The sequence below is a fragment of the Perca flavescens genome, chromosome 11, assembly GCF_004354835.1.
Source record: "Perca flavescens isolate YP-PL-M2 chromosome 11, PFLA_1.0, whole genome shotgun sequence".
Taxonomy (NCBI): Eukaryota; Metazoa; Chordata; class Actinopteri; order Perciformes; family Percidae; genus Perca; species Perca flavescens.
The window spans coordinates 32309013-32597370 of record NC_041341.1 but is presented as its reverse complement, the minus strand read 5'-3'; the positions used below and the strand labels follow the sequence as shown (position 1 = coordinate 32597370).

Here is a 288358-nt window from a genome sequence, read left to right as displayed (position 1 = left end):
CCTAAAAATCCTTTTTTGTTACAGATCCTGGCAAAAATCACACTATAAATCATTTTTATTTTTTATTCTAATATTTTTCGAGAATAATGATACACAAATCATAATTTCCTCCAGTATCGTAAATCATATCACAATTGCAATGTCAGTCAAAAGAATTGCAATCAGATATTTTCTTCATATCATGCAGCCCTTATCTCTCTCTCAACCATCTCCCTCTTTTTCTCTTTCTCCCTGTCTCCTTTTTATTTTTTATTTTACCAGGAATATTCCCATTGAGATACTGAATATTTTTTACACAGGAGTTCTGGCCAAGACAGCAGCATAAAAAGTTTCAGCATAAAAAACAAACAACAAGCAAATTACGGTACATCGAACAATCATGATCAGAGTTCAGAAACAGCATATGTCCATTCAGTGGTCAGAAAGTCCTTAATCCTGTTTTCAAATCTTCCAATATAGTTTAAGGTGACTCCGTAGCTCACACCAAGATGACAGGGCAAAAACTTTAAAAGCACTTTCACCAAACAGTACGGTTTTGAGGAATGATGTACATAATTTGTCCGTGTGACCGAAGGGTGCAACTACCAATAGTTTTAGGTGTCAGTGTAGAACATAAATAAGGTGGCAGTTTTTGCAATAGGGCCTCCATAATGAAAAATATACCAGTGCTGACATTTGTATAAAGAAGACAAACCAACTTTCTCATACAAACTGCAATTATGCGTGTGGAAACACGAATCACAGGCAAATCGTAACGCAGCCTGGTACACTGAATCTAATATTTTCAGAGAAGATGAAGATCTCAATTTCTATGCATCATATGGATTGTTTATACTGTAATTTCATCATACTGGTCTGTTCTGTACACACCACTCTATTGAACATCTGTCCAACCTGGGAGAGGGATTCTCCCTCAGTTGCTCTCCCTCTTGGTTTCTTCCATTATTTTCCCTGTTAAAGGGTTTTTTGGGGTGGAGGGTTTCCTTAGCCAATGCAAGAGTCAATGGACAAAGTATGTTGTATGCTGTACAGATTGTAAAGCCCTCTAAGGCAAATGTGTGATTGGTGATCCTGGACTTTCATAGAATTGATGTGAAGTAACAAATTTATATTTATTTTAGGTTTTTTGGATAGAAGAGTAGCTGACTGCTACGGCATCAGCTAATGGGGATCCTGTTACGTTTCCGGGGATTAAAGGACCCAAATGCAGGGGAGAGGCAGGCAGGCAGGAGAAGGGTTGAGCTCGAGGATTTATTAATACAAAAAACAGGGAGCAAACCAACAAAAGGGATCCAAAAAGCAAAGGCAAACACAAGTAGTCCAAAAACTGAGAGAGGCAAAAAAACAAAGTCCCAAATCCAAAAAGTCCCCAGAGAAAAGGATAACAAAAAAAACCACAGGGAAGATTCCAGAAACACACTGACAGGACTTGTCAGCCTTGAAGTCTGACAAGTCGGAGAGTGGCTCTTTGGAAATCGAGCAGTTTGTCCATTTCTATAGGATGCTGACCCAGAGGGATGAAGTGTGGAAGGTGTTCCAGGACTACTCTGGAGATGATTTACTCAAGTAATGTACAAATTTGAGGCACTTCTCTTTTCATGCCACTTTCTACTTATACTCCACTACATTTCAGAGAGAAATGTACTTTTTACTTCACTACATTGATCTGACAGCTTTAGTTCCAAATTAATATTTTTGCACACAAAACACAAAGCCAAATATGGCTCCCCGTTGAAATCGAAACCTGATTCACATATGACAGATCTTCATTGTCCCACTGATGCCCAGCATGTCCATATCTACCCTGGAATTACGGAAAAAAACTCAGCTCCAGTGAAATCAAGGCTTTGACCATTCTATTGCTAAAGTGTCTTTGACCATACTATTGCTGAAATGCCTGACTTTGCAGTGACCCCAAATGGCAAAATATGGCTCTCCGTTGAAATCAAAACCTGATTCACATACAACAGATCTTCATTGTCCCACTGATGCCCGGCATGTCCATATCTACCCTGGAATTATGGAGGAAACCCAGCTCAAGGGTTAAAAGGGCTAAAGTGCCTTTTGACCATTCTAGTTCTGAATTGCCTCACTTTGCAGTGACCCCAAATGGCCAAATATGGCTCCCCGTTGAAATCGAAACCTGACTCGCATATGACAGATCTTCAGTGTCCCACTGAAGCCCAGCATGTCCATTTCTACCCTTGAATTACGGAGAAAACCCAGCTCCAGTGAAATCAAGGTTTTTACCACTCTATTGCTATAGTGCCTTTGACCATTCTATTGCTAAAGTGCCTGACTTTGCAGTGCCCCCAAATGGCCTAATATGGCTCCCCATTGAAATCAAAACCTGATTCACATACTACAGATCATCAGTGTCTCACTGATGCCTAGCATGTCCATATCTACCCTGGAATTATGGAGAAAACCCAGCTCCAGAGAAATCAACGTTTAACTAAGTTATGCCGGCAGCCGGCCGCGGAGCCCCGTAGTGCAGTAATCCACAAAGGGTGACTTTGCCCTGGGTATGGAGCCCAGCAAGCTGCCGCTTTCTCGTCAGACTGTGTGGAGCTCCTAAAGTCCAACACGTGTTACCAAATTTGCAATTAGCTAGCCATCAATTTTTGTAAAACGGCCCATATTTGAGCTTTATATAGTTGATTTCTCACATAAAAAAGTCTCAGAAGGGAATTTGGTAATGAAACATTGCAGTGTTTGGAATATGAGATTCTGTCGCTTCTCTGTGTGTATGGGGGATTCGCTCAACCAATCAGCGCGCGTCTCTAATGTGTGTGTTGGCAATTCGCTCAACCAATCAGCGCGCAGCTCATCTAAATATTCATGAGAATACCATATTTGGAAGAAAAGCTCTTGTTACAAATAGGACCAAAACACAGGGATGCATAAGGGCCAATAAAATATCAACCAGGCCATTTTCAGCCCAACCAATGTTACATACCCCATTAGGAGACCATAAGGAACAGTGGGAAATACCCTATATAATCATTCTATCACCCCTTTAAACAAGACAACCTTCTTGATTATTATCCACTAATGGGGTACACGCTGAATTAAACATCAGTGATCATATTTCATCATCCCCTCCAAGAGTGAAACAGCAGCACTGGGGGAGGACATTAGACAAGCGGTGTTGGCAGTATTACCTAACCTACCAGAGGATAAACTTAAATCCATCCTCATAAAGTTGGAAACTATTGGAGTGGAAACCAGATCTGATCTTCAGTTCATCAAAGAGGAGGACCTCCCTGCCAACATTACACCTATCCAGTGTCGGGAGCTTCTAAAATAAAACGAAGGTATGTCTTAGATAATGTTTATAAAGTCCTTAAAACACGAAAGCTACTTTTATCAAATTAAAAGCTGGTTACTTTTATACACTATACATATTACATTCTGTAATTTATAACATTTAGGTAGGCTAAGGAATGCTTAAGTACATAACTGAAAATGTTGGATGTTATTGTATTTAGTGGTGCTATTCTAAGAAAATGTTCTTTCTCTTCTTTTTCTCATAGACCAAACAACATGTTTGACGCTGACTCTCGTAGAACCATCTGAGATTTTCTTCAGGTCAACTACAGAGGATCCCCTATCTTCTCAATCCACCGACACCTCCACCACTCCAAGTCTGCCTAGCAGTAATAACTCCAGTATGAATAGTATGAACGTCAATCTGCTAAAGACCGCAATGGGAAATGATACAAATCATCATAAATGAAATGAGGCTGACTGAATTAAATCCGTCGAAATCTCAGTGCCTGACAGTGGCCAAGATGATTGTAAAGCAGCATCCTGGAAGCTTTGCTGATGTCATGATAGATGGCACAGTAATCGGAAGTGGCTATGGATCTCTTTTGACTCAATTAAAAACCTGAGTAGAACATGTTAATTGTGGAAGTTTTCTCTCAAGACAAAGGATGCTGAAACGGGTTCCAAATTCAGCTGCAGACATACCTAGAGGACTAGTTGACTAATATGGTTGCGTGAGATGGCAGCCTGACTGTCCACAAGGGGAAACTTATGAGAGTCTCAAAGAGAAGCAGAGTGAAATGAAAGACTTCTACCGTGTTGAGGGTCCAGCTGGTGCAGACAAGGGATATTTGAGTAAGTTAATGGAAACGACCTAATTCCTTCGAAGAAAAGCCATCAATGCCAGCCCACCTCCTTGGATTGCTGAGCTGAAAAATGAGTGGCCCTATCTTTTCACACCGAAAGAGCTGTACATCCATTTCAAATTACTCACAGATATTGTTGTCCTGGATAAGATGGAGGAGGCTATGAAAAAAAAGGGGAAGCTGACCCTTCAGTTTTTTTTTAATAGAAGCCAGCAAGGACTAATATAGATGAGGTGAATCGCATCCTAGGGATGTACAACCAAGAAGAAGAGTGTGATCCATGGCCAGTCATAATCCTCCTGCTTATGGCACACTTCAAAGAAACACCTGAGGGACTCCTTCTGCAGGCAGATGTAAGTGTGAAATGATTATATTATGAAGTTTTCAAAAATTATATTGATATGATGTTGAACTACTAACAGTTCTTGAGCTTAGAAAAATAACTGTACATTTTGAATACATTTTTCTTTGTCTTTTAGGTGTTTGCAACAACTGTTGTGTATCAGTGTCTGTCTCCCTGTCCCTGCCTGTTTTCCTGTTTTTCAACCCGGGCTGTTCACCTCTTCAGCGCCAGTTCGTTGCAACCATTCTCGTGGTAATGTGGCTCTACTCTGTGCTTGAGAGACTTATCCCCGTTTCCAGTTTGGTTGTTGCCTCATTTATGCTCTGGCTCACGCATTCCTTCTCTGCTCAGATTCTGCCTCTGGACCCGCTGCTCACCAGCTTTCAGCTGCCTACTCACCTCGCCGCTCCGCTCTCAACCAGCCATTCCACCCAGCCGTGATCTTCGCTGCCTGGCCACACACCCGCCTTCTGATCTCCGGCTTCGACCCTACCTGGAGCAGCTATCCTGGCCACCTCCCTCCCCCACTATCAAACATTGTTTCTAATAAACACTGTTAACTGCTCATCTGTATTCGTGTGCCCGTTTCTCAGTTCTGGGGGCCTGTTTCACAAAACCAAGATAAGGGATTAAGCTGGGATTTCCTGGTTATCCTGGATGAATTTAGCCTTGACTCGGTTTCACGAAAGCAGAGGCACATAAATCACCATGGAGATTTATTCTGTGCAGCTAGCCTGGTCCTGACCAGGCTAACAGCCAGGATTTATTTAATCCTGGAACCTTTTCTGTTCACTCAGCAGTGGTTTTACCCTTTTCTTATCCGCCTGGATTAAAATACAACAGGTGCATATTGCTGTTCATTTGAGTACTGTTATTATTTAAAGTTGTGACCATTATTTTTTTTTTATAATTATAAATTTGTCATTGTTACTGTTATATTGCTGTATGAAGACTGCTGTTCACATTGTTGTAAGAAGTTTGATGAATATATTATGGCAGTTGTTGAGATAATTAGAAAAGGCTGATAACATTTCAAATGAGTTTTAAATGAAGTCTGTTACTAAGGGCAATACATACAACGCTGTACATTTCTATAGTTCCCCAATGCACCTTAAATTATTTCTTTTTTTTTTCTTTAACAATAAGGATCATGTTTGTTCTGCTTCCATGTGCATTGTATTTGGCATTCTTAGCACACAATTTGTGTTGTCCAGTAAACTGGGACTATAATTTGGGAGGATTGTACAATTTTAAGAACATATCCTAACTGTACAATCCTCCCAAATTATAGACTTAGTTCACTGGACCAGTAACTATCTAGTGATGTAGGCTACTGTACATTCATGGAACAACAGGGAGAGGACACTTTAATGGTTTTTGACCTTATATTTTTCCTGGGAGGAAATAACTGATGAATATACTCTGTTCCATTCATGTTTATAGTGTGCATGGAATTTATCACTTTATTATCTTTATAGTTTCTAGATTTTACAGTGCAATTTCTTCAGTGTCTTTATTTTCTATGTCCATATATACCAGGAAGCAAGGCATATAATATGTAGAGAAGGAAACTCGTCCTCTATAAAAAATAAAAAAAACGCGAGAAAAAGCGTGACAGATAATAGCGGACCGACTAAATGATAGTCTAAAAATATACATTTATGAACTACTGCTCTTAAATGAAACCATTCAATGTGTCACTTGTCATTTGCAAAAACGAACACCTGTACACTTTGCATTAAAAGCGAGTAGTGGAAGTTAATATGACTTAGGAAATTAATATTTTAGCCAATGAGAGAGAGGGAGGAACAGAGTGAAAGAGATATTTACGCTTCATATTCTAGCGCTATAGAAAATGGATCTTCATGGTAAATTTCCTGAGTTATCTTCTGCTTACTTTTAAGGCAAAGAGTACAATTGTTAATTTGTGCAAATGATTATTAGCCTAATCATTGAATGGTAGGATTATGAGGGTTTCCATTCAGAGCAGAGGTCAGTTAATGTAGATATTTAGGCTGCTTACGCATTCAGTCGGTCCGTGATCGTCTGCTACGCTTTCTCTCGCTGTTTCGTTACAGCGGCCGTGTTATTTTCTTTTTATTCAAATAATGTGTTTCACGTCATCATACTTCCACAAGAAGCTGCTGCTCACTCTGTATAAAGTATGTACAATGCGTATTCTCCATTTTGGCATCAGTAAATCTGTGATCGACCTCGCGGTCTTTTGAGGAAATCCGTGGACGCGCATCTATCTGAATGAGTTCAGCCTGGCTCGACCTAGTCTCTCCTCCTCAGCCTGGCTCGACCTAGTCTCTCCTCCTCAGCCTGGCTCGACCTAGTCTCTCCTCCTCAGCCTGGCTCGACCTAGTCTCTCCTCCTCAGCCTGGCTCGACCTAGTCTCTCCTCCTCAGCCTGGCTCGGCCTTCGTGAAACGCACCAAGCCAGGATGCACAGATTAGACTAGGTCAAGCCTCGCTTTATCAGTTATCCTGGATTTATATATTCTGCTTTTGTGAAACAGGCCCCGGGTCTGACTGGAGCCTAACAACAGCAGCTGACGATGAACAAACCCTACAGCTTCCTGACTCTCCAAGACTAATTGTCTTATTTTCTTGTAATCAGTTATAAAGCATTGTAAAGACAGAGGCTATGAAGGACACACGTTAGTTTAACATGGATATGTTTATGTGGAAGGCAACAGAAGAAAAAAATGTGCATGTAAACCATTTGTTTATTTATGTTTAGGTGAATTGCTCACAACAAGTGTTTGGATGCTGAGCATCGAGGGTCAGGTGGTTGTGCCTCCACATCCCAACTTCCTGGCTGGAATGGCAGCTTTGTTTTCTAGCTACTACATCTTCAATCTGGTGTACCAGGAGCAAGCATCTTGCACACTGAAATTCATTCAAAGGGAATGTGCTTGAAGTAGAATGCGGTTGATCATTATTTTGTAAAGTTTGCTATTATGATTTTATTTTGCTTTAAGTGTACTTACAGTAAATCCCTTTATTATATATGATTTTTGAGTTTAAAAAAGGGTATGTTAGTAGTTATTTACCCAAATGCTTTATATCATTGCCGAACCAACTCCTTATATAATAATGGCAGTCATTCTGAGAGCTGCTAAACTGTTTCGTTGTTTGTTAAACATTGACAATAAAGATCTATTCAATTATACATTTTGAAAAGTAGTTCTGCATTGGGGTGAACTGAGCATTTAGGTGAATAAACTGCAAACTTGCTTTGTTCTTTTTTTGTTTTGCATTCACAAGAAATCACAGATGAAAGTTCATTTCATATTTATGCATGATTTTCTATGCCCACCCAGCCCCCACCCTCCCCACTATGGCGCAGTGATGCTTAAAGCAAACACAAAAAAGGATCTGTATGCATATATATATACACACGCGCACACATACTGATACATAACCTAGACATACCATACACACCTACCTACATGTTTTCTTTTTAACAAAAAAGTATTGAGATTTGCATGACCTTTGACGATCATTCAATTATTCATGGGGTATAAATGAGACTCAGACAAGTTTTAAAGAAGGCGCTTTGTTGTGGAAAACAGTCATAGGAATAGTACAGCACTACTGAAATGAAATGAATAATAATTACCACCCTAATTTTTTCTGCACTTAAGCTGAAAGGGCAAATTAGCTTGACTTGCACAGCCTGATGTATTTTTCACTCTTGTAGAGCAGTTAAGGAACTTTTTCATGAAGTTTTCATGTGATTTTGTGATTTCAGATGCTTCATCGGACTGAACCCCTCCAGTGGGACCAAGACGACAAAGATGGTGAGCCAAAAAAGTGGGAAAAACTTGTGGTTTACTTTTAAACACAGACCCCGATCTCCTGGGTGAAAGTCTTATATTTGTTTGACCCATCCACCGTCCCTTACGCACACATTTGGCGCTCTTAAACTTTGTAACTTTACTTCCTGCTTTGCTCCTGTCATACCTACTACGGCCGATATAGGGCGCTGTCACTACAAACAGAAACATAGGCCGTAATTGCTGCTTATACAAATGACCTATGTGGCCGTATTATCAGGGGAGGACCGTCTCCACTGTTCCTTTTGGCAATGATAGCCATCTACAATCTGAATTGCCCCCGGCATTTGTTGCACCCTCTCTTCAACGTTGTGTCTCATTGTCTTCCTCTCTTTGCGCAACCTCCTCAGCTACTTCCTGTACCTCGTTGGCCGTTCCTTCTTCCTCCTCCTCCTCAACTTCTGCTGCTGTCCCATCCAGTGTCCCCAGCAGGGCTTCCTTCAGGGTGAGGCTAACGGCTCCAGAGTCCCTCACCACCCCCTGCTCCACTGCCATCTCTGGATGGTGCCTCTGCAAATGCTTGACCACCTGGAACTTCTGTTTGGCTTTGTAGGAGCAGTGGCGGCAGCAGAAGGGTTGTTGCTTGGTGTGCGAGAGGTAGTGATGTCTGAGACCTGCCGGCCACCGGAAGGCCTTGTGGCACAAGCCGCACGTGTATGGCCGATCGTCACTATGCTGCCGCTGGTGGGTCTTCAGTATAAAAGTAGTCTTGAAGGCTTTGCCGCATTTCTCACAGACGTAAGGGCGCAGGTCGCAATGCTGCGTGTCCCGGTGGGAACGGAGAGCATCGGCTCTGTTAGTGCGGTAGTCACACTCCTCACAGGCATATGGCTTGTCCCCTGCAGAGGACAAATAACATGTTATGTCTCCCAGCAGTATAAATGACTCAACACTGAACCTGTAAACTATACTTACAAAACAAAATTCAGATGAGTGCTTGAAAAACTTTTGAAAACATTTGAAAATCATGAAAAAAAAATGTGCATGAAAAAGATATGTGTTGGAAATTTTGGGAAGTTTGGCTGAGCATTGATAAATATTTACATAAAAATCCTGCCTCTCATTGATTAACAACTGACGGAGGCAACGAGGCAAAAAACATTGTTCAAGTAGTTCCCAAATCTTTTAAAAGTGACCAAGTATTATACTCGTCCAGCTCTATGTCCTGCTGATACCTGTGTGCTTGGTCATGTGGTACTTCAGCTGAGTCGCCCACTTGCATTTGTAGCCGCACTCTGGACAAAGGTACTTCTTCTCTTCTTGGTGAACCCTCATGTGAAGCTTTGGTACAATTTATTATAAAACATAGAAAAAAAGATGGTATTATTTTCAATATGCTTTTGTTTTAGGAAATACAGTTAATGTCAAAATAGAGTATAGGGATTATAAATAACAGGTTCTCAAACCTATTACTCAATGGTCTTCATATGATTTTTATTCAAGGTCTGAGGTCCGGAACAATTAATAACATTTAATCACTTCGGACTTTTAAGCAGCATACATTCAAGTTAAGTACTGGATTTTACTGATCAACTTTTGAACTGGTACCGCTACCTGAAATTTGGTACTGGTACCCACTTTTATCTTTCGTTAGTAGCCTACTTTCTCCCTTATATCAAAAAAGTTTTTAGTTGTACAATAAGACCAAACCTATTTATCCTATTTACATTTTGATTTAGAACATTTTACACACCACACAATATTACCTCAAGTTATTGTATAATGTCTTGGAGCCAAACCCTTTAATAATAAAAGCTTTTAGTAAACATGATGACATTAACATGTTTTTGTGATATTCTATGTACTCCTGACAGTAGAATAAGCCATTATAAACCTATATAAAGGTGGCCCATTATTGAAGGCCCATTATTGTTATTTATTTTAAGAAGTTTGATTACATTATATTTTCGATTTGAATGCACAATTGTTTTTTAAATAACAAATAAATAATAATTCAATACATTACATCTATGTTATTTTGTCTTAGTTAGGAAAGTAATGTTTAGTTAGGAAGGTCTGGTGGCTTTAGTCTCTTCCACATGGTGGAAGGAAGGTATAAGCCCTGGCATCGGTATCGTGACTGAAAAAGTCGGATCGGTGCATCCCTAGTTAGAATCCTCTCCAGTGAAATACAGACACACTTTTACACTGTTTAGCTGTCAGCATTTTAACCGTGTTTACTCCAGCTGCTAGCTAACGGTAGGCTAACGTTACCTGCAGTGTTACCGTAACTAGCATCCCGTGCGGCGATGTTTCAGTTCCCTCTAACGTCCGTTTTCGGAGCATCAGAGAGAAGAGCAGGCATTTAAGCGGCATCTAAATAACGCACCGAAATCCGCGTTGCTATTTGGTCTGGTAGATAACGGTGGTTAAGGCACCGGTGCCGTATTAGCACTGTGTCTCGGACCCCCTCCCCAAAAAATAAAAACTCTTCGGATCTACACGATTCACGTGGATGACATTTTCCCAAGCGGCGATTTTCGCCAAAAAGCAACAAGTTTGCAGGGAAAATGTATGTGTACAAACGGCATGTTGTGGTTTTAAGGAGGTAATGTGCCAGACAATTTCTTGGCCGGGCACATCAACCCCATAAAAGATACAACTTGTTGATAAGACACTTTCTTTTTTTTTTTTACAGATTAAACAAACAAGACATAATGTGTTAATTAACAAGCTTTAGATGTGTTGGCAGGTGGATATTTTTTTTACCATTGGACAGAGCCAGGTTAGCGGTTTCCTCGTTTAGATTCTTTATGCTAAGCTAACTATGTCCTGGTTGTGGCTGCATAATGTGACGGACAGATAGGATAGCGGTATAAATCTTCTCTTTTTACACCAACATAAATAAACATTTTTGATAATTATCCCTTGATTATGGTTCTATCTTACAAACAACATGCTATAATTACCTTCAACCTAGACGGATCAGTGCATGTGTAGCTGCACTGCTCACAGCTGTAAGGCTTCTCTCCAGTGTGTATGCGAATGTGCCACGTGATCTTCTGCTTGTTCCGGGTTGAAAACTCACAGTCTGTGCATTTGTACAGACGCTTGCCTCCGTGTGATCGCAGGTGCTGCTCTAACACCAGCTGATGGCGACACGCAAACTGACAACAGCTGCACTTGAGAGGCTTGTCCTCGGGAGGTCCATCCTCGTGTTCGTTCAGAAGGTGTTGCGCTAATGTCTGCCGCATTTTGGAAGCAAAGGGGCACAGCTGACACGGATGTGCAGAGTGGGTTCTCTGATGAATCTCGAGGCTCTCCTTTGTCTTAAAAGACTCCTGGCAGGTGTTGCACTGTGCCTGAGGGTGCTTGATCTCTTGGTGGGTCTTGAGAGTGATCTCACTGCCACATGTGTAGTCACACTGCTTACATGAGAAACAGACCTGGAGCTGGTGCACACGTTTGCAGTGGTTTCTCAGTGCAACTTCGGAGCTAAACTGAGCATCGCAATGAGTGCAAGCGTGGTGCAACTCTCCCGTGTGGCATCGGAGATTGTGCCGTCTTATGTCGTCGAGCGTGTAGCCACTGAAGTCGCAGAATGAGCAGAAGTGTGGGGGCCGTTTGTCGTGGATGCGCATCTTGTGCTGACGCAATTTGGTTGCGGCACCAAAGGTCTTGTCGCACATATTGCAGCTGTGGCGACCAATTCCTGTGTGGAGAGACTCGTGCTCCTCGAGGCGATAACGCCTTGTGGTGCTGAAAGGACAATATCGACAACAGTGAGGTTGTGCACCTTTGTGTTTGAGTGCAACGTGTTGCTCCATGCATCGTTCTTGTTTACAGGTGAAAGCGCAATGCTGGCAATGCAAACGTTTAGCAAAAGCAACCTTTTTTTTGGTATGGGCACACAAGGTGTGATGGGTCAGAGACATTTTGGATTTGGCTACAAATGAACACATGGTGCATTGGACTTCATCTGGCTTCAAGCAGCCTCTCTTCTTATGGCTGTCTAATGCCCTTTTCTGATTGCACTGAAACACACAGCTTGGACAAGAAAAGATCTGATGTTTCTCAGGAACTTTCCCAGTTCTGTTGTACTTTTCCACCAAGTCCTCTTTTCCTTTGAGCGACTCGCTACCACTCTCATCCTCCACTTCTGGAGTGATCGCATTCTCTGTTTTCCTTGAGATTCTTCTGCAGGTTGAGAGGTGCCGCTCAACTGTTGCAAGTCTGACTGATGAAAAATTACACAGCTGGCATTTGAACTTCCCATCTTCTTTAGCATAAAGGGACTTCTGCAGTGGTACATTGCTCTGTTTGTTACTAGGAAATAATTGCTTTTTTGCAAGTTTAACTTTCAAATGCTTTTTTGCCTGAATTTTGCTTTGCTGCTGTCCTGATTCATTGGATGCAAAAGCATTATGAACAAAGCCTTTATGATTTGTTAAATGAGATGTACATACTCCATCTTCTTGCCGATTGAATTCCTGATTGTTTGAATCTGTGGAAATTGTATTTTGTGAAGAAAGAAGCTCTGCCTGATTGGAATTTGTTCCCTCATCCAGTTGTCTGGATCCTTCCCGAGCTACAGTAGAGTCTTCTGCTGTATTAGAAATTCCTACAAAAGTCCTTGTTTTTCGCGGAAGTGCTGGACACTTCTTTGAAAGGTGGCTATCAAGGCCTCGCCTCTGTTTGAACTGCGCGCCACAGGCCTGGCACTTGTGTCCCTTTATCCTGCCACGGCACAAAGCCTGGCAGTGGGACTTCAGAGTGGTCTCCTTGCTGGTTACATAACAGCACTTGTTGCAGCGGTAAATGTCTTTAGTTGGCACCACGAGCAACTTGACCCGTCCCTCCAACACCATGGCTTCTGCTTGGTCCTTGTCGTGCTTCTTCATAGCTTTCAGACGGATCTCAGATTCTAATAGCTGATTTTGTTCAGATGGAAAAGTGGAACTGATTGTTGCAACATCATTCTCCACCGCAGGCGTTTGAGTCTGACACTCCCTAGGTTCAACTGGTTGACTTATATTATTCAGAGGCTCACAGTTATCATCTACGTCACTTTGTTCACATTCTGCCTCTGTCACAGCCGCATTGTCGTTCTCTGATGAAGATGTGGAGAAGTCTGCCTTTTCTTGGGATATGTTTGAGGCAATACAATTTAAATTGGATGAGCTTGTAGTATCGTTTGCACAAATCTCCTCCTGATTATGCAACGAGGAGGTCTGATAGTCAGCGGTCGATAGTGCCGTTAAAACAAGAGTACAGTATTCCTCGGGACTGTTCGCAGATGGAGGACCGTCTGAAACTCCTTCATTAACAACCTCTTGAGAAGCAACATCAAAAACATCCACAGTAGCCACAGTTTGTGAACAAGCTACAAATCCTTTGCCAGCACTTTCAGGCAGATCAGATTGTTCTCTTTGAGAAGGTGGAGGTCCTTCAGAAGGGGATTGTTCAGACTGCTCTTGAGCTGTTGAGGGCTTATTGTAAAACTCCTGCAAGAACTGGGTTGAGTTCCTCTCCTTCTCCTTGGCAGCGTAGTTCTCTAGCCAAGCTTTATCCCCAGGTACGTAGCTGTGAGCTTTCCTCTTGTGCAGGAAGAGGCTGATGCTACTGAAAGAGGAATAGAAGCAGAGGGCACAGCGGAACTCTTTCAGCTTGGTGTGTTTGCAGTTCTCATGGTTTTGAAGGGCTTGTCTGTAGCAGGTAGTGTATGTGCAGTATTTGCACTTATAGACGGACGGCGGTTTCTCCTCTCCAGAGTGTTTGGCCATCATGTGATTGCGGAGTTCGTATTTGCGTTTGCAGGCATACGCACAGATCTCACACATGAGTGATTTGGCCTGATGTCGTAACTTGTGGCTATTCAGCTGGTCCATGCGGTGACAGCGGTAGGGGCACTGGTCACACTGATACCTAGGACAGGAAACAGGAAGTTCAGGCTTAACAACAATAACGTCTTTACAACACTGCACCCACTAACCACGTCATATTCAGAGCAGAGACTTAAAGCAACACTATGTAATTTTTCCCGATTCGGCAGGAATTCGGTTGGAAGCGGACTTGTCCATTACATTACATCATCCAGTTCATTTGATCTACAGATCCGCTACCCGATCATGCAAACTTGCATAATGTAATGTAATGGACAATTCCGCTTCCAACCTGTAGGGGGACCGAAGCGGGAAAAAGTTCTCTAGTGTTGCTTTAACTTCTGCACACTTGCTTTCAATCTAAGTATTACCACGTGATACTTCCAGCGACAAATGGACATAACTACTTAGAAAGCAGAAAAGTTGGATAGATTGCAGACAGGTATGTAGTCACTGCTTGTTGGTACTCTGTAATGTTTTGTCTTGCAATAAAAAAAGAGACCAAAAAGTACAATTTTTTCTTTTTCTTTTTTTCCAGAACATAAAGAAATGAGAGAACAAATACATTAACTTTATTTTCATATTACCTTTTTAAACATATCAAAATGGAAAACCCTGAGCCCTAACCCATTAGCAAAAATTGCCATCTATTGGTGACTTGACAAATCTGCTTTTGAAATGAAAACATCTTCAGTCGGCATACTTTGTTCGCTGTTAATTTAAAGTTAAATATAGCCTTAAAGTGCAGACTTATTTTTAGTCTGATTGATTAAGTATAGGCCTATATTATTTAACTTAATTATGTTAGTTCATACATGTCCCTGTTTTAATGTTTGTTTATTGATTTAACTTTAATAAGTGGCATTGTTCACATACTTTCCTGTGTACTTTGTATGTACCTGGAAGATAAAATTCAGGGTCAAATGATCCCTTGCTGAAACTGGAATATCTTCCTTAGGAACTTCCAATATTCTACAGCATGAATATAACTAAACACGGTGACACTCGAGGAAACTTCTATATTGCTAAAGTTGAGATTATAGAAGTGTCAGCGGCTCCATCGTACAGTGGATTTGCCTCTCTATAAATCTGTCCGCCATTGTTTTAGTCATTTGTTCAGGATATATACCGCTGCCCCTACTGCTTATGGGCTTAACTAACTGTTTGTGCGTCTTGTCAATACGCTCCAAAGGAACATAAGACATGCAGACTAGCTACCCTGTGTGTGAATGTATAGTAAAAGATGGTACTGTGTGCCGTGTGCAGTACCAAGATGAAAACATAACGAATGGTTGTATGAGAAATGGCTAAAGTATGTACCTGAGGTCTCCAGCGTGTTTCCTCATATGGACGTTCAGATAGTGTTTCCATTTAGTGACGTATCCACATTCAGCGCACATAAAGTTCTTGTCGTCGGAGTGAGTGAGCATATGTTTGGAGAGGTAGGACTCATCTCGGCACCTGAAGTCACACAGGCTACACTTGTGGGGCTTCTCACCTATTACGGGGGGAAAAGAATAAATCAGGGGATGTCGTGCAAAATGTAGTAGCGCTTTACAGGAGCTACCCAAACAACACACGTGAAAAACTGACAAAACTGATGATACCGATGATAAAACCATTAGAATATCAAAAACAGCGAAATTCAGTGATCTGGTTAATTTTTTAAACGGCACTATTAATGTATAAAGCAATGAACAGCGTACTCCCTGGCAATATTCAAAAAAATTGTTTTTTTAATAGAGATGGGGGATATAATTTCAGGGGGGAGTCCATTTGAAAACATCTTGGTGTCCGTACAACATTCAAAGCTTTTTGTATTTGTATATGTTGGGTGAAACTGTGGAACGGATTGAGCTCCACAAGCATGACCCAGTTCAAAAAGCAATACAAAAATATGGTTTTCACAAGTGACAGGGAGGAGGAAGGTGTTCTCACAGATTTGTTTATTTACATTAGCCTATTTATTTTCTATGGTGAATATATTTATACCTATGTAAATATGTGAGTTTTCTTTTTTGTAGTGTGTAAGCATATTACAGTACATATGTAGGAAATTGTAAAGAATGTGTTAAAGATATGTGATATAATTATGAAGCCATTCATGATGTTTATTATTATATAGTAGTGGAAAAGGGGTAGGATTAAATAAACTTCTGCTTCTTCCTATTCCTTTTCATTTTTGGACATGTTAAATTAATATTGTGTTTTTGTTTTGTTTCTTTTCTTTTAGCTTTTATTGTATTATTTTTAACATGTTCGAAATAAAGCCTTCATTCATTCATTCATTCATTCAACATTTGTTGTTCATGTTGCGAACTGTATTTTGTAAAAAAAAAAATGAAATATAAAAAACTGTTAATAAAGCATTCCCTCCTCACCACTGTGGATCAGCATGTGTCGTTTCAAGCCCCGTTTATGTGAGGTCACGTAGCTGCACTGAGCGCAGCGATGGATCTTCTCGTTGGCGTGCAAATGTCCAATGTGCTGCTCGAACTCCACAGGGTTGAATGTGACGAAGGAGCAAAAGTCACAGCGGAGCTTGTCGTTCCCCGGGTGACCGTGCCGCTGGTGCTGGAGGAAGACACTCTTATTGGAGCAAGAGAAATCACACTGCGAGCAGTGGTAGGCCAGGTGGGACGGATAATGAGCCTTCATGTCCGTCTCGCTCTGGAAGACGGCGCCGCAGGCGTGATGACGACACTCTACAGCCCTGACCCCGTGGACATCGGCGGTGTGTCGGAGAAGTTCTTTTTGCGAAGAACAGTGGAAAGAACAGGCGTGGTGGAAGCAGGCCGCCGGCTTGCTGTCCGACAGGATGATGTGCGTCTTCATGTGGGCCTTGAGCGACCTGCTCTGGCGAAAGCTTTGACCGCAGGTGGGGCAGGGATAGCTGTGACCGTTTACAGCATCTTCTGCCTCATCGGCATGCACGCTGGCAAGGTGGCGGCGGATTGCGTTACGCTCCACGGCGGAATATTCACACAGGTGGCAGTGGTGAACCTTTTCCCCTGCCTCGCGGAGTCTGTGTATGCGCAGCTTGCTCTTGCTGGTGAAGTAACGCTTGCAGGTGGGACACTGGAGGCTCGGGTCAGGGAAATGTAAATGCAGGTGCTCCTGCAGGTGGGAGCGCATCTTGAAGCAGCGCCGACACTTGGGGCAGGTGTGGGTGCGATAGGTGTCCTCCGATCCCTCTGCAAGGTACTCTGATGGACAAGAACATATGGAATTCCTTTTGAACATAGTGACAATGTTTGTCATAAAAGTAAGCATATTTTCCAGTGACACATTTCCGTGCTTGAGCTATGTTACTGGTCAACAATAGTATTTTAAAGGGGACCTTTACCAACTACATTAAGGATTCCAAAATGTTATTTCCATGGCCTAGGAAAGTTCAATCAATATTTGTGAACGAGCTACTCTCTCTCTCTCTCTCTCTCTCTCTCTCTCTCTCTCTCTCTCTCTCTCTCTCTCTCTCTCTCTCTCAAAGCCAAAAACCAGGTCTCAAACTTGTATGTCACTTGTATCAGTGTCATCTAATAACATATTTCCCAATTCATTGTCTATGGAGCTGTTCATTTATACCTGATGACATCACAAATTGGAGTTTTAGCACTCTAGATTTGGGATTTGGGAGAGAGCTTTTCAAGGTAAGTAATATTGTTGGACTGTCTTTGGCCATAGGAATAACTTGTATACATTTTGAAAATGGGCGTAGTTCCCCTTTAAGCTGCTAACACTGCTACCCCCAACCCCATTTCATTTCCTCAAGGGCAATTTTGGTATTTAACTTTCTAATGCAACATCATTGTCTCCTTAGTTTGTGATTATTTTAGTCTCAACAAAACATTTGGGGCCACTTGCGGGGACGTGGAAACAACATATGAACACATCGTTGACACATTATCGACTTTTAAGTTGATATGGCAAACCTGTGAGCAAACCGTTCCTTATTTACACATCCAGCAGTTCTGCAGCAACATTGGAATTAATTTGGGAGTCTGGCTCTTCAGCTGCTAAATGCTCCACTATGTTCAGCTCGTCGCTTACTGTGTCTGTCTGCTGTTTGGCGCAGAGCAGGTAGTGTACCGTGGCTTTTTCTCAGTGGCTTTGTCTAGATGTGTGTTTCGGTACATACATATTTTATGTGTTTACTTTGTTGCGGGATGAGTGAGCAACCTTTGGAGAGTCTTGTATGAGTGAATGTCTTGTTTGTATGAGTTATGTGTTATATATTTCTGCACTTGCCATTATTGTAAAGTAAGTTGTTGTTTTTTTTCTGTTTGACTGCCGCTGTAAGGTCAATGTCAATTTCTGTACCTGGACTCGAGGACCCCCTCGAAAACGAGATGGTTCATCTCAAGGGGTTATTCCTCTTCAATAAATAAATGTCAATATAAAACATCTGCCTGCTGCGGCCGTAACAATTCTATGAGAACGGTGAGAGTGAACCAAACAGTAAAGTTGTGGGTCTGAGAGCTAAACAACGAGCTGAAACTCACTATAAAGCTCTGTAACGCCGAGGGAAGCTGCAGATTCAGGTGATAATTCTCTGTAGCTTCATTACTACAAAGGGATGACCCCTTTCGCATTGTTTTCACATCGTCATTTAATACATTGATAAATGTACCGATTTTAGCTGCTTTACACAGATATGCTATAGATACTATATGGCCAGAAGCATGTGGACATTTCCCTCTAAATTAATAAAAGTGGCTTTAGTTGCCACAACCACATCCATTACTAAAAGGTGAATTAGATCGAGCCATGCAATCTCCATTGGCAATTAGTTCATTTCATTTCTGTCCTGCTAAATATTCCCTTGCAACCGTAACAACACTGTCATTGGACTTTGTGGTCTGGAGCAATCAATCCTGTTTTACTAATTTGCAGCCTGGCGGATCCCTGTAACTTTTCAGGTTTTTGTCACCTCTCTGTGCTTTATTATTTTATATACGTAACTTTGACTACTGAAACTAATCACTATAACATACCAAGCGGAGGTTTGGTGTACATACCTTTGGATGGCAGTGGTGCAGCATCCACTGCTGAAGGTTTGTCTCTTTCCACTGCCTTTCTCACTCTTTTAATATTGTGCCTTTGTCTCTCCGGCTGCTCCTCATTCCCGTCTTCAGGTAATGATGATGCATCAGCTGGGCTGGATTTCAGTTTTCTTTTTGGCCTGCCGGACACCTGAGGCTGGTGGCTTCCATTAGTGCATACAGTTGTGGCTGCAGTCTGGTTCCCTATGAACAGATGTGCCAAAATGTTTATGTACGAATCTACTTCTCGGCAACAGAGCAGTAAGCAGCGAGGGCTGCAACTAACCATTATTTTCCATTGTCGCTTCTTATATTAGTTGTTTGGTCTATAAAAAAAATTAAATGTTGATCAGTGTTTTCCAAAGCCCAAGATGACGTCTTGACATGTCTCGTTTTGTCCACAACTCAAAGATATTCACTTTACTGTCAAAGAGGAGACAAGAACTAGAAAATATTCATATTTAAGAAACTGGAATCAGACTTTTTTTTTAAACTTTCTTTCATAAAAAAATTACTTAATCCGATTAATTGTTTATCAAAATAGTTGCCGATTAATTTAATAGTTATAACTAATTGCTTAATCTATGCAGCGTTATATGCAGCTATGGCCAACAAAATCATACCTGTGCTCTTTTTGAAAACCATGCACAGGTTTCTGCATCTGTATAACATAGCACCAACTACTTGCAGTGTCTTTTTACCTTGAGCGTGAGGTGGAAGATGGTTGTGCTCCAAGATGTGGACGCTCAGGTCTTTTACAGTTTGAGTGACAAACTGACACTGAAAGCAACCGAAGGGCATGTGGCCCAGCAAGTGTCTCTCCATCTCTCCCTGTGTGAGGAATGACACTCTGCAGGACTGGAGGGTGCAAGGAATGAGAGTGAGACAGTGCATGGACATCAAGTGGGATTGATATGCCTGACGGTCTGTGCTGCTGAACTGGCAGCCTTCCTCAGTGCAGGGGAATGGGCCTTCACGCTCATGTCCATTATGGAGGATTTTGAAGTGGCGTTTCAGGACACCTGGCTTGGAAAAAACCTCACTGCATTGAGAACATTTGTAGTTCCCCAACTGTTTTTTATTGGATGGAGTGGTCAGCCTTTCTGAACAGGGGTGTGTCTGTTCAGACAAACTCTGTCCAGATTTTTCACATCCATGAGGTTCTACAGTCTCCATTGTGTCTGGAAAAAAATAGCACAGCACTTAGTTACAATTTGATAGATTTAAAAATAGCATGGAAAACATTTGTAACTCGTGTTTTGTATCAATTTAATATAATTCTGAGTGCATGTAATACAATAAACAGTACACACTATTCACAGGTGTTAGCTGTTAATGGGTTGTTAGAGCTATCACCAATTTTAGCGCCACAAACAATAGAGTAAAAACACAACAGTTCTGTGTGGATTGTAAATGCATTGTACCCATATTATATTGGCTTGCAATAATACATAGACTACTCATAACACAATCACCATCAGGTACAAAATTACATCTTATAGCCAGGGATTAAATTGGGATTCATGCAGAAGATTAATTTGAGTGGTTGGGGATGGGAGGGATGATTTCCACAAACCACACTGTTGAGTTTTCATAGGGAGTTTTTTCTTCAGTAGAAATCCAATGAAAACAATTCATGGTTAACCAAACACTGACATTTACGTAAAAAAAAAACATCTTTGCACTGGAGCAACAGTGTCTATAGTAATTTATAGGCTTAGTACAATAAATTGTGTTTTCAATATTAGGGCTACTGTAAATTTCCACTGCATGGCACGACTGTTAATTTGTCTTTACAAGGTGATTATTGACATGCTTGCAGTACAAACAGAATGTCAACCTACTGCCTGGGTTTCCGCGGCGCATTCTATCTGAAAAACAGAACAACAACCATTATCAGTTTGTCAACATCCAGCTAGTAAAATCACTGCGCGTTAGGTAGGAGGCTGTATTTAGCTTAGTAGTCAAAGTGTCACTTACTTTTAATGACAATATAACCTGGTATCAATACGCTAATAACATCGCTGTTAACGTTAGCCAACGCTAACGTTAGCTAGCTTCTTGTGTTTTGGGTCGCACTCGTAAACTGTTCAAGTCTTAGTTCCTGCTAGCAATTAAATTCGCCGTTGCGGTCCGTACAGTCTACAGTAAAATGCACGAACTATGTTATCCAACAACATATTTATCTAAGTTATTTGTCATCTTTGCATGCGAGCATAATTATGCTAAGATAACACTAACAGAGAAGAGGAACAAATGTTTGAGGGCAGGCGAACAGTCGGAACGATATTTGTCAAACACAGGAAGTGTAGTAGAGGTCGCTGCATGATAATAACGCACTATTGCAACACATCCATACATTGCACGCATGAGTATTTTAGTTGGTTGAACAGTGCTGTTTAGAAAGAAACGGTGGACACTGGAACCGATAGCCTCCCAAGACAGCGGCATGAGATGGAGACATTGAAGGCAAGTCAGGTGGATATTAGCTCAATATTTACCCCGTCCGGATGTATCATTAGAAAATAGCATTAACTGTTATTATTACATTTTAAGATTCCCTGCTTGGCAGCAAGTCTTCAGCTACTGACACATATACTAACATTATATCGGACAGTCTGGACTGTCACACAGTTCAAATGAGTTTGCACTTTGTCTGTAGGTCTTTGCTCCTGCAAAGTGTTCCAACTAGCTATATAGTGTGATTCCACTGGGGGTGTGCAGATACCGGCAACATGCCCCTGTCAGACTTTCTGGACGGCCTGAAGGACAACCCATACTTCGGGGCTGGCTTTGGACTGGTTGGGGTTGGGACAGCGTTGGCCGTGGCCAGGAAAGGTGCCCAGGTGGGAATGATCTTCTTCCGCAGGAACTACATGATCACTCTGGAAGTCCCCAGCAGGGATAAGAGCTACCACTGGCTGCTGAGCTGGATCACCAAACACGCCAAGCACACCCAGCACCTGAGCGTGGAGACCTCCTACCTGGCACATGAGAGTGGACGGGTTCAGACACAGTTTGACTTCCACCCAAGCCCTGGGAACCATATCATCTGGTCAGTAAATAAATATAGTCATTTTAAATCTACTTCAGCATTGTACATAGGGCTGGGTATCGTATACCGGTACTGATACCAATACCATGACTTCAATACTGGTTCCTAAGCGATATACCAATTTTATGAAGAAAAAAAAGAAATTACAACATTGCACAAATCTTTGTATTTATTTTCAGCTCCTACTATATATCAGCTCTGGACTCTGTGTAACGTCGAGTTTTTCCTGCGTGTCTCTATGACGTGTAACGTTAGACAGCCAATTACAAACATTATTAGATCTTGGTAGAAGCATGCTGTGTTCTTATTGGCTCTCTGACACTGATGAAATTTACTCCTTAGGGATTGAAATTTGGTATTGAATGAGGAAGCATTTTTCAATACTTTAGAAGCTATTCTGTTGGTGCCTAAAAAGTATTGAATCTGTTAGCCCTACTAATACAATTAACAAACTGATAACCCCCCATCAGGTTGAAGATGTATGTCATACAAATACAGAGATGATACCTACATGTATTACTCTGCTTGACAAATACTATTCTCTCTGTCTGCAGGTACGGGAGGCGGTGGATCAGGGTGGAGAGGACCAGAGAGAAGCAAATGGTGGATCTGCACACTGGAACCCCGTGGGAGTCTGTCACCTTCACTGCTTTAGGCAGAGACAGACAGATTTTCTTTAATATCTTACAAGAAGGTAAAGGTTTACAAAGGTCTGCAATATACCTGACACACACACACACACACACACCTCACAGAGGCTTGCTATATGAGAGCTGTAATACACTCGACTTGTGTTGCATTTACCATTTCAGGCCATTCAGTGCAGTTGTCAATCTTGTTTTGCAGCCAGAGAATTGGCCCTAAAGCAGGAAGAGGGACGGACAGTGATGTACACAGCCATGGGTGCTGAGTGGAGGCCCTTTGGGTTTCCACGGCGACGCAGACCTCTCAGCTCTGTGGTCCTGGAGGGGGGCGTTGCTGAAAGGATCGTAGATGATGTGAAGGAGTTCATCGGAAACCCCAAGTGGTACACAGACAGAGGTAGAATGTTATAGGAATTTATTCTAAAATGTGACCGATGATTGGTCTGGCCATAAAAAGGCCAGACTTAATCTGACTTCCAATTCTATGGTCACTACACTCTGAATAGTGTTCGTTTACTGGTAGATCAGAGAAATAAGACTCAGGATTCAAAATAAGACTCAAGATTCGTCCAGTTAAAATTATTAACAAGCTTTAGTGAAGAATGATGTTGCAATCTACAATTACGTGTACACGGATCAGATACAATACAGGTTTATCTTTCACCTACTAACAGACAAAGATTCCCCCCGCATTTGATCCCGCTAAGTTAAAATACTGTCTTATTTATTCAATTCTATCCGTCCCTGGTGGTGCTGTCATCAGTTTGGATCCAGTCCAGATCTTCTGGCTCCAGCCGGTTCCTAGCGATATGTAACACACTGCATGGAAGTGCATCGGCCTTTCCCATTCTCAGGTCAAAAGAGAAAGGTCGCTATTGTGGGATTTGAACACCTGTGTGTTTCTAATCTTCTGAGTTTCATGAGAGCCGAGGCCACTTCCATACTCTGCGTCACAAATCCCGTGCTTGCAAAACATTGCTCCATTGTTGCCTCGGTTTCCCCCCGATCAGAGAAGACCTTTTTTCAGGCAATATCTCACACTACCTTTATAATGTCTAATCACTTTAAAACCAGATGGCCTCTCATAACCCAGAGACGTGGAGGCAAGGTCAGCTTCATGAACTCTAAAACCTCTTTTTAACAAAATGTATTCTAACAATGTCTAGCTCAAACTCATTCATTCAGTGCATATGGAAGTCATGTTTTCGACATGCACTTGAATGCATCAACTCATCAGAATTTTCAAAGCACTTTCTGCTTGTCACAATTACTCAATAGCACACCTTTTTAAAATCAACAACAACATAATAATTATATAATTATTATAATAAAACGTACGATATTTGTAGTTGAAACTAAAACATGCAAATCAATGGGAATGTTCCCTAATAGATTTTTTTGTTCTTATTAAAAAAATGTGGTCAGAATTTCAGTTAGTCTGTGTTCCGTACGACCATGTTGATATTTGTTATTTGTCGATGCAGGCATCCCCTACAGAAGAGGATACCTGCTGTACGGCCCCCCAGGGTGTGGAAAAAGCAGCTTTATGTGAGTGCGCTTTGGTTTTGAATTCTCACCCTTCCTGTTTAAAGTCTGATTGAAAGACAGGCTGTATGTCAGATACTTGGGTGAATTTGACCTACATCTTTGTGGCTCATTATATTCCAGCACGGCACTGGCAGGCGAGCTGGGCTACAGCATCTGTCTGATGAGTCTGAGTGACCGCAGCCTTTCAGACGACCGTCTGAACCACCTCCTGAGCGTGGCACCGCAGCAAAGCATCATACTGCTGGAGGACGTAGATGCAGCCTTCGTCAGCCGAGACCTGACTCCCACAGAGAGTGAGTAGCAGGGAAGGACCAGTGGTTTAAGATTTTGTTTTGTTGTTGTCCAATAAAAAAATAACGTTAACATAAAGAAAAAGTTGAACTTTAAAATTGGGCTGTTACTTGCTTTTACTACAGAGAGGCGAAGTCCCTCCCCTCCCAGTGGACCATCATGGGACCTTATTTTTGTAAAGAAATATGTATGGTAGTGAATGGCGAGAGACAAATAATTCTTTTTTGTCCAGTTTGAATTACACATATTAGGAATCAACTGATACTGGTTTTTCCTAGCCAATACTTATTATTATTATTATTATTATTATTATTATTAGTAGTAGTAGTAGTAGTAGTAGTAGTAGTAGTAGTAGTAGTAGTAAATGAAACTAATATTTGAAACCGATATGCATTTACAGTGAAAATCAAAATCTTTAAATCAAAATTAAGGTTTTGGAATGTTACAAACTCCAACACAACACTTGGTTTAAATGCTTTAAGCAATTGTTTAATAGATTAGAAATTTTCAACATACTACCAGTAAAAGATAGTATTGTGGGGGGGGGACATGAAGTCAGACTCAGTGGTGAGTGAAACTGTAGCAGAGGGACAGACAGAGCTGTAGCGCACTTTTTATCGGTTATAGGGCAAATAAAACTCAGACACAGATAATCTGCAAATTGCCAAAAACGGCCCGCTAATCGGTCTATCCCTAATACATATGATGTTTGTCTGTTTAAAAGATAATTTTGCAACTGAATAAAGTCTCAGTTTGTAGGTTTTTTAGCAGTACCACTTAGTTTAGTTTGAACTGCTCAGTGAACTACATGTCACAATTTACGTCACATTGCTCGCTCGCTAGCTAGCTTAGCTCTGTCCCACAACACATGTAACGCTTACCTGATAGTTTTATCCAGCATCTTTTTATCAGCCCGTAATGGTCCACCACAAGTGGAGGGACTTTGCCTCTCTATATCAATATGATTAGAAATGACATGTTTGCTCCACTATTTACATTACCTTGAGACTCTTTTGTGTGTCATTCTCTTTTGAGGGTAACTTTCAAACCCCTTCTGTCTTTGCCTCCCCAGACCCTCTGGCCTACCAGGGAATGGGAAGACTGACCTTCAGCGGCCTGCTTAATTCTCTGGATGGAGTGGCTTCATCTGAGGCCAGGATAGTTTTTATGACCACCAACTTCATTGACAGGTACTGTTGGAAGCAAATTTGTAAACACAGTGCTTATGAAATGTGTTATTGTCAATGCACAGGCCAGTAGCCAGCCTAGTGGAAGGGGTGACCTTCTTGCGGCTTTCCCCTCATTTTGTATTCAATTATTTGTTTTAAATGCTTAATTTTCGTGACCTTTTTTTATGCACTAATTTGTGCTGGATTGGTTTGTCTGCTGGTATCTTAACGAGTACGCTTTTTGATGCACCGAAAATATTTACTACAAGGTTGTCAAATTGCTTACCAAGATCATGTACCACCTTCTGTAGTCAAAATGCACGCACACCTCAAACATTTTGCCATGAGTGCATAAATTTGGTTGTTACATGTCACGGGCCAGTTAACACATTCCCATAAGTGGTGCTTTTAACAAGATTAGGGCTTCGGTTTGGTTTAGATCACTTTTATTTGAGGGGAATTCAAATTCAGTCATTATTTTAAAAGATACTTGTTTATTACAACAACAAATAAACTAGTTTGAAAAAAAAAATAACTGACTTAAACAATGGACCTTTTGGCATTAGGGGACGGGGGCACGGGGCCTTTCGAACCACCTGAACCCCCCCCCAGTCTTCATCCCTGATGCAAAACACAAAACAGGAAAACATCCTTGACACTAATACAAATGAATAGCAAAAATGTAATCCAAATGCATGTATACCCTGTTTTTTTATTTTATGTCGCTGATTTTAGTGCCCGCGATGTTAAGATCAAGACATCCAAAACAAAGCTGCTCCAATCATATACACCTTTTGTAAGTGATATAACGGTATAAACAAAGTCTGTATTTTACTTGAATTTATTAACATTATCTCCCACATATGATGTCAAGGCTCTGTCCAAACTTTCATTTATATTTGGCAACGCAGCCAATACAACCCCGAATCACAGAGATGCCGATTTGCACGTGTCTAATGTTATCACACAACCTCAGTGTTTGGCGAAATATGGTAGGTCATTTGCAATGGAATTTTTCCTTGACAAATTACAGACAAGGCAGATTTGCGTGAAATTTAAAATGTATAACTAAATGCAAAACAAACACTTATATTTGTATCTTACCGTTCAATTAGATGAATATGTGGAATGCAAAAGATTCACTCGTGATTAACCACAGAGGACAATCAACCTACTGCAGTTCCCCTCAGTCTATTCTGGGACCTTGTTTTGGTTTGCCAGCCTACAAACTCGGCCCTCATGAACCCTGTCCCAACCACAGCAGCTTTTCTTTTAAGTGGAAACACTCTGATAAATCCAATGTATGCTGAAGTGACCTATACCGTATGTTTCTCAGGAGTTTATGGAGACCAAACAGAGACAAAATATTGGACTTATGTAAATACTTTTGCTACTGTGTGCCTGCTGGATTTACAAAAAAAACAACAGTTAGCTAACACATTTGCCATAACAACTTTATAAGGTGATAATATGTCGATGTTGTGTTTTTGGCTTTTTATGCTGCCCCTTTGTGGCTAAAAATATCAAGTAATGCAGCTTTGAAATACTTAAACTAATTTTAAAGTACTATAAACTATAGTAAAAACTATAATAATAACCCAATTCCATTTATAATCTTTTTTAAATAGACACTACAACCTATGTTATGGCTACCTAAATTTGTTCTCTGACATTTCACATGTGAGTTTTACAAACATTTTGGAGCATTTTCAGTGACATTAACTGCCAGTCCCGCTTGTAATCTGTGCACACAGGTTGGACGCGGCGCTGATCCGACCCGGCCGTGTGGATCTGAAGCAGTACATTGGGAATTGCACGCACTGGCAGCTTACACAGATGTTCCGGCGGTTCTACCCAGACGAGCCTGCCTCTGAGGGCGAGCGGTTCGCAGAGCGTGCGTTGGCCGTCCACTCGGAGATCAGCGCTGCCCAGGTGCAAGGACACTTTCTGCTGCACAAAATGGACCCCGCAGGATCTATAGACAATGTTGCCCAATTAATATAACGGCAGGACTGCAAGGTAGTTTGGAAACTGATTACTTAATAAAGAGACATTTTTTTTAACACTTCCAGTTGGAGTTACGGTATTATTAGGACAGATGTGCATTGATGCCATGGACTGGATATGCAGTATATGATTGATACCAAATAAATACATGTAAAAAAAATACCCATCTACTATTATGGAGTGCCCTTGAGCAAGGGACTGAAGCCCTACAGTAGCTGGAGCTGCTCAACGGGCAACAGTGAAGCAGGGTTCCCCCCCAGTGTATTGCAAGCATGGTGGCCCACCAGGCCTAAGCTACTGGGAAAAAAACATTTTAATGTATTTTTAAGAGGTTTTTTAAACTAGTTACAGTGGGGTGGCTCGGTTGGAAACTTAGACATAGTCATATTTTCAAATCTCCAGTTAGCTTTTAGCACTGACTTAATGTAGAGCCCTATGAAATCTGTCTTATAGCTTTTTTTTTCAGTCCATGATTCTGTTATCACAGAAACTATTTGGCTCTACATTAAAGGTGCTCTAAGTGATGTCACACATTTTTTAGGCAGGTGGGCCCTTTTCCAAAAAAGACATTTGCCACCAGGGGCCTGTTTCAGAAAGCAGGTTTAGTGAAAACTCTGAGTGTGTTAACCCTGAGATGAGGGAAACTCTGAGAGAGAGCTAACTTAACCTCAGAGTCAGTTACTATGGTAACTGAGCCTGTGAACTTAACCTGATCGGGAGCAGGTTTTCTTCAAGAAACCAAGTTTCTTTCAGTCTGCTCCCCATGGATGTATTAAGAGAACGCTCCTCCCTCTGATATATATATATATATCCATCCATCCATCCATCCATCCATCCATCCATCCATCCATCCATCTTCGTCCGCTTATCCGGTGTCGGGTCGCGGGGGGAGCAGCTCCAGCAGGGGACCCCAAACTTCCCTTTCCCGAGCAACATTAACCAGCTCCGACTGGGGATCGAGGCGTTCCCAGGCCAGGTTGGAGATATAATCCCTCCACCTAGTCCTGGGTCTTCCCCGAGGCCTCCTCCCAGCTGGACGTGCCTGGAACACCTCCCTAGGGGGCCCAGGGGCATCCTTACCAGATGCCCGAACCACCTCAACTGGCTCCTTTCGACGCAAAGGAGCAGCGGCTCTCTCCGAGCTCCTCACGGATGACTGAGCTTCTCACCCTATCTCTAAGGCAGACGCCAGCCACCCTCCTGAGGAAACCCATTTCGCCGCTTGTACCCTGGATCTCGTTCTTTCGGTCATGACCCAGCCTTCATGACCATAGGTGAGGGTAGGAACGAAAACTGACCGGTAGATCGAGAGCTTTGCCTTCTGGCTCAGCTCTCTTTTCGTCCTGGCGGTGCGATAGATTGAATGCAATACCGCACCCGCTGCGCCCGATTCTCCGACCAATCTCCCGCTCCATTGTCCCCTCACTCGCGAACAAAACCCCAAGGTACTTGAACTCCTTCACTTGGGGTAAGGACTCATTCCCTACCTGGAGAAGGCATTCCATCGGTTTCCTGCTGAGAACCATGGCCTCCGATTTAGAGGTGCTGATCCTCATCCCAACCGCTTCACACTCTGTTGCGAACCGATCCAGTGGGTGCTGAAGGTCGCAGGCCGATGATGCCATCAGGACCACATCATCTGCAAAGAGCAGCGATGAGATCCCCAGCCCACCAAACTCTAACCCCTCCCCACCCCGACTACGCCTCGATATCCTGTCCATAAATATTACAAACAGGATTGGTGACAAAGCGCAGCCCTGGCGGAGGCCAACCCTCACCTGAAACGAGTCCGACTTACTACCGAGAACCCGGACACAGCTCTCACTTTGGTCATACAGAGATTGGATGGCCCTGAGTAGAGACCCCTCACCCCATACTCCCGCAGCACCTCCCACAGTATCTCCCGGGGACCCGGTCATACGCCTTCTCCAAATCCACAAAACACATGTAGACCCGGTTGGGCATACTCCCAGGCTCCCTCCAGGATCCTTGCGAGAGTGAAGAGCTGGTCCGTTGTTCCACGACCAGGACGGAATCCGCATTGTTCCTCCTCAACCCGAGGTTCGACTATCGGCCGAACCCTCCTTTCCAGCACCTTGGAGTAGACTTTACCAGGGAGGCTGAGAAGTGTGATACCCCTATAATTGGCACACACCCTCTGGTCCCCCTTTTTAAAAAGGGGAACCACCACCCCAGTCTGCCACTCCTTTGGCACCGTCCCAGACTTCCACGCAATGTTGAAGAGGCGTGTCAACCAGGACAGCCCCTCCATACCCAGAGCCTTGAGCATTTCTGGACGGATCTCATCAATCCCAGGGGCTTTGCCACTGTGGAGTTGTTTGACTACATCAGTGACTTCCGCCTGGGAAATCGACGACAATCCCCCGTTATCCTCCAGCTCTGCCTCTAACATAGAGGGCGTATTAGTCGGATTCAGGAGTTCCTCAAAGTGCTCCTTCCACCGTCCTATTACCTCCTCAGTTGAGGTCAACAGTGTCCAATCCTTACTGTACACAGCTTGGATGGTTCCCCGCTTCCCCCTCCTGAGGTGGCGAACAGTTTTCCAGAAGCACTTTGGTGCCGACCGAAAGTCCTTCTCCATGTCTTCTCCAAACTTCTCCCACACCCGCTGCTTTGCCTCTTTCACGGCAGAGGCTGCAGCCCTTCGGCCCCGCCGGTACCCTGCAACTGCCTCCGAGTCCTCCGGGATAACATATCCCGGAAAGACTCCTTCTTCAGTCGGACGGCTTCCCTGACCACCGGTGTCCACCACGGTGTTCGTGGGTTACCGCCCCTTGAGGCACCTAAGACCCTAAGACCACAGCTCCTCGCCGCAGCTTCAGCAATGGAAACTTTGAACATTGTCCACTCGGGTTCAATGCCCCCAGCCTCCACAGGGATGCATATATATATATATATATATATATATATATATATATATATATATATATATATATATATATATATATATATGTGTATATATATATATGATATTGAAACCCTGACATTTTAATTTCCAGATAACTTCCTATTTGAGCAGTATTGTTTTGTCTTCCCAGTCTATCAGTTATGTAGCCTACATAACCTTATCCGTCCTCATCTCACTAACGTCAGCCATCTTATGCTTGTACATCCCAGCAGATTATTGGTTTCACATTAAGTTTTTTTTGCAAACGGCAACATTGGTGATGCGGAGCATAAAGCCACTGTAGCAAAACGCTGTCAGAAGAGTGACTCGAAAACGTGTTTTTAACGTTTGTGTAGCTAGTGATCCCTGGACACAAACCAGTAAGAGCCATTAAAAAGGAGTTACACAGTATTGCAGGTGAATGATGCAAACCCTTTGAAATAAAACATTATGAATTATAATTCTGTTAATGGTGCTGCAGCCTCAGTGGGAGTAGGCTATAGTACTTTTTCGCCCGCAGTATTGCACTTAAATGAAATAGATTATAGGTAGGGCTGGGCGATATGGTTGAAAACTGTATCACGATATAAGTTTTTCATATCGGTCGATATCGATAATTATTGATATTTTTTATGACCTATTTAAAATAAGGACCAGGAGAAAAATATATTAAATTTAAACATTTTTATTTTAAACTTAACCCTGCTCTGATTATAATCCCCTCAGTTATAAAAGCAGAAATGTCAACACAACCATGGAAAACACTCAAATAATTCAAATGTAAACAGGTCTAAAATCACAATGAACACTTAACAATTATCTCTTAACATTAAGGTGCAAAATTAAAGAATAAGTAAGAAATGCTTAATAAAGTGTCATAAAATAGTGCAAAGTATTAGCTAAATATAAGAAACCTGAGAAGGAACTATTTTCTGCAGGTTTAGTGCTAGGTTGGTAACCTGGCTTCTGGACAGTGCCCAGCATGTCTGCCTCCGTTATTTCTTTGTAGTGTTTAGTAAGGCGCTGATGCAGAGTACCTCTCCATGGTGCTCTGCTGCTGGTAGTGTTTAGTAAGGCGCTGATGCAGAGTACCTCTCCATGGTGCTCTGCTGCTGGTAGTGTTTAGTAAGGCGCTGATGCAGAGTACCTCTCCATGGCGGTCTGCTGCTTGTGCCGTGTTGCAGCTGCAGATGTTGTTGGACGTTGCTGGCGAATACGGCTGTGCTCCATGTTTTTGCTTTTTCCAACGTTTTAAGTTGTAAAATTTTTCTTCTTTACATTTTCAGTACTTATTTCTACATCCCATATTTTCTGATATAAAATAAAAATTGAAAACTGGTCAATTTGACCCTAAGTCAACAAGGGTTATATATGATACACTAGCCTATAGTAGAATATACGCATTTACTCTAGCAGCAATTTTCTCCCATGCAAATTCTCTCTCTTTTGCAGCAGCCGCTGTGTTGCTTTTTTTTAACTCACTGTATGTGCGCATGAGTATTTCTGCCGACCCGTTTGTTTGTGGTTGTTACCATGGTGAATCATAGTATCGTGGCTCCATTCATGCTGCCTTTTTATTGTGGTGGTGCACGCGTGTGAACCTACTCTGAGTTGATTGAACCAACTCATATCAGCTGTTCTGAAACCGAAAACTCAGAGTTTCCCATCTCAGGATAAATCAACTCAGAGTTTGTTAAACCTCCTTCCTGAAACGGGCCCCAGGCCTAACAACTTTTTGTTAGAGAACTTTATTCATCCTGAAAAAATTGCTTTGATAACACAGAAACAAAGCATGTGTTGATGTCTTGTTAACCAAAGTGTCAAACAAATAAGACAACTTCTCATTTTCTCACTACTGGTTAAATTATACTGTATAGTCAAATACAACTGCAACCAACTGTATATGAAGATTATTTTAGGGCATTTTTAGGCCTTTATACGTACTCCGACCAAGTACGGTCCCTTCCCTGTAGAACTATTATAGTATTGCTCAACGTATGGCTTCCAACTACTATTTCACATATCCCTCAGCAGGGGGCAGCATAACTGCATGAAAAGAACAAAGGCCTTGAACTTGAGGGCTCCTCAGACTACAGGGACCCTGCACTGTGCAGCGACTGACTCAGTCTAGAGGTTGGGTGAATCAGCTGGGACTGGAGGTCATCTAGGAGCCCAGGCCACATGTGAACTCTTGGGCCAAATGGGCACACCAGCTGATGTGAAAACACAGGGGGAAAATAGCTTTCTTTCACACAGTCTGGGACCAAATAAATTGAGCATATTTTGTTCTGAATGTTTGGTTGACATTTATGCTATTAAAATATTGGTTCCCAAAGTGGTGTTTGGGGTCATTGAAGGGATTTGAGGGGGTCCCCAATTCCATCCATAAGTAACACGATAGATAGATAGATAGATAGATAGATAGATAGATAGATCTTTATTGTCCCATGAGGTAGATTTGTTTTCACGGTCTGTTTCATGCACATGACGATATACACGGACAAATACATCAACAGATAACAAAAAGACAGTTATAAAGACACATAGAAACAACCACGTTAACAACGACGACACCGGATCTATACAAAGTCAGCGAGATAGTTTGTTCAGCAGTGCTTAGCGAGTCCCTCTACACCACATATGTCAAACCCATCTCAATTTCGATTCACAATACATTTTGGCCGATATTCTTTTTTGTCACTTTCCGACTTTTTGGGCCTTTTTTCAGCATTTTTCCTGACGTTTTTGCAATTTTTCAAAATTTTTGTTGACTATATGAGACCTGTAATAATACAGTCAAAGCCCTGGATGTGATGTCATTGCCCACGGTGGCCCTTGGAGAAGCTGAGTTTGACACCCCTGCTCTACACCAATGACACTACAGTGACATAATGCATGTCTGTTTTGGTAATGGGTTTTATACATTTTTTGCAGTAAAATATTTAAATGCAAAAATCTTATCAGATGTGGGCCCCTGGGTAGCCGGGTTGACTCAGTTGGTAGGGGAGAGTGGGGGCAGTTGCAACACTTTTTACATTTCCTTCAGTTTCTCAGCAACCGTTTGTATTAGAAAGACAAAAAAATATATATTTTCAACCCATATATGTCACCTACCTGCCCATACTGCTGCAACATGTCTTTTATGTCAATTTTATCTAATTGTCATTATTGTTGTCATGAGGGACAGTTGCAACACCATGTGTGGACAGTTGCATAGGGGAGAGTTGCACCCCAAAAGCCATCTTAAAACTAGTGATGCTAGCCTAACACATTAGCTTTAACACATGGTACTTAAGTCTGTTAAGAGCTAAGAAACTGCACATTCAAACTATATAACGATAAAGATCAATAATTAAACAGTTCAGACAATATGACAAAAAATCTGGTAGTAAAAAAAGTTACTTTTTCACCTTGAATTTCAGTTCTCCCATAAGGAACGATGACATGTGGCTGTTAACTTCCAGACAGATGGAGGGGCCTACTGAGCGTGTGCATTAGGAGTTTCATGACTCTAGCTCATTCCTGATTGGAGAAATCAGCAATGTTGCAACTGCCACACGTTGCACAGTCTATGGTTGCAATCGTCCCCACTCTCCCCTAGCGCAGGCGCACATATACATACTGTAGAGGTTTATGCCTCGACGCAGAGGTCAAGGGTTCGAGTCCGACCTGTGACGATTTCCTGCATGTCTTCCCCCTCTCTTTCCCCTTTCTCACCCAGCTGTCCTGTCCAGGCGGAAAAGCCCAACAAAATTAAATAAAAAATAATAAAAGATGTGGGGCCCTGGAGCAAAATCTTGGGGGGGGGTTCCTGGTCTAATTTGTCTCAGTTTAGGGGTCTTTGACGTGAAAAACAGTTTGGGAACAACTGAAATAATCAGCCCCTTCTAAGTGAGTGACGCATGAGCCACCAATCAGAAAACACTATGAAAACAAACGTAAAGGTGTGTGAGTGTGAGTGAGAGAGAGAGAGAGAGAGAGAGAGAGCAACACATGTCAAAGCGCAGCGCTGCAGGCTACCTGTTTGTCTCCACAGTCTGCAGTGAGAAGTCACTTCACCTCAGCGTGGCAGCCAGTCAGCGCACTGTGACTAAAAAAACAAGTGCGGGAAACTCATCGAAACCTCCTAAAAAACTCCTTCAGTCTGACAACGCAGGGATGCCAGAGCGACTGCGCCGACTAGTCTCCTGTTTGAGCGGAATAAAGTCACATTAAGTAGGCAAGTAGCCACAGAGCTGAGCTGCGTGACAGAAGGGAACCAAGTGGTGAAGTTTAGTTTGAATGGGTTTGAACGTGCGCTCTGGATGGGATGCACGGTGAGCTTCATCTGCTGTGAAGAGGACTTTCTGCAAATGCCCGTTCACCAACATGAGGAGGAGAAGAAGAAGAGCCTGAAAAAGGTAAGAACTGCTGGCACAACTAACTTAGGAAAGGTGTCAAGTGCGTGCAGACTAGGGTGACCAGATGAGAATGGGTAAAATTCGGGACGGACTGGGGGGGGGTTATTGGTCTTCTTAATGTTCTATCAAACTATAATTACTTGAGAGTCAAAAAAAAAAAAAAAAAAACATATACCATTTAAAAAAGTTAAATTCATTAAAGTTGTGTGTTGAACAAGATGAAGAATTGTTTTTTTTGGAAAGCGTGGCTATACATGGCTATATGTAGTTTGCTGCTAGCATGGAGCCTGAAGTCGGACCCCCCCTCCAAACTCCTTCCTACATACATTGCAAAACGCTTTGTTTGCATCGCGGAAAACTGCAGTAATCCAGGGGTATTTCCCTACCCAGTCCTCCCCGTACCTGCAGAGACGTTTTTGCTTTTTAGCTACGTGTTGATCTTGATCGGGTCCCGGTACACCAGCCTGAGCCTCCATTTAAAAAATGAATGAATGAAAATTCGCGTTGCAACTTGCAGCCAATGAGCAGCCGATGGGAGCTGGCTGCAGGATGACTCAATCACCATGAATAGTTTTTAATGTTCTATCAGACTAGAAGTACGAAAGTCAAAAAAATAAAAAAATACTTGAGAGTCTGCTTTTGAGACTTTGCTCTAATTTTCATGTTAATGTGACATTTACATGTAAAAAATGATAAAACGTCTCCGTGAACACGTAAAAAATAATGTGACATTTACACGTAAAAAATAATGTGACATTTACATGTAAAAAACGAGAAAAACGTCTCCGTGAACAATAATGTGACATTTACACGTAAAAAATAATGTGACATTTACACGTAAAAAACGAGAAAAACGTCTCCGTGAACACGTAAAAAATAATGTGACATTTACACGTAAAAAATAATGTGACATTTACACGTAAAAAACGAGGAAAACGTCTCCGTGAACACGTAAAAAATAATGTGACATTTACACGTAAAAAATAATGTGACATTTACACATAAAAAATACCGCGTGTTACTGTGGCGCGTCTCCCGGCGTTTAAGGCGCCCTTTCCCGGCGTTTAAGGCGCCCTTTCCCCGTAAGTTTTTTCCCAAACCCAACCTCCGCCATCCCGTTATTGTGGGGTGCCCTTGCGGGCCGCCTCCCGGCTTATGGAGCGACCTTTTTGGCCGCCTCCCGGCGTCCTTTCCCCGAGAAAATAATGTGACATTTACACGTAAAAAATAATGTGACATTTACACGTAAAAAACGAGAAAAACATCTCCGTGAACACGTAAAAAATAATGTGACATTTACATGTAAAAAACGAGAAAAACGTCTCCGTGAACACGTAAAAAATAATGTGACATTTACACGTAAAAAATAATGTGACATTTACACGTAAAAAATGAGAAAAACGTCTCCGCGAACACGTAAAAAATAATGTGACATTTACACGTAAAAAATAATGTGACATTTACACGTAAAGAATATAGTGACATTTACACGTAAAAAACGAGAAAAACGTCTCCGTGAACACGTAAAAAATAATGTGACATTTACACGTAAAAAATAATGTGACATTTACACATAAAAAATAATGTGACATTTACACGTAAAAAATAATGTGACATTTACATGTAAAAAATAATGTGACATTTACACGTAAAAAACGAGAAAAACGTCTCCGTGAACACGTAAAAAATAATGTGACAGTTACACGTAAAAAATAATGTGACATTTACACATAAAAAATAATGTGACATTTACACGTAAAAAACGAGAAAAACGTCTCCGTGAACACGTAAAAAATAATGTGACATTTACACGTAAAAAATAATGTGACATTTACACGTAAAAAACAAGAAAACGTCTCCGTGAACACGTAAAAAATAATTTTACATTTACACGTAAAAAACGAGAAAAACGTCTCCGTGAACACGTATCAATAGATTAAGAATAACGTGGACATTTACACGAACTGCCGTGAGACCGGGTTGTGGTGGAATATGTATTCAGTTCCTTTATTTAAGTAAAAGTACTAATACCACACTGTAAAAATAAATAATAACAAATAACAGTCCTGCCATTAAAATGTTAAGTAAAAGTATGTAAATATCCAGGAAAATGTACTAAGTAAATATGTTTCTCATTGAGTAATTCTACTGTAGAATTACTCTATGAGAAACATATTTTAGAAACTGGAAACGATCAAAACAGTTTCAGCTGTGGCCTGTACATCGTGCAGTTTAATTTAATTTATAATGAATGTCAGATGAATGTAGTGGAGTAAAAAAAAAGTAGAATATTTCCCTCTGAAATGTAGTGGAGTAGAAATAGAATGTGGCATGAAAAGAAAAGACTAGTCAAGTACAAGGCTACCTCAAATTTGTACTTAAGTAGGCTACAGTAGACTACTGGAGTCAATGTACTTAGTTACATTCCACCACTGGTATAGCCAGGGGTTGTTACATAAGTAGCAAACAGCTTGTTGAACCATCAATCCAGTGTGTGTAATGCCTGCTTTGACATTCACACTGCTTCTGAGAGTGAATGAGGTAAACCATTCACTACAAGGACTGCCAAGTTCAGTCATGCTTGCACTGCAAGAGACAACTTACAGGGATCATTAGTAGTAGTGCCCAGTGATGGAATGTAACTTAAGTACTTTTACATTAACTTACTTAAACTTTAAATAAACTTTAAACTTTGCTTAAGTGCATATTCAAGGTACTTGTACTTTACTTGAGTCTTTTCTTTTCATGCCATTTTCTTGCTACATTTCTGAGAGAAATATTTGCTTTTTCCACTACATTAATCTGACGGCTTACTTTACAAATAAAGATGTTTGCACACAAAACACATGCAGTTTATAAAATATGATGCTTTATTATTAAATACACTACCCAACAATATATAGGCCTACAAGTACAGCTGAAATGATGAGACCATTTTAACACTTGTGTTTTGCACTGTTTTCGTTTCTCGTTTCGTTTCTAAAATGTGAGGTTTTTTCTGCATTAAGTGCTCAGTGACCTGCACTGATTTCTCTGGGTGACCCCAAAACCTCACTTCACACAGCGGAGACCAGTCAGGGAGGATTTATTCCATTCCATTCCAATCCATAACCATCAGAGTCAACTTCACACTTGTGTATATATATATATAAGTCTTCCCAGCTCTGTATATAAACAACCACGCCACCATCTTATCACAGAGAAATCAACAGAAAAAGAATGCCATGTGGGCTCATTATGTCACAATGCCAAATTGTGGCTGGAATGAGCCTCCGGCAGTGACAGACTGGCCATCTGAAATTTGGGCAAATGCCAGAAGTGCGTAATAACAATAATTTGTCTTTGGTTAATTTTGATAAGGTCCTTTTATGCATGCAGCCACAAATATTCAAGATTGGCCCAAGTGTACTGCATTAAGCTGCGTGAAAAGATTCACTAGGAAGCCAGAGTTACTAATTTCAAAGATAGGTTATTGACACACAAGAGGTCAGTTATTAAGTTAAATTGTTGTCGGCATATGTCACTGACTGTAGTGATAGTAGTGCGTGTCCTTTCGGTGTGTGTTCTGAATTTCTGCATTCTATTAAGTCTGTATGTTTTTTTTTTAGTTGCTTTTTATCTCAATGTTTGGTTAGGGTTGGTGTGATTTGAAAATAGGGCCGGTGTGTTGCAAATGCTAGGGCCGTTTTTTTGTTACCAGTCTGTCACTGGCCTCCAGTAGGTGAGTCTGTTTGGTGACAAATATTTGAAGTTGATCATGAAGGATTTAGGGCTTGTTTCCCACATTCAGAGCTAATATGGCATCAGGTTGGCTATATTAAATAGGGCTGGGAATCAACAATGATTTCCCGTTTCGATTCCGATGTACAAGGTCCCGATTCAATTACATTTTTGATTCAATATCAATTAGGTAAGGGGGACTGTCTAGCCTGGTTGACACCAGACCTTTCACAGTTGTAACTGAGAGTGGGTCTGGGGAAGCTTCATTCACAGCCCATTTCCAAAGGGGCGTCACCAACGGATGCCGCTCAAATGCCTCTGGGCGCAATTGGATAGTCCTTCAACCAATCAGACCAAAGATCCGGGCGATGTAGCAGCGACAGCGGCATCAATGGGTTGCTGCGCTTTGGTGGCCACCATGTTGAATTTAAATGAAAAGCTGCTCGCTGTCGCTGTGCTATCGTCACAGTCATTTCACCTGCCTTTGCAGTTGAGTTTAGTGGAGAAAAGGTGACTGTGAGCCGGATACAGAGCACCGCACGGTTACGCTAGTTTCAGTGGCCGTTGCAGTTGAGTTTAGCTGACTAAAGGTGTTAAGTTAAGTTTAGGAACCAAAAAGACCAGTTAAGATTAGAAAATAGATTGTGGTTTGGGTTTAAACAGCGGTTCCCTTAAGTAGTACTCCCGGGACACAAACACCCGTTTCCTGGGTGAAAGTCTTGTGTTTTCCCCTTTAGTTCTTTTGGGACACAAACTCCGCTCCCCCTGTGTGTGTCACATAAATGATGCCCTTATACATCCATGGTGAAAAGGCATATATTGAAAGATCAATTTTAGGATTTTATTAATCGGTATCAGATCACTCAAACAAAGATCGATTTTAATTGGAGAATCAATTATTTTAACCCAGCCCTGGTATTAAATGAACTGACAGTGTAAACAAAAGGCTGTGTAGTAATATTTAAACACTAGGGTTTTCCACCGTTTTCTGTGTGACATACCCCTGCAGCCGCCCATCAAGTTTAAATGTGTACTAACCAACATTTGGGTTGGTAGTCAGAAGCTGGATGTTTCAACTATTTCTCCGTTTCATTTAGCCATTTAGTTGGACTTCTCTGCTCACTTGCAAACTTGTTTTCACGCACTTGCAGTTGCTAAGGTGAACTGACAACTGACTGAGGTCGTGGGATGCATATTCTGTGCAGTCTGCCTAATGTAGTAGTTTATCGGTTATTGTGACAATAAATATCTTGTAATTAAAATATCTGGTTTGGCTGTTTATTTGTATACTAAATACAAATATGTGGGTGTATTCCTTTATCCTTTTTCATCCAACCATAATTTCTATTTTTCTTATCTGAGTTTTCCACAATCTTTACCAATACTAATAGCATCTGTATTATATACCTGAGGTACAAGTACCCCTGGTTGGGGATCACTGGCCTCGATTCCCACCACAACACAGACGTATACTGTATATTAACCAGTATAATTCCTGCTGCTGGGAAGTAACACTAAAGAAACACTTCCAGACATCTCGGATGACTTTTCCCAGATATGCAGAGTTGTCCGGTGGCACAGACAAACAGCTGGCACCGAGGCGTGTAGGGCTGTGGGCGCATGGAGAGCTGTGGGAAATGAATGCCCTGACTCCATCCTACAGAGCTGTGGTTGAAGTAATAAAGTGGTGCTGAAGTGTTGAAAATAGTCACTCGAGTGAAGTTGCCAAGTGTCCGTCATGCTGAGTATAAACAATCACTTATGATTTAAAAGTAGGATATCAGAAGAGGCTTGTACATGTGGAGCTGTTCTGTATGACCTGGCTGAAGAAGATTTAGGTAGTTTATGTTGTCAGAATTTGAATCACTCTCAAACTACTATAATGTTCCCTGATTGATCTTGAAGGATCAGTAGAATGCTTCTGAATGTCTGTGCTTATTTACAGTACCTTACCAAATGCTGTGCTCACCTTAGCATTTTTTTAATACCATTTGCTCTTTTTTTCATGCTGATGTTTGTGTCGGAGGTGTGCTCAGATCCCTGTGGTAATTGCTCCTTGTACTGTGTATATGCGATGCTTGTGATTAGTGTCCTAGAAGTAGAAGCGGCGCTCAGGAAGGCCTGTGGAGCAGAACTTTGAAGAGCGATAACAATCGGCCAGAAAGTAAAACCCTCATGTTAAACCAAAGTACACAGCAGAGACTTTGAACCAGATGAGGGGTCTTTAAAAGGCTTCAGGAAGAATGTGCGCTACATGTTTTGCATCTAGGAGTGGTTGTATAATGGCAGTACATAGGCTGACAGACAGGACATACTCTACTGTTACTGCAAAGACACATTTGCAAGAATGGCATTAAATGATGCATTATACTGTTGGATTGGCACAGCTTGCAAACCAGGGCAGGCACACCTTGGAGAAAACCATCATTTACAGAAAAACAACCAATGGAATTTGCATTCTTATTTTAATAAAATAAAATGTAGAATTTAATATTGTGGGTCAAATGTTCTGATTGGGTTCATAATCTAATTTAAACCTCCATTTATGTTTTTTTTTTTTTTTTTTTTATTCAAAAAACTGGAAATCAGTTTTAGCCACTATGTTCAGTTCATTGCTTTGACTTCTTTTGTATGATTGAATCCCAAAAGTTTGCAGTAACCACCCCATATAAAAACTTGAGCAGCCACTCCCAGCACATTAGATCAGAATAGCTGGCAGTGTTTCCAGTGTCAAGGGATGAGTAGCCAATGTAAAAAAAATAGGAGCTGGTGAAGAGCAAAACACAATCTAAAGCAGGGCTCCAGACTAACTTTTTTTTTTTTTCTTTTGCACTGGTGCGCCTAACTTTTTTATTTAGGTGCACCAACACAAAATGTAGGTGCACCCAAATTTTTCCACGCGTCGCCGTTAACGCTCAATGGCGATACACGATATATAGCTCTGTGTTTTTTACAAAGTGGGCTAAATGTTCAGTTTTAAGTCAAAGCCACTTTTCACAAGCTCTTACATTAAAACAGATTGTGATTCAAATAAAATGCAAAGACATGGTTTCCTTTACCAGTTTGAAAATATACAGCTGCAACACATGTAAATGAAAGTTATCTGAAATAAATAGCCTAGGATATATATAAAAAATATATATATCTGAGAAAGCTCCTTCACTTGTTTTCAACAACAATAACAGACGGGTTCTACTCCGACCTGCGGCCCTTTCCTGCATGTCATTCCCCCCCCTCTCTCTCCCCTTTCGTGTCTTCAGCTTTCCTAACAAAATAAAGGCCGAAATCTTAAAAACAAAAACAAAAAAAAGAACAGACAGAAAGACATAGGGAGACAGAGGGAGAGAGGGGGAGTGCGATGGACTGAAGCGTATGCTCCTCACAGAGTGACGGCTAACTCATTATGAATGGGTCCAGCACGGGTCGAATGCGCTTTGGCGGGTCAGCGGCGTTACACACGTCTTGTGTAGACTATGAAATGTCTGTATCATCACTGCGCTGCATTTTTATGATATTCTGGCCATAGGTCACATCTCTCGCCCAGGTCCAGCTACGTTTACACTTTACAAAAAACTCATCACAGACATTCTTTTTTGCGCAAATTAGTGCATATTTACATTAGTCATGTGTCGGTGTGCCTTTATGTAAACTACTTTGTAAATTGGTATAAGTAGAGCTTTTTTTTAAATAGACATAAATGGTCGGTGCTATTCAATGATTTTTTTTGTTTAAATAAAAGATGCACACACAAGTACAAGTACAATTAAGCTTAATGTTACACATTGCACATAATGCTAACTACAACCATTTTAAAGAGATATTAAATCCAATCTAGGACAGGTATCTGTTTGCCAGCCATCAATGGGTTTCAAGTAACGGGCAGCCCAAACTCTCACCATAACACCGCTATTCCTCCTAACTATTCCTCCTTAAGAAACTAATCCTCTTTTCAGTTTGATGCCTGTCAAGTCCAGCTCTCTGGCTCCGTTTCTGAATTCCCACCAAAGTGTCAGACGGCAGGCTGGGGCTTTCCTGGGATGTGAAGATTTTCGATAAAGGTATGTGGTGAACTGAAAGTTACCTGCCGCCCCATATTGCATTCCAGCGGATGCTTTCGCTATGGGGAAACAGTGTGTCCTCTGTGCTGTGTCTCTGGGGAGGCCTATCATTTCACTCCTACCTGCCGGCACTGACCCGCACATGGGCCGCAGAACAACACCCTCTCTGTGTGTTCCTCTGTGGAAAAGTGCCCAGTGTGTGCTTGACCCGGGACAGGGTTGTGATGCCTCAGCAAGGTTAACCCCCTGTCATTTTACCTTTTTAATGCCCATGCAAACAGGAATTTAACCTCTTGCCCATATTTCTGCATTTCATTTCAGAATAGGAAGCTTCTCTAAATAGGACTATTATAGGGCTGTGCAATTAATCGTTTCGGTTTCTGCTCCTAATGATCACAGAAAAAACGATTGTTTTGCACAGTACGTTTTGCAAGTAAACTCTTTTTTTTTTCTTATGTTCTGAACGGGAAGTGAATAAAGTAGTGCTGTCGAACAATTAAAATATTTATTCGCGAATAATCGCATTAATGTCATAGTTAACTATTAATCGCACATTTTTATCTATTCTAAATGTCCCTTGATTTCTTTATTTTTTATTATTTTTTTTTATTGATTTTAATGCTATTATCATATTGGCTTGCTTTGTGCTTTTGTCTCCTGGCTTTGACGAGGGGGGGTGGAGAATTGGCATCAGCTGTGTGCTTGGCCATCAAGTGGTATTTCAGACTGGATGTGCTGCGATGATAGCTCAGTTCACAGCAACAAAACACACACATCACTTTGCTCTTGTCAATGGAACCATTTGGCAACTTTTTAAAAGTAAACTTTCCATTTAGAATCTTATTGGCATCCATTTCGGCGTCTCGCGCTTGCCATCCACTCAAAATGTACCGTTAGCCTGCTACTCTTTGGCCGGCTCGCAAGCCCAAAAAAGTTTGCTAGACCAAAAAGAACGTTAATCTTGCGAAAATTGACGCTGTTAAAATGGTTTTGCGTTAATGCCGTTAATAACGCGTTTAACCGACAGCACTAGTATAAAGGGAAATGTCACAGTTCATGGTGTTTTCACTGTTGATTTGTTTCACTGTTTTTTTACGTTCAATACTTAACATTAACCTCTTTCCAAAGTCGCACGCGTGACTCCAGTATTGACCAAAATAATAGTGATTATGATTTTTTTCCATAATTGAGAAGCCCTAACATATTCTTCTAAATGCTACACTGTATATATATATATATATATATATATATATATATATATATATATATATATATATATATATATATATATATATATATATATATATATATATATATATATAATTGTTACATTTCAGATAATATCTGAAATGTAACAATTACTTTTAAAGAATCTAAAATATAAGACATGTTTTCAGTTATTTCACACTTTTTTGTTAAGTACATAATTCCATATGTGTTCATTCATAGTTTTGATGCCTTCAGTGAGAATCTACAATGTAAATATTCATGAAAATAAAAAGGAAACGCATTGAATGAGAAAGTGTGTCCAAACTGTGAGTGAAGTTATTGTCTGTCTTGTTGTGGTAACCCTCTCCCACGTGCCACTCCCAGCTGGTTAAACCAGCTCTGAGCAGCAAGTATCTTTATGATTTAGCACACTTTGAAATGCTTTTCTGTAGTGTGCATCCTTCCCAGAAACCTCCCTTTAATTGGATGATGTGATCCAGTTACTTAATGAGAAACTTGTGCATTCATAAGAGTTAACAAAAAAACAAATTTACTCATCTACTAATCAACCTTACATGCATTCATGATTATGTACTACAGTATGTATGAATATACTTCAGTGAAGAGAGCAGGTGTAAAAGAACACAACCATACTAGAAAGAGTTATGACCATTAAGCTTACAATGATAAAACAATAATTATACATTAGAAGAGTTATTTTTAAAGTGCCCATATTATGAAAAAAACACTTTTTCTGGGATTTGGGGTGTTATTTTGTGTCCACACACATACAAACTTTGAAAAAAATCCATCCATGCTGTTTTGAGTGAGATACGGTTTCTGAAAGTGTCCTGCCTTCAGTCTCCTGGTGAGCTGTTCAAAATCGAAACGAGCTGGCTAACCACAACCGTTAGCTTGTAGCGTTAGCGTTAGCATGCTAACGCTAATGCTAACGCTAGCATGCTACCTTGTTCTCAATAGCAAAGCACTGCTACAACACACACAAGTTCACCATAATCTCCAAAAGAACTACTTACATGTGCGCCCTCATTTAGAAGTCTCCCAGCTAATCCTGCCTTGCAACTGACCAAAGTTGGAGAAACAGGCTTTCTTTTACTGTCTCTAGAGTTAGCTAGCTGACATGCTCTACATCTGAGCTACTGAGCATGTGCGAGTGCAATCAAACATAGTACAGAAGAAGAAGATGAAAAGAGGTCTCACTCTATAGCTAAAACAGAGACCAGGTGAAAAGAGGATCTGCAGCAACAAAAATATGGTGTTTTTTGAAAATTAAACCATGTAAACCTATTCTGGTACAACCTTAAAATACAGTTATGAACCTGAAAATGAGCATAATATGGGTGCTTTAAGATGAATAAAATACCATTCAAAGTGAATTCACACTGAGATATTTCAGTTTATTTTAGTCTCAGTTTTCAGTTTGGAGCCCATCAGATGTTTGTTGACACGAGCTCCAGAGAATGACCTAAACATTCCAACAATCAAGTATGACAATCTCAAATATATTGTTAATATACATCAGTTAAATTGTGTAAATGTGGAGTGAGATGTTCAATGCATTAAGGTTGTCAAAAGTAGCGATACTTTGATACTTTTTTCGATACTTTTTTCGATACCACGTTTCAAACGATAACCCCGTTTAAAACTCTTTTTCTGTCAATCAATCACATTATTATAAATGTGTTGGTAAGTGTTCAGTGTCTTTTTCTTTAGCAGCACTGTGTGCAGGTTGTTAATAAAAAAGAAAGAAAAAATGTATCCTATTTTGTATGCCTAGGATCTTTTTGCCGTGGTATTGGGTATTGCTTTTTTATACTATCATTGTATCTCGACAACCTTACGCTGCATAGATTGTTACCAGTGTTTGGAATAACGCAGTTTAAAAGAACGGCGTTAGGTAACAACGTTATTTTTTCAGTAACGGGGAAATCAAACTAATTACTTTTCCCGTCGTTACAACGCCGTTAACGTTACTGGACGTTAAATGCGGTGCGTTACTATGCATTGATTGAATAAACTGTGTAATCCGAACGCATCACTGGCTCACAGCTAGTGAGGAGGTGGGTTAATAACGAGGTAAGCGATTATGATTGGCTAAGGCAGAGTCGTGTTTCATGGTAGCCAATCAGAGCCAGTGTTTTTACACACATGCCAGCACACGCACACACACACACACACACACACACACACACACACACACACACACACACCAGCTAAACAGAGATTCGATGAAGCAGCAGAGATGGCGAGTCAGGAGCAATCCGAACAATCATTTTTCTTTTTATTGCACTATTTGCACATTTACACTGTACATTTCATATTTTATATATTATTACTGTATATTTGTTTTTATTATATGTGTTAAAAGTCTTGATAATATATGATGTTGTTTTTATTTGTTATTTGTATACCGGGAGTGGTAACAAAAATAATTTCCCCCTGGGATTATTAAAGTATTTCTGATTCTGATTCTGATGAAAAATTGGCATTTTCAAGGTGGAGATATAAGCACTACTTCAAATTCATTGTGGTCAAAGGCAAGAATGTGCATGTAATGTCCTACATTATGTCCAGGAGCGAAGACTTTGTCGACTTCCGTTATAAGCAACTCTAATTTAATGAAGCATCTCACAACGACACACGCATCTACAAAGCTAGTGGCCAAAAACACCGATAGGCTACCTCCACCACAGATGATAGCTCGCCATCCACTAGCAAAGAAGGACTCGGAGCAAAGTTTACTTTTGTTGTGAACAAAACACTGCCGTTATGTACAAAAGTTGTAAGTTATGTACAAACACCTGCTGTTCTACTCATTTCAACTGACTTGTGAAAACTGCTAAAAAAAATCAAAATTCTTTGACATATAGCAACTTTTTTTTTTAACAATAACGCAAATAGTTACTTTCCCTGGTAACGAGTTACTTTTATTATAGAGTAATTCAGTTACTAACTCAGTTACTTTTTGGAACAAGTAGTGAGTAACTATAACTAATTACTTTTTTAAAGTAACGTTCCCAACACTGATTGTTACGTACAACTTCAGAGTATTCAAAATGCTGTCAAGGAATGTAGATGCGTGTGTTAAATTGTACAACTTGAGAAGAAATCCTTCAGCTTGAGCCAGCAGCTAGCATGGAATCGCTGATAATTTAAGCCTTTTTATCCATTTTGGAAGTCAACGCCTTTACTTTCAAAGCCTCGTTGTGAAAGCATGTGTGAATCCGATGAGCGGATATTTCTTTTCCAAACAGCCTTTCAAGACATTACTGATTCTGTGATGCGTAATGTTGCCCACAAAGCCCGGGGAACAAGAAGATAATGGGATACAAAAGGCGTTCATTGAGCTCCTTAAAGTGTCTTTAATTCACTTGGCAATGCACAGTAGATAGAGTGACAGTCAGAATGATAGATTAAGGCATAGGGAAACTGTATTCCCCCCCCCGCCCGAGAGTCACGGTTGCGTGCTCCTTTTCTTGGAATGTAAAGCAGAGGCCTAACTTCCACCTCTGCCTCAGACCTTGTGGCATCCGTGCAACATAATACACTCGGTTTAGCCCTATACCATGCAGCCTCTATGGCTTTGTGCACCCGTGAATGTGGCCTTTATGCTGCAGTTTTGTTGATATTTCTCTACGTGTAGGGGGGGGATTTTCTTGTCTTCTCCCCTAATACTTGGCAAAGCGATGTGGCATTTGCTCTTGGCAACGTCGAAAATCCCACAAAGTCTCACTCTGGGGGCCTTTGTAGCCATTCACAACACTTCCGAGTGATGGACAGGGAGCTCAGCTCTCCCAGGTCGCATCCCTTTCGCCTCAAAATGCGTCTTTGTGGCTCTTCTCTTTTCCTGGGGTCTTTTTCACCGAGGTCGGATGCCACGGGGGCTCCAAGGGTAATTACTGTGACAGTGGAGCAGAAGTTAGGCTGGGCTACCCAGGTCGCCCAATCATGTTTTCATCATCGGGAGAATGTTTTTCTTTGGGGACGTAATAAATCCCCCCTTTGACATGCTGCATTTACTCTGAATACACACAGGAAGAAAGCCTCTGTTTTTTTTCCTCTCTCTCTATTTTGCACCAATGCTTGTAACAAGCCGAGGCAGATCATTGTTGCTAGTTCGCCCTCACTGTTTTTTTTAAAGGATAGGTTTGCACACTTAGACATTCCGCTGTGGAGGAATTTCATAGGTATTTGCACTGGAATGTTGTTTCTCACTGGAAAGGGAGGGGAAACATAATAAGTAGTCGGTTCGGTGCAACTAACGATTAATCTGCTACTTATTTTCTCGATTTCTCGATTAGTTGTTTGGTCTATAAAATGACAAGAAAATGGTGCAAATGTTCGATCAGTGTTTCCTAGAGCCCCAAAGTCCTCAAATGTATTGTTTTGTCCCCAACTCAAAGATATTCAGTTTACTGTCACAGAGGTGTGAAGGAACTAGAAAATATTCCCATTTAAGAAGCTGCAATCAGAGAATTTATACTCAAACCATAGACTGTATATATTAACAGTCTATGACTCAAACCGATTAGTCAGTTATCAAAATAGATGGCGATTAATTAATTAATTAATGGGAAATAACACGCAGCAAAGGGCCGCAGGTCGGATTCGAACCCGCGCCGCTGCAAAAAGCTTCTTAAATGATCCATCTTGGACTATGGGAAACACTGATCGACATTTTTCACCATTAACTGACATTTTATAGACCAAAGAACTAATCGATTAATCAGGAAAATCAACAGATTATTATTATTTTTTTAAAGAGTTTTTTTTTTATTTCAGAGTGACAGTGGATAGACAGGAAAGGTGGGAGAGAGATGGTGGATGACACGCAGCAAAGGCCTCAGCCTACATGGGGCGCGCGCTCTTACTGAGTGAGCTAGAGGTCGCCCCATCAACAGATTATTTGACAATGAAAATAATCGTTAGTTGCGGCCCTAAATTGACTTATCTTTGCAGCTCTAGTAATGAATTGTAACCATAAAGTGTCTAATGAACATATCGACTACTCACTGTCACAGGCAAAGCTGTGAAGAAAAGAAAGGGTTCACTGGATTGGATAAGACTAATCTTTGGGCATTGACCAATGCATTGTGAACATATTAATACACGTCTTTATTAGTGTTTTTGGAGAAACGTAACTCTTTATACCTATGCTATTTTTCTGTCTCCAGTGCACTAAAGATAACACAGGGGGACACAACAGTTGATTGTCCTGTAGAGAACGTTTGTCATGCCATTATTAATAGTAGAACAGTGAGTAGAAATTCAATAGCCCTCCATAAAAAAAGCACGGCACATGTTCCACGGTCCTGTCCTGATCCCTGTTAATGAGAGCGGGTGTGTCCCGTCCTATGCACCAGGCAATGGAATCTTTAATTAAATCACACTCTCGGACCCGATGCTGCACATGTGTTGCACGCGCCTGAAATCCTTCACAAGCATCACCGGCGTGCCACACATTTCTATCATATACACAGGCTGGGAGTTTATTTATGGTAGCCTGTACCCCCATGTAAATATACTGATTCTATTTTATTCTCACATGTATATAAGGCGAGAAAGTAATATGTCACATTAGATGACAGGAATTTGTCTACAGATTTAGTTATATCTTTTTATACTTATGGTGATCCCTGCAGTATATCTGGATGTATTAGTCCATTAGGCAATGCTGTAAATCTATGGCCAGGGCTGCTTTATGAATGGCATTGGGTTTTTAGCATCAGTGTGAGGAGGAACCGAATCTTAATGTTGTCAGGGATTTTAATGTTATCCTAATCAGTGTGTAGTAAACACCTCTATGGATGAGCATTGTTGTTTTAACTCTCTAATCTATACCATATGGTTTTAAGATACAATATGACATCCCAGTATACTTGTTTTAACTTTTATTTAAATGCTTAGATATAGGCAAAGAGATGCTTCCTTTAAGCAATTTCAAGAAAAGTGATGGGGCATGAAATCCAAACTCCTTATTCTGTGTAAGAAATGCAGTCTAAGGTTTAGCTGAAGCTAATATGAGGTTTCAGAGGTCTGTGTTAGAAAAATCAAGTGGGTAACTTTGTAAGATTGTAAGTAAAAATGTGTTTTTAATTACTTGCCTGATTAAATAAAGAATAAAAATTGGGTATCGCAATAGGGTATCGAGCATAAAAGCCTTTTGTCAGTTACTTAGGTTCTACATGGACTTTCCCAGACTGCAAGAACAGCATATTGGATTACCTAAATTGAGGGGTTTTACCCTTTAAAGCCCACTCCATTTTCTTAACATTACAGTTGTCATAGAAGTTCTGAGAACATAATCTGCTACTTCTTTACCTTCTGCGTGCCTGTCTGCCTTGGCAAGCCTTCATGACATGACTCTGAAAATAGGCTGAATACCTCGGCATCATTGTATTGTGTTGTCAACGGCTGTTTAGAACTGTGTAGCCATTGTAACTCTGGTTTGAGGCTAATATTTCCTTTGATATGTAAGTTATATAGCTACTTATTGACAAAACAGGATAGCTAGATGCATTGATTCATAGTGACAAGTTACTGTAGTGACACAGGGCACGTATCATTGTTGCAAAGTGGAGGTCGTGACACCAACTTGACCTGTATTGTACAGCAGTCACATTTTGAAGGGAAATGTTTATCATGAAATGTGTGCAGATTATTAAGTCTAATGCATCCTGCAGAAAATGCAGTTATTTCTACACATTAAAACATACAGCTCTTTATTTAGATCAAACATTTGTATTGTAAATTATATTTAATCCCAATATTGATGAAAAATACATACTCCAAATGTTTCCTTGCTATACTTTATCTGTCCTGAAAGGTTGGGCTCCCCTGTCAGAGATAACCGTAATGGATTTAACAGTCCATTGTTAGATAAAGTGCCTTTAAACATGATGAAAGCGAGACAACCACTTTAATGGCTGCTTTATCAGTTAGCAGCTCCCTCTACTGCAACACTGTTACTTATCACTTCACTGGATAACATTCCTTCTCTGCACTTTCACATTTGTGGCGCGTTCCTGGGATCTCTTTGTGCGATTGTCTTGTGTCTAATATTACCGCTAAGCTCGACTGTAGCCAATCCTTTAACACCTGTCATTTGCGTGCTTATGTTTAGACTGAGATTAGTATTCCCAGGAGACCATATAGTTGCCAAACTGAGGGCCGGGGCACTCATTCACACTTCCCAAAAAGAACGTAAGCTGTCAAAGAAAAAAAATTGAATAGTTTTGAATATTTGTTAATTGCAGGAAAGAGGTTTGATTAATTATATATACTAGTAGAAACATTTTAATGTCAGGCATTAATGCTTCCTGTCATGCTTTCTGCATCTGCTTAAAGATGCATTTTGCACAATTTGCAAAAAACAGCTCCTGGTATGTGTGTGTATGTGTGCACATGGGGAGAATGTGGTAGAGCGGGTGAAAGAGTGACGGGGATTAGCTCATTAGAAACAAATTATCTCCCCTGTGCTTTCTGACCACGGTCAGAAAGCTCTAGCAGGAAAAGTTAACCCTCTCCTCAATTTTATGTTGTTCATTGAAATGAGTAGGAGGAAATGCGGCGCTACTAAGTCCACAGCCAAGCGGACCAATCACAGTGGTTGGGTTCTGTTTCCCCGCGACATGAAGTTACATTTCTGGGAAGGTGCACGTCAGGCTAGGGCGTAGGGTACGGTGTAGGGTTTCGAATCTATGTGTACCTACGCACGTATCTACGACATAGATTCAATGCAGTACCATAAACCAGTAGGGGTGGGAATCTCCAGAGGCCTCACGATACGATTTGTGCCGTTTTCTGATGCCTCCGCTGCCTCACTTCAGTGACAAGCTAACGTTAATTTTACAAAGTTTGCAAACAGCTTGAACTCTATCCATGAATTCTCCATTTTCTTTTTCTTTTTTTTTTATTTCACCAGAAGATTTCAGATCAAGTGCTTATTTTCCCCGCTGCTAGAATGGCCGTTTAGAATAAAAAGTGACAGCTATTAGTCCAAGGATAATTAGACCAATGTGGCAAAAGACTAGTAATAGTCTTATTTGTAGTAATACAAAAGACCTACATATTGTTTCCTAACTCTGAAATGTTTCAAAATGATCTTTATGTTTAGGATTAGTCCCAGAACAGTTAATCCCACTTGATGTATCACCTATCACATCTAGCAATACTCTAAGCACCATAAATCACTGGTTGTTTCATTCTGCTCAAATCTGTAACTCTGCAAAAATCAAATACACCAAGATGACAAAAACTTGTTTGCTTCACATTCTCTCAGAGACTGGCCAAACATTAGCATTTCCACGACTCTTTTATCTGCTGGGGGAAACCATGTGACACTGTTTGCTTGGCGTCTGGGTTGGTCTGTGCCATTTTGACTAGGGACAAGCAGGCATGAAAGAAGACGAGAACCAAAAATCAGTGAACACATTCCTTCTTTCTTCTAAACTGTGACTTGTAGCCAAAACAATGGCAGAGTGCTGTATTTTATCTGAAGATGGCTGTCTAAAACGCACCAGGCCCTTCAAAGTAGTTCTTGTGACTACTGACAGAATAGCATTTTGTGCTTTTTAACCAGCAGATGGGGACATTGCCATTGACTTTTCCTACTTTTTAAACTGTGATTTACATGCATATCCCACCCCCCATGCCCATGGACTTAAATTGCAATATTATTGCATTAAATGCTGCTAAACTGCCATTGGTGCACAGAAATATGTGACATTTCAACTGATCTCCACAACTGTCAAACCAGTGAAAAGAGCTCAGTCCTGAAAAATAACCAAAACTCTCCCAAGTTTGGACCTTTAGGGCTGTAAAAATGAACTCAAATTCCTTTCAATGGTACAAATTTTGGACACGCGATTAACGCACACGGGTACTGAGATTTGGGCCTTGGGCTGCTCCGTAGTTTGGGAAATCAGGAAGCGAAGCAGCAGTAACGCTGTGGATAGCTAGCAGAAACAAAGCTCCTTGAGCAGAAATGGATAAAGAAAAGGGTCTTTTGAATGGCAAGTTGAGTTTCAAAGTCCTTCCAGATGGTTCTCTCCACAAGACTAAAGTTATTCGCATTTACTGTCGATGTGAATTGAGTTACCACCGGAGTACGTTGAGTCTCAAATACCATTTGAACATTAAAAACATGAAAAATATCCCTTTTTAAAGTAAAAAAGTGCCAATAATTTGCTTATAATCGCGGGTTAACTATGGACAATCATGCCATTAATCGCGATTAAATATTTTATTCGATTGACAGCCCTAGTAAAAGGCTCATTTTCAAGGTCTTTAACAATGCTTTTTTCTAGAGACACAATACGGCTATAGAATGGCTATTATTTTAGCCATTCAAAGTGACTGGCACAAGTAGGAAGGACATCCAGTATTAAGATGGAACTGTTAGAGTGAAAGCACTGGCGCTTTTTTTGTAAGTGGATGTAAAACATGACACAAAATGACAGAAAAAGTGACATGAGTCTTGTTTATCTGCTAATCCATTATGTTCTGAGGCTGTGACAAATGTCTCATGTAGCTCCTAAAAAGAAAATGTTAGCAAGTTATAAAATGTCCTGAAAGAGAAGCCCCTATTCTACCAAAGCACTGAATGATTCCAATGTAAACACACTATTATAAGCTCCCATGCCGAGGTGATGGCTGTGTAATGTCCCATCGCTCTCCTGCAACAAGGTCCGTTTCTGAGAAGTTAATTCAATTAAAGCAGACAAAAGGCCACTGGCACCAATAAAGTTTGGGTTAAATGTGAAGCCATGCAATGGACACACACACAGTCTTGTGGCCAGTCAAGCGTGATTTACATTTGCATAATGGCCGGCTACAGTGCAGGCTCACCATCACCATGGGTTACAGTTGGCGCTGTGAAGAAATTCAGCTCTGTGTTAAGTGGGTGTATCTTGTCCGAAGCGCACAGGCGAGGTGTCCTCACTACCACCACCACACACAGACAAATACATACACACACTCTTGTTTTACTATACTTGTAAAGACCCTGTTTGTTTCCTTACACCTATATACTAAAGCTGTAAAGATGAATCGATTAGTTGTCAACTATTAAATAAATCGCCAACTATTTTGATAATCGATTAATCAGTTTGAATATAAATTCTCTAATTGCAGCTTGTTAAAGGTGCTCTAAGTGATGTCATGCGATTTTTAGGCTACAACATTTTTTGTCACATACAGCAAACATCTTCTCACTATCCGCTAGCTGCCTGTCCCCTGAACAAACTGTACGGTCTCTGTAGACAGACCAGGCTCCACAAATGGCAACAAAAAAAAACTGCGGCAACCTGCCCCACGAATCATAACAAACTGTGTTCCAGCCAATAACCGACAACAAGGAGCTGGTTGAGATATGAATACGCATTGTGGAAGTAGCCTACGTGCTAACGCTGCTGCAGTGATGGCTTTGTGGAGCCTGGGCTGTCTTCAGAGACAGTGTTTTTTTTACAGTGCGTTCAGGGGACAGGCAGCTAGCGGAAAAATGTTGTAGCCTAAAAAACGCGTCACATCACTTAGAGCACCTTTAAATGTGAATATGTTCTAGTTTCTTCTCTCTGTGACAGTAAACTGAATATCTTTGAGTTGTGGACAAAACAAGACATTTGAGGACGTCATCTTGGGCTTTGGGAAACACTGACCGACATTTTTCACCATTTTCTGACATTTTACAGATCAAACAACTAATTTCATTGTTTGAGAAAATAATCAACAAATTAATCGACAGTGAAAATAATAGTTAGTTGCAGCACTATTATAAATCCTTACCGTGGGAGGCGACTGTTCGTTCAAAACAACAATGGCGGCTCCTCAAGAGGTTAGCGTAGATGCTTGCAATAGCATCAGTTGTATCAGAACTGGAGAGTATTTATTTATTGAAAGAAGAGCAAAGAACGCCACCGAAATCTTTTCTCGATAGAAAATATGTTTTTGCTCTTCTCCCGACTGGCTTCAGCAAGAGTTTGATAGACAGATGGTTCATGCAATCACCTGCCAAGCATTGCCACAACAACAGTTTCCATGATGGCTTCTCAGATGCTTCTGTGTAACAAACCATCTGGTGTGTTCGGTTACCCGGATGCCTCCTAGAAATCCTCACTATAGAGGTATTTGTTCAACTGGGAGTCGACCTCGGGGAAGATGCAGGAGGCCTGCAGATGTCATGTGGCCTGGGAGCTCCTGTGGATTCTACAGGAGGCGGTGTAGGATGTGCCAGGGGAGACACTATACGGGCTACTTTGTTTAATTTGCTGCCAATGATACTCAAACCTGGATTAGTGTCAAAAAGCAATTGGATGCACAGAACTTTCTACTCCCTCAAAAAAAAAAAACTTGATGAACTGAGCTTTCACACAGTTCTTTAAAGTTGTTTTTGCTCTCACTCATGTCACTGTCTTTATAAATCATCCCCCCAGGATTTTAAAGATGTACCCCATTAATCATTAGGGATTATAGTTTTGCCTATCAACCTTGATAATCTGCCAGCATCATTCCACATACGACATAATTTCCTGCACATGTGGAATGTATGTATAGACTTCATGCGCTCCCAGAGGACGTTCTAAGCTGCTAGTAACTCTGCTATGTTTCTTGGAAATCCTCTAAGACATGATTGAACACACCCTGTGTGCAGTAAAATAAAGTGTTGAGGGATTTAGGTGAGAACATTGGTCACTTGCCTGTGTGGAGAAGCGTCCCACAGGGTTGATTTAAGGCACCGTTGCCATGTTTACAGCCTGGCCGGTGGCTTTAGCCATATTTGATTTCCCCCTCTAAAAAGAAGCCATATAGCTTGATCTTTCTTAAAACAATCCTGACCTGGTGATTGTGGAGAAAAGAGACCAGCAGGGGGCAGTCAGTGTTGTGATTTTGCATTGGTGCAGTAAGCCTGAAACCGTTATCTGCGCTAAAGAAATAACTTGCTGTAATGTGATGTTCATATGGATGAATCACAAATGACAAGTGTGAGGTCATGCAACAGGCGCTTCCAATTTAAACCAATGCCTTTGCCTTATCCCCAGTACACATGTCAAAGAGGAGTACTCACACAACACACAGACATTGCAGACACTTCTTTGACAGCAGCCTTCACCAAGGCCTCACTCATGGCTTAGCATTGTGGGGAGCGATAACAATCAGCCAGAAAGTAAAACCCCCCCTGTTAAAACCTAATCACACAACGCACACTTTGATCCAGCTGAGGGCGGTTTGGAAGGGCTTTAGGAAGATGAAGCCTATATGGTTTGGGCTCAGGGCTTCACAATGATTACAGTACAGACACAGTTAGGATCCCTCTATTATCACACACACACACACACACACACACACACACACACACACACACACACACACGCATGCATGGGCAATAACACAGTTAACTATGGGATTCTTTTATCTGTTTCTAGTTGTTTAATGACATTATACAGGTATTAAGTTTATGTAAAGCACTCAATACATAAACAGAAATGTTAGAACTTGAAGACTCTGCTCCAAATTAGACTATGCATGAATCTAAATTGTTTCACTGTGACCAGACATGACTCATGGATTTTTTGTGATTAAGTAATGATGAACATGTGGTAGGATTGAATTCAGCCACTTGGATCAGTGTAGTTGTAATGTGTGTGTATGTGTGTGTGTAGGATTGGGCATCGAGAACCTGTTCCAATTTGGAATTGTTTTCAAAAATTACGATTCCAATGGTTTGGAATCGTTTGAAATCTGATCATTGGTTCCAAATTTAACACGCACAAGTTTCGGTTTCCACACAGTAAGCTGTGCTGTAAGTGTGGCTTTATTTTATATTGAGAAAGCCCAGTAAAACTGTACATCACCAATGAATAAAAATACATGTTCCTCTTATCTGTGAAATTAGCATGTGACCTGTTTCAACTCCACCCCTCAAAGAATCGGAATCGAGAATCGATAAGAACCAGAATCGAAAGGAAGAATCAAAATTGGAATCAGAATTGTTAAAATCAAAATGATGCCCAACCCTACAGTATATGAGTGTGTGCATTTTGCTAATATGGATTCCTCTGAGGCGAGTAGGCTGCCACTGTGTCTCCAGCAAAGTAAACATGGCCTCTTTCTTCCAAACCTTGTAAAAGTCGTGTTCAGAGGAGAAGAGTGGACGGGAAGAATGTTGATGTCCGATGCTACTCCTGTTACCCTGCACGCTCGCTCCCTCAGTCCCCTCCTCGCTCATGGGCGAGTGGCAATGAATCTGTCAGGTCTTGGGGGGCTCCCATTAGGGGTCTGTTAAAAAAAACAATGGAGAAGCCCGTTGAGTTGGGAGTTACTTAGTTAGGGGACCCGTTGCAAAGGGACGAACCCTTCACCTCAGCTGCCAGCACCTCCAGTGTATTGATTCACTTTCCAGGAACAGTTCTCTACCTCTTGTAGTAGGGGAAATGCAAAATGTAAACACAGTACTTAGCCAGTTCATTCTAGGCCTGTAACAATTATTACATAATTATTTAATTGTCAATTGTTTTTTATATATTCACGTTTTTCTTTGTGCAATTAATTGCTAACATTAGCTAAGGTCTTAAGGCACATGTGTCAAACTCAAGGCCCGTGGGCCAAATGCGGCCCCTTGCAAATTTTGATGTGGCCCGCGTATCAATTTTAGGTTCACAGTACATTTTGACCCTGGCTAGTTGTGCACCAAACCAAAAACACTGAATACTGTTTTCAAACCGACTCTCAGAACAGAATTTGGCAGATTTACCATCTTTGAGACTGAGAAACTCCCACAGAACCAGAGAGTATTTCAATATTCAGGCGATGAAATCATCAATCATTGTTTTGCATGATTTGCTAATCTCTATGATGGCTAAGGAACTCTGTCTAGGTGTTTATGTCGAACAAAATGCGACAAAAGTCGAAAGGAGCGACAAAAAAAGCAAAAAAATGATGCAAAAACCGACAATAAAAAAAAGAGTGATTAAAACGTCTGAGAATGCCACAAAAAAGTTGGAAAAAGCAACAAAAATTACCAAAAAAGCAACATTCAGTAATACAGTCAAAGATATTTTACTTTTTCGATGTATGCATGTGAATTTAACTCTCCGTGTCTGGCCCTTGGTGTGATTATCTTTTCCAGTGTGGCCCTAAATGAAAATGAGTTTGACACCCCTGTCTTAAGGCGTATGACTGGTAATTGTTGATTTTGTTTAGATATGCCAAATTGTAATTATGTAAGTGTTTTATCAGTTAGACTTTATATATTTTTTTCAAACGTTAGTGGTTGGCACTTGACCCTAAACACGTTCATAGCAACAGAAATGACGAGGGGGGGATACCGTTAGAAAAAAACATTCCATAAAAAGGAAGAGGCGGGTTTTACTTTATAGGCTGTGTATTTGTGTTATGACATTACCTGGGTCACATAACTGTGATAAATAACCAAAACATGTATTCTGGAATTCATTCAAAACTGTAATTTGTGTGAAAAAGTGATAAATAAATAAATATTTTTAAAGTTGATTGAAAGAGACATTTATATTGTCAATCGCTATTATTTCTGAGACAATTAATTGTACAGCAAAATTTTGAATTGTTAAAGCTCGAAACGATAAACGATATTAGTAAGATATCTAATTGCGATCATTTTGACTGATATTGCGATTGCGATGAGATTCACGATATTGGAGGGAATGATCATTTTGTATCATTATTCTCATTTTCATGTCATTCAAGTAGTGATGCACCGATGTGAAAATTGTGGCCGATACGATAACCGATATTAATATTGCTGTTATGGCCGATACCGATATTTACCGATGTTGATATCTCTGTATAGAACACATTTTTTATGATAATCAAATAAGGAACTATTTTCCAAAACGCATTTTTTTCACTTTTGTGATTTATTTTCAGAAATCACTGATATTGGGCACCTTTACCTGTGTGCAAAATATGACTGTCATCAGATTTTCAGAAGAAAAAATATATATTTATATAAAAATACATTTTTAAAAGGATACAAGTGTGTCCTGAATTCACACTATGAATAAGCCAATCCTGAGTATTTACAATAAACATCTAACTCACTTGAGACCAAGTCACTGTATTCTGTGAACATTGTACAACAGTTCAAAACTTTAAAGTACAGTAGTAGGCCTTAAATGGCCAAAGCCAAAAGTATTGAAAGAGGTCAAATGTGAAAATGGAGCCAGAACAAACTGAACAGACACTGGCTTATGCAGTCTTCTGAACTGTAAGTACAGTAACTGCCAAGTACTTTAGGATTAGGCCTAACCCTTGAAATTATAGAAATTGGTGCCTTCTAGGCCGAGATAAACCAGAAAATGTGTTTTTGACTCATATGGGTGAAAGACACCAAATCCCAGAATGCACTTGCACGCCTACCTACAGACCGACAGTGAGGCAGCATTCAACTCAACTCAAATGTTTTATTGTCATTTCAACCATATACACGAAACAACATTTCACGGTGGCTGTAATGGTTACACATTTAAAATATATAAAAACGACATACGAAACAGGTGTTTACAGTCAACCAAGCGCTAATGCTAGTATGCATTAGCTGAACTTTACGTGTGTGTGCAATAGCTAAATGTAGCAGATTATAAACACAGTTGTAAATTTGCGTGAAATGTAGAATGGTCGGCATTTACTAGTCACAAACTTCCCCAGCAGTTAGCATTTAGTTGGATACAAGCAGCTAATTTCTGTCCGTGTTAACACAGCCCATCTCCACTCTTACCCGGCGACATGTTTCCACAACAAGACAAAACACAGTAGTCTCTGAACTCGCGATGGGTGTTTCGTTTAAGTTGGATGTACTCCAGTTTGTTGTCTAATGAGCAGACACTTGCAACCAGGATTGATGGAACAGGTGCCTGGCTAGCGTTAGCTTTCCACCTAGCTAGGTTAGCTATACTCCAGCCCCCGTTTGCGTTTCACCGCTGAGAATGTCCCCCCATGATCGCAGCTGCTGCCCACTCCGGCCGCAGCTGCTGCCCACTGGTCAAACTAACCTGTACGGCGGGCCGCAGCAACCTCTTATTTCCGAACATTCATCTCTCTCCCGCCCACCGAGAGCCGGTGGTCTACTAAAGTTTCCAGTGTCCCACTTCGCCGCAGATTCCGTCTGCAAAAACCAACATCCCCACCCCCACTTTCTTCTTCTTCTTCTTCTTCTTCTTCTTCTTCTTCTTCTTCTTCTTCTTCTTCTTCTGATTTCAGCAGTATAGACGCTGTTAAGCGTATTACTGCCCTCCACAGGTCAGATTTAGATCTAACGTCACACGTCAAATACACAGGAATGATTCACATCGGCCCTATTCATTGGCCCTATTTTGACATCGGAACAATACCGATGTGTAAAAAAATGACCATATCGGCCGCCCATATATCGTGCACCACTACATTCAAGAAATTAAGATGATTATAGTGTGATTTTTGCGAGGATCTGTACCAAACAAAGATGTTTTTTTTAGTCTGTAGGATAGGATCTGTAGGCCGGGATGTCTCTGCAGCACCACAATATTTAATTCAGAATGGTTTGACACATATTTTGCTTTAAAAAAAATATTGTGCCCCTCCCTGCGATTTGAATATTGCACTAGTCCATATTGCGATTTAGATAAAATTGAAATTAAGCCCAACTTTAAATGCAGATAAACTTAAAGGTGCTCTAAGCGATATTGGGTGACATTACTTCTTGTAGACATTCAAAGTATTGTCAAACAAAACGGAGGCTATCTCGCCCCACCCCCTCCTCCTCATCGGTTAGTCGGTTAGTGGCTGGAACGCTGGAACACTGTTTGTTATGTTTGGTGGTGCAGGTTGGCCCAGTTTGTTTTTGTTGCTGTTTGTGGAGCCTGGGCTGTCTACAGAGACCGTGTTTTTTTACAGTGTGTTCAGGGGACAGGCAGCTAGTGGATAGTGAGGAGATGTTTGCTGTTTGTGACAAAAAATGTTGTAGCCTAAAAAATGTGTGACATCGCTTAGAGCACCTTTAAGTGTATGGTAACAATAAATCAAATTAGTACTTGAAATGTGAAACAGGTCAACTGTAGTGACAAACCTACTAAGAATTACAGTATTACCAGACACTTAGTAGTTCCTCTTTTGTTTAACTCTTGAAGGAAAAGTCCTCATGAGAGGAGTATTTTATCTTTTAATGAAAAAAAACACTTAACGTTAAAATATCTTGAAATGTTACATAGTCAAAGTAATTCTGAACATGACATTACATATTATAAATGAGTTTTTTCAAGGTGTGAGAAAATGGATGTGTGGTGTGTGACAAGTGGCGATTGTGTCTCACGGTCAATGTGTGAGAGTTGGCAGCCCTGTGTTGTGTTATCTTTGACATCCCTTAAGCGCATTTCAAAATGCTAACAGGAATGTTTAATGATCTGTTAATTCTTGAATGTTAGCCATAACAACTTTGTGTCAGGCTGTGTGATCTTCAGCTTGTTGTTGCGTTCTTCTGCCCACTTGCAAAAAATTATTACTAATTAAATAATTGCTTAAAGCATTTAAACAAAGTGTTGTGTTGGAGTTTGTAACATTCCAAAATCTTAATTTTGACTTAAAGATTTTAATTTTTACTGTAAATGCATATCGGTTCCAAATATCTGTTATCGGTTTCATTAACTACAAATAATCGGTATTGGTATCGGCCTTGAAAAAACAGTATCGGCAGTATCGGTCGATCCCTATTACGAAATTTACAGTTTCTGTCAATCACTTGATTTGAAACCTGGAAACATCTGGAGAAGTTTCTTTTGTTCTGCTTACAGAGAGCCACAATCTGATTGTCATAAACATTGAGTCCACCGTGTTTATGGCGTTCACACTGACCTTGGTGAAAGTACAAGAAACAAAAAAATCTCAGAGAGCAAAAAACAGCTCCTGGTATTCTCACTTTCCATGTAATGATCTCCTGACACTGGCTTTCCGTTGTTGTGTGTGTGTGTGTGTGTGTGTGTGTGTGTGTGTGTGTGTGTGTGTGTGTGTGTGTGTTTCCTCTCCCCTTGCTAACAATGCAGCTCAGGAAGTATGTCAGGATAAGGGCCAGACTGTTGGGCTCTTTTTCTGCCAGAGCATCCAACTTTGAGGGACAATAACATAGTCTTGTTAATCCCACAAAAGCTGGTTCAGTGTTGAAGAAAGCTGTGGATCTGTGAAAAGGAATTACTGCCCCAGGTGTCTTCAAAGAAAACTCTGCGATGTCCCTGTGGCTGGTGAGTGCTGTTGCAACATGTCATTTTCAGCTGTGGGTGGTCAGGGATTCGCTCCCGTCTCGAGGTCAGTCCAACCTCAGCACACCAAATGTTTCGGGCTCAATCAACGGACTTTGCTGCTGGTTTTGCTTGTGTTAGGTTGTTAACGTGCAACTTTACTTAAACTTACTACATTTAATGTTACTTCCAACCACTATCCAAAGACAACAAAGGGTTTGAGATTGATTTCCTACTTTTTTTGGCAGCACCTGTTCTCCATTCATGCAAATAAGCTATGATAACCAGGTTGTAGATATGGTTTGGGGTGTAACATTTGATCAAATCTGAATCCACTTATTGAATCTGAAGCCTTTTCCAAACCCTTATTGAACCTGAATATGTTTAGCTTTCAACATTTGCAAGTCATTAAAGTTCTAAATAATACAGTTCAAAGATCAGCTATGACTTTTTGTTGGCTGAGAAGGCAGAAACACTTGAGTTTTACTGTTACATGTTAATTAACGTACATGTTTCTTTTCAAGACCTACTTGCTCAAAACACTTGAGGCTCCAATGCAAGACTAGTAAGCAAAGTAGCTTAAGATATTGATATATGATTATCCTCATATTGATGTGACGTGATCATCTAGATCATTTGTCTAGAGAAGAGTCATCACTTGTCTTGTTGACCTACAAAAACACGGTTGTATTTGCAGTTGTAGAATGATTTTCACAGTGTTTCTTTCAGAATGAATGTTAATTAACTAGCTGATATATTGTGCCGCCGGTTACTGAAAGTGACTTCAATGCGGGCTAAAATGAGTGAGCTGCTAAATTCTTTTGATATATTTTACTTTTGGTACATCAATATCATATTTAAACTCTATATAATATTTAGATCAAAGTATTGTGATTCCTGAGTCAAGCAAGTGTGTTTTCCCCCTGTGAAAAAAGACAGAGTGAGTCTCTACATGACTTGTAATTCATGAATTACATACATACGGAGGAGGCAATTCAAGTAAAGACCAAACGAGAAAATTCTCTTGAATCACTCTTATGTAACATTTAAGAGCAAATTTTTTTTTGTGGTTCTTGCATGACACCCATTCTTTTAATTCTTTTATCAATCTTGGGAAGCATTGGCTGAAAAGTGTTGCGTTCGGGCTTTGTTGGGAAACCAAACCTGGAAGACAAGCATGTACATTGTCAATAGGATAATGTGAAAATACTCCTTTTAATGCGGTGGCTGCAATTTAAGTGTTACATTGCATTCATCTTTTTTACCCATCTAGCTATGGTGCTGTGTACCAAAGTCCCAAACGGGATGATCTAAGACCTTTATAGGCTGTTTTTAATTTTATTTTTGTATCTTTTTGATTTGTCCTTTCGGGGAAGGCGGTGCAGTGTCCACTTAATGGATATGAAATGCTTTGTATGCCACCTTTTAATAAAAGCTGTCATCTGTGTATCAAACTGATAAAATAAATATTTTATGACATAAACACTTGCGTAGTTGACTCCGTTTTGACCTCAGAGACAGAGGCACTCTCCATTTGCCCGTGATATGTCCCTCTCTCTGTCTCTCTTTTGTCCTGTCCTCTGATGTGGAAGTGTCACTCTTGAAGGTGTCCAGAGAGCTTATTACTTTACAGCTGCGCAGAATGTAATAACTTTCACACTGATGACTGTTTTACAAGGGGCTGTCCTCTTGTCTGTCATTGACTCTTATGCAATGGTCAGACTCAGCTGGTTGTCTGTTATGTGAAAACAGAGCCTTCTTTAATTAGCCTTCATTGTACCTTTTTTCAGTGTCTCCTTTATGACTTTCACTTGCTGAATGACTACATTAAAAGGGACATTTACATGAAGCACACATATGTTCAAATATTTTGAAGCTTTATGGATATACATTCTACATACTTACTTACATACTTACGTACTTGTATACTTGATGGGTGTTCCTGCAGTTTTTGTTTTTTTTCTAACTAAGTGAAGAAAGACAGAGCTGGCCCTACACTGGGCCTTCATACCTTTTCATCACCTTGGCCTACATCCTGTTCATTTCTGCCCTGTCTGGGCTTTCATGAGGCAGTTGATGACTGCTTAGAGGCCTTTGGTGTTTGAGGCCGGTTGATAATTGCTGCTTGAAAGGTGAAATGGTCACTGTGGGTACTTTGTGTTTGGCGGGCACTTCTGTAGATTGTCATTAAAGGTTAAATAGCTCACCCATACCCTTTGGAATTTATAATATACCCCCCCCCCTCCCCAACATGGATAAAGCTGTCAGGGAATCATTTGTTTCTGATTTATTGGTTCCACTGAGGCCATATTCACTACCCAAAATATGGGAAAATCTCAGATTTCCCAATCAGATTCATTATGAATATAAAGTATTTTATTTCATATAATGCACTGTACATCTTGGGGTCTTGGTGATTCACAAACATTTTTTACTGGAAAAAACAATTCAGATTTACAAATTTTAAACATTGCATGGCATCAAATTCTAAATATTCCTTATCATTTCTCACCAGAAAGCATTGTTAAGGGTTAGGGTTGCATGCAGTCACTGAGCTATGAACCTCCGCCTGGGGAGCTTCGTAGTTCTTTGTGCCTCCTTCTGTCTAAAGAGGCTTTGGGTTTTCGTCACCAATCCAAATTTAAATTTCCCAAGATTGCCAATTTTCCAAAGCTGTTTCTATCTGTCAACTTAAGATAGAGCAATGTCTCTTTGCTATGTTCGAAGATGAAATTAGCTTTCACCTAATTCCCCATGGCTTTCTGCCATGTGCTTACATTTTCGCCAAGCTCTCAATCCAAAAAATTGACGCCTTGGATCAATAGTGGGAGGGGCAGGAGATAATTGCTGGATTAATCAGAGCCACTTTTTTGGGGGCAATAACATGAAATGCAGAATTTAAACACACAGGACCTATTGGTTAACTTATACATATTAAATACATATAGTACATATATAACATTAAATTTGTTCTGCTTTTGCAGCAGAATCTGGATATGGATGTCAATTCATATTATGACAGCAGCCATGTGCATACAGGGTGTAAACTGACTGCTGCATGATGTCATTGACAGCTGAAGTACATCTGAACTATGGGAGAAGGTGAGAGCTTAGCACACAGTTTAATCACAGTGTGTGCAGTGAGCTGCAGTGTAGCACTGTGTCTTCACAAAGTGAGTCTGAAGAGGAGGCTGTGGCTAATAACTGGCACTGGGTGTTAAATACTAACTCAATCAGTGTGGTATTTTAAATGTTGACTTAATAATCCAAAGAGACCTTTTTTACAATATTAAAGCGTAACTCTCGTCAAGATGCAACCTAGGGTCTTTTTGTGAATGTACCCGAGTCAAACTTTCGTTTTAAAAGCATATTTAGGACAAAAGCGCCACTTTTAAGATTAACCGTATTTTAGTTTTTCGGTCAAATGGCTTTTTGAATGGGAGTGCTAGGGGCACTTTTATGCTAGCCTCAAAATAGCTATTTTTAAAACACTAAGAAGGCTCAACACAACATGAGACTTTGCTCCAAGTATCACCAGGGGCTCTAAACCTTAACAAAAACATTGACAACATTGTTTGTGTACCCAGAGTTTACTAAAAAAGGTTTTGAACAACTCGCCGTAGCTCTTGTTGTTTCCGGTCGCAGCCATTTTATCAGTCAAAAACAATTCATTTCCGAATGCAACAAATATGCTTTTAAACAAAAGTTTGACTCTCGGTTGCATTTTGGTGAGAGTTAACACTTTAATATAACTCTTGGATAGAGATAACAGTAGCCTAGACAGCAGTAAAAACCATTTTCTTTATTGGTGCTTTTTAGGGCTGCAAAATATATTGTTTTTTTGCGAAATATACACATTGCGAAAGTCTGCAACATATTGCGATAGACACAAAACAGATTTTTTGTGTTAGTTGAAAGAAAGAATATGAGTATATAACTGCACTTTAAAATGTAACTGTCACTTTTTTTACTGCCTTTTATATTCAATATAATGTTTTAACAATTTGTCCATAAAAGAATGTTGGAAATAAATTCCTTTTATTTGTTTTAAATTAAACAAGCAATTTGTTGGATTGTAGAAGAATACTGAAAGCAGCACAAATGCAGAACTGAGTACATTTTAATATCTGTTTATGTATCCCGAGTAATATCGTTATCGCAATATTCAACAACAATATCGCATATTTTCCTCATTGTGCAGCCCTAGTGCTTTTAGTATTACACTGCATCTTATTGATGGGTAATATCAAATTAAATTGACGAATGAATACCACCAGCTGTGACCAAAACATCTCTGACAGCCCCCCCATTAAAACCATGACCGGCCACTTCCCCTTGTATTCTCTCAGGAACAATGACCCCTTAACCCCCTAACCTCTTGTCTGGTTTCCTAGAACGGACAACAGACCTGACGTTGCCAGATCAAGACTTGAAACCAGCCCATTGTTTGTACTGCATAGAGGCAGGAAGTGCGCATGATGTTGTATTCGCTCCTGCTTCTTTATCCCTTTGCCAGTATTGTGTAATCTTCTTTAACAGTACTTCAGGAGATTGGTTATGCTATGCCGAAACCGGATTGCCTTACTTCACCTTCACCACAGTGTCTGCGGGCCACGCACATAATATTGGCTAACTGCTCTATAGCTGACTAGCATGACTAGCAATAGCATGACTTGGTAAATGTCATACAAATGATACTGTTGGTTAGGGCCTGGTCGCATAAGGGCTGTCCATTGTTAGCAGACAGTTGTGAGACCGGAGTCTGTGCTACAAACACTGTATGTATTCTTGAACAAACTGTGTTAACTTAAAAGACTTCCTAAAAACTTGAAATTTCACCCGAGTGTAGTGCCTTACATCCTGCGTGTTGTGTGCCTGATGCACGTTCTCATCGGCTCACATTGGTCTCGTCACTTTTTTATTTATTAAACTAATCTGGCCTTAACCCCAAGATTAAACCTACGGAAGTCTTCATGCCTCACTGTAACTTCAAACAGATGATTTCTTAGTGAATATCAATTTACCAATTATCAATGATCAATTTACTTGCTCCTTGTATTGCTGGCACAGCTGCAACCACGATTAAACTTTCCTGCAGATTTTTAAATGACTTACTGACTGCTAATACATTCTCAAATCTACCATCATAATGTTATACCGGAAAACATGTACTAAATAGTTCTAAAATAACTATTAATATTATAAATTCATGAACTGAGCACAGGCTGAGACATCACGGAGCTCACTGAAGCACACACTGCTACGTCCTGAACCATGCCCATCTACCACGTTTTTATTAAAAACTAATCGATGTGCATACATCAGTAATTCGGCTTTTAACTGCTAATTTCTTAATTAAGATTAAGATGTTACATTGTGTTCAATGGTTGTCATTTCCCATGGCCTGACAACTTGCAATGCATCAATCAAAGGCAACACAGTGGTATATGAGCACAGGATGCACAAATAAATAATTTTAGAGCAAGAACTGCTAATTGGTGTGCACAAAAATAAATGTTTCTTCCCTCTGTGGAACAGGAGTTGTACAGATTCAGATGAGCAGTTTAAACATTACAGGATAACTGTTTTATTCTAAACACCTTGATAGGATTTTTGGATGTGGCTCTGGAAAAGGCTGACCTTTTTTTTAAAAAACAGGAAGCAGCTTAGAATATACCCAAATAGGACAGTAGGCCTATCCTTGCAGTATTTAGTTTGATTCTCATTTCCCCAAAAGGAAACAAAGGGATCTTGCTGTGTAGCTATACGATCTGGAACAAGGTTATTATGAATTGTTTTATAAGGCTATTCGGCTAATGTGAAATTTGCCAGAACATGGAGACAAATGTTCTGGTTTGATTTGTTGATAAAACCCCTTTTAATAAGTTCATAGTTTCAGTTTCTGTTTTTGGGACGGAGGTATCAAGTGTTTTAATTCTAGCTCTTTTATGCATTCTTTGTTCTCTATAGTGTTTTCCATGTTGTTGGAACAATACATTTCATGTGCCCTGCACTTTATCTAATAAGGGAAAGTAAACATGCAGTTCCATTGCTGGCTTGAGTCACTGATGCTGCCCTCAGTCTTTATATTAATTACTCAGAATGCATACAGGCTCAGAGGTTCCATGGGCCATTTATGATTGGTGTGGGACTGCCAATCTTCATTAGGGCCCCCCTGACTGCTACAAATGCACCAGCACACTCCGCTGAGAACACTTACCTGCCCAACACACACATTCATCTTTTTAATCTCAATTTCTTGTTCTGTCATATAGTGTACATTCATATCTATCCACTCACATCGACTCCCTTCTGGATATCTTTTCTTCTGATCCTTTGACATAAAACAAGCAATAATCATAACATAAGATGAAGAATTTACAGCCTGATTTTATTTCCTGGGAATTAACTGTTACTCCACTCAAGACAGCCTATACTTGTTCTTTCTTTGCCCCAAGACTCCCTCTAAGCCCCCCTTTCTACATTAAATTGAAGACCCCCCCTCCTTTTCCCATCACTATAAGTGCCTCCTTCTTTAACAGACGGCTCTACCCGACCCACCCCACCTCCACCCACTTCTGCCTTCCCCTCTCCTAATCTTTTTTCCTCCTCGTGCTTTGAATGGAAGAAGCTGCAGCATCCAGAGAAAGAGGGGACAGGAAGGAGGATGGAGGGATGCTGTAGGGATGCTAGGCAAGAGAGGGAAGGGTACATTTAGTTGGAAAAGACCTCACCCACACTTTAAGGGAACTTCTAGTCACTGAAAGATCGACTGAAGAAAGATCGACCTTATCTTGGATCAGATCTGCAACCATCCCAGGATTCTCTCCAAGACTAACTACTAGGGTCTCATACCTTTGGACAGTGGTTTTGAAGGACAAGCTAGAGAGGGAGACGAGACGAGGAGCGGCAGCTGTTATACAGTAGAGGACGTGAGGAGGTTTTCAGGAGAGAATGGGCGGACTAGACTGGTGTCTTGCCGCAGTCTTCAGTTGGGCAAAATTGTTCTTCTACTGCATCTTCCCGTTTTGGAAACAAAGGACAAGTAAAAACAAGGTACAGTTCATATTTTAGATGCTATTTGAATAAAGTTTTTTTTGGAATAGCATAAGTGTTTTTTCTATTTAAGATGAATGCAACTGCATGTTGAACTTGGCTTTCGTGGCTGCCAGATTTTCCTGTTTGTAATAGGAGAAAACCACATGGTGCTTCTTGCTTGGAATAGAGCTGCTTTAACTCTGGGTTGATTGAGACAAACAGTATTTTAAGCCACGCTAGCAGTATGGTTCTAGAGATGGCAATGCCGTTTGGTCGGCTGGATTGTCTGGCGGTTGGTTGGTCAGTCCACCACTTTAGTCCAGACTTAAATATTTCAAAATGTTTTAAATGGATTGCGAGGAAATATTGTACAGACATTCATAGTTCCCAGAGGACGACCCTGACTTTTTCTCTTGCGCCACCTAACATTTTGGATTTTGACTGAACTGTCTCGACAACTAGTGGATGGATTGCAATCAAATTTAGTACAGACATTTGTATCCACTTCAGGATGAATTGTAATACCTTTTGTGTTCCCTTAACATTTCCTCTACCGCCGTCATCATGTCAAAAATTCGGTTTGTCCACTACTTTGCAGGTATTATAAACCAATGACATCAAACAATCAATTTTATCATTTTTGTCACATTAAACCGTATCAGGTATGATTTACAATTGTAATATTCACAAGAGCTGTACTTTGCATTTTGTGCTTATTAGCAAATGTTAAACTGGTTTCCGCAGTTAACATTAAACCTGCTAAACATCGGCATGTTGCCATCGTCATTATGAGCATGTTAGCATGCTGACGATAGCATTTAGCTCAAAGCACCACTGTGCCTAAACACCTCCTCACAGAGCTGCTAGCTTGGCTTTAGACTCAGAGGAGCATTTCTATTGTTAATTGCCGTATTGGTTTTATTGCTTCACTTGTTTTTAATGTGCTTAAAGGACAAGTCCGGCGCAAAATGAACCTAGGGGTTAATAACACATAGGGCTGGGTATTGTTCAAAATCTTTCGATCCAGTGCCAATTTCGATACCTCAGTTGCTATGCCGGTTCCTAATGATACTTTTTTCGATACCATATGTTTTAAAATCCATTTCAACATCAACAAAAATACATTAAACACAAAGCTTTTATTTTCCACCTTAATTGTGAATCAAAACAATTATCAAAATTAAAAAATTCTGGTAAAACTGCTCACTCAGAGTAACATTATTAAAAGTGCCTTGCCTTGCAAGCTCAGCCTGTCAGTCAGTCACCAGGGCAGAGAAACCACCGTTGTGGCTGCTTGTAAGAGGAAGTGTAACGTCAACAGCACAGCGACCACTTTCGGCTCGCCATTAATGTCATATCGCAGCAAACGCTGTCTGCGTGAAGTTTTTAAAAAATGTAACCACACTTGAAACCAACCGTGACTCTGTGACTTCAACAAAACTGCAGACAGCTTACTCTGTCCGCACCTCTCCGTGTGTGTGTGTGTGTGTCGCTCCGCTCTGTGTCAATATGCAGAGAGGACAGATAAGCTTTTTTCGGTGCCATAAAAGTATCGACGTTCAGTACCCAGCCCTAATAACACATGTGTACCGCGTCGACCGTTCTCTGGGATATGTTTTCATGCTAATCCAATGTGACCAGTTTTATCGCAAACCGCTAATTACCTTATAACGCTAGCCGTCGGGGCACGGATAAAGTAAAAAGAAATTGCTATTTATATACCACCAACAAGGCTCAAAATAGCACCACACTTCCACGGTAGCATAGTGAGGGTCTCTACATGTAAACCGAAGCATTGAGAACTTTGTAAGTGGACAGACAGTTTATTAAAAAGATAGTTTAGAAAGACAGTACCTTTCACGTATACAGGCGCCATCTTGGGAAAACAGTCACGACCAGCCGAACGCCGTGCAACGTACATAAGTTCAGTTCACGTTGCACGCCGTTGGTTGTTTGACTGGAAGTGTGGTGCTATTTTGAGCATTGTTAGTGGTATAGAAATAGCGATTTCTTTTTACTTTAGCCGTACCCCGACAACTAGCATTATGAGCTAATTAGCGGTTTGCGATAAAACTGGTCACATTGGATTAGCATGAATTATATATTATTCCAGAGAACGTTCAACGTTATGTGTTATTAACCCCTAGGTTCATTTTGCGCCGGATTTGTCCTTTAATGTACTGGTTTTATTGTAAAGTATCTTTGAGTATAATGAAAAGTGATGTTTAAATAAAATGTATTATTATTACATTCAGTCTCTTTGTAGACTATAAAATACATTTATTCATTAATTGGTTTTCTTACACCGTTGACATGCAGAGTCTTTACTCTATGTTGCAAAAAAGTTAAGATTTAGATATGATTTCAATTAATCTCCGTAGCATACTCGATTACATTCAGTGTGATCATCAAAAAAAACAACCTAATTCACCTTATGAGTAATAGCCTCGTTGGGATATGTATGAAACATTGGGATTATGATGTTTTGCATGACTCAGTCACCAAATGTCCCAACATTTCCATCTGCAGTTGCCAAATGACAATGGAAACAAAATTAATATTTATATGGCGTCCAGCTAGTGATAGGCCTGCTCACAGCACAGAGGATGGGACAGGCAGGAGAGATAAGCACTTTATTACACACACACACACACACACACACACACACACACACACACACACACACACACACACACACACACACACACACACACACACACACACACACACAGAGACCAGGATATTGCTAGTTTGACTTGGGCACTTTTCCTGATAGTAGGTCTGTGCTTTCGAACAGAGCCATTAATCTTGCAAATGCCACTGCTCAGTGTTTTAGTACACACAACCTCACAGACACACCACACCTTGATCTGAACAAAGTACTCATCTACACACACCGAGCTCATCCCTAATTAAAGCAGAAAGTGTTATTGGTCCATGGCTGTCTGGCTACAGACACATTGAAGGTGTTTAGCATGCGACTCTTTCTCCTGGGGTTGTGCATCTTCCTCTGCTGGCACTTTGATGGTCTCTGTGCCATGAGGTGGCGTTCAACAGGGACAAATAAGCACTTCACCTGCAGTTTCCCTTAGGCCGGTGACAGACTGGCTTCGCCCTGCGTGAGCGCGTCAGCTGCGTGGCGTGTCCGTTTTTATTTTGGCTCCCATGGTAACAGGTTAGAGCTTGCAAACTGCCTGCGTGACACGCACGTCTCACCCGTGGCTCGAGCCGCACCGTAAACGCGTGCCTGCTAGAAATAGAACCGACGCCTATTTTTCACGTGACACGCAAGCGAGTTGGAAGCGTTTCCAGGCAAAATAGAATAGGAATAGATGTTTATATGTCATTTTGACACAAATACATATTAATAAATGACATGTTGATGTTTGAAAGTCTCTAGGTTTTGACATAAATGCAGATATAAATGTAATAAAAAAAATATTTGATTTTCAAATATTCTGTAGCCTATTTTTCAATACTGCCGACATTGTCTTTGCTGTAATCAAATCATTATATATTTATGTTTAACATGAAGTATACTACTGCTTGAGTGCAGTAAATCTATGGGAAACATCCACGTGTACAGACAAGGCTAGCAGCTGCAGTGCCGCGTCAGACACGTTTCTGGTGTGTAAAGACGTAGAAAGATCCACGCAGGCGCCACGCAGCTGACAAGCAACAGAAATGGCAGGTGACTCAAATTATACTTTCCTTGGGAATGATACACTTACACATTAATCCTACATTTGCCAGCCAAGTGAAATTGTGTAGATTGACCAATGTATTCTATTCTAAAACCTGCATTAACAGATTTTTTTTGGCCACTTGGGGGCAACGTAATCAAGCTGGTTCAGCATTGACATATTTAAAGTTGGTGTGGCAAATAGGGGAGTAACTAACGATTATCATATTTGATTGATCTTCAGATAATTCTTGATTAATCATTTTGTCTATATAACATATCTCTACCAAAATCTGAAAACGGTTAAAAAGCACAATTTCCAAGAGCCAAAAGTGATCATAGTCATCAAATGTTTTGTTTTGTCCAACACCACCAGACCAAACCCCCAAAATATTAAGACAAGGAGAAGCAGGACATTTTTTACATTTGATAAACTTAAATAAGAGTGTGTTTGGATTTTAACGATTATTCAATCATCAAAATGTTGCAGATAGACTTTTTGTCAATCGACTAATTGATTAGTCCACAAATAGTTGCAGCTCTAATGGAAAACTTGTTAGCAACACACTCAACACAGTAACACTTGTCTATTTACATATCCATAATATATGGAGCAAGATCATGAGATCTTAAAAAAATGAGATTAAAAAAAGATCCATCTTGTCAGGCTTCAGGTAATGCGTTTGTGTCCGTGCCACTCTGTTCCGGACCAATCAGAGTCCTGAGAGGGGCTACTGGCAGCTACAGGTGGGGTTTAGGGTATTTCTTCATTGAAAGAAGAGCAAAGAGCGCCACTAAAGGCTTTTCTCCAAGGAAAAGATGTTTTTGCACTTCTGCAGACTGGCTTCAGCAAGAGTTTGATAGACAGATGGTTCATCCAATCACCTGCCAGGTAATTTTGAGTGCCTGCCCTTTTCCAAACAGTTTCCAATGACTGCTTCTCAGATGCTTCTGTGTAACAAACCAGCTGGCGCGTCAGATTAACATGGAGCCACATTAGAATTAATTTGGAGTCATGTTTCTGGCCACCTGACGATTAGTCCAATATTAAATTCTTTTTTTAGCTGTGGTTATGGTCTCCATGAACTCCTGACAGAAACATCTGGCTGCTAAATGCTCCAAAACACTACATGTGTTCACCCGCTAGGCTCTAACAGTGTCTGTCTGCTGTTTGGTGCTGGGCAGGTAGTGTACAGTGGATTTATAAGAGCTTTTATAGCAGGCATACAACCAACTTTTTTATTTTACTATTGTTATTTATTCACATATCTGTACTATTTAGACTCTGTCATTTTATGTACCTGGTGTTTGGTAGCTCTTTTCTTGCTGCACAGAAAGTTTGCAAAATCAGATTGAAGAAGAAGTGAGTATCCAATGTGGTTTACATGTATAGAAAAAGGTTGGTCTGCAGAGTGAAACTTTAAAATGAGGAACTTTACGAAAGAAAGAGCTTATAGTGACAGGAGATCTGTGGGAATTGTAGTGAAGTTAGTGAAACCCCTCCTGAAACCCCTTAACACCAAAGATGTCTCCAAATTGGGAAAGATCCCAGAAATGTTCCATTTTATGTTTACTCATAATTCTTCTGAAGAGTAAGCTTCACAGCATGTACTGTAGGAGTATTGTTGTGTTCATGGGTCAGTGTGTACTGGAAAGCCCTTCCTCTCAGCGCTACGCAGCAGAGACGACAGAGAAAAACGTGCACACACATGTGAGTGTTTGGCAAAGGGAGGGCCCGGGGTCTGTATTGTTTTCAACAGATGGGAGTCACGGGGGCGGGAAAGGGTGTGTGCATGTCTGTGTGTGTTGGGGGGGGAGGCTGCTGGAGTGTTTTCTTCCTCTGTCTGTCAACAAGTGAACTCCCACTTCATCTCGCAGGTTCTAGGACGTCAGCCAAGATGAGAGAACACACCCCTCTGTTTACACATTCACTCTCTCGTCTTTCTATCTGCTTATCAGACTCTAGTTTATCTCTTTCCGTCTTTTTTTTCTCTCTTTACCTTCTGTGTCTGATAACCTTCCTCACTTGCTTCGTATTTCTTTTTTGTCTGCTGAAACCTTTAAAAAAAATAAAATATTTAATCCATTGTAACAGGGTGCACAGCTTTGATCCATCTGCTGTTTTCCCATCTTTTCTTGGTTCAAGGACAGCGACCTGACACTGGTTAATCTTTCTAATTGTTGGAGTACCCCGCTGTCTGCTCTCGGCTCTGGTTTACAAAAGAAGACAGAAATGGTCAAGGTTAAAGAGGTACTAAAACAAATCCCACAAGTGATCTGATTAGCCTTGGAAATAAGCCCACCCTCCGTTCACTACATTACAACCTCCCTTACCCTGACGCACACTCCCTTCCCCCGATTATCTCTGCAATCCCTCCTATATTTAATAACTGAAAAAGTATCTTATTATAAATGTGGAGGCAGTTTGTTTAGTGACCACCAGTGGGTGCTGCGGCTGCACTTGGTTTGCTGTAACTGCATGGTCTTCTTCAGGGAGAAATACTGTATAGTCTGTCAACAGTATTGTAACAAAAACGACTCTTGGACAGTGGCGGAATGTAACTAAGTACATTTACTCAAGTACTGTACTTGTACTCTACTTGAGTCTTTTCTTTTCATGCCACTTTCTACTTCTACTCCGCTACATTTCAGAGAGAAATATTATACTTTTTACTCCACTACATTCATCTGACAGATTTAGTTACTTTACAAATTAAGATTTTTGCACACAAAACTTTAAATTTATAAACACGATGATTTAATATAAATTAAACTATCCAACAATATATAGGCCTAGAAGTAGAGCTGAAATGATTAGCCGATTAAACACTGATTGACAAAACTCATTTCCAGTTTCTAAAACGTGAGGATTTTTCTGGATTGAGTACTTTTACTTTAATACTTTAAATACATTTTCCTGATGATAATTACATACTTGTACTTAAGTAACATTTTCAATGCAGGACTTTTACTTAGTGACATAGTATTTTTACAGACTGTGCTGTAAATCCCGATGTTATATTTAGAAGATATTTTGTTCATCAGAAATAAATGATGCATCATGCACTGTTTGTCACACTAGAGTGTGCTGATGCTAATGCAAGACTAGAACATGGTGTGCCATGTTGTGATGGCTTAGATGTCATTTTAGTACAACTAAGCCCTGCTGGACAACACTCAAGTGCAATGTCATTCAGTGACTTTGTGTCATGTTCCAAAATAGCCTCAAGCAGTTAGATACACTTTAAGATCTAAATGAATTATTATTATAATTCATTTAATCAAATTAGAAGAAAATGTAAGCTGCTTTAATCAATATTTTGTCAAAACAAGAGAATTATTATCCACTGCTGTTCCCCTCAGATAAACAGAGCAGTTTAGAATCTTTTAGCTCATTGTTTCGGTTTTTTGGCCCGCAACTTTGCTATGTTAGTTCCTATTTCGGAATCCATCGGCTATCGGTCCGACGATGATTTAGGCTACATTTACATTGCTACATTTTGGTTTAAAAGCAAATATCATTTCCAATGTTTACACCTTGCATTCACACTGCTCTGGCGTTTCAGGGCCCCTTAACCTGAGACATTTGAACACATGAGGCGCCACACGCCGGCCACAACAGGACGGACCGCCCATATGTGGGACGCGATCCCCGGGCGCATCCCCAGGCGCAGGGGCACACAACAACGGGGAAACGAAACGCCACACGCCGGCCACAACAACGGGACGGGCCGCGATCCCCGGGCGCAGGGGCACACAACAACGGGGGAAATGAAACGCCAACAGTGGGTTGGTTGTGGTTAGGAAGAGAATAACGAGGAAAGGAACTGCAACACGCGGGACACGATCCCCGGTCTCCGGGGTGAAAGTCCTGTGTTGTTTGACCCATCCACAACCCCGACCAGCCTCGCCTTATCAATACTACTCGCTACCGTCATCGTTCTGTGATCATGAAATATGCTTCCCATTAAAGTACATTGCTTTAAAATTCGCAATCACCACATGAAAAAAACGACATTATCGTGTCCTGTCCACGACTTAGAGATTCAATAACGTGACCATATCACAAACTGCCGTGAGACCGGGCTGGCTGATGCCAGCGTTTGTCTGCCTGATTGGGTCTTATCGGTCATGACGTCTCGTTATCTGAGGCTACTAGCTACTAACGTTACCATGGCAGCTACTAGCAACGGGCGGAGTATACATGCTGCCTCCTGTTTACCCCCGCCCGCGCATGCCCAGTACACGAGAATGTTGATGAGATATGAGGTTTGGGCGTGCTTTTTTAGACAAAATTGTGTGTGTGTGTGTGTTGGTTGGGTGGGGGATTAAGTCCAAATGTTTTCTCTCTAACATTGTCTCCTTTAGCGAATTTGTCTCTGTAGGGGTGGCCTGCAGGAAATACCAGGGGCTTAATCCTCTGTGCCACTGGGTGAGTTAGTGAGTGAGTGAGTTTGTATGTTTCTGTATGTGGGTGTGTTTGTGTATTTATATAGTGTGTGAGAAAGATGTGAATGTGTGTGTTTGAGAGTGGGGGGAGGGATAGGTGGTTATTGGTGAATGTTTGTGTATATGCAGCATACTGTGAGTTTGATAGTTTAATTATGTGTGTTTATGTTGTGAGGAAGTAGTGGGCCTGGACCCCAAATTCTGTGTGTGAGAATCTTTGTGTATGTGGGAAGATTATGGGTCCGTGAGTGTTTACAGGTGCATGTAGCCCACGTGTAATGGTTACATTACACACACGTGTGTGTGTGTGTGTGTGTGTGTGTGTGTGTGTGTGTGTGTGTGTGTGTGTGTGTGTGTGTGTGTGTGTGTGTGTGTGTGTGTGTGTTTGTGTGTGTGTGTGTGTGTGAGAGAGAAAAAAGAAGTCCCCACACAAAGGGATAAAGAGTCACGCATGGCGCTAACATGGTCATTGATGAGCAGTGAGAACTTAATGAAGCAGCCTTAGCTTCCCGGCCCCTCTATGGTTTAAAGGGTGAAGATGGAGGGGGCGGGACTCTGTTTGAGGCCCCTGCTACCGCTAGAGGTAGATCCTCCAGGACTTCTTTCACTTTCTGTCTTTGAAAAGGGGAAATATGTGGGAGGCCAAGGGTGAGATTGAAAATGGCAAAGGAGTCTCCAAGACGGTTAAAGGATAAGTCTGGTGATATTCTATTTTTTTGTTATTGTTAAGAAATATAAGCAAAAACCGATGAATGAAAGTACTAACACATTTTGTGTCAAAAGTCTGATATATCTTATTCCACTGTTCCAACTAATTTTAATATTAATACATTAATGAGTCACACTGTTGCACTGGGTGACATATTCCTTCACCACAAACACACACACTGTAGTTTATTTAGACTCAATCCCACATACACTCTCCTGCTGCTGCTGTAAATACACACTAGCATACCAAATGTGTATTAATCCACAGCTGAAAATAGTCCCCAACAAATGCACTATTACGTCTTGTTGAGTAACAATTGCTAAAAACTACAGTGACCGGCTGTCTTCGGATATTACTGAGCCTTTTTTAATAGATACAACTTTTTATTTGTGACACGTGTTTTGAGATTTATGTCTTTTAAGTAGGGATAAATGGCCTTGGAGCAATTTAACACATTGTTGATTTTGGTGTTGTCATGGGATTTGTTGATGGTCAGAAAAATATAGAAGCATGTAGGTGTTATCCTTAAATTGTAAAATTGAGAGGAAAATGTCTTATTTTGATATTGCATGTGCTGATCATTAATTGGAATTGCATCCAGAGACGCACAATATTATGTGTGATTTATAAATGTACAGTTTTATTCAGTCCTGTCAGGACAGGTGTCTTTATTACCTAATAAGACAAAAAAAAAGCTGTAGTCATGGAAGCTCATAATCAGCATCTGTGAATTTCATTTAATTGGGGCTTGCATGCAAAAGCTATGACTTGGGAACAAGTGTCTGTAACTATTACTGTTACTTAAAGAATTTATTATGCAAACTTGTAGCCGTTGTTCCTTGTAATTGGGACAGGTGTGGACATTTCTGGGGAATTGTTAAAAATTAAGCATCAAATAATGTCAAACAATGTTGAGGAGAGTGACAATCTAAATATCAGGTATCTTCTCTGACATCCCAAATGATACAGGATAGCATTTTCCAGTGTCAGGAGAAATGGCAGTGGATATGCATCACACGGGTGAATGCAGGGGGGGAGACAGAGTTTATGAAATATTAAAATGGGCTCAATACGGAAATACACAGGGAAAGAGAGGGATGAAGGGAGGGGGGAGGTGAAGTGCGACGGATGCTCAGGGGGACAAACGTGGAGGGGGGTGGGATCAAGGAATGAATGAAATTAAAAGTGGTGAGACTTAGAGGGCTAAAGAGGGAGGGAGACATGGGATGAGAGAGAGAGAGGAGGGGCAAAAGGGATGGATAATAAACACTGCACCCCCTTCCCCCTTTGCTCCCGTGGAGTAGTGGGGGCAGCCTGACCTCTAAAAAAAAAAAAAAAAAAAAAAAAAAAGGCTTTGTGAAACTTTCCCCGGCAGAGGGGAAGAGAGCCAGAGTGAGCAGAGCGATCGCAGAGGAGAGGAGAGGCAGTCAGGATCCAATTTAGGAGCAGAAAGCAAGTCAGACAGTGAGGGAGTGGGAGAAAGCAGGAGCCCGAGGTGAAAGAGAGTGTTTACGTCCAGGGTAGTCATGGCTATGCAGCGTTGGGCAACTCTTCTCCTGGCTGGATTTTACTTAAGGAAGCCCACTGGTCTGTAGCAGCAGCAGCAGCAGCATCACTCCTGGCCGTCACCATGCCGTCTGTCTCTCTCAGCCTGCCTGCAGCTCTGGCTGGACCTGCACGTACCTGGGTCTGCCTGTCCTGCATGTTCTGGGTGAGACAACTTTCCAATGCTTTCAGTGTCTTTTGATTGATTTGTAACTGTCAGCACAGGACTTCTGTCAATTCTATGAGCAGTTTGCACGGAATAGCAGACCTCTGGTAATGCAAATATAATAACTTGCAAACTTCAATCGCATAATTAAGAGAATTAAGAATTAAGAGTAGTGCATGAGTGAGTTGAGTGACAGAATCAGTTTGATGATGCAATTAGCCACAATGACTTTGCTGTGATTGTGTTGCTGGCTCATTGGAATGATGATACTTCAGCCCAGTACCACTGAGAAAACTCTGATCAAATCAAGCTGGGGATCTATTGGGTGGTCTATCGTCGGGGGTTGGGTTGAGGGTTGGGACCCCGGCTGTGGGGGGCCTTGGCACGGTGACACATTTGAATGAGGGAGATATTATGAAGGAGAATGGGAGGGTGTTTTCTCCATCGAGAAATATTGCTCCATGCACGGACTAAAATGTTTCTGCTCTGACACTGAGTTGAATGAAATGAATTCCCTGCTCTCTTTCCCTCAGTCGCTCTTTCTCACCCTTTCCCATTCCCTCTGTGTCCTGCTCTGTTTCGCTCTAGGTGGTTGGGACACACAGCTATTTTTGCTTTCTCTTGTATAATTCAATCTGCTGCGCATTCCCGCTCACAGTGAGGGGCTGTTTGTGCACTTGTGTGCCCTCTAAGCTATGATGTGGTCAGTGAAGAACTCTGTGTGTGTTTGTGTGTGTGTGTGTGTGTGTGTGTGTGTGTGTGTGTGTGTGTGTGTGTGTCCACGCTAAAAGCATTGCGACCGTGATCTCGACACTTGTCTTAAAACACTGAGTGCTTTTCCTAATTTGTGCTGATATGAAAGAACATTCCTGGCTCAAATATACAACATAGCATTCTGCTCTCCTCTTTTTCAGCTGAATAGAGGATGAAAGAGGAGAGTAGTTGAATAGACCATTGAGATCCATCCTTCCCCATTCGGCAGTGGTCCTTTGGGACATGACTGCACACCACTGACAGAGCTGCAGCCCTTGGCGAGGAGACTGGATAATCTTACACAGCTCTTCATCAGTTAATTACCGTTCTTTCTTTTGAGGAGTGGGAGGCGAGGTGAAAGGGGGGGTCGTAAAAGATTCTCAAAGCCCCCCAGCTAAGCTCTGGGTCACTGATTGACTGCATTAGAGCACTGTATGACAAAGCCAGCTCACTTAAGGGGGCGGGCTTCAATCTGAGCCCCTGCCTTAATAGCAGATCTTTGTTTGCCGTTAAAACAGCCTTAATTTGGGCTTTATTCCAACAGATTGGGGTTTGAGTTAGGGTTACCACTAACCCTTCCCTGAGAATGTGCTTTTCATTCCAATTAAAACATGAACCTTTGCCAGGAACCCAAAGGATATTCCAAGACCACTAAAGATCAAGAAAAATTGTCAAATGCTTCAGTGGTACAAATGCTTCAGTGGTACTCTTTTTTTTCTGATGATACATCGCTGCACTTCTGTCTAGACCGAACAGGTTTGCGTTGTACGGACACAGACATACTCCTTGGGCAGCTGGGAAAGTGAGTACAGCTGCAAAAGCTATTCTGAAGCCACAGAGAAGTAGAAGAGACACATAGGTACAGGGAGTATGAACATGTGTGAGTAAGTGAGTACAGATGCAGGAAACGGACCATCTCCATGAACCAGACAAGATCTATTCCTTACCCTGGCTGCAAATAGGGAGGGTTTCCTCCTGTCAGAGCAGGATGGTGCTGGATAAAGGGGGATATTTCCAATATAGAATATATAGAGTATAGGAAATGACAGCAACAACTCAAAGGACAAAGGAAATGAACAGAAGATGCTCCGGGCAAGATCGGAGGGCAAAGTCAGCACGGATGGCGCAAAGGGCCTTGAAAGAAGACCTTCGGAAGATTGCCGCTCCCCCACAAACACTGAATAATTAATGAATGCCAAAAAAGGGTTTTGGGGAGAGTTTTATCAGGTTTCTCTGAAAGGGCTGTGAAACCAATCAAATGTCCTCTACCTGCCCGTTGCTGAGAGAAAGTTTTATAGCCATGCAAATCCTGTTGACATTCAAGAATGCCAGGTCATGAATGCATCCACCTATTGTGGCTTTTGCAGCAAACAGGTGGCAAGGTGCCTCTAGTCCAGCAAGGTGCTGTTGTAGGAAACACTGCCTCAGATCACTGCCTCACAAATATTGAGCCTTGGCTAAACCTTCAGAGCTGTCAGGGTTCAAAGAACTCCTCGGGATGATCGATATCCATTAATGTACACTCAGTCCATCCAGGTTCAGAGTTTGGTCTCAAAAGGATTGCTCTGGGAAATGGTGTCATCTCAGGAATGTTAGGTCAGTGGTTTTTAGTTGTATCTAAATAGATGAACCCTAAACCTGTTGTTTCTGTTTCAAACAGACTTGGAACCCCAACTTCTGCCTTCTGATTAGAATGGTCTCATTTCCACCATTTCTTCCTATTTATGTATGTTTGGCTCTTTTCTCACACCCTATGCACTCATCTCCTTTTCCTCCTTTCTCTCTCTTGTCTGTTGTTAGTTTGATTCTCCCCCCACCAGAGTTCCTGAGATTAACTCAGATTTGTGTTGCAAAAAGACCCACATGTGGGGCCCCTTTTGAAACACGGAAACATTTCTGTAATTGTAACATCTGGGTTTATGTTGCCCCAATGTTTTTTTTGTTTTGTTGCTATAATGGATTTGCCATGCAGTTGTTTTCCATCTTGACGCTCACCCTGTTGCCATCCTGGGGACGTTTGCAACGAGACTCATGCTGTTTCATCTTGGCGTTGCTCTTTGGATCTTGGTTGACAACAAAAAAGGGAAGTTTAACCCTTGCTCAGTTGATTTATGGGAGTTGTTGAGCTTTGTGTAACACCTCCCACCCACCCCTTTGGTTCCTGAAAAGACCCCCAGCTTTGTGCATACTTCACTGGGCACATTGGCCTTAAACCTCCCATGGCCTTCTGACTATCCCTGTAGAGAGTTTCAGGATTCAGAAATTTGACCGGGTTGTAGTTTCCTCATTTTACTGTGTTGGTGATATAAGTTTCCCCCAACTCCTGGATGAAATAAATCTGAGTAGTTTATAGTAAATTCATAGGATGTACTGATGGCCAATGGTCAGCTGTATTGTATATTTTGCATCGTTTTTTCACCTTCATACGTAGAGCAAGAATCATTTTTCTCTGTTGTTCTGAACGTCTAGTAATATCATCCATCATCTCTGACATCATGCCCCCCCTAACTTTTGTGTCTCTCAAATCTCTGAAGGGCTGTAACCTGCTTGGCCCCCCAGAAAATAATAATCCTTACCCTTTTCACCTCTGGTTATGTGCCGTGTCATGTCCATCACACTCCTTAATTCTGTCAGAGGTGAGACATGACATCATGAACACACATAATAATCAGATCAACAGTAATGAATAAAGCCATGGCAGTCAGAATATACTGCACCGGACCTTTTAGGCTCAACAAGTTATTTCATGTCATCTGTTTTGTACAGCCATTATGTTACATTTGGATTTGGTGTTGTTGAGTTATATATGGCAGTTCCACACAGTTTGAAACTATAATGGCAACGTTTGGCTTTGACAAGCCACTTTAAGTCTAGCTATTTGCATGAAGGTATATGCAAAACAAATATCCCTTTGCTTTTTTACCTTTTGACGCGAGAATTAGCCAAAATAACACTGCAATCTCGATGGATCCTTTTTAGTTTCTGTTTTTATTTTTGCACAACAAATGTCCAAGATCTCTTTGGCATGAAGATTTATGGTTCCCAGAAATTGATTATTATTTTGGTGACCCCTTCTTCACCTTCTGTCCAGAACTAGTCTCTAGTAAAAATGAGCTTTGAACTACACTTTGGTTCCTATCAACCTCACTTAATAACTAGTGAGATGATCTCCATGAAATCTGCCTGGGATATCCTCTGGTTCTCATCTATTCTATTTGGCAGTTTATTATTAATATACAGATCACTTTCATATATTCTATAGTATAGACTCTTTGTATTTCAACAGTCTAGTCATTTCTCTTCATTAACTTTGCTCTTGTGCCACCTTGGGTCAAAATGTCAACTCTAAAAGACAAGATATCACATCATTTGGGCAAATTTCACATTTCTATTCCTGAAAGGATAAACAATTCTCATTAACTTTTCCCCAGTATCCCATTACCTTTTCTGTAGCAGCACGTTCGCGACTAGATTTTCTTGTTTGTCACTTCTGATACATTTCTAAGATTTGCAGAATTGTCAGTTTGTTGTGATCAACGCCTTTCAAATGTCAGCGTCTAGGAGCTGCTAGTGTTGCTATCAACTTTTAGTCTTGTTGTTTTGATTACATTTTTTTACTTTAAAATTTAAGTTCTGTTTTGGTTTCTATAACTAACAATTTTTTTTTAATCAAAGAGGAGGGTTTTCAGTTTACTCATAAATGTGGTGACGGTGTCTGCCCCTCGAACCCAGACTGGGAGCTGGTTCCACAATACTGGAGCCTGATAGCTGAAGGCCCTGGCCCCCAGTCTACTTCCAGAGACTCTAGGAACCACAAGTAGCCCCGCATTCTGGGAGCGCAGTGCTCTAGTGGGACAATAAGGTACTATGAGCTCTTCTAAGTATGATGGTGCTTGACCATTTAGAGCTTTGTAAGTCAGGAGGAGGATTTTAAATTCGATCTTAGATTTCACTGGAAGCCAATGCAGAGAAGCTAATACAGGATAAGAATTGAGAATAAAAATAGCAATTCAAATCTTCTCCAAATGGATTTAATTGTAATTTACCAATCAACCGTTAAATAAGAACTTAAACTTGAATACCAGCACTATATATATATATATATATATATATATATATATATACATATACATATACATATACATGCATATGCGGGTCAGAGGTCACTGTTAGAGAAGTGAAACATCTGTGGGGACTGGCTGCAGAGTGTGGGGAGGTGTTGGACCTGGTAGTAGTTAAGATGGACAGCTAACAGGAAGCTCATTGTGGGGCCCCGGGCCCCCTCAATACTGGAGCAAAACAAATCCCCTGCTAGTTTGTTTCCCAGTCGGCAATGACGTTAATGACAGCGATTTCGATAACACAAACATCATTTCTGTTTACTTGGAAGTACAGAAATCTTCTTACACTCTGTTCAGAAAACATAAATTATCCTAATAAAAAAAAATATAAGAGAAATTAAGATTATATTGTAGTTAAGGCAGGAGCATAAAACCACCCAATGTGCCACCTAGAGCAGCTAATCATTACAGGAGGCGTTTGAGCTGCATTTTTTTCAATTGTCCGTCTCGCGGATGTCTGATGAAACAGATACGCTTTTATTTTATACTCACGTTTTACTCTCGCTACACGCAGGTAAACACAACCTGAAGTGTACTTTTACTCTTTTTACTCATTTTTCTTCCATTTTAGGCTATTAACTTCACAGTGATTGTGTCTTGGGCTCTAAACACCGCAAAAACACTGAAGCTGCTGCTCTGCTAGTCTCGCATTGCCAGACCTTCCTCCACAGCGCCGCGGAGGAGGGTCTGGCTAGTCCACACAGCATTCCGGGATGGGAGAAAAACATGCTCTGATTTATCGTCATGGGTGGTGCTAAGCTCAGGACGGAGCCCCGTTGCCTCTGCCAAATAGCCTCGGGAAGGAACTTGTTTTGGTGGAAAATATGTACGTTCAAAAGTAGTTTTAGTCGTGCAACAGAAAACTCTGATTGGACAGATAGTCTAGCTAGCTGTCTGGATTTACCCTGCAGAGATCTGAGGAGCAGTTAATTATAGTCCTCAGAAATCCACTGGAGCAATCTTGGAAGTGGAACATCGTGGATATACTGTATACAACTGCTCTGCTAACATGCTGCTCACGCTGCACCTCGCGTGCAGATACAATGTCAGTGTCACTGGACCTACTTTCACATAACTGAGTGGTCTGTTTAAACCCCTGCAGCGTACTAGCTGTGATCCTTGCTATTCAGTAGTTATATACTAATCTGAAAACATACCAGCCCTCAGCTCCACTTTTACTAATACAGTAGTAGTATTTTGAAAATTGGAAAAGTGATTTCTGCTTAAAACAAGACTATAACTCTTGAAAGAAGAAATAACACAATCTCCATCATACAAATGAGAAGTTGATGTTATAAGCAATAAAGGCCACCCATGTTCAATTCAATACACTTGGTCTGGTAGACCATGCTATTCTGGCTAATGTTAGCAAACTTTATACTATTGCATAACAAACTACTAACATTGAGTGATTTTACTACGTTTTTCAACTCTTCTCTACTTGTGCTACTGTTAGCATATGTTAGCATGCTATAGATAAACATTTCACTGGTTGTCTATGGTTCTCAGTCATCCAGGCCATGGCAGTTCTCTGTGATAAGCAAAGGCAACTGGACTTGTTAGAAATTCTTTCTTTCTTTCAAGAATTTCTAGCACGTCTAGTTGCCCTGCTTATCACAGAGAATATTAGTGGTTCATCACAAAATTTAAACAAGAAGTAAACACACCAATTTGTTGATTTCCATTTGTGGTCATTGTGGACACTGTCCAGCAAATGTTACATAGCCTGACTTTAAAGGTTTAATATCCTGTTTATCAACCCCATGTAAGCCGCCTTATATGGCTATGCTTAATATCTCATGTGTCAGTTAACAGTCATTATAAGCCAAAGCTTTCCTTAAATGCACATGTAGACTCAAACTCTGTGCTTCTTAACTGCCAGAGCAGAACAGAGCAGCCAAGCTAAACTTATGCAAAAGATATTTTAACGAGACACTGTTTTCACACAGCAACAAATCACTGATCAAACCCAGGAAATCATGTCACTTTATTAAAGCTGATGCCAAAAGTTGAGCGTGTGTGCATTTGTGTGAAATGAATATGAAACCTCTGAGATCATGATGAAGCACTCTGCAGAGATAAAGAATATGACCTGGGACTTTTCTCCATTACACCAGTGTTTATTTCTTGACTTGTCCAGCTGTAGAGTCCGGATTGTTTGAGGAGATCAAGATCTTTCTTGGCACCATTTCTCCAATCTGTCAGTCAAGGGCCCTCTACAAAGAGGCCCATCGGAACTTGTTAATGCCATGATAACCTCTAACTCTGGATGTGATCTGAGACCTCCCGTGGATACCTATGCATTCAAGTGTGAGACCAAACAATGGTCATTGGAAGTGGCGCTGACAGCGTCCTGCTGCGCTGCCTGTGCATTTCTCCAAAGGGACTGGGATTTGCATTTGAGGTTGTTTTTTTTAAAATCATTCTTCTAATTTATACTTTTAAGTGACTTGGTTTGTATTTATTCTCAGTGCCACAAGGGATTTGTTGGATTTATTTGAATTTTCCTTATTCAAAGTATTTTAGGAAGCAATCCAGAAATGATTTTTATCTGGTTTGGAAGAACGGAAGAGGCACTCTTCAGGAAATTATGAGATCTAATCATAAGAACAAAATCCCTAAAAACATGTCATCCCCATCCATCCCAGAGAACATTTTGGTTCATGATTTTAGTTTTCATTGGTCTCGTCCAAGTGCCTGAGTCTCTGCCAACCCAGCACGATATGGAATACGTGCGGTTTTCCCTCGGCGGTTGGCTCCTATGATGAACTTTGTCTGTCTTTGATTAAACCACTGAATCAATGTTATTGGCAAAGGCCGTCCTACTTGCTTTTATTCAGGGCTCGTATCCATCTCTGTTCCACATGTATCATTTATTTTCATAGGTTGCTATATCGCAATACTGTGAGAGAAAGTTTAGCGTTTAGCTGAGCTTTGTGTTCTTAAACAGAAAGCTTATCTTGAACGATTTTGACATTTTCACTGAAAACAAATGAAACAGAACTCGTTTGAGTTGTTCAATATGGATTTGTGGTAAGATTCCAAAACACATACCTGAATCCAGGCCTGGGAATCACAATCTAATTGTGTTACAGCAATAATACAGAATTTATTTTACACTCACAGTGAGAGATTACCTGGAAACACAAATCAAACCAACAGACAGAAATAAACCGTAAAGAAGTGGATATAAGGAGAAAAGCTGAACATATTTACAATAAGCAAAGCAGGATGTATGAATAGGTTAAACATGACTGTATTTTCTACATGAGTAAATTAAAGTGTGAGGATGTTATTTCCTTCTTCCTTAATTTTAGGAATTCAATACTTTGTCTTGATCTTTGAGGAATGTGGCTTCATAAGACTTGTTTGTGTCATGTAGTTTTCTGGAGAAAAAGAGATTTTGAGACTAACTAATACCTGGAAACATCCTCGTATGAAACAAATGACACAGTCACTTGGAGAGGAGTTTTTTTACAAGCAGTGTGTAGATTGTTTTGGAGCTAAACCATGTGTTTCATTCACTTTGCTAACTTGTTTCTGAAATACCTAAGGTGCTTTCCCTGATAAAATCACCTCATAAAACTACATGGACAGTGTTTGTTTTATTTATTTAAGTATTTTCAGATTTTATAATGGAAGGAGACACATTCTAAAAAATATCTGGAAATAAATAAGTATTTCATTTTCGTGTATTCCACTGTTCTCATGTTTCATTCAATATTTTCATACTTTTATTTAGTACAGTCAAGGTTCAGTCACCGTTCATTCCACGAACACCATATTGATTATGAGAGAGAGAGAGAGAGAGAGAGAGACTGACTGACTGACTGACTGACTGACTGCTGGTCGGAATTGAACCCGCAGCTGCTGCGGCGAGGCCTGTATACTACTGCTCTGCTAACATGCTGCACCTCACGTGCAGACACAATGTCAGTGTCACTGGACCTCCTTTCACATAACTGAGTGGTCTTCGTGAAATGGTCACGTAATTTAATTTGATTTGTGTACACAAACACGTTTATCTCAGGGTTTTTTTTTCGTTTTAAACTAATGTATTTCAATGGGAAGGATCTTTCGTGATCACGGCACGATTCTCAATGAGAAGATGACGTAGCACTAAGAGCGACTACAGTAGCGAGTAGTATGAAAGCCCGAAAATCCAGGGAGGTTGGTTGGGGTGGTGGATGGGTCAAACAACTTTCACCTAGGAGACCGGGGATCGTGTCCCTTCGTGTCACCTTTCCTAAACCCAACCCGTCCCGCTGTATACAGCTATGCAATTGTTGGTATTAAAAAAAACTTGTTGACCATCACGAAAAAAAACGAGATAAACGTGTTTGTGTATTTGAATCAAATTAAATCACGTAACCATTTCACGAACTGCCGTGACACTGTGTGTTTGCGCTCTACCAGGTGATCTTCCCAGGTGCCCCGGAACATCATATTTTTAAGGGAAAAAAACTACACAAGACAAGTTCTCTGGCTTGTAATCTGGCTAAATCCAAAGTAGTGGGCTCGGCCAGGGTAAGTCTCTTGCGTACCTGCTCTTTAGGCCGCACAGTGCTAAGCAGCACGACCATCCGGGTCATTTTTGGCTCCGTGATGGCTTCATGCACCACTGAGCAACTCTCATAGGAATGAACAGGAAGGGCTTCTTCTCAAATGCTAATCCAGGTATTTTTTAATGCATCCATGAGCTAAATGCTCACAGTGACAATGTTAGCATGCTGATTTTTAGCATATGTAATGTTTACCATGTTAGCATGCTAACATTAGCTAATTAGCACTAAACACAACATAGAGCTGAGGCTGATTGGGAATGCCAAACCAAAGCATTGGATGAATAAAAAAATGTACTTGATAATGGCACTACATAAAGACTCAAGGGACCACAGATGTTATTACAATCGTGGGCATCGTGAATGACTGAATGTCTGTACCACATTTCATGGCAATAAATCCAATATCAGACATTGCTATCACTAGAGCCAGGTAGCTAGTCGCTAGCATGGCTAAAATCAAAACCTTGAAAACAAAATTGGAGCCAATCCCAGCTCCCAACATCAGGCTACCAGTCCCTTAGTCAATCCCAGGGCTGATACATAGACACAGTCACACCTACGGGACATTTAGTTGCCAATTAAGAGAATTAGTGCCAATACTGCGTTAAGTTATCTTCTGCATTGCTATTAACAGACTCCGTACCAAACAATTATGTCTCCATTGCCCCCCATGAATAAATCTTCATCAGTCACCCCCTGCTCTACTCAGAAAGTTGAATGAGTACCAAACAAGATGACCACTTTGTGTTCCCCTCTCTCAGTGATGCTGATGGTCTGTGAAAAAAGAAGGCATTTTTTCCCCACTTCACTTCTGGATGACTGAGTAATTTCCTCCCTGGGATCCACCTCACTGAGATGAAATGCATGTAGAGAGTGGAGTTAGTGTGGGGGGGGGAGGAAGGAGAGACTGGAATGCCTGGGGTGCATTTTTCCCCTAAATGAAAAGCAGGTGACTGTTCATTGTAAGGACATTTGGTTAGTGGGAATCGGAGAGCGGATGAAAAGGGAGGAAGGAAAGGTTGAAAAAAAATAAGGAAGCTTTCTTTTTTTCTGGAATGTAGCTGTGAATTGTTGCCCGTTGCACTTGTTCTGTAGTGGGCTGCTTACAATTAGGGGATTCACAGACACTTCCTCCTTCAACTGAATGCATTGTGACTTGTCATTGAAGAGAAGTTGGTTAAAAACCTTTCCCAAAACATTAAGCCACTAGTGTGATGCTCTAAGGATTTCTTTTTTTGTGACGGTCACTCTCACCTCTCAATCACACTGATGTTAACCCATAAAAATCATAACAATTTAGTTTGGGGTATAAGGAAATGAAATCGCTGGTAAACATGCAACTTGGAGCTGGAACTATTTTTTTTAACCCTCCTGTTGTCCTTGGGTCTTAAATTTCACATCAGAAATTTGGGTCTCTTTCAACCAAATTGCCCCAAAAATAACACGGATGGTTACATACAACGCTCATTGCAGGTCAAATTTAGGACCAGTTCACTACTTTCATTGAATTTTGGGTGTTTTATTCAATTTTGTATAGCATTTGAAAACACTATGAAATTTCTAGCTTTCTAAACAGTATCCTGACTAAACTGTGACAGTCTGTGATTATCGACTAAATCGTAACTATTTGTCAAAAGTAGCTGTAATAAGTTGATGTTAGTGGTGAATCCGGTGGTAGTGGAAAAAAAGCGCAAACAAAAGGGAACCTTAAAAAAAAAAAAATTCGCCAGAAACCTAATACATACGCAATAAAAAAGCGTCTAAAAAGGGTTGATTTTCATTTTTTACCTGGGAGTACAACAAGTTGCATGGTCAACGGGAAGACAACACAAGGGTCAAATGTGAAGTTCAATAATAATTATACTTTCGTTCTTTTTTCTTTTTTTCTTGAGTTATTTAATGACAATTGTTGGAGGTGCCTAAAGCCTGAGATTTTCATTGCCAACAACTACTTCTGTTATTGTTATGCACATGACTAATAAAGAACCTTCAATTAACAAATTGAATGCTATGTATAAGAATCAGGAACAATACCAATACATACAATGTTTAGACTTGCACAGATAATAGCTAGGCCTAATTAGTTACAGATGGAGTAAATATGGGGATCAGCAGAAAATAGTAGTGTGTGTGTGTGTGTGTGTTTGTGTTTGTTGAAACAAAGCCTTCTAGTTAATCCGTCTTTTGTTGTTTAAGCTTGTGTTTACCACACACTCATAACTCTGTGTCAGAGGTGTCAAAAGTATTCACATTCATTACTCAAGTAGAAGTATAGATACTAGGGTTTGAAAAGACTTTTGTAGAAGTTGAAGTATCAACTCAAGCTTTTTACATAAGTAAAAGTGTAAAAGTACTGGTTTCAAAACTACTTAAAGTATAAAAGTAAAAGTAATGTAAGGCAGAGATCTTCAACAGGGGGTCCTCAGAGTCATTGCAGGTGGGCCTCCAAATTATTGTAAATTTTCGAGTTTAAAAAATAAATAAAAATGCCTTAACATAATTCCAACATATTATTAGCAAATATAAATTCCCACTGATGATAGGCTTACTGGCCTATAGGTAAGGTAGTCACTAAGATATCAGCCCACAAATACAGTTAATCCTAGATTTACTGTGCCACATACAGTATGTAACATTAAATATGATTTATAAAATCACGCCAACAATTCATATTTTAACCCCTTGACGCCTGAATTTATTCACAATTATATAAACAAAATATTATGTGTGTTTCTGGCTCCAAGCTGATGCTAAATTAAGTTGAGATTGTTAATTTGTCTATAGCATATGGAATAGATATAAATTTAGGTATGATGCAAATTAGCGACAACAGGCATTATGGTAAAATTCTCTACAAAATGGTAAAATTAATAAAACACATAGTAGATTTCATTTATGTCACAAAGTTGTTAGAACTTCTAAACTGTAAATGAAAAATACATGGATCTTGACAACGGCAAGAAAGAAAACACTCTCCTACTCCCTAACACTGACAGTAGTTTCTTTAGGGTTAGGGGTAGGGTTAGGTTTAGGGGTAGGATTAGGTTTAGGGGTAGGGGTAGGGGTAGGGTTAGGGTTAATTTCGCTTACGTGAACCGGATGTATCTCCCACTCCGACCGGTCCTACGAGAAACCAGTGCATGCAAAAGGTTCCTAGGTATGTATCACATGTAAACAAACCGGCATTGGGGTGAATACACACGCTATCTCGCCTGTAGTCGGAATGGAAGGGGTTTGATGCAAATTAGCGACAGTCAGCGTTAAGGGGTTAATAGCTTATGAAAAAAGGGTATGTAAGAAGGCTTTAGGTTGCCCTAACAGTTATTGTAGGCCCAGTTTAATATGCAACTTAATTTCATACAATATGTAGTAGGGGGTCCCTGACATCTCACTTTAAGTTAAGGGGTCCTTGGTTTAAAAAACGTTGAAGACCCCTGATGTAAGGGGGAAAATGCCATTAAGGACAAAAACGTAACCCCAAAACGTTAGGACAAAATCATATGACTATAATAAAGTAATATTAAAATCGTACCTGCAAACTCAGAAGGGCTGAAAAAGGTGACACATCTCTGTGTCTGTGTTTTTCAGACAACGGCAGCTACAGTCTGGTGTTACAATCCTCTCCAGTGAAATACAGACACACTTTTACACCGTTTAGCTCTCAGCATTTTAACCGTGTTTACTCCAGCTGCTAGCTAACCGTAGGCTAACGTTAGCTGCTGCCAACTGTAGTGTTAACTAGCGTCCCGTGCGGCGATGTTTCAGTTCCCTCTAACGTCCGTTTTCGGAGCATCAGAGAGAAGCGCAGGCATCTAAGAGGCACCTAAATAAGGCACCGAAATCCGCGTTGCTATTCGGTCCAGTAAATAACGGTCGTTAAAGCACCGGTGGCGTATTAGCACCGGGTCTGTGCAGGTTTGATGGATCGCGTACAAACCAATAGGGTGTCGGAATGACTATGTTAATACTTCTCATCCAACCACAATCACATTCACTCTCTCCGGATGGAGCGATCTGGATAGGGTTTTTGTGTGTGTTTTTGAACGATGACGAGCCGGAATGAAAACAAGCCGAACTGAAATATGAGTAACGAGGCTATTTTTAAAATGTAAGGAGTAGAAAGTACAGATAATTGTGTGAAAATGTAAGGAGTAGAAGTAAAAAGTATGCTGTAAAATAATTACTCCAGTAAAGTATAGATACCCAAAATTTCTACTTAAGTAAGGTAACGAAGTATTTGTACTTCGTTACTTGACACCTCTGCTCTGTGTTGCCTTTTCCTGTGGGTGGTGGGATGAATAATTCAATTTCTTTTTTGTATAGCATAATATAGCATAGGTTTTTACTTCACATGCATTTGACTCCTGCGGGGTGAGCTAAACATTTTTTCTACCTGTGCTGTGTGTTCCTTTGTGTTGGTGCTTCTTTCTGCTATATATAGTATGTACATTAGAGCCCGGCCGATAAAGGATTTTTAAGGCCGATATCGATACAAATATTTGGTGATTTAAAAATCCGATATTCTGATATATCGGCCGATATGTATTTAATTAATAAATAAATCCAGAAACGCGTAACAAAACATAAACAGAATTCCCTAACATCAGTTATTTGTAGTTATTTATGAGTCCTCACTAAAATAATATGATAATGCGTTTAAAAATACACTTAAAAGTTAGTTTTATTGTCACAACAGAATAGAGGAACATCAAAATATATTAAAGTTCTGGTAAATAAAATGTATAAAAAAACAAACTTAAGATATGAAACTTAAAGTCCTTTGAACAAAAACACAATAACAACGCAACACTCGTAACATGGTTGAAGGGTGTTTTGTCTGTTTTTATTTTATTTTTTAAATATTTGTTTATCGGCCATTATAAATGCCGATACCGATAGTTTGGAAAATGCCTAATATTGGCTGATAATATCGGCTCCCCTATATTTCGGTCGGGCTTTAATGTACATTTACGCTGGAGTCTAAATTATTTACTGGAGGAGTGACATTTATCTAGTGCTGAAGGCACAGTGTGAAACATATGCAGGGTCATAGTGACATTTAATAAGCACATGAATTATGTCCAGGAGAGCAATCGCTTTCTGATTTAATTTTTAAAGCGTCTTTAAGGACAATGGTGGATCTAATTAAAGGCGCTACTGAGTTGCATTATGATACTTGTAGGATCCCATTGTTGTTGGAACTTGACCCCCCAATGTGGACCAAAGTTCAGGATATCTCAGCCTGCGCTGCTTCGATTTTCATCATTCTTTTTAAAAAAACAATCTCTCTTGCGAGTCAACAACTTTATGTAAGTATGATACTAAATCAACTAGAGAAGCCCTTAGAATTTGTACAGACAGGGAATAAACTTTGCAAGCAGACACTAAATGCAAAGCAGCAGTGACCTGCCAGCATTTGGCCGTACCAGTTTCAGTCTCCTACTGCATCCCCTTCCTGTCTCCTGCCAGCTGTGTGTGTGTGTGTGTGTGTGTGTGTGTGTGTGTGTGTGTGTGTGTGTGTGTGTGTGTGTGTGTGTGTGTCGTGGAATGCTTTGACATAGCTGCTCCTGTAACTGGATCATGCATCATCAAACGAGGCGCCGTGATTGCACACTGATCACAACAAGGAATTCATTGATACGGAAAGGAGGAAGAATTATTACTTAAAAAATGTCATAAAAAACATGTCCGAGCACTCAAGGTTGGTTACAAAAAGTGATAAAAGGCCTTTCGTTAACAGGGCATGACATTAAAAAATACACCAACATGTATTGGCTTGAGCCTTTCCCAGGGATTTTAGTTTTGTACTTAATTCCCTCCCATTAGCACCGGTGGCCACTTTTTTCTTTTACAAATAAGGCTTTCATTGGTTTCCTTATTAGTTCAAAGTGACAACCTCTCTGCGTCTTTCCCATGCACCTTCACTCCAGAGGCTGTTCGGGGTCTTTATAGTCTCATGACAACACAAGGGGAGAGAGGGAGGGAGAGAGAGGGAGGGAGGATGTGAGAGGGAGTGGAGGTTCTGGGAAAAGGTGGATGAACAGGAGAAGTGGAGGATGAGTTGGATTTTCAGCTGGAGTTGGGGAGCGTCTTGAGTAGAGGAGGGCAGGGTGTGGAGGGAAGAGGTCAGGCCGAGGGGAAGCAGAGATGTGGAGATAGGTCAAAGGTCATGTTGGCCCTTGCTAGCTCTTGTTTAGCTGAGAAAGATGAAGAATAGCTGGCTTGTGAGGAGGGAACAGAACATGCCCAGTGGGAAGAGTGGGACAGAACAGGAGAAGAGGGGTGTCTTGGGAAGTCTTCTTGGGATACATGAGTGTGTAAGCAAGTAAAAACTCATTTTGAGAATTCATGTTTCCCAAGAAGACTTCCCAAAATACAAATTGTAGGACAAAACAGGAGAAGAGTGGTGTCTTGTAAGAGCTGGGCGATATGAAGAAAATCAAATATCAAGATATTTTTGACCAAATACCTGCAATACTAATATTGCAAGGTTGACTATTGGTACTTTCACAAAATATTTACACCATGAGATTTTTGATAACTAATCATCAGTAATGTGGATATAATGACTAAGTGGATAAACGCTAGAGCAGTCTGGTAAGTTCAGAAAATAACATCACTTTACTGTAATGCAGCCTTTAAACCAAGAAAAGACTATACTCATGTCCTATTACGATATCCAAAATCTAAGAAGATATCTAGTCTCATATCACGATATCGATATAATATCGATATATTGCCCAGCCCTAGTCTTGTGTCTTGGGAAGCCTTCTTGGGGAAACATGAATTCTCAAAATGAGTTGTTACTCGCTTACACACTCATTTAGGTCACTATTCGTCACACACACACACACACACACACACACACACACACACACACACACACACACACACAGTAACAGATGGAGACATGTGGTGGTCACCCCAGTGCGTCTTGTTAAAATGTCCACCCATGCATATGGTGTCCCATATGAGAGACGGCATCATGCTAACTCGCTGATTAACCCAGTTGACTGGAGAGGTCTCATTTTGTCTTCTGGCTCCATCAGGATGAACAATAGCCTCTGACTGGTGGTGGTGGGGAGGGGGGGTCATGTAGTGCTGCCCTGTGTGTACGTGTTTATGCTTTTCATTGACTTCATTCAGACTGTAGGAAATCACTGCGACACCGGAAAGGGAGGCCAGACTGCTTGTGCATGTCTGTCTCATCTGTTACTAGGGGCTTGTGTGTCTGTCCGCCCATTTGCCCAACTGTCAGGGTCATTGCCTGTCTGTCTCTTACCTCCTTACACTACAGCTAAAAGTGTCTCTGCTCTGACTTGCATTGGATGTTTGGGCTCCGAGTGTGGTAATAATTACACCGAGTGGTGTGAGGATCACTTTCTGAGACCCATTGCAAGGCAAAATTATGTTTGAATTGTGTCTACAAATACATTTCCTTCCTTTTACAAGATTTCAACAAGTCGTCCAAACCATACGCCAATATCAGGCATTTATTCCTACCTTGTAATACGACCCACAGGCACGTTTCATAAATTAGCGCCCTAGAGGTGGCAGGAAATACCACCTCACGTCTAAACAGGAGAACGTAACTGTCCCAGTTTTAAACACGCCGTTAACATTGTGAAGCAGTTGCAATTTGGTTAGATTTAGGCACAAAAACGACTTGGTTTGGAAAAAGATCATGGTTTGGGTTAAAATCACATGCTAATTTACTTCCGGTTATGCATGTGACATGGAACGTGACGTAGGGTTAGGTTATATATATATATATATACTGTATATTTTAAATCCTGCATTGTCACAGTTTTCACTCCTCCTGTGAAATCTCAACATCTACTGGATGGATTGGCACACAGTTTGGCACGGCCATTCATGGTTCCCAGATGATGTATCTTGATGATGATATCCTGACTTTTCCTATCGTGCCACCATGACATTGTCTTCGTGGTTCAGAGGGAATTCAGTCGAATCGTCTGGACCGTTGTCGGCTGCCGTAGATTGCCGTGACATTTGGTACACACATCATCCATCGTCGTCCTCGGGATGAATTATAATAACTTTGGGTGACCTCCTTAGCTTTTCCTCTAGTGCTATCATCAGGTCAAAATGTTTATTTATCCAATTCTTTTGGTTCATGACCACCAACCTGCAAAATGAATTCCCATCAGCCTCAGCTGTGCTAATTAACAAATATTAGCATGCTAATATGCAAAACTCCATTGCCCAGGTGGCCAGTAAAGTCATTGGCCTGCCTCTAAAGATATTTTAGTAAATTCCATGGAAATTAAAATCCATAGCGAATCCAGACTGACATCCTCTGCTCTGATCAGTGATACTGTTTTTTCCAAATATTAGGATGCAACAGTTTTTCAGTTATTTTTTTAAACGTAGTAAACACACTTAATTCAAATAAACCATAAACTGCTTCTTGCTCACACATTGATTGTTTATTGTATTTTGTATTGTGTGTATGGCATTCACACTTTTAATGCCTTCTACTGTCTTTTTAGGCTGCCTTGGTAAAAAGATTGTTCTCTTGTGGGACACTAAAGAGCTAAACTTAACCCTAAACTAAACTGAACTTAGTAAAAATCAAACGGTACCATAAATATTACATATTGTTTGGAAAATTTTGTGAAAAGTAAATCTATACCAATCTAATTCAAGAAAATGAGACAAAAAACTGTGCATGTGAGTAACTGTGCATGTGCACTGAACAGATGAAAACATGGTTCTACAGTATGTGTATATGAGGTAATGCATGAAGTGCGAAAGTGAATGCCAGTGTAATCAGAGGTAAAATCAGCGTGTGTTTGTCGACATATGTCTCCGCATGAGTCATACTTTCGAAGCAGTTGAGGTAATAGTTTTGAGTTCTAAACTTGAGGAGAAAAACAGCCTCTTGGTTACCTTATTGAGCTGGAATGTCTGTCGCAAAGCAGAGTCTGGATGGATTTATCTCCATACTATAACATTACCTAACACATGAAGCCGAAGCTGCTCAGCATCAACACTTCTATATTTCCATTATGAGATGAACATTACTATCTCAAATTTGACTAATACCAATTTTCCAGATGTCTTTTAAAAGTTTGATTACATTTTCTCTGTCTGTCTGTGCCAGTCGCTCATCTTTCGTTTCCTGTCTGCTTGTCTGGCTGTTTTCCTGCCTGTCTTTACTTCGGCAGAGTATCCTGACATCCAGGTCAAGTGTGCCAGAACATCTAAAGAAACTGGAATTTGTTGCACTGCTTGACATTTTAATCCATCTGACTCTAGATTCAGTTCCAGCTGTGTTTTAGATCAGTTTAGATTAGTTTAAGCTGTAAACAGCTGTATGTTTCACACTTCTTCTCAAACCTGTGTGTCATTTTGCTGGAGCAGGTAAAGCATTAAAGCTACACTAAAATTAACACTGGATTAATTAATGAATAGTTGGTTGGTTTTCCAGCTCTCTTCAACCTCAACCCCATTTATAGTTGTAGCTGTTTTCATGGAGGAAAATCTCTGATAAACTTATACACTACCTCAGCACGAGGCAGCAGACAGACAAAGTAAGGGCCAGCTGGTGGCCATAGTAGAGAATTTAGCAGCTAAAGAGCCAGATATTTCCCTCAGTAGTTGGTGGAGACCAAAGCAGAGCTAATAAGTGAGTGAATATTGGACTTACATTCCTATGTTGGCCAAAAACACAACTCTAAATGAATGCTAATGTTGGTCTGTGTGCTGGATGTCTCAATACATGAAGACATTTGCCATCTCAACTTTATGAAGTGATAATGTGTCAGTGTTATGTTTTCAGCTTGTTCTGCTTCCCCCAAGTGGCCAAAATGTGTTGTATATTTAAGTTGAGAGTAATATTGCTGAGGCTGTCAAGACTGGACTTTTTGTGTAAAATGTCAAGAGTTCGGAGCTAAAGTAAAGCTAAGGTAGGGCAATTCAGCACCTCCTTTGAAGGTTCCTAGAATTCCTGAAATTAAAAATGACTGGGCAAAAATGCCTCTGATTAGGAGAAACTCTGCAGCCAGCTGTAGACGGGCCCAACCCAAACACACACCACTGTTTGATAAATATAATACACAACCCAACATTGTGAAAATATATATATATATACATAATATATTTTTTCCAGGCTTTTTAGCAGTGGGATGGAGTATTTAAAGGAGTGCAGGATATTTGAGAGATTGCTGGGCATGTGTCTTTTTTGATGTAAAAGTTTGTTCAAATGTGTTTGTGTGTGTGTGTGCACATTTCTTTGCACGAGAGTGCCTGGTTTGCCTGTGCGTGCTAATGAGTGTGAGGCAGGAGATTATGCGTGCGTCTCTAAGGGAACGGGAGTCTGTTCCCAGGAGCTGCAGTGCCTGTGCTGAGGGGGGTATGTGTACACCCTGACCCCAGCTTTCGGGGGTCCTAGTTGCCTGTCTGAAACCATTTCCTTCCTTTGTGGCCTATTTGAGAGCCCCAAGTGTGACGGCAATATGAAGGAACAAGGCCATTTGCATGGGTCCCGCAACACGTTGAAACAGAAAATAATCAGCGAGGGCCACATCTCTGAATGTACTGGCAGAGTTGCCTTTAACTCTTTAATTCTGTGTTCCCCACCCCCATACCTCTCCCCGTCACCCATATCTCCCCGAGCGACTCCCCATACACTCCAGCCATCCCCCAAACAATAAACAAACTCTGAGCGCCGCGTGCATTGCTAATGATGGGAAACAATTAAGGGCTCACAAAAGGGAGCGTCCTGCTATATTGCTCTGTGCCGTATTTACATAGTATTTTGAGGTTAAATGACTGGAGCATGGATTTCTGATGTAGGGCAAGATGACTAAAATAGACAGGCCTGCTGAAGAGATCTTTCTTTTGTTTGGCTTTGTAAAGAAGGATGTGTTGGACAACTAACCACTCCTCTGATATTGGGAATTAAACCCTTAAAGTAGAAGGAATTCCAATTTGAGTATCCCCATGCACAATATACCCCTCACACCTTATTTCACCCATTCTACCCCAGAAATAAAAGATTGACAAATGTGCAAGCAAGACGAGTGGGATACCAGAAGTGTATAGGTGTGTGTGTGTGTGTGTGTGTGTGTGTGTGTGTGTGTGTGTGTGTGTGTGTGTGTGTGTGTGTGTGTGTGTGTGTGTAAAAGCATAACAGTAGTAACATAGCAGTAGTAACATAGAGTTAATTTTTTAGCCCTTACAGACATGGAATACGAAACATTGCTGGCTTCATCTTCCTGTCAAAGTGTAGGTGTTCGTTATGTAATGTTCCTTAGTGGTGAGGAAGTATTCCGGTCCTTTACTCATATAAAGGTACTAATAACACACTGTTAAAATACTTTTACACAAGGCCTGCATTCAAAATGTTACTTAAGTAAAAGAATGCAAGTATAATCAGGAATATGTACTCAAACGTAAAAGTACCCAGAGCAGAAAAATGTCCCCTGTGACATTAGATCATTATTATTCATGCATTCAAGCAGGATGTTACTGTTTTAGTTTGTTGAGCTGGAGCTCATTTTATGATGTCTGACGGTAAACAAGCATAGGATAACATGTCAGGACTCATTTTTAATTGCTATTTTTTCTCCTGCTGTTTGAAAAGCATTTTGCTTGATTTTTTTTTTTTTTTATCCATGCAGTCGGCATCTCTTTAGTTTTTATTTACAAAATCAAGATTATTTCATAAGGCACGAGTAATACAACAAAAGCAAACTGTTAGATACTATTATGTGTTAATCACATCCAAAACAGATAGCATCATTGCAGACCAAAACTCCCATACCTGTGGACTTAATGACTGTTTTGGATGACGTGGTTAGAGAGTTGACACTTTGACAAAAGCGTTTAAAGAGGGTGTTCCCCTAACACCTGCCTGCGGCTGGGTCATATTCATTCTGACAGTATTGACGCCTTTTATGTTGACAGTTGATTCCTGAAGAGTCTGGAAGTGAAACCAGAGGATTGTTTTTGGTCAAAACACAGCTTGTGCCTTGTCTCGTTCAAGAGGTATTGATTCCCACAAAGTGGTGTCATTTTGACAGGATAAAAGAGTAAAGATGAAGTCCCGCTTAAAACGCAGAAGTTGTGACTGACAGAAACACACTCACCCACAATTACTGCACACACTCAAAGTACCAATAAACCCACTTATCACCGCTTTCAAATCCCCTGAAATCCATATCCAGATTCCCAACCCAGCAGGTGCCAGCCGGAGCCTTGGCATGGCGGCGCCTTGAAAAACGCCGAGCGTGGATGCCAGGCAGAGACCTCCAGCCCTCCCCAGAAAAGCCCCCTTGCCAACATGGCGCGTCCTGCACAGCCATGGCCATTATTTCAGCCTAACTAGATTAGGCTAATCATGTTATGTAGTGGTAAGGCGTAGCCGGGAGATGGAATGAAGGCTCGGCTGTCCTGCTGTTGCCATGTGGCTCTGAAATACAAACACTGAACTCTCACGTAGAGCTTGATAAACACCAGAGGTAATGTCTGCGTTTTTGCCCTCCAGATGAGCGCATGGATTGTGGAAAAACCACCAATTTTGAGAATCTGTGATGTATTATATGCATTATTCAGGGCACCGTACTGCAGAATCTCAATGCTTTTCGAATATTTTAGAAAGGTTTCTGTTAAGTGAAATACAATGAGAGTTTTCTTACACATCTTCTGCTTGCAAAAAGTCCACTTATTGTAGCTGACTTTTCTTTCAGCGCCTCCACGAGGTTGACAGTTTTAGTTTTTCAGTGACGTGTCTCACCACTTTTGGAGGGCTTCCATGGTTCCCAGCTGGTGAATCTTAATGACTTTGGTGATCATTTAACTTTTCCTCTAGCGCCATCATTGGGTCAAAACTCTAATATGTCCATTTCTTTGGTTTTATGACCATATACCTGCAAAACTAAAGACCCATCAGCCTCAGGCAGCTGTACTTTTTGTGAAGTGCTAACATGTTGGCATGCTAACACACTAAACTGAAGATGGTGAGCGTGGTAAACATTAAACCTGATAAACATCAGCCTGTTAGCATTGTGATTGTGGGCATGATAGCATGCTAATGTTAGTGGGTAGTGAGTACAGCCTCACGCAGAAACTAACATGGCTGTAGACTCTTAGTCTGGTTTTATAAGCGCCCTCATTGTGTCTGAAGTCCATTACAGTCGGCTGGGAACTTCTTAAAACATAGTCTAAACACTCTTGTAAGATAGATAAAGGAAGATAAAGGTTTTCTACGAACAAATAAAGTAACCCAAGGATATGTTTTATTCTTCTCCTATTCGTTAGTTTGTCTATTTCAAAGAAGAAGTGGATTCCCAAAACAGTTAAAAGAGGCAATCCACAGATGTTACACATGGAGATCAGTTGAACAGTTGTATAAAGTCTTCTTGAATGACATGGCACATACCAGTCATGGAAGGTCCAATGAAAGACACTATTGAGTTGCATTATGGTAATTGTAGCTTGAGCCTTATTAGGGACTATAAGTCAGGATACCTCTGCCTTTGGTGCATACATTTTTAACATTCTGTTTTTACAAGTTCCCCAACCCTACAGTGAAGAAATGCAGTCCTAAAATGCTGTTATTCCCTCTCTAAAGGAGCTGTGTTGGTGGGGGTATGTTTCGGGTACCGGTGAGACTATGAAATATGATCCAGGAAGTCCAGTTTGAGTAATGGATCCGTGGGTTTGAAGGCTTATTCGATACCAAAACATTGCACAGCGGTTTAAAATAATTTGAGGAAAGATTTTACAACTCTTGCAAATTATAATGTTAACTATCATTTTACCTTTTGTCGTGAAAACATGACAAAACAATCTACCAGTGCTGTGCACCTGCACCTTTTCAATTGAAATTAAGTTCAAATGGAGTCGCATTGTGTTGAGGCCATATTTGATCCAAGTTCAACTACGACTCAGCATCTTTCTTTCTTTTTTTTAAAGATTATTTGTTGGGTCTTTTTTCCTTTTACTCGATAGGGACAGTGATATACAGGAAAGAGAGGAGAAAAAGGGGGGATGACACGCAGCAAAGGGCCGCAGGTCGGATTCGAACACGGGCCTCTGCAAAGGACTCAGCCTACATGGGGGGGGCGCATGCTCTACTAGGTGAGCTAGGGGTTGCCCTGACTCAGCATCTTTCTGATGAAGCCCAACACGTTGGCAACCCACAGTCTATCCATGCAGTGCTCATGTCTGTCGAAACATGGCCGCAGTTATTAATATGCATCCACCTCCAAAAGACGCTCAATCCTACAATTCTGCCAATCTAACTCCCTGTCTGTGTTGTTCTTACAGGACGGCTACATTGCACGTCTAACATATGGAGAGCGGATGTTCCAAAGATACGCTTCCACTACTGTTTAATCAATGAAACTGGCTACACCGGCCACGAGAGTAGTGGGTAGTGGTCTGTATGCTCCGCGGAGATCTGCTCTACAAGCGTAAAAATAAGAAAAGTCTTCTATTTATATATTTTAAGCGAGGTGTGTGCGGCCCTTTTACAAAAAGAAATGGATCATCAAGTGCATGTCTAAATTAAACTACCGATATACAGGAAACAACTTAATGACTGTGAATGAGCATATTGGCAGCTGGGTTTGAGAGTTTCTGTTTTTATTTCTTGTTTCCTGTCACCTGCATCGTTTGAAAACAGCTGACAGTAAGCGCTGTGCCGACTCCAAAAAATGGAAGAAACAACAACAATCCTCACCGCCTCTGACGCACACAATCCTACGGTGCCATGTAATTTCTCCGATGCTCCGTTGTTCCGACCTCTCGATAACCCAAAAAATTGTCCTTGGTCCTACAGCCCACTAGTCCGACGTCCACCAGCGATATTATGAATCCCACTATGGCGACGCCAAGACCCGCCCTTCAATAGCATTTATTGGCCAGGCATCCATGCTTACGCAAGGTAACGTAAACCCATTTGTACAGGTCCTATCGCCTGACCAATCGGCTATCCTAACCTTAACCACTCGAGGTCAAATGCCTAACCCCAACCAATTGAGCTGCTTTGTAGGGCGGGGCTTGGCGTGGCCATAGTGGGGGACGTCGGACTAGTGGGCTGTAGGACCAAAGGGAATTTTTCGGGTTATTGAGAGGACGGAACAATGGAGCGTCGGAGAAATGGGCAGTCCCCCAATCCTACGCCACGTGTGTGCAGCAAGTGTAGCCAGTTCAAAGATACATTCCGCACATCCGCTCCGCTAACAGTCCGCATGCATTACGCGTTAAATGTAGCCAACGCGTTAGACTTGATCAAATTCCTCTTTTGCAGGCTGAGTAGTACTCCACATCACCAGCAAACGTTATTGTTAATGAGATGTTGAATATAACAACATGTAATGAGTCGGATTCCTTCACATCTGGATCTGTATGAAGGTCTCGGTATGAAGGCTATGTAATAAATGGATCCTGCCCTGGCTGGAAATAATGCATCATAAGGCTTTCCTTTCTTTCTGCTAAGTCAGTTCCTTCTGCTAATGACAGAGGAGACAGTCAGTGAATTGAGGAGTGAGGAAAGTCCAACAGATACTCTGTCTGGTTTATCATTCAAGTGCTACGTCAGCACTGTGATTGCACACCCTTGGCCACTTTTCCAACACGTTGCCTTTTAAGATTGATAAGAAGAGAAAAAAAGGTGTCATTAGTGGTTCTAAGTTACTGTGGCTGTTAGTCTTGGAATTCCTTCAGAACGGGAGCTGCTATACTTTCTTTGCAATGCTTTGATATTCTATGGTCTCCCTGTATTCCTGTGAGTAGTCCCCCAATATGCCAACCACATGGCCACTGTTAGCTGTGTCCAGCACACACACACACACACACACACACACACACACACACACACACACACACACACACACACACACACTTAATGGAAGCTTCATGGCTGGATGCTAAACTGGCACATCCTACATAGAAAACACATTTTTTCTCTTTAATTCCTGTATAGTACATATGTACATTAAGGACACTTAGGTTCATTAAAGACAGAAATGTTAGAAATATGTATGCATTGGAAGGCTTATGTTGGCCCTGTCTCTTCTGGTTCTTTATATTACTGTATAATCTTTAACTGTCACAGTCAAACAAGTAACCAAAATGGTTTTCATTTCATTCATTGTGTTATATGTGTATATCTGTGTGGGAGGGGGATTGTATCAAGCACTATTGGCCAGTTAATCTTTTATTCTATTCTTTGTCTCACTGATGCTGACTCTGTTAATTGGTTATTATGTAGGTTACGATAAATGCCATTTCACTGTATCTGGTCCAGTGTAAAACTATTGTGGCTAAGAACTTTTACAACATAATAACTATAATAATATAAATTTGGTTGTCTGGCTTGCAGGGGGATTCATTGGACCGCTATATCCCATAGGGCTGAACCTCAAAGTAAAAATTGGGACCAGCTGAGCAAATACACTACAGAGATGATGTCACATCTCCCCCATGGTCGGTCATTAGGGGGCAAATGGAAACGCGATGCAGGTTTCTCGTAAAGACACGGCAGGAAACAGTCAAACTTCCACAGCTTGACTTTTCTGTTTGCTCTCTCCAGCAATGCTGAATGCCAAGTCTACAAAGCAGACAGGAAAAGGTCTGGAGGCGGGTGATATACAGTAGAGGAAAAACAGCAGGCTGCAGACAGACACACAGGGATGTTTAACTGTCAGGGAGTTTCTCCATAGAGTTGCGTAACACACCTGCAAGAGGGGAAATGAGATGACAGGACAAAGGTTGGGCGTGGGTGGGAGGGAGAGGGTGAAAGAAAGAAGGGAAGTTACAGAGATTAAGCTGTTTTTCTCTTTTCGAGCTTTTGTTAGGCCAACCTAATCCCCTACAACCTTACTTCCTGGGTGAACTTTAGAGGACGTTTTGTAAGCATAGACCGCTGAAAGTTGTCATGATCTGGACGAGGTGTCACATCTGAGATGAATATGAGCATTGATGTATGTTTTATTTGTGTGACCAGGTTATTTTCACATACTGTATTGCAAATGAACTAAGAATGTGTTCTTTTTTTTTTTTGTGAAACACCTGCACTTAAAAAAAAAAAAGAAGAAGAAGAAGAAGAGAGAAACAAAAATGGTTCCAAACGACTCCCCTCACCTGGACTCATTGAAGTCCTGTCAGGTCACAACCCGTCAACACTAACATCCCACCTCTTTTTCTTCTTCTTTTCTTGTTGTCTTGGTCTCTGCAGCCGGAGGAGTTGGAGGCTCTTCATTCCCACACGTTCCGGGTGAAGACTTTCAAGAAGGCCAAGCACTGCAGCGTCTGTAAACTGACCATCAGCCAAGACGGACTCATCTGCCGAGGTCAGTCACCTGTCCTGGGTCTCCCACTGTAGCAACCCTTCTTGGTTTTGCTGACCTCTAGCGATTTAACTTCTCACCCTGCTACACTGATGTTCTTATTTTTTATTTTATTGTTTTCCAACTTTATTTGCATATCTTTACAAATAACATGTGATAGTATATAAATAAGGCAGTCATTTCCATTCAGTGAACATTAGGGCCGCGTATCGTTCAAAGATTTTCGATACCAATACTTTTTTTTCGATACCAATTTTATAAAATAAAAAGAAATTACAACATTACACATTATTAGATCTTGGTAGAAGCATGCTGCATGTTAATTGGCTCACTGACACTGATAAGATAAGGTATTGAAATTTGGTATTGAATGACGAGGCATTTTTCAATACTCCATGCTTTAGAGGCAAGAAAATATTGTATTTGGTACCCAGCCCTAGTGAGCATTACAACCTTGCATAATGATGATGTAGCATATATAAACTTCAGAAGAAAAGTACTTTAATATACAGTAAGAAAAAGGGAAAGTAAAAAATAAAACTATAAGAAATACAATAAATACCAAAAAAAATTGAATTGAAAGGTAGACTATATAATCACATTTCCTTGAAAACATCTCGTAGTACATCAGCTGTATAAATACTTTTCTTATGATCATTTGGATAGACTCAAAATAATTCCAAAATTCAATTCTGGCCGCGATTTTGAAAACTTATGGATGTGAAATTGTCATTGTTGTGCTGAAGGACGCAGTGACATCACTGCTGGCTTATAGGTGAAGAAATGTTCAACCAGAGAGAGCAGCAAAACATTGCTGTTCAGCCTGGTGTTCAGACCAGAATCTGTAAAGCTATTGTTTATTTAAAGATGACTATATGTCCCAGAGGCTCACGGCCACTTAGTGGTGTGGTCTGTTACAGCCGGTCAGCCTGAAAGAATTTCATCTCTGTGAGTGTCAATGGAGGCTTTTAGTGGCTGATTCTGTTGAAGTTCTTGCACAGCAAAACATGTTATTGAGAGGTGCATAGAATCAAAACCTTTGATTGTGCAACCTGTTCTCACTCCCAACTCGTCAAGTACTGACGCTTGGTAAGTGTCTCTCAGCGTCAGAAACCGAGGCAAAAAAATCACCCTTTATGGAACGCAGCATAGCAGTAGCTGTAAGATGGTATAAGGAGCGACAACGGTAGCGTATGAAAGACCGAAAATCCGTATAAGAAGGTATGGGTCTTTTACCCAGTAGCCCGTGGTTCGTGTCGTGTTCTTGTGCCCCGTGTCACTGAGATGTACATTTTGTAACCCCACCCACCATCTTTTCCTAAATCTAACTGTCCCGTTCTTGTGCCTCACGACCCAGAGCGTCGAAAAGTGATGCCAAGAGTCCTGACCCAGAGCATCTAAATATGACGCCAATCTATCCATCTATTGATCTATCTGTCTACAAATGTCTATCTATCCATCTATCCTTCGATCTATCTGTCTAACCTTCTATCTATCTATCTACAAATATCTATCTATCTAAAAATATATATCTATCCTTCTATCTGTCTAACCTTCTATCTATCTATCTACAAATACCTGTCTATCCATCTATCTTTCTATCTATCTGTCATCTATCTATCTATCTATAAATATCGATCTATCTATAAATATATATCTATCTATCTACAAATATCTATATCTATCTGTCTACAAATATCTGTATCTATCTATAAATATCTATCTATCTATCCATCCATCTATCTATCTATCTATCTATCTATCTATCCATCTATCTATCTATCTATCTATCTATCTATCCATCTATCCATCTATCCATCTATCTATCTATCTATCCATCCATCTATCTATCTATCCATCTATCTGTCTATCCATCTATCTGTCTATCCATCTATCTATCTATCCATATATCTATATATCCATCTATCTATCTATCTATCCATCTATCTATCTATCTATCTATAAATATCTATCTATCTATCCATCCATTTATCTATCTATCTATCCATCTATCTATCTAGCTATCAGCTCTAACTTGCTGGGACAACGTAGGCCCTATCTGTTACACCATCCATCAGTGGTCTGAATGAGGGTCATCTGAGGTTAGCCGGTGTCGTCTTAGTGTCAGGGTTTAGTCTGTGTAGTGACAGGAGGAAAAAGAAACCTCAGGAAGGCTAAAGGTTAACAGCTTCTCCATTTCCGTAATGGAGTTTACTGAAGAGGCAATGTAGTTGACTGATGATGATGAGTGATTTGCATAGTTTGATTGATGCAATCAGCTTTAGTAACAGAATAGAAACAATTTAAACATGTCTTCTGTTTTTTTAGAGTGTGTTTGTTGCTTTATTTAATGGTGCTGTATGAATATGTTATGGCCGGTTCATGAAAAAACACTTTCTGTTGTTGTATTTAACGTCACCTTATAATGGTTCCAGTATCAAGCAGTATTTTGTGCTTCTATTGTTTGTTTGTATTGGTCTATGCAGATGCCAGTTGGGTGAGATTGTGAAACAACCAACAATTGCAGGAAACTAAATGAGATTCAATAATAGACTTTAATGTGGTCACCATTTTCCCAACAGTCTACACGCAGTAAACCTCTCCCATCTGGTGCTCCAAATGGGTTAAAACAAAATCGACGAATAAATGACCCCGGTGTGCTCACCACATCATGTTGTAGTGGAAATGTCTGTTTTCAGACAGATAACGTCAAGTGAAACCATGCGGAAATGGCTGGATGTTTAGTTTGGCACACCACAGGGGGAATATTGAGCGGGTAGATGTTTGAAGGGCACTGCTTAGAAAAGCAAGAGCATTCTCTGCACATTGGTATCTTTTTACACTCTTGAAGGCTGTTTGACAGAATGACATTTATTTCTTGTGCTGTGCTGTGTGCAGGCCCATGTTAATGCTAGGGAAGTGGTCAATTTGACAGCTGTCAATGAAGTAATTTAACACACTTATTATGATACTGTAAAGTATGGATCCATCTGCTCTAGCTATTATGGGTACAGCTGGGTACATTTTAAGGTATTGACTAAAATAACCCAGTACCAAGTCGTACCAAAAAACTCTCCAGTCAAACGATACTTGCATTGGATCCTCATTGTACCCAGATCTGGAAAAAAAAAGACTATTTGTATGGTTTTGTTTGTAGCCAATCACTGCAAGCGTTCTACGATTTAATGCGACCTGTCACTGGCCCAAATAATATAAATATAGATACAGTTTTGTACAGTTATTTTAATACATATTTTAATAATTTGAACACTCGAATGCTTTTAATCACGTGGTTGGTTGGCATTGAACGAAGTAGAAACCCTAATTTCTCCGGGGTTGGTCCTTTTGCTCCACAATCACTGTTTCACATTCACACCTAAATGTTGCTCAGTGCACCCTCAGTCTGGTGTGGTTGCCACTGATCTGAGCATATGAAGTTTATGTGTCGTGCTCAAAGGCACCTTAGAGAAAGTAATGAAGGAGAGGCAAGCGTTTCCCTCTTTATTTATGCAGCCATTTCTCCTGCTGCTCCAGGGAATCAAACCAGCCTATTCATCCCAACCTTGCCTCTCTAACCTTTGGACCCCTTTAATGACCACATGCCATTTTTCAGCGATGATGCAGAATGAAAATCTGCGGAATTTAGCAGACTGTTGTTTCTGCCTGGGGCAGATATGTGTTAACAGTCTGAGTTTAATTTTCATTTTTGAACTGGCTTAAAATTCCGCGAAAAATTCAGAGCGAAATTCTGCGGCCGCAGATTCTGCGTGGCCCTGTTAATGACCAACACAGTACGTAGTCAGACATGGAATATGCTGTTGCTTCAGTTAAGCTACTTTCCTTCCTGTGGCTACATGCCAGTCTCAAGAAATTACAGGTTAATATCTTAATGACAGACAATGTGTTGTTACTATCTCTCGGAAAATACATAAGCCATACACCGAATACTGATGCAGCTGCATTCGGACGTCACGGTGCCTATCATTAGCACAGAGCTTGTCGTTTGAATCTCTGATTGTCTGGGAAAAGTGTAAAGTGACTGACTGCCCCCGCCTGCTTCTTTATCTACTGCTGAAAGAAAGGCTTATACAATGCGTGCAGTTCACCACCTGCATTTACTCTGTGATCTTACTGTGAGTCCAGATGTTGTTGTTGTTGTTGTTGTTCAGTCGGATGTGTGTGCCATTAAATCTTGACATCGGCGTCTTTGTTTTATATTCTCAGTGTGCTGCAGACAGCATTTTGCAAAAGCTTATTTGTTGACTTTATCATTTTCAAGAGTACCCGTCCTTCAGCCTCTAAAGCCTCACCAGTATTCATGGCCAAAAACCTAATTAAATCATTCTGTTTAATTCATGGGAAATAAATCATACCCTCCCATACTTACTAAATAGCAACATTTGAAAGTAAATAATCACTGCATTTTTAAAGTGATGGGCAATCGACTAAAGTTGCCGTTTCTTCTCGCCAAAAAAGGATTTGTTAAGTTTTTGGAATGAAAATGTTGTTTACATTTCGGTTAAGTTTCCATGAACTGCACAGGCTGTTGCTATCACTCTGTTCTGGATAAATAATGTTCAGTTGTGTGTGCAGACAGTCACTTAAATGGTCTCATAAAAACTGCACCTGGGACCATTATTTGCAGAACAGATTTATAGCAGAAATAAACCCTTATGACAAGGCTGCATTTAAGACTGTTCTGATTTCATTTACATCAGTTTGCTTCATGTCGTGTTGTCTGGGTTTGGTCGTGTGTGTGTGTGTGTGTGTGTGTGTGTGTGTGTGTGGGTGTGTGTGTGTGTGTGTGTGTGTGTGTGTGTGTGACAGATTTATGAGGACAGCATTTATATGAACAGCAGACGTCTAAAGCAGACATCAACCACTCTCTTTTTCTTTTTCTCTGTCTGTCTCTCTGACTCCTGATTAATTAAATACCCATTCCCCCAATTCCCATTAATTTAGTTTTATTGACATTCAGACAGAGCCAGGCTAGCTGTTTCCAGTGTTTTGCTAAGCTAAGCTAACCAGCAACCTTATATTCAACGGATAGATATAGGTTGTGCAAATTTTCCAATCAAACTCTCTGCCAGAAAGTACTGTAAATCACCTATGTCCAAAAATGTCAAAGTATTTGTTTGGGCATGTGACTGCTGTAGCAGCTAAGAAAATATGGGTTTACACCTAAAATAATTCCATAAGCTTCTATATGACGCACTAAAATACTATGGACATTCAACAATAAAATTAGTAATGTGTTGTAAGTAAACGATGAGACAGAATAATAGGATGATCCTACATATATAACACATGTATAAGTATAACCCAGAAATGTCTCACTTTGATAATAACATAAAGAGCCAAGCATGGGGAGGTTTAATGTTTTTATACCAAACCCTAATGTAAAATGATGGTGTTCTAAAAAATGCTAAGGTTTAGTATAAACACATTGAATATGTGCACACATACCAATCATAGGTCAAAATAGATCTGGGCAATATATCGATATTATATCGATATCGTGATATGATACTAGATATCGTCTTAGATTTTGGATATTGTAATATCGTAATATGGCATAAGTGTTGTCTTTTCCTGGTTTTAAAGGCTACATTACAGTAAAGTGATCTCATTTTCTGAACTTACCAGACTGTTCTAGCTGTTCTATTATTTGATTTTCCCCACTTAGTCATTATATCCACATTACTAATGATTATTTATCTAAAATCTCATTGTGTAAATATTTTGTGAAAGCACCAATAGTCAACACTACAATATCGTTGCAGTATCGATATCGAGGTATTTAGTCAAAATTCTCGTGATATTTGATTTTCTCCATATCGCCCAGCCCTAGGTCAAAACATGTTTAATTAGTCTGAATTATTAGGTCTGGCAATATGAGTTATGTAGTGCTAAACCTCGTCTGCACATGGGAAATCATATTGGTAGGATGTCTAAGTTTGAATCTGATCCTGATCTCATCATCATAATCTTATCATTATCCTAGTGATTACTGTATTTTGCAGATACAGTAAACCTAGTAACAAAAAAGAAAGAAAAGAGAACGAGGAAGGAACGGCGCCAGATCCCTTCAAAGAGCCCTAATTCCCATCACTAATTAAATCTATGGTATAGACAGATGCATCGATGATTTATGAGTGGGATCCAGCCGCTCCCTGCTGCTGCTGTTTACTAACACAGCCTCCACTCACATGCTCTGCTAATGACACAAGCCCTTGGACTTCCTCTCTCTGTAGCAGTTGCCAGGATACAAGGGGTTAGTTACTTTGACAATAGCATGTTGACGCAGGTCAGGACCGCAGTTTTCCAGTGAAAAATAAAATAAAAGGAAGGGCGCTCTTGGAGAACTGGCCCTGAGGGCAGGAACTTGCTTTTATATCCATTCACGGCAATGCAGTTCAGGCTAAATGGCTGGTTTGTGTGCAGGGGCAGGTCAACAGAGCGCTGTTGTTCCTTTAAAAGGTAAACAGAATGAGGATTTGGCCACAGATGATTCATATTTGTCATAGTTTATGAGGACACCTTATGTCTTTGTTTATAATTTGAGTTTGTCCCCAGAGCTGAATGAAAACACAAAAAGTGTAATTAGTTTTCTGCTACTTCACACAGCTGCTGCGTTTCACTTTTGTATAAAAAAAGGCATCATACAAGGCCATTGTTGCTCTAAGAAAAAAATCAAACCGCCTTCAAGAAAATTTAGAACTACTTTTCTGCAAAGGGTGTAGCTCATGTGCAACTGGATTGTCCTTGTTCTGGAGGAGCCACTGTAAACACAGATCTTCAAACCACAGTAGCAGGTGTGTGCGTGTGTGTGTGTTTGTGTGTGTGTGTGTGTGTGTGTGTGTGTGTGTGTGGGAGAGTGAAGGTTATCAAAGCTCTGTTCTTGACTGCTGAGCTCATGCAGCTGGCATGCTGCAAATCTCAATTAGGTTTATAACACAAACACACACGCAGAAGTGCTTTAGTATCATGCATTGGTGTCCCTAAGTTGTGAAAATATTGTGTTACTACAGTTCATATCTCACACAGACACACACACACACACACACACACACACACAAACACACACACACACACACACACACACACACACACACACACTCTGTCATTAGTCTAATAAGTGGACCAGATATGTGTGTGAACTAAGACAATAACTGAATCTGAGATGGATGAAGATGGCATATACTGGCTTTCTGTGGATGATGGATGGTGACTGTCTCCCAGTCTAATACCATTATTCTAATCTACTAAACGGAGCAGACAACCCTGCCATGGGACAGAGGCTCAGTTTGACTGGAAAACATGTTTGTGCCTATTTTGAGTATACATTCAGCTTTTACGTCATGCATGCTGACACAGTATCTGCCTGCATTTTGCCGTTTGACAAACACACATCTGTGTCACAAATAATGTGACCTGCAGTAAGTCCCCACGTTGGCAGCTCCAAAGCAGTTAGTGCAGTTAGGGGGCCACCTGTTGGATGAGTTAAATCATTGCAACTGAACTGTAGTTTAGTTTACTGTAAGAAGAAGAAGAAGAAGAAGAACCTCATTTATCCACACGGGGAAAATTAAAACGTTTTCCCTCTATTTTATTTACACACACCATAGGACCTGCAGTTGGAGAGATGTCAGAGCGAGGGGACTGTCCATGTGGTCAGGCGCCCCCTGAGCTGATACGGGTTCGGTGCCTTGCTCAAGGGCACCTTGGCAGTGCCCAGGAGGTGAACTGGCACCTTTCCAGCTACCAGTCCAAAGTCTATATTTGGTCCATGCAGAACTTGAACTGGCTACCGTTCCGTTCCCGAGCCAAGTCCCCACGGACTGAGCTACATATTGAATTGAAGTTGATTTATTGTTCAGCTCAACGTGTGTATGTCCAAGGCAAATTTAGGCGTCCGTCCCTTTTCAAATCTCACAGCTGTGTTTTTATTTGTTGGCTCTTTATTTGTACAGCAATCATAAAAAAAAGCAATCGTGAGATTTATTGTAAATTAATTCTGCAATCTACCCTTTGATTGTTTTCAGAATTCTATTTTAAACAATAAAATACACTATTCTCTTTTGCATGCAGTTTAACATAAAGTTATTTCAAATCCAAGCTGCTCCTAACTCACGCCTGTAGCTCATGTTCCAGCCACCAGGAGGCAGCAGAGCCCTTTGTCTCTCACCGAATACCTTTATTCGTCTGTTCAACTGCATCTGCTGCTGACTTACTGTATAGTTTGCATTTCCAAAATGTTCAGCTCAAAGCTGAACTTGTGCATGTTGTGTTATCCACATTTGCCGGGCTTAATTTGCTGTGTTTTTGGTAGCTGCAGCTTGGATCAATGGAAACAGCTGTTTCAACCAAACAATGTCAGACTAATACCCACAGTGACACAAAAAAAGACAGAACAGTCAACAAACAGAAGTCATGTTTTGTCAGGTCGAAGCAAACAAATGTCAGAGATCACAGAACGGTTCCATGGGAACTCTCACTCAGGCTTTATCCTGCTGTCCCGCGATGTGTTGGGAATCTCCCATGTTAGGAAAGCCTTAGCAGCTGGATGAAGGTGGGGCTTTACCCGCAGAAACCCAACACTGGCAGGGATTTTAGTTGGGAAAAATGTGTGGGCTGAATGATGACACCCCTATGTAAGTCCAATGATGGATAGTGATGATGACTAAGTGTCAATAATTACTAGCTTTTAATACTGCAGTGGGCGCAGAGAAAGACACAACAGAGTGTTAGAGAGAGGGTAAGCACATGCAATGTAAAACTTATTTTTCAGCTGTTTAGAAGAGAGGTTTAGTCATGTAAGGTCATCAGCTGTTTATAGTCACTTTTGTGGAACAGCTGAGTACCTCTAATAAGACTGTCTGTCTCAGAGGATATATTACATAACTTAAAAGCCCCGTGTGGCACTATACAGTACATACTCTACCCTCCAGTCAGGAGATAACTGGTTTGTTCACTTGCTACAGGATACATATATGTATATATTTAAAAGTTTAAAGGCCCCATATTGTAAAAAGTCTTTTGTTGACTATAAAGCAGGTGAAAGTATAAAAACGGTCAATCTACAGAGAAATGCACATCGAGCCGTCAGGACATCTGTACTATATATAGGTAGAAAGTGGCGTAGAGACGTCAAGAGTGCAGATGCTGAAGACCTGGAAACGCTGACCAATCAGAGCAGACTGGTCTTTTTTGGGAGGGGGTGCTTAAAGAGACAAAAAGTTATTTTATTTTATTTTATTTTTTTAAAGTAAAGCATTTCAGACAGGTAGTGTAGGTAGGGTCAGAATGAGAAAAATAATGTTTTTTTGAACATTTAAGCATGGAAACATATTCTAGTACAAGCCCAAAATATAAGTATGAACCTGAAAATGTGCACGATAGGACATATCATCATGCAAACAGGAAGAGCTAGTTGCTAAAGCAGCATGGCTTTCCATGGTACAGGTTCAACAAAATGTCAGGAAATACTGTACAGGCTAAAAACAAACAGGGCTCCTGGCTAACTCACTGTCTCCATGGCAACATTAAACTGTACTTCCTGTTTACATCACTCAAAACATGATGGGAATGGGAACCCTTGTGGGAAAATCTTGAAATATATTCATCCCATAAAAAAGCAAAACAACATGAGCCATGAATGTTAACCTTTTTAAAAACACTTTCATCAGTAAGACTCAGCATGCCGCATCAACATTGTACACATATCCCTAACACACACATGCTCTCCTCTATTAAATATACAATTATTTCCAATTGTGCATGTCTTTCTTAGTTTTTATTAATTTTTTTATAAAAACTGTCCTAGAACATGTATAGTGACACTGAGTTACAACATGATTTTGAGTAGCCCAATTTATCCAGAAAATAACCATTTGTTATGACTATTTTCTGTGCATGTGTAGCTAAGATAGTGACAGTGCTATGAGCCTGTGAATAAAAGAAGGAAAAAAGAGCAATTGTAGAGAATGATAATGGCCAACGTAAAAGCTTTAGAATGTGTTCAGGTATGACATACTGTATATAGAAACACACCGGCTTGTGTGTTGTGAACAATTTCGGCATGAGGTTTACAACCTGTAAATGGATTTTAATTACTGTCATTAAATGCAAGAATTAAGTAGGGAGTAAACCCATGGAAGCCTATCTGTTTTTAGCAAGTAGCATCAAACCTATGTAAGTTATTTAAGGAGGAGGAAACATTATTTTAAAATATAATTAAAAAAAATGGATTTTGGCCTTTGCTGGTAGTAGTTTTAGCTTACCATGAGCACCATCTGGACTCAATATGTATCCCTGTTATGTATTTCCACTTCATCACACATTAGGTAGGAGTAAAAAGGAGTTAGTGTGTGTCTGTACACAGGAGTGACGTACTGTGTATGTTAGTACACTGTGTTACACGTGTTGGTGCTCACGTGTTTTGTGATTGTGCATGAGTTAGTGAGAGTGAGGGGGGTGTGGGGGAGAGGAAATTCTCCAGCCCTGCCCTCTGATTGTGTTCAGTGTTGTAAGGGGGTTCAGCCCAGCCCTGTGGGAGTATACGCTCATTCCAAGGGACCAGGGGAAGGAAATCACCCAGCCTCAGTCACACACACCCCCACCTCTATCGTTCTCCCCCTTCGTCCCTCCCTCCGATGCTGTATAGCATACCACAGACGCAGAGTCAGATAGCAACTCGTGTTCCACACTCCTCATCATCTGCTCATTTTGACCAACTCCCATCCCTGCTGTCCTCTCATTTGCCTAATGATTGATGTGAGCACTTGTTGTACCCCCACTCTATTATTCATCCTTTCCGGGTTTTTTTCACCAACATCTTCTCTTCTTTCTGGCATCTCCTTTTCTCTCCTCTTCTTCCGTTCCTCATCATCACTGCTCTGCTTAGCCTCCCCTCCTCCCCCACCCCACCCACCTCCCTCCTTTCTTCCTTCCCTCCACCAGGAACATTTCTGCTCTGTTTATTCTCCAAAGCTCTAACTTCCTAACAAGGTAAAGCCTAACTCGAGTTCTCTGGGCTCGGCGCTTTCACACCCAATATGGAAGTCCTGCTTCTTCCCATGTGGCCCCAGGAGTGTTTATTGGGGATTCACGTGCTGGGAAAAGGAGCTGGACACTGTCCCGATGGACAGGCACATGTCTTCCATGCTTATCAAGCAAACAGCGTTTGAATGTTACATCTGTGAGAGCATTCCATATGACTTATGTCACACTAATGAAAAATATTTTGTACAGGCCCCAGTGTGCGTTCACTCTTGTGTCTTAATAGTTATACAAGTGTTGGAAAACGCTCCCGCACATGGGACCACCCCATCAGGACTTCACATGAAAGGCAAAGACGTTTTTCTAAAAACCTTTTTAAAATCTAAAAAACCCAACTCTTTAGTTTTAGTCATTTTTACATTTTCATCACTGGTGGAAGTAGTGCCAAAACAGTTACACAGTTTGTTGAACATTTTTGATAATCAGTAATCGTATATTCATCCAAGCAGAAATGCCAAATATGGCTGGTTCCTGTCACTTAAATTTAAGATTTAGCTGGTTTCTTAGTTTTATATCAATGTCAATGTCTGACGTCCGACGTCCAACAAAACAATGGTAACATTTGATGATGTTACCATGGGCTTTTGGAAATTGTGATGATCATTTTTCACTTTTTTGTGACATTTTTTGGACTCATTAATAATAATAAGCTATTTGATTAATCCCAAAAACAATATTCAAAATGTAGATGGAAAATAATGGAATGGAAATGTTATATGCCTTCTTTGTGGGTTCAGAAAAAAGAAAAGAAAGAAAGAAAATGCTTTGGAGCCTTGGTATATTCAACATTTGATTAGAAATGTGAAATGCTAACCTCATTCAGAGTATGTTGTTCCAATTCGAGTATAATGTAACGTGTTTCATTATGTTTGTCAAAGTCTGGACCCAATCTGTGCCCTGTGACACACTATGTGGGTCATGTTGTGTAGAAGAACTCCATTCGGTTTGACCCTGGGAACTCAAGTACTTTTGGAAGACTTGGAAATGTGTATCCCGGTAGGACTTCACGGTGCCACCCACATTTGAAGGCCTCTAATTAAGAAGTCAAACTGACTTTCAAATGTTACCCCCCAAGTGCAAATATAGTCTTGCGTGTGCCGAAATAGAAACTAACTGCACCATGATGTAATTACACATTTGGCTCTAAAGAGGTAGCTTCTCACTTTTCCCAGTTTCAGTATATGTCTGCACTCTTTGTCTACCAATTTAATGAAATATAAGTCTTATGTTCATCTAGATCAACAAATGAACCGTTTTACCAGTGACATGTCAGTCAAGTAAAGCATGTCTGTGGGTTACCTAAATACAAGTCTCCATAAAATGAAGGAATGAATGATGATGCTGTTTCTGTGGAAAGAAAGAAAAGAAAAAGAAATAAATGTCTGCTGGATAAGATCCAAGGCCCTGTGGCTGTTGGTTGACCCGAAGGTGCTCTGAACACTTAACCTTTGAACCAGAACCAAGGTTTACAAGAAGCTATGAAGTTGCAAAGACGTGATTTGAAAAAAAAAGATTAGTTAGCCATATTAAAAGGTCAAAAGGTCAAAACACAGACCAAGTCCAGGTCCACTAGAAGGGCATTCAGAGCATGCAGACCTCCGCCGAGGTCAGATGCCCTATCTTGCAGTGTTTACAAAGTGTAAAATGATTTGTGTAGCCGCCTAGAAATTCGGATTTGCTCCAAAATGTAATGGGTTCGGCCCACGCTACACATTTCCACCAAGTTTCATGAAAATCTGGCCAGTAGTTCTTCAGTAATCCTGCTGACAAACAGACAAAGGCAAATGTAAAAAGTGTTCATAATGGTTTAGCTAACCTAATAAACTCATCCGACCAGTCAGTCTGATGTCTGGGAGTCTCAGCTCTTTCCTTCTATATATGATAAGATATAATTCACATATTAAACTCCTATTAATTGTAAAAAATGAAAATAAAAGTGTTTATGGATTTGTCATGTTAGCATTGTTGCTAGCTTGTGCACCTCAACGCTAGTCTGCGCATGAGTTCTGGTCCAGGTTGTGCACTCCTTTCCTTGAAACATGTTGCACCAAGAAGTCAGTCAAAGTAATCGAAATATAAGTGCCAAAATGTGTTTTTGTAAAATTTTGTTAAAATATTAATTCAGATATCAGCCCAATGAAAGCATGACAGCGTATTTGCTCATCCTCTCTCTCCCATTTACGTTTATAAAGCACATTCGTTAAAAGCTCCAGGATAAGCATGATTTTTTTTCTGCTCAGATTGAAACATTTTCAGCTTACATGAACGTGTCTTCCTCGGGCCAATTTGTGTCTAATTGCGGCTTTCCATTGACTTTGTAAATAATCGTGCCTTAGAGGATGGATTCGTCATAATACACACTCCAGCACATTTTAAGAACATAGGACTGCGTTTGAGAAATATATTGTGTGATTAATGGAAATACGCATGGTGTATATCTGAGATAACAGGGGGTTAGGGGTTCCAAAAAAAATAGGACATAACAGAGTATAACATAGACAGGATCTCCACAGTCACACAATGTCTTGTAGGACTGGCCACCTCCCAAGTTCATATCAATGTCTTAACAGCTAATCACAATAGATATTACACTTGCTTTGAAAAATGTTCTTGGAGACAGGAAGAATAACTCATTACATAAGGTGTAGGGTGTTCCAGTAAAAGCATACAGTCTTCTCCTCTATTTGAAAGCTTACGCCTCGGCACACTGAGCTGTGTTTAGACTCTCTGTCCTTTGAGGGGCTCTAATAATTTATGAGCCTCTGGTCCAGGTGCTCTCACCCATTGACCCTTATTTGTAGACCCAGTGGGAGTCCAGAGAGAGGGCTCTGGGTTCTAAAGGATGGCTGCAAAAAAATGTGTTGAAATTCCATCATAGAACAATGTTTTTTATCTTGCTTGATTGTGCTATTGATCTCTGACTCCCACATAACATGGCCTTCTGTCAATAAACTAGACTTTTTTTTTTATCTATTCTTCTTTGCAGTGGCTTCAAGCAATATTTTTATATTAATAATGGATTTTATAACTACTTGTATGTGACAGGGGGTCGGTCGTAGTGATGAACCCAAAGACAATTATTATCCGACTGCAGTTCAACCTCAGTTCCACAGAGCTTTGTAGCATCTTATAACTGGTGTACATGGTATAGAGCAAAAAAGCTTTGATAAACCCACTGCATACTAACTGCCTGGCACCAAACACAAGATTTATTAAAAGTTACCAACTAGCTGGTGAACATTGTAAAGCATTTAGCAGCTAAAGAGCCATATATTTTACTCAGAAATTAAGTCTAAAACAAAGCTAAAAGGTGAGCGACTATTGGACATATATATATATATATATATACACACACATTCCCCAGGTGGCCAGAAATGCAACTCCAAATAAATGCTAATGTCTTGTATTTGCTGGATGTCTAAATAGGAAACTGCTTGCTAAGTGTTCGCCATTGCATCTTAAAAGGTGGTATTATGCAGCATCAGTGCTGTGTTAACAGCTTGTCTCCAAGTATCGAAAAAATTATCCTGCAGAGTGTACCAGACTCCATTGGGCTGTTGTGTTTTTAGTCATGCTAACAGCAGTGTTGGTTGATTGGTTAGACCACCACTTTAGTCCAGAATGGAATATTTCAATAAATATTGGATACATTGCTTTGATTTGGTACAGATATTGTAGGTACCCATCAAATCCCCTGACATTCCATCTAGCGCCACCAACAGGCGGCCAACACATCACAATTCCACAGAGTGTAAAATTAAAACAGACGATTTTTACCTCATATTATTCAGGAGATGAGCCAGTGAAACGGTTCCATTATTTCTAAAACTCTGGACATGTTATTCCTTTAAGCCTAAGCCTGCACATTCACAATGCCTGAGTCGGCCATCAGACCGTCTATGGAAAACACAGCTCTTCCCATTTATTTTGAACGAGGGTAGTGCGTTTAGGCTGCGGCGGTGGGTCGTGCAGGGGGGAGGCGAACAAAATGCAGCAGCCTACAGCGAAAAAGTTGAGGTCAACTCAACTTTTGGAGAAACGCAACTAGACGTCACGCTGCGTTGGCCAATCTTGTAACCGGAGATCAGACTTGTCGGTGTGGTTTGAGCTATTGTTTGAGGCGGTGTGAGAATCCCGTACAGGAAACAGGAAACATCACTGCCTCTATCGCTGCCACGAGAACGTTTTAAAACACTATGAGGGTAAAGAAATGAAACACAAGCACTGAACTGCCCGGGGGTGTGTGTAATAGCTGAATGTTTCCTGCAACAACAAAGCAGTCGCTTTCCCCATTAATGAAGCTGCCTTCAGGTGCGCTAGGAAACATCGAGCTCTCTAAACAATCTGAAGGAAAACAGTAATTGTGAAATATAAAGTCTCCTTGTGCTACATTGGGGTTATAAAGAACAAAACAGGATGTCACACAGATGGGCCATTTCAGTGACAGGGAGTGGGAATCATAAGGTTGAAGGTCGACCATTGTATATGTGCGTAAGAGAGAGGCGAAATATTGTGAATTATTCACTGTATTGAAAGTTGTTTAGTCTGGAAAACGATGTGCTGTGCTCTCACTGGGAGGGACGTTATGGTTTCTCTATTATGTGCTGTTGAGTTTTGTCTATATTGTCTTGATAAGCATCACTCCGGAACATTTGTTCTGGTGTGGGGAATAGAAAACGTTGACTCTTGTTGTCAGTCATCGGAGCAGTTTCAGGAGAAAGACCCACATGTTATCATTGATTTTACTATCATATGTTACATGTCCCATGCAAAGGTACCCTGCTGATCAGAATCTTAAAGTGAACCAAACAGCACACATGTCAGATTTTTTAAAGCGTATCTGACTCTCTTTGATAGGGAGCCAGTGTGCAAAGAACCCATAACTAACATTGCGAAGTTTGAGCCTGCCAACAGCAGATATTTGACTTTGACCACAGAACAAACATTTTGTGGAATTTGATTGAACCTCTTGCTTTTTCGTACCTCCTTGACAACTACTCAATGTCATGATTCATGCTGGACCACAGTGTTTGGATTTGTTCACCATGTTTGGGAGACTTTTATGAAGTGTGAAGTTAATTCTCTCCTTTTCTGTTTTCTCTAGTGTGCCGAATAGCCTGCCACAAGAAATGTGAAGTCAAGGTAAGAGTTAAACAATTTGTTTAAATAAAGAAATCACACCCATAGACACAAAAAGGATTTAAAGAAAAGTGATGTATCAAATAGGGCTGAGCGATATGGAGAAAATCAAATATCACGATATTTTTGACCAAATACCTCGTGTTGACTATTGGTGCTTTCACAAAATATTTACACAATGAGATTTTTGATAAGTAATCATCAGTAATGTGGCTATAATGACTAAGTATGTAAAGGCAAATAATAGAACAGTTACAACAGTCTGGTAAGTTCAGAAAATGAGATCACTTTACTGTAATGCAGCCTTTAAAACCAGGAAAAGACAACACTTATGCCATATTACGATATCCAAAATCTAAGACGATATCTAGTCTCATATCACGATATCGATATAATATCGATATATTGCCCAGCTCTAGTATCAAAGGTATTTGCAGATTTTCTTATGGTTTTATGCATCAGCTGTGCGTTGCTTTCCACATGGAAAAGAACCCGAAAAAGCCTCCTAAAGAATCAGAACTACTTTAAAATCTATTTGAGCTTATCGGGAGGAAATATAATGTTTTAGGTGGAGCCTGTGTGTCTGTGTGTGTGTGTGTCTGTGTCTGTGTCTGTGTGTGTGTGTGTGTGTGTGTGTGTGTGTGTGTGTGTGTGTGTGTGTGTGTGTGTGTGTGTGTGTGTGTGTGTGTGTGTGTGTGTGTGTGTGTGAGTGTGAGTGTGAGTGTATATACATGCAGATGTTGATGTAGGTGGAGTTTGGGGACTTTATGTTGCACAAAATGTTAAGAATGTCTAAACAAGTGCTCTTTGTACCAGAATGTGTTTATATTGGATAAACTCTTGCGTCTTGGAGATCGCCCTGCGTCTAAAAATAAAAGACCTCTGGATGGAGCCGTCTGTTGATTCATCTTGTTTTCAAAAGGCAAAGAGCACATAGAAGAAAATGGGAGGGAAAACGGACTCAGCTGAAGTTCCTGCAGGGTTGTTAAAGAGGGAGGGTTGTGTGTATAAAAGGGCCATGAGAGGTTTACAGGAGGATTTGCACACATGCGCACCTGAAAACATATACAGTACATATATGTACATGTATATGTATATATGCAACCTTCATCTGGTACCCATTATTGAAGTGGGCGCTACTTGCCAGCTTTTGCCCAATCCCTCTTTTACTCACAGGAAATGCCAGGGGTGCAGGGCAGACAGGCCATGCTAAGTACGAGATGGGGGCTTTGGCCAGCCATGCAGGCCAGGCTCGAGTAGAACAAAGTAGCGGAAATGATAAGCCCAGCCCATGCACCTTTCTCATTTGTCTTTGCATTGCAATATTTTAACTTTTAGCACCGAAAGAGCCAGTAGATTTGGAAGATTTAATGAATGGAGGCCTGCACTGGCCATTTGGCAGACCGGCACTTTGGGTTAGGTGCCATTTGGGTCGATACAACCGTCTTTGTTCCCCCTTTTGTCTGACCGGCCCATAAAACAGGTAGATCGGCCCATTGTTATTTATTTTTTATTTATTTTTGGGCATTTCTGCCTTTATTGGATAGGATAGTGCGTGCGTGCGTGCGTGCGTGTGTGCGTGCGTGCGTGCGTGAGCTCTGATAGTCTTGTCTCCCTCAATATTCAGAACAAGTGTAAGAAAAAGAAGCGACGTGTGGCCGGGTAGAGCAGGCGCACATATACTGAGAGGTTTATGCCTCGACGCAGAGGTCCAGGGTTTGAATCTGACCTGTGACAATTTCCTGCATGTCTTCCTCCTCTCTCTCCCCTTTCTCACCTAGCTGTCCTGTCAAAAAAAATAAAGGCGGAAAAGCCCAAAAAATCTAGCATAAATTGATTAAGGTCCCCTTAACTCTAACAGTGTTCATATGGACTATTTTGTAGAATGTATAGGAAAAAAGTTACAGTGAACACTGTTTACAGTTAGTACCCTATTTGGTTACATTTGCATGGATGTGTTTCACAAAATGCAGAAGTTGCGTGTAACGATGCTGCCATTATGACGTATTGAGGATAAATATGTAGCCAGAACAAAAGGTGCAACATGTACTTTTTTCCTTTGTGTTCACAACATCCCTTTCAGTTCTCTTATGTCGCTGTATTTCAGAAAAAAGTGAGATGTATGAAAGTAAACGCTACAGACTTGCTGATAACGTGAACTTCAGGAAGTCACAGGTCACATTTGTGGGAGGAGACATAACTCCAGTTAACTCCCAGTGTCTATATATACAAAACTGGAACTTTCCATCTCCAGAAATCACAGCAGCATTTCCTTTTCTAAACATTTCAACTGAAAATGTCGTAGCTTTGGCAGGAAGCAATTTGCTAACAAGCCTGAGATGAAAAACAAGGGAGTGACCACGACAGGGTCAAGCTTGATCACTATCGGAACTCAGTCGGGCCTGCAAGACCGTCGGCTACTTTTTTTTTAATGAATTATTTATTTTAAAAACCCAGATAAAGCTCTTTCCTATGTTCTGTCAATCATATATGACCTTACATGTTGGGAATCTAAACTCCTTGATCCATCATAACTCTTAGCTGGGACAGTTATCGCAAGTACACACTACAGCTATAAATCTCTGTCTGGAGATAAGACTAATATGTGGCCCATATTTAACCTGGCAACTGCAAACAAATGGTCAGACCTGTGTGTGTGTGTGTGTGTGTGTGTGTGTGTGTGTGTGTGTGTGTGTGTGTGTGTGTGTGTGTGTGTGTGTGTGTGTGTGTGTGTGTCTGTGTCCACCCTTAGGTGTGTTTGCTCTCAGCTGGATGTGAGAAATGCTTTAAATCTTGTCAGTAAGATTTCTCTACAGGGTGATGACAGGAGAGAGCCAGAGTATTAGATCGCCCTGGAAGTTGAAACAGGAGGGATTTTAAGGTCAATTTTCCCAAATCCTTGTACCTTTGTGCCAAATACCCCACCTGTCATTTCTTTCACACGTCTTCTTCCTTTGCCCAAACTTGACCTCTTTCTAAAAAAAACACAGTGGCAGGATGTCTGCGACTTTCTCTCTGTGCTGCATTAATGAAAGCTAAAACCTTAGACTACTTAAGAGCTCTTGGTCTGCTCATGCTAATTTCACATTTGCTTTCACATCTGTAGTTCGGTTCATTTGGTTCGGACCAAGGGCAAAAAATAACACATTGTAGCATTTTTCAGATGTTTTGGTTCCTTTTCACAGCTCACTGTTTGCTCTGGTCTGAATCAGTTGATGAGTTGGTGAAACAAACCAACATGCAGCAACAAAGTCACGTGATAACATTGTCATCATTGGCCAGATGTGTCTTTGAACGTATTTCAGTGTTTCCCACACATAGACTAATTTGTGGAGGTGCGCCACACAATCGACACAGGCCGCCACATATTGCGTTTCGTTGTTATTATTTTTTTTTAACGCTATTTAAAACATGCAGCGTATTTGTTCAGCTGCATTTCCTTTCCCTGCTCTCCTCCATCTCTGTCACTCACGCGTCTCTTTCACATAGGCTACACACACACACACACACACACACACACACACACACACACACACACACACACACACACACACACACACACACAGGCCCTCCCCTCCGTGCACAAAGCGTCTGTCTCCATGAAAATGACCGAAGACGGCTGGCAAAATTCACAAGTTCACAAAAGGTTGGTATCTCGTGAACACCTTTACACAATCACTGAATCACTGAATACAATGTTGTCAGTGTGTTAATGTTGGAGTCCCGACCCGACCCTTGGTAAACAAGCGATTGTGTCTGCTTTAGAAAGTTAACTAGTCGCAAGTTGGCTGTAAAATGCAGTTGGGTTGTCGAGGTCAAAACACTATATGTAGCAGCTGTGGATCAAATAAAGTTATTATAAATAATGTTATGTCATTTTTTTACTCTTACACTGAATGTTTGCTGCTTCAATCCAGATGAGTATTGAAAATTATTTTCCACGACTGAGAAAGGCACGTGTTGAGGATGAGGACCAGCCTGAACCGGAGGTATCAGTCTGAAACAGAGTTCAACAGTCCGACCAGTGGAATTAGTTATGTTATTAATTTTTTTACAATATTTTCAGGCTTCAACCAGTGCTGCTCAAGCAGAAAGACAGGGTCAGGGAGAGAAAGAGATAGATTTGTTAGGCATTGAAGAAAGAGTAGGAGAGGAGGACAGCACCAACTTTCGGAAGTAAACAAAGAGAGGAGCAAAAGCCAGCAGACAACACGCTGCTTTTTTTTTTTTTTATTATTTTTATTATTTCCATCAAGAAGCAATACATATATCAGCATACTGTGTAATTTCACACTCCCACAGGATACATTTCCTTCCGGTATCAGTATTTTTCTACTCCACATTTTTGACATACAAACCCAAACACACCCATTTTTACACAAATCCACCCACATCCACCTACACACACACACACACACACACACACACAAACACCCACACATCCACTTGGTTTCCAGCTCTCAGTCATCATACCTAGTTCTTATTTCTTAGCCATTAAATTTACAACGCTTCATATATGTCCTGCCACACCTTGTTGAATTGTTGCCTTTTGTTCCGGTCTTCGAACATTGATTTTTCTATACTTAAATAGTATTTCATTAGTTCTTTCCATTGTTGTAACGATGGGGCCTCTGTATCCTTCCAATACTGTAAAATTAATTTTGTATATACCAAGGAGGAGAAAAGAACCATCCATCCAATGCAGTATTTTAGCTTGTCAGTATTTTGGAAGATACTGCTCAAAACTGTGAAATCAATTTTAATTGTACAGGTCATGGTCATCCATTTTTGGATCTCTAACCAACCCTTACAGACTTTCTCACATTCCCAGAAAGCATGTATTATCGTCTCCTTATGTGCCACATTTTACACAAACAGGGGAGATAAGAGGCATCAAATGTATTTATTTTTTATTTAGTGTAGTATATCCTTGTCATGACCTTATATTATATGAGATGCAGATTGTCATTGGTGGTAATGGTGTTGGTTATATTTAAGCAATCTGTCCAGATTATATCAGTTATTTATTTGAAGTTCTTTGTTACAATCCATCCATCTTCGTCCGCTTATCCGGTGTCGGGTCGCGGGGGTAGCAGCTCCAGCAGGGGACCCCAAACTTCCCTTTCCCGAGCCACATTAACCAGCTCCGACTGGGGGATCCCGAGGCGTTCCCAGGCCAGGTTGGAGATATAATCCCTCCACCTAGTCCTGGGTCTTCCCCGAGGCCTCCTGCCAGCTGGACGTGCCTGAAACACCTCCCTAGGGAGGCGCCCCATCCTTACCAGATGCCCGAACCACCTCAACTGGCTCCTTTCGATGCGAAGGAGCAGCGGCTCTACTCCAAGCTCCTCACGGATGACTGAGCTTCTCACCCTATCTCTAAGGCAGACGCCAGCCACCCTCCTGAGGAAACCCATTTCGGCCGCTTGTACCCTGGATCTCGTTCTTTCGGTCATGACCCAGCCTTCATGACCATAGGTGAGGGTAGGAACGAAAACTGACCGGTAGATTGAGAGCTTTGCCTTCTGGCTCAGCTCTCTTTTCGTCACAACGGTGCGATAAATTGAATGTAATACCGCACCCGCTGCGCCGACCAATCTCCCGCTCCATTGTCCCCTCACTCGCGAACAAGACACCAAGGTACTTAAACTCTTCCACTTGGGGTAAGGACTCATTCCCTACCTGGAGAAGGCACTCCATCGGTTTCCTGCTGAGAACCATGGCCTCCGATTTAGAGGTGCTGATCCTCATCCCAACCGCTTCACACTCGGCTGCGAACCGATCCAGTGAGTGCTGAAGGTCACAGGCCGATGATGCCATCAGGACCACATCATCTGCAAAGAGCAGCGATGAGATCCCCAGCCCACCGAACTGCAACCCCTCTCCACCCCGACTACGCCTCGATATCCTGTCCATAAATACTACAAACAGGATTGGTGACAAAGCGCAGCCCTGGCGGAGGCCAACCCTCACCTGAAACGAGTCCGACTTACTGCCGAGAACCCGGACACAGCTCTCACTTTGGTTTTACAGAGATTGGATGGCCCTCAGAAGGGACCCCCTCACCCCATACTCCTGCAGCACCTCCCACAGTATCTCCCGGGGGACCCGGTCATACGCCTTCTCCAGATCCACAAAACACATGTAGACTGGTTGGGCATACTCCCAGGCTCCCTCCAGGATCCTTGCGAGAGTGAAGAGCTGGTCCGTTGTTCCGCGACCAGGACCGAATCCACATTGTTCCTCCTCAATCCGAGGTTCGACTATCGACCGAACCCTCCTTTCCAGCATCTTGGAGTAGACTTTACCGGGGAGGCTGAGAAGTGTGATACCCCTGTAATTGGCACACACCCTCTGGTCCCCCTTTTGGAAAAGGGGAACCACCACCCCGGTCTGCCACTCCTTTGGCACTGTCCCAGACTTCCACGCAATGTTGAAGAGGCGTGTCAACCAAGACAACCCCTCCACACCCAGAGCCTTAAGCATTTCTGGACGGATCTCATCAATCCCTGGGGCTTTGCCACTGTGGAGTTGTTTAACTACCTCAGCAACTTCCACCAGGGAAATTGACGACAATCCCCCATCATCCTCCAGCTCTGCCTCTACCATAGAGGGCGTATTAGTCGGATTTAGGAGTTCCTCAAAGTGCTCCTTCCACCGCCCTATTACCTCCTCAGTTGAGGTCAACAGCGTCCCATCCTTACTGTACACAGCTTGGATGGTTCCCCGCTTCCCCCTCCTGAGGTGGCGAACAGTTTTCCAGAAGCACCTTGGTGCCGACCGAAAGTCCTTCTCCATGTCTTCTCCGAACTTCTCCCGCACCCGCTGCTTTGCCTCTTTCACGGCAGAGGCTGCAGCCCTTCGGGCTCCTCGGTACCTTGCAACTGCCTCCGGAGTCCTCTGGGAAAACATATCCCGAAAAGACTCCTTCTTCAGTCGGACAGCTTCCCTGACCGCCGGTGTCCACCACGGTTCGTGGGTTACCGCCCCTTGAGGCACCTAAGACCACAGCTCCTAGCCGCAGCTTCAGCAATGGAAACTTTGAACATTGTCCACTCCTCCAGATGTTCCCAATTTACCCGCACTACCCGTTTGGGCTTACCAGGTCTGTCCAGAGTTTTCCCCCACCCCCTGACACAACTCACCACCAGATGGTGATCAGTTGACAGCTCCGCCCCTCTCTTCACCCGAGTGTCCAAAACACACGGCCTCAGATCAGATGAAACGATTATAAAATCGATCATTGACCTTTGGCCTAGGGTGCTCTGGTACCAAGTACACTTATGAGCATCCCTATGTTCGAACATGGTGTTTGTTATAGACAATCCATGACTAGCACAGAAGTCCAACAACAAACAACCACTCTGGTTTAGATCAGTGAGGCCGTTCCTCCCAATCACGCCTCTCCATGTGTCTCCATCATTGCCCACGTGTGCGTTGAAGTCCCCCAGCAGAACTATGGTGTCCCCCACTGGAGCACCATACAGGACTCTACTCAAAGTCTCCAAGAAGGCCGAATACTCCGAACTCTTGTTTGGTGCATATGCACAAACAACAGTCAGAGTTTTCCCCCCCACAACCCGCAGGCGTAGGGAGGCGACCCTCTCGTCCACCGGGGTAAACTCCAACGTAGCGGCGCTCAGCCGGGGGCTTGTGAGTATCCCCACTCCCGCCCGGGGCCTCACACCCTGGGCAACTCCGGAGAAGAAAAGAGTCCAACCCCTATCCAGGAGTATGGTTCCAGAACCGAGACTGTGCGTAGAGGTAAGCCCCACCAGATCTAACCGGTAGCGCTCCACCTCCCGCACAAGCTCCGGCTCCTTCCCCCACAGAGAGGTGACGTTCCACATCCCCAGAGCCAGCGTCTGCTGCCTGGGTCTGGTCCGTCAAGGCCCCTGACCTTCACTGCCACCCGTGTAGCAGCGCACCCAACCCCAGCGGTTCCTCCCACAGGTGGTGGGCCCATGGGATGTAGAGGGAGTTGCCACGTTGCTTCTTCGGGCTGTGCCCGACCGGGCTCCGTGGCAAACCCGGCCACCAGGCACTCGCTGACGAGCCCGCCATCTGGGCCTGGCTCCAGACGGGGGCCCCGGGCTTCCTCCGGGCAGGGTCACTTCACCTCTTCCTCGTTGGCTCATAGGGTTTTTGAACCATTCTTTGTCTGGCCCCTCACCTGAGACCACTTTGCCTTGGGAGACCTTACCAGGAGCAGACAGCTCCAGACAACACAGCCCTCAGGTTCATAGGGACACACAAACCTCTCCACCACGATAAAGTGATGGTTCCCAGAGAGGTTGTTACAATCCTCATACATTATTTGGAGAGAATAATTATCTGCCTGTGCTTCTATAAGGTGTTTGTACACTTTCCCTATTAATTTCTTGTTTTCTCCTGAGTTTAGAAATAGCCTCTGAATAGCTGAGGGTTCTGTAGTCCTATTATAGTTTAGATCAAACTTATCTGTTATCCAGCTCTTTAACGGAAGATATCTAAAAAAATCCTTATTAGTTAAATTGAATTATGTTACCAAATGGCTTTATACTGATATGAGAAATAATATCTCCAATAGTTGTTATTCATTTGTCATTCCATGATCTCCAACACACCGCTTTTGCAAGTCCTACTGTGGAAGACCACTGGGCAGGTTGATTGTAGCACTGGTCCTCATAGCACAGCATAGCTGGCTACGGCAGCTGGTTTAGTCCAAAAATGCACAGTTATTTCAGCAGTTCTGTTCGGGTCTGTTCGAGGTCGGATCACGTTCTCACCACAAACGAAGCCCCCTAAGACATACAGTGTAATAGCAGCCATTGTAGAATCTCCTACTTTCCACCTACCATGCAATAAGGGAGCAAGAAAGTTAATACAAGAAGAAGGTCCTGTGTGGACTAGTGCATATTTCTTGGATCTCCGTGGTCAAAACAGCTCATTTCATTTAAATAAAAGGACATTGTTTCACGAGCGACAGCACTTTGGTCACCGAGACTTTGCTCTGCTCCGCCGGTCTGTCTGTCTCCAATTTTAGCGGCGGCTGGTTGGACCACAGAGATGCGAGTTGTGGCGAGCTTGACTGCCTATTTCTTTTTTTAAGATTATTTTTTTGGGCATTTTTAGGCCTTTATTGTTGATAGGACAGCTTAGACCTGAAAGGGGAGAGAGCGGGGGAATGACATGCAGCAAAGGGCCACAGGTCGGAACCAAACCCGCAGACGCTGTGTTGAAGACTGGGTTAGTAGTGAGCCGCATCACAGATTGCCAAGCACATCTGACTACAGGAGCCATTAGTTCAGACTTGTGGAGTATATATAGTTGGTGCATTTTGAGGTCGGATCACGTTCTCACCACAAATGAACCGCTCTAGAGTTGGATTAAAAGCGTGCCAAGACCACCTCATCAAGCAGGTCTCGGTCTGCTTTTGGTGCTCATCCGAGTGCGATTGCTGCATTCACACCTGGCCAAACGAACCACACCAAGGGGAAAAACCAACTGTAGTGCGTACCTAACTGAACTAAATGAGGCAGGTGTGAAATCCCCCTAGGACAACATCAGTAGATCTGATAAAAGTTATAGAAGGATGATTTCATTCTGCATTGTATTTGTACACCGAGGTGAACCCTAAGTTCTAATCTTTCAAAAAACGACAACATTCTCCTCCTGTTTTGTGCAGTTAAAACAATTTTCCCTCTCAGTCTGACATTCAGTATAAACATACTGTAAAAACTAATGTGCTCCTCAGTTGTGGTGTCTGTGGTGTCTGTTGTTTATGGTGGCAACACTCACCCTTTTTTCTCAGTTCTCACTCCCTTTATGTACAGACTTTTGGCTCAGTCCATTATGTTATTTTATTTGATTGTTTTAGAGTATAGAATTGCACACAAAGTAGCTCCTGTCATACTACAGATCATGTTTGCTGTGTTCACTGTTGTTGTTGTGGACTTGACAAATGGCAGTTCCCCTGTGCTGGACTGATACTGAACTGTTTAGGCTGATATTGATATTTGAAACATATATCAAGAATATGTCAGCCAATTTGTTTGATCACAATCAATTCAAAATTAACTGCATCATGAACAACAATGTTGAGATAAGAAATGAGGGTCAAATATATAAAAAACAGGGCAGCCTGTTAAACCTAAAAAAGAAAAAAGAAAATATAAACTACAGTTTATAATTACACTTATAATAAACTAACTTACTAAAAGAAACACTGTAAATAATGTGGCGTGTGGTGTGGGCAATCTTGTATTTCAAGCTGACCATTAATGACTTATTGATATTTCCTGTCACCCATAACTAACTTGTCTGTAGTTATACATTTACATTCTTCATTTATTGGTACTCTTTTGGAATGCCCAACACATAAACTACATTATATGTCTAATGAGCTAGAATCGGCTGAAATATGAGCCCCACGATACACCGGTCAGGCTCTAGTGGGTTGGAAACACTTAAATACAGGAATACACCGATGTGCTAAGTACAACCTATTAGATTTCACTGATCCTTCGTTGCCTGTCAAGTGTGTTTTGAGAAGGAAACTACCATGTTCCACTGTTAACGAGGAAGGAGGTCCGAGGAAGCCAAGTGGCAGAACATGAGCACACTCTCACTCCACTAGTTTTTCACTCTCCGCTCCAAAATGATGAGGCGTTTGTTTTCATTTTTTGAAATTCCCCAAATGCGTGTTTTGAAAATCCAGAGAAAAATCACGCGTTTCTTTGTGTTGGCTGGCCTTCACTGTGTTTTTGTTATTTCAGATTTGTTATTTGTGCCCCTTCAGTTCCTCTCATTCAGCATGACATGCTTCAGTTGGGGATCTGGTGCTTGCAGCTTGCTGATGGGTATGTCCTCATGTTGTTCATCAGGGTTGCCAAGTAAAAAGCTGCAATTTGCTTCTTTGTATTGCTGAATACAGTCTTTTAATGCTCGGCAAATGAGTGCTATTCAAATATTTAAAAAAACAATCGACTTAAATGAGGAATTTATAAAGTAGATTATATAAAAAGGATAATCAATCAATCAATTCAATAATGTGTGTTCTCCAGTTGTAGATACACCTGTACATTTGTGATATATTACCTAAAGTTTATCCATTCCAGGAAGTTTCTGGAAAAAAATTACATACACACTACATACCACTGTATGAGTGAGTTTTTCCTCCCCACTGTTGCACAGCTTGCTCTTGAGGGAATTACTGTAATTGTTGGGGCTTTGTAAATTATAGAGTGTGGTCTAGACCTACTCTATCTGTAAAGTGTCTCGAGATAACTCATGTTATGATTTGATACTATGAATAAAATTGAATTGAATTGAATTCTTGTCTTCCCGTCGACCATGCAACTTTTTGTTTTTCTGGGTCAAAATATTAAATCAAAACTTTTTTTTTTCAACATTTTGGTCGTCATTTTTGACACATTTGTCCCTTTTCCCGACGTTTTTGTCACTTTTTCCAATGTTGTTGATTTGTTTCGACGTTTTTGAAGCTTTTTCTTAAATTTTTGTCCCTTTTTTCAATGTTCTTTTATCAATTTGTTTTCAAATGCTATGAAATTGAATTAAACATCCAAATTGAATGAAAGTAGTGAACTGATCATTTATTTTACTTGTGAAAACGTAGTTTTTTTTGACAATTTGGTTAAAAGAAACCCAAATTTCTGCTATAGAAACTTTTTGAAAATGGGTCAAATTTGACCCGAGGACATCAAGACGGTTAAGCAAGCCGTCTTCCTGGCACTGTGTGCATGTCAGTGGCAACCGTTACCTAACATTTCTAACATTCTGAGCGATCATCTGGAGATTGAAAGTTCTTGGTGCGGCTGAGAATGAGGCAGACCATCTATCTCTCATTATTTATTGCCCCTAAGACACATCCAAACACCTGTATCTGAGCATGCGAGGTTCGTTTCTGAGAGAGAACATCGGGTTTACAGCTGGTCTTCCCCTTCCTCCCGAACACTGCTCTGATTTATAACTGTGGAAGGTAACAGTAGCTGTCTGCTGACCAGGAGCATCATGCACAAAGCCAGTTAGAGTCAGTCTTTAAAGAGAACGTACTTCAACTGCAAGACCGCGGTTTAAACCCAAGTGACAACTGTCCAAAAACCCCTAAAGTTAATCAATTTACCATGTTCTAAAACAGAACATGGTTAAAAAAGGTTGTACTTAGTGTCTTCATTAATTCATAGGTGTGTTTTATGCGTAACATGCAATAAACCAATCAGAGTGTCATCTCCTATTCCCTTTAAAAGCCAGGCGCGTTTGCTATTATGATGGCAGATTTGCATCGTAATATATTTATTTGTAATCATTAGCATGTTTGTGTGCTGCCACTTCCCTCCCTCTGTGTGTGTGTGTGTGTGTGTGTGTGTGTGTGTGTGTGTGTGTAACAAGCATAGTGTGTGTGCGCTATGCACGAGCCTAGGCGCATTTTACTAATGTGTTGTTAAAATAACAATGAAATGCTGCGTTATTGACTTTAGAACAGGTTTTTGTTGGTCAACGGCGTGATCACTTCCCGCTGCCTCAAGATAGCAATACGCCAAGAATGCACCTGACCACACCTCCCTGTAAGACCAGCACACCAATGGGCGCAAAATGGGTGCAGGTGCATTTGCTATTTAAACGATGCGGGCGCTGGACGGGAAATTGAGAACTGCGTCGGTCTTAAACTAGCCTTGCGCTGCGCTGGGTGCAAGATAGGGCCCGATAAGTCTTATTTTACAGAAATCTATTTGCATTTGCCTGTTATTTGTGAGAATTTGATTAACATAAACAACATGTTGATTATGCTTGAGTAAGTGAAACCCCAAATCAACAAAACTGCTTAAAAAAGTAATATTAATATTTAAATACCACCGTGAAAATCCCCGGGAGAGTCCGACGCAGCCAGACTCTGAACAGTAAAACTGAGATTAGCACTCCTATTCAAGTTTATGCTCTGCTTTTCAACTGTTTGGTAAATTGCTATCAAACACAGTTGAAGGGGATTTGAATTGCTGTTTTTTTTCTCTCAATTCTTATCATTGTGGCACTGATTTTCCTTTGGGGCTGGATAAAACTTCTTTGAGGGGGCGCCAAAAATTCTTCTATGCAGGAAAAACCCTGAGTAAATACAGTGGCCATTTCTTATGGTGCTGGAAAGTTATTTTCATTTTCACTCCTATATGTTTTTATTTTGATTGCAAGATTATCCTAGCCAAGGCTGGCAACATTTTCATATCAAGCGACCCTGTGTTTACTTCCTTTGCTGAGACAGATACAAATTAAACTCCCGAAAAAGAAAATGAAAATGAAATGAAGACTGTCAGTCAAAGCTCAGCTTTGGGAAGGAAGGAGATACTGGACAAGATGAATAGGATAAGCATTATGTTCCTGTGCTGTTCAACACAAACAAAAAGTGACCGGATCCAATTCAAACAGTGTAATTACAACGGATATAAGCCTATACATTCTTTGGTAATTACAGTGGAACCTATAGGCTCAATTTAACAGCAACACACACACCAAGCATAATTATAGTGTATTTTATTTAGCATTATAAATAAATCATTTAACATAACACACATTTTGCTAACGTTTATGTTCTGTTTGAGACACATTTCTGTCATTCAAATCCAAAATGATGCAACACCAAGATTTCTCCACACCTTGGCAGGAGAGACGAGTGAGGAGTCAGGCAATGAATTCAGAGGGTGAGAGAGAACAAAGAGTATAGGACGGAGAGAGAAATCAACAGAAAGAATGCAATGCAAGGTAGAGAGAAAAGAGGATATGAGAGAGGGAGCAGGCTAAGGAAAGCAGAGAGAGACAGAAAAGAAGGCTGAGAGAAAGAGCAAAGGAGTGTGTAGTCTGAATTACTGCAACACTTGAATTAAACATGGTCTACATTCATTTCCAGATTCTCTGTGATCATTTTAGCCTCTTCTGTATTTTCAGATTGTAGTGATGGTCACTGATTGCAACATTTAATCTGACTCTCATGTATTGCTGCTTGACAGATCATTCATGTTGCTGCCCATTGACATGGTTTTTAAGACGTCTTCAAATGCACATATTAAGATCAGAGAAATAAATACATATTCGGGGGGCATGCGCTTTTTTAAAGAGAATTTTGTTGGCATTTATCTTTTTGACAGCTTAGACATGAAAGGGGAGAGAGAGCAAGGGGGAGAATGACATGCAGGAAAGTGCTGGAGATCGGAATCAAACCTGCGGCCTCTGCGCAAGGTCTGAGCCTCTATATATGGCTCTTCTTTTTTTTTAAGGTTAATTTTTGGGGCTTTTCCCTTTATTAGATAGTGACAGGGGATACAGGAAAGTGCGGAGAGATAGAGGGAATGTCATGCAGCAAAGAGCCTCAGGTCGGATCCGAACACGGGCTGCTGCAAGGGACTCAGCCTTCATGGGGCTCACACTCTACTGGGTGAGCTAGAGGTCTCCCCCAACCTCCCCCCCAACAGTCTTTTTAGTTAGATGGGGAACTTGGAAAACACTATATCTGCGTAACATCAATGACTTAAACAATGAATTAGAGAAGACGTTTAGAAGAGTAATTGTGCAGAATTGGACAAAGCCTTTTTTGTCCTCAAACTCCTGTCTGTCTCACGTAGACCTAACCACTTTCCTCAGCAGCAGCTGTCAAGTTCATTAGGCAAGACTCACCTCATCCTCTGTTCCAGTGACTTCCTTTAGATACCACACGTTGCTACAGGGCTGATTTATCACGCTGGCATTCATTGGAGCTTTGGAAGCTGTGTCACTGCGTGGCTTAGTAGTGTAGCTTTGGCACAAGCATAAGGGATTTCAGTTTTTTTGCTTGAGTACTGTGAATACCTGCCGTTAGAGGTTGTTTTAACTTTCTTTGCTGTTCAATGTTAACGCAACTCCTCTCAGACCATATTCAACTTCTCAGACCTTTGTTAGTACTTGATGGCATGTTCTCAGTGGGGGTAGAAGTAATCAGATCCTATATCTGAAGTCTCTTTTATATAGACCTTAGTGGTCCCCTAATACTGTATCTGAAGTCTCTTTTATATAGGCCTTAGTGGTCCCCTAATACTGTATCTGAAGTCTCTTTTATATAGGCCTTAGTGGTCCCCTAATACTTTATCTGAAGTCTCTTTTATATATAGACCTTAGTGGTCCCCTAATATTGTATCTGAAGTCTCTTTTATATATAGACCTTAGTGGTCCCCTAATACTGTATCTGAAGTCTCTTTTATATAGACCTTAGTGGTCCCCTAATACTGTATCTGAAGTCTCTTTTAGTGGTCCCCTAATACTGTATCTGAAGTCTCTTTTATATAGACCTTAGTGGTCCCCTAATACTGTATCTGAAGTCTCTTTTATATAGGCCTTATTGGTCCCCTAATACTGTATCTGAAGTCTCTTTTATATAGGCCTTAGTGGTCCCCTAATACTTTATCTGAAGTCTCTTTTATATATAGACCTTAGTGGTCCCCTAATACTGTATCTGAAGTCTCTTTTATATATAGGCCTTATTGGTCCCCTAATACTGTATCTGAAGTCTCTTTTATATAGGCCTTAGTGGTCCCCTAATACTGTATCTGAAGTCTCTTTTATATAGGCCTTATTGGTCCCCTAATACTGTATCTGAAGTCTCTTTTATATAGGCCTTAGTGGTCCCCTAATACTTTATCTGAAGTCTCTTTTATATATAGACCTTAGTGGTCCCCTAATACTGTATCTGAAGTCTCTTTTATATATAGGCCTTATTGGTCCCCTAATACTGTATCTGAAGTCTCTTTTATATAGGCCTTAGTGGTCCCCTAATACTTTATCTGAAGTCTCTTTTATATATAGACCTTAGTGGTCCCCTAATACTGTATCTGAAGTCTCTTTTATATAGGCCTTAGTGGTCCCCTAATACTTTATCTGAAGTCTCTTTTATATATAGACCTTAGTGGTCCCCTAATACTGTAAGTCTCTTTTATATAGACCTTAGTGGTCCCCTAATACTGTATCTGAAGTCTCTTTTATATAGACCTTAGTGGTCCCCTAATACTGTATCTGAAGTCTCTTTTATATAGACCTTAGTGGTCCCCTAATACTGTATCTGAAGTCTCTTTTATATAGACCTTAGTGGTCCCCTAATACTGTATCTGAAGTCTCTTTTATATAGACCTTAGTGGTCCCCTAATACTGTATCTGAAGTCTCTTTTATATAGACCTTAGTGGTCCCCTAATACTGTATCTGAAGTCTCTTTTATATATAGGCCTTATTGGTCCCCTAATACTGTATCTGAAGTCTCTTTTCTATAGACCTTAGTGGTCCCCTAACCTTGCTCTTTATGACCTCATAAGGAGAAGATTCCAGATCTAATAAAACTTAACTTGTAGTATTTATCATGATTTGTAAGGTATCATTCCACTCCTCAGAAAGTGTGACCTTGTATAGTCCTGCTTAACAAAACTACTAAACTAGTTTAGTCCTCCGACCTTTTGATGCTTACCATTTACACAAGGCCACATTGCTGTTTTGCTATCACAGGCTGATATTGATTCAGTGCTGGTGGCTTTGTTTGCACTTCAGTAAGTAATTTTTAGCCATTCTGGGACTTATATATAATCACAGAGCTAACTTCCTGATAGATAATTCACATAAACTAGCCATTAATAGAAAGACCCAACACATTGTTCTTTGACTGTGAGTACAGGAAGGACTTCCCTAACCCCAAGTGACGTTTCAAAGATGTCGGCGTGGTATTGAATCCCAGTAACAACATTAACAACTTCCTTCCTATTCCATGCCGATAGTGAGACATGGGAATTACAGTGAGAAGGCCGGGGGGGGGAGACCACTGTTAAGAAAATGTGAAAGTCCTATCGCTGTGACAGACTGTGGGCTAGGAGCGTGTAAGGGCAAATATTAAATGGATGGGGTGGCGTCATAACCCAAATATTCCCTTGGGTCTATGCCCTGGCGTCTGTGTGTACTGTATTTTCAAGTAAGCAGCTCATAGTCTGATCAAACACAGAGGCAGCCAACAGCTCTAAAGGCTAATTGAATTAGCAGTCACAGGACAGAACACATGCTTGCTACCCTGCCCTCCTTATGACAGCAAGTGTTTGCGGGAACACAACAACAAGAAGCATGGGATAAATCACTCGGCCTATGTTTATCATTTTAGTTTCATCAGGATTTTCAATTAGTTTCATATGATGAGGATGATAATGTGTCAATGAGTCTAAATATTTGCAGTGTGTCATATTTAGAGATCAGCGGTGGAAGAAGTATTCAGATCCTGCACTTAAAAGTGACTATATATAACTTTTACGCGTTTCTGAAACTGTTTAATATTCCATCTGATGACGGGGTCACAGATTTTGGGCTGAACACCGGAAAAGCCTGCGTTAGTGAGTATGCAGGTAAAAGGTAGCCGGAGATTTCTTTATAGAGGCCTAATTGTATTTTAATGGTTAGAAGTTAGAAGTTATCTGTTGTAGTTATTGCTGATACTGGGGTAGGGCCATCACAGAAAAGAATTAAACCAAGAACAACTGAAAGATAAAAGGGAATGTGTAAGACAATGGGCGAAACCCAGTCACACTCGGACGGGCTTTCAACAGATGGAGATAATGATTATAAATGATTCAAAAACGTCCCCGAATTTGCCCTCAGGTATGCAGTGTCTATTTCATTCATAAAATAACTTCACAATGCCCGATGTGGTTGTACACCAGTAGCCTACATTGAATTTGGTCCCCCTTCCATTTAGCGCAGACATTTTATTTCTTTTAGTCTGTGTTTGTGTTAGCTTACTATTTTCTTTTCCCTTGTCCCCCTGTACTTGTATAAAGCGTCCTTGGGTTTCATGAAATGCACTATATAAGTTACTACCATGTTGGTTGCTACAACAAACTCTTAATGCTTTGGCTCATGACATTGTGACAGTGATACCTGGTTTAGCTCACGAGACATCCAAAGTAGGCTACATTACCGTATGCAACACTTGAAATGCAATGATGCGTCTGTAACGTATCCTCTTATTGTAAATGAATGATTTTCTGTCTGAGCAAAACATTCATCGCAACTATATGACCTCCAGTTAACGCTAACTCAGTAATATACAGTGGGCAATACGACATCGTAAAGAAAAGACCTTTACGACAGCAGGTGTGGTAAAAACCCTACCGCTTTTGTCCAAAGCAGACACTAGAATCAACACAAACTGAAAGTTACATATAGCCACTTTAAAGTGATCATATTATGCTTTTCGGCCTTACCCCTTTACTCTATTGTGTTATATATCTTTTTTGTGCACGTTATAGGTTTACAAAGTGAAAAAGCCCAAAGTCCCCCCAAAGGGACTTACCATCTCCAACAGAAAACACTGTTCACCAACTGCTCCAAACAGCTCTATTGTAGTCCAGCCTTTACTTCAGAGACCAACGTGGTCACTTTGGAACACACGTTATAATGCTCACCTAGCTGCTAGCGTGGCACGCCCTCATACTCTGCTTCTGACTGGCTAGTAGTCCTTACCCAGGTACTGTCAGGGCACGCCCTCATACTCTGCTTCTGACTGGCTAGTAGTCCTTACCTAGCTACTGAGCATGTGTGACTCCCAACAAAGATGGAACAGAAGTGAGATGCCTCACTCTGTAGCTAAAACAGAGAGCTCAACACACAGGGTGAAAAGAGGAGCTGCAGCAATGTGCAGTACAACAAAAATATAGTTAATAATAAAATAATAGTTTTCCTGAAAATTAAACCACATAATCCTATTTTGGTACAACATCTAAATACAATTAGGATCCTGAAAATGAGCATAATATGAGCACTTTAAGTAAAAGTACTATTACTACTCTGGTACAAGTAAAAGTCCTGCATTGAAAATGTTATCATGTAATCAAGTTACATTACTTAAATATTGTGCTACTTGTATTAGGTTACTGACTGGTAATTATTGTAGTAGTAGTCACATCCCCCTCCCCCCAACCTTGATTATCACCTGGTAGAGTTGTTATGGCTAACTTGTTAGCTAACGGTTGCTTATTTAAACATCCAGCAGACATGGATTGGAGTCATGTTTCTGGCCACCCTGTTGATGGGAGCGGGGAGACTGAACCAAAACAGTAACGTTGGTGATAACTCCCTGTGGGTTTGTTGAGCGGGACATATTTCACATTACACATACTCGTTTGATCCATTGTTAGCAACGAAGAAAAAAAAATGCAGCTTTAAAAAAGTGCAGCTTTAACTTTGACCTCAAAAACCAAAAAGATGCTGTTGCTGTTGTCCTAACACAGAGGCTCAATGATCCGCGAGCTTCATGAAAAGTGAAAAACAAAAACAACGCTCTGCCTGCTCGGCTCGTTCCAGTGCGCGAGTGAACGGCTTACACAATGAGCAGTGGCTTATGGCCATCTATTCAGTAACCGCATGGTAGCGACATGTGCATAGATACAGCGGAGAAAAACAAACAGGAACGCCTCGCCTTTAACATGATGGAGTAATCAAGAGTTGCTGGAAAGAATGTCATCGATGGGCCAAGTGCACGTGGGAGACAGCGATGGAAGGAAGAAGTGAGGGGAATTGCTTCGTAGAGCATGCAGTTGCATACATTACAGGAGATTTAATTGCCCTATAAAACACGTTTATTTTCATTTATTTTTTTAGGAACAGTTGCTGAGCATGCATCCTGTTTTCCGTATTGCTAATCCTTCCCTGACCACTACAACAGCTGTGGTGGTGAAATGTCTTGCTGCCGGACACCTCCTCAGTCACCACTGAAGGAGCGCTGAGACTTTTTTTTTTGTTCAATCTCCCCACCCATATATCTCCAGCCTGTTTTTTGATTCAAAGCGACAACTTTTCCACCGCATGCCCGCTTCCAGTGAGCTCCTGCTGCCTAATCATGACCATCCAGGAGGAAAATCCATGTTAAATCTGGTCTGTACGCTGCATGGGCGTTGGTGTTCCACAGGGCTCTGGGGGACAGGGATCTGGTCAGCTCGGCTGTTGGCCTGGGAAAGCCTGAGTCAGAATCCTGAAACTGGACCTCACCCAGACAGCCCTCTTTCTCTGTGTAACTTCCCTTTCTTTCTGTCTTATTCTCCGTGTAGCTTTCAATAACTGTTCCTCGCTATGTCACTTTTTTCAAACAAGACTACTGTACTTTCAGTCCCTCTTATTCACAACAGCAAGATATGCATAGGACTTTTATAGATCTCTTGATCCGTTTTGGAGTGCTTGCGTCCATTTTTTCACATTTGAACGGTCAATATTGAGGACCAGTGACAGCACAGAGACTGGTGCGTTTGTCCACTCACGTACAGGAAGTCTGTGAAGGTTCTCAGTCATCCAGTTCATAGTTATCCAAGAAAGGGTTCAAATTAAGGGCAACTGGACTCGGTTAAAGGTGCCTGGAAGACGTTACGTCACTCATCCGAGAGACTTCTTCACTTTCTTTTTTCAATTACGGAGCTGAAAAAGTCTCTTGATTGAGAGACCAAACGTCTTTGTATCAACTCATTTGGCAATGTCTTGAATGTAATGGACGTACATTAATATGAAATAGTCACGCACTATAGCTTTAACCAAGTCCAGTTGCCCTCGGTTTCAACCCTTTCTTCGATCACGTACAGGAAGGATTTGTGCTGATGTCGGAGGTCGGTCAACGATTTAGTGGTCTAACTTAACTTGAAATTATGTCTTTCTCAAGCTTATACTAAGAATCCTTGGTTTACAGATTGTAGGCAAACAATAACCCCCCACCACACCCATCGCTCCTGACTTCAACCTATTCTCCCTACCCACCCATCTACTCCTACCCTCAGGGTTTTTAGTTTTTAGTATTTTTAAGTATTTATTTAATCTCGGGTATGATTATTATTGACTTTGTATCGTTGTAGGTTGTGTCTGAATGTGCCTGACCACATATACATAAAAAATAATAAAGTTCTTTGGATTTGGACAGCAGTCACAGGATCATGACCAGATGAAGAGGAACATATTGTCCTCAAATGCAGACCGATAACTTTCCCATACTTTACAATCCCTAACATACAGAGATGTAACTGTTGGGAAGCATAATTGCATTGCAGGGGAGTGTGGCGACACAAAGCATCAGGCCAACTCATACCCATGGACAAACAACAACAAAAAACAAGGGGAATTCCTACTTCCCACAGTTCAGCCTGGTCCCTACATTAAAGGCATAAACAAGCATGTTGTTTTGTTACCTTAAACCATATGTCTCCCGTGTGGCAGGCCACGCTTCCTTCCTGGCCCTTGTCATTAATAGCGAATTAAATAAAACATACTGAGCCGACATCTGGTGAACACGGCTCCAGCAAGAGGTGTTGCTTTTAGAAGTAGCTTCCGTGTAATTACTTCTGAGCAACATCAAAGACAGTGGCAATTCTTTCCATGTTGAGGCGTAATACTATATGTGCCACAAATTTGTACCAAACATTCCTCAGTAATGTCCCTTTGTCTGCTACTGGATAATAGCTGGTGAGGCTGAGGAAACTAATTAAAATGCCAGAGCGCTTACTGCACTTTCAGACTACCTGACTATCATCATGATACCAGTTGAGATTAAGGCCAATCTTCCAAAGCTAACCAATATTTCTATATTATCAATGGATGGAATCCCTATCTATAATGTGAAAGGAGTCGCTTTTAGGGAGGACTCAGAGAGAATCATGACCTGACTCTGCAGCTTTTTTATGTCTTTCAGCTCATTGTTTGGGTTTTACGGCTCATAATTGTACTGATTTGATTGAGTCTCAGCGCTCTCATCCGCATCGTTTTGATTATTATTATTATTTTCAATATATTAACATAATTGCTCATTGACTTGAACAATGTTGCATTTATTGTGGAGACTTGGCTGAAAAAATCGGTTTCTGATTCCTCTATTCATATTATTGGTTATAATCTGTTTCGTAGTGATCGTCAAAGTAAGGGCGGTGGTGTTGCCATTTACATTAAAAGAAGTTTAATTGCAGAGTAAGTAAATGTATTTCCCGTCCTAAAATATTTGAGTTTTTGTCTATTGATATTTCTTTTTCTTCCACATCACTCCTCACTGTCATTGCTTGCCATAAGCCTCCTTCTGCTGCTAAGGAGGCCTTAAGTTCTTTAGCTGATGTATTAGTCGAATTACGGGATCGGGAAATTGTGCTTATGGGAGATCTGAATTTTGACTGCCTCTCTGCTAATTCTGACTGCCTGAAAAATATTTGTAATGAGCTAAATCTTACTCAGCTTGTTTCCTTCCCTACCCGTCCTAATATAAAATTTCCAGATAAGTCAACCCTAATAGATCTAATACTCACTAACACTCCACAAAAATATAAAGAGATAGGGGTGTTCTCTAACGACATTAGTGACCATTGCACCATAGCATGTGTTAGGGACACCAAGCTCCCTAAATCTAAGCCTCGCATTCTCATTAAAAGAAATTTTAACAGATTTGTAGAACAAGCCTTTTTACATGAATTAAATGGCTGTGATTTCTCTAGAATTAGCCTTATACCACATATTAATGTGGCATGGAACTACTTTCACTCACTTTTTCTCTCGATTACTGATAAACATGCCCCTCTCACATGCTATAGAATTAAAGGACGTGATAACCCCTGGTTCTCTAATGAACTGTCTTCTCTGATCCATGAGAGAAATGCAACCTGGGCTTTAGCAAGGAACACAAACCTCCAATCTGACTGGACGAAGTTTAGGTATCTTAGGAACAAGTGCACTTACTTTGTAAGAAAATGCAAATCTGATTATTACCTTAAATCAATGTCCTTATCTAATCTAATCTAATCTACCTAATCTAAATAATCCATCTAAATTTTGGAAGACAATAAAATCTCTGAAATTACCCCCCAGTGATTCGGCTCTCCCCAAGCATATAGTTAAAGACAACCAACAGATCTTAAACAAGAACGATATTGTTAATGCTTTCAATGACCATTTCTTTAAGGCAGGTGACATTTTTAAACAAACATATCCGGAAAAGGTCTCACATGGCCATGTCTCCTCACCCCTCCAACACAATTCACCTGCTTCTCTGGTCAGTGAGGGATTTGATTTTGAATTCATTCCCTCATCTGCAGTGCTTAAGGCTCTTAAGGAAATTGATACTAGGAAATCAGCCGGTCCTGATGGCCTAGATCCTGGTTTACTAAAATGATCAGCACATATCATAGTGGAACCTATTACATACATTTTTAACCTGTCTTTGTCTCCAAATGACTTACCAGATGTTTGGAAATCTGCCCATGTGTTGCCCCTGCTGAAAGGGGGGGACCCCTCCATTCTCGATAATTACCGCCCAATCTCTAAACTGTCTGTGCTTGCAAAGGTCCTAGAGTCTTTAGTAAATACCCAACTTAAGGGCTTCCTGCAAATTCATCACATACTTTGCTCGGAACAGTCAGGCTTTAGGGCCAAGCATAGTACCATTACTGCAGCTACCAAGGTGCTTAATGACATCATCTGTGACCTTGACCATAAGATGAGCTGTGCTGCCCCTGTTTATTGACTTATCAAAGGCCTTTGACACAGTAGATCATTGTATCCTCCTCAAGAGGCTCTGGGGCATTGGTTTGGGCACTAAGGCAGTAGACTGGTTCAGAAACTATCTTGATAACAGAACACAGACTGTAGTTGTTGATGGGCATAGTTCTGTCCCACTGGGGGTCCGGCGAGGTGTCCCTCAAGGGTCTATCCTTGGTCCGATTCTATTTACTATTTACATTAACACCATTGCCTCTGTGGCAGATATAGGCAAAATACACCTCTATGCAGACGACACAGTACTATATTGTTCCGCACCTACTCTAGCTCAAGCTTATCAATCACTACAGCAGTCTTTTAATTTATTACAGACCATCTTCATTGAACTTAGACTGGTATTAAACGCTGGTAAAACTAAAGTGATGCAGTTCACAAAGTCTCTGACTGTACCCGCATCAACCCCTCTAGCCATTTCCACACTAGATGGGAAGTGCGTTGAAAATGTTTCATCTTATAAATATCTTGGTTTGTGGATTGATGAAAAGCTAACCTTCAAGGTTCATATTGAAAAATTAGTGAGAAAACTGAAAGTGAAGCTTGGTTTTTATTTTAGGAATAAATCCTGTTTTACTACCCAAGCTAGGAAGAAATTGATCAGTCTCACTTTCCTACCAGTCTTAGACTATGGGGATGTTATTTACATGCATGCTGCCTCTACCACGCTGCACACACTTGACACGGTCTACCATGGTGCATTACGTTTCATTATTAATGCCAAGTCACGCACTCATCACTGTCGTCTTTATGAGGAAACTGGTTTTAGCTCTTTAGGTCTGCGTAGATGGTTCCACTGGCACTTTTTTATTTTTAAAGCAATTAATGGTACTTTACCCAGTTATCTTACTAGTCTGTTGACCAGGAATCATCTAGTCTGTTGACCAGGAATCATCACCTTTACAATCTCCGCTCCGCTAACATTTTGGCTCTGAATATCCCACGTGTAACAACAGAATTTGGCAAGACTGCTTTTAGTTATGCTGCTCCTTGGTGTTGGAATTTACTCCAAAATGTTTTGAAGCTTTCTGTTCTCATCCCACTTATACATTTTTAACAATTACTTAAACAAACGAAATTTGAACAATGTACATTATGTTATGTTATTTTAAATTGTTTTACATGTACTGTAAATCAGTTTTTTGTTTGCTGTGTCTGCTTTTGTGATTCTGTGTAACTTGTGTACTGTTGCTCCAGGGCTCCCTTGTAGAAGAGATTTGACTATCTCAATGGGACATCACCTGGTAAAATAAAGGATAAATAAAATAAAAAAAAAAAAAAAAAAAAAAATTGAACTTAAAAAAACACAACAGGGAAAACACCTTGAACTGTGAGATTTCCCTTAATACTATTCCTCTTTGAGCTTTTTTTTTCCCATTCAGAACACAAGACAAAATAAGTGTTCACTTTTCCAGAATGTAATGTGTAGAATTATAGTTGTTCTCAAGTACACTTTTTTTTTTTTTTTTTTTTTTTAGCGTTAGGAGCCAAAATCAAAATTTTGATCAAAATTTGATTAATTGAACCGCCCTACTCCGGACATTGTCTAAAGTTGCCCTTTGACACAGGTAGGACATAGCAGGAGATTTTTTTGTGTCAGACGCGTTTGGTTCAGGGGAGGGATAAAACATGCAGGAGGCAGGACATGACACAGATTATACCAGGGTCACATAGCCGGTTGGTAATTTGCTCTTGCCGCCCCTTGAGTTTTCCTGATGATTTCAGTATTTGCCCTTACCGACAGAAGTTCCCGAATCCGGTTGTCTCTTCAATTAGACATTGACGTTGGCGTCTCTGTGTAAATGACAATTCTTCTTCACACTCTGTTGTTTGTATTCTTCATTTGTATTGTGATCAGCAGTTACTTTATTGTACTGCACTGTACGATGTTCATGTGTTTTCTTTTAAGGTTTTAATGTTCACGTTCATATCTCATTATATCAGCATATTAACACAGGGTTGAACTTTTGTAATCATTGTTATGGGGCGAAAGGCATAATGAGCTGCTGACCGATATGTATGTATCTCCACGCTGCTGTTGACACTGTCTGACTTTGGAGATGCCGTGAAGTCAATGGATTCATTCATGGTACAGTACTTTCTTTCTCATTGCAGCTGTAGAGTGAGTGTGTATTAGTGTGTGTGTGTGTGTGTGTGTGTGTGTGTGTGTTCGCCCATGTGAGAGAGAGGGAAAGTCAGTGAGAGACAGAAAAGGCGGGTACAGGGGGCAACTCATATTTAACCTGTAATTTGAGAAGCTGATAACAAGGAGCGAATGAAGAATGAGCTTGTGAGGAAGGAAGGTTTGTGTGTGTGTGTGTGTGTGTGTGAAAGAGAGAGTAAGACAGTGAGACAGAGAAAGAAAAGAGCTGTTCTTTTGTTTCCCGAGCTCACGTCCCGTTCCCCCTGATCTCCCTGAGAAAATTCAGTTCAATATTTTTTCTCCTTTCTCGTTACTCGTGTGTCTCCCCGTTTGGGAGGAGGGTGTAAAATGGACTGAGCAAGAGGGAGGAGAAAAAACCCAGGCTGAGAAAGAGAGGGAAATAGCTACAGCCCGTAGCCAGACTTTGCCTGCTCATTCAGCACTTAGTGCTGCACTGCGCCGTTTCCAGTTGTGGGATGTTAAGATTCGCCTTTGGCTGCACTTCTCCCCACTCTCGCTCTCACATAAAGACTCTTTAGACATTTATATGCTCATTTTCTTGGAGGAGGAGGGGGAGAGAGAGAGAGAGAGAGAGAGAGAGAGAGAGAGACTTGGCAGACCTATTAGCCCGGAGCCTGAAACACACACACACACAAACCAACTCTCTCTCTCCGACACACACACACACACACACACACACACACACACACACTTGTACACTCCTCCAGCTCTGCGCTGCACCAAGGTAACAACGAGTGGATTTAGCCTTAGCCATCTGGTGGAGTGCAGAGAAAAGCTCTCTGCTACACAGAGCGGATAAGGGATAGAACGATGCAGCACTAAAACACAGACGGACAGAGAAAAGCGAAGAGTGAAAGAGAGAACGACACACACACACACACACACGCGCGCACCCTGAGACAGGATGGCCACCGCAGTGTTCCAGGTAAGGAGTGTGGCTGTAAGAGGGGGAAAGAGATGCTGCCTGTCTGCTACTATAGCGCCTGACTGTCCCAAGTGTTGCCTGTGCTGTGCTCCGTTTCCCAGCAAACCCTCCGCATTATGGACTGGCTTTATTTGATAGGGAGAAAGAGAAATCTGTGCTCTTAGATGTATGTTTTTTTTTTTTTTTTTAGGCATGCATGTAACCTGACAGAGGTGCGGCACTACTTTATGTTTGTAGGTTTCGCTGTATGTTGTGCAGTTTGCATGTGCATTTCTATGGATATGTGTGTCTGAGAAAGAGATTCCAATCATATGCATCTGTGCACAGCGCTGCTTCTAGTATGTCCCCTGTAGCTGGTATGGATGACAGGAAGAATGTCAGAGGGCTAGATTGGAATTTGTGTTTGTTTGTATTACTGTAGACATTGTATGTGTGTGCGTAATGTAAAGCACTGCTTGTTTCAGGAGTGCTTGTGTCTGTGTGTGGTCTCCTCGGCTTACCATGTTTTGAGGTTGGTGGCCCCATGGTCATGGCAGGAATGACAGTGGTGGCGTATGTCTCTTCTCCTCTCTTTCCAGCATCTTTAGTGTGTATGTACATGTGTGTCTGTACTAACTTAACCCTTTCTGACCCAGAAGTCAAAGCACAGTTTGAAAAAGAAATTGCCAACAAACGTGTGGTATGAAGTGAACAATGTATTGTGTTTTTCATGTGCGAGAGAAAGTGTGCGTGTTCTTCCACTGATTTCAAAGCTTGTGTGTGTTTGTCTGAAGCCGTGAACTCAGCCGCAGTGTTTCACAATAGGATCTTGCAAAAGTTGTTGCACAGAAAACATTGCCCCAGGCGTGAGAAAACTCACGGCACTTTGGGAATTTTTGGCACGTAGTGAGTCAGAATTGCCTCCAATTTGCTTCAAATTGGGGAGAAAGAGAACAAGGGCATAGTGTGAAAGACATAGAGCATATTCTTGAGCAGATTTGCAAGGTAGCACTGTATGCTGACGACCCTGTCTGTGTGGGTGTCTGGGTTCTTAATGGATTTGGATTTGTTCAGGAGGATGTAGTGCTGCCAGCACCACATTATACTATGTAAGATAAGCCTTACATTGTGTTTAGTCTTTAAAAAAAAGCTCTAATTGATGCAATAATGTGCTATAGTTCAGTGGAGCTGTTAGAACACAATGGCAGCCAAACGCAGGTCCCATTGGTTGCTGCTGGTATCCCTGTGATGTTCTAGTTATAGAGCGTTGTTTCTCCAGGCCAGTGAGTCAGATCAGTCAAAGTTAAGTGGCTGCTGGCCCCGTGTACACCCACATGTATGTACAGTACCCACTAGTCACTTCTAAGTTCCCATCATGTACAGATTAATGCAAAGATTAATCGATTAGCTGTCAACTATTAAATGAATCACCCAATATTGATTGATTAATCGGTTTGAGTCATGAAAAAAAGTAAAAAATTCTTTGATTTCAGTTTCTTAAATGTGAATATTTACTGGTTTCTTCTCTCCTCTGTGACAGTAAACTGAATATCTTTGTGTTGTGAACAAAACAAGACATTTGAAGACGTCACTTGGGCTGATCGATATTTAACACCATTTCCTGACGTTTTATAGACCAAACAACTAAACCATTAATCAAAAAATAATCAACAGATTATTCGACAATGAAACCAACCAGTTTTCCCATACTGGAGTTGATTTGTGGTAATTGGATTAAACACACATTTATTTAGGCCTTAAAACTAGATTCAGATTTATATTTAGGTAAATAAGCCCATTTTTGGCTGTGACTTCTGGTAAAAGAAGCTAAAACACTTGATAAAGATGAAGGGAACTACAGAATTGTGTGGTAATTCTGTGTGGGTACATCACAATGACATTTCACAGTCATTTGATCCATTGTTACTATAAAGGTACGATACACTTTTATATGCTTTAAAGTGCAATATTTGACATCAGACCTGTTGTCCCACACATTCCTTGGAAGCATTCTTTGTCAAACCTAAATGAAACACAGCACTGTCCTGTCCTGCCCGGACAGCAACATTACCCATGACTCCTGGTTGTGTGGGAATGGCGTACATCCACTGGCAGGGAGCCCGTGCCGGACTGAATTTCAGAGAGGACATTTTTCATCATTACCATGTGCCAGGGAAACAGTGCTCCAGTCAACCCCCCGTCCCTCCTTTTAGGCAGCTCATGATAGATGCCTAACCACAAACACAGACAAACGTGCATGCAGCCAGGACAGGCACATAGGAAGGGCTAGGCAGTTTGGGATTGTGTGTGTTGAGTGACTATGTCTGTGTACGTGTACGTGTACGTGTACGTGTGTGTGTGTGTGTGTGTGTGTGTGTGTGTGTGTGTGTGTGTGTGTGTGTTCGTGTGTGTGTGTTTCTGGATTTAGGGATAAGGCAGTGGTCCATGGACCATATGAAACCACCAGCATGATTTCTCATGCTTCTCTGCTGATGTAATCCTTTCTTGGTGTGTGTGTGTGTGTGTGTGTGTGTGTGTGTGTGTGTGTGTGTGTGTGTGTGTGTGCGCGTGCGCGCGTGTGTGTGTGTGTGTGTGTTTTAGTCCTTGCAGTCACAGCTAAATCTCTTGCATTACTTATGTATTATTGTTAATTGAGAGCAAGTTTTAAAAAAAAATAGTTTTCTCCCTTGATATAAGGGCATAAGGTGCATTGACATTTTTTTTTTTAACATTCACTCACTGTCCAAGCAACAAAGTTTACATATGCCTAATAAAATACAAATGATGGTATATCGTTGGCATTTCTTTTATCCTAACAATCTGCTCTGCAGAACTGCAACGTGTGCGCAGCAATTTATGTGTACCCTTCGTCCTCTGGACTAAATGCTGGCACAAACTGAACCTGCAATACTTTAGCAACATAAATAATCTATAGCTGTGCCAAAGCATCACGCCTTACAGTGGGGCTTTTAGTATGATTAATAGTATCCAATGAAGGCACAGTAAAAGAGTCGCGTTTTTCAAGGGCTTCATATAATGTTTCACTTATGATAGTTACTTAGCAGGCCCGTCTGGCACGTAAAAGAAACTGCTGTCATAAGCCCAGAGAGAGGCGTTTAAAGAGTGTATGAGGAAACATATCCGGAGACTAATGTTGCAGTTAAAATGAACAGTGGACCCCTTTTAGAATTTACTGCTTCGAGGCTGTAAAAGCTCAGAACCGTGAAGACACGACAAAGCCCACCAACTTGGACCAAATCGTACTCAGAACTGATGTAAGGTTTGGTTTTATTCTGTGTTACTACTCAAACAGGTGTTTCACCAGTCTTGGGCATCAAATCAGGTTTTTGTTTCAGACTTTTTTTTTTTTGGGGGGGGGGTAGAAAGTTGTGATGACTTTGTTGTTTTGCATTCAAGAAAAGCTCAACTCTAAATGAAACCACTTGCCCACAATCATTGTTTCTCCCCATTTGTCCTTCAGTGATAAATGGTGCCAGCACACTCAGACAAAAGCTTTTTGCAGACCCTCACAGTCTAATACCCCTTTAAATGGAGGAACCTCTCATAATACCCCTAAAAACGAGGAACATTATACTGGAACGTTTAATGACGGCTAATCTTTTAAATGACTCTGTGCAATCAAGCTTAAAGCCTGGTAAAATGGCCCTTTCTTGAACAGCAACAAGTTTACATTTGTAGTCAAGGAATGAGAAAGAAAGGGAAAACAACATTCCCAGTCTTGGACATGGCTTTTTATTTTGACAAGCGGCTTCACATTTTTTTGATCACCAACTGACATTGTTCCCTATTTGCCGTGACAACGCCAACATGGCTGCCCTATCTGTTGGCAAATTTTCCATTCATCTCGGAGATAAATCCACTCTTATTCTGTGGGAAACACCGTTATCACATGTTTTATCTGTAGTACACATAGTATCTTTTTTTGACTGAGAGGTACAGTAGACAGCCCGATTTGACCCTTGCAGGGCTATTTTGGCTTCAAAGCAACATGATTTGTATTGACTGTGGCTCCTCCAGGGAAACTCAGCTGAAGTTTTGTTATGTTTAGGCCATGTGGAGAGTTGTATTTCCTTTTTATTAAATTTTTATGAATTTTAAATTTTGTATGTCTACATTAGTGTATGTCCTTAGGTTGTGGTTTTTATATAAGCCGTTACAGGTTTCTACCACACCCTCACATGTCATTTTGTATGTCTTTAATGTAAATTTTTTTTAATGTTCTGTGAAACAAATAAACTCAACTTTAAAAAAAAGGAGTTTGCAGAATTTGCAGATCCATAGATTTATTTGGCTTTTGTTGCCCCGATGCCCTCAGATGCCTGGGCTAGGATGTCCTATGTTGGTAGAGAAGTACAATCAGGTGCAGCTTTATTCTGGTTAAATTTCACTCTCTGTTTAAGATCAGTGGACCTACAGCTAGTAAAACTTTGAGTCAGATGCACATAGGGCTGGGTATCGGTAGGCCTACTCAATACCTTTTAAGGTATCGACAGAAATAACTCAGTGCCAAGTAGTATTAAAACTTCTTCAGTCAAATGTTAACTGTATTTGATCCTTGTTGTACCCAGGTGTAGAAAAAAATGGCAATTTGTATGGTTTAGCTCACAGCCAATCATTGTGAAGTGTTCAGTGTTTAGGACAGTTTGGAGGATGGTTAGTCTGGATCTTTTACCTTATGAATAGTTAGAGCTAAACTATCCCTCGTTCTAAAGTAGTATTAAATTGAAATGGAGATTATGTTGCAAATTCCAGTGAGACCAGTTCTTTTAGCTGTGCGGGACGATTTGCAAACATTTTGATCTTTTGGTATCATAGCTTATCCTCAAAATGGAACGAGTTTTTCCCTGATTTCATAGTAGAAATAGACCGAACCCGTAGGATATTGTTCCATGGTTTTTACCCTGGTGAGCTCACCTGCTACACAAGTCTTGTTCCAGTTTTGACGTCTTTCACTGTGTTTCTTCTGCAGGCAAAAGAGAGGCATGGAATCATGATGTCATATTTTAAGAATTCCCCTCCAACACCACACTTGTCAGTTTCTATCATAACTCTGGATGTAGTTGACGTGAATCTAATGGACTTTGACAAGATGCCATTGCTTTGAACCTCTGTGGTCACGTATTACATCATTGCACACAGCTTCTTTAAAGATTTACGGCAGATTTGGAGAAGCAGCTCCTGGCTGGGCTCTCAGGGCATCGACTTGCATCAGAAGTTATTGGAAAGCAGTGGTACAGCGACTGAGAAGGAAGAGCGTGGGTGGTGGCTTTTGCCACCCTGTTTATTTACTAAGTTTTCTAAACTAACTGGTTTCAACATTTTTTCATCATTGAATTTGATGTTATTTGTATAACTTTGACCTAAAACCCATTATAATCATTTGTGAACTCTGGTTCCCTAAACTCCTTATCTCGGTGTTGCTTCCAGTAAATCCAGTCCACAGGTGAGAATGGGCAGATTGTTTTTTTTACTGGAAAAATGTTATGCTCCCGCGCAAGTACAGACTTTGTACAATACATATTCATAATTGCTATGTTACCTGATGAAATGAAGAATTTAATTTAAGGTAAGGTGATGGACAAAGCGTGAAATTAGCTTTGAGCTAAATCAATAAAAAACATCAGTGAAAGAGAAGTGTGATTCCATATGACTGAACATCCATATGAACACTATGTGAAGTATGTGCCCCGTGTGTGTCTGTGTGTGTGTGTGTGTGTGTGTGTGTGTGTGTGTGTGTGTGTGTGTGTGTGTGTGCAGCCAGCCAGCCAGCCAGCAGTAGACTGAGAGGGTGAAGAGATGGTTTTCCTTTTTTTTTCCTTTTCTTTTTCTTATCAAGCCTCCGTGTCTCTCTGAGGAATGTTTATGGCAAGCAGACCTGGTTCTTTGGTTTTGCCAGAAAGGCCTCGTGTTATTGTTTGTTTTTAATGGCTGATTGATGGGGAAGGGGGCTTGGTCTCGAACAGAAAGACAGGAAACATCGGTGCCAGGTTCCCAAAACTCTCCAAGTGGCTGAGGTCTGGTGTGCTAAAAGATGAACAGCACATGTACACAGCTTTAATATGCCTTTTCTTACTTTTTACTTTACTTCACTTCAAAAATGTAGGTTTTTTTGATACTTTTTTGCACCCTCCTACAACACGCCATGGCTGCACCTGATTGAACGAACGCGTCACGTGGGGCTAGCTGCTCCAGGATTTCAAAACAGAGTATAATGGCATTGACGCTGACAATGGACACACACCTTAAGTCTTTTGTTCCAGCAGCAATTACGACTCATATTTACATTTATAATGGCAGCACCGTCTAGTGGCCGTAGCAATTATGGCAGGAGCAAAGCAGGAAGTAAGGTGAGGAAGTATACGAGCGGCAAATTTCTGAAGGTTGGGGTGGTGGATGGGACGTCACGTTCCGTGTCACATTTGTAACCGGAAGTGAAATAAAGTCTGATTCTAACCAAAACCGCAATCTTTTTCTAAACTTAACTATGTACCTAAACCTAACCAAACCGTTTCACAACACTGACGCCGTGTCAATGTTAAACCGTAACGTAACTCTGGTTTAGATATGAGGTGGTATTTCCTGCCACCAGCTAGAGGCGCTAATTTATGAAACTCTCCAGTGGGTCGTATTAGAGGGTTGGCCCCTACAGATATTCCCCTGTTGATGCATGCATGAGGAAAACTATTTAGTGCAAAAAAAAGGGGAGTTGAAAGTGAAATAGATAAAGGAGGCACAGGAAGGACCAGAGAGACAGGGAGAGACTTTGGCGGGATGAAATGAATGAAACCCAAAGCTGGCCATCCATCTGTCATTAGATACAGAATAGTGTGTAGGTGTGATGGTGAGTTAGTGTGGCAGTTGCCTGTGAGATCCTTGCATGTTAACATAAATATCCTGCCCTTTCAGGGGCTTTTTGCCAGAGTTCTAAGTCATAGCTCATCTTGTCGTGGTGTGCTAAATGCCAGCACGGTTGACTCTTAACACAGGCTCGCCTCAGCTTGTCAAAATTTCCCTCCTGCCTTCCGAGACTGAGGCACTCCTCATACAAAGTCAATATAGCCAAGAAAGACCACAGCTATAACAGTACAAGCTTCCACAAAATACACATGGTTGGAGTATCACAGACTGCGCCCAATGTAGAACAGAAAGTCTTTGAGTAGCTGACAAAACAATGCCACCACGAGGTCCATTTAGTAGCGGATCTTTATCTGCACATGTTGTCATGTAACTGCACATGTAAAATGTTTAGAAAAGTGATGATTTGAACATTGCATACAATCCCGGGCAACTCCATCTGCTGAGGCAGATTATGTGATATGATTGAAAGCTACTAAATGGACCTCGTGGTGAGATTTTTTTTTGTCAACTATGTCCCTTTGTTTCCTTTGTCTGTCCCCAAGAACACAGCACACTGATATAAGATCATGGTTAAGACTGTGGCAAAATGCTGAACTCTTCCATGTTAAATATTAGCGTGCACAGTTACCTCAATAACTGTAATAACCATATGTCATATTATGTGGTTATTTTCCTGTGTATTTTAAGAAAACAGTGGAAGGCATACATCAACACTTTCAATAATTTTTGGGGCTAGTTTTGTTCTGCCTTGTGGTTTAAGGGTAGAATAAACTTTAAAGTCCCCCTCCACTCGCAAATGTGTTTTGCGTATTTTAACTTCACTGTGATGTTCGGCCTTCACTGTGCAGAATGATGCATGTGCTGTATGTTTTCACATTCGTCTGCTGATGTAGGTGTTCACCTTTAAATCTCAGTTTAAAACGTGAACATATGAGATGATTTGTGACATCACAACTGGTTTGGAAGCCAATCGTGGTCCAGTATGCAATTTGTACAAGTGTATGTTTGCATTGCCAGTCCTATATCCACAGCACTGTGGAGTAAGGTCTGGCTACACATTCTGTAATTTTCTTTAAATCAATCACAATCGTCTTGGGCGGTGCTAAGCTCCGGACGCAGCGACGGTGGCTCTGCAAAATAGTCCCGGGAAGGAACTTGTTTTGGTGGAACATTTGCACCCGGCAAAAGAAAACGCCTCATACAATATTAAATGAAGTTAACTGTTCACACAATACAGTACCGTGAGCTATTTAAATTAGCTGATACATGGTTAAACCTCATTAGCTCTTACCAGTGTATCACTGTGTGTACTTCGTCCACAGCAATCCCACCAATGGGTCCCAAAACGTCCCAGTTAGAGAGGAAATGCTGTAAACATATTCTTAGTAAATCTTTACAATCATTCCCTGAAAGAACCAAGCAGACCAGCCTTGTTGCACGATCCATATTTTCTTCAAAACTTGCCATTTTCTGCGTGTAGCTTGCTAGCTCGAAGGTTGTTGTTTCCTGTTTAAACTCTTGAAATGAACACAGTTTGCATATTCATTAGTTCTTGTTTTAAATAAGGGAGAAATAAGTAAATGCAGTTGTACGATTTTTAAAGGAAAATAACTGTATTAGAGACACATACAATATTTCTTCCAATATTATCTGAAGGGGATCTTTAAACTATTTCCCCTGATACGCCACACTTACTTCAGCTTTTAGTCCCCCCTACAACCCTTTTCCATTAGTTCTTTCCTGTGTGACTTCTCTGTGTGCATGTCTTTACACTGGTTCCTAACATGTCCTGCGAGTGAGCAGATGTCCAATGACATCATCAAAATCAAAAACACTGTTACTAAGATACAAAATGTAGAGATGCTGAAAGACTGTTATTCACTCTTGACTGAGGCTGAAGTTTTCCCCTGCTGCTTGTTTTTGAGCCACGCTAAGCAAAACACCTCCGAGACATTTCTCTGTCCAGTAGAGATTAAATGGATATTGATCTTCTCATCTGTCCCTGGGTAAGAAGGCAAACAAGCCCTTTGCGCAATACGTTGACGAGTTGCTTGAGTATGGAATTAATTGAAATGGGATTGGCAGTGAAAACTTATTTTGGGTTGCTTTCCGAAACAGCTGCAAAGATTCATCAATTAGTTGTCAACTTTTGAATTATTGGCCAACTATTTTGATAATTTATGAATTGGTTTCAAAATTCTCTGATTCCGGCTTCTTAAATGTGAATATTTTCTAGTTTCTTTACTCCTCTGTGACAGCAAACTGAATATCTTTGAGTTGTGGACACAACAAGACATTTGAGGACGTCGTCTTGGGCTTTGGGAAACACTGATCCACATTTTTCACCATTTTCTGACATTTCATAGACCAAACAACTAATCAATTTAACCGAAGGAAAAAAAAAAAACAATCGACAATGAAAATAATCGTTAGTTGCAGCCCTGCTTCCCATATGAAATAGCACAGAAGATGGCAAACTTCTACAGTATGCTTGGAAATACAAGCAGCTCTTTACAAGCAGCTCCCACCCCCCCTCTCTTTAACCCTGATTCTTCATGGTTGCCTTCTTCCCTTAACCCCCCTCCCCTTCCCTCCCTCCCTCCCTCCTCCACCACTTGGCTTGGAGCCAGACAGTGAGAGCCATGCTAAATGTGTAAATAAGCGTGCTGGTAAATACCGGCTCTTAGCTGAAAGAGCCTGGGAAGGGAACGTGACCCCCGCTGTAACTTTGGAACAAAAGAAACAAGCCGTAGCTTCTCCCCTCACCATGCTGTCAGTCCTGTCCAACAAAGACGGGGCTGAGAATGAACAGGCGCTCCGGTCGGCAGAAGGCCACTCTGAGTGCCGGCCGTTGAGAAGAAACATGACAGGGGCATACATAGGCTGTCAGAATCCCTCTGGGGCTCAGGTTATTACAGCAGGATAACATAGTATGTGTTCTTCATGATGTTCTTTATCTTCATATTTATTTGATCCGTCACAGTTTTATCTCTGTTTGGATATTTGCTACTGCTGTGACGTCGATCTTAATCTTTATACAGGACACACACACACACACACACACACACACACACACACACACACAGACTTGTTCCACGACGCCTTCATTTGCAGTACAAATACACACAGGAGAACACACAAGGATGGTAACAATTATTTAATTTTATATAATCATTAAGCCCATAACATTTCATTCATTGTCTTCTTCTTCAAATGTTTATTGTTTGTACTCAATAAATGACTGAAACGATCATCAAAATAGTTTGGCTATTAAAGTTGAACTAAACGGTTCTGCTCTACGAAATTATAGCACTTATCCTTACATATCCATATGCCCAAAGACATCCACACAAAACAGAACACACATGTCCTGCCCATTCCTGAAGTTTCATACGCTATGAAACATAAATCAGTGCTACTGAGACAGGGAACAGTGTTTGGAGACAGCTGTTTAGTGTCCCGCAGTCCAATCTGCTCAATAAATCTGAGATGTTCCACAACTTTCCCTGGAGGAAAACAGAGGCCAAACCTTTCACAGAGACGGACAGAAGAAAAGAAAAGCAATTTAGAGAGGTAGAAAGAGACAAGTTATAGACAACAAAATGAGCCTAAACGTAGATTCTCGTAAACGATCATCCAACATACAGTATGTACAGTAGATGAATGAATGAATGAATGAATGAATGAATAAATGTATTGGTCATAACCAAAGGGTAGGGTCAGAAGCTTCAGCTTATATAACGCCCCCCATTGTCACATTTTTAAAAACAAATTAAAAACATGCCTACATCTACCTACATACATATATACATACATACCTACATACATACATACATACATACATACATACATACAATATCATAATTAATGATGACAACCATAATGATAATGATGTTTATCATCATCAACATGATTATCCATCTTCGCACACAATAATACTCAATTTCTATACTTATCTAGTATCATGTCTTTAAACCCTTTTTTAAATTTAAAAACATTCCCAATATGTTTTAATTCCCTTGGTAATGCGTTCCATAACTTCACGACACAGACAAAAGTGCACCTGCTTTTCATTACTGTGTTACAGGTAGGTTGTTTCCAATTAAGATCGCCTCTGAGGGCATTACCCCCTTCTCTTTCTCTAAACATAATTTGAATGTTAGGAGGAAGTAGATTATTTCGGGCTTTATACAGAACTAATGTAGTATTCAGGTTCACCAGGTCCATGAATTTCAGTGTGTTTGACTTAAGAAATAAAGAATTAGTATGATAATTGAAGCCAACATTATGCTTGATAATAATGCTTGTTCTAAGCCAGTTTATTGTAGGTCAGATAAACACAAAGGGATCGAGCATGGGCACTTGGACCAAAGCTCTCCTATCATCCCTCTGTGCTTTGATAACATCCCAATAAGTCCATACGGACCCGCACTCTGGCACACTCCACCATCACGGCGGCAGTAAAGCCTTCTGTTGCCGGTTACAGCTCGCAAATTGAATTTGCACACTGAATAGTTCTGCTGGGATGTGCCAGATGCAAGGAGCTGGATAAACATAAAAGCACTCAGGGCAGCCGTGTGTTTATATGCCAGCGCAGAGGGCCGGGGAAAGTTTCTTTGCCCCACGCTCTTTTCCACCCTGGAAAACGAGCCAACCTGCGTGGCAATCATTTTGTCTGCTTGAAGTAAAGCTGGAATTTGCTTTTTTTTCCCTGCGTTGATGTATCACTGCGCTGTTTGATTTTCCTACCTTAAGTTTGAGATTTATAGACATAAGCATCGCAGAGATTTTACTGCATGTTGTTTACCCAAATAATGACTCAATTCATCATTTATTCAAAGCTCTACTCCAGATCATTAGCGAGGGTCATTAACATATTCAGACCTGGGAGACTGACATCAGTTACATAACAGGACTGTGTCTGGAGTGTGTCAGGAGCTAGCAGGAAGCTGACAGCATATGAACGCTGTCCTACAAACAAGAGATGTCTGACATGGACTTTTGTCTTCAGGAAATGGGCCCTCATTTAATGCTGTTATCACAAGCATGTACGGAATGCATCAGCACAATTATTCTTTATTATATTACACTCATTTGAATACTCCTGATAGCATCAACACACACACACACATGCCAGGCCTCCTCCCCACGCACCGCAACGCTCAGACAAAGGCTTTGTGCAAGGCATCTGCACAAAGCCTTTGGAATTCAGAAGCCTTTGGTTACATTGCATTTATTCTATGGTTGATTCAGATGTGAATATACACTTGAGTATGGTTCTAGGCCAGTGGCATGTTCTGATCTGGTCTTTTGCTTCAAAGTTCTCATACATATTGTATGCGAGTATTGCACTAACATAGATCTGACCTTTTAATTGACTTATTCTTGGAGGATACAAATAAACAAGACTACGAGTCTACAGCCATGCTAGCATCTCTGTGAGGCTGAATATCAGTACACTAATAAGCCTAATGTTTAGTTGCATACTTCTCAGAAAGACTAATATATAAAATAAAAATGTGCCCCTAGGGCCGGGCAAGATATGGATAAAATATCAATATCGGTATATGGGACTGGATATCGTAATATCCTAATAATGAGGCATACGTATTGTCTTTTCCTGTTTTTAAAGGTTGCATTACAGTAAAGTGATGTCATTTTCTGAATTTACCAGACTGTTCTGGCTGTTCTGGATGTGCTATTATTTTCCTTTACTCACTTTGTCATTATATCCATACCAAAAAGTAGAGATGCACCTATTACAATTTTCTAGGCCGATTTCTGATTTCTCAAAGAGTTTGACCTGCCGATACCGATTTTAGCCGATTCCGATTTCATTTTTTCTAACCACTTTACAGCATACACAAATATTTATTTTTTATCTTTTTTTTTAATAGTACATTTTGCATAGAACATAGAAAATGTTTTGAACAGATAATCGATCACTATAAAATGGAACTATATAAATTACTCCTGGTGTGGGAAATTCACACACAAATCTAAAGTGCAATGTTATGGAAGAACCAATTCCTTCTTTTCCCATCCAATATCCAAGTAAAAAAAATTTGATATATTTATTAAACTAAACTTCTGTATGAAAACAGGGAAAACAGGTAATGCATTAGACTCTGTCTAGCCAGTGGAGATTGTGTGTGTGCGTCCTTCAGAACTTTAAGTCATATAACTGATGCTGTCAGTTCATTGTTAGCTGGTGATTTAGTTGTTTGTGTTCTTTACCTGCTAGCTAGGTTGCTTGTGGCTGTCGATTCAATATAATCGCGATTGTTGAACGCCCTTGCTCACATTTGTATTTTATGTGCATTATTTACACGCTACAGTAGTTACACTGAATCAAGATAATGTAATTAATAGTGGGTTTATTGTTATTATGTGCTAGCCTATATATAATTCCTATGCATTGTGTATGGTAGCCTTTACAATGTTATTTATTTACAGCATTTGACTGGCATAAAATCGGCATGTGTCAGACTGACCGGCCGGTCGCCGGTCATGGCCGATCACGTGAAAATCGGCCAATTCAAACTCCGGCTGCCCTTTTGGGGGACCGTGTACGAACACGGAGACAAGTTCACCAATTAAAGGCCAAGATGGCATCCAATCAGTTCACCGAGATACGTGACGACTCAGGTTCCCTTACTTCTGGCCTGGATGAGATTATATAGATAATATATTTGAAACATATACATCTGAATATCCCAATTTTTTTTTTAAGAATCTAGACATGCCCTAGAGCTCTACTAGCGATCTCCAAATTTGTTGATGCTCTTTTCAATCTTCTTGGAATCAAGGAAGCTAATAAGTCAGTGCATACTTAAATACTCAAATAAGATGCAGGTGTGTTTTTAGCCCACTGCTAATGCTCACCTGCGCACTGCCTTTACATAAATATCCCCTTGGGGTTTTTGGGAGATCCTGGCTGCGACTGCTTTACCAGAATACATTAGTGCACTACTTAGCATGAGAGGGAATTTGAGCTATTCTGATGTGGGCAGACTACCTCCCCACTCAATCTGACCTTTACATCAAAAGGTTTTATTACACTGGCGACAATAGCTAGCTTGTCACTGATGTCATCGCCAGCATAATTAACTGTTTACCACAAATAGAAAGTATGAATTTTATTAGACATGACATTCAACTAAATGCCAGTTGCCATAGCCTTTTTGATGTTTGGAGAGGAGACTTGTTCACGAAGTGGCTCTTTTTGTTATGTTTTCTCTCGTCTGCTGGCGTCACTATAAAGTCACATTTCATGATTCAATTTCACATTAATTTCTCACAATGTATTAGACGTACCAGTTTATCTGATGGTTGAATCTCTGAATGAAAGCTTGCCCAGTCAAAGTAGTGTTCATGGTATCCATTAAGATGGCTTTATGGTGCCTTTAGACTGACAGCACTAAAGTTCTGGCGCGGTCGTGTTGCTACAAGGTAGGCTACAACTAGAAGATGAATCATAAACCATGAATCCAGTTTAATTCTTTGAGAAATTATTTTACAATTGACCCTTCCTATGTCCCGCCCCTCTTTGTTCCAGTTGCTAGATCGGACAAGCTTGACAAAAAGAAACAATGGCGATGCCGATTCCGAGTGTATGAGCTATAAGTGTCTATATAAACATGTTTTGATTTTATGTGTTTTATAATTTTGTATTTGTGGTTTTTAAGACTCCCTTGAAAATTAAATGCTAGTTACATCTTAAGGGGCTATTCTTTCTATGAATTCGGTTTTACAGGCAAAATGCAATACAGTAGATGCTTCCTAAAACAGGAGGAAAGCTGGCAAAAGCCAACACTGTAAATGTATCAGTATCACTTCCTCATCAGTCAGATTTGACCATAATTACCTTGGCTTTCCATAAACTGTCTTGGCTTTAGCCTATTATTCCAGTTGCAACCCTGGCAGTGGTAAGCAATCGTGGGAGCAAATAAAAAATATAAAAACATAATTCAAACCAATGCGCGCATTGGCAACGCATGGCTCAAGAAGCCGACAAAGATACGTAATTCCTTCCGCTGAAATCTATATCTTTCATAAAGATCCATCAGAGAATGTTAACGGGGTTGTCGGTCTCTAAATGTTTGAACTTTTCTTTTTCTGAGCGCACCTCTCTCTCTCTCTCTCTCCGCGCACTGAACACCACCTGATCTTCTAAGAACAGTGACGCCGTTATCAATCGAGTATTGATTGGTCAGTAGGCAGTGCTTTTACACCGGTTGATCTCTAATCTCCAACTTAACCTCCTACCGAGTTACCACGGCGATTGAACCGTGATCAAGTGATCCACCGTTGTGATACCCAAAACCCTGGGTTGAACCTGCTAACTTCGAAGTTAGCTCGTTAACACCAAATCTTGCTTCGTAGTACAGGCCTCAGATGGCTTTAACCTGGATGTTTACACGTTCAAACATGTTAACAGGACCCTCCACAAGCTTGGCCATAACTTTGCTACTAGTGTGCATGCAAGCGTACTGAATGATTTCTGACTGCAGGTGGAGAGCTGTCAACAGCTTGCAGGGCAGACGCAGTGTCAGGTGGAAACACTGACCAGGGCTGAGGAGAAAGGGGGCACCCTGAGGAGAGGGGCCTCTGAGAGAAGAACACCACATTGTTGTTGTGCATGGAGTGATATGGATGGTGGAGTAGGAAGGGGGTCTGGGGGTTAAGGGAGGGTTAGAATAACTTGTAGTGGAGGTGATTTGAGCCAGACGGAGATACAGTATCCTGTCAACTCCAGACCCACTCCACCATGCCAGTCCAAATTCACCAAAACAGAGACACATTCCACTGTGATGCAATCATTCATCTAGGCTGTGGATACATGAAACAACATGTTGGGCAACTGTGACAGATGGCAGTCACAGAAGAACATTAATATTATTATCAACTTGGAGATTTTGTAGTCTCCATCTCACAGCTTGTGGGAAGCTATAAACAGCCAGTATATTGGAGCTATTTTTAAATTTAACTGCTTCTAAATCTGATAAAGGTCATTTCCTGTTTGGAGTTAAGATTCCTGTATTCCATATGGGGTTGAAGCTCAAAAAGAGACTTTAATGACCCAAGGTGACTCGCACATCCTCAACTTTGTGAATCTAATCATCCTAACATAGCAATGGCAGTCATCCAGTGGTCTGTTTAATGTGATTTGGAAGCATCCACTATGAATGGATAGTCCAGTTAGATAATGTCTTAACCTTACTAGCTGTTTGTTGTTAGTTTCAAATGACTTGGTTGGGGTTGGAATTACAGCCTTTAGTATTAGCTTATTGCATATCAGCAAACACTGTATATAGGCTGATAAGTAACAAGACATTGCAGTAAAGAAATGCCTAAAATATGTTGAGCCAGTCCTGCTCAGTACATATATTGGTCCTAATTCTTAAAAAAATGTAAAATAATAAGGATCCTTATCAAAATTGTTTTCATATTGTATGTGGTAATCTAAAAAAAGGGGATCAACCAATGTTTTGTTATCTTAGTTCTTTAACTCTTAACTGACATCTATATTGGCTTATGAATGATTATCCCAAATATCTACTATCTGAGCAAAGCTGTGATTCATTATGTATGTGTGTAACTCCAATTTCAGCCCAATAACATTCTGTAAATAGAGATTAGAAAGTTAAGATATGTTCAAGAGCGCCAAAATTGTGTTTTATTTTTTTGTGGGCAGACGCGGAATGTGCTTCCTTCAACAGTAATGAAAAGCAGACCCCATCAGAGCAGAAGGCTTGTGTTCATGCAATGACACAATTAGTCTCGGATAAGGAGAGTGGTAGAGAAGTAGTAAGGATGAAAGGTGCTTTCGGAGGTCAACATTTGGGATAAGCCCAAGGCCTAATCTTTCAAAGCTAAAATAGACACGGTTAAGAAAAGAATGATGAGGCATACAAACAAGTCAAAAGCCTTCTGGAATCATAAAGCTGTCTTGTTATATTGTTTGCCGTTTGTCAGTTATCTGCAGGGGAGATTGTGCCCATGCGTGGCTAACTGGTTAAAAATCAAATTTGTAGGGATTTTCTTCAGTGTGCAGCGTCAGAAGAATGATGGTGAAACGGGAGCAAAGGGACACAATGCAGACATGCACAGGAAGGAAACACCAGTGGTGACATCCTGTTTGTGTTCATCGTCATCAAGCAGTCATCTTTTCTCATTTGAATCTTCTGTTAGAGGCCATTATCATTATGTTCTTCCTGTTGATCGGCCTTGCTCTTCATGCTCTTTCTCCGAGCTCAAATAATGACTATGGGAACTGTCGGATGGTAATCGGATTAGCCCGGGCACTTGACAGATCATGAGTTCTGTTGGAGCAGCCCCACTGCACTGACTAACATCTGCTGATACTTCAGCTGTGGTAAACGATATCGTACAGTATGTAGGATCAGAGTCTAGTTTGGTAGATGAACAGTTGTGCTTTTCAATCAGGTTATTATAGAGCCAACACTCTGTCATCACCTTGTTCTTAAAACCTGATAGAATTGCTGAGTTCTGTAGTCATTATTGTAGTGGGAATACTTGAACAGTGCCAATTCTAAACAATGTCTTTTCTGAAGGAAATGCTGCATACTGTTAGCGCTGTGTATTGGCAAGAATCTAGCGATAGGATACGTATCACGATACATGGGTCACGATTCAATATAGTATAATTTAGAAAAACTAATATTTAAAAAAAGACATGATGTTCATAAAAGTCAAAGAAGTTTACTTTAGATAAACAATTCAGTACACAGAAAATCAAACAGCCAGTTTGGGATTGTGGTTCCCAGGTTCTTAGTGAGCTAATTTTTATATGCTAAAGTAGGCCAAAGTTCAGCCATAGCTACATTGTTAGCTTCTAGCAAAAAGTCAGGCACTGCTAGGCACTGTTAGGCGAGGACACTAGTGGTGCGTCCCAGCATAGCCATCTAGTGGTAGGGGGTTTAAACACAACATAAACATGAATCACTGTCTTACATTAATAATTTTGAACATTTAAAAAAAAGAAGAAAAGAAATCGATATTGCCTTTTTGAAACTCGATACAGTATTGCAAAATAAAATATCGCGATACTGAAGTGTATTGATTTTTTTCTTACACCCCCTACCTTTGGATGATAAATGCTTACCAGCTTGTTACCTACGCCAATGAGGTTATGTTTTCGGTTTGTTTGTCTGTCTGTCTGTCAGCAGGATCCGATTTCCGTGAAACTTGGTTGTAGGGTGTAGGATGAGCCAAAGAAATACCCCATATACTTTGTAGCTGATCCAAACAACAGGGCAGATACACTAATTATTTTTCACTTTCCTTAACATTGCAAGATAGGGCATGGCCTCGGCGGAGGTCTGTGCCCTTCTAGATGCTTATTGTGTCTGTGTGATGTTTATTGCTGGGTAGGTAGTGTACAGTAGGATAATCAGAGTTTTTTCACTGCTGCTGGAAATAAGGTTGATGAGAGCAGTGAGCTAAAAACAGTGAAGTTGTGAGCCGTAAAACCAAAACAATGAGCTGAAAGATGCTAACAAAAAAACTCTCCATAGAGCTGAGGAGGAATGCAGTCGGGTGATGATTCTCTGTGGGTTTGTCACTACGAGTGAGCCCTTTCACATTACACATTTTCATCTTTTACATTGCTAATATGAACTTGAAGAAAGAGAAAATCCCAAAATAAATAATATAACACTCTTGATGAAGGTCCAGAGTCTTTTCTTTAATAAATGGTGATGCTGCAGCAAGACCAGTGTGCAGGATTTTCTCTTTCTGCTAGTCCTTGTTTTTGTCCTACGCAACTGCACAGCAGAATTGTTTGGATTCATTCTTTACATTGTTAATATCAAAATACCGACTTGTGTAGCTTTAGGTGAAGCCTGTCCCGCCATTCTGGTTGGCATCTGCATATTCATTAGCTATGGAATACAACATTGGCGGCATGTTGGGGGCACTTTCATGACATAAAACCATAAAGCCTCACCTAAATGTTAGGAATGTTACACAAAGTCCATTGCTGTTTATAATGTTCATGTAATAAAACAACTGCAAACAGGCAACAATATGACTGACCAGTTCTATTTTTGTTTTTAGGTGTCTTCATCTTGTGTTCCAGCAACCAACTATGAGCTGGTGAGTAACACTTTTTAGTTTATGTTTTAGTTATTGCTTCCATTCTGTATGTGCTCAGCAGGCATTACAGGGTCCTTCCTGGTGCAGAATTATTGCAAACAGGGTTGGAAGGTAACAGCCTCTATCAGCTCCACTAAACAAGGTAGTTACTATTGTGCAGAATGGACCATTATCTGGAGGCCCCCTGGGACAAACTTGTGATTTAGGGCTATATAAATAAAGCAGACTTTACTCGATTTAACCATTGTTTAGCCGTTGTTTTTTTTCTGTTTTTGCTGAAATAAAAAAATGGGAATTTGGATTGGCGTTCTATTGGCGGCTGTGTCAGGAAATCAAAAAATCCTCTAGATAAGAAAGGTAAATAAAAAGCCGTGTCCTTGAATCTGCTATCATGATGACATCTTCTGGTGTTTGAGTCTGAGTCTGAGTATGAAGTGATTTTTGCAAGGGCAATAAAAAGCATGCTTGCTCTGTTGCCTTATTTGGTATTGGCAATGGGAGCCGTGTTAGACACGGAGATGATTTCCTCGCTCTCTTTCTCATATGTTGTGTGTTTAAATGGTTTTGGGCGCTTGTCAACCTAAAGTAAATATCCCCCTGCACTCTTTTTGACGCTCGCAGAGAAAATATTTCCCGAAACGTCTTGTTTTTCTTTCATAAAAGCTGCAGTGATCGAGCAAGTACATGTTATTATCCTCTGCAGATGCTTTCGCACCAGAGGCTTTCTACATGAAGACATCTGTTTAAGATGTGCAAGATGTTCTTTCTCGCTAAAGGGCTGCTCTGGAACCGAGCTCTTTGGTTTCTGAAATGAACACCCTCCCACACTACATGTTGGCCTCCATATGACATAAACATGACACTTCCCTGACTTAACCTGTAGTCTGTTAAATCTGCTACTTCTCTGCTGATAGCTCTGACCATTTGCTCTAATGACGGTCATGTTCAAGTTGCTACGAGACAAATATTGTAAGTGAAGATGTTTGGCTCAGTTGACTTACTTTTAACATAGTCAGTGCAAACACAGAATAGAATCTGTTCTTCCCCATTGATTATCTGTTTTAATAGACCCAATCACAATGGTTGTTGACAAGTCCCATGTCCTGTACGTAAAATCTAACTGCGCTGAGCAAACAGGGGCGAGAAACAACTGAATATACTCTCATCTAAAATGCATGTTTGATGCTTTCATATGTCAACACTTTGACTAATGCTTATTTTCCTCTTGGGCCACAGTCTAAAGGAAATGACACCACCCAAACTAGCAGTCAGTCCCACCGACTGGGAGATGTTGCTGGTTGTAACGCTAGATGTGGTTTATCAAAGGTGCTAGCAAAGCAGCCCAGTATATACATTTTTGTTTTTTTAAACTTCAGACAGTTACGGCTGAAAATGACAACAGAAATGAGCGAGTTTGCCGATTTCACATCTCTCCATTTGTCTATCTGGAAGTGATTTTTGTGTTGGGGTGATGTCACTGTAATTCGGTCTATAGAAGGTAATAGAAGACCCAGGGCATCTGCCTCTATTTTATCTCTTTTAGCTTGGCTTGCCAACAGGAGTTTTCCCAGAGGCTTTTGTGGCTGCGTTAAAGGTGCTGATTGCTCTCATAAATGCTGATCAGCTGAGGTGTAAAACATTTCTTGGTGTACCTTTACCACCAATGAAAAAACTGGCTTAAAAGACTAAAAACGGTCCTGCTGTCTGGTATAGCCTAAAATACATGGCCATTGTAGGAATATGAGAAATCATAATAATATAGGTATGGACTGAACACAGGTTGCTTTTATGCACCTGAAGTTGGGTTAGGGTGTTAAGCTGCTGTGCTTTATTTCATTTCTCTGAGTAAGTGATTCTACGTGTGCATACAGTATGTGTCACCCCTCTGGCCGTGGCTCCGTATGACAGGAAGTGGATGATGCTGTTAGTGTGTGTGTGTCTGTGTGTGATTGTGTGGACGTGCGAGTGTGCATGCCTGCGAGCGAGAGAGCGAGAGAGTGTTCCCAGCAGCAGTACCCCAGCCTGAGGTGTGTGTCGGCTCTCCGCAGCACCTTGTTTGGTGAATTCCTTCGCTCACAGTCTGAGGCCAGCATGATTTACTGCCCCACTCAGGTGCAGACTGATTGCAACATCGACCATATATTAACTTAGTCGGAGAAAAAGGTTTGAATTCTCTTATGAGAATCCAGACATTCCACTCAGATGGGACGAGCTACAAAAAATACACAGCTTTATTACTGGACGATAATGTTCCATTCTGAATAAAATGAAAATCTGATATTTTCATGCAGCTGTTTCTCAGCATAAGAATAACAAGTGCTTCCTTTTGATTCCACTGTTTTAAGAGGTGCACTTTACTGTGTTTTAGTTAAACACAATTTAATGATATAATATGAAATATTTGTGCATGAAAATGTCTACAAACGACTACACCTATGTTATATTTTGTTTAGCTGTGTACTGACATTCCAAATGTCATTTCCAAGAGAAATCTGTAATTTGTTATCATTGACACGGGATGTTCCGTTTGGTCGCCTGTCAATGGTGTCATATAACCTTTGACCCCTCTAGTTGCTCTAACTTCATTAAGGCAATAAGCCAAGTGATAACGATGCTAAAGGCAAAAAAATCAAGTTTGCTGATCCGTCGCGAACAGGCAATATCAGACCCCGGGCGATTGCGCCCATGTTTGGACGAAATTGAGCCCCCACAGGTGCCGACTGAAGGTCTTTGGTCCGCCCTGGAGCTGCCTCCCACCCTCACTCCTAGGGTTGGGTACCGACACAGAACGTTAGAGGCAACAGGAGCATCGCTGCACGTGACGCTAGTTAATACTTCACTTGACAGCAGCTAACGTTAGCCTACCGTTAGCTAGCAGCTGGATTAAACACGGTTAAAATGCTGAAAGCTAAACGGTGTAAAGTGTGACTGTATTTCACTGGAGAGGATTCCAACAGCGGGACGTTAAGCAGTCTGCAGCTGCCGTCGGAAAAAAAACACAGACGGTGCGTTCACTTGAAACTAGTAAGCCTCGTGGTGCATTCAAAGTTATTGTAAAATACCCTATTCCCTATTACCCTATTTTTTAAAGTATAGGTTTAGGAAAAAAAAAAAAACGATACCCAACCCTACTCACCTGAAATATGAATTTTTGTAGTTTGGATTTGGAAGCAACTAAAATAAATGACCTACTTGGTTCAAATGAGGGACAGACCAAAGACAGACCTGCAGTAAAACCTAGTACAAATCACTTTCAAAATCTCAGAATGACTCTACTGCTTACTACGAAGCATTTTTGTGTCCCAGTCTGTCATGTTGGTATGACGGTGCCCAACCTATTATAACTGATTTTAGATGAAGTGTACTTTTTGCAAGATTAGGAGAGGAAGAAAAAAGGAAGAAGTGAATGATTGCAACATTCGTGAAAAAACATGCAAGAAATCACTGAGTGTGCACTGCCCCACAGTTCCCTGTACTTGTCCTCGCATAAACAACTACTTCAGCTTTGATAAAATCAAACATAGTTGATTAAACTCACTGCAAGGACCATTTAGTAGGCTTTGTGGGACTTCGGAATCGTATCACACAACTTTGTAGATGTAGATTGTAGATGTTCAAATTTCCATTTTTGGGGGGGGGGGGCACTTTAATAACTTCTTGTTGGCCTAAAGGGGAATTCCACAGATTTTGACAGTCTGTTCCTAGGTGCCACAGCTTCGGTAACTGACAGAAATAAGACACTAAAATTTTATCAGATGTAACTGCACCAGCATGCACACAAGTAAAGTAAGTGTAATTATGAAATTAGCAGCCTCTTAGGCCTGATGTAAATATAGTAACCCACTAGTTATTAACTATGGAGTCTACAGAATGAATTTGGAAGCAGCCCACCGTGGGAAGGTGATGCCAACTGGCAGCCCATTTATTGTAATTGATGATGTGTGTGTGTGCCGTTGGCATCCAACGGCGATGATGATGACAGAAGTGAGTACCCCCAACCAGACCCCTGCACTTGGACGTGCACGGCGTGCTGTGAAGCATGCTGGGAGCATTCCTCAGATGTGCCCTCATGTCAAGCCAGCTCTGCCAGGAATAGTTTCTTTTTTTTTATTTTGCACAAACAAAGGCTGGATGACGGGCTTGAGGGAGAGGGAGATATTAGGGGTTGTGGTGAGGTATACTGCACATCTGAACACATGCCCAAGCAAAGATATGCACACACTCGGAAAAGCATAAACCTCTAACACATACGTCATTCAACTTCTTATTTTTGTGTAGTGGGGGAACGGGGCCAGGACATTGCTAAGTAATGAGTAACTGCAGGGCAGAGATGGTCTAGATGTGGTCCAATTAGCGCTGTGTTTAGAACCAAACATATTTCCCTGATGTGCCCTGTATTATGCTGTGTATACAAGCACCAATCATGCATCCTCTAACGGTATACAGTATGATCCCAGATCCCTGGGAATGTACAAACTAGGCCATAAGAAACCTGTTTAATATTGAACTAAGAGCCGTGGGCGTCATGCATTTCTTATGTGTTCTACGTGATGATCCAGCATTTTCAAGTGTATGTACACGTATACATTCAGGCTGTTCTCATAAACCATTCGTACATATAGCAACGAAAAGTAAAGCAATGTGTATGTATTCCACGTACTGTATTTATTGATGTTTGCTGCAGAGAGACTCTCAAGCAGTAGAGACTTTTACCCAGGAAACCCGTTTTTGTGTCCCAGAAATGTTTTAATCCAGACCATGATTGGTGCCTAAACTTAACTGTCGTCCCCTCATGACGACCACCTTTTGTCGGATGAACTCAACAACCAACAGCCTCTGAAAGCAGCTCACCATGCTCTGTAGCTGGTTCCCAGTAACATTTTGTCAGCTTAATTTAACTGTAAAGAACGATAATTAACTGTCATGTTACCGGTTGTCATGTGACCGGCCGGCGGTCACCGTAATTTCGTAGAATATCATATGAATTGTTGTGCATGCTTTTGTACGATATCATACAAACCAGTTCACGAGAATGCACTGCATCTACTACAGATTAGAAGACCTAAGGGTGCTCTTCCAAAGACTGGACGTCATGGTCAGTTTCTCCCTGCAGGCGTCCACTTCGGTTAAGATGCAGGAAAGATAGAAAGAGCGAGTTAAGCACTGGGTTAATGTGAGAGGGTCACTTTGATGCATTTTTTCTATCTTGTTTGACACAATTCATTATCCAAATGCAACCCAAGCCTCACTTCTCCATTAATCAACAGGGCTTTCATTAGAGAATTACTTAAACCTAGGCAATTTGTTAATTGATCTCTGATGCAGAGAAAGCACTGCACATTTAAAAAAAAAACCTTCTTAAAAGAATCTTATAGCTCACTTCTTTCCTTTTTTTATTTCTGAAATGTGTAGTTTGTGCAGTTCATGTCCTTGTTTTTATGCATTGTTCATTTTTTTCTTTTTTGCTGAATTACAAGCAAACAGTGGCTTGTAAATTGCAGTTTTATAAAGTCATCCCACCATGCGTTGCGGTTAAGAGAGTGAAAACAATCCCAGGACTATCCACTATGACCTGTTTTTATAATGGACTACTACACGCTAGGCTAGTCATTAACCCTCTCCAGTGTTCTTACCAGTGTTAGAAAGAACAGTATGAAGAAACATTGGTTCAGACTGCAGTCACATTCAGCCTGCTTAGTTACGTCAGGCTTTCCAAACTCTAGTAACTGCCGGTTATCAGATGCCAACATCAACCCTTGCATTTTGGCAAGGTTTCCTATTGTCGGTTCAGATCTTTCTTCTAATAAACAGCAGCTGCTGAGACTTTTCACAGTGATGTATTTTAGTGCCACCTTAGTTAGGAGGGTCTGGCAAGTCCACACAGCATTCTGGGATTGGAGAAAAACATGCTCTGGTTTATTGGCATTTCTTTAAAACAATCACAATCATCTTCGGCGGTGCTGTGCTTCGAGAAGGAAGGAAGGTTTTGATGGAACATGCTTACGTTCAAGGTTGTTTAAGTCGTGCAACAGAACACTCCGATTTGACAGATAGTCTAGATAGCTGTCTTGATTTACCCTGCAGAGATCTGAGGAGCAGTCAGGCGGAATTTCCAGCGGCACCGGAACAATCCCAGAAGTGGAACGTCGTCGATATAGACTAGTGGCACCCAAGCTTTAATAATACTTTGCTCACCTGCCTAACTTAAAGGGACTGTCCCCGACAGAAAAACAACAGCATTTGGTCAGTTTACTGACGAATGGTGGATGCAAATGATGATAGTTGTCTCTCAGTTGCAAAGGCAAAGTAGTAGACACTGGTACAGAAACAATGTCTTAACCTGGTTATGTGGTTTGCTGTACAGTGAGACTTCCTACCAACAGTCACTGTTGGTTTGTTTTAGCCATGACAACCATCTTTCCCTGAAGTAATCAGCCATGAAAGCAGCATGGCTCAAGGTAAATGCTATACGTGCTAAACCTCAGCATCCTTCGCTCAACGCACCGCTGCGCCTGAGTGAAGCCTCACAGTGCTGCTACTGTTGGTTTGTTCTACTTCAATATGGACGCAGACAGCTGCAGACATGTAGGCAGTGGTGGAATGTAACTAAGTACATTTACTCAAGTACTTAAGTTCAAATGTTGAGGTACTTGTACTTAACAGGAGTCTTTTCTTTTCATGCCACTTTCTACTTCCACTACATTTCAGAGAGGAATATTGCACTTTTCACTCCACTACATTCATCTGACAGCTACTAGTTTTTAGTTGTGAATACTTCTCCCACCGCTGCATGTAAGCAGATGTCTTTCACTGGAAATGAAGTTGGTGACCTCACAACATCAAGTAGAAGAGCTTTTGTTCTGGTTGTATTTGGCTGGAAAAAGAAAAGGAATCAATCTTTTTTTTTTGTAAAGACAGACAAAGATGAATTATAAAGGCGTGCGTAGCGATAGCAAGAAGCACAGCCTCTCTTCGAAAAAAGTGTCAATTTAGCTTCTGTAGAGCATGCTGGCCACACGGATGCAGCAAGCATGAATTGGACTTTAGTCTGTTGTTGTGCCTAACGGGATCCTCCTAACCCACAGATCACAAGCCAGTCTCGTGATTCATTTTTGTTATGGCAGTTTGAAAGGCAGTGAAATACAACCTGTTTTGTCGTGTAGGCTATTATCTACATTGCACACATTGTTTGGATTGCATAATGTACAGAACATCTGAGATTTAACATGCCTGAGGAGTTCAGTCAGGCCAAAGAAAAGTGCAGTGATAAAGTAGTAGCAGTAGTCTAGATAAGGCTTGCACAATTTCTTTTCACTTTTTCTTAGGGTTATTTTCATGATATTTCAGTGTTATTACCATATTGGGACATATGCAGAGTTGAAATATTAAGAGTGGAGGAGAAAAATTGACTTGTTTAGGTTTGAGTGTGTGTGTGCGTGTGTGTGGGTGTGACAGAGGAGACCCTCACCACACACACACACACACACACACACACACACACACACACACACACACACACACACAAATAGCACTTGTTTAGGCATTCTTAACATTTTGTGCAACATAAAGTCCCCAAACTCCACCTTCATCAACATCTGCATGTATATACACTCATGCACACACACACACACACACACACACACACACACACACACACACACACACACACACACACATACATACACACACACACACACACACACACACACACACACACACACACACACACACAGGAGGAGTAAAAATGCCTGGCAGATGCCGAGAGTCTCTCTGCAGAGTTTCTCCTTGTTCACAGGTTGCCGAAGGCTTTTGGTTACATAACTGAGTGAGCAGTCCGGTCGTATCAGCAGGAGCAGGGACAGAGACATGTTCAAGGACAGGGACAGGGACAGGGACAGGGACAGGCCTGGAGACAAACACAGAGAAGGCAGAGGTGGTTTAGGGTCACAGACGGCTCACAGCGAGGACTGTCCACTATCTCCTCTCATCTGGTCCTGAGGGATCCCTGGCATTTTGAAAGCCCCTCTACCCCAGGAGGGGTGGGAACGGGAACAAGCATACGCACTGCAAACCCCATCACTAACTCCCAAGCCTGGATACACACAGGCCCACCCAGCCCCTCCTGCCCTAGCACTCTGTTTACATTTCTGGGACATGGCTGTGTGAAAGCTGCAGATGAAGGACCACAGAGCATGAGAGAGGAACAGCTGCTGTGTGTGTGTGTGTGTGTGTGTGTGTGTGTGTGTGTGTGTGTGTTTTGTGTGTTATTGAGAATATTGAAGCAGATGAAGATGAAGCAGTCAAATATTTTTGTAAGTATTCTAGACTTATCATCAAGGTTTTATGAGTAGGCTGCGTTATTGATTTTACAAAATGCAGTTGTCCATATGGATGATTCAGTGTGAATTGTGATTAAAAATAACACCAAAAGTTTTGTTTTACACATTTGGTGTTTTGACAAATCTTAACGTCGGCTTTAATAGTGAAAGACAGTTCATCAGTTTGATTCTTTTACATGTGATTTTGAATACATTTGCCATGTTGCTATATCAATACCAGAAAACATTTCTCATCATTAATACGGTGATATTGATTTCCACTGTTTACCTGGCCCATGGGATGGTGTTACTCTCTTCTGGGAATGAAATATGTGGTAAATTGTTGCTTGAGGGAGAAGAAAGCGTAATGCATGTTTGAATGATTTACACTGAAAACTACAGTGAACCAGCAGCCCCTTGCAGGTGACAGCAAACATTCCTCTTGTTTTTTTTCAAAGGTTTAATCAGTACATCTTGCATCTTTTAAACCAAGCAGGAATTAGCTCGGGGGGTGGATCAGCTCTAGTGAAGCAGGATTGCCTTTTTTAGGCAGCCCACTAGACGAGGAAAACATTTTTCAAAGCTCTTGCCAACTGCGCTTTTACTTTGAAGGCAAACAAACACATTCACAGTTTTCACCATCTTCCTAAAAGCAGAGAAAGTAAGAAAGCTCTGTCACCGAAGGAATGAGCATCATTTAGACTTTAAATTGAATTTCAGCGTCCGTGACATATAGCTGTTTGCTGTTCCCAGCAGCGCAGAGAGACAGTGTCTGAATGAATTGTACTGTGAAGGACTGAGGCTTCAGGTGAACTGTTATTATTTCAACTTGTATCAAAGCCTACAGTTTGTGTTTTATCCCACTAGAAGGCACTGTTGGACATGTCAACTTGGAGCGTCTACAGGTGTCCTGTGTCTTATCTGTCAGTCCGTGCTGCCCACTGTGATGGATAGTGTTTGACACAAAGGGGAAACTCCCCTTACCATGGCATGAAGACAATCAGAGCTAGTACTTTAACGTTGACTCAGTCAGAGCTGCAAAGATGAATCCATTAGTTGTCAACTGTTAAATAAATCGCCAACTATTTTGGTAATCGATTAATCATTTTTTTAAGAAAAAAATGTCAAAGTCTCTGATTGCAGCTTCTTAAATGTGAATATGTTCTAGTTTCTTCCCTCCTCAAAACTGAATATCTTTGAGTTGTGGACAAAACAAGTCATTTGAGGACATCATCTTGGGCTTTTGGGAAACCACACAGTGATCCACATTTGTCTGTCATCTTAGAGACCAAACAACTTATCAATTAATTGAGATAATAATCGTCAGTTGCAGCCCTAGATTCAGTATTTCTTTATTTTTGTTACAAGTTGCCAGAACAGACTGGTGCTCCCAGTGGATTAAAACACGCTCAGAATTTATTTTCAAATGTAATTTAATTCGAGACATCTCGGAAGAACCAAACAGTAACTATTTCTTTCTTTCCTCATCCTGCGTTGTTTTGGGGACTTTAGTTGCGGCATGAACCAGTCGCCTACATGAGCAAACACTGTCAAAATTTCTTTTTCTGGTTTTGTGAATTTTTCATCTTTTCATGTTATTACCACTCTGCTGCAGAATTGTCCTGAAAATGTGTTGAGGGAGAAGGAGGGAGAAGGGGGAGTTGTAGGGGGAGAGGAAAGGATGAGTGGCACTCGGCACACACCCTTACTCTGACTCACACACACATATAGACACAAGGATATACTCTGAAAACAACAGCAGAGCTTCCCGTGTATGGTTAGTGACTACACTCACTCTGTCTCTATCAGAGATGGGGACACGAGTTTGAAACTGGGACTCGAGTCGCACTTAAGTTGCACACACATTGACTTGAGACTCGTCCTCAACAGTCTTCAGACTCGACTCGGACTCGAGATGCGGGACTCGTGAACAATCTTTATTTTTGGGAAATGTCTGGTGAGGTGACCGTAACCTCTAACCTACCTACGTAACACGTGATACATAACGTATCTGCTGCGCGGCTACACGTGAGAGAAGACAACAAACATGTTGACGGCACCGGCAGCTGCTGGGCCACTCGTCAGAAGCTTTGGCTTTAAAAACTTCAGACAACAATGTCTCAAACATAAAAGCACTGAATGCTAAATATGTGGACTGCAGCTCAGAGACTTGAGACTTGACTTGGACTCCAGCTCAGAGACTTGAGACTTGACTTGGACTTTAGCTCAGAGACTTGAGACTTGACTTGGACTTTAGCTCAGAGACTTGAGACTTGACTTGGACTTTAGCTCAGAGACTTGAGACTTGACTTGGACTCTAGCTCAGAGACTTGAGACTTGACTTGGACTCCAGCTCAGAGACTTGAGACTTGACTTGGACTTTAGCTCAGAGACTTGAGACTTGACTTGGACTCTAGCTCAGAGACTTGAGACTTGACTTGGACTCTAGCTCAGAGACTTGAGACTTGACTTGGACTCTAGCTCAGAGACTTGAGACTTGACTTGGACTCCAGCTCAGAGACTTGAGACTTGACTTGGACTCTAGCTCAGAGACTTGAGACTTGACTTGGACTCCAGCTCGGAGACTTGAGACTTGACTTGGACTCCAGCTCAGAGACTTGAGACTTGACTTGGACTCTAGATCAGACAATTGAGACTTGACTTGGACTCTAGATCAGACACTTGAGACTTGACTTGGACTCTAGCTCAGAGACTTGAGACTTGACTTGGACTCTAGATCAGACACTTGAGACTTGACTTGGACTCTAGCTCAGAGACTTGAGACTTGACTTGGACTCTAGCTCGAAGACTTGAGAGCATCTCTGCCATATAGACACTATAGCTATGAATAACATTTGAAGGGTTTTCTTTCGTTCGTTCAGTGTCACACTGGCATCAGTTACCGCGTGCTCAGCTCCCTGGCTGAACGTAAACACTGAATCGTTCCAACACTCACAATCAATGCTGTCTGTTTCCTGTCTCTCTCTCCACGTCTCACACCCACAATCACACACCCAACGCGGTGATTTTTACCACTCCGCTGTCCACACTGAGCAGGCTGGGCCGAGCTAAATGGGCTGTGTCTCAAGCTCTAAAGATGCACACAGCTTTATATTTAGCCGTGGGTCATTTCCCCAGAGGCCCTGCTTTGAGCTACGTTTAGGGGGGGAAACTCCCTGCATGCTAGCTACCTCTGCCTTCCTAAAGGAGTGGGCTATAATTTGGTAAATTGGTCAAAGGAGCCACTGTGCTCATGTGAAAGAAAGCACATGGTACGGCGTTGGCAGAGATAAAGCACTGTGGGTGAAAGTCACACTCTAAAATGCTGTGCTTACAGATAGGAGACAGACACGTGGCTGTGTCTATGGTCTCTCATCAGCTGTGGGTTTTCGCACCGCAGTTTTTATAAGGACACTCGAACATGTAACAAATCATGAATGCTCCTAAACTCAGACCTATTGCATGTGATAATAGCTTGTCTATAAATAAGCTGTGTGTTGTATTCCTGGAGGTTCTACTAATGTGCAGCTTAAAAGGGTAATAAAGAGAGATTCTAATTTATTACGACTTGGGTCTTTTTTTGTGTGTAGGTTTGGCTATGATACTGTTTGGTAATCAAAACAATGCTCAGCAGCTTAATCGCTTTGCTCTGGGAACACTGGTGACATCACGGACAAGAATTCAGATGGGGCAGGAAACATGAGCGGTCACACAGGTTGTGACGAAACCCTCATGTTAGCTGAACTTATTTGGGAGAGAAAACGCAGGCGAACAGTCAAATAACTTTGAAACATCAACTGGTGTAAACATCAACCCCAGTTCCCAGACCCACTTCCTGCTTCAACTTTGACCGACTGCACTTGCCGCACATACTGTTTTCCTTAAAATATCATAAGCAAGCATATGTGAGCAAAACAAAAAGGTTTTCTAGAGGAGGTGTGTGTGTGTGTGTGTGTGTGGGGGAATAAAAGGTTTAATTGTGTAGTAATATCCATACATTTGACCTACTTAGAGCCTATATTTTATTTTGGTTGTGGTGCCCTGCGGGATCACATGAAGCTGTCGATATAAAAAGGACCTGCGATGGAAAAACTCTTGGATCTGGCTAAACTAGTCTTGCATTGCCAGACCTATCTCCACAGCGCTCCACAGATGCATTCTGGGATAGGAGATAAAAAAAAAAAAAAAAAAAAAAACACTCTGGGTTGTTTGCGTTTCTTTAAACCAATCACAACGGCCTTGGGCGGTGCTAAGCTCCGGACGCAACGACGGTGGCTCTGCAATATAGTCTCGGGAAGGAACTTGTTTTGGTGGAACATTTGCACCCGTCAAAAGAAAATACCACATACAATATTAAATGAAGTTAACTCACGGTACAATCCATACCGTGAGCTATTTAAATCAGCTGGATACATGGTTAAACCTCATTAGCTCTTACCAGTGTATCGCCGTGGGTACTTTATCCAACGCAATGCCACCAATGGGTGCCAAAAGGTCCCGGTTAGAGAGGAAATGGTGTAAACATATTCTTTGTAAATCTTTACAATCATTCCCTGAAAGATCTAAGCAGGCCTGCCTTGCTGCATGATCCAAAACTCTTCAAAACTTTGACATTTTCAGGCTCATTCTGGCAATGTAGTTCCATTGATCCACACTAGGTTAAACTGACTTCTCATGTTTCTTGATTTGTGTGAATTTATTTTAGCGAACTCGCAATGTCCCCAAATCTCAGCAATAACTTTGGCGTTTACTTTGGTTCAATGTCATCGTAGCTGATACAAATGATAGGGGAAAACATTACAAAAAATAAAACCACATTTAAAGAGACTATTATGTAACTTTTTTGAATGTTTCTGAAACTCTGTAACAGCAAACGAGACTACGCTATTTTTATATAGTTTATATTAACACTTCTGCCTTGGTCCGATTTCCCCCTCAAAGTCTCAAAACAATTTACGGCAGGTAGACGGCGCCACAGTAACGCAGGTAAATGACTAATTTTTGGGCATTTTAGGTCTTTATGTTTATAGGCCAGCTAAAGACATGAAAGGGGAAGAGAGAGGGTGAATGACACGCAGCAAAGGGCCGCAGGTTGGGGTTTCCGCAAAATTGCAAAATTGCATCTGAGCTTCATTTATTCAATCCTGCAATGGTATTCTCTTCCTCTACTTTGCGGAATATGCAGGTTATTAACTGCATATGGACCATTAAAAAACAAACTGATAGACTTTGGGGTCAGAGGTGCTTGCAACTGATGGTTTTGAGTGGGGGGGGCGGTGCGTAGCTATGCAGAACGAGGGACGGAATACCACTGCAGTATTGAATAATTGGAGCCCAGATGCAATTTTGTAATTTTCTAAATTTCTGAGCCTCTGAATAAAAACAGAAAATTGGAAAAACAGTTTAAAGATCCAATTTTTTAATTTGTCAAGGCGGAAAAAAATGAAAAATTGGATATTGGAACCCACATTTCTGTTTGTGCTTAGAAAATTGAACTGATAAGCGTTGCACTGACCAACAACTCCCAGATTTATTCATTCTGAATAGCGATGAAGCAGGACATGCCGAACAAAATGTTATCATAACTATTTTTATGTCTGTTACTATTTTGCTACCACATGAGAGATCAACAGCCTGTATTTAGCTCTTCTCGTGAGAACAAATGCAATATGATGCTCAGCTGACTTGGCTCCAGGTAATGGCACAACTCTGAGTCAAAAAAAAACAAAACCTGAGTATCTGCAATGGATAATGTTTTTCTTCTCTTCTTTTAAATTGATAGGATTACTGTCCAACCAATATCTGTAGTTGGAGAGATAAGTGTATTCTTACAAATGTACTGTGCTGGAAATGCCAGGTTTGTGTTGTCACTCTCCCTGCAGGTGCTGCAAAGCTCTTGGCTACAGAACGCTGGTTTTGTTCCTCTTCTTAACTGATCACATCTTTTGTAATTATGTATCAAGACATAGGCGTAATTTACAACCCCTACAATAATCCATTCTGGGCTTTTTCCTAAGTTTTTGGGGCATTTTTGTTACGTTTTCAATGTTTTTGTTGCTTTTTCAAGGGTTTTGTTGCTTTTTTCAGGGGTTTCTTTTGGACAATTTTTTCAATGTTTTTTGTCGACTTTCCAGAGTTTATTTTTGACGCTTTTTTCCAACGTTTTGTGAGGCTTTTTTTGTTGTTTAATGTTTTTGTCTGTGTTTTTGTCACTTTTCTCAATACATGCAGACATATGTGGACTAACCAGACCTTCCCCCGCAGCGCTGTGGAGGAAGGTCTGGCGAAGTGCGACTAGAAGCTTGGTGACACTAGTTGCTGAGTGTGTGTGTGCGGTGTGGCGCCCCGATGGCTAACGTGCTCTCTGTACCATGTCGTGTGAATTTTGTTCTCGGGCAACTACTTCACCTTCCTCTGTTTTGGACTTTTTGGCTCTCTGTTCCCCTCAAAGCACTGACAAGACATTCTGCTGACATTCACTTGACTCTGAGCACAGCCCTGGGCCCTGGAGATTTACCTCTTGACTTTAGTCTCAAAGGCACTATGACACAGCAAATTCTCATCATTTGAGTCTGTGAAAATAAACAGCCTATAAAGCCAAAATCCAATCCTGGCTTTGTAATTGGTGTTAGACAGAGATTTATCGTGCATGGCTTGCAATAATTGTCTTAAAAATGATTTAAAAGAAATGATACTATTACTTGACTAAGTGCTACACTTCCCCTTCAATATTTTTCCTTTGAAGAGGGCTAAGAGAAACGGCAAACACTTCCTCTGTGGACTAGTTTGCTGATGCACAACTTCCCAGGCTTTCTCATGCTTTCTGAATTAGTTGCAAGCCCCAACGACAGTACACACACAGAGACGCACACACACACACTCCAGCCATCTGGCTGCAATTGTACAAAACGGAAACGCACATGTTAGAATATATCATTGTGAGAATTGTTTGTGTCTGTGTGTGTTTTTCTGGGTGTGCACACAATAGGCTCTATTTGTGTGAGAATGCCTGCGGCTGCACACTTTGACCTCCGAGCATATCCACAGTCTGCATTTAGAGGCTCGAACATCAGTCTGGTTTTCCTTTTCCTTGAAGCAACTCTGTCTTGTATTTGTCTGATATACAACAACACGCAGTGGCACACCTACCTGGTAGCGAAAGCAGATGATTACAATTTGAAATCAAGTCAAAAATTCCAAATGTGCTGCCTTGGTAATGGTTTTGGTAATTTAATCAGCATTCCCCTTATTCTGTGTTGTGTTTTTTAAACGTTGTAAGTTGGTAATGGCACTGGTCAGGATGAATCCAAATCCTCTCATTCTCTCCCTGGTTGGTGGTTTACTCTGGGCGTTTAGACTGTATTCTGGGGCCTGCACAGCCAGACTATAATTGACTCTCGGCATTTACTGTTTGTGTTCCACTGAAGCTCTGTACAGAAGCAGAGCGTCCTGTGTGGGTACTGTCCACAGAGGTGTCAAGTAACGAAGTACAAATACTTCGTTACCTTACTTAAGTAGAAATTTTGGGTATCTATACTTATTTTACAGCAGACTTTTTACTTCTACTCCTTACATTTTCACGGAATTATCTGTACTTGGGTCAGTGACATATATACCAGAAAAAAGTGTTTTTTCAAATATTTCAAATAACAGGCATAAAAATGGTTGACTTTTGTTCTACTAACTCTCATCTTTATAGAAACATATTTTGTTTTTAGATTTTCAATTTGAATCAGAATTTATGTGACAATTTGTTGTATTAGTCCGTAAAATCGCCATATGGTGTGACATGAAAATAATTGTATATAAACTGAAAATGGATTATACCTTTCTTAAGTTACTCACTTTATCAAAGTCATTTCTCATAACTAAACTGTGATCCATTTTAGTTTTGTGAAAATTAATTACATTTGTGTATTATTTTCTAAAACATTGCTCAATGTTTGACCTATGCCATTGGTCTTTCAACATATTTTCTATTTATTGTGACATACCTTGCTATAAAATTATAAAGATATTTGTGACTCTTGCTGATACTATTTTCTATGTATTCCATGAACATTTTCAGGTTTTATCATTGATAAAAGTATGTTATTTTCACAATTTGGAATGTCACACCAAATTATATAGTGTCACACCATATGATAATGTTGCCATGTGTCTATGCAAACCATGTATTATCCTACTTATTGGTGAGTACTGATCACTCATGGCAGGAAATATTTAACCACTCTTTAATGCTGGAAGGTAAAATTCAAATTGTATTGATTTATTTGATATTTAACAATAAAACAAAACATTTTTTAATATTGTACGAACCATATGAACATATGTTTGTGTATCAAATTTCATTTCATTTCAATTCAAAACTGGTCTGCAATATGTATTAATATAAGTAAAACAAACACATTTTTTATATCATATAAACCGTGAAGATACAGGGTAGCTGAGTGGATCCATAAATAAATCAATTCATATAGATTTCATTGTACATAAGCCAGTCAAATTTGGAGAGAGTAGCAAACTGACTGCCTTACTGAGGTTGGGATATGCCACAAACAACTTCCTGATCTTGATAATAAATGCAGTCTCTTGCCCCTCCATACTTATGTCAACAATTTGTCCCACATATGGTTTTCCCTCATACTTAAGACAAACTGTCCTTCTGTGTATCCTTCATCTGAAATGGTGGCTGAATCCTCAGCTTGGGCCTCTCCAATTGATGCACTTGATTAGGCACATGCATACAGCACCTGAGTAGAAGAGCTTCAAAAGGAGAGATTGATATGTCAGTGACACAATTGTCTACAGTGATTGCAATAACTAGCTTCTACTCCATCAAATTGGGTTTGCCCAATTTACAAATATGTAGGGTTTATACTGACTGGGCTTGGGACTCTCTAGTGGGTAAGCTGGATGTTTCTGTGAAGGGGGTCTGCTGTGTCTGTCTGATAAACTAGAAATCTGTATCACCAAATTAAACTAAACTAAACAATAATTGACTGTGGATAATTACAGCTGTTAGCTTTTGTGATGATGGACCCAAATACATGTTTAAAAGGACAAAACATACATTGGACTTTGTTATTTATTGTTATATCTGCAGGAAATTACAATTCCTATCATATGGTGTGACAATCAAATCATATGGCGTGACAGGCAGACATGTCACACCATATGATGAAGTGTCACACCATATGATGTTTTCAGCACTTAGCACAACCTTGAGTCTTGTAGCTACACATTAGCATACTAAAAACATGCTAGCTATAACAAAGCAGAATAGATTTACATGTAATTATGACAAAATAATAAAATGTCTTTTGCATTTTTATGAAAAATGTGTCACACTAAAAGACATCTGGAAGTGGGACTTTTGTCAGAGTGCCAACAAGATCTGATTTATTGTAAATATAAAAATGATAACTCACCTCAGGTTGTACAGTAGAAATACACTGATAGTACTGTACAACCTTGCTGAAGAAGGTCCTCTCCTTCCCAAGGGTGTCAAAACAGTTGCCCGTTCAAATATCCCAAAATAGTGTCACACCATATGATTTTGATTTCTGTGACAAAATCTTTTTGATTAGAACTGACTCAAAACATTATGCTTGTAATTTGAAACGGGTAGGCTCACAAGTAGACATCTGTATTCATTTTCTGTATTTTTTTGAGAATTTTTGCATTTATTTTTCTTAGTTTTATTCAAGTTCTCACTTTGAGAAACAAGTGCCGGACAGTCACACCATATGAGTTTTGTTATGTTTGGTTGGAAATTGTGAAAAAATGAGTCATGATCTGTTTTAATGTTGAGTATGTTCACATAAAGCATAATGTTATGCACAATATTGAGAAGGTTTTTGGCAAATATATTTTTTATTCATACATGTTTGACACTGAAGACAGCAAAACTGCCATGTCACGTCATCCACCCACTTTCTACTCCTTACATTTTAAAAATAGCCTCGTTACTCATATTTCAGTTCGGCTTGTTTTCATTCCGGCTCGTCATCGTTCAAAAAAACACACATCCAGATAAATCGCTCCATCCGGAGAGAGTGAATGTGATTGTGGTTGGATGAGAAGTATAAACATATCACTCCGACACCCTTTTGGTTTGTACGTGATCGATCGCACCTGCACAGACCCGGTGCTAATACGCCACCGGTGCCTTAACGACCGTTATCTACCGGACCGAAGAGCAACGCGGATTTCGGTGCCTTATTTAGGTGACACTTAAAAATGCCTGCGCTTCTCTCTGATGCTCCGAAAACGGACGTTAGAGGGAACTGAAACATCGCCGCACGGGACGCTAGTTAACACTATAGCTACACTTAGCAGCAGGTAACGTTAGCCTAGCGTTACCTAGCAGCTGGAGTAAACACCTTTTTTCAGCCCTTCTGAGTTTGCAGGTATGATTGTAATATTTATAACATTATAGTCATTATGGCCTTTAGAAAAATGTTTTTTTGTGGAGGTGGGGTAGTGCACTATTAGGCCCCTGTGGGGCGAGCTAAGCTTTTGTCCTTAATGGAATTTTTTTCCCCTTACATTACTTTTACTTTTATACTTTAAGTAGTTTTGAAACCAGTACTTTTACACTTTTACTTGAGTAAAAAGCTTGAGTTGATACTTCAACTTCTACAAAAGTCTTTTTATAACCCTAGTATCTATACTTCTACTTGAGTAGCTAATGAATGGGAATACTTTTGACACCTCTGACTGTCCGTTGACCACCACCATGGGGGAGGTCTCCTCTATCAAGTGCTTCGATCCCAATTACCATTTCCAACATTTGACAGAATAACTCTTGGGTGTTGTGTACTTAAAAGGATAAGTCTGGTGACAGTGCCTGTGTATCCAAAGCCTGAAGTATCTTCTTCCTCGGTGCCATAGGGCTTCATTGTGTATTGAAAACACACCAACACACACTCTAGTTTATTCTCAGTCAGCCCCACATACACCGTCCTGCTGCCTTAAATTCGTTTGTTTAGTGTGTGTTAATCCACAGCTGAAAGTAGTCCCCAGTAAATGCACTATTTACTCCTGTTTGAGTAACGTTTGCTAAAAACTACAATGCCCAGCGGTTTCTTTTTCAAAGATATTTTTTGTCGGTGGCATTTTTAGGCTTTTATTTTTGACAGGACAGCTTAGACTGGAAACGGGAGAGAGAGAGGGGAAATGACATTCAGCAAAGGGACGCATTTCGGAATTGAACCCTGCAGCTTTGTCGAGGACTGAGTCTCTGTATATGTGTACGCGCTCCAGGTGAGCTAGCCGGGCGCCATGTCCAGCTGTTTTGATTCATATTAGGATATTTAAAGTTCTTGGAAACTTTCAAAAGAATGAACTACAATTTGGCGGCTCCCCTGCAGTAACTCTGAGGACCCCCCTGTCTCCTGGTATACCCCCAGCCGGCCCTGCCTAGACATCCATCCACTCATCTACACCTTTTATTTCTCTCTTCTCTTTCTCCTTTTCTCTCTGTCCCCTACTTCTCTCTCCCCTTCTGTCTCTGTTGACCTGTTCCCCTCTCTCTCTCTCTCTCTCTCTCTCTCTCTCTCTCTCTCTCTCTCTCTCTCTCTCTCTCTCTCTTTCTCTCTCAATTTTCAATTTCAGTTTGCTTTATTGGCATGACAAAATCAATACATCTGTGTTAACCAAAGCATAAGAACAAAAGTACTCTCTTAAAACTCTTTCTATCTCTCTCTGTTCATAGCTGTATCTCTCTCTTTCTCTCTCTCTTTCTGTCCATAGCTGTATCTCTCTCTCTCCCTGTCCATAGCTGTCTCTCTCTCGCTCTCTCTCTCTCTCTGTCAATGGCTGTATCTCTCTCTCTCTCCCTGTCCATAGCTCTCTCTCTCTCTCTCTCTCTCTCTCTCTCTCTCTCTCTCTCTCTGTCCATAGCTGTATCTCTCTCTCCCTGTCCATAGCTGTCTCTCTCTCTCTCTCTCTCTCTCTCTCTCTGTCCATAGCTGTCTCTCTCTCTCTCTCTCTCTCTCTCTCTCTCTCTCTCTCTGTCCATAGTTGTATCAATTCAATTCAATTTGCTTTATTGGCATGAACAAAGAAAACATGTTGTTGCCAAAGCAGTTTACAGAAAATGCATATAGTACATATCACATATTAAATACATACAGTAGGTGTCACATATATTCTATACAGTGTCATAAACATACAACATACTACATTACAAAACAATTACATAACACAATAGCAGGCAGATACATATGTATCTCTCTCTCTCTCTGTCTCTCTCTCTGTCCATAGCTGTATCTCTCTATCTCTCTCTGTCTCTCTCTCTCTGTCCATAGCTGTATTTCTCTCTCTCTCTCTGTTTCTCTGTCTCTCTCTGTCTCTGTCTCTTTCTGTCCATAGCTGTATCTCTCTCTGTCTCTCTCTCTCTGTCCATAGCTGTATCTCTGTCTCTCTCTCTCTCTCTCTCTGTCTCTCTCTGTCTCTGTCTCTCTCTGTCCATAGCTGTATCTCCCTCTGTCTCTCTCTCTTTGTCCATAGCTGTATCTCTCTCTCTCTCTGTCTCTCTCTCTGTCCATAGCTGTATTTCTCTCTCTCTCTCTCTCTCTCTCTCTCTCTCTCTGTCTCTCTCTGTGTCCGCAGCTGTATCTCTTTCTCTCTCTCTCTCTCTGTCTCTGTCTCTGTCCATAGCTGTATATGGCATTGAAAAAGAGAGCTCCACGGATGGACTCTCTGGTCTTGGCTAATGAAAGCAGACTTGTCTCTATGTGTAAATATTTGCACAGAGGGATTATAGATGGTCCCACGCATTCAAGGTGGAGCCCCACTCTGCTCCAGGCCACATTAGGGCAAAGAATGGCACTGAGCGTAGCTTCCACACAGCATGAGAGGAGATAATGTGACATGGCACAACATAGGGCCGGGACGATACTCCTTTCTTCCCATATGGTGTAGTCGCAGCGGCAGTACCGTATAAACAGAAAATATTCAGGTGAATCAGTGGTTAAAAAAAAAATGAATATCAGTTCTGGGGAAAAGAATCTATTTACATCACAAACATACATTTTACGATTTTCTTTCCCCCACCCTTAAAACAACATAACATGATAAGAGTTTGTGAGGTATGGATTGTTGCAGGTATTGATCTCACCTTCTGTTTCTCTCTGTTTTTGTCTCTTCTCTGATCAGGCACCGAGCAGTGACCTCCCTCTCAAACATGTAGACACCATGGTGAGTTTCAACTTATGTGACCTCTCTCTCTCTCTCTCTCTCTCTCTCTCTCTCTCTCTCTCTCTCTCTCTCTCTCTCTCTCTCTCTCTCTCTCACTGTTGTTTTCTCAGGTCCAGCCATCTCTTTTGCTTAGATTACTGAAGTGAAAGAGCAGCTGAATCTGGCTATGTATGACACTGGCAGACAGATGATGTACAGTATTTGATGTAGGAGAGGTATTTGTTATGACAGCTGCACTTCTTTTACAGTAAATACACCGTATAGCCTGTAACAGCTGAAAGCTTTCTCAATCAGATGCTTAAGAACAACTCCTGGTGGATACTTAGTACATTACGGAGTCTATAAATCATTGTTTGATTTGTCCTCTGAAGTATGGGTGTCCACAGGAAGTACTCTTTGTTTACTGTCGGCAGTTTGGACTGGCCTTGGAATAGCACAAATCCAATTTACTGCCCAACTTGTGGCGTTTCCAGAAAAAACACACATCCGATGTTCACATCAAAGACAAAGTGACAGCTTTTTTTTTTTTTTTTTTTTTTTTTTTTTGACTAAATGATGACCAATTTATCAAATTGTACCACTGGAACTCAATTGTTAAAACTAGACAATCAGGGGATATCTGTGCTGGGCATCAAGCCGGGCTGCTGATTCTGTTCCCTTTGAGACCTTTTCCTTGACCTGTTTACGAAGGTCCATCACACACTGAAGGCATCACACTGGGATTAGCTGCTGATTTGTGAGCAGGAAGATTTGTCAGTGCAATGTAATGTAATGCGATTTCTCTTTGTTCTTCTTGTACCCAAATTTGACATATCTACCAGACAAGATATTTGACATATTGGTTAATTACATACAATGGCAACATTTAAAAAATGCTTACTTCTTACAGTATCTGCGCATGGCAACAACAGTATGGTGCCGGTTAGGGAGAGATTGCGGTTATGGCTTGGGCTGCACAATATATCTTTCGTTTTACCGCCATGTAATGCCCTACAAAGGCAAAAGACCTTAACTCGCTGAAGTGTGTAACTGAAGAAAAGGACTTTAAAGTTATTTAGTTGCCCAGCCTAATGAATTAAAGGTAGGACACTGGAAATATGGCAGTTAGTTGTTTTATTAATGAAATTTATCTGCAAAAAAATGTTGAGCTCAGATGTGACTTTTTGACTTCTGACCACTATTTTGAAGTTACTGTACTCTGCCTTTGTATTGTCTGCAAAAAGTGAGAAGATCACGCCAAGGCAAAAGGCAGTAAATGTCAGAATGTTAAAACATTTCTATACCAAAGAGAAAAAAAAAAACATTTCGCAGATTTCATTCTGGATCACCCCTAAAAACTGGATCTGGTAATAAGACATACTTGACTAAATCCATGGCATCCCCATTAAGCCTACTTATGGTTGTTTTAGAACTACTCATGGCGCTTCAGGACGTATGGAGGACTCCCTCCTCCATACGTACACCGAAATTAGAGCGTACATGTTTGCCTTGGACTCACTGAGCACTCGTCGTCTATGACACAACTTCCTGCGAGTTGTGTTTTGTCTGGGAAAGGAAGGATCAAGTAACCGATTTAGAGTTACCACCCAAAGCCATGTGCCCACTTTCTCCACAAGGACCAAAATAAACACAAATGTGCCTGTGTGTGTGTGTGTGTGTGTGTGTGTGTGTGTGTGTGTGTGTGTGTGTGTGTGTGTGTGTGTGTGTGTGGGGCTGATGTTATTGGCGTATTCTTCAGTTTTCTCATACAGTACAAGTACAGTACAGTAAATACACAGTGGTGGAATGTGCTGTAACTAAGCATATTTACTCAAGTACTGTACTTAAGTACAAATTTGAAGTACTTGTACTTTACTTGAGTCTTTTCTTTTCATGCCACTTTCTACTTCTACTCCGCTATATGTCAGAGAGAAATATTGTACTTTTTACTCCGCTACATTCATCTGACAGCTTTAGTTACTAGTTACTTTACAAGTTAAGATTTTTGCACACGAAACACATGTAGTTTATGCAAAACAACGTTTTATTATGTATTAAACTACCCAACAATATAACAGCCTACAAGTCTAGCTGAAACGATTAAACACAGAACAGTTTGGATCGTTTAAAGTAAAGGATCTGAAGGATCTTCTCTGTCTCTGTCATGCAGGAGCTTGATATCAGATGGGGTTTTGCATGGCTCAGGAGTTTTCCCTCTCAGGTCATAATTTGGTCTGCACCTTAACTGAGGGCAGAGCCTGCAACACAGCGATTATAAGTTATAAGTGTGTGTGTGGGATTGAATGAGTTTGTGTTTTAACTGTGTATAGTATGCATGTGTTGGGAGTGTATATGCATGCATGAGTGCAGCTGCTCCTGTCTGGTCATGGGCATTTGCTGTGTGGTTGCACTGTGCTGTCTGGGAGATGTTTACCCGCGTTTCATCGCCTCGGAGCATACAAAAGATTTGTCTTATGACTACATGAGCTTTTTTTCTCACTTCACCGGATCGCTTTTTAGCTCGGTGGGTTCGGTGCTCTTCTGCCTCTTTGCTTCCTTGAGATTTTTTTGAGATGTTTCGTCCTCTTGTATTTGTTGGAGAAAGGTGAGAAAATGACAGGAAACTGCGGGAAGTTTGGAATACTTCTAAAACTTATATATGATTCTAACATCATATTTAACAAAAACAGCACTCAAGTGCATGGTTGTTTGTAAAAAAAATGACCTGTGCAAAAGACACAACTGTCTCAACATCAGAAAAAGATTTCACAGTTGAATACACACACATGTACAGTATGTGTGTGTGTAAAAACATGCATCACACCCGGCACGTTGGCCTGAAGAGACAGGAACGGTTAGCAGTCGCAATTTAGATCCGTACACAGATGAGAGAGAGGAGAGGGAGGGAGGGAGGGAGGGAAAAGTTGAATATGAGGGGTGAGAGATAACGTGATGGGAGAATAAGTGGGAGGGGGAGGGTGGCCAACACACAAGGCATAGGGCGAGAGAAAGGAAGGGAGAAGAGAGAAAGAAGGAAGAGACGAGCAGTGTTGTGGAGGAGTATGGTCTGAGCCGGAGCATGCAGTGGCCCGCTGCAAGCAACTGCCCAAAATAGAGCCCTTGGGTTTTTTTTCTTCTTTTTTTTCCCTTCTTCCCTCCGCTGTGAGAGAAAAGGGAGAGGTTTCACAGAGGAAACTTCACTGGCCGACAGAAAGCAGTGAGAGGCAGAGGGAGATGGAGATGGACCGAGGAGGGTCTCTGAGAAGGCGGCTCTCCTCTCTGAGGGGGGCATGGCGATGGAGTACGGGTTACCTTTTCAGGAAGGTAGGACGCAGTGGAGGGGAGGATGGATGGATGGATGGATGGATGGATGGATGGATGGATGGATGGATGGATTTACTCAACACGGGTCCTGTAGCTTGAACTTTTATTGTCCGCTCCCTCATTGCTTGTTTTTTTTCCCCTCTTTGTTATAGAACAGTTTCTCTCGTCTCCTTCGCGGACTTTTACCAGCCCCCAATGTCGTTCACCCTCCCTCCCTCCCTCCCTCCTTTGCTCTTTCTCAGATGGTTAATTTGAATGGCCTGCTTGTAAAGTCAACTTCCACAGATGGTTTTAATCTGGAAACAGGCTTGCTGGACCCCCCACTCCAGTTCCCACCTCCTCCTCCTCCTCCTCCTCCTCACCCGCTACCTCACCCCCCACCCCACCCACCCACCCGCTTCCCCACCTCTCCTTCCTAACACAACTTCTCGAAGGAGAAGTCTTAGCGTGCGGATTTGTGTGATGTTCAGGAGCTCGTGTCTTCTACTTGAAATCGTGCACCTAGGATTTAGAAAATGGATTCAGTGCTATTCATGGCTGCACAGTACACCCCATTCATAGAATCACGGCACTTGGTCATCACGATGTCTTTCAGCTTTTCACTGACAAGAACATCAGTGTGACCACAGAAACAATTATTGTCTTATTACTGCGAGACTTTTATTCACCCAGATGGTTGCACTTTAACATAAACATCGTGGCTCATATAATGCTCTGCACACCAATTCTGACTAATTTAAAGCAAAATCTATGAATCAGCTGCCATCTTTGCAGCACACTATAAACACCATCTCCTCAAAATTCTATGCCAGTCTCTAATTAAGAAATGAGTTTGCATGCTGGTTGAAGTGGTGCCGTCATGGTGGCGTCCAACTAACGGGATTTCTCAGACATGGTTTTCTTGTCATAAAACAAAACAAAAAGTGAGGGTGTTCTGATCACCTCACCTTGGGCTTTTTCCTGACTTTCACGCACAATAACTCTCACAGCTCCACTTAACACAAGCGTCTGCGTCTGTCTTTGAACCCTCTTTTAGGCCGTTTCTCACTCATTCATCTCTGTCCTCCTCTGGCGACTCTGCACTTTATAGCCCCCGGCAACATACTGAAACGTTTAGGCCGAAGCACAGACAGAAAGTGGGGGATTTGCTTTGTGTCGCCTCAGTCGAGCCACGGACTCGTGTGAATACTTTGGATGTAAGATGGAGCTAAGGAATTCTGGTGCATACAAGTTGTTGAGTGAGAGAAGTGGATTTGCTGGGACAGAAAAGAACATTGGCAAACACTGTATCATCTGATTTGATTACGTCTGCGTTTGTGCCCGTATGTGTATGAGTATTTATTCAGTCCTTCCAAGAATTTGAACACAAATTCAACCAATAACTCAATCTTGCCTTTTTAAAAATCAATGCATTTTTTCCTTCAAGAATTGGTCAAACTGCAGGAATGCTATTTAGCTATTTTTTCTGCAATCTAATGTCAAAACAAGACAAAGTCAACCGAACGTCCTTGTAACTACAGGTGTCTGACTTTGTTTCCCCAGAACATAGTTGGTGCTACACCGGGGTTAGATAGGACTAGCCCACCAAATATTAAAATTGTTTCCCTGTAGCCCAACTTACAAATTACATTAATGCAATGTCAAACGTTAGACAGTCCTCCCTGTTTTCTTTTATCTGACTTCTCTTTTCTTCAATCTTCTATTTCATTGTTTTTATTCCACTCATGGAAACAAACAAACTTTATAATCGAACCACTGATGATTTGCTATATCACGTTACACATCCCTGATCGTAAAGGAGCTGAATGAAGACAAAAATATCTTTTTACCAGCACCTTTCCCAAATGATACAACAAACCGAAATAGATAGGTCAGTTGACAATTAATTTTTCAGACAACGGAGAGACAGAGAAGACCAAAAAAAGAAAAGAAAAAAATAGTAATTACAATAATAAATTATTTCTTCAATCACCAATTCATCCGGTTCAATAGCACAAGCTTTTTTACCTATCGAGGTCAGGAAAACGCTGTTTGTGCTGGTTGTTATTTCCCATGGACTCAATTCAAGAGAAAAACAGTTGCAGAGAAGAAGCCTGGCTGTCTCCAGCGACCATAACCACTGTCGTTACAACAAACTAATTGGTATCCATCATCAACGACTCCATACAGTATATGTTAAATAGCTAGGGTTTTCCTACTGTTCAGTCAGAAGTGAAAAAATCTCTCAGATGACAGACGAAAGGTCTTCGAGCTAGAGCTGGGCGATATAGTGATTGTCACTTGTCACGATATGTTTTACTAAATACCTCAATATCGATATTGCGGCGATATTGCAGAGTTGGCTATCGGTGCTTTCACAAAATATTTACACAGTGAGAGTTTTGATAAATAATCATAAATAATGTGGATATAATGAGTTGTTAAGTGGGTAAAGGCAAATAATAAAACAGCTAGAGCAGTCACTTTACTGTGATGCAGCCTTTAAAACCAGGAAACGACAACACTTGTGTCATATATTACGATATCCAAACTCTAAGACAATATGTAGTCTTGTATATCAATATCATATCAATATATTGCCCAGCCCTACTTTGAGCACCTTTAACCAAGTCCAGTTGCGCTTAATTTGAACCTTCCTTGGATAACTAAGACCTGGATGACCAACCTGTTCTCCCAACTCGTAAAATACTGACTTACTTACCTGCTTGGTAAGTGTCTCTTAGCGTCAGGTAGCGATGCAAAAATCACCCTTTAGCATCTGTATGGGACGCACCGAGCATAGCAGCAGCACCACCGCGGCGCTGTAAGATGACGTAGTATTAAGAGCTACAACGGTAGCGAGTTGTATGAAAGACCGAAAATCCGTGTAAGGATGTAGGTCGGGGTGGTGGATGAGTCAAACAACACAGGACTTTTACCCAGGAGTAGAGCTGGGCAATATATCGATATTATATTGATATCGTGATATGAGACTAGATATTGTCTTAGATTTTGGATATCATAATAATAAGTAATATGACATAAGTGTTGTCTTTTCCTGGTTTTAAAGGCTGCATTTCAGTAAAGTGATGTCATTTTCTGAACTTACAAGACTGCTGTAACTGTTCTATTATTTGCCTTTACCCGCTTGGTCATTGTATCCACATTACTGATGATTATTTATCAAAAATCCCATTGTATAAATATTTTGTGAAAGCACCAATAGTCAACACTAAAATATCGTTGCGGTATCGATATTAAGGTATTTGGTCAAAAGTATTGTGATATTTGATCTTCTCCATGTCGCCCAGCCCTACCCAGGAGCCCTGGGTTTGTGTCCCGTTCTTGTTCCGCGTGTCACTGAAACGTACATTTCAGAACCCCGCCCACGATCTTTTCCTAAACCTAACTGACGTTCAAGCATCAGTTTTTTTTGACCCAGAGCGTCAAAAAGTGACACCAAGAGTCCCGAGCAAGTGCATCTAAATATGACGCTAAAGGAGACTTTTTTGCGCCACTAATAACGCCAAAGGCACCTGACCAAGCATCACTTTTTTTGACGCGATCGGGGTGAGAATGTGTTGGGATGACCGAGAACCTTCATGTTCTTATAGGACGTTTTATTGTTGGGTAGTTTCATTTATAATCAAATATCATATCTTATAAACTACATGTGTTTTGTGTGTAAAAATCTTAATCTGTAAAGTAACTAGTAACTAAAGCTGTCAGATGAATGTAGTGGAGTAAAAAGTGAAATATTTCTCTCTGAAATGTAGCGGAGTAGAAGTAGACAGTGGCATGAAAAGAAAAGACTCAAGTAAAGTACATGTACCTCAAATGTAAACTAAAGTACAGTACTTGAGTAAATGTACTTAATTACAGTCCACCTCTGGACGTCGTCTGGGTTAGTTTGAACTGCGTGCGCTGAGAGCCAGGCAGGCGTTAGCGGAGTAGAGACTGAAACTGGTCCACGGAGGCGAGCGGAGCTCTTGACACCGATGCTCAGCCAGCCGCTCTGATCTAATGGATGGTGATGGATAACAGCCCCCCTCCTGTGTACATGTGACCCAAACACCACAGGGGAGTGAACAGGCCCACATGGCCTTTGACCCCCTGCTGGAGCTGCTTTGAAGGGGGAGGCGAGGCAGACCAGGCATAGTGGAGCCAAACACAGTCAATCTCCCTCAGCCACACTTCCTCTGCAAGGCCTCTCTGCTTTGCTTCGTCCATCACATGGTGCACTTTGTGTACAGTGGGTAAAATAAGGCTGCACAACATATCGTTTTTTTAATCATCATCGCAATATCAACTGGCGCAATAACCACATCGTGAAAGGCTGCGACATATCACGAAAGACGCTCAGAGATTTTTTGTGTTAGTTGAAAGACAATATCAGTAAAAAACTGCACTTTATAATGTAACGGACACTTTTTTCAGTAGTGCCTTTTATATTGAATTCAATTTTCGGGAATTATTTCCTTTCATTTGTTTTAAATTCAAGCAAATTGTTGTCGGCTATTTAGCAAAATACTGACAGCAGCAGAACTGAGTACACTTTAATGTCTGTTTATTTATGGCAACATTTATCTTGGACTGCCCTACTTTATGAACAATAAAATCACAGATCACAAGCAGGTACATTCACAATAAATAGAACTACGTGTGACGTTATGGACTTTATGATACTATAGACCCAATCACAATGTTTGTTTGTTTCCAATAACTTGCGTCTAGAAAACTCTAGACGGCGCTGAGCAAACGGGGGCGAGGAACACCTGGATATACTCTCATCTCCTTCATCTAAAATGCATGTTTGATGCTTTCATATGTCAACACTGTCACTAACATTAGGTTGGAGAGCTAATTTACCTGATGGGCCACAGTCTCAAGAAAATGATACCACCCAAACCAGCATTCTGTCCGACTGACGATAGTCTATAACGTTCCGGTGCCGTCGGAAATTCCGCTGGATGTCCCCCATTTAGGCCGGCTATCCATCACCTTCCTCTTTCTTTGTGTTGGCATTTTAAACTCAGGTGGATTTGTGAGGACTATGGTTAACTGCTCCTCAGATCTCTGCAGGGTAAATCCAGACAGCTAGCTAGACTATCTGTCCAATCTGAGTTTTCTGTTGCACGACTAAAACAACTTTTGAACGTACACGTTCCATCAAAACAAGTTCCTTCCGGAGGCTATTTTGCAGCAACAACAGTGGCGTCTGGTAGGTTGGACCTTTTTGTTTAACTGTATCTTTAAACGTTACAGTTACGGCTGGAAATAAGCAAGTTTGCTGATTTCACATCCCGGCAATTCAAATCAACAGCCATTTCTCTACCCGGAAGTGATTTTTGTGTTAACACAACGTCACAGTGATTCGGTCTATATGGAAGTCATGTCGTAACGTGAAGCAGACCAAGAACTGTTGGAAATGGCGCAGAGTAAAATGATTGATTCTATGGTGCTTTCAGTCCAGTTCTGTTGTTGGATATATTTGGTATCTTTTTACTCTATTTATATTTTTCTAAGCACTACTGCAAGTATCAACATTATATGCATAAGCCTATAATAAAGCTCTAGTTTAAAGTTTGTCTTTGTGTTTTGCAGGGCTCGACAAAATCTTCAAAGAGCATGGAGTCGCGGCGCAGACCATCGAGGTAGGAACTCCATTCTTCTCTTTGAGCTACAAGTTTCCCATAAAAGGCTTAGTTTGGCTTATTGACTCTATTTGTTGAATTATTATTTAAGGAGCTTATCTCCACCGTTTTCTCCAAAAGGACAAAAAGATAACGAAGGAGGTGAAGCAAATTTAAAGCACAGTCTTATCCATCCTCTATCACATTCAAGTCTGAGTTATGAAGCATTGAAAAGTTTCAATTGTAATATGATATTTGCCGGTTCGACCAGGGGGATTAGTGAAGCAACATGCCCTGCCATTGCACCGGACCTCACACTGTTTTGTTGGACACAAAGATATTTGGTGTCGGCCCCTCTCACCTCGGCCCTGGGGGAGTCCCACGTGCTGCCAGTTGTGTAATTAATGTGTAAAACTCGACACCACAACAGTTCGTGCTGAAGTGCTGTGCTAAGCTTGAGTGACAGTTTGATGTACTCACAGCAAGTCAAACAGTTCTAAAAACAGTTCAACATCTGATATATCCTCAGCCAGTGGTGGAATGTAACTACATTTGTTGAAGTACTGTACTTGACTACAAATTTTGAGGTGCATGTACTTTTCTTGAGTCTTTTCTTTTCATGCCACTTTCTACTTCTACTCCGCTACATTTCAGAGAGAAATATTGTTCTTTTTACGCCACAACATTCACCTGACAGCTTTAGTTACTAGTTACTTTACAAGTTAAGATTGTTGCACACAAAGCACATGTAGTTTATAAAATATGTTTTATTATAAATTAAACTACTCAACAATATAACGGCCTAGAATTCTAGCTAAAATTATTAGATGATTAAACATTTAGTTGATCGACAGAACAGTTTCTACAATGTGAGGATTTTTCTGCATTGAGTACCTTTACTTCTAATACTTTAAGTACATTTTCCTGATGATACTTACATACTTTTACTTAAGAAACATTTTCAATGCAGGACTTTTACTTGTAACTGAGTATTTTTATAGTGTGCTATTAGTACTTTTACTTAAACCTCTACATTGTGTAATTTTTTTGAGTTGATTCTTAGCAAAAAAAACTTTGATATTTCACAAATATGTACTCATTCATGTGTAATTACATCCACCAACTAATCAAAGTATTCTCGTAAGCGTAGAATCTGCCATTCAGAATCACTCAGAATACATACGAGCGACTCGCTTGAATGACAGCAGCCATGTAGCGCCTCCATCTTTAAAATACATTAGCCAAAGAGGGACGTACCTCCGCCTTTCGCCCTCTTACACCTATCGGCACCGTGACAAATGCCAGAGGGAGATTACTCGCCAAGGAAGCGAAAAAGAGAATTAAAACGACAACGCGACAGGCAAAGCAACAAGACCAAAGTTAATATTGGAGTGGCTAGAACAGCTGCTTGTAAACGATGGAGAGAGCTAATTTTGGGTTCAGCCACCGTAGGAGGAAGGGCTAGAAAGTAATATTTAGTTGGTTGTCATATACAATTTCAAAGCTAGAAGTAAATAATCTGAATACTTCTTCCACCACTGTTAACAGCACATACAGAGTCTCTGATTGGAGCCATTTTCTATCCATATAAAGGAAAGATAAAAGTGCATAACGGCACAGCCATATGTCGGTTTTCTCTTATGTTATGCAATGGCTCTCCAACCAAACTAGTGGGTCCAGACAGGCTTTTTTACATTTTTTATCTGTATGGAGGGTTGTGCTGCACAATGCTACACAGCTGATACACAGATTACACGCCCTCATCCACCACACAAAATATGTGATTCAAGTCAAAGATTAATTAAGATGTAAACATACTGTGTAGACACTTTAAAAAAAGTTTAAAAAAATGTATGAGTTTATTATTCTGGTTGTACATGAATTCACCACAGTTCACTCTCCTTTTAGCTCTATTTTGTTCTCCACCATCACTCCAATGACTCTTAGGGGGAAGTCAGCTTATGTCCTTTTTGGCCAGATGTCCAATACCTTCCGCTTTCTTTGTGTTGGAATTTTAAACTCCGGTGGATTTGTGAGGACTATGGTTAACTGCTCCTCAGATCTCTGCAGGGTAAATCCAGACAGCTAGCTAGACTATCTGTCCAATCTGAGTTTTCTGTTGCACGCCTAAAATAACTTTTGAACGTACACGTTCCACCAAAACAAGTTCCTTCCCGAGGCTATTTTGCAGAGGCACCGTGGCTCTGATTGTGATTGGTTTAAAGAAATGCCTATAAACCAGAGCACATTCTTCTCCTATCCAGTAATGCTGTGTGGACTAGCCACACGCATTGCCTGACCTTCCTCCGCAGCACTGTGGAGGAAGGTCTGGCAATGCGCTTAATGCTGGGCCTTAAGTTTTTCGCTCACCTGTTGTTGGAAACAAGGTTGATCAGAGTGGAGTTTGTGGGCCCAAACCCCAATCACAAATCACAAATAAATGGTGTTTGTGCATTAAGAATAAGTATTTAGTCTTATGCTTTGTTGACTGATAAAAGTGATCATCTCGATCCAAGTACAGAGGTTTTTAGACTGCTCGTTGACCCGTTAGATCGTGAGAAACTGTAGGTGTTCACCATCAGGAAGTATGGGATCAAGGAGGCCTCCCAGTATTTTGAGGTGGAAGAGACGGAAGTCCTGGTTGTTCACTTTCATTACTGAGAAATATCTGGTGCGATGTTTTACAGCCTAATGTCTCAGGTTTCCTTATAAAACATTCCTGCTTCACAGTTGGTGTTTGTCCAAATGCAAAAATGAGATCACCGCTGAAATTGAGGGTGTGGAGATAACGCGTCATACTTTAAGTGCGATGTGCCCAAAAAAAGAGCAATCGCTTCATCTCTTCAGCTGATGAGAAGCAGGTTGGCGCTCAGCTGGTTAACGCATTAACCCAGAAGCCAAAAGACATACATATGTAGAAACGGAGAGGGGAACAGAGGAGAACGGGAAATACTAAGAAAGAGGGAAAAAGGTCTTGCCAAATCGTGAACACTTAACTTTGGGAAATATTTCAAAGTAAGATGTTTGTTTGCGGCACATGAGAGAGAACATGTGTGACATATCGGTTTTCTCTCTTTTACATAGTGATGAATAATTTCCAGTAAGCAAGTTTTGAGTGGGTCCAGATGTACAGTATACTGTACAGAACAGATCAGGGTTACAGTGCAGTTATAATAAACCTGCAGAGATCTTCTCCCCCAGACGTATGAGCAATTTCCTCCGGGGCTACTCACAGCTGACAAATGTGGGAAATATGCTGCAGTCTGGGCCCCAAGGGTCCAGACACCACTCCCTTAACCTCTTCATCTCACCGGCCACGTCGTCTGTCGAGATTTTGAAACGGCAGAAAGTTTCAAAGCAGTCCATGCAGTAAAAACAATACAAAGCAGACCAGGGAAAAGAGAGTAGTCACAGAAGCCACATCGAAAGCACACACAAGACATAACATGGAGGCAGGCAGCAGAGATGGAGCGGCAGCAGCAATGACTACGTCACATCAAACACACATCCCAGCTGACAGATCAGCGTGGGCAGTTATAGTTGTTGGAACAGCCATGAGCCAATTAGAGAAAGCTATTGCAATTCATTCGCTTTCTTTGTGTTAAACTATTCCTTTTAACACACCATTTTTCATAGCTACAGAATCTAAATATAAAACATTTCTCCAAAGCAAAAGCCATGAGGCAAATCAAGAAGATAATGAGATGAGTGTTGGATTTTTGAACTCTTAATGAAACCAATTGGCAACAAAGCATGACGTTATGCCGAACTAGCTGTCTGGAGACATGTAACAGAAACATAATGCTTGTTTGGGAGCGATGTCTGCTCTGTTATTTCCTATAAGAAGCCGAAAACTAAATTACAGAACACTCGAGGAATTCCGACATGGGGTGAATGAATAGTAAGTGAAAGATTTGTGTTGGGTTTAACAGTTCCTTTACAAGTTCTTTCGCCCTTCTTTTCATCCATGCCTCCTTTCCCTCCAACACATTTTGACCTGATTTGACTCCAGACGAGCCAGACTTAAAATAACATTAATGACCATAACATTTTGTTTGGTCTGTGAGGTGAACACCTTCTGTAATCCTGGGTATGCTGTAATATTTTCGTAATCATCCATTTCATAATAGCAAGTTGAATCAATTTCTCCTCGTCCTGTTTTCCCTCTGAGACAGCCAACGTCTAACAACACAGCATGTGTTTAATACAGAGAGGATAGCTTATTCTTTTGGAGGCCAATATCAACCCCTCTGGATTTAAATGATGTCATTGTGGATATGGTATTCATGTGGTGTGTTGCCTTTGCCATATTAGGATGCGTAGAACAGTTGTGTTGTGTGTTCAACTGAATCTGACATGTAATTTGCTGCATTGAGAACATTCGCGACTTTCAGTGTAACACGGCTTACAGATGAAGTAGGCAGCCATTTTTTATGCTTTGGCTCCAAATCAGTAACTCTTTGGATATGACCTTTCAGTGTTTTTGCATTCAGTATTTTCCGATTAAGACATGTGGGATATGCTGGTATTATTCGGGTTTTACAGGCATTCTTTGGACATTTATACAGCGCATTCGGAATATGCACCTCAATTGGGGCTTTTACTGCAGTTTGTGCAGTTTACGGCCTCTTGCCTGTTTACGGCTTACAGTCAGCTCTGTGCGTTGCTAGGGTTGTTAAACTATAAACCAACCGGCCAACAGTTTGCAAGACTGCAGTAGAGATGCATGCCTAAAAGCAAAGCCCACATCTTTGTTCGGAAGGAGAAACACAGCCACATTGGATATGCGCAAACATAAGATAAGATAAGAAAAACTTTATTGTCAGTCATGAGTGACAGGAATTTGTCTTTGACAAATGACATAAAATACATATAAGAACACAAAGATACATATAGAAACAGTGTAATAACATTGACTGTACAAACATGCAAAAACAGTGCAAACATAGCAACGCCAACCTTTTCAGGAAGCTGGTTAAAGGACTGAAAGAGGGAGGCTGTGTTCGCACGGTCCAAAAATCTTATTTTGCACGGCTGCATATAAACAGGAATATTGGTGGAATATTCACTCTTATTAGCCACGTAAACAGCTTAGTCAGAATATTGTCTTCATTGGAATAAGGGCAAAAACCGGAATATTATGTGTATGTAAACATGGTCACTGACTTCATCTGTATTAACCATTTTCACCAGAAGATTTTTGGAAAATAATACTTGGGATGATTTAAAATTGACATACTGTACACTTTTAAAACAACACTACAGTCATCGTATTGCCTGGACCACAGACTGTAGCTTCTGAAGAAAGGGGGAAGCATCCATCACTTCTAACTAGTCAAACTTCCAAAACAGAGAAACATCGACACACCCACTTTAAGCCTTCGGGCCTCTTGTCCTGGGTAAGCCGTGGTTAAAGTCATCCCCCACTAGCTGGTCTGATAAACACCAGCACATGTGCATCAATCACATGTGCTGCATTACTTCTGGGTATTACATTCCTTGCTATCTTTTGGGGCTTTTCTGCCTTTAATTTGACAGGACAGCTTGGTGAGAAAGGGGAGTGAGAGGGGGAAGACATGCAGGAAAATGTCACAGGTTGGATTCGAACCCTGGACCTCTGCATCGAGGAATAAACCTCTCAGTATATGTGCGCTTGCTCTACCACTGATCCAACCAGATCCAAAGACAACTCCTCGCTGTCTTTTGCAGTCCAGCAGTCCACCTCGGTTTCGTTTTTGTGCAGTGGGGCCATTGATCTGAAGAATTGCTGTTGGACTCATCATTTGAATATGTTATTTTTTATGTGTTATTATATGTGTATTAAGTGGGCCACATCAATTGACATTGCACACTATTTGAGCAAAACTTCACTGACGCAGTGAGAAAGTTGAACAATGCAGCAGAAATGTTACTACTTCTAACAGCAGGGGCAATCAGATCAGGTCTGTGTAAATTACAGTGTGTGGTCTCGACTGTAATATTCCTCACTGTTTCATGTTACCAGATATAACAATGGTAACCCAGACTAGGACGGATTAGTAACCCTTTATTAGCCCAACAGCATGTGTTTACTGCAGCATGGCTTACACCATCAGCGGAAGCTAAAGTTACCCACAATCCATCAATTGTATCTCAACTAATCTAATCTAATAGTGGCCCAAAATACACAACATAGACCTACTCTATCTGTAAAGTGTCCCGAGATAACGTCTGTGGTGATTTGACACTATGAATAAAAGTGAATTGTATTGAATTGGCGTGGCAGTGGCTCAGTCTGTAGGGAGTTGGATCAGGAAATGGAGGGTCGCTGGTTCAAGTCCCCATACAAACCAAAGTATGGTGGTGGACTGGTAGCTGGACAGGTGCCAGTTCACAGCCTGGGTTACTGCCAACGTGCTGTTGAGCAAGGCACCGAACCCCCAACTGCCCGGGTTGCCTGTCCATCGACAGCTGCAGCCCCCTCACGCTGACATCTCTCCATTTGTGCATGTATAGGTATTGAGCGCGCGTGTGTGTGTGTGTATATCAGGCCTGTGTGTAGCGTGTAATAACAACAGAGTTAATATTGCAGGATTAATAAAGTAACTCGTTATTATTATTAATCACAATATCCCGCTCTGTGACAGGAGTGCGAGTCTGCTGGAGGAGAGCTACGAGTTGGACCTGGTCTACATCACAGAGAGGATCATCTCCGTCTCCTTCCCCAGCAGCGTGGAGGAGCAGAGCTACGCCTCCAACCTGCGGGAGGTCGCCTCCATGCTGCGCTCCAAACACGGCCACAACTACCTGGTACAGCTGCGTACATCTGGACGATTCTGGCAGGAAGACAGCATTCTTGCTTTTTAAAAGAAATGGAGTTAATAGCGTTAATATAGCCTATCAGAGTAGTAACCAAGCATTGCTCATTACTATACTACCTTAGCAAAGCCAGCGAAGGACAACCTTTGTAAGAGTAAAGAATCATCACTGACCAATGAGAACAGTCTTAAATCATATATTTGGCTTTGAAGAGAGCATATATTACAGCTTCAGTTCCCCGTCGTAAAGGGCTGTCTGCAGCAAGGTGGAAATATTCTCAATATAGCGTACAATTGAAGGGGATATGTACTTAAACTTTGCAGATATGTGCAAATAAACGTCCGTTAGTCTGACAGTTTGTTAGTCTAATGTTTTTTTCATAGCGGTTGTATATGGTTATTATATTACGGCTATGAACCAATCAGATAGCTTGATTTTAGCTACCTGTTTTATAAATAATGCATTTCTTCTTTCCTGTCAATATACAATGTAAGTATTAAGAATTTTAAATAATGGTGTTTACTATGACTTCTTCCTTAGCTCTTCAACCTCAGTGAGAAGCGTTACGACATCAGCCAACTTAATCCAAAGGTAACCCTTCTCTCCTCTCCTCGTTTCCTCTCCTCTCGTTTTCTCTCCTCATTTTCTCTCCTCTCCTCTCGTTTTTTACTTCTCTTGTTTCCTCTCCTCTCGTCTAATATTCTCTCCTCTCGTTTTTTTCTTGTTTTCTCGTCTCGTCTCCCTTCCTCTCCTCTCTTCCTCTAGTTTCCTTGTTTCCCTTCCTCTCATTTTCTCTTGTTTCCTTACTCTCCTTTCCCCTCCTCTCTTACTCTAGTTTCCTTTTGTTTTCTCTCCTCTCGTCTCATATTCTTTCCTTTCGTTTTCTCTTGTTTCCTCTTGTCTCGTCTCACTTCCTCTCCTTTCCTCTCCTCTCTTCCTCTAGTTTCCTCTTGTTTCCTCTCCTCTCGTTTTCTCTTTTATCCTCTTTTTCTCTCCCTTCCTCTCGTCTCCCTTCTTCTCTTCTCTTTCTCTAGTTTCCTCTTGTTTTCCCTTGTTTTCTCTCATCTCGATTTCTCTCCTCTCGTTTTTTTCTCGTTTCCTCTCCTCTCCACTCGTCTCCTACTGTAGTCTGACTGACACTCTCTCTCCTCTCTCAGGTGTTGGACTTTGGCTGGCCTGACCACCATGCTCCAGCCCTGGACAAAATCTGCAGCATCTGCAAGGCCATGGACACCTGGCTGAGTGCAGACAGCCACAACGTGGTGGTCATACACAACAAGGTGAGATGAGTGGATGCTGCTGCTGTGGGAGTGGGATCTCTAAACAGTAGAGGGTGCTCTCAGGCTCCTATCAGGACCCCCGCTTCCTGAGGCTGCGGCTGTTTTGCGTGTTTGTGTGTGTAATGATGTTGTCCCTGAGTGAAACGCTGACATTCAGGGTGTGAGAGCGTTTGTGTGTGAGAGTATCCATTTGGGTGCATGTTTGGGTTGGGCTGGCCGAGGGTTAGGAAAGCACAAATTAGGGAGGTGAGGCACACCACTCATCATGGCTACTTAGGTTTATTTACTCTTTTTACTTGTAACAATACCATACAACTGAGTTGACCAATGCTTTCCTGTTGTTGCCTCAACTTACTTGCATCACATTACACTCTTGTGGCAAACCACACTCATCTGGCTCCTCAATATGCCGACACAAACCATAAAAAGTAGATCCAAATGCAACTGCTAGACCGAGGTCCCGAACGTAAAACCTAATCATTTTCACGTTAACCCTGCTGTGCGTCTGATTGTGTATTGCAACATGAGAACGGGATCCGTGGCTCATTCCAAGACGTTCCCACAGGGAGGTTACAAACAAGTCGGCTGCCATAACAACTGGTGTTATTTCACTGCCAGTTGAGTAATGCTGGTCATGAGTGCGAGGGTAGTCTCGGAGGTTGTGGTGGTCACTAGGGAAGTAGACCGTTTTGGGTTTACTCCAATCAACGAATCATTTCCACTGGGCTCCGCGCTGTTTACGCGGCCGTGCTATTTATAATGTGGAACACACTCATGTTCCACAGTGGCCCTTGTTTTAACGTTGGACGGATATGTAAAATGAATGCAATCCGAGACTGGTGTTTTGTTGCCATAGTAACCATAGTAACATGTGCTTGGACTTTGGCCCTATTAAATGCCCAGCCGCTATTTTGTTTGTAATAGATTTTTTTTATGATTGAAAATGATCATACTAATACTAATGTAAGCAGATATTTAAAGGGGTACTCCACCAATTTCCCAGTCAGCTAACATGTCTTGAGGGGTACAATTTATCCTGTAACAACAGTGTTTAAATATCTTCTGCGGTTTTTAAGTATATATAAAATACTAAATAACCCTGATGATGTCATCAGACTGGGGATTGGAGACTTTACATGTATAACGTATAATGTATGAATAAAGTTAATAAAGGTAGTAGGATCCTGCAGTCATTCTTCATTTATTTACATAGCATTTAAAACAACAGACCCAAAGTGCTTTGAGATGAACGACATTAAAGAAATCAAAGATGCATAACAAGCAATAATACAAAATGTAATACAAAACAAAACAACTGAGGCACCGTGGCTCCGCTTGGCGCTTAGCACCGCCCAAGACGATTGTGATTGGTTTAAAGAAATGCCAATAAACCAGAGCACGTCTTTCTCCCATCCAGGAATGTTGTGTGGACTAGCCAGACTCTCCTCCGCAGTGCTGTGGAGGAAGGTCTGGCAATGTGAGACTAGTCTAAAATGGACTAAAATGTGACGAGGCATGCATTTGGATCTTGAATTTTGTATTTAAAAACATCACGAGAATAAAACTACCCCAATAGCCCCAGTAAAGTAGATTCTATACTATAAATATGTGGGGGGGAAATGTTACAATAACATCTGTAGTTGACTCTTGATTGGTGTCTTTTTTTCAGGGCAACCGGGGAAGAACTGGAGTGGTGGTGGCAGCCTACATGCATTACAGCAACATATCTGCCAGGTACTGTACAGTATGTCTATAACCCACACTATACCTGCAGACGGGTAAGATGTAACTAAGTACATTTACTCAAGTACTGTACTTAAGTACAAATCTTGAGTCTTTTCTTGTCATGCCACTTTCTGCTTCTACTCCGCTACATTTCTGAGAGAAATATTTCACTTTTTACTCCACTACATTCATCTGACAGCTTTAGTTACTAGTTACTTTACACATTAAGATTTTTGCTCACAAAACACATGCAGTTTATAAAATTTTTTATTATAAAGTAAACTAGCCAACAATATAACGTAAGTCCAGCTGAAAGGATTAGACTATTAAACACACAACTGTTTGGATCCTTTTACTTTCACTAAAAAAGTACATTTTCCTGATGATACTTACATATTTTTACTTAAGTAACATTTTCAATTGAGGACTTACTTACTTGTAACAGAGTGTTTTTACAGTGTGGTATTACAGGGTTTCCGCGGGATCTTAAAAAGTCTAAAATTTCATCTAAAAATGTTAGGCCTTAAAATGTCTTAAATTCGCTGGAGTATTGTGCTGTAGGTCTTAAATTATTTTAACAGGTCTTAATGTTCCTACGCCCATGCAATGCTACTTCTAATGCTCTTTTTTATTATTATTCTGTGGTGTTGTAGTTCTTTCTTTCAGTAGTCCAAATATAATTTCGCTGTTTTACGACTACAAATGGAACCAACATGCAACTCATACTGCAGCCAATCAGTTTTGGTGTTATTGGCGCGAGTCTCTCTGGATTGTACCACACACATAAAACAGATTTCATTCTTCAGCTATGGGGAAGTGCAAGTTTAGCGATATTTGGCTTTAAAAAAAAAACAGAGGGCTCTGTTGATGTTGTGATACAGGTCTTAAATTTCCTAAATAATGTTCCTAAAAAGGTCTTAATTTGACTCTATGAAACCTGCAGAAACTGGCATTAGTACTTTCTTAAGTAAAGGATCTGAATACTTCTTTAATCAATGGATGCAGCCCACTTTGAGTGAGAGGAAAGAAAGTCAGGCAGAAAAGGAGAGAGAGAGAGAGTGAGATGAATCTGTAATTTTCAGGAAACATACAAATAGAAGAGGAGAAAAACAGGCAGAAGAAAGAGACATTACAGGGGAAAAAACAACTAGATAAGCCAGCATTGTTCATCACAAGACTGAAGCCCACACTGGAAGAACAGACGGAGATGTGATGAACAGAAGAAGGAGAGGTGGAACATGAGACTGGAGAACAACACTTTTATGAGGAGACATCCAAGGAAACGTATTTGATATTATAATTCTAAGCAGAAAGCAATGAATTAGCTTAAATAGTCACCGAATCATAAGACTGAAATTACAAGTGCCTGCTTTTTCTTTCTTTCTTTCTTGTTTTATTGGATTTGTTTTTTAGATATGTCAAATTAGAATGGCCTTCTGTTACAAAACACAAGCAGATGTAAACTGTTAAACAATCAGAAGAGCGCATGACTTGGTGTTGTTTCTGGAAGAACACTGATTGGCTGGGAGAACATTTAGCACGCTCTCTTCCATGCTAAAGTATTCGAGTTCTCTATAAACCCATTATCTCACAAATCAATTCACAGCTCGTGTGAAGTCGCTATGATGACTTAAGCAGCAGCAAAAAAAGGCTGAACATTAAAACTTTGACACTTGCCATATGGGAAAATATGTAAACTGTTGCAATAAGTTGCTTTACTGTGTGATAGGGCTGCACACACATGCATTATATCACATATTTGAAATAGGCTACTATTATTATTATATACATTGCTGGAGAGTAAAATAAAAAGTTCTTTAAAGGTAAGTTAACCTCATGTGTATACATTTGTGTCTGTTTGAATGCAGTGCTGACCAGGCTCTGGACAGGTTTGCCATGAAGCGCTTCTATGAAGACAAAGTGCTTCCTGTGGGCCAGCCGTCTCAGAAAAGGTCAGCCTTGCCTCACTTATTGTTTATTTTATGAGTTTGACCCCCGAGGTGAACTGTCCCACAAAGGAACCTCTGTCTTTCTACCAACTAAAATAACTTAAAACTGCATTTATTGATTTTAAAGGGTAACTACCGTTTTTTTCAACCTGAACCTTATTTTCCTATGTTTTTGTGTCTAAGTGATTGATGGGAACAACAATCTTTGACATGTTTCCAGTATTAAGCGAGATCGCTGCAGTCAGCAGCAGAGAAACAAGCTACAATGTAAGTTAATAAGGCAATATTCACATACGTCCACAAAAGTGCTCATTTTGCCACTGACAGGCACAGATTAATATTAATATTCAACAACATTATTACAGCTTCAGTTACAGCTTCTGTTAAAGAGTAAGATCCTTATTTTAAAACATCAAAACAGCCACGAAAATTGCGTTCGCTAAACCCACCAGACTCCATGTAAATACGCAGTAATTTTAGCATCATAAAATACACTTCAATTAAAGTAGACAGAAACAAAATAAAACTATGAAAAGCCGTTTTGGGTCGTCTTTCCACTTTTCCACCCATCACAACTCTAGATTTGGTTCAAATAAACACACAGTTTACCGGTTTACATGTGAAAATATGTTGGGTCTACACACGCTACAAGTATTGCTTTTTTAAATGGAGTCTGGTGTGTTTAGCGCTAGCGATCTCAAGCTGTTTCTGGTTAAACAAAAAGGTCTCTAAGAGGTTTTAAAAAGGTCCATCTCTGAAGGGATCCTTTCCATAATCTTGATAGATACTAGAATATTAATCTCAGCCTGTCAGTGGCAAAATGAGCACTTTTGTGAAGGTAAATACAAGCTGCACAATTTCCCTATTAACTTACATTGTAGCTTTATACTGGACCAATGTCAAACTCACTTAGACACAGAAACATGGGAAATAGGGTTCAGGTTGAAACCAAAAACATTAGTTACCCTTTTATTGCAACGTGGGGGCGGGAGAACACGCTGAAAACAACGTTAATACTGTATGTCTAACAGTGTTGCTGTCCACCTGACAAATATTCACACTCTCCTAAGGAAACCATCTGCTGCTAAATGATCTACGGTGTTCACCAGCTAGTTGCTAACTTTGTCTGCTGTTTAGTGGCGGGCATTTATTGGGTTGATCAGAGTCTTTTTGTGGGCCCGGAAACTAAAACAATAATTTTAAATGATTACACATTTAAAATTATTAAATTTTGACAGGACAGCTAGGTGAGAAAGGGGAGAGAAAGGGGGAAGACATGCAGGAAATCGTCACAGGTCGAACTCAAACCCTGGACCTCTGCGTCGAGGCATAAACCTCTCAGTATATGTGCATCTGCTCTACCTATCTATTTTTTTCTCAGAATATTACCCGCCTCCTCCCCAAGCTCTATATTATTATAATAATTTTTTTAACCTTCTAATGGCCGTAATACGCTGACGTACATTCAGCACCGCTGAAAACATTCCTTGTTATTACTCGAGGTCAAAGCCAAAGACCTCGTGTCTTTGTTGTGATGAACACAGGATTATACCTTTATCCCTTCGTTGTAAAACCTTAGGATTTATGATAGAATTTTGACAGAAGGGGACCTAGCAGCCTGTTCACATCTTCCTTTTCTCTACCTCTGACGTGCTCAGGTATGTGGAGTACTTCAGCGGCTTGCTATCCGGACACATCAAGATCAACAACAAACCCCTGTTCCTCCACCATGTCATCATGCACGGCATCCCCAACTTCGAGTCCAAAGGAGGTGAGGGTCATGCACAGATGTGCACTCACACATCAGCATTTTACATGTGGCTTATTATAACTTTTAAAAAATTGTGTTCCAGGCTGTCGTCCTTTTCTCAAAATCTACCAAGCCATGCAGCCTGTGTACACATCTGGGATCTAGTAAGTCTTAAAACACACTCGCACTCAAATGCTTTTTACAAGGTTCCAGGGATAGCAAGCTCATAATGGTTCAATACAAAAAAAAAAGATTTTCTTTATAGCCTCTCCCATAACTCCCCTGCCCCTCAATATACACATACACCATCACTCTTGCCAGTTTACACTCTGCGCTTGCCTCACATTATTGTATTTAGCTAGCCTCCCCAGCTGCAGGCTCTTGTTTCCCTACTTTGGATCCCGCAATCACTTCTGGTGTTATTTGTGACCGGAGAACCTATGAAACAGAGAGATAGGCATCTGCGTGGACGCCTGCAGGGCTTTCTTGCCAGAGGACCCCACTGGTTCCCAGGGCCAGACAGGAAATAATGAATTCTTTGAATTTCTGTTGATATTTTGGGAAGTAGGGGGGTTAGAGGAGAGGAGAGCTGCACTGCTCGCGGATTGATGAGGCAAGCATACAGGCTACATTTACACCACATTAGAAAGTATTTCAGTTTATATGTAACATGACACATATTATTATATCTGGGTGAACCCTAAAAGTCAGCTTGTTCCTTTCTGAAAAACATGCGTGCAAAGGTCAGATCATGCCGTTTCCATGTAGCTAAAAGTGCAATTTGTACATTTAACTCACTACTGAACAGTTTAACGGTTGACATTACAGTAGTTTATTGGTGTGCCGCCATAATAAAAACGTATTTCTGTATCTGCTGCTCTTAAACTTATGTTTTCAATTAATTGAATACTTTTAAAGTCTAATGCAGTTCATGGCCTAAGCGGCCACCTAATTATAACGATGCTATGTGTGAATCTGTAAACCTATTATTAAGATGTAACAAACAGAACAAGCAGAAATGGTAAAATATTAGTTCCCGTGCCAAGAGATGCAAAGTTAGATGCACAGGAACGGAATTTCGGTATTTTTCAACCTGGACCCTATTTTCCCATGGTTTTGTGTCTAAGTGACTAAATGGGAACTACGCTTTTTGAAATTGGTCCAATATTTAGATTAGAGCCCTGCAGCCAGTAGCTGTGAAATGGGCAGCGATGTAATCCTATGGGGCATTTACGCACCATCATTTTCCATCCACTAAAAGTGCTGTTTTTGCCACTGACAGGCTCAGATTGTCAAAATGAATTAAAAATTAAAACAAAATGTACTTCCTGGAAAAAATGAACTGCTGACTCCTTCTTTGAGTACTACCAAACACTGACCAAGACATTTTTAGGCAACCAAAATGTTCCGATTAACTGAAGTGAAAACAAAGAGTGAGAGGGTCAAAGTTCTAAGATGAAAACACAAACAATACCCAAAAGCAAGTTCACGCTATTTTAATGTACACAGTGCCATGGATACGCATGGCTAAGCCTGATTGACAGGTCGTTATGGTGGCGAGTAGTTAATCACAAGGTAGCCACGCCCTAAAACATCCCCTGCTTTAGCGTCGATGGGTTAGCATCATGCTGTTTGGAAGAAGACTTGAAAGTAGCAATTGAGACCGTACACTTCTTAGGAAAATGTTTACTGAGTTTTTAAATCAAGTGAGAAGTAGGGTCATTTTCTCATAGACTTCTGTACAATCAAACTTATTTTTTGTAACCAGTGGAGTCGTCCCCTGTTGGCCGTTAGAAAGAAGCAGGTTTACGCTTCCACTTCCACATTGGCTTCACTTTCAGGGCCGGAGGTTGCCGCTTGCCAGAAAACCAAAACAATAAGCTGAAAGATGCTAAAATGCTTCATAGAGCTGAGGGGAACTGCAGGTTGGGTGATACTTCTCTGTGAGTTTGTTACTAAAAGCACAACCTTTTACATAACACAAACTAATTTGAGTCGTTGCTTATTTAAAAATATGTATTAGTGCAGCTTTAAACTCCCTGATCCCCATGTGCTTCCTGTATCTCATTTTCTCATTCCTTGCCTTTCCCCCCGTTTTAACTGTGGAGCTGTTATGAAGTGTTTTAAAGTTACTACTGTAAAAAGTAAGGCCTGCTGGTGTTGAACTGTTTCTACTATGTCCGTTCTTGCAATAGTGTCCGTACTATAAACATAGTTACAGCACACACCATAACTAAGTGTGACACAATCAGTGCACATAAACTTCCAGACTATCAACCGCTGAAAGCCCCAAATACCATTCCTCCCCACTTTCTCTCACATGCTCTCTTCACCCTTTGATCCTACTCTCCCAGTTAGACAATCATGCAGACACTAATACCCAAAATTAGCTAAGAGCTGCTCTGCGGTTACGCTCTATGATGGCCACTGTTAAAGCACATAAGGGCTGTAGATCATGTGGGCATGGTTATACCCAGACAAGCAACATCAAAAAAGAAATCTGATACAGTGGATGTTGGATAGGACTGTGATCAGCAGGCTTGTTTCTAACATGTTGTGGCTTTTTTTTGTCTCTTGCAGTAACGTTCAGGGTGACAGCCAGACCAGCATCTGTATCACCATTGAACCCGGTCTTCTCCTGAAAGGAGACATCCTGGTAAGAATGGGCGAGATCTTTGTGTTAACTGTTTGCATCCAACCCGTTCTCATTCCTAACCTGTCAAATAGGGACGCTTGGTCAGTGGCTCTCAGCGCCAGACAGCTACGCCAAAATCACCCTTTAGTGTCTGTATGGAACGCAACTGGCATAGCAGTAGCTTGACCATGGCGCTGTAAGATGGTGTAGTATTAAGAGTTACAACGGTAGCAAGTATGAAAGATCAAAAACCCTAACCCTAGTTACCCCTAACCCTCCCTTGTGTCACTTAAACATACATTTTGTAACCAACACCCACGATGTTTTACCAATTCTAACTGTCCCATTTTTGTGCCGCATGTCGGTAAAACGTAATTTTTTTTAAATGATGCTAAATCAGTCCGACCCAGACTGTCAAAAAGCAACGCCAAGAGGCCCGCCGCTAAAGGAGACTTTTTGCGTCAGTAACAAATGCCAAAGGTACCTGATCAAGCATCGCTATTTGACTCGCTGGAAGTGAGAATGTGTTGTTGTATCAGATTCTGTCACATTTGAGCTAGCAAACAAGAAACTGGACAACGCTGGAGAACATTGTCTTTCTTATGTCACTGTGTTAACTTCTGTGTGTTCCACTGTGTTACCACTGCCAGAAGGAAAGAAACATAAATGGTTAAATGATGATCATCATTGTATGAGAGCAGAAATGTACAGAGGATGCACTGACATTTATAGTATATTAGTACAGAGGGAATCCAGGCAGTTTTTCCAATCTGATGTTGGGTGTATCTACTGAATGCATGTGCTGCAGCAGTTTAGTGTCCTTTTATTGAAGAAAAAGGGCCATAAAACCTCAGGGAAGACAGTTGGACCGGGTCCGATACCTCACTTTATAGACTCTCATTAGCACACAATGTTTGCTGGAAACTATGATGTTGAAATGGCAATGTACTTCACCGTACTTCCTTTTCAGCAGACACATAGGGTATTATTTTTACATGACATAATCATTTAATTTAATTTAAGTTGTGTTTTAGATGAGTATTTTCAGTTTTTTGTGAGAGATATTTTTGGGATTTTCATAAAATCATTCTCATTCCATTTGCACTTTTAAAATTAAAGGTCCCACACTATTAGGGCTGCACAATTAATCAAATTTTAATCACGATCACGATTTTGGCTTCCCACGATCAAGTTTGCACCTGGACCTATTTTCTAACATAGGACCATTACGATCGTTCAATAAAGTAGCACCTGTGGCTTGTTTTGCATTTAGTTCAAGTAGAAGAACTACACACATCAGCAAAGTTTCTGCTTCTGCTATCATTCAGGCCATAATGTTATCCATGAGATGTCCCCAGGGCTTGTAATTTCAGCGTGGAGAATTTCAAAGGAGCACTTACTGTATGCTCAAGGCCATTCTGTTTTGGCCCGGCAGAGCAGAGCTCATATCTCATCCTTTATTTAAGAGAGACTAATGGATTCTGCTGAATGCATCATCAAACTGAGCCGCGGCTGCTGATGCTCGTTATTATTCAGATAACACAGGGAATGTGAGCTGTGGCCTTTTGGCCGAATAGGAGAGACATTAGTCAGCATGGAGTGTGCTCCTGAATTTAAAACTGCACTGGTATGTGTTTGTGGAAATGAGTAGTGGATAATCCATCCATCCATCCATCTTCGTCCGCTTATCCGGTGTCGGGTCGCGGGGGGAGCAGCTCCAGCAGGGGACCCCAAACTTCCCTTTCCCGAGCAACATTAACCAGCTCCGACTGGGGATCCCGGCGTTCCCAGGCCAGGTTGGAGATATAATCCCTCCACCTAGTCCTGGGTCTTCCCGAGGCCTCCTCCCAGCTGGACGTGCCTGGAACACCTCCCTAGGGGGAGGCGCCCAGGGGCATCCTTACCAGATGCCCGAACCACCTCAACTGGCTCCTTTCGACGCAAAGGAGCAGCGGCTCTCTCCGAGCTCCTCACGGATGAGTGAGCTTCTCACCCTATCTCTAAGGGAGACGCCAGCCACCCTCCTGAGGAAACCCATTTCAGCCGCTTGTACCCTGGATCTCGTTCTTTCGGTCATGACCCAGCCTTCATGACCATAGGTGAGGGTAGGAACGAAAACTGACCGGTAGATCGAGAGCTTTGCCTTCTGGCTAAGCTCTCTTTTTTCGTCACAACGGTGCGATAGATTGAATGCAATACCGCACCCGCTGCGCCCGATTCTCCGACCAATCTCCCGCTCCATTGTCCCCTCACTCGCGAACACAACCCCAAGATACTTGAACTCCTTCACTTGGGGTAAGGACTCATTCCCTACCTGGAGAAGGCATTCCATCGGTTTCCTGCTGAGAACCATGGCCTCAGATTTAGAGGTGCTGATCCTCATCCCAACCGCTTCACACTCGGTTGCGAACCGATCCAGTGAGTGCTGAAGGTCGCAGGCCGATGATGCCATCAGGACCACATCATCTGCAAAGAGCAGCGATGAGATCCCCAGCCCACCAAACTGCAACCCCTCCCCACCCCGACTACGCCTCGATATCCTGTCCATAAATACTACAAACAGGATTGGTGACAAAGCGCAGCCCTGGCCTAGGCCAACCCTCACCTGAAACGAGTCCGACTTTCTGCCGAGAACCCAGACACAGCTCTCACTTTGGTCGTACAGAGATTGGATGGCCCTGAGAAGAGACCCCCTCACCCCATACTCCCGCAGCACCTCCCACAGTATCTCCCGGGGGACCCGGTCATACGCCTTCTCCAAATCCACAAAACACATGTAGACCGGTTGGGCATACTCCCAGGCTCCCTCCAGGATCCTTGCGAGAGTGAAGAGCTGGTCCGTTGTTCCACGACCAGGACGGAATCCGCATTGTTCCTCCTCAACCCGAGGTTCGACTATTGGCCGACTGCCAAAAAAAAAAAAAAAAAAGACTAATTACTGAATGGTTAGATTTATCACGGAGGATAATCTTTATAAACATGATTCAGATGCTTCAGGTTTGGGCTGTTTGTTCCTCTCGTTGGCCAGTGTTAGTCAATTAATTCCAAGCTCAGTTTCAAGTTAACAAACAAGTTAGGAACTTTAGAGACCAACATTCACTTTCTTGCCGCGAGCTCGCTGAGAAGATCAATACCACTCTCATGTCTGTACAGTACATATGAAGATACATATACAGAAGATAAAGCCTACACATGTTCCGCCGCAGGCTAAAAACACAACTCTTCCAACTGCACCTTGGATGAGGAAAAAAAATAAATTAAAAAATGACAGTTGCACTTTCATTTGGCTCTTTGTAGTTTGGCTTATTTGAAGCTAATGTACTTGCACTTTAGATTAGATTAGATTCAACTTTATTGTCATTGCACAAGTAAGGACAAGCAGTACAACGAAATGCAGTTTGACATCTAACCAGTAGTGCAATCATTAAAAGTGCTTTTTCTTTATAGCAGTGCTTAAAAAAGATATAAAACACAGAATGCAGTATGGCCATGTTAGTCCATTATTAAAGTGCATTAGCAAATAAAGTGCATAGAGTTCTGAGAAATCAGACAGTCCATAGTCCATTTAATAGTAGAGATGGAATGCAGTATGATCATATATAGTGCATTGTTGAGGTGCATAGTGTGGCGCCCGGATAGCTCAGTTGGTAGAGCAGGTGCCCATATATAGAGGTTTACTCCATGTCGTTCCCCCTTTCTTTCCCCTTTCATGTCTTCTGCTGTCCTATCCAAATAAAGGCTGAAAATACCCCAAAACCATAATAAAAATGAATAAATAAAATGCATAATGATCACTTGCTTCTTGCTGTCTGGAGTTTGTACCTTCAAGGTTGAAAGCACTTAATTGGAAATCACTTTGGATAAAAGCGTCAGTTAAATGACATGTAATGTAATGTAAAATGTAGTTCAGTGTAACGAGGGGGGTATGTGCTGGACTATTTCTTGGCTGAGATATGAAGAGTTTAGTTATTGAGCTTTAGAGGTACTGATGGGTGGAATTTGTTAGCGTTGGACAGAGCCAGGCTAGCTGTTCTCTGTGTCTTTGTGGCAAACTTCGATAACTATCTTCTGGCTGTAGCTGACAGTGTCATCTCATCTAACTCTCGGTATAAAAGCGAATCATTTTCTGATATGTCGAATAATTCCTTTAACATTACACATTATTTATTTACACATGAGGGTGGAAAGGGCTTTAGTTAGTTGTAAGCCTGTGCATGAAAATGAAAATAGGTTGAGGCTCTAAATGCAACATGTAAGCTGTTAATTAATGTTTTCCTTCTACTTTTTGTTCTCACACTTGGCTCACCAGCATTGTTTTCCTCATGAAACGGACCCCTCGTGGGAGGTTTGCCATTTCCCCAGAAAGCTGCACTAATGCACAGGATATTCTGCTTCGCCTTCCTCTCTTCCTCAGTCCTTTATGTGCTTGTGGGGATTTGGGAACCTTGTATATGTTTTGGTCTTATTTGGCCCCACAAGTAGAAAATAGGTTTCTGGAAAGCAAGTCAGTCCCACCCTCGTTGAAAATCATATTTCAATTTCGTTTTTAGCTGCTGCGGATTTTCTGCTTTTGCCATTCCTTTTTGTATTACGTTTCAGTACAATTAAGGTAAATTCTATATCATTATTTCAGTTTTTTTCTATTCTTTACAGCTGCAGTTTGTGAGCTGCAAGTTGTTTGGGTTGAGGGATATTCAGTCCAGTACCTGTAAATGTGAGGTAAAAAAAACAGGTCCAGACTGCAAATCAGGAAACAGCAGGAGGGAGAGGGCAGATTTTCCTGTGTGTGGTTTTAGTGTTGCTCTTAAAGCCGTTTGTGTCCCAGTTTGGACAGTAATGCTTGTTGAGAGACCATACATTACGTGTGTGTGTGTGTGTGTGTGTGTGTGTGTGTATATAAGTCTTAAATGCTTACTCTAGCTGTAAGCCAGTGTAGAGAAAGAAGGAGCACTGAATCAAGCTGACATGTCTCTGGCTGGCGTTTCACAAAGATCATTTTATATTGTGTTCAGCTCAGCAATTCAGGTCATAGAAGTGATTTAATTTTATGAAAACCTTTTTTTTTTATATATATATCATAGTTGACACATTGTATAAATACTCCACATCCTGAATTGGTTATTTATTTGTTATTCAGTGTACCTGTGGAGATAAAAAGGAATCTGTCCAACTGCTATCCAACCCAATAAAGTGGCCGGTTGAGTTCTGTTGGCACTGTTTAATACAGTTTCCTCTGATGTGTTTCACCCTCTCAGCTCAAGTGCTACCACAAGCGCTACCGTAGCCCGTGCCGAGACGTGATATTCCGGGTGCAGTTTCACACATGCGCTGTTCACGACCTGGGAATTGTGTTCGGGAAAGACGAGCTTGATGAAACCTTCAAAGGTAACACGTTTGGGATAAAGTCCTCAGAATGTCCACAATGACTGTTGTTATAATGTGTCATTTAGTTTTAAAATATGATCCCATGTTTAGTACAATGTTTAATGGATGTATTGCCTTTTCATTTTCCCTTTTTTATTTCCTATGTGCAGATGAAAGGTTTCCAGAGTATGGAAAAGTGGAGTTTATTTTCTCCTTTGGACCAGAGAAGATACATGGTTGGTATAATGGAAAATTTGCCACACATTGTATTCCACCTTCAAACTTATTTTTTTTGCCTTTAATTGATAGAGATGTAGGCAGGAAATGTAGGTGAGATAACATGTAGTCTATATCCACGACGTTCCACTTCCGGGATTGCTCTCGTTCTTAATACATAATACATACGTACATAATTAGGCGCACTTTACGCTTCCCCTCCCATCTCTTTATGGGAAACTCCCACTTTCCCTTTGACCCTCCCATGAATGCATATGCATGACACGGAAAAGCGCAATTTGCCATTTTCAGTTCCCGCGACAGGCGGTCTGCACCTTTACCTCCGTGCAGTCTGTTTGTACATACCTAGGCATGCTTTTACGCGCATGTTGCGAAACTAATAAACTGAAGTGGGCGCAAAAGCACATCTGTATGAAGGTAAATATGGTGCAAAACGTGAAAGCTTGTAGAATACAATGTGAGAACTTGCAAAACAAAAAATTTGAACTTGTATGTTAAAATTTGCACTTGTAATTTTAAAATTTGCACTTGTAAAACTAAAATTTGCACTTGTCAAAAATATTCACACATGTGAATATGTATGTGAATAAGTCACAAAAAGAAAAAAAACACAAGAGCTTGTGAAAAAAATCTGAACTTTTAAATTGAAATTTGCACTTGCAAATTGCGTAGATTGATATTCGCATGAGCACAATGACAGCTGCAAACTTGTAATGCAACATTTACTCGTGTACTTTTTTTTTTACTCAGGTTCATTTTCCATCACAACCACAATTCAGTGATTACAACCTCTCGAATTTGTCCATCTATGCGCTCTCTCGCATCACAAAGTGGCGAATCTGCGCCTCGACTTTTGCAACACTTGTTGCGGTACATTTGGTGCAAAACTAATTAGTACCTGTGGACTTAGGCTGTGGAGCTCTGAGCCAACAGGACGCGGAAAGCAGGGTTTCTATCGCCAGATGAAGGACAACTTTGTCCGGCTTATTTAGCTATGTAGCATGGAAGCCTGGTGGAATAACAAGCTAGCGTTAGCTAACTAACCAACCAGCCTGCTTCTAAATACCTTTTAATTATCTTAACACTTTTTAACAGTCAACGCTAGCTTGCTATTCCACCAACACTGGCGGTGAGCTCCAGGGGGGGATGTGCCGCTGCTACCGGGTGCGGGGCTCTCCGTGTCCCGCTGGAGCTCCGACTGCAGGTCGAGGTCGGCAGCGAAGCTTTCTGGCGATAATAGCAAAGTTGGCCGATCCCTACTGGTGATGGTCCGTCTGCAGCTACAGGACCTGGAGCTCACCGCCAGTGTTTCAGTTTGACTGTTAAAAAGTGTTAAGATAATTAAAAGGTATTTAGAAGCAGGCTGGTTGGTTAGCAAATTCAGATCACGTGTGAATATTTTTTACAAGTGCAAATTTTAATTTTACAAGTGCAAATTTTAATTTTACAAGTTCAAATTTTTTGTTCTGCAAGTTCTCACATTGTATTCTACAAACTCTCACGTTTTGCACCATATTTAACTTCATACATCTGGCCCTGCACCGCCATTGCGGCCGGGGAATGACTAATGGCACCGTAGCGGCCCTTTCTACCAATATATAATATAGTTGTGACATCACAACAGTACAAAGTCCTGACGGCTCGTTTAAAGGCACAGTTTCGGTTTTAAAGACATGTGCATTTCTCTGTGGATTGAGCGTTTTAATACTTCCACAGCATTTATATAGCACCTTGACCTGCTTTATAATTAAAAAAAAGACATGGAAATCTCACCCTTTTTTAGGGAGAACATTATGGACTCCTCATTCATTTTCACATTCTGAATGTGGTAGGTTTTATGTCTCTCTTATAAATTAAAGACATTCACATGTTCTGCTTTGTCTCTTTGTACTTCGGGTCAAGGTGTGGATCAACTGGAGAACGGGCCGAGCGTCTCGGTTGACTACAACACACAAGATCCACTGATCCGCTGGGACTCATATGAAAACTTCAATCAGATTTGTGAGGACAGCGCAGATGGTAAGTGCAGTTGGAACACAGATTGTATTTTGCTTTAAATCCTTCAGATTCTGGACTGCATTCTTCACCGGGTAAAGCTTGGCACACACACTGCAGGTACCATGTAATGGAAAAGCGTCATTAGATCAGCGCTAGATGTAACATTGTAGTGATTCGTCTTTCACTTGTGAATTATGACATTGTTGCACATACAGCACAATTCAAAATGAATACACAGTGTTTGTGCGTCTATCACACACCCACACACACACCCTCCCCTCGTGTGTGTTGGAAAGTTAACAACGTTTTAATATTTACAGCCATGACCCTTATAGCCACTTTAGGCATACAGTACATGCAATAATGTTCACACAACTTGAATTTTCTAACTTATTTTAAGTAAGTATATTATCACACTCATGTATCTGTATGTGACTCATTACCGATGGATTACTTGCACACTTTTGTCAATTTTGAGCAAACACACCTCAGCAGGAGTTAATGTTCAATAACAGGCTGCACAAGCTGTGTCAAGGAGGGGATTGTGTCTACACACACACACACACACACACACACACACACACACACACACACACACACACAGAGCAAGCTGACCTCTGAAACAAGGCTGCTTTTGTTTTTCTGCGTGACACAGATGAAGGATTCTGTCTGCATGCTGATGGAGTTTAAAGACTTTTTCACACTTTCATTTCTTTAGAACTCCCATGCGACCGGATCAAACTGAAGTCACATTTACGTTCACACTAAAGTCATATTCAAGTTCAAACCCGTGTTGGAATGTTTTCTGAGACAAGACACAGGGTAGATGTTGTGTCTCCAGGTATATGAATTCTTAAAGGGGACCTGTAATGCTCATTTTCAAGTTCATACTTTTTTCTCATACTGCCCATGGCTGAGTTTTCAGAACGGTGTGAAATCTTAAGTTTTTGCTCACTGGCTTTACTTTTACATAATGTTACCCCATTATTTGGCCATGTATTTTCGATATGACCGAAAATAAGGAAAAGCATAATAGGTCTCCTTTAAGCGTGATTTATGGTTCTGCGGAGGCTCCACGCAGAGCTTTTGCTGTAGCCTAAGTAAGTGGCCTGATGCCTATACTTGTGCGTTGGCATGTGCGTCGAGCCAGCATGTGTGCGTGTGGGGAGTGTGTGGTAGAGAGAGGGAGAAATGAGAGCGTGGCGGTGATTCGCTTCGGCGCGAGTAGTGACCCTAGAGTCATAGTGAGAGAAACAAAGTGTCTTCCCTGTGTTGTCTGACCACGGTGGGAACTCTGTAGCAGGAAAAGTTTATAGAGAAGGAGAACCAGGAAATGAGTAGGGGGAAATGCAACGCTACCAAGCCGCGACGTGCGTCACCGCGACGTGTAGTTACTTTTTTCGAGAGGTGCACGTTAGGCTACGGCGTAGGGTCCGGCGTAGGTTAGTGTCTCCACGTAGTACGTAGCCAAGGCGTTGATTTTACGCAGAAGTATAAATCACGCTTTAAGCTTTTTGAGTATTGGTTAGTTACTTTAATGCATCACAAAGTTGCTCCCATACTACAAGCATCATATCATCATAGTAAATGTAAATGTTAGAGTTTTGTCCCAAGTATTTAGTGTTTTCAAAAAACAATCCCAATTCAGCATGACAAGGTTTTCATGCTGTCCTAGGAGTAAATAGTAAATAGTATTTTGAAAGGGAGGAGAGCCATTGGTAGTGCTGAATTCATTTGCGGTGAAATTGTGGCCACAGAGAAGCCAAAGGCCCTGTGGGACGGGAGCGCAGTGCGAGGCATTCCTGGGTTCAGCCACAGGCATGGACAGGGTCTTCCTGTTGAGGGAGCGCTGGTCACTCTGTGACCAAAGTGCTACTTTCTCTGCCACCCAAAAAGGAAGCAATGCTATGCCTGTTGTCCAGCCTTTCAAAGTGCTGCTCTTGTTGGGATGGTCAGCTTTGTTTGTGCCAAAAAAGTTGACATCTATTGTTAATAGTTTTTAAAAGAGAAAATGGTTATGTATTATAACCATTTAAAGGGAAGTCTTGTGATCTGGTTAATTCATATATATATATATATTCTCCGTGAACCATCACCTTATCGTGGTGGAGAGGTTTGTGTGTCTCTGTGAACCTGAGGGCTGTGTTGTCTGGAGCTTTGTGCTCCTGGTAGGGTCTCCCAAGGCAAAGTGGTCTCAGGTGAGGGGCCAGACAAAGAATGGTTCAAAAACCCCAATGAAGAAGCAAGGTAGAGATGGAGTGACCCTGCCCGGAGGAAGCCCGGGGCCCCGTCTGGAGCCAGGCCCAGACGGGCGGGCTCGTCGGGCGAGCGCCTGGTGGCGGGTTTGCCACGGAGCCCGGCCGGGCACAGCCCGAACAAGCTACGTGGCTCCCATCGCTCCAGCCCATGGGCCCACCACCTGTGGGAGGAACCGTTGGGGTCGGGTGCGATGCCACATGGGTGGCAGTGAAGGTCAGGGGCCTCGACGGACCAGACCCGGGCGGCAGACGCTGGCTCTGGGGACGTGGAACGTCACCTCTCTGTGGGGAAGGAGCCGGAACTGGTGCGGGAGGTGGGGCGCTACCGGTTAGATCTGGTGGGGCTTACCTCACGCACAGTCTCGGTTCTGGAACCATACTCCTGGATAGGGGTTGGACTCTTTTCTTCTCGGAGTTGCCCAGGGTGTGAGGCGCCGGGCGGGTGTGGGGATACTCACAAGCCCCGGCTGAGCGCCCGCTGTGTTGGAGTTTACCCGGTGGACGAGAGGGTCGCCTCCCCACGCCTGCGGGTTGTGGGGGAAAACTCTGACTGTTGTTTGTGCATATGCACCAAACAGGAGTTCGGAGTATTCGGCCTTCTTGGAGACCTTGACTGGAGTCCTGCATGGGGCTCCAGTGGGGACTCCATTGTTCTGCTGGGGACTTCAACGCACACGTGGGCAATGATGGAGACACCTGGAGGCGTGATTGGGAGGAACGGCCTCCCTGATCTAAACCAGAGTGGTTGTTTGTTGTTGGACTTCTGTGCTAGTCATGGATTGTCTATAACGAACACCATGTTCGAACATAGGGATGCTCATAAGTGTACCTGGTACCAGAGCACCCTAGGCCGAAGGTCAATGATCGATTTCATAATCGTTTCATCTGATCTGAGGCCGTATGTTTTGGACACTTTCGGGTGAAGAGAGGGGCAGAGCTGTCAACCGATCACCATCTGGTGGTGAGTTGGGTCAGGGGTGGGGAAGACTCTGGACAGACCTGGTAAGCCCAAGCGTGTAGTGCGGGTAAATTGGGAACGTCTGGAGGAGGCCCCTGTCCGACAGACTTTCAACTCACACCTCCGGGCGGAGCTTTTTCGTGCATCCCTGTGGAGGCTGGGGCATTGAACCCGAGTGGACAATGTTCAAAGTTTCCATTGCTGAAGCTGCGGCGAGGAGCTGTGGTCTTAGGATCTTAGGTGCCTCAAGGGGCGGTAACCCACGAACACCGTGGTGGACACCAGTGGTCAGGGAAGCCGTCCGACTGAAGAAGGAGTCCTTCCGGGATATGTTATCTCGGAGGACTCCGGAGGCAGTTGCAGGGTACCGAAGGGCCCGAAGGGCTGCAGCCTCTGCCGTGAAAGAGGCAAAGCAGCGGGTGTGGGAGAAGTTTGGAGAAGACATGGAGAAGGACTTTCGGTCGGCACCAAAGTGCTTCTGGAAAACTGTTCGCCACCTCAGGAGGGGGAAGTGGGGAACCATCCAAGCTGTGTACAGTAAAGATGGGACACTGTTGACCTCCACTGAGGAGGTAATAGGGCGGTGGAAGGAGCACTTTGAGGAACTCCTGAATCCGACTAATCACGCCCTCTATGTTAGAGGCAGAGCTGGAGGATAACGGGGATTGTCGTCGATTTCCCAGGCGGAAGTCACTGATGTAGTCAAACAACTACATAGTGGCAAAGCCCCGGGGATTGATGAGATCCGTCCAGAAATGCTCAAGGCTCTGGGTGTGGAGGGGCTGTCCTGGTTGACACGCCTTTTCAACATTGCGTGGAAGTCTGGGGACGGTGCCAAAGGAGTGGCAGACTGGGGTGGTGGTTCCCCTTTTAAAAAGGGGGACCAGAGGGGTGTGCCAATTATAGGGGTATCACACTTCTCAGCCTCCCTGGTAAAGTCTACTCCAAGGTGCTGGAAAGGAGGGTTCGGCCGATAGTCGAACCTCGGGTTGAGGAGGAACAATGCGGATTCCGTCCTGGTCGTGGAACAACGGACCAGCTCTTCACTCGCAAGGATCCTGGAGGGAGCCTGGGAGTATGCCCAACCGGTCTACATGTGTTTTGTGGATTTGGAGAAGGCGTATGACCGGGTCCCCCGGGAGATACTGTGGGAGGTGCTGCGGGAGTATGGGGTGAGGGGGTCTCTACTCAGGGCCATCCAATCTCTGTATGACCAAAGTGAGAGCTGTGTCCGGGTTCTCGGTAGTAAGTCGGACTCGTTTCAGGTGAGGGTTGGCCTCCGCCAGGGCTGCGCTTTGTCACCAATCCTGTTTGTAATATTTATGGACAGGATATCGAGGCGTAGTCGGGGTGGGGAGGGGTTGCAGTTTGGTGGGCTGGGGATCTCATCGCTGCTCTTTGCAGATGATGTGGTCCTGATGGCATCATCGGCCTGCGACCTTCAGCACTCACTGGATCGGTTCGCAACCGAGTGTGAAGCGGTTGGGATGAGGATCAGCACCTCTAAATCGGAGGCCATGGTTCTCAGCAGGAAACCGATGGAATGCCTTCTCCAGGTAGGGAATGAGTCCTTACCCCAAGTGAAGGAGTTCAAGTACCTTGGGGTTTTGTTCGCGAGTGAGGGGACAATGGAGCGGGAGATTGGTCGGAGAATCGGGCGCAGCGGGTGCGGTATTGCATTCAATCTATCGCACCGTTAGACGAAAAGAGAGCTGAGCCAGAAGGCAAAGCTCTCGATCTACCGGTCAGTTTTCGTTCCTACCCTCACCTATGGTCATGAAGGCTGGGTCATGACCGAAAGAACGAGATCCAGGGTACAAGCGGCCTCCCTTAGAGATAGGGTGAGAAGCTCAGTCATCCGTGAGGAGCTCGGGAGAGAGCCGCTGCTCGCTGCGTCGAAAGGAGCCAGTTGAGGTGGTTCGGGCATCTGGTAAGGATGCCCCTGGGCGCCTCCCTAGGGAGGGTTTCAGGCACGTCCAGCTGGGAGGAGGCCTCGGGAAGACCCAGGACTAGGTGGAGGGATTATATCTCCAACCTGGCCTGGGAACGCTCAGGATCCCCAGTCGGAGCTGGTTAATGTTGCTCGGGAAAGGGAAGTTTGGGGTCCCCTGCTGGAGCTGCTCCCCCCGCGACCCGACACCGGATAAGCGGACGAAGATGGATGGATGGATGGATGGATATATATATATATATATATATATATACAAATATACACAAAAATTACAAAGTTCCTGCATGTAGAGCATTTTTATTGAAGTGAAAGTGACCATTGTCTGTAAGTAATTTCTGAATTGCAGACAATGGTCAGAATTTGTCTGTAGAACAATTCACAAAATGACATTGACTTTTTTGAACAGGGATGCTTGCTGGGTATTTGACGTCCTTAATTCCCCGAGTGTTTTTATTGGTCACCCAGATAGCCAAAGGTCAGAGGTTACTTGGCTACCTTTTATCACCGTCCATAAAGTGTCTCGGCGGCAGCTGGAAATAGGCCTTGCTAAAATAGAATAGGTGTAAGTCTGTTTCAGCGGAGGTGTGTGTGTGTGTGTGTGTGTGTGTGTGTGTGTGTGTGTGTTTACTCGTCTCTGTCCAGCCCCGTCCAAGCTGCCTTCCTGATCTTGCCTTCTGTCATATGATGATGATACTGCGGTCAAGGCTTAATTTGACTTAGATGGCATCACACACATATACATAAACACAATTATAGACATGAGCAGAAACACATGATAAATGCAAGCAATATGTAAACACACAATATTCTATAGCTGATCAGGCTGTTCTCATGAACCATTCGTACATATAGCTACAAAAGTAAGGCACTGTAATTCGTACGTATTCCCCGTATTTATTACTGTATGCACCACAGTGACTGGTCGGGGAGGATGGGTGGTTCTTAAAACACAGGGGAGTCGAGTTCGTGTCCCGGAAGAACTTAAGGGGAAAACGCAAGACTTTCACCCAGGAAATAGGTGTTTGTGGCCCGGGAGTACTACTTAAGGAGACCGCTGTTTTAATCCAAACCACAATCTTGTTTTGAATCTTAAGTGGTCTAAAGCTAAACTAAACTCTAAACTTAACTGTCGTCATCACCTTTTGTCAGCTAAACTTAACTGCAACTGTTGCTAAACTCATGTGACCAGTCGCCTTAACTTCGTAGGGTATCATACTAATTGTAGTGCATACGTTTTCCTACAATATCATACGAACCCATTCATGAGAATACATTGAGCTGCTGAGACTTGGAGTTCTCTAAGAATTAAAATGTGTCCCATAAGGAGCCTTTTGTGACGAGGCGTCAGCACAGTCAGACTAATACACGTTGCATCTGAAATGGGGTTAGCCTGTGATAAGCATTTCAATAAATAGTTGAAAATGTTTCCCTCTTACAGAAACAGGAGAGCAAGGGTTTCCAGGAAACTGGAGTGTTTCCACTGTCACTTGGCTTTACATGTGTTAGTGCCGAAAAGGCACTTAGAGGCTTTAAGAGGCAAAGGGGAAAATGGGAGAGGATGTACAGTATATCTTCACAAGTGTAAGTTAGAAACAAAAAAGAATTGTTGTTGTTGGGTTTGCAGTTTGTCAGGGTTGCAGTTGCTTTTCTGAGGAAGGCGCTAGGCTACTTACAACAAAACTTTGCTTTGCTTATCAAGGCATTGCATAAACCTTCAAATTATAGGGCCAATGTTTTGTTAGGATCAACATTGGGTAAGCCCTGTCTGTGTGGTTGTTGGTTTCCAGAGATTGATGTCGACTCTCATTGTGTTTATTCGGTAAAAACAGCCACAGCCGCTGTGGGTGAGTTTCAGCACGGGGATTTTTGTCGTGACTGCACCTTGCATAAACACGACAAAAAAAGATCCAAAACATCACACTTACACAATGTATAAGTACGTCTCCAGTGAGAGTTATCAAACAAAGTCATCAAACTTAGGATACACTTGGTCCTTTCGACCTGTTGCTGCTTGGCGGGCAAGTTCTCAGCATCAGATGTTACCCTTTCACTTGGATCTTCACATTTTTTTTCTTATCTTATAGAATTGAAATCACCAATCTAGAGCTTTCTGCCACGGTCTCTGGAGTAGGGCTGGGCAATATATTGATATTATATCGGCATTGTATGAGGCTAGATCTCGTCTTAGATTTTGGATATCGTGACATGACAAAATGTTGTCTTCTCCTGGTTTTAAAGGCTACATTAATCATTTATGATAATTAGTCATTTATCTGAACTTATCAGACTGTTCTAGCTATTCTATTAGTTGCCTTTTCCCCCATTAGTCATTGTATCCACATTAAAATTGTAATTGTGTTAACAATTTTGTGAAACACCAACAATATCCCGACAATATCACCGCAATATCGACATCGAAGTATTTGGTCAAAAATATTGTGATATTGGATTCTTTTGTAATAAAGGTAGCTCTAACTTCATGTTTTTCTTTTATTGTTACAATCCATAGCCTTTTAGCCAACACTGTTCTTTTTCAGTCGATTACTAGTGAATACTGACTAGTTGAAAAAGCCTGTCAACATTGCCTTTCACTGCCGTGTTCCTCCGAAACTCAGGTAGGTTGGTACTTTACTATTGTTCTTCTAACAAGCAGCTAACATTTGCCAAGCTAAATGACCTTTTGTCAGCCTTGTTTCCATATGGTTGGAGAGTGGTGTCAGTGTCGAATTTGACCAGGTGAGGTGGAGAAAGCGAGCAAATCTTTGCAAAAATAGAGCCAGGGCGAACGTTTTCTCAAACAAGCGACACGTGGCTTAGCCTGTTGGCTGACACACGGAGCAGGTTAGGACATCTTCATTGAGAAAACACTGAAACGATCTGATATACCCTTGTTGGCTTTGCTCGCATCGCGTCCAGTTAGGAAGAGGTGTAAGGCTGCAGTCAGACTGAAAATAGCACTACGTAACGAAAAACACAAGGGGCTGTGGTGTTTAGTTGTTTCAGGCACTAAGAAGATGAAATATGATCTGAATCAAGTCCTGTTTGAGTAATATATCCAACAAATCGGATCAAATGCATAAATACATCAAAATGGTTTATGATACTAAAAACAAGGATCCTACATCGCAGCAGTAACGATTGTCTGACTCTGCGATTTTAAGGTAAACAATAAGTTAGGTGGTTCACTTTACGGGAATATTACGGGAATGTTGAATTGGCAAACACAGTGTTTGCCAGACAATATTGGATGGCGTTTAGCCATGTTGAACTTTTGCATGATGACCCTGCAGGCACCCTCGCTGTGCCAATGTAGTGCTGTCAGTGGAATGATAAAGGAAGCTGTGTGGGTTTTTTGGTGGTACTGTCGCACTAGCAACCTATCTTAGGACTAGAGGGCGGATCGGGCCGCATTTTTCTGTCCGAGACCGGCCCGCGTCCGACAGAGCAGTAACCGAACCCGACCTGAGCCCGACAGGCATTAAGATATTTATGTCCGAGCCCAACCCGAGCCCGACACAGTTAAAATCTCATTTTTTTCTCATACTAATGACACGTGTACGTTTGTAGGAAGGCATTCGGAAATGTCAGCAGATGAGCGCATCAGCGAACACAGGGCAAACAAGCGCACCTTAACACAGGCGCGCACCTACATAATAAGCTGTTTTAAATTTAAAATGTTCAATGCCTTATCGCGCTGATGTGACCGAGCCCGACCCAAACCCGATCATCATTTCTAAATATCTGTCTCAGTTTCGGGTATCCATCCTCTACTTAGGACATGACCCAAAATTTCCAAAAAATACTAAACACATAGATGCAAATGAAAGGGGCTGGAGCATAGTGTTAGTTCAGGTAGAGCACTGAAGGTGTACTTTCATTAGCTGATTGACATCAGCTGCTTCAATCATGCCTGCCAGTCCTTGGCTCATTTATCAGGGCCACGTTCAGCCCCGACAAAATGTGTGTGGGGGGTTGTTGAACACCCTGTTGTGTGCGCAAGCGCTCTGCCTTTTTATTACCACAAGTTTACAGACACGTCTCTGCTTATTGGGTATCACCTGTGACACAGCCAATAAACGAGAGACACACCCACCAAACGAGAGAAAACATAACTCAAAGCCGTTTCGTTCAACCAGGAAACCGCCGCAAAACGGTACACACCATTTTGAGATTGAACGTGCCCCTGCTCTTTAACCACCTGCTGACTAGTAACATCCAATCCTATTCGAGCAGTGAGAGCTCAAATTTAACAGTATGGCTGTTTGCTGTAAATGACCGATTTCTTGACATAAGTGTCTGTTATTTAAGTAGAATTTAAAGGGTAACTTCTTTTATTTCTTTTTTTACCTGGACCCTATTTTCCCAGGTTTTTGTGTCCAAGTGACCGATGGGAACAGCGATTTATTAAATTGGTCTAGTATTGGACTGGACATGTGAGTTAGGAGACGGCGATTTCGGGGCTTTTTCATGTTACAAGAAAAAGGATTTTCCTCTTTAACAAAAAATGTATATCTCTGTAGGGATCCTTTCCATAATGTTGTCAGACACTTAGAATAAATTAGAATAATAATCTGAGCTTGTCAGTGGCAAAAACTGAACTTTTAGTGGATGGAAATTGACGGTGCGCATTTCCCCCCACACACACACACACACACACACACACACACACACACTTTGTATAAAACAGTGGTTGGTGTATTTTCTAGACATAGTTATGCTTGAGCTCTCTACAGCAAGGATTAACAAAGCCAAATCATGTACTATCAACCTATGGGAAAACACAGCAGCATAAATATAGACTCAATGACCTCAGTGTCACAAGAAATAGAGGAGTGCCTAGGCAAGTTGTGATTTCTGTTTGTTTATTTGTTTTATTTTCCCCGAGATCGCAGAGGGTGGGGGGTGGGAGAGGGTTTTTGTTCTTGTTCAGTTGGTGTTTCTCTGTTCTGCATGTCTGCATCTAAAAAAAATACGGAACTTACCCTTTAAGTAAGCTGTAGGAGAATCTCAAAGCTCAAGCTCTGTCGTGTTGTGACAGTGAGGAGTGGAGCATATTTTTGTCAGAGGATGTTGATAGTTGCTTGGGGAATTACGGACCCTCTTGTTTTTTGTTTACCATTTAGTCCCAGTGATTGACTCAGCTGGCCAAGCCACAGCATTTCTGGAATATCGGGTTGAGACGGGAGGGAGATGACAGAAAAACAAACAATGAGCCATATATAGAAACGTTATGGAGCGTTAAGGGAGACATATTTTGTATAGATCTCTGTCTTTGTATAGATCCGTTGTTAACGTGATTGTTTCTATGTGTCTATTTAACTGTCTTTTTGTTATCTGTTGATGTATTTGTCCGTGTATATTGCCGTGTGCATGCAACAGACTGTGAAAAGAAATCTCCCTCATGGGACAATAAATATCAATTTCACAAGACCGAGAAATAGAAATAGAGAGATACGTTTGCAATAATTGTTCCAATATTTAATTACAAATTCTTCAGTGACGATGAGAATTTTTCAGCAATAGTTTTGAGTGTTTCAGTTCTATTAAGAAAGATCGGTAACACTTTACTTGAAGGTATCTACATAAAAGTGACATGACACTGTCATGAACGCATGACACTGCCATGACATATGACACTGTCATGACACATGAACCCTGACCCTAACTCTAACCCTAACCATGACTTGTTTATAATCTTTATGACAGGTTCATGACAGTGTAATGTCACTATTATGTAGATAACGAAATTTTTTTTGATGGAGATTATATCCAACCTTTAAGGACACCAATTTTCTTTGTGAATGAATAATGTATCGTAAATAAATAAATGTTCTTCCTTAAAATACAGTGGGCATAAGTAATTACACCCCTATGTTAAATTCCCATAGAGGCAGGCAGATGTTTATTTTTAAAGGCCAGTTATTTCATGGATCCAGGATACTATGCATCCTGATAAAGTTCCCTTGGCCTTTGGAATTAAAATAGCCCCACATCATCACATACCCTTCACCATACCTAGAGATTATATATATGAGCACCACCAAAGCTATACAGTAGCAGTAAACTTAGCAGTGTTTTGTACTGAACCTTCACATTAAGATGAAGATTTGGCTGTGGGAAAACCACAACAAAAATAGCACTTCTACAGTCAGTGTTTTGGCATTCCTACATCTCATTTCCCCTCTGGTTCTGAACTGTTTCGTCATTTGGTCAAAACTCTGGCTGTGTTAAATATTAAGCAATCTTAAACTGGCATTTAATACTACTTTACCTCTCTCTGGAAGGTCTAGTCTCTCCCCAGAATCTCTCTCTCTCCTCTGAGGAGTCACGGGAGTTAAAGGCACACTGTGAAGCTGTTTTGTGCACACATTCCCAGGAGGAGTGACAGAGAACGTCAGAGTGGCTTTGTGCACGCTGCGGCTCAGCACAGACAAGACACTTTCTAAGGGTTATATGGGTGACTGTGTCCAGTATTTCTTCGATGTCCCTCCAGCATGAGGCAGCCGACTCCTTTTTTTCTTTCAAGCTTTGATAGTTATTGAAGAGTTCAGCCGTGAGCCTGGGTCCAGTTTGTCCTCTGCTCTTTCTAACCCCGGAGAGAAAAGGTTGTCACAAATTCAGCAGCTGATGTCTTTCACAACATGTGAGTATAGAATTCTCAGTACTGTAGAGGTGGAGATTTGCCAGGAATCAGAAACTTGATTTACTCTTTGTGTGGAAACGTACTTAATTACTTATTGACATCAGGTTGTCTATTATCCTAACACTTGGCCACATTGTGTTTTATATGTTAACCTTTTTTTACTGTTTCAACCGCGCTAACTTGAAAAGTTACCTTTTGAAGTTGTACAAATGCTTTTAATCAATAATGATAGAAAGTTGCGACACAATGCAGGCAAATATGGCTCTCTATTTATTAATTTTTTTAGTGGCTTAAAAGGTATTTCAGATTCACAACATGGCTCTATCTGTGTAGTTTCAGCCATCATTTTTATCAGGAATAATAGCATTCTACTTGCCAGGTGTATCGCTGGGATCTGGGAATGTGGCGACGAGTCTGAAGGGGCAAAAAACACAAGTGGGCAGGTGATCATACAGACCCCCCAGGTTAACCAAACTAACATGAATGAAATGCAACAAATACAAACTGTACATTTATTAAACACACATTTAGTTTGCAGACTGACTTCCTGGTTCATCTGGGGTCAACTTCATTGTAACAGTGTTCCCAGATCTCAGCAAATGATGCAATATTTAAAAAAAAAATAAGACCCACTTTGTAATAAACTTGTATTATCATCAAACTGTACATAAAGTGTTTTGAGCTCTATGAAGTGAAGTTTTCAGGCACTGTAGACAGAATGAGTCAAGTCTCCTTGATGTCTCTATGTGAGCTTATTATAAGTTACTGTTTATCCAAGGTCCAATAAAGCATTTCCCTGTGTCGAGACGAGGCAGCCCAGGTGTGTGTGTGTGTGTGTGTGTGTGTGTGTGTGTGTGTGTGTGTGTGTGTGTGTGTGTTGTTTGGCACTTTCTCTCCAGGAGGTTAATGCTTCCTCTTTCCTTTACACATTAGTCAAAGGTTCTGTGTTCCTGTCCGCAGAGCCTTAACTTATCCAACAGAAGAGATGAGTCGGCCATGTCTGCCCTTTTGGGCACAGGTTACATTCCTCTAGCAAGAGAGCAGGACCAAAATGAGTCAAGGCAAATTTAAGTCTTTATTTGTGTTGCCTGTTGAGATACAGACAGGGTTGGTGGGGTTTACATAACCTTGGTGGATAGAAGTTGATGCAACAGGATGACATCACCACTGATGATGTTCTGGTCCAATGGATGGCTGAGATTCAAATGGTCCGTTGGCCCGGGAGCACTGTAGTCTAAGAGCCAGGTGAGCCGTCAATTACCACAGACAACGGTGAAATATAGCCATTACGAATTCCAAATGAATGCACTGTTGACACATCACTGTTGCCAGGGCTGAATGATTAGTGTTCAATAAGTATTTGACTTCACCTGGCCCCTAATAATAATGAGACACTTTAATTGATCTGGTAGGGAAAGTGGTTTTGATGGAAGGAGGTCCGGGTCAGCTGCAGAGTGGCGCACTTGATCTGAAGTCAACATCTTGCTCACGGGTCCTTCAGCTGGTTAAGCGAGGATAGCATGAATCCATTCTGCAGATGTTGTTATGGTAGCCATACTGTTCCAGATGACTTGTGTCATGATTTAATGAAAATGAGATCAACTCGTACATGTCTGTGTGAATTGATTTGAGTGTGAACATCAGGCTGTGGAACAGCAGATGTCCCCATCTCATGATATCTGCCGGCCAGAACTTTCTCCCATCTGACACTTCCCAGCCGACTCTGACACCCCCCATGACACGTTATTGGCCGTGGCGTTTCTCCAAGAAGATGCAGAGGTTAAACGTCTGGTCTTTTTTTGTGTTGGCAACAAGCTTCCATGCTATCAATCCCTCAGTCTAGTCCCAGGCTTTGGGCGGATTAGGCTGCTTTGACTCCAAACTTTGCTCAACTGATTGCATAATCGCCAAGACAGAAAAATAAAGGCCTTCATGAAAAAACTGCATTGGACACTAAGAACAAGTGCCTTTTGTTGTGGAGTGTCCCTGTTTGGACCCTGGCTGCCGGGGGACAGGAGTTTATTAGTAACTTCTCAGATAGATACTTTTGTAATACATAAATCCTTAAAAGCTTAATTTCACCCAGGAAAAATTATGGTGTACTCGTATTTTTGTACTATAGCGTGAGTATTCTAAAGATCTTTGCCGATCTTGGCTAATCCTGGGTGAGAGACTTATCTGCCGTCCATAATGTGAGGGAGTAAATGAGTGGTCTGTTACTTACTCACCAATACAGCTTTCCTCCAGCTGTTGGCCAGACTATTCTCTCTCACTCTTTCTTTTTCTCCAGCCATCTTTACACAGCTGATCTGGCTGAAATGCCATAGCAGAGCCAGGACATAATTAATCTTCATCACTTTCCACAAGCGCTTCTTACAAGATCTTCTATCCAGTGTTGATGTCTGTGCGCTGAAGAAGGAGGTCCTTAGAAGTCACTTTATCTTATACGATGGTTAGACATTTAAACGTCTGGTAATTTTGATATGATTCTGTTTGTAAGGCCAACTTTTCTATCTTAACTGCGGTTTTGCAGTCACCTCAAGTAGACAGCTGACAGTCAAACATTGGTACACACCTTCCTCACTTGCCTGGTGACAGAGAGGCTCCATGCAGAGCTTTCGCCGTAGCCTGCTTAAGTGGCCGGAAGTTTATACTTGTACGTTGGTGTGTGCCTCAACCGCTTGAAGAGAATAGCAGGGCCGGCATGTGTGGGGAGTGTGTGGTAGAGCGAGTGAGAGAGTGACGGTGATTATCTTCGGAGCGAGTGCCGACTCTAGAGTCATAGTGGGAGAAACAAAGTGTGTCCCCTGTTCTTTCTGACCACGGTGGTAAATCTGTAGCAGAAAAAGTTAACCCTCTCCTTGATTTCATGTTGTTTATGGAGAGGGAGAACCCAGACATGAGAAGGGTGAAATGCAACGCTACCAAGCCACAGTCGACGTGCGTCACCGCGACGTGTAGTTAAATGTTTCGAGAGGTGCACGTCAGGCTACAGCGTAGGGTCCGGCGTAGGGTCCGGCGTAGGGTCCGGCGTAGGGTCCGGCGTAGGGTCCGTGATTTAACGCAGTAATAAATAAATGACGCTTATGTAGACACTAGGAATCAAGAAAAAAAATCAAAGAATGGGAGAAGAAAGTAGGAAGACAAAGTCCAAGAGTTGAACTTTCTTTATCAGGCACCGCTGTCTTGTTACGGGTTTGTTATTGGCCCAGTGCATCGTTCTGCATGGGTCACTCAGCGTACTGAATAGACCCCTCCTGAGCCAAGGGGTAGATGGACACGGGAGATGAACTTTACAAGGAGAAAGGGACTAAGTTTTCAGCATGAACTCAAACACTTTCATTTTGGCTCCATTGGGAACACTGGCCTCCCCTCCCTTGTTATTATCTTTCTTTTTAAAGAGAGTTCTATTCATTCACCCGCCTTTCCTGGTCTTTGTCATAACACAGTTTTTTACATTGCTTGAAAAAGCAGTGTTATACTAGCCATTATACTGCCAGTTAACAGCAAGGAACACATGCTGACCAAGTCCGGTTTTCTCAAACGTGCACCTTCAGTTGGTTTAGGTTCTTTCAGCCCCAGATAGTTGTACCTCTGGTTTATCCATGTGTTCCCACCATTGCATTCCCAACGCATTCTCATGAACAGGTTTGTTTGATATCTTACCAAAACATATGCAAAACTATTCTTATGATATCCTACAAAATTACGCTGACTGCTGGCCGGTCACTTGAAGATTAGCTGTCCTTACAATTAAATTTAGACAAGAAAAGTTTACTGTGAGCCGGGTAGAGGGCACTGTTGTCAGTGGCCATTGCAGTTGAGTCATCTTTTCTGTCCTTGCTGATAGATAGATAGATAGATAGATAGATAGATAGATAGATAGATAGATAGATAGATAGATAGATAGATAGATACTGTAGATACTTTATTGATCCCAAGGGAAAATTCAAGAGCAAGGGGAATTCAATTCGCTGGCAGGTGCAAAGAAGTTGCTGGTGACACAATGTCCAGGCCAACAGAGGGACTGAGACGGCAGATTGATGAATTTAAGTACAAAGGAACTGGCTAATCCAGATTGGGAAGAAAATTTGAGGGAAATGAGGGAAAAAAAGAGAATTTGGGCTGCCCTTTCTTGTGAGCTATTAAAAACATTTGTTTTTCAAACTGGCCAAGGCGGTCAAGAAATACTTTGAACAGGTTTGGAAAATTGTGGACCAATACTGTTTAACTATAGTTAAATTCTACAAAAAACTACAAAAACTCCACTAGAGGCCAGAGAAATGCCTCTTAGATTGGGACAATTAAGAGCTTTTTTTTTTTTACTCTCATGCTCTGCTCTTCCTCGTTCTCTTTCCGTCATTTGGGACACTGGAAAATTCTACAATAATTCCATAATTCTCCCAATAATCACAAAGTTTTCATCAACTGAAAGTTTTCCAAAGATTCTTGACAGTTGAACCTAGTGTAAAGAATCATGTTCATGCAGCTCTAAAACCAGAAAGTATCTGGTCAGGAGCAAGACAAGGTTTGTGTCTGAATGATTTACCACCATGCTGATTAGCACGAGAGCTGACTTAAAGGAGGATCTGCAGAAACTGCCAAGGCTTCATGCAAAATGAAGTGTCCCTGTGTCTGCAGTCTCTCCAGACTGTAGCTAGCGAGAGTTACCATCAAAGCTTCTCCTCACCTCCGTGACGAGATAGCTCCAGCCAGCTCATCAGACGCTCTCCTCATTTGGCCCTCAAGATTTTCCCTACGCAGCCGTGCTGCTAACGACCACTGATGGCTTTTCCTGAGACACAACTTCATCCAGAGTGAAACATAATGCTCTGCATGGACGATCTGTCAGGCTGATATATAGCACATGGAATGTGTGGGTGTTGGTTATGTCTAGCCCATGCATTTGTTTTCAGTAGTATTTGTGCTAAATATAGCCCCGACCTCTGACCAATACTGGCTACAGGTTACTGCTGGCAGGCAGTGTTGGGGAGTTACTAGTTAATTTAATTACAAAATAAAGGTAAGTGTAATCCATTACAGTTACTGGGGGAAGTTGCTTATGAAAATGTTTAGGATTACATTGGGGGTTACATCGGAATATGCACAATGTCTTCTTTTGCCATTTCCAGCCACAGCCGTTTAGTTAAGTTTGGTGTGATTCTCTGGTGGCCGTTCTTCAAAATTAAATTATTATATTCCTAATTCATGTGATTTTAAATTGTGTTTGACAATAGTCAGTGTTGAGTACTGCTGTAAGGTTAACGCTTCCAGGTTTAAACATTTGGAAACAATGTTGTTAAATGTAATAAGTCAAACTAATGAAATGCAATAAGTTACATTACTTAGATAAAGTAATTGAAATAGTTACACTACACATTTTAAATAGGGTAACTTTCCAAAGTAACCTTCCCATCACTGCTGGCAGGTTACAGTTTATGTTGCACAGCACTTTTAAATACCGAGGTACATCTGAATATGGGAGATACTGCTACCTGTAGTAGTAGTAGTAGTAGTCTATATCGACGAAGTTCCAATCCGGGGTTGTTTAGGTGCAGCCGGACATTCTGCCGGATGTCCCTCATTTTCAGCCGGATGTCCGTCACCTTCCTCTTCCTTTGTGTTGGCGTTCTAACCTCCGGTGGATTTGTGAGGACTATGGTTAACTGCTCCTCAGATCTCTGCAGGGTAAATCCAGACAGCTAGCTAGACTATCTGTCCAATCTGAGTCTTCTGTTGCACGACTAAAACTACCTTTGAACGGACAAAACAAAACATGTTCCTTCCCGAGGCTATTTGGCAGAGGCGCTATGATTGTGTCCGGGTCTTAGGACCACCCAAGACGATTGTGATTGGTCCGGCAATGCAAGTCTGGTTTAAAGGTGAACAGAACATCCATATCAATATCAATCACTATCCTCCCCCGGTTCCAAACCAGACTCCCATTACCTTGGCTTTTGTTTTCCCACTCCTAGCGAGCTTGCACTCACACATTGATTCACAGTAATCTTTGATGTATATTTAATGAACTGCAGGGCAAGTGTTCATTAGAAGGAGTTCCTGTACTTACATTTGACTAAGGTTTCGGGGTTATTGATGCTGGCAATAAATAAGGTGTATTTAAATATACTGTATATCCTGGTGTGCTTCTCCACTAATGTACTGACAATCCACATCCAAATTCAACTTAGGAGTCCTGGCATTGGCATTAGCGCTGCTCCATTGTGGATCATTTTTGGTCAGTATTAAAACCACAAATATGTAACACATATTCAAAAGATGTTGCATTTATTGGAATTAAAAAACAGTGAAATCAATAGGGAAAACACCTTGAACTGTGAAATTTCCCTTGATACTTTTTCCAAGTTGAACTTCTTTAATTCCCCTTAAAATAAATAATGTAAAAAATATATTCAAATGTTGGCTGACTGAGTTTAGCTTTTGGGAGGGACGAAAGGGTCTGGCTAGTCCTCACAGCATTCTGGGATGGGAGGGAAACATGCTCTGGTTTATTTGCATGTCTTTAAACCAATCACAATCGTCTTGGGCGGAGCCCCGGTGCCGCTGCAAAATAGCCTCGGGAAGGAACTTGTTTTAGTGGAACGTGTACGTTCAAAAGTTGTTTTAGTCTTGCTACAGAAAACTCGTCATGGGTGGCGCTTCGCTCCACACACTGCAAAGTTGTGCGACAGAAAACTCAGACTGGACAGATAGTCTAGCTAGCTGTCTGGATTTACCCTGCAGAGATCTGAGGAGCAGTTAACCATAGTCCTCAGAAATCCACCGGAGGTTAGAACGCCAACACAAAAAAAGCGGAAGGTGACGGACATCCGGAATTTCCGTCGGAACCTGAACAATCCCGGAAGTGGAACGTCGTCGATATAGACTAGGTTTCTGTTGACTCTTTTAAGTCATCAGTCTTCTCTGATATTCACAAGTCAAATTAGCCCAGCTCAGAAGACGTAATAGCCTCTTGTGTAGATCATTAACAAGGCCACAGTAATCTCTCACACAGTACAGGCAGGCTTTCTTACCAAATCAATAGTTATACTTTTACCAAATATGGCACCAGGCTATACTTACATACTGTTAGACTATCATTTACAGTTACTGAAGCTCTTTATTCTCTCAGAGCGGGAATTCTTAAATGTACATACACTTGAGAGAGTTTTATTCTTGTCAGGCTATTAGCGCTCGCAGGAGTGGAAGCCTGAGGGGACGTTCTCAGAAAATGTTTCATCATTGCTTTTCATTAATGTCACACTCACACAACTGTTTTGGAATGCCAACACACTCTCACACCCAAGCACAGAGTAGCAAATGGCGTGTTTGTCCATGTAAGTTAGACGGGAAACATGCTATTTCCGCTGTAAAGGGGGGATCTATTGCCACAGGGGTCAGAGGTGAAAGTTTAAATATCAAGAGGTCACACAGTTGCACCATCTGGCCTGCAGAACCTCAAAATATCTGGCAGCACCTTCCACCTCTAACACTTATTATCCAATACTTATTATTTTGTAGAGTTCAGTTTTGATCTACAATGTTGTGCGTCTGCAATATTTGCTTAATGTCTAATAGGTGTACGGGAAAAATCTATTCATGTATGTAATGTGTTTTTTTGCAACGATTTTTAAAATCGATTCTTTCCCCCAGAATCTAATTTTTCTTTTTTTACCAATGATTCACTTAAATATGTTCTATTTATACGGTACCGCTGATGGCGACTACATCATATCCGTTTCCAGCTAAACAGAGTGAGAATGTTCTTCTGTACAAATTAAAAAAAATGTCTGACTGACTGACTGACTGCTGGTTTTACCGGAGTAAATAACCGTATTAACAAGTCGCCCAAATTAACATTGATGCTGTCAACACATCCGGGACCGTACTTCTGTTTTTCTCAATGAAATCACATGCATCAACAACTCTAAATGATGCAGTAACAGCTCCTTAATTTCCACTTTGAATGTACAGTTACAGTATACGACCACCTGAGTGTCGACCCATGTACATATATGAATATTCACACGTAGGTTCTTAAATGTGTATAAATGACTTCTATTTGCAATTTGAGGGCGATTGCCAGCATCAGACCAAAGGTGTCCGCATATCTTTGGAATCTTGATATTGTTTTTAGTGTTTTAGTTTTTTAAGTCTTCTTGGCACCTTCGTTTAAATATTGTATATACTATTTGGTAAATCTTGCATATACTATTGTAATCTGTTTGTCTGTCTGTAACTAGTCTATATCCACGACGTTCCACATCCGGGACTGCTCCGGTGCCGCGGGAAATTCCACCGGATGTGTGTATTTTCCGTTTCCTTCCACTTTCTTTGTGTTGGAATAAAAAATGTGGTGCATTTATGAAGACTATGATTAACTGCTCCTCAGATCTCTGCAGGGTAAATCCAGACAGCTAGCTAGAGTGTCTGTCCAATCTGAGTTTTCTGTCGCGCAACTTTGCAGTCAGGCACTGTGTGGTTTAAAGAAATGCCATTAAACCAGAGCACGTTTTCCTCCCATCTCCGAATGCTGTGCGGAGTAACCAGACCCTCCTTCAGGGCGCTTTGGAGGAGGATCTGGCAAAGCAAGACTAGTCTGTAACTGATGTTGTGTCCTGTCCCAAACAGGTCTCTCTTGAGAATGAGACCCTGAGTCTCACTGAGATTACCTGTATAAATAAAGGTAGATAAAAAATGTTTATATATATATATATATATATATATATATATATATATATATATATGGGCAATAGCTGTGAACGGTGTCCTAACATGGACACAGCAATGTTACAGTTTGATACTCATACTGCATTTTAGGATCATAATTTTTCGGATCATGTGCTTTCTAAAACATTTAGTGATAAACCTAAGCATTTCTAATGCAGAGGATGTAGCAGTGCAACCAGTTGGTCATTCCACACTCAGACATGGTTCGCTCTCTCCTGCTGTTGTATAATTAGTCAGGGCGATGGGCTCTGAGTCGCAGACATTCTCCTCTGACTAATGTGCTTGTGATCACAGAGCAAGCATTTCCCTCCTGGGGAGTATGTAAAAACACACACCAACGTGGACACACACACACACACACACACACACACACACACACACACACTCACTGTAAGATATCTCACATGCCCTTTCTTATCACGGGAAGGAACACCGTCAAAGCTTATTTGCAGAGGCTTACGTGGTGTGTTTATTTCGAACCAAATGAAAACAGCAGCAGACAGAGGAGCAGTCTCAACATAAATAGTCTGCTTGGCGTAAAAAGTGACGGGTTGGATTTCCTGTAGTACAAATGGGGATCTGGTAATTCGCTCATCACATCACGTCGTCTCTAAAGTGAAGACATGAGCCAGATAAAGAGGGCTGGCTAAAATTGGGCTTTTTATTTGATGTGAGAGTGGGACCATATAGGATCACAGCTGGCCTCATCGCAGTTGCTACCATCATCATCATCATCATCATCATTGATAGAATAGAGTGAGAGGCCAGGGGAAGGATGTGGGGGTAGAAAGAGAGAAGAAAGAGCTGAAAGAGAGAAAAGAAGAGAGTTAGTGTGAAAATCTGTGAGTCAAATGAGGGAAAACAGAATCATGCGACTTCCATTGAATCTACTTGATACAAGCGTGTAAATAGAAAAGAGAGTTTTGTGGAAGTATTCCTTCCGATCCTTTACTTAAGTAAAAATACTAATACCACACTGTAAAAAAAACAACTCTGTTATACAAGTCCTGCATTGAAAATGTTTCCTAAGTAAAAGTATGTAAGTATCATCAGGAAAATGTACTTAAAGTATTAAAAGTAAAAGAACTCAATGTAGGAAAACCCTCACATTTTAGAAACTGGAAATGAGCCACACAGTTCAGTCAATCAACTGGAAATAGAGTATAACGTTTGAGCTCAAATTTGTACTTAAATACAGTACAGTACTTGAGTAGATGTACTTAATTACATTCCACCACAGAGGCCAACATCACATATTTATTGTTATCAGCCAGAGTGACGTCCTGTGTGTGGAATTGTTGTGGATTGTGGTGTGCAATAGTAAAGGGACTGTCCTGCATGCTAATGTGTACAGATTGCTAGGTGATATAGAACAGAAGACTGAAGGGCTTTCAAACTGTGGGGGGAAAAGGCTTGTGTTTTGTGTGCGTATGTTACAGTATGTTGCATTTGTAAACCACCCTTCCATCCGAGTGAACAACGGCTGTAAATCATCTTTATTTGACTTCATCGTTTTTAGGCTTTGCCAGAAAGACAACGAGCCCCTCTAATTATATATCAGATCAGCAGCCACTCAATGTATTCATCTTTTCTATTTTTTACCTACTAAGCTTTTCTGTTTTCTCCATCTGCCTGCAGCAGGGTGGAGTTTTCTCCCTGCTTCCTAGCTTGGAGAGAGCTCGTTAAATGTTGGACCAATGTTGTTGGACGAAGTAACTCTTTCCATTACATGAGTGTTTTCGACACCATCGGGCTAAAGGAGGGGCACCTCTGTATATGCGTGCATGGAAAGGGCTTATTTCTACCAACGTCGGTATATGCCCTATTATGTTCTTCCAGAACGATATTTTTCTTAAACAAGTCTTATACACTGGATAAGACACAACCATTCTTTGCACAATGTGGGCGAGTAACAAACTAGAAGTGTGTAAGAGAGCCTAACCAAAGGGACTGATGTCATTCTATCAAACTCTATTCTCTATTTCCAGTGGTGGAATGTAACCAAGTACATTTACTTAAGTACAGATTTGAGGTACTTGTACTTTACTTGAGTCTTTTCTTTTCATGCCACCTTCTACTTCTACTCCGCTACATGTCAGAGAGAAATATTGTACTTTTTACTCCACTACATTCATCTGACAGCTTTAGTTACTTTAGATTTTTGCACACTAAACACATGTAGTTTATAAAATACAATGTTTTAATATAAATGAAACTACCCAACAATATAACGGCCTACAAGTCCAGATGAAATGATTAGCCGATCATACACAGAATAGCTTTTTCTGCATTGAGTGCTTTCACTTTTAATACTTTAGGCACATTTTCCTTATGATACTTACATACTTTTACTTAAGTCACATTTTCAATGCAGGACTGCCTCATCTGAATACTTCTTCCACCACTGTCTATTTCAATGGTCCCTTACCCCCCCACCTCCCACATCCCACATCTACCGTCAAACAGGCTTTTGTGACAGACCTCCCACATGCACACACACACACACACACACACACACACACACACAGCAGGGGCAGCCTTTAGACTAGCGCGAGCCACTGAGCAGCCAGCAGCAGCAGTAGCTCTCCTGATCCGGACACACAACTATTGAGGGAGAGGGAGGAGGAGAAGTAGCCAAAACCCACTCCTCCAACTCTTGCTGTAATCCCTCATGTCCCACCCCGGGGGGATACTCTGCAGGGATTTTTTTCAGTTTAGATTGGGACTGTACGGTTGTCCACTGCTCACACAGGTAGGGGAGCCTCCTCCTGTGGAGGGGTTTCTGCTTATTTCTTTTTTTGGCAAGGCTTTGACTTACTTTAAGGTGATTTGTTTGAAGTGTTGTAATTCAGCCATTCCCGGTGTGAAGTCAGCTAAACTGTGTGACTGATCATCCTAATTGCACGAGTCCCATTTGGCTCCAGGGGCAGGTGACTATAAAGGTGCTGAAATGGAGAAAGTGAGGGGAGCTCTTCTTTCACGACTTATGTCTATGTTTACCGGCATGGCTGATGAATTAAAAGTGTGTGTGTGTGTGTGTGTGTTTATGTGCTCATGTGGACGGGAATGCATCCGCAGCCCCAAACTTGATACTAGCAGTTTCATGGGCTATATAAATGTGTTATGATGACTTGATTTGGAGCCTCCTGTCTTAGCAAATAGCTTTGCAGGGGAGATGGTTTTATGGATTTAGTGGAGAATTCACATTGACAGCTACCAGAAATCGGAAAGTTTGCATGATAATTGGTCTGTTTTTTGGGCTATGGTCTATATTTTACTATGGTAATGGTGATTAAGGATGTACGATTCGGGATTAGTTCACGATACCATTTTCTCACAATTTTTTTAACAGAGTGAGCTGCAGAAAAATGGCTGAAAAGTATTCCTTTATTTAAATAAACGGCAAAACAACAGATGTGCAGTGGAAATTTTATTTAATCTTAAATGACAAAAAATTCAGCAAAAAGTTAGATTTTTAAAAACAATTCCCACATCAAAATAACTAAATAGAAAAGAAATCTTTAAATAAATAAACTAAGAAGACGTAGTGACGTCAGAAGTCAAACAGGTGAAATCAAAAGTTATGCCCTAGGCTGTTTAAAAATTGCATGGAGATAATTTTTTTTAATCTCAACCAGTTGTAATCTTTATTTTTATTGATTATATTGATTTTTAAGCGATTCACGATGCATCGTTACATCCCTAATGATGACAACTATACTGAGCTGACTAGACCACAGGTACTGACACTGAAGATACACTGTCCAAATGGCATGCAGGCCATTATTAGATCGGACATGCTAGAAGCTAACATAGCCTCTTTTTCCCACATGTGGTCCACCAATGTACCAATCAAAACAAACTCACTGGATTAGCAGCAGAAAAACATACACTGTGTTTGCCTGTGACCAAGAGCCACCAGATTTGTTTCCATCAGCAGTCTGACAGTGCGGTCGCCCCAGTGCGCCATTCCCTTGGCAAGTTGCCTCGGGCCAGCCAAGGAGACCTTGCAGTACCCAGCTTGTGTACGCCCACCAAGCTCCATTACAGAGCCCCGTATTCACTAAAGCTGAGATGGAACTATCTATAAGTTCCAGAGGCATAGACAGCTTCTTTGTGCAGCTCCTATCCCAGCTGTAGAATCTGATTGGGTTATCAGGACAAGCCTCATCATGAGTTAGTTCTTGGGAACTTTAATGGTCAGTAGAAGAGGAATTATCTGACGCCTGCACAATACCTTGGCAGAAAACAGTACAAGCTTGTGTGTGTGTGTGTGTGTGTGTGTGTGTGTTTCAACCTCTTTAGTGTGACTCTCAGTATGTCAAGATTTTATTTTGCTTTGGGTTTCGGAAGCCAGGAAAAGCCTCGAGGCCTTCCTTTCTCAGTGAGGCTGATTTTCCAGTGATGACTAAATTCTTCTCATTGGGGCACCCTACTTCCTCTTTACTGGACTTTGCTGTGGCGGTGTGTGCATGAGTGTATGTACAGCGTGCGAGCATGTGCATTTGTGTTCAATGAACACCATCTGCATTGCAGCATTCCATCTTATGAGTGAGCAAATCAGTCGATTTAAAGTCTGTGATGTCCATTCATCCATCCGTTTTCTAAACCAGCTTGTCCTGTTCACAGTTCAGGGGATCAACAATAAAATCAACAACTGATTCCTCTTCTGTTATGCCCGTATCCCTAAGGTGGCACCGATTAATCCAAATGGCTTGAGAAAGTGCAGGCTTCTGTGATTTCATCGTTTTTTCCACAGTGCATGCCACAGACCCTACTCATTTCCTGAAGCTGGTAGAATAGGTGGACATGAGCCAGGATTTAATTTAACTGCAGCTGTTTTGGCCACGCCCACACAATCTCCTGATACCCCTGCTTCTCTCTATGATAGTTCCTGACTCTAGTGTCTTGATGAATCCTGTGTGCATAGAGAATCCACATTTATTTCTGAAATAGCCAAAGTACTTTGGCTCTAAAGATACTTGAGTGATTGAAAATGAAAGGATTCTGGAAAGTAGGGCTGTCCTCGGTTAAAGAAATTCATAGTCGACTAATGATTTTGTCGACTAATCGATTAGCTGATTTAATCCATAGATCTGTAAAACTTAGTTTCTCCACAAACAATCATGCAAAATGCAATACATTTTTTTATAAGTTTTTGTTTACCAGATATATGCCCATAAATTCAAAAGAATAAAAATCAGTTCTTGTCTAAAAAATTCTTAGTTGACTAAGACCAAAATGACCGATTAGTCAGCTAATGGACTAAGAGGAGGCAGCCTTAGTGGAAAGCTGAATGGTTGTTGATTGTCATCTTTGGCTTAATCTAATTCTAATAGAGCTTTTGTCATTCTCGTTTGTTTTAGAAGTCATCCATACAGAAGGCCCCCTGGACGGCAGCCTCTACGCCAAAGTTCGCAAAAAGGAGTCTGTTGAAGGAACGGTCACAGTGAATGGCCTCCCACCCACTGCTGTTGAACATGCCCTTCCTGCGGTTGACCATGCCTTGTCAGTGAGCAGCGACTCAGGAAACTCTACTGCCTCCATCAAAACTGACCGAACTGATGAAGCGGCAGCAGCCACTCAGGCTTCTACAGTGAGCCAGGCACACCTTCCTGTAGGCGAGGAGCTACCCTCAGTCCATCACGACGCCCCAACTGCACAACAACCAATTAGTCCCCAAGAGAAACAGGAGCTGGAGCAGCTGCTGAGTGGCTTGGAGGGCCCCATGCATCGACAGGGCTACCTGTCCACCCCTACGTCTGCTGTTGGAGGCATGCTTCACCTGGTCCCTGCCCAGGTCCATGTCAATGGGCACAATAGCATTGACCGTGAGACGGACATTTTAGATGATGAGCTGCCTACCAGTCAAGAGGGCAACAGTGTTGACAGTCTAGGGACGTTTTCCTCCACAGATGGTCGGGCTACGCCGGCTGATCTTTACTACCAGCCTGGGTCACATGTAAATGGCCAGGAGCATGTGCCGTATCTGGAGCGCAGTGTCCCAGAAAAGCATCTGGAAGCCATCCAGCCACAGGTTGGCATAGCCAACAAACCTGTCACTTTGACCCAAAGTGATTCAGCCCAATCCTCGGGTGATTACATTGCCACGCAGAACGGCAATTTGTACCGCTCTCAGTCATTTGGTGCTGAGCCAAATTCTATGCCACAAGCTCCCACGCGCACCACCAGTAGCAGGGATGCCGTCCAGCGGGGTCTCGTGTGGCAGCAGTTTGGCGTAACAGATGAGCCAGTAACGGATGGCTTTACTTTTAGTCCACCTCCTTCTGTAGCAGTGATGCCCACCCACCACAGCCTCCCACAGTTCCCTCATCGCCACAGTGCCTCCCAGCAAGAAATTGAGCAATCTATTGAAACCCTTAATCTCCTCATGTTGGACCTGGAACCAGGCCGTCCACTGGAGCCAAAGTCCCAAACTGCTCCACTCCGGGAAAACAATGTTGTGGTGACCACCCAGCCATCCTTCTCCCAGAGCCAACCCAGGCCCTCCGCCCAGGCGGATGCCGCCATTCACACCCACTTTGGTGGCCCCATGTCACCGGCTCAGATGTCACCTGGGAAGGCTAATACACCAGAGTCTGTGCCTGTGCAGGGATCTTTGAGTTACACAACTGAAAGGGCTGGAACGGGTCCTTCCTCACAAGCCTCCCCCACTATAGCTGGTCACTTCCAGCTCAAGCCCATCAACAGCTACCCACCAAGCACATTGTCCCAGTCTGCAGAGGTTTTTGAGCCCCAGAGAAGCCCCAGTGCTGCTTCAGCATCACCACAGCCAAGAGACAGTGAGCAAGATGAAGTGTTCAACGTTGAAGGTCTGGTGGCCCAAAGAGTGGCTGGTAAGATCTCACATTAAGTTATTTCATCTTGATCCATTTATGACCTCAGCACCTTCAATTTAAAGAAAGAATTATCTTTTATCCAGCAACAGGTTGCATCTTCATACATATTTACGTGATCTCATAGATTTATATAGTCTGCCCGGTATGATAAAATGTTTTTCTGGGGTAAAACCAACCTTAAAATCCAACATTTTGGGCGCCCGGATAGCTCAGTTGGTAAAGCGGACGCCCATATATACTGTAGAGGTTTACTCCTCAACGCAGCGGGCCTGTGTTCGACTCCGACCTCAGCCTTTTGCTGCATGTTATCCCCCCCCCCTACAGTTTGTGGGAATATTGGATTTTATCTTTGGTTTTTCCCATGGCAACCCTTTAATAATACTACTAGATACAACCTTCTGCTGGAAAACAAGTTAAAACATGTTTTGATTTCATTCATAAGGTTTACGTTAAGATCTATTTGACAGACTACTGAGGTCAAATATGTGACTACCTGACTACCTTCACTTCGCAGAAGAAGGAAACCCCATTATTTAGTTTTCCATAGCATGACGAGATGGAGAAATACAGCCTGTCTTGTCATAGTTATGTCATGGAAGCTCATTTTACATACAGTTCATGCAATCCCTTTCTAGGGTCTGTGTGGCTCCTTTATTTTAAAGATTTGTACTCTGTTGTTGTCTTGGGACTTCTCCCAAGAAGCACCCAAACACTACATTTGGTTTATTATTTCCACAACCAATCCATTATCCAGTAGACACAATACTACGCTTTTGTTTAATGGTCATTGCTAAATTCTGAATATCATATTGCTCATTTTACTAGCTATTATTCATTGTACCAGTTGTGTGTAATCACTGTTTTTGTGGCAGAAAATGCAGGACAGAACACGTACTGAAGAGTAATTTTGATGCCCCTGGCCTTGCACTGTACACACAGTGTCTCTCAGAAAAACGCTGCTCTGTCCTGATCTCATTTCCTGAATGTCACCTCATCAGTCCCCATCACTCAGGCTCAAACAGGAAGTGTTCTCTCCAGTCCAGCAGGTTGACTGTCCCGAGATAAGTACATCAGATATCCTGCAGAGCAGCAAGAAAGTCAACATAAAGCAGCGTGTGATAGCTGAGCCCTCAGATAACAAACTCCAACAAGAGGTTTTCTAGAATCAACAATACGGCTCACTTCACTTTACTGCCATTTAAATGTAGAGCAATTGTCCACATTACACAATACTAAATGCTTGTTTGGAGACCGTAAAGACAAAACCATCTCACTTATGGTTTTTTATGTAGTTTAGCATTTATGTTTTCCAAACTGGCAACAGGACTGAGCGTGTTTTTATAGTACATGGAAACTATCTGTGAGTTACCTTCTTGTTCTTTTCCTAGGCGGGACCATGTGTTGCTTGTTTTCTTTTTCCTTTTTACTTTTGTCATCATCATTCTTCTTTCTCTCATCATCCATCTGTTTACCCAGAATACTCGGCTCGTGTCCACAGTGTCATCCCCAGCATGACCTCTTCTCAGTCTGAGCACCGCCGTTCTCGCTCCCTCTCGGGTTGGTTCTCCCATCCTGTCTGAAGGAACACTTAAAAAAAAAAAAAAAGGGAAAGGTCCTTTTTTTCTAGTGTTCCTTCAAGTAGTCCAAGTTCAAGTCTGTATCTACTTTGCCTTTGAGTGCAGTGGGCTTTGCTTTGCATTTAATCCTTTCTCATTTCTTGGTTAATAATTGAATGCTCCGTCTACAGATACGCATTGCGTTTTTTGTTGCACTTTCTCTTTTTCCCTTTCATACATAAAAATGTTTTTCTCTGTCATCATCATCAACATCATCAATGTAACCACTGATTCCTCTCTGCATACATACTCACCCTCCATTCCTGTTTGTTCTGAGTTGCAAATTTCAACCTCAAGGTTAGGGAATTACCTCAACTGTGGCGTAGGAAAAAAAAAAAAGACCTGATTGGATAATGTTAAAGTTTCACAAGAACGAGACAGGGGAGGCACAAAGGAGGCTCTGTCCCTTGCCAGGAGAGTGCATGTCACAAGATCCATTTTGCCAAACTCTGGGAACAATACCGAGGCCTGGATACACTGGCTTCATTCAAGGCTGCTTTTTTCACTCACACTATTTTGAAGATTTACAAAGACAGACAAAGGACACCAAATCTAGGAGAGAGACCAGACTCCCACTTGGAAACATAACGAAAGCTGTATGTGTCCACTGGGACACAGCGACCACAATGTAGACAGGCTTGTTCTGTTGAGGGCCCTAGGGTGTCAAAGGGCCAGTCTGGCCTCTCTACACTGGACAGCAATATCATTTTTTAGTGGTGCAACACAAGGTCAAAGTTAAATGTTACTGAGAAGATCTTGGATTGTAGAGTTGGAATGAAGTTTTTTGTTTCTATTCTACAAGTAGTATTCACACACCAGATTATTAAGAAACTATTACATGCAGTTCTCTTATTGATCTGAAGTGACCTTCCCAAGAATGCAATCTCCTCACTCTTACCTTAGATGACCTCTTCCTTAGTTTCCCTCCTTTTTAAAAGAAAAAAAAAAAAAACTTATCAAATTTATGTTTTTGGAATCAGCCGCATGCTCATCCACATGATGAGTGGATTTTAAATAGCTGAGAAATGTCAGTCCTCGAGAATCTCCAGCCTTCCCACCTGGAAACCATTAGCCGTCGCTAGGGCAACAGCGCAGTGTTTGACAGTACTCGGTTGCTGAGCAGTGCATCGTGGGTACATCTGGCTCTCAGTTTCTAGGCTCGGCGCGATGGTGGGTGTGTTTCTGTTTGGGGGTGTTGACTACATGCTTTTCAAAGCAGCCAGTTTCAAGATTTTTTTAACCACCACACTGCCAACACCAAGCTATTTAAGCTGGAGATAAATCAAGCATCCCATCAAATGCTATTGCACTTATTTATCATTGATTTCTTTCTAATATGTAAAAATATTACATGCACATATATACTAAGTACATTGATTTATTAACCATACTCTGATAATGGTAATGCAAAACACATGGAAGGTGACTTTGAGGTAAGGAAACGTAGAGAAACTCCTTTTTAACACTTCAGATGTTATACTTTGTTGGCAATGGCAGCTAACTTCATTCCTAACTATTTAACTGTTTGGATTTTCACAGCTGCTATCACTTCATTTCCTCCTCAAATATTTGGCCAGGTTTTTGCACCATTGCTTCAAAGTGAAGCGATGGAAAGGGGGTATTAATATTGTCACGTTTCCATAACGGTCAGGCTCGTAGGGTTGTGTGTCTTTCTCTCATGTGGAAAAGTCAAATCAATCAAACTGGCACAGTCAGTCACATTTTTAAGGTCACTATCAAGTGACCTTAAAAAAAAGTTTTCAGTTTCTCTGTGAGATCATTCCCCCTTGTCTAAGCCATTTGCTCACATAGGTGTGAAAGAGGAGCTCTAAGAAAGAAACTCCAGATTTATCAAACATATTATTCATCCGACTGTTACAGTGACATAATTTGAAACACCAAGAAAGTAACAGTTAGAAACCCCACAGGGTATTCTGCCTGAGCACAAACAACACCACAGGATTTATTATCCCCAATTTTCCCCACTTGTTTCTTAAACCTATTGTACTTTCCTCATTCTCTCATTAACCTTCATCTTGTTCCAAAGCACAGAGCAGCCAGTGATCGGCTTTCACATTGGCCGTGCAGCTTTGGCCAGCATTTCATGCTTTGCTACCTCCACCCGCCAGTCAATGGCATCGCCTATTAAGCATAAAACTCTTAATCCAAATCCTGTTTGTTTTATGCTGGTAGCTTTCTCTCTCTCTCTTTCTCTCTCTCTCTCTCAGTTCAAACCAGATTAACCGAAATGAGCTTACTGGCTGCTTTGAGGTTCAGCCAGATCTGGCCATATTGACACATTGGATAACAAACATACAGCTTGCACCAGTGTATCAAAAAAATCATTTGTGTAAAAGAACATTTTCCTCCTTGCATTCCAAAAAATAGTTGCGTAGTTTGAGCTGATGCTAGAAGCGGTGTATGTCACTTTATGTAACATATTTCCAAGGTCAAGAATTTCCATAAACTTTGAAACACTTACAGCAGTTTGTGTGTTTTGTTAGGGATATCATGGAGTGGGTTTATTAATGAATCAGATCAATTCTTTGTTTAATTCTCGCGACTTAATGGGCTTCAGTTTGATCAGCAGCTAACCCTTCATTAACCTTGTGTGTTTGTGCATGTTAAATTCAAAAGTTTGAAGAGCCACAGCCTTCTGTCTGGCCTGTGCAGTGAGCATTCACAGTGGCCGACGACCATTAACCTCTGATGACAGTGGTGGCATTGCTGGAGGAAAGCGGTGTAGTGGTGCAGCAGTGACCCGCCCCTCGCTGAATTGTAACACTCCCCTCGCGTGTCATCTCAGGTGTCCAGGCCCGTGCCGTGTCTTTGGACGAGCCAGCGACTCTGCCCCGCCATCGCATCGCCAGCGACGGCCATTACCAGAACGGCCCTGAGGACGATCCCTCTCCTGACGTTCCACTTCGGTCACCTGTCCGCTGTGTTTCTCCAGAGTTTGTCAACGCCATAGCGATGAACCCCGGAGGACGGCCTAAGGAGGTAAAGACTTTCTTAGTAAATTTTGGAACACGTTTTCCCGCCTTTTTTTTTTATTTCTTTGTACATTGACATGTGTTTTTCTCCTGCGCCTCAGAGACACATGCACAGCTACCGTGAGGCCTTCGAGGAGATGGACGGTGGCCCCATCAGTCCTACACCCGTAGTTGGTGGTGAGGTGTTTCCCCAAACCCCTGCCTTCCCCATCTCGCCGCAAACCCCTTACTTCAACCTGTGTAAGTCCCCCCTCCGGCTGACAGACGGCACTGTGGAGCTCAGGCCCAGTTACTGTAGATATTCCAAATGAGAACACGATTTATATCAAATCTTAACATTGAAGTTTGTATTTGATAATAGAGACAGAGCACATCGCGCCATACTCTAAAAGTCACGCCTACCGGAGGGGAAAACAATCAGAGCCACAATATACGATAGGTTAGCCGAAACGCTGACAAAGTGCGTGTACATGTAGCTAGCTACAAACATCAGATTTAAGCATTTCAAAGGATTGTTTTAGCCATCTATGTCCAGCAGAGAGGACAAGTTAGCTCTTAGTAAGCTAAAGTTAGCTATGTGTTAGCAAGCTAAGGCACTTGCAAACACAAAGCTACGTAGTTTTCTGATTCATCATCCACGTATCAAAAAGCTTTAGCTTAACTTACAGATAGTTAGCCTAAAGCTGACATTTGGTTATTTACACATAACGTTAGCTTAGTGTCAGGATACCACAGTCTTCCCATTCTTCCTCCTGATTCCTTACATCTGTATCCAGTTTTATCTTCCTAAAAGCTAGGATTTTTGGTTCGGCAGCTTATAAAAACTTTAGTTATGGGTTCGTTACCCCCCTATTACACAGCAGCTTACATGTCTTTTTCTGTTGTTTGCTAGCAGAGGGAATCGACAAGTCAATGGAGAGCGGAGAGTTGTTTTCCCCTCCGGTGGGGACCGGACTTAAATGTGCTCTGTCTCTATGGTATCATCCTTATTGTGAAATTAATCTTGAGATTTGTGTGCTTACACTTATTCTAAAATGGCTTAATTTAATAATAAGGTTACATAGCATTCATCAATTTATGAATGTCTTTTTTTTTTTTTTACAACAGAAATGTAGATTAACTTGAGATACTGAATTTACCATAGGAAATCATGTTTTGAGACTATTGGCAATCGCTCAAGGTACTTTATCTTGAATTACATTCATTTCTTTATCTACTTCATTTGGTACCACATATTCCGAGCAGTGAAAAAAAATATCTCGACTATTACCTCATCTCGTTTTCATTCAGATTGTAAATGGGCTGCATTTCCAATGTACGAGTGGGACGTTCTGGCGTTGTGGCCTCGTGTTGGCTCATCAAAATGCCTGAGCGGTCACATCTCGTAAAGACTGATTCCTTCTTTTCTCACAAGAATGTCTGCAGTCATCATTCAGTTAGACGCAGACTAAGAAAAAAGGGGAAGAGAGACAGAAAAAAGAAAAAAAAGTCAGTTTGGTGTAGATTCAAGTGTGGCCTACTGCTTGATCAGGTGTAATGTTCATCTCACTTTTCTATCCAGCCTGTTTCTTTTCGAAGAAGAAATACATTTATCTTACAGGAAATACATGTTTATGATATTCAAGTCCAGAAAATAGAAAAGATAAAGATAGACATACACACATACACCCATCTCCACATCCTGCCCTCTCCCAACCCCCTCTCTCAGTCTCACATACACCCCCACGCTAAAACAAGAGTTGTGTATTAGGTAACGCGTCGTTTGCCAGCTCGACCAATGATTTCATCCAGTCCTCTTGCCTATCTTCCCCGGGGCACACCCATAAAAGTTAGTCAGAAAAACTCACACCATATTTTTAACACCCGCTCTGTGGCATAACATCCCTCCCTCCCTTCATAGGGGGAACATTGCGTACACAGTGACGCTGAGTGGTTACCTTTTCTGAGATAAACACATAATCTTGAACTGAAATTAAGATCCCTTTGTTGCATTGGATATGCATTTGTGAGAAAATATGCGAGGCCCTTCATTGTTTGGGTTTTTAAAAAACCTCAAAACCAGATTCTCTTTTTCTCAGCTGAGCACCAACTGTAGTTAACTGTCATCAGTTAACTGAGATTAGTTTTGCAGTTATTTGCAAAACTTGTTAAAGGTGCATGATTAGCTAATTATTTAGTGCATGTGACACCGGATTTACTTACTTTACTACCCAATGCACCGTCATCTTCATTAGTGTGTCCCTTAAATCACATTCCCAACTGTTCACTTAGCCTGTCCGACACACACCACCCACAATTAAATGTGAGGCATCTAGGTTGCAAGTACAAAGAATTGATTTGGATTCTTTGGTAAGTAGAGGATGCACGTCTCTCTACCGGAGTTCCACTGTTCCACAACGTCAGCCAAATGGATCCCCAATCCCCCAATCCCTGCCCCTTCCCTCTGCCCGAGTGAGCTTTAGCCTTCACTTATCACAGTTCTGCACTGCTTTGGCATGGGAGCCACACGAGAGCAGCACCGGCAACACAATGGACACACCCATACACGTCAGACATATTCAACAGTAAACAAGCCGCAAGTCTCAGAGAGATACATGTGGGTCAAAAACAGGTCATAACTTCTTCTTTCATGAATTGACATAGTCGGAAATTACCCTCAGTGTCAACACGCACAGACACAAACACTCCATAGGCTACATCTACACTACTCCGCTTTGATTGGTTTAATAAACGCATATCTTTTGCTAGGTTTGCGCCTCGCGTCCATACTACTCCGGCATTTCGAGCCCTTAAAACTGAGACTTTTTATACACTGCTGACCTCGTTTTGGTATTAAAACTGGGGGTTGCGTTTTAGTCTCGCATTGCCAGACCTATCTCCACAGCTCTGCGGAGGAGGGTCTGGCCCTCCCACACAACATTCCTGAAAAACGTGCTCCGGTTTATTGGCATTTCTTCAAACCAATCACAATCGTCTTGGGGGGCACTAAGCTATGGACATAGCAACGGCGCCTCTGCAAAATAGCCTCGGTAGGGAACTTGTTTTGGTGGAACATGTGTACGAAGGGAGGCAAGCTCTGGAATTAAAATCGCTGTCAAGTGTGTGATGAGAATATTACTCAAAAAAAAAAGAAAAACATAATTTGATTGTCGGTTGTAGCTCAGAGGATGTTTCCGAATAGACCGGAGTTTAGAATTCCAAAATAAAGAAAGTGTAAGGTGACGGAAATCCGGCCGAAATGAGGGATATCTGGCGGAACTTCCGGCAGCACTGGCAGAATCCCGTGGATGACACGTCGTCCATATATACACTACATTGTAGTCTGCACGGGCACCAACGGAGATCTTTGGAGACAACGATGCACATCAGTCAGTCTTATCGGTTTGGTAGACTTACATACCTTTCAGTAACAGTTCCACCTAGTCTTTCTCCAAAGTATTTTCTATATTTTCAACATACACATCCATGATTTTTTAGACCCTTTAGACCCTCCTCCACGCTGCCGAGGAGGGTCTGGGAGAAAAATGTGCTCTGGTTTATTGGCATTACTTTAAACCAGTAACAATCTGCTTGCTGTTTAAACCGATGGTCATGCGATATGAGTTGTGTTAATATGGACCAAGATTAGCTCTGCCACTGGAGCTACAACTCTTGTGTGGACGGAGATCGTTTTTGTCTCAAAACGCTGCTTAAAAATAAAAACGTACTAGTGTAGATGTAGCCATAGACACATCCATGAACAGCACAGATACATGCTTCCACTCTCCCAGCCGCTGCTGCTCTCTGTGTTGCTCTTGTCATCTTGTGTATGGGTTCCTGTTGCTGCCTTGTTCCACCACAACCAGCACTCTGCCCTCCCCCCAACAGTCGTATTACCCAGCCACTTATGTATTGTCCTTTGGTTAATTGTGCTAGCAATACAGTATGTGTTCGTTATGTGATTGTTATATAATGTTTGCTGTATGCACCAAACACACCAAGGCAAATTCCTTGCAAGTGAAAACTTACTTTGGCGATAAATCTCATTGTGATTCTTATTGTTATCACAAGAGGTTTTTTTCTAACTCTACATGATTTTTGGTGTTTACGCTGGAGGGGAATAAAGGAGTGGTTGGCATTGTTAAAGGAAGACTAATAGTGCAAGACAGATTTGTGGAAGTGGGACGAGTTACCTTGAATGAAAGCACATTCACAGTTAGGATGTTTCTAGTAATGACAGTAGTGTCTTGTGAGGACACACTCTACTCCTTCATCCTTCCCTCTGGTGTTAATGTAGCAGAGACTGTGTCAAAGTGAATGTTCTTACAGTAATTACTCAGTGGCAACATGTGATTCAAAGGAATATACTATAGGGATGTTGGCGTTGCTAATGTACAACTATAACAAACTAAGAGTCTATAAAACTCGCAAATAGGGATGTAACGATGCATTGTGAATCGGTTAAAAATCTATAAATGTGTAAAGATTACAACAGGCGTAACCTACTTTTGATTTCATTTGTTTGACTTCAGACGTCACAACGTCTTCTTAGTTTATTTATTTGAGTTACTTTAGTTATTTCGATGTGGCATTTGTTTTAAAAATTAATAATAATAAAATAATAAAAAGGACAACAGGAGGGTTAAGATAAAATACAATTTCAGTTGCAATTTTGATAAGAGAACACATCTCAGTCGTTTGTCTGCAGCTCATTCTATTAAAAAAAAAACAGAATCGTATGTTTTTTTTTTTAAAGGATTACTTTTTGGGCATTTTAGGACAGCTGAAGACATTAAAGGGGAGAGAGGGTGGGAATGACATGCAGCAAAGGGCCACAGGTCGGAGTCGATATATACAGGTCGGAGTCGATATATATATACAGTATATACATATATATATATATATATATATGTATATACTGTATATATATATCGACTCCGACCTGTAAGACCCCTGTATATATATATATATATATATATATATATATATATATATATATATATATATGTATATGTATGTATATTTATATATATGGGCGCACGGTGAGCTACCCAGGCGCCCAAGCAAATTGTATCTTAAACTTAAAATCCTGTATTGAATCGTGAGTTGAGTGTATCGTTACATCCCTACTCACAAATGTAAAAGATCAACAACAAACTACATTCTCCTGTAACATGACGAGTTCCTGGGGAACCAAGTCCCCTTTGTTCAGTTTGACCCAGCTCTGCTTGTGTTTGACACACACCTTATTCTGCTGTTGGCAGAGTGAGGGGGTGTCACTGCCAGTGTGTCACCCGGTGATCAGTCCCATGCATGTTTGGCACCTCTATCAGAGCATGAGCGCACCCCTCTGAACACGCTGCTCCTGTGTGTTAAGCTGTGTTGATGCCGTGTTGTCTTGACAGCTGTTTACCTGTGTATTATATATAAGAACAGAGATCTTCAACAAGGGGTCCAGGACCTCTAGGCGGTCCTTAAAGTTGCTGCGGGGTGTGGGGCGGGGGGGCGCGGGGGGGACGACCAAATTATTGTTTTGATGGTTTAAAAAAAAAAGAAGGGAAATCTCTGAAAATGTACACGAATCCAACATATTATTACATTACATCTTTTTCTACACAACATTGATGATCGGCTTACTGGCCTATAGTTAAGGTAGCCTTCCACAGATACACTTAAGCCTAAGGATTCACTGTGCCATATTTTAACATTAAAACATGATGTATGAATATATAAATATGCCAACAATTTCTATTTAAAATCTTAGTATTGTATGCACCATAAACAATTTTTAAGGTGCCCTACACGTTATTGTTGGCCCAGTTTAAGTTGCAACTCAATTTTACCCAATTAAAATACTATATATAGTAAGTGGTCCCTGCTCAGTCTCCTTTTCAGCTAAGGGGTCCTTGGCCTAAAAAACGTTGAAGACCCCTGTATAAGAATATACAGCAGGCCTTACAGAAATACTGATAATGATTTGTTGTTTTTGTACACTCTGGCATCATTTTCTGATGAATTAATTTTTCTAAAAACAAAACAAAAAGATAAATGATTGTTAGACTGTGTCAACAGGTAGCAGCTGTCAAGATGTCAGTGATGTATGATGCTGCGTGGTGATAAGTGTCCCCTCCTCTTCAGGTCGGTCCCCCCCTGGTCTTGCCAAGACTCCACTGTCAGCCCTGGGTCTGAAGCCCCACAACCCAGCAGACATCGTGCTCCATCAAACAGGCTCAGGTTGGTTGGAACGCTCACTTCATTATTGAAACTAACTAAATCCAAGTAGTTATTCTTTTATAATGCTGCGAACATTTTTTGTTTACATCCGCATTTTTTCTATAAAAGAAGGGCTTCATTTGTTTAAGTACGATCAGCTGAGAAACACAAAACTGTAATGAAATTGATATAATGGTTGGAGCAGCTAGTGTACCAACTCAACAAGCTTGGCAACCGTTAACCTCTCTCAAAATAGTTACACTCTCTTTGTGTGTACAACTGATGGCTAGTATTATCAGAGATGGTTTGGAACCGTGTCATTTCCTGTATCTGTGTCACTTTAGGAGACCAGTGGCAGGTCCTGAGTCTATTGATTCCATTGGGAGAAGTGAACGTGTAAACAGATTATGACCGATTCTTTTGCCCCATCGTCACCAAAGCAAATATTAGATCCATTTTTTACAAACCACATATCTCCCGAACATTGTGACACTAAAATGGCAATTTTTCAGATGGACACATCCGGAGAAAATGACCTTTGTTTGAGACTTGTTTCTGTCTCAGGACCAAACTCTCGCCAGATCTGGCAACACAGATAAGCTAACGTCAACTACCGTTCACATAACTTCATACCAAACATTTTTTGTAATGCTAAATATGCATTTTAGATGTGTAAATATCTAATATTAGAAAAAGAAAGTGTAAATCTATGCAAATATAACTTTTTATCCATCCACATGATGTTCACTAAACTTTAAATGAGGCCACGGCAGACAGGAAGTTTGTACCGTTTCATACCATTTGGCGACCATCTTTAGTTATGGAGAATCTTTAGTAGTATTGAGTTCCGTTGACATTACCTGTAATAGAGAGCCCTTCTAATTTCGACCCATGGGCCGAATAAATATGACCGAGAATCAATGGAGGGATAATAATTAATTTTTTGATCCCGTTTGAATTGAGCCATGGATTACAAATATGATGTTTGTCAATTTAAAAGATGATTTTTCAACCGAAGAAAGTTTCAGTTTATTGTTAAACTGTTGAAGTGTAAGACTGTGAAAATACGTAATTAGAAAGACTACACACTTCAATGTCTCATGGATGACGTCTCCCTGAAGCTACGATGTCTGTGTGTATCGTACCGGGGATGTAACGTTACTCTAATGAGCAGATGATCTCACCTGTTCTTTTGCTTCTCTGCTGAAAACACTTCACTGGATAAAACACCTCAGGTGAGATAACATTACATGTGTTGTGGAACAGACCTAAGCTAGCTAGCTAGCGAGCAAGTTGAGCATCAAGCTAGGATGAAGTTGGGAGATGTAGTTCACGGAGCGGTTTCACACAAAACTAAGTGGTCATATGACAAACCTACGGATAAGTGAGACTTTCTTCGGTTGAAAAATTATCTTTTAAATTGACGAACATCATACGTGTAATCCATGGCTCAATTCAAACGGGATCAAAAAATAATTTGCCTCTCCCCGTTCACTACCGTTCATATTTTTCCCGAATTAAGGTCCGAGAGGTCCACCGGAAGGGGCGTGACTTCGGTTCTCTATACACACACACACACACACACACCAAATTGAATGAGTGTGGCACAGAAAAAAAAAGCTCCCTTGCTGTACCTCTGTTCCTTTACATGATTCTGTTTCTCTGGATTATCTCCAATGATGCTCCACAGATGATGAGAGCAGTGAGGGTGAGGAAGGTAAGATTGCTGCTGTAACGCCACAGATCATCATCGACATTCAACGTTTTAATCTCCTCAACTCCATTTGTCTCTACCTATGGCTCGGTTGTAGTCCACTTACATATCATGTGTGGCCAAACCATTTCTGTTTTCATTTCTTGTCTGGAAAAGCCAAACCACTCTCATGGCAGTATACACTATTTCAGGCCTATCCCATCTCGTGCCACTCTGTTTTCACAGTTTTCTTTTTTTTGGGGGGGAGGGGAGGTGGGGGGCATACTATCTCTATCACACAACTACCATGCTACAAAGCTAAAGGGAATAACAAATACAGACAGGAAAGCAGAAACAAAAATGTGTGGCTCACAGAGAACCTTTATTTCTCTCTCTCATACAGCACCAAGAAGCTATGTAGAGTCTGTGGCGATGTCGGCATCGGCAGGCGGAGAGCAGCCCACGTCGACTCGGAGCCTTAGCCCACCGGGAGAGACTACAGGCCAGCAGAGAAGTCTAAGTCCCTCCTCCCACACGCTGAACCCACCTTTGTCCAGCAGCAGCCCTATCCAGATCTCACAGGGGTGAGACACATAAACAATGCTCTTTTACTTTGGTCTAAGCCAGATCTTTAACTGGAAAATTAGTCAATTTGTTAACGCTATAGTGCATGACTATTTTATATTAATGAATGTTACATTAGAGCCATTGCCAAACGAGACAATCCAAAGATAATTAAGCCTTTCAGCTCCACAAAACTCTCTCTGTATTTCTCAGCATGGCTGTGTTTACTAAATGCAAAAGAGAGGCTGCCTCTCAGTGAACCTTCCCTGAATAAATAAAGGTTAAAAAATGGTGTAGTCCAGCCACATTTGTGCGCAGAAGCTCCAGTGATGCGTTTGAAAATAAAGACTTGTGGTTTGGAGCCATGGGTGGCTCCTTCTTTGCAAGGACATAGGGCCTACCCTGTCAATTTCTCATTTTTGTAATTACTATTTTCACTTTCTACTCAGATATTCAGATTGTTTATGTCCATACTGTAGGTAAAAATAAACTAAGTTTAATGCTTTTTAATCTGCAAAGTCTAGCATCCAAATAAACAGTTTTATGTGTGTAAAAAACTTCATAAACGTTTCCAATTCTCTTCCAGTGATCGCCCCGTAGCAGAGAGCATTGTTAGCACTCCGTCCCAACCCGCGTCTGATTCAGGCTTCCGCTCCCAGGCTACAGAGAGTGCCTACCCCACTCGCACCCCCTCATACCAAGCCCTGAATACCCCCACCTCTTCCTACCTGGATTCCAGCTCTCCCACCTCTTCCTACCTTGGCACTACTACCCCTACACTATCCTACCTTGGCCCCAACACCTTGCTGGGGGGCTCTGTGGCCTCAGATCCCAGCCCGCCCACATCCGAACCCTCCCAGACAACGCTCAGCCGCGGAAGTCCCCATGAACAGCACCGGACCAACATGCTCGGATCCCCCTACAACCCTGCCCTCCAGCAGCGCCCGTGTGCCGGTCAGGATGGTTCCATCGTGGGCCATCACACGGCGCCGGCTAACGGCTTTGATGTGGGTATGGTGGGTCTCAGTGGCAGTCCCATCCTTGGTCGCCGCCTATCTCAGGGCGCTCAGAGCAGCCCGGTCCTCAGCAGACAGGCCTCTTTGGGACAGGCTTGTCAGCGGAGCCCGGTTCTCAGCAGACAGCCGTCCCTGGGCCAGCCCATGCAGAGCAGCCCCGTGCTCAGCCGACAGCCATCTATCACGCACCAAGGAAGTCCGGTTCTGGGCCGTCACACATCTGTATCGCAGGTAGGGGTGGAAAGAGTACAAAATATTCTACCAGAGTTTACCCCAGTGTATTGCAGGCCTGGTGGCCCACCGGGCCTAAGTTGCCCCCCACCAGGCCTAAACCACTGAGAATGACTTTTTTGTGTTTTTATGTATTTTTAAGACATTTTTTAAAAACTACAGTTAGTGGAGCGGCTCAGTTGGAAACTTAGACGTAGTCATATTTTCAAATCTCCAGTTAGCTTTTAGCACTGACTTGTAGAGCCCTATGAAATCTGTCTTACAGCTTCAATTCTCAATTTCGTAATTCCGTCCATGATTCTGTTATCACAGAAACTATTGGGCTCTACATCAAAGCTGCCACCAGCCTAAACAACTTTTCTGTGGGAAACCCTGTAAAGTAGAAGTACTATTACTTTGATAAACTCTCACTTAAGTACAAGTAAAATTGCATAAAATGTATAAAAACCTCAAGTAAAAGTAAAAAGTAGCTCATTAAAAAGTAAAAGTTACTTCGTTATCTTTTTAACAGTAAAGGAACACGTCGACAAAAGACATTTAAAACATTTAGGGAGGTATGATGTGTCATTTTTCCTTTGAGTTCAACTTCAGCAGAATTTAACCAGGTTTGGCTTTTAGCTTGGTCGGTACCAATAGTGTCGGACTTGTCCGTCTCCATCCTTCTTGTGATTTTAGGATTAGAGAACACAAACGACTCATCATTCCCTGCAGTAGTTTCTGGGGCTCCCATTTTTTACCTTGCATTTTTTTGTTTTACTTTTTTTTTACTTAGTAATGGATGTGATTTAAAATGAAGCGAAGTACAATACTTTAAACAAAACGTACTTGAGAAAATGTTAAAGTACAGATTTTAAAAACTACTTTAAAAAGTAGAAGTACAGAAAATTGTATGTATCGTGATTTTATTTGCAAAGATTTTTAAAATCGATTTGTTTTTCTTCCCAGAATCAATTTTTTTTTTAACCAATGATTCACCTAAATATTTTCTGTTCATACGGTACAGCTGACGGCGACTACATCATGTTTGTCATCAAGTTTTTAGAAACGTCTCATGATATACTGTATTGTCTCTAGAAGTGCATTATTCAACTTCTGTTTTTGTTAAAGAAGAAAAAGAAAATTCCAATCCTCGATGCTATCGAACTGCAATACGTCTAGAATCGCAGTAAATTAAAAATCACAATACAGATCAAATTGGAACCTATGTATTGTGAAAGAATCGAATCGGGACAACAGCATATCGTGCCAGCCCTATTACAGTTACAGTAACGTGATTTGTTTCTTTCCACCTCTGTATCACAGGTGTCCCAGAGAAGCCCCAGTCTGGACCGCCACCCCATGCACAGCGGTTACAACACCCCAGATGAGAGACACGGGAACCTATCGCGACAGAGCAGCTCCTCAGGCTACCAGGGACCACCCACTCCCTCCTTCCCCATCTCGCCTGCAGGCTACCAGGACGGGGGGTTGACGGGGATGGGTGTAGGCTTCCGACAGGGCAGCCCCGCCCCCGGTTTCCAGCCCCAGCTTCCAGAGAAGAGGCGCATGTCGAGCGGCGATAGACCAAACGGAGCACTGTCCTATGGCACACTGAACGGGAAGATAATGTCCCCGATGAGTGGAGCAAGCACACCCAGCTACTTCCACACCCTCTCTGACTTCTCAAGGTTCAATATGCCCGGTAAGGCCATCATATGGAGTGACATGAAAAGGAGTCCCTCTCTGTTTCTCTCCCTTTCTGTGACATTCTTTTGTTTTTTGTTGCAGACGGAAGTCCTGAGAGCAGGCTGAATGTCAAGTTTGTCCAAGACACGTCCAAGTTCTGGTACAAGCCAGACATTTCCAGGGAGCAAGGTAAGATGCCGAAAGACTTGTCTCTTAAATGATCTTTAGACACTTATTGTGACATTTCTTGCCCTTTCATTTCTACTTTGTGGTGCCAGCTGCCTGCTGGGGAATCGGCGGTTCAGGGTGTGCCAGTGTGCCAAAATGTTTAGACAATTATATTAAGGAATATTCAACCTGAAACCTATGTTTTGAATATCAAAGACTCAGCCTCTTTACGCTGTTAAGGTGGAGCTGAAAGCTTTGCAGCATGCAACTACAGTATGTTTGCCAGTGAGAGGTAAACAGTTAACCTTGCTAACAAGTAGTCTAAAAGGAAGATGTGTATTTAGCAATATTTTGGTAAACATATGATAGTTTGCCACATGCAAAGCACAGTAATGGACAGTGGAGAAGTGGATTATGCTGCAGAAACAGTTCAAAATGTTGGTTGGATGTTCTACGTCAGGGGTGTCAAACTTATTTGAGTTGATGGGCCACCTACGGCCCAATTAGATCTCCAGTGGGCCAGACCAGTAAAACCATTGCATCATAACCAATTAATAACAACCCTAAATTTGTCCCTTTCTGTTAGTGTAAAGGGGGGAAAAGTACATAATGAACAATCTATTTACAAAACAGATGATGAACAGCCTGAGATATCTTAAGAAAAATAAATACAATTTTAACAATATGTCTCAGTTTTCAACTTGGAAAGAAAGTGAGTCTGATAGTGGCGCAGGACATTGTATTCCCTGAGCACTGAAAGATGCTGTGAATACACCAAGAACACTGGGTTCCAATGTAGGCTACCTCTGTGTAAAAAATAGGAACTGGTCAACTTTTAAGGGGAAAACACAACACTGTGTCTAGTTTCCACCGACGGCTCCGGCATTAACAGTAGCCTATCTGCTTTACAGTGTGTAGCATGCATGTACAGTAAGCATGTGGGATCTATAATAGCGTAACCTGCTTCTCTTTTTGGGACAGCGCAAGCGTCGGTGGACAAATGGGAATATTGAAAACTTTCAATTGATTTCAATTTTCCCACTTGCAAAGTCGTCCAGTGGGTCAGATTGGACCCTTTGGCGGGCCGATTCTGGCCCTTGGGCCATATGTTTGACACCCCTGTTTTTTCAATGTGGAAATAGGTCACCATTGTTTCTGCTGGAGTAGTCCTGTGAAGCATTTGAAATGCGGTTTAAAATGATTGAACTTTAATGCTTTTGTTAAATTTAAAGTCACGGTGTTAACTTTCACGCAGTCAAGCCCGAACATAATCACTTTCCATAAGTGATGTATGTGTATGTGTACACACATACGCAATAATGAATATGCATGAAGATTAAAAAAAAAATGAAATACACACCTGCACATCTCTGTACTGTACGTGTGTGTTTAGTTGTGAGGTCAGTGGCTATTGGCTTCCCCATCTGCATTTGCTCATGGCCAGTATTGGATTATAGCACGGTAAATACAAGCACATGGTCAACTGCAATGACACACACACACACACACACACACACACACACACACACACACACAGAGAGAGAGAGTTTATACTTAGTGCCATGCACTCCCAGAAGAAAAGCCACAGCATATGTAGAGAATTAGGTAACATCTGCATGTGTTGCTCATCTCATCCATCTCCCTTCCTTAAACTGTCACATGTGGACAGGCGGAGGCATTGAACTAAATACTGAAGTAATTGATCCAAAGCTGTTCTCCTTGAACAATAGCGTGTCTAAAACAAAGTGTCTTGTTAAAAGCTGTAGTTTTTAATGAAATACAGACTGACAGCAACGTTGGAAAACAAAGGGCCAGGACTTGACTTGCTCCTTTGCTCTTGGTTGTTCGTTTAACGTTTGGTTGCCTTCTTCGTTTGTTCACCATGATCCTTTAATGAGCCGACTTTCTCTAAACTCCAAACTATGTTATCCAATTTGATCCTGAAACCAGCAGCGGTGGAATTAAATATTCAGATCCTTTACTTAAAGGTGCAATATGTAATATTGTGTGTAATACTGGCAGCTAGCGGTTAAAATAGTTACTGCACTACCAATTCAAAATACTGGAGAGTCGTCTCCCCCGCCCCCTCCTGCCCAGACTCGAAGTTCACGGGGGTTGCCAGGCTGAGACCGCAGCATTCACAACAATGTAGCTGGACGCTTTTCCACAGCACAGCGGAGTAGCTAACGTTAGATGCTAGTCTCACATAGCCAGACATTACTCCACAGCACAGCGGAGTAGCTAACGTTAGATGCTAGTCTCACATAGCCAGACATTACTCCACAGCACAGCCGAGTAGCTAACGGTAGATGCTAGTCTCACATAGCCAGACATTACTCCACAGCACAGCCGAGTAGCTAACGTTAGATGCTGGCTATATTGACAGTCATAAAAGCCCGTGCTCACGCGGCGCTCTGTAACCAACTAACAGACACACTTTTTTGGCTTAAAATTACAGTATGAACCGCTAAAAACACAACAACCTCACTGTTCTCTCCACACGCCAGTCAGGCACACTTCCTCGGCTTAGAATTACAATACGAAACGCTAAAAATACCACTACCTTGCCGACGGAACACACTTCATTGGCTTAGAAATTACGGCAACAATCGCTGAACACACTGCAAACTCATAGTCCTCTCTTTCCGATTTACAGCCCCCCTCTCGTGGCTTAAAATAACTCACCGTTGTCGGCTCCAGCCGCTGAAGAGGCTACACACTGTAAACAGCCATGGGCTGCATGCCTGGTCCTCCCGGTAACGTTAACAGTTAGCAGGGTTAGCATGGCGGCGTTAGCCAGGACCAGTCGGGATCACTTTACTGGCTATGTCTCAATTGTTTTTGCGAGTAACCAACTCGGTTACTCTAGCTATATAATTCAATGTGAGTACACACATGGTGAAATGACAAAAAATGCCCGTCCCTAGTAGCCGTGATAAATGAGCCTGAAGCTAATGCTTACCTGTTCAGGAGAAAATAAGCCAACTCTGCGTCCTTTTGGGCTCTAAGCTGTCTCCATCTTTCAAACACATCTCCAATATTTACCAGGGGGTTGTTACGTCTCTGGTCACGCAACTGTTAGAAACATGCTGTTTTCTTTTTTTATGTCATGTAGAATCTATCTCCATTGATCCTGTTGGTTTGTTTGCTGCTTTCATGGCTGTACTACCGTTACAGCTGTAGCGCGCTGGGTTTACGTTTTTACAGGTATATCTGGCAACCCGGCCTGGCTGTCAAACTGGGCCGTTGATAACAACACACAGATCAAAACATAAACATAAATTCCGTCACGGAATGTAAATTTCAAAAAGAAAAATATTGAAATTAGCATTGTTGTCAGAAAAGATAGTATTTCAGTTTAACATGTTTCCTTAATATCTGATGAGGCATTGGTGTCATTTTTGGATTTATTACAGTACAAATATTACATATTGGACCTTTAAGTAAAAGTACTAACACCACACTGTGAAAATACTAAGTAAAAATCCTGCATTGAAAATGTAACTTAAAGTAATAGTAAAAGTTAGTGCTGTCAGTTAAACGCGTTATTAGCGGTGTTAAGGCAAACCCATTTTAACGGCGTACATTTTTTATTTGGAGATTAAATTTCTTTTTGGTCTAGCAAACTTTGTAGTTTTTTCACATGTTGTTGCAACAACTAGTAACGTTAGAAAAACTACAACACCACACCGGATCTAGCTAGACCGGAAACACAACAACAGGCACGCCGCACACACTTGTTTGGGCTTGCGAGCCGGCCAAAGAGTAGCAGGCTAACGGTACATTTTGAGTGGATGGCAAGCGCGAGACGCCGAAATGGATGCCAATAAGATTCTAAATGGAAAGTTTACTTTTAAAAAGTTGCCAAATGGTTCCATTGACAAGAGCAAAGTGATCTGTGTGTTTTGTTGTTGTGAACTGTGCTATAATCGCAGCACGTCCAGTCTGAAATACCACTTGATGGCCAAGCACACAGCTGATGCCAATTCTCCGCCCCCCCCCACCCCCCCTTTGTCAAAGCCAGGAGACAATGGATGACTTCAGACAGAAGCACATGGATACCACAACTAAGAACAAACTTACTGCAGCCATAGCTAAATGGGTCCAAGTGAGAATGTTAGTGTGAAATTGAACACTACAGTATATGCTATGTTGTTTTCAGTAAAAAAAAAAAAAACATTTGCACAAAGCAAGCCGATCCACTTTTCCACGTTGATAAGAGCAATAAAATGAGAAAAAAAATAATGGGACAAAAAGAAATTGAGGCACATTTAGAATATATAAAAGTGTGTGATTAATTGCGAGTTAACTGTGACATTAATGTGATTAATTGCGATTAAATATTTGAATCGTTTGACATTTGCACTAGTATAAGTATGTAAGTACCATCAGGAAAATGTACTTAAAGTATAAAAGTAAAAGTACCCAATGCAGAAACATCGTCACATTGTAGAAACTGGAAACGATGCAAACTGTTCTGTCAATCTATTAAGTGTTTAATGGTCCAATCATTTCAGCTGGACCTGTAGGCCGTTACATTGTTGGGTAGTTTCATTTATAATAAAACATTGTATGTGTTTTGTGTGCAGAAATCTGAAGTTGTAAAGTAACTAGTAACTAAAGCTGTCAGATTAATGTAGTGGAGTAAAAAACACAATATTTCTCTCTGACATGTAGAAAGTGGCATGAAAAGACTAAAGTAAAGTACGAGTACCTCAACATTTGTTCTTAAATACAGTCTTTAAAGTAAGTAAATGAGTAAATTAGTTACGTTCCACCACTGGAAACTCACCACTTGCATGGCTTAAAGAGAGTTGATAGTGAAAAAACTGAATGTCCACTGTGTTACAGCCATCGGCCTGCTGAGAGAGAGGGAGCCCGGAGCCTTTGTTATCCGGGACAGTCACTCGTTCAAGGGGGCTTACGGCCTGGCTATGAAGGTGGCCTCTCCTCCACCCTCAGTGCATCAGAGCAAGAAAGGTAGGGGGGCAGGATGCTGCTTCACATCAACGAGTCAATAATGCACCATGTATTTTCTCCAGTGCTTTGTGTAGCTTTTCTTCCTCCCTGTGGTGTTCTTCGGTCAGGGTGGAGACAGAAGTAATATCTTAATACCAGAGCTGTGAGGTGATGTCTCCATGTTCATCAGCTGTGTGTTACCTAGACTCCCTCTCTTTTGTTGCAGGTGACATCACCAACGAGCTGGTGAGGCACTTCCTGATTGAGAGCAGCCCCAAAGGAGTGAAACTGAAGGGCTGTCCCAACGAGCCTTACTTTGGTTAGTGGAAGCATTCTGCTGCCCTCTCTCCGCCCTGGAATACACACTCACATGTGCACTGGCAACTTAGTGAAAGGTGTTTGGAAGAAAAGTCAAAACACTAGTGTCTCTTTCTGTGTCTGTCACAGCTGTGTGTGTGTGTGTGTGTGTGTGTGTGTGTGTGTGTGTGTGTGTGTGTGTGTGTGTGTGTGTGTGTGTGTGTGTGTGTGTGTGTGTGTGTGCGTGCGTGCGTAGGTACTGAGAGAGATGGCTCCCATATCCAAGATGTTTTTTTTCTACATTGACAGTAGTTTGTTTTTCCATGCAAATGTGTTGCAAATCTAACAAGCCACATTTAACCAAATCCATCCGACCTAAAAAGAGGAATTATGGGAAGTGATGTTCCTGCTGACAGGAGTGGAACCAGAAGGGTGTCAGTTTTTGTTAGTCACAATGAAGTTATTAAAGGGGAAATGCGTCAATTGTACTATGAAAGTCTGATTACAGGTCTCGGGGAGTAATGTGGAAACAAGTTGTATATATGTAAGCGCTTCTGACTGTTTGGTGTGTCTGTTTGACAGGCTGTCTGTCTGCCCTGGTCTACCAACATGCTATCACACCACTGGCCCTACCCTGCAAACTACTCATCCCTACCACAGGTCTGTGGATCCAGATGTGTGTTCAGCAACGTACATGCATTTTTAAGCGATTGTTTGTTGTTTCTGAGTACAGTTTTGATCACATTATGTTCACAGGCTTTCTACAGTTAAAAGCTCTAAGAGCTCTAATCTCTTTGAACTGTACTGTAACTTTCTTAAGAGCAATTATTGAAGGGGCCCATGTAATACAGCCAGAAAAAGATATGTGTAGTTGTGGAACTCCAGTAAAAGTAGGCTGGCAAGGCTATTATATTCACTTTAAACATCGGATGATTCTTTTCTCCAAGACAGATGATGCTGAACTGAGAACTGAGCCTCCTAGCAAGCAAGCTAACTAACTAGCCAGTCTTCATCCAATGTTTAAAGTGAATAAAACAGCCTACTTCCTGACACAGTCCCACTGGACTTCTGTGCGCCCCATAATAGTGGTAGTAGTGGTGAGACTGGAACCTATAATTAACAAAGTAATAGTCATATTCTAATGTTTAGTGCAGGAAATGATGATGGAGCCATCGATGCAACTAAATAAAAAATGTATGCCACAACTGGTAACTTCCCCTCTCTGGTGTTTAATGTAGATCTCATCGAGGAAGTGCCAGAAGTGGCCGCACCAAATCCACTGGCTGAAAGGCTGAAACAAGGAGCAGGTAACACATAAACTGACTTTTCATTCATTCTTTTTGTTAAAAGCAGTGCTGTGAGGGTCCAACACATTCTCACTCCTAACTCGTCATATGGACGCTTCGTCAGGACCCCTTGGCGCCACGTTTTTTAACGCTCATATTCTCCAACATGATTAGATGGACTTTTATTGATCCCAAAATGGGAAATTTCCGTGCTACAGCCGCAAAATATAAGACACACAGCACACAAACAGAATATACAAGAAATAATGAATAATAAATAGGATGGAATACAAGAACACATTTTCAACTAAAGATTAAAAAAAAAAAACAAAGGAAAGAATGCACGTTTATACAAGTTGGGAATAAAAAAATGTACAACTACTTAAATAGTATTTATAAAGATGTCAGTAAAACCTATGTTTGTGAAAGTTGCACTTAGTGCAGTATTGTGATGTATATGAGTCTATCTAACACTCAGTGATGAAGTGTTAACAAGTTTTATCGCCTGTGGTAGGAATGCTTTCTTGAAGCAGTCAGTGCAACACACAGGGTATGGTCAGGTTCAGGCAACACAACTACTTGGTTAGGTTTAGGAAAAGATCCTGGTTTGGGTTAAAGTAACTATGAAGAAGTTTTCAATGTTTCTGGAACTGTGTAATGTTCCATCTGATGATCGTAAATGACCTGTAACAGCAAACGAGACTAACAGTGAAGAGAACGCTAGTTTAATATAGTTTTTAGTAATGCCTTTGCAAGGGTACAATTTTTCAATAAATACATTACCTCATTGCGATCCATCCTGCCGTCTCTCTCTCTCCATGGCTTCTAAAACGCACGCGGCACACGTTAGAAAATAGCATTACGACAGCAGTTGTGGTAAAAACACTAGCGCTTTTGTCCAAAGGGGCCGCTAGAATCAACACAAACTGAAAGTTCCTCGTAGCCACTTTTAAATAAGCATGTTTGTTACATAACTTGTGGACGTGACTACAGTTAAGTGCGTTACATAAGTTAGTTAACTTATGTACGGAAGGTAAAATAAGTCAACACTTTCTTGTGGTTTCACGCGGGACACGTTTGTTTCGACCACAGACTGTATATAAAGACTAACGACGCGTCTCCACTCTTCCCACTGTACAAAAGTGAAGCCAAATATCCCGAATACGGGCACTGCCATCTTGTAATTTTGGACGTGACCTTTCACCCCATTTTTATATTATTAAATAACTAATAAAAAACAAACTTATCAGAAAAATGAACACTTGAAGAAACATCAACATGGTAAGAACGATCTAAAATGACAGAAACCATCTTTGGGAAAAATGTATTTGACGTGTACTTTATATTTTGGTACATGGAGTGGGTGGGATTTATGACCTGTACTGCAGCCAGCCACCATGGGCCATCCAGATGTTTTGGCTCCACTTATACAGTCTATGCCGGAGATATTCAACAGGGGGTCCCTGACCCCTAGGGGCTCCTCAGAGTTAATGCAGGTGGGCTGCCAAAGGATGTTAAAAAAAAAGCTTTTTTAATGTAAAAATGTCTGAAAATATACAATAATGTAATTATAATTATAGCAAATATAAAAAAAGAATTGAAGATAAGCTTACAATAGGTAAAGTAGCCACTATGGTAGTCATACAGTTAAGAATCCATTAATTTTCTTCTTTTTTGGGAGGGGCTTTTCCACCTTTAATTTGATAGGACAGCTAGGTGAGAAAGGGGAGAGAGAGGAGGAAGACATGCAGGAAATTGTCACAGGTCAGATTCGAACCCTGGACCTCTGCGTCGAGGTATAAACCTCTCAGTATATGTGCACCCGCTCTACCCACTGATCCAACCCGGCCACAGAATCCATTCATTTTCATCCATCCGGCCCAGTTTAACCTGCAACTTTAGCTCAGGGGTCCTTGGCCTACAAAACATTGAAGACCCCTGGTCTATGCATTAAGCCCTGGTTTTGACCCACCCATCCACCAAACCACTACACCATCTCACAGTGTTGCAGTCGAAGCCCGCCTTGTGTGTTGGCATGAGAGGCAGAGGGCCACTGACCAAGCTGCCTTTTTTGACAAGTTGGGAGTAAGAACCGGACGGTCTCAGTTTTTTAAGACTGAAATACAGCCATCAAAGCTTTGAAGTTCTAGGACATCAACGGCCACGTTAATAAATGTGTCCTGAATCATCCTATTCACTTGTTCTGACAACATGACATCCTTGTTATCCCAGTGCAGAGGGCCCCTGCTGATTCCCATGGTAAACCCTGTGCACTTTTATATGGAAACCTACATGTGGAATGTGCATCTTATGTGTTTGTCCGTGGATGTTTAACCTGCACAAAAGCAGATAAAAGATGTATGGCCCTGTTTAACAGAAGTCCCTGACATGTATTTACAATTTGTCTGTTAACATTAGCGTCCAGCTTCTTGTCCGTACTGTAACAGGCAGAATGTCTTTATGTGGAATGATTTAGATGGAATTGTTGACCCCAGCTTTGTTCCAGACAGCATGTTCTCCAATGAGAGGAAATCAATTTTTTTTTTTTTTGCATGAATCGGTCAAAACAGGCATTGATAACATTTTTAACAGGATTCATTTTGGAATAAATACAATTTGGATGGTTTTGTCCACCTGTTGCAATCTTGACATCTCTTTTTTTATCATCTGACCGGGCCATCTGCTCTCTTCCCAGCATGCAACGTGCTCTACATCAACTCAGTGGAGATGGAATCGCTGACAGGCCCTCAGGCTGTTGCCAAGGCAATATCTGAGACACTGGCTGCCTCTTCTCCAGCTACTGCCACCATTGTGCACTTCAAGGTGTCTTCACAAGGCATCACGCTGACCGACAACCAGAGGAAGTAAGTCTGGATCCCACTTGTCCTGTGTTTAACCACGGCCTGAAACGTGTGAAAGATGCCTCCGAAGATAGACATTGCATCAAATAAGGAGGTGGCCTGGGCATCGTCAATTCTTTTCCGAATGGATTCTGTTCAGATTCACACAATCCCAAATTGATTCTATTTAAGAACTGACCCCAAAGCTACATTAAAGGTGCAGTAGGTAAGACTTATACAACTAACTATCTGTCATATTTGCTGAAACTGACACTATGTTCCAGTAGAACTACATGAAGCAGGTCATTTAAAAAAAAATGCTGGCCCCTCTGGCACCACCTACAGCCTGTAGTGCGATTTGCAAAAATCCACCACTCCCTGTTCAGATGCACCAATCAGGGCCAGGAGGGGTGTCTGTGTATCAATCACTGCACACATTCGTATTCCCTTGTGGGGGGAGGGGCTTAGGAGACTGTTTTGGGCTTTAGCGGAAAGGGGGGAGGGACTGAGAAGATGTCGATGTTCACATATTTTGGCTAAGTCCTGGCTCTTCCCAATTTTACCTACGGCAGCTTTAATGTACTTTTTACTTAACATGAATACACAGTAAAGTGCAGATCTACAGACTAAGTGAGTATTGAGTGGCATTTCATTCAGATATCTTGAGGTGACACAGGGAACCATTTGAAAAAGGCCATGCCAGTTTTTCCCTCACCAAAATGTATCTTTGGTGGGTTATTTAACCCCCTTCCGCACAAGGTAGCACAAAATGTATCAATGGATTCCTTAGGTCTTCTAGTTTCATAGGATACAGATCGATACAGATGACAGATCGATTCTTGGATTATATGAATGGATTTTGGATCATTAAAATGAAAATCGTTTTAAATGGGAACATCATTGTTTTAACCCCAGCTCTAATAAGGAGACTTTGCTGCAGACAGAGTTTGATGTCTGAACACGTAAGAGAGGTACGTATGAGATGGTATTTTGAAAGGCAGGTGTCGACATGAGCCACTGCACACAGTCAGAGGCAATACTGCAAACACAGGATTAAAGGATCACGGTCTTATTTATTTACTACAGTATTTCAATCAAGAACTCAGTTTTGTGTAGGGCGCCAGGGTGAATACAACCTTTAACCAAACCATACTGTACCATTAAAAACCCAGCCAACACATCGGCACGGCCAATGTTATTGGCCAATTTAAGCTTGGCTTCGATATATTACAGGTATCCACATACATTTAAAACTGTAGTACAATAAATGCCAAATATATGTTTTGGGTCATTTTGAAACCAATTCACCATTAGAAAGTATGTCCACCAGATAGCAATGTTTATTTTTTTAAATAAAAAGTTGTTAAAAAGTGGCGCTGCTACATCACGCAGTAACATACATATTTAATGAGTGAGGCGAGTGTCTAAACTGTGATCGAGGAACAACAGAGACAACAACATGGAGAGAAAAAAACATTCAGGTGTCAATGCAGTTTGATAATCACCAATATCTGCATTGAGTTGAGGTTAGATTATAGTTTGTCTTGACCAGCTAACCGATTCCCTGGTGGAAAGCAGGCATCGGTCATGCTCTGTTTATCAGCACGATGATGTACGCTACCTCCAGATTAAACTAATGTTTGCATACTTCATCGTCGACATTTTCACAAAGTGTTTCTTTTTATTGGATTTTGGCGTTTCTCTAATCTCCTCTGTAATGTTTCCTGCTTTTACAGGCTTTTCTTCCGACGCCACTATCCGACCAACACTGTCACGTTCTGCGATACTGATCCTCAGGACAGAAAGTGAGTACCTAGACATGAAAAGTATTTCTTAAAATTCCAATAGTGGTTTGTTTTAGGCTGCTCAGATGCAAAATTATTGTTGACTTCCAAGATGATTTAAAAATCAGAAGGTCCAAATTATTAACAGCTTTGTCCACTGTTTGTATTATTATTTCCACTATTATTGATTGTGTGAGTACTGCCTTTTACTCATTTGATGCAAAACTTACCGGCAAGTCCACCATTCATCAGTACGCGGCTGTCTTAAAATGTTAACACTTCTTTAAATCTTTACAGGTGGAACAAGCCTGAGGGAGGCACAGCCAAGTAAGTTAACTTCTGTGGGTTACAGTGCTATTGATCTGATGTTTCTACACAAGAAAGGGGAAGGGGCATTCATCAGTGAATCATATTTAACTAACTAGAGAACCGTACCACGGTTTTGTACAGCTAAAATTGAAATTGCCTGTTTGGGCAATTTATGACCACAAACTGACCGCTGCAGCAGAGGAAACTGCATCTGTAATGTCTGAGTGTAAACTACTTCATCTGACACACACAATATTATTTAAGTAGCCAGTAATGATAAGGTAGGCTGTTTTATATAATCACATTCGATTTTTCCAACTGACATCAAAACTTCCCGGCACACGTCTGCAAATCACATTGTCTGCAGCTGTGCTGATCTGGAGTCTTCGTTAATAGTTAGCTGGTAATGTGCGACATTCTTTTTAAATATCCCCCAGTATCTAAAAAAAAAAAAAAAAAAAAAAAAAGTATGACCTGGTCAGACTAGGTGTCTTATTTTCAAAATGAAAAATGTATCTAATAAATATTTCATAGTAATAATTTTAGTTAAGTTCTCATATTGTAATAAGTGAGATTTCCACGTCATATTTTTAATTATAAAGCAGGTCCAGGTGCTTTATAAATACTGTGAAAGTATCAAAACTCTCAATCCACAGAGAAATGCACACAGCCTGTATTCAGAAACTATGCCTTTAAACAAGCTGTCAGGACTAATATACGGTTGTGATGTCACAACTATACTAATATATATATATATATATATATATATATATATATATATATATATATATATATATATATATATATATATATATATAGGTAGAAAGTGCTGCTACAGTGCCGTTACAGTCATTCCCCGACTGCAGTGACGATGCAGAGACTTAGAGAGCAAAGCTGTGGATGACCCAGAAATGCTGACCAATCAGAGCAGACTGGGCTTCATCGGGGCTTAAAGAGACGCTAAAACAGAGCGTTTCAGACCGAGGGTGAATACAGTTTTATGCAGACGGACGGTATGAGAAAAAGAATGTGTTTTTTTTAAACATTAAAGCATGTAAACATATTCTAGTAGAAACCTGAAATACAAGTATGAACCTGAAAATGAGCACGATATGGGACCTTTAATGGAAAAAAGCTAATGGCAAACAAGCTAAGTAGAATCTAAATCTCTTCTATATAAATTCAGCTGTCTATGGATATGGATTCCGTTGTAGACACAGCCCAGTGCTTATGCACGGCAGCCTTTCCTAATACGTCTCCAACGTTGTCTTTGCAGGCTGTTTGGGTTTGTGGCGCGTAAGCAGGGAAGCACAACGGACAACGTCAGCCACCTCTTCGCCGAGATCGACCCTGAGCAGCCCGCCAACGCCATCGTCAACTTCGTCTCCAAGATGATCACCTCGCAGAAACGATGAGAGCTGTCTGCAAAACCCTGGCGCCTTTTTTTTTTTTTTTTTTTATAAATGCCTTTGGTTATTTTCTTTCCTTTTAACCACGGAGACTCACTTTCTGTTTTGGACAATTAAGCATTTGGTTTTACGCGTCACCTTATTTTTCCTGCTCTTTTACATTTATGTATGATTGTGTGTTTGTGCAAGAGAACAAAACGGAGTGTGTGTGTGTGTGTGTGTGTGTGTGTGTGTGTGTGTGTGTGTGTGTGTTTGTGTGCGTGTGTGTGTGTGTGCGTGCGTGCGTAGCTTTCATGCATGTGCTTTTCTTCTTGGACGGACTCCAGAATGGACCAGAGGAAGTGCAGGATGGGGCGTGGCTGTGTGTGACAGTGGGACGGGAGGCCATTCGGATCTCCCCGGCAGGGTAACAACTAACACGTGAACGGGAGGAGGGAATGACATTGTGTCTGCAAATGTTAATTTTTTTTTTAGCAATTGTTTCATTTTTTATTTTTTTAAGAGAAGAAGTCAAGTTGTGTGATGTAAAGGTGGATTGTACATCTATCAGGCTTTTTGACCGGTCAACCAAAGATTTAAAAAAAAAAAAAAAAAAAAGAAAAGTAGCGTCGGAAGTATTCTTTTGTAAAACAAAAATATGGCTGCTTGATCAAAAAACAATGCTGAACTGTTTCTTTCTGTATGTACTGATACTGTAGGTCAATTCTGCGCCGTCGCCATCTTGCGAACAATGTTTTTGGACATTTTTCCGCAGCTGGTGAGGTCTGTGTAAATATTCTAGATTGCTTTAGGAGTAGGACTGTTCTAGATGACATTTGGTGCCTGACTTATTTTGTAATGCAGAGCTTTGTAAGAAAAAGAAGAGCATAAGAACTCTTCCAGGCTGTCTTAAATATACAAATAGCCAAAGTAGGAAATATGGTTGTTCTCCAAAATTTCCGCACGTCCTTCCTGTTCGATGTAGTGGTGTCGCTAAGGACGCAACAGATGTTATTCCTCTGAAGCGTAGCTAGAGTCGGACAACATCAGCTACTTTCTTGCGCGTCTGCGATATCTGAGTGAACATAAAAAATAAATAAAAAAAAAGCTTCAGAGAGAAACCCACTGAATCATCGCAGCCACACAAAGATATTTTGGGTCAGACAAGCAAAGGAGAGGATTAGCTTCCTGTCGGCCATCATCCGCACTGTTTCACTCATTACTGAAGGACGTCTGTTTGTTTTGGGTGGACCACCGTTACACAAACGTTTTGTTCCGCTATTCTGCTCTTCAAGTTTCCGTCGATAGAAAAAAATAAAAATAAGCTCTTTGCGTCAGCCGGCCAAAACTGTTAACACTCACGCCCTACCCAAAAGTAAGCTATATACATATAAATATACATATAAAGATATATATTTAAAAAAAAAAAGTAAAAAATTCCAAACCGTGACTTAAGATATTTATTTTTTTTTGCTTTGTTGCTCTGTTATCTGTGTATTATAAAGTATACATCAAGATTTACTAAAAGTGAGAAGAAAAGATAGCTTTTTATTTTGGCTAAAGTGCATTGACATATATAAGATGTAAAGTGTGTGCATTTTAAACTGTTTTTTTGAATGTTTATTTTTCACAGCATTACTGCCTTTTTGTTAACATTCTTGTTTTCTTGGGGAGGCTTTGTTTGTTTTTAAAGATGGGGGTGTGTGTGTGGGGGGGACGGGACATATTGTGTATGAAAGATGGCTGTCCAAATTGGAGTTATCCTAAAGTGATGCCAACACAATTGTTGCATTAACTTAAACCTGCCTAGAAAACACATTGTCCAAGTTTAGCACTTAAAATGTTGAAGTATTATCGGTGTGTTTCTGCTTGTCAAAAAAACCAGAGGAGGTATGGACGGTGACGTCATCATCGTTGCATGTGTGGAGGCCGATTTGGGCCGCCCCGCCGCAGCTTGTTCATGGAAAACCAGTCAGCTCAGTCAGCTGCTGCTGCCCTCATGTGGTGTGGACCGAGCATTACAAAAGGAACCACTTTGATTCTAACAGTGTTTTAGCTGTGACTGTGGCCCGTCTAAAGGGTATTTGTTGGAGTAAAGTATCCTGGTCGCTGAAAAAGAACAACAGAATTTTGATGTTGATTCGTGTGCTAATCTTTCTTAGCAAATTAGTTTTTCTTTTGGCATTTTAGCCCTTGTGTTGTCTTCCCGTCGACCATGATCTTGTTGTCCTTCCGGCTCAAAAATAGAAAAATAACTCTTTTTTTTTTTTGGCGCTTTTCCCGTTGTCTGTGAATCACAGACTGGTTTATGTTAAAGTTTAGTCACGATACTGTTTTGAAACCATTTAAATATTTTTTTTACAACACCCAAAGTTCAATTGAAGTAATCATTCACTTATTTTTTTTAAGATTATTTTATTTAATTATTTTATTTCGACAGGACAGCAGAAGACATGGGGGGGGGATGACATGCAGCAAAGGGCCGCAAGTCAGAGTCGACCCCGGGCCCGCTGCGTCGAGGAGTGAACCTCTATATATGGGCGCCTGCTCTACCAGCTGAGCTAACCGGGCGCCCGGTAATCATCCATTTTAACTGCAAAGAATGTTGTATATCCATACAACGTGCGTGCATGTTATTTTTTGGGGCAATTTGGTTGAAAGAAACCCACATTTCTGACCCGAGGACAACACAAAGGTTAAATGAAAGGATTGAGTACAGTAGTCGAGATTATGACTCCCTCCTTTATGCCTGATGCTCTAGGATCAGTTGGCAGCATGTAGCTAATCAAATAAGGGTTAGTTTGGGGGCCTACATTCTGACTCAAAGTTAAAAAAAGAAAGAAAAGAAAAGTTTATATCTGACTAGAATGTTCCATTATTTATTAGCAAGAGCCTGCATGCTCGAGTCGAGTTGTTACCTTTCCGCTGCTGACTGTAATCCGTACACAGTATCCTCGAGTCTTACTCAAGCCAGCCAGAGATAGATAGTTATCATCAGGTTTTCATTTCCACGTGGCGACCGTGTCTTGACTCGGCTTACGAGACAGAAGAATCTATATTTTTTGCCTACAAAATGCTTGTTGAGAAAAGAGGAAGGTCCTCTTCTTCAAACTGAATGTTTGCCATTTGTTTGCCGAGATGGAAACTCCAGTGGCATGCGCCCACTCTGACAGATCAGTCTGGACTGTAGAATGTGTGTGAATGAGCTACTATGCCTGTACAGAGCATTTGTCATATTTTCAGTTTGCTACATTGTATGGCTTTTACTATTTCTGATGGAAAAAAAAACACATTAAAAAAGCAGTACAAATCAAAACGGGTGTAAAGTTCGTCTTTTTGTCTGTTACGCCAACTCAGTGGGAATTTAGAACACTTTTTGACGGCATTGATAAAGAAAAAGATCCTATAAACCCCTATGTAAAGAAACTAACACAGTATGTGTAACATCTGCAGTTTAATTATTCATTATTTGGTTGTAGAAGTAACCATGGTTTCAGGCTTCAGGGGGATGAGAGACGACTTTGTTCCAGCCATACTTTGTGAGTTACAGTAGAATAGTAACAAAATGGCTTTTCTATTAAAATACCCGGTCTAGCTTCAACTACCGGGATGGTTGGTGGTGCAATCTCATGACATCACTGCATTAAGCTATAAAAGTTTGAAACTGTTGTAATAAAGTTTTATGGATAGCAATGTTCTGTGCCCTTACCAGCTTAATAAAAGTATTAAAAAAAAAAGAAAAAAATGACATTCGAAATAAACAGGCTGCTGGAATGTGACACTTAAGTTTTCTTTGAGAATTGTCATTCATTTTTATTTCAGTGATGTAATGAGGTTGCTTTTTCTGGTGATGGTGATGTTTTTAAAGAAACTCTGTAATATCTCACTAGACAAAAAAGAAGTGTAGTCCGTGAGGCTGCGGAATGTGATGTCAGGACACCACACAAGTAGTCCTCAATCCACAGCGTGTGAGCTGAACGTCTCTGATGCTGTGAAGAAATGGAAATACAAAAAGCTACTGCACATTTAAAGAGTGAGAATCTAATTTTTGGGGGGTAAAATTCAGCACCAAATTTGTATTAGGCAGAGAATTGGACTGAAATGCAAGATATGTCAGTCTGGACCAAAGTAGTCTCGCATTGCCAGACCTTCCTCCACAGCGCTGCGAAGGAGGGTCTTGCTGGTCCACACAGCATTCTGGGATGGGACAAAAACGTGCTCTGGTTTATTGGCATTTCTTTAAACCAATCACAATCATCTTGGCGCCGGACAGAGCCACGGTGCCTCTGCAAAAAATAGCCTCGGGAAGGAACTTGTTTTGGTGGAACGTGTGTACATTCAAAAGTTGTTTTAGTCGTGCAACAGAAAACTCAGATTGGACAGATATTCTAGCTAGCTGTCTGGATTTACCCTGCAGTCCCAGCAGTTAATCATAGTCCTCAGAAATCCACCAGAGTTTAAAATGGCAACACAAAGAAACCGGAGGGTAACGGACATCCAGCCTAAGTGAGGGACATCCGGTGGAATTTCCGGCTGCTTCCAGTTGCAGAGTTTGCGGGTGCTAGGCTAGCGCAAGTCAACAGTATCTGCTAGCCTGCCACTAAATACAGTCTTACCCACTCCACAGTACACCCGAGGCAAATAAATTATAACGCCAGACTATCGATGCAAATGTCTGTGGTGATCGAATAATGTTAGGAATAAAACTACCCTTGCATCGCATTTCAATAGTTATACTTTGTTCCCTGTAGTTGGTAGCATAGGCTACAGCAGCGGCGGAGTGATATTACCTAGGCTACAGAGGAAGCCGGTTTCTATGACAATCACCATCACGCAAGTTTATTTACTGTACCTGATGCTGCAATTTGCATGTAAACTGTCCGAGCTTACATGACTTTTCTGTCAGCAATTACCTAAAGTTAGCGGTTAGCCCAGCCAGGTATCTACCAAGAGTGTAGCTATACCGTTAGCTAACGTTGTCACTCTCCACAAAGCATTGAACAGTGACGTTCTCGCCACTAAAGTTGTCAGTCTCAATCTATCAGTAGCAGCTAGGCTAACGTTATGAAAGCTTTATTAGCTAGAGTAGCCTACCGAAAGTTATTACCTGCTCATCAGTAGCTGTTGGTGCATCTGGAAAGACGGATGGAACCGCATTCATTGTCCGTGACTTGTGGTCCTTTAGATTGCGGGGTTTTTCAAAGTTGTCTGGTCTAAAATGATCACTACACATTCGCCACTTGAGTAAAGTCTCCGTCTTGATGTCCAAGCCAGCAGCAAGAAGCCACAGTTGGTTCCTTTCTGGCTCTCCCAATGGAAATTTGTGGAAACTTTGTGGTGCCCATCTGTTTTGGTTTTTTTTTACAATTTCTAAATGCTGAATCACCATGTTGCCTAGTCCTTAGTTTCCAATCCAATGCTTCAGACAGTAGCCTAGTGCTACCCATGCTAACATGGACGTGAAGCTTTCCCTCCAAAACTTAAAAACGTATCTATACATAGCTTGTCACCCTACCACTCCAAATGTAAAACTGGCATTGTGCAGTAATAATGCAATAACAATCAAACAAGTACATGGGTATGTGTTTTTATTTATATTTACCATTTACCATTCAGTCCCATAGTAGAACACGACAGCGCGCGTGTGTTTGGAACTATATCAGGGGTCCCATAGCTACTTTATGGGATTGAGTCACGAAGGGCTACCAGTTTGATACACTCTTCTGAAATAACAAATTTGCTCAGTTTGCCTTTGGTTATATATGATTATTAATGATTAATGTCATTTTGAAGAACATGTTATATCAACAATGACTTAACAAGGGTTAACCGATAATATCAATATTCAATTTTCATTTTTAGAACAGGCCTGAGGGCTACTCATGTGGTCCTTGGGGCTACCTGGTGCCCGCGGGCACCGTTGGTGACCCCCTAGACCAAGCAATCAAAGAGTGTTGCAACAATTAATATCTCTATGGCTCTGATCTACATAGCGGTTGCCGCTGTCACTACCTGATGTGAGTTGCGCATGCTCAGATTTAAACGGTTTACGTCATAACGCCAAGGGATCCGGATCCAGCTAGCGTTGTTTGCCAACGTTAGCTCAAAACGCCATTCAAGTGACAGCTTTGCTGTGTTTGATTGCTAACTTGTAGCCAGCAGTGAACGAACTTTGTTATGTAGGTCCATTTGTATCGTATTGACATAGAAGTGTCTTGTTAGCAGGTTCTTGTAGGCTACTTCAGCCTCTAATCTAGAACTGACATCATGGGATCATGCTGTGAAAATGTGATGCCTTATGCTAAATAGTACTACTGCTATGTAATGTACCTATCTCATTATTCTGTGGCTAATAAATTACTGCTATGTAATGTACCTATCTCATTATTCTGTGGCTAATAAATTACTGCTATGTGATGTATACCTATCTCATTATCCTGTGGCTAATAAATTACTGTTATGTGATGTACCTATCTCATTATTCTGTGGCTAATAAATTACTGCTATGTGATGTATACCTATCTCATTATCCTGTGGCTAATAAATTACTGTTATGTGATGTACCTATCTCATTATTCTGTCGCTAATAAATTACTGCTATGTAATGTACGTATCTCAGTATTCTGTGGCTAACAGGAAAACAGATCGGCGTGAAGTCGCAAAGTGACGCATGCGCGACTCACATCTGCACTCGACTCACGTCGGGTTGTCAATGGTTGTGACAGCCACTGCTGTAAAATACCGAAGAAGAAGAAGAAAGTCAGATAGACAGCCTCTGATTGGTTGACACACTCAGCCACTTAATTGAGGAAGTATTGCAGGTGATACCCAATGGGTGATATCTCTGCTGACTCACCTGCTAACAGTAAACCGGATACCTTAATACCCGTTCAGTTGTGGATTTAATGTTCTAGAATGTTTGTGCACCGTCTCCGAAACAGAAGTTCCAGGCTGGATTACAAAGCTTCTGGAAGACCTAATTTAGATGTTAGCCTTCCTGCTAAACAAACAGAACGGCGCTAGCTTGAAGCCGTGCGTGGATGTGGACAATTACTTCACGTGATTTATGGATTAAATTCATTTTTGGATTCATCACTATGGATTTATTGTACAAAGACACTTCCAGGCTGGATGAAGAAACTTCTAAAAGGCCTACGAAAAAAAGTAAGTGTCTACACTGTATTCATCTGTAGATTTTTAATATGACATACAACTAGGTGGCCACCTAGTTGTATGTCATATTATAACGATACGTTCTGTTTCATATGCGACCTATCGTGCTTCCTGTCCGAATGTATATATATATATATATATATATATCCAAATCGAGAAAAAAAATCACGATTCAAAAGTGTTTATATATCATATTATATATATCTCTCGAAATCTCACAATATTTGTTAAAGGCAAAATATGTGTCAAACCATTCTGATTGTGGTGCTGCAGAGACGTCCCATCCTACAAATCGTATCTTACAAATTTTTTTGTTTGGGACAGATACTCGCAAAAATCAAACTATAATCACTTAAATATTTTTTTTGGAATGAAAATAAGTGATACAAAAGGATCAGACCCTCCAATATATGAATCATATCGCAATTGCAATATCCGTCAAGATAATCAAAATTCGATATTTCCCTCATATCGTGCAGCCCTAATCAGTCGAAATGATTATAGGCCCAGTAGTGTAGTCTAATGTATTGTAGTGGGTCTACTGTACTTTATATAAATATATGGGCCAGAATCTGCCTTTGGTGGGGGGGGCATATCATAGTGGGGGGTCTGGGTGCCCTCCCCAAGGGAAATTTTGAGCGTCAAAGACTTAATTTCCTGCATTCGGATACACTTTTATGAACCAATTTACGGTGGCAATACCTTAGCCTATGCAAAGAAGAAAAAAATGATGACAATTCAAAATATATAAAAAATATAATGGAAAGAATTTTGTCTTTGGGCATTTTTAAGTGGGTATATGGAAATCCTGGAGCTTTCTTAGTGGGTATACTGTGGTATACCCGCATATCACGTAGACTACACCACTGATTAGGCCTACCCCTTAAGCTACTTTACACACACGTGGGGCCTCATCCTGTCTGCAACGATTCTGGGATGCACAAAGCAAACTCAATCAAAACTCAGGCCAATGTGTTTCAGCTTCGGGTAAACACATTCCTGAGTTAAGCCTGTTAAAATCAAGCACATAAGCAGGCAGCTTGTTGAGCTTTAAAAATAGAATCGTTGAACTTAAAGGATTTAATATTCAAGCATGAAGAGTTCAAGAAACTGTCAGGGCATCCACCACCCATCTCCAGACACTGCACGATGCATCATGTCCATGGTTCTATCACCATGCAAGTGTAAAGCATCGGTTCTCTGCACTCTGAAAAAGTCCGGCAAAGAAATCCAGGCCGAGTGAAAGGTGTGGGACAAAGACATGTCATAAATTACACTCAGAAAAGCAGCAGTGGCCCACCTCTTTCAGTCCAGTTTATATAAATAAATCAATGTTTTATTACTTTAAAAAAAAAAAAACAATTCAAGTTTTGAATGAATTCCAGAAAACATCTGTTGGTTTTATCACTGTTATGTGAGCCTGGTACAGTAATGTAGTAAGACAGATCCACAGCCTGTGAAGTAAACCATGCCTCTTTATTATCATAAAAAAAAAAAAATTCTAACTGTATCTAGCCAATTTACAGTGATACTCTTAATGGCTGCAGCAGAAGGAAGTGGGGGGATTTGACCCCTTGCTGATTTTGCAGGTTTGCCCACTTACAAAGAATGCAAAAATCTACAATTTTAATCATATGTACATTCTAACAGTGAAAGACAGAATCCCAAAGAAAATTCCAGAAAATCACATCATATGAATTTATTAAAATTGATAACCATCTGATGAGGAAAACAAGTATTTTGACAAACAGCATGTTAATATTTTGTAGAAAAGCCAGCACCCGGTTTTTATAGTTGGACAAAACAGCAGGGATGTTATATCATCCCTTCACTCCAGAACCTTGATGTGCTTCTTCTTCAGCCACTCTTTTGTTGCTTTGGCGGTGTGCTTAGGGTCGTTGTTGGACCCATCTTCAGCTCTCTCACTGAGGGAAGGTTCCCCTGCAGACAGCCTCCAAATCATTCAGGTTCCGAGGTTGTCAAAAC

The 288358-nt window shown here is 41.3% G+C and overlaps 3 protein-coding genes and 1 long non-coding RNA gene across 15 annotated transcripts; 2 read left to right on the top strand and 2 right to left on the bottom strand.

Moving 5' to 3' along the window:
* Window positions 1-7944: 7944 nt before the first annotated feature.
* znf142 (zinc finger protein 142) lies at window positions 7945-21457 on the bottom strand. The gene is made up of 9 exons (XM_028590938.1): window positions 21168-21457; window positions 21032-21058; window positions 19889-20368; window positions 19164-19391; window positions 16527-17351; window positions 15466-15643; window positions 11233-14188; window positions 9499-9604; window positions 7945-9162 (listed from the first exon to the last, which is right to left on the bottom strand). Exons 2-9 carry the CDS (start codon window positions 21051-21053, stop codon window positions 8627-8629), a joined length of 5331 nt encoding a protein of 1776 aa, XP_028446739.1. The 5' UTR covers window positions 21054-21058; window positions 21168-21457; the 3' UTR covers window positions 7945-8626.
* Window positions 21045-27955, top strand: bcs1l (BCS1 ubiquinol-cytochrome c reductase complex chaperone). 3 transcript variants are annotated; one of them, XM_028590941.1, is made up of 8 exons: window positions 21045-21656; window positions 21850-22242; window positions 22797-22936; window positions 23089-23283; window positions 24371-24434; window positions 24555-24727; window positions 25798-25915; window positions 27649-27955. In XM_028590941.1, exons 2-8 carry the CDS (start codon window positions 21923-21925, stop codon window positions 27896-27898), a joined length of 1260 nt encoding a protein of 419 aa, XP_028446742.1. In that variant the 5' UTR covers window positions 21045-21656; window positions 21850-21922; the 3' UTR covers window positions 27899-27955. The 3 variants fall into 3 exon arrangements, with proteins under 3 accessions (XP_028446742.1, XP_028446743.1, XP_028446741.1); XM_028590942.1 differs by having other exon boundaries at window positions 21045-21665; XM_028590940.1 differs by having other exon boundaries at window positions 21045-21684; window positions 21870-22242.
* Window positions 27956-62312: 34357 nt separating this feature from the next.
* tns1b (tensin 1b) lies at window positions 62313-279817 on the top strand. Of its 10 annotated transcripts, none has more exons than XM_028590951.1 (35): window positions 62313-62459; window positions 106697-106811; window positions 122974-123011; window positions 168585-168623; window positions 190106-190147; window positions 199034-199083; window positions 205689-205851; window positions 206401-206451; window positions 207018-207140; window positions 208810-208874; window positions 210734-210817; window positions 212473-212585; window positions 212668-212728; window positions 215145-215220; window positions 220455-220584; window positions 220734-220799; window positions 222697-222819; window positions 248705-250195; window positions 251675-251755; window positions 254621-254814; window positions 254909-255047; window positions 260925-261020; window positions 263096-263276; window positions 263843-264503; window positions 265806-266184; window positions 266271-266357; window positions 271188-271316; window positions 271522-271614; window positions 272175-272252; window positions 272831-272899; window positions 275111-275137; window positions 275574-275742; window positions 277455-277523; window positions 277800-277829; window positions 279088-279817. In XM_028590951.1, the coding sequence occupies exons 1-35, from the start codon at window positions 62445-62447 to the stop codon at window positions 279224-279226; spliced, it is 5466 nt and encodes a 1821-aa protein (XP_028446752.1). In that variant the 5' UTR covers window positions 62313-62444; the 3' UTR covers window positions 279227-279817. The 10 variants fall into 10 exon arrangements, with proteins under 10 accessions (XP_028446752.1, XP_028446748.1, XP_028446751.1 ...); XM_028590947.1 differs by lacking the exon at window positions 62313-62459 and adding an exon at window positions 79684-80045 and having other exon boundaries at window positions 222703-222819; XM_028590950.1 differs by lacking the exon at window positions 62313-62459 and adding an exon at window positions 79684-80045 and having other exon boundaries at window positions 254909-254984.
* Window positions 250518-252941, bottom strand: LOC114563938 (uncharacterized). The gene is made up of 3 exons (XR_003693704.1): window positions 252713-252941; window positions 251568-251785; window positions 250518-251277 (listed from the first exon to the last, which is right to left on the bottom strand). It is a non-coding gene; the product is annotated as an uncharacterized LOC114563938 (long non-coding RNA).
* Window positions 279818-288358: the final 8541 nt, after the last annotated feature.

Bases quoted from the DNA above. Each gene is read 5' to 3' on its own strand.
- znf142 (XM_028590938.1), bottom strand. From the start codon at position 21,053: ATGCGCCGCGGAAACCCAGGCA. The intron at 20,369-21,031 runs GTAGGTTGACAT...ATTTTTTTCCAG, and splicing joins GCGCCGCGGAAACCCAGGCA to ACACAATGGAGACTGTAGAA. The intron at 14,189-15,465 runs GTACATACTTTA...TTCCTGTCCTAG, and splicing joins AAACACGCTGGAGACCTCAG to GTATCAGTGTGACCAGTGCC.
- bcs1l (XM_028590941.1), top strand. From the start codon at position 21,923: ATGCCCCTGTCAGACTTTCTGGACGGCCTGAAGGACAACCCATACTTC. The intron at 24,728-25,797 runs GTGAGTAGCAGG...TTGCCTCCCCAG, and splicing joins AGACCTGACTCCCACAGAGA to ACCCTCTGGCCTACCAGGGA. The intron at 25,916-27,648 runs GTACTGTTGGAA...CTGTGCACACAG, and splicing joins ACCACCAACTTCATTGACAG to GTTGGACGCGGCGCTGATCC.
- tns1b (XM_028590946.1), top strand. From the start codon at position 79,965: ATGCCGTCTGTCTCTCTCAGCCTGCCTGCAGCTCTGGCTGGACCTGCA. The intron at 212,586-212,667 runs GTGAGGGTCATG...ATTGTGTTCCAG, and splicing joins CAACTTCGAGTCCAAAGGAG to GCTGTCGTCCTTTTCTCAAA. The intron at 272,900-275,110 runs GTAACACATAAA...TTGTTATCCCAG, and splicing joins AAGGCTGAAACAAGGAGCAG to TGCAGAGGGCCCCTGCTGAT.